General features: G+C 42.0%; 3 protein-coding genes and 1 long non-coding RNA gene across 7 annotated transcripts; 3 read left to right on the forward strand and 1 right to left on the reverse strand.

The window, feature by feature from the left end:
- Positions 1-14,326: 14,326 nt before the first annotated feature.
- Positions 14,327-25,659, forward strand: TNFSF10 (TNF superfamily member 10). 3 transcript variants are annotated; one of them, XM_030456452.1, is made up of 5 exons: positions 14,327-14,579; positions 18,613-18,765; positions 20,188-20,230; positions 20,964-21,080; positions 22,477-25,659. In XM_030456452.1, the coding sequence occupies exons 1-5, from the start codon at positions 14,454-14,456 to the stop codon at positions 22,923-22,925; spliced, it is 888 nt and encodes a 295-aa protein (XP_030312312.1). In that variant the 5' UTR covers positions 14,327-14,453; the 3' UTR covers positions 22,926-25,659. The 3 variants fall into 3 exon arrangements, with proteins under 3 accessions (XP_030312312.1, XP_030312313.1, XP_030312314.1); XM_030456453.1 differs by having other exon boundaries at positions 22,480-25,659; XM_030456454.1 differs by lacking the exon at positions 18,613-18,765.
- Positions 25,660-31,935: 6,276 nt separating this feature from the next.
- On the forward strand, positions 31,936-35,850 carry GHSR (growth hormone secretagogue receptor). The gene is made up of 2 exons (XM_008501209.2): positions 31,936-32,689; positions 35,546-35,850. Exons 1-2 carry the CDS (start codon positions 31,936-31,938, stop codon positions 35,848-35,850), a joined length of 1,059 nt encoding a protein of 352 aa, XP_008499431.2.
- Positions 35,851-45,975: 10,125 nt separating this feature from the next.
- Positions 45,976-230,787, reverse strand: FNDC3B (fibronectin type III domain containing 3B). Of its 2 annotated transcripts, none has more exons than XM_030455890.1 (26): positions 230,578-230,787; positions 193,946-194,084; positions 186,261-186,336; positions 142,747-142,823; positions 135,151-135,394; positions 132,436-132,723; positions 112,570-112,628; positions 106,153-106,310; positions 103,881-103,940; positions 101,059-101,197; positions 100,679-100,732; positions 92,524-92,648; positions 89,885-90,059; positions 89,251-89,337; positions 87,496-87,634; positions 86,883-86,954; positions 86,257-86,375; positions 85,635-85,740; positions 84,065-84,237; positions 83,224-83,337; positions 80,930-81,079; positions 76,807-77,087; positions 71,125-71,337; positions 60,089-60,255; positions 55,772-55,899; positions 45,976-49,517 (listed from the first exon to the last, which is right to left on the reverse strand). In XM_030455890.1, exons 2-26 carry the CDS (start codon positions 194,054-194,056, stop codon positions 49,206-49,208), a joined length of 3,627 nt encoding a protein of 1,208 aa, XP_030311750.1. In that variant the 5' UTR covers positions 194,057-194,084; positions 230,578-230,787; the 3' UTR covers positions 45,976-49,205. The 2 variants fall into 2 exon arrangements, with proteins under 2 accessions (XP_030311750.1, XP_030311751.1); XM_030455891.1 differs by lacking the exon at positions 230,578-230,787 and adding an exon at positions 214,368-214,522.
- On the forward strand, positions 199,927-216,924 carry LOC115598743. Its single transcript, XR_003987876.1, has 4 exons — positions 199,927-199,939; positions 205,999-206,013; positions 210,563-210,688; positions 216,914-216,924. It is a non-coding gene; the product is annotated as an uncharacterized LOC115598743 (long non-coding RNA).
- Positions 230,788-288,358: the final 57,571 nt, after the last annotated feature.

Here is a 288,358-nt window from a genome sequence, read left to right on the forward strand (position 1 = left end):
GCCATTTAACCTAACAAAACACTAGAGTGATGCCACTGATCCCATCCAGTTTTGGAAAGCCACACTGAGTTGAGTACAGTATTTCCAGGCAGCAAGCCATAAAACAAGCCTCTTCCTGCTGCACTTCATCTGGCTTTTGCTAGGAACCAGAATGAGGGCAGGACCACATCCAACTCATGGTCCCAAAAGACACTCACACATATTTCAGCCCCCAAAAATCATCAGCTGTAAAAACAAAACATTTGGGGAAACTCCAATGAGGCAGCAAAACTGCCAAAAAAAGGAAAAAAAAAAAAACCCCTGTCCTCTGTGTACATGGAGCTGTTTTTACGTGCAGGGCAAGGACAGGTGAGTTGAAGGGGAACAGTGACAGGGGTGCCCCCTTTCAGCATCACCAAGCCATTAGTGGGACTTTGCTTTATTGCAAGGTTGCAATCTAACACTGCAGTGCTTGTTCCAAGAGATCCCTCACTGCATTACTAAAGAGCAGGTCCTGAAGGGTGGGATATTTCTCCCTGGCTTGACAATAATCCCATTAGCTGGGTGAGTCTCAGAGCACAAACCACATCTCTGCATTACTTCAGTGATTTCTGCTGGGATCCCCAGTCCAGCTGAGTCTCTCTGCTGGGATCCCCAGTCCAGCTGAGCCATTTACTGCCAATGCCTTGAGTGCAGAGGTCTGTAAGCATCTTTAGAGTCTATAAGAGCCTATAAGCACCTTCACACACTTGTGCATTTGCTTTACAATCTTCAGGTCAGATCAGTGTTACTCTGAGAGTTCCTTTACCATCAAAAAATGGTGTTACAAGGGATGACAGCCAGATGTTCCATGTTTATCCAGTGTCAGTGATTTCATAACACTTAGCTTGCAAGTCATGACTGGATTATTTCAGCAGCCAACGGCACAGCCCAAGCATCAAGCTGTGTTCCCTCTGCTCAGTGCACTCACAACTCTCAACTGAGTCACAGGAATGTTAAATGGCCATGACTAGGAAGAAACGCTGCAAAAATAAATGATTTGCCTTTTGCAGACTGGATTTCACAAACAGATAATACCTTAAAAATGCTCCTTGGGGCACAAAAGCTGAGTTTCTGGAAGCATTCAGCTTTGTGCTGATGAACGAATGAGGTGATGCTGACCACATGTTGACCTTTTTGCTGATGCTGCCTCTGGATAAGCACAGATCCTTCTGCAAATGTACAGGTTTGGAAGCATTGATACTGTTAGATTAAATTAATTCATAGAATCATAGAACTGGCTGGGTTGGAAGGGACCTCAGAGATCATCAAGTCCAACCCTTGATCCACTCCCCCCGTGGTTCCCAGCCCATGGCACTCAGTGCCACATCCAGTCTCTTATTAAATATCTCCAGACACGGAGAATCCACTACTTCCCTGGGCAGCCCATTCCAATGCCTGATCACCCTCTCCGTAAAGAAATTCTTTCTAATATCCAACCTAAATGACCCCTGGCACAACTTGAGCCCGTGCCCTCTTGTCTTGCTGAGAGTTGCCTGGGAAAAGAGATTGACCCCCAGTTCACAGCATCTTTAGCTGAACACAACCTAAGGCCTTTAGATTTACTTGAGCTAATGCCTCCTGCACCTGATGATTCTGTTGAGAAGTTTCCTATCTTGTCCCCCATCACCCAACATGTAAACCCTGCTCACTTTCTCTTACCTTTAGAGGATTTTTGTATGCAGCTGTAGCCACTGAGACTCCACTAAAGAACAGAAATTAGGTGACAAACTCTGGAAGCCCAGTTAGACTTTATGCCTTTTACCTACATAAATCTGACACAGAAAGAAAAAGGTGAATACAATAGGTTTTGTAAAAACTGCAAAGCCTGCAGGTCAGTGCAGATACAAATTAAACACACACCAAGCCTTGTTTCAGGCTATCAGAAAGAGCAAAGGAAACTGATAACGATTTTGGAGAGTGATGTGCTTATCAATGTGAACTGCATTTGCTTCAAAACCATTCTGTCTGTTTTAAGAATCTTTAAGACCAAGTATGTTACATTCAAAACAGATACGTGGTTCAAGTACAGCAGTATTCCATCTAGGGATCAGATGGTACAAAACTCTGGATTTAAACCTGTTACGTGGCCACAAACATCAGACACAGACAAACAGCAAACCACAACAAATGAGGAATTCAGTGAATCCTTCTGGGGCTTGTTTTGATTTACAAAAGGCAAATGAAGCAGAAGTTATGGCTTTTTCTTACAAATCTTGCCTCAGGAAAATTTATAAAATTCTGGTGGCTTCCTGTGTTGCATTTTAAGAACCATAATCTGGAGCCCCAGCAGTCAGTCAGTCAATTTTACCTCTCTCTGATTGAAGCAGACTTTCTAGAAGGAGAAAAGAGGCTGTGAAAGCTGTTCTGATATGCAACAGATTCTTTTCTGAGTAGGGTAATGATGCTTCTGTGAATTCACTGCTTCTGACATTTAAGAACATTCAGAGTTGAAGAAAACCAATTCACTTTTAACATAATGAAACTTAAAATCCAAAGCAACTTGTTGGGTGGTTGCACCCTACTCTCCCAGCTCTTTATCCTTGGGGCAGATTCAGGTTGAAATTCTCAAAGGCAACAGAATCCACTTGATTTCTGCAACATTCTTGTTGGGTTTGTGCTTTCTGCAAAGAAAAAGTTCATCTTTGTGATGATGGGGATGAGTGACTGGCACCAGGGGCAGGTTTAGCAGAGATGCTACTACCCATCTAAGCTGGGACTTGAATCTGGGCTGGCATCTACATTGGTCCTGTGTCACTAGGAGCCTGTTACTGAACAGCACACAGGAAAATAGGCACTTGTTTGGTGGAGAAAAGGAGATTCTTCTGTGTGCTTAACCAGATGAGGCATCAAAACCCACCTGAGGAACTTCAGCCCTGGAAATACCAGAACTTGACTAAGACTTCTAATCAGGATGTCTCATCTGCAGGCAGGAAGCAGGGACTGAAAAGGGAGTTTTTACAAACAATGTGCTCACAGCTGTTTTCCCCCTTACCAAAACTTCCCTGCTTGTCAACTTCCATCTCCTGCTGTCCTCCTCAAGGCTCAGAACCCAGCCCTTGCCCGAATCTCCCTGTGTATTCACAAGCATTTGTTAACTCGAAGTTAACAAATTGTTGAATTCTTTGTGGGAAACTTCAAAGGGCTTCTCTCCATTGTCCTGCTAACCATTTGTAAGCCTGTTATCTGCATCCTCTGTTGTCCCCATCCAGCTATTGTGCTCCCTTTGGAATAAATATCTATGTATCCATGTCAAAACCCAAGACAGGCACAAGAAAACAAAGAGATTACTACTAGAAACACCATTTTTCTGTTAATAATGTTTCAGGTTAGATATATAAGCACTCATACAACACACACGTTTATACAAATGACTTATGTGCAGTCAGGTACTTTCAAGATCTATCTGATTTGCCATACCTGTACACCTCAGTTTTAGGGAATGTGTGCAATTCCTTCCCAAAGAATTTGACTCACTCTGAATGTGGCCAGAGGTGGTGAATCTGAGATTTCTACAGGCTGGGGAGAGCTGCTGTGCATCTTTAGTTACCTCCTCAACCCTGGAGAAAATCTATGAGTAAAGAAAGAGGATATGACCACAGAACCCAAGCTATATATGGAATATTTCTAACTTCCACCTTCTGAGTGTTTTAAGAAGATGAGGAAATTGCTGTTTAATAATAGGTTCCACAGGTCAGGTGCAAAAAAGGGCTCACTAAAAGAGCATCCCTAGCTTGGGGACAGTTAATAAGTTTTAATTAGTTTTAACTGACACAAAATTAGAAACAGCACCTTGTCACAGAGAGCTAGTGGTGACAAATGTGTCCTAAGAAGACACAGTGAAAAGAAACATAGTTATGTGCAGAGCTGAGTACTCCATGGGTGTCCACTCCCAACATCTCCAGGTGCTCTCTCCTCTTGGGCAATCTTGAGGGAGGCAACCCTGATATCCCTTCTGTCTAGTTTCCTGACAGCAACTCATTGCCTTATGTTATCTTGTAACTTAAATAAAATCTGTATATCCATCAGCAATCAGCAGAACACCCCACGTGGTGAGCTCTAGAGTAATCTCACTACTCAAACCACAATTGCAGTTTCACATTCCATTCTCCTATTGCAGCTGATAACTGAGTTCAAAAGACTTGTGCTTCCTATTTTAGGAGCTGAGCTGCAGTGTCAGAAGATCTATTTAAAACTCTCAACTATCTCACAATACTCACAGCTAAGCCTTGAGGTCCCCAACTCCACTCTCCACCTCTCTCTCTCTCTCTCTAAAATACATTACAAGGGAGAAGGGCCTCTACTTCCCTAAATAAGGAAAAACTCCTTTACACAGCTGGGCACTGGCAGAGAGTAACACCAGCATGGTCTGAAGTTGGTTTGGAAGGCAATAAATAAAGCATGTGAATGACTTACCTGTCACTTCCATCTTTTCATTAATGGGGAGCTCAGATCACAGCCTTGGGTGAAACTTCTCTCACTGTCCTGCACCACCACCTTGTCCCTTAAATACATCACTAAAAACCTCACTAAAGATTGCTTTCAAACTTGGTAAAAAAGGGGCTGGGAGCTGTAAACTGATTCTGCCATTAAGAGGGACAAACCAGTACGTTGGAGAAGGTGTTGATGATGTCTCTCCAGCTGTGTCTGAGACCAATTCTTCACTTGGACCTAGGTGACACCTCTCAGAAGGACACTATGGCATGGACACACTATCCTGGTGCCAAGAGGGCACCTCTAAATGGAGATAGCTGCAGAAACAGAAAGTGGGTTTAGCTGAGGCTTGGACAAACATCCTTTGTGGGAAAGCAAAGTTAAACATGAAGCTGCTCAAAACAAAGAACTGAAAGCAAAACAAAAAGTAAATTCCTTCTGGAGGAAATTAGTATTGTGTTTCTCATAAACAGCAGTTATTTGCCAAAATCTGTGTTTCAGAACTGATAAACATTAGGCAGATCTTTCCCACTAATCTGACAGGTGAGTTCTATCTCCTTCAAATGAAAATAATCCTTAAAAATGGTACCAGAGATGAACAGAAAGCCATTCCCTAAGCCTTTTTATTTTTTATTTTTTCTCTCTCAAAAGTATCAGCTCAAAAGAAACCAGAGCCTGCAGGTGAGCTACATTCAGCCTCTGTGCTGACCAAGAGATGCTGGAGTAGCCAAGGCTGATTCTGGATGGGGAACTGAGCCCATCTCACAGCCACAGAAGGCTCCTCATTGCCCCGTCACTGACTCCCTCCTCTCCTTGCACTGCCCTGGGCTTGCTGGGCTCTTCCCTGACCTCCCTGCTAGCCCAAAAGAGAATTATCTGGTTTTCTGCTGGGTTAATGGGCTGTACCAGCTCTGATGAGCACCAGAGCTGACCCAAAGCAACCAAGAAGATCATAGGGCCAGGGGCAAGAAAGGAAGGAGCAAGGAGAGGTTTGTTTGGTTTTTTTCCCTTTCTTCTTTCATTTAACACCTCACTGCATATCTCATAAGCACCACTCACCATTTCTGCTTTATATGTACATATCAAATACCCTCCAACTATCACATCCCATCCCCTGAGATGTCCCCCTGAGAGGGAAGAGTTATTTCTGTGATGCTCTGCCTGCCACAGGTGTTTTCCTTTCACAGAACTGCATCTGCAACACTAGGGTTCACTGTTTAGAATTAAGCCCTTGAGTCACTCTCTTTTCCATGAGACTCCATTCCAGTGCTCCTGTCTGCCACCAGAAAGTGCTGGGAATGGCTCCCTGGGGACAGGTATGATGTTAGGTACTGATATTTCTTCCCTAGGTGATTAAGGATCTCATTGTCCCAAATATATTACCTGTACCTTATGGAAGCCAAGGAAATCAACTTCAGCTGCCCCACAAGTCATAGAAAGGAACATATTTTAATAGAAAGAAACATATTTTAAGCCAAGGCAAGCCCCCAGGTAATTGTTTTAATTAAGTCAGTCATGGAGGTAGTTTTACAATCTAACTGTGCTGAAGAACTATTTTACTGGCTGACTGCAGCCATTAAATATTTTTCAAGTGCCTTTTGGTGATAATTCTTCCTAGTTATAGAGAAATTATTTTTATATTTAATTTTTCCAGGTAAACATCTCTTGCAGTGTTTCAGTTTTTTCTTATCCCAAACCCCACAGGAATCCTTAGCCACTTTAACCAGCTATACAGCCACAATCCAAAATTATCCAGGAGAACATGCAACATTTTACCCAAGCAGAATATTGGCATGTAACATAGGCTTCAAGCTGTGTTTCTCCATATCCACCTATGTCTGTCCATGTATCTTTAATAAGGACACAAACATCCTCCCCAGCCTTCTACGTGGCAATCTCATCCACTGATTCTGCCAACACAAGTTTTCAACACTCAGCAGGAAAAAGTTTTGAAATGGTTTCACTGTTGTGAAACATTTTACAGGCAAGTCTGGATTCCTGTAATATCTGTGTTTGAACCTCCAGACCATGTCTTTGCTTTATTTCTAGTCTTTCCTCCTTCACTGTAAAATCTGATTATTCTTTTTTTTCTTCCTCATGATATCTAAAAATCTTTTAAAACTCTGGGACCTTAAAAAAGGTCAAGTACATCAAAATGATGTTATCATATGTACAATTTTTTTTGCAGAAAAATCTGTTTTGCATGTTTCCTCCCATTCTTTGCTGCCCTCTTACAGCTTGCTGTGCTTTCAGCTGTGTCCCTGCAGAGGTTTGGTGTCCCTGCCACAACACAGCACCAAGAACACCCAAGATGATCAACACAGACTTGAAAAAAAAATAGGTTCTAGCTTCTTTTGTGACCTGTCTTTGCATGGTGGTCCTCCTGATGGCTGTCCTGCTCATCTCCAGCACAGAATGGGAAGGTCTGGCAAGGCACTGCTGCTGCCCTGGCTGCAAAGGAAACCTTGATAGCAGAAGCAAGTGCACAGAGGTCAGGGAGGGTTAGAGCTTTCCTGGCTCCTCTTTAGACATGGGGAGAGATTTTCAGAGATTTTTTTTTAAGATTTTTCAGAGATTTTCAGAGCCTCCAGACCCTTACACACACCCTACCTGTTACCTCTTGTAGTCTCTCCCTCCCACCTCTTCCCCAGTTCAGAAATCAGGACTACACAAAGGTGAGGGCAGGAGCCAAAGAGTTTGTATTTCCAGCTAGAGGAAGACACCAGGACCCTAACAATCCATTTGGGAGCACCATCTGGAATTACAGGTGTTCCTAAATCCCATGCCTTCTGGTCTGAGGAGACACCTTGGATAAAGAAGGCTGAGGCTTTGTTAGGACCTAAAGCAGCCCTGTGAAGGCTCTTTCCTTCTAAGTGTTGACATCTTCTGTTTTGGCTTCAGATGGACTTTATTTGCATTACTTGAACAAACTTTCTAGTTAATACATTACTAACAACTCTGGGTGACCAGAGTAGTAGTTAATCTGCTGATATTGTCCTGTTCAGATAAATAAGAGTAATGGCTGGACAAAGCTGAACACACAAGTTGGGAATGTTCTGCTGGCTAAGATATGAAAATATCTGCAGGGTTTGCTTCGTGGACTACTCCTGTGTTAATTTGCATCTCAGTGCTAGCTAAAAATCAAGAGATATGTGTTGTTCAGAATGAGGTACTGGGTTGTGCACAGCAATCACTGTCACTGTCACATCCCTGAGAAAAAGACTTTTAAAAAATGCTATGCTCTCCATGTTAAGGTTTTTTATATTATCTATTTATTGTCAGGAATGTGCTCCAGCTTCCTTCCCAAGTAAATAAGGAAATCCTGCTTTGAAGAGGCTGGGGAAGTGTTTGCTATATATTTTGTTTTCCCAGACACTCAAGTTCTTGTTTTGCAACTTGATGTCAGCTTGAGTTTAACTTGGAAAATGTAGGTGAAGAAAAGCAAAAAACTCAGGCCCAAGAGTAAATGCACTGCAGCTCAGTGAAGTGTGCTGCAGTTTACTTTTAGTTAAATATTATTATAGTTATAAATGCTCTTTTCTCACATCAACATTACACAACTTTTGAGTAGAAATGATGAAACTAAAATGCACACTGACCCAGGACACAGCTTCACTTTCTATTCCTCCTCAAGCCCTTTCTGTTTATTGAGTTGCAGTGCCATGCAAGTAATCTGCACAAGTAATTCAAGTTCTGACAGTCTTGTGCTGACTTCACTGCTATGTATTTCCTGCTCACCTGCCTCTGAAGTTTCCCTCTAATGCTCTGGAATAGCCTTGTCTCACCTAGGTAGTTCTCCAAATCCCTCTGAATTCCCAGCTCTTAATCTGAAAACAAAACAAGACCAAAACCAAACAAACCAAACCACATTTGAGATCATGCAGGTACCACCACCCTGAAGGATTTAAAAGAGGGTTTCCTGAGTAGGAGTCAGTACAGCCTTCTCCCAGAAAGTCCTCCATGCCAGGAGGACAAATAGCTGGTTATTCAAGGTCAGATTATCTTCATATTTATTGCCTATTTATTTATACCAGCTACACAGAATGAAAGACTGAGCAGGTGAGTCTTTCTGGCTACTGGCAGGAAGTCTTTATAAAGAAATCTTGGGATATAAAAGAAATCTTGGGAAAACCTTTGTGCTTTATCATTATTATTATAATTATTTTATAATATAATTATTATTATAATACCTACCTTTTATGTATGCAGCACTTCAGGAGTCATCCAAGAGCCAGGTCCACATATGCCATGGATCAGAGCAGTCCCACAAAGACTTTCCAGCATCCCTGTCAGGGCTGATGCAGACATCTCTGTATGCAGTGCCCACTTCACCTGCCACTGAAATCACTTCCCAGAAGAAAGCAGCCACCAAACACTCCCTAAACCTCCACAGCAGCAGGAAACTGAACAAACTCAGAAAGTGGACACAGAGCAATGGGTAGAGATGTGAGATGATGCTCTTGGCACAGATTCATCTGTCTACTGGGTACTAATACAAACCTGTTCCCATCCTCATGATGGTTCTGCAGGCATAAATACAAAAGCAAATCCACTTGCACTAAACATGTTGTAGATCAAGCCAAACCAAGACTGCCAGAAAACAGATTCTGTTGGACAGAGCTGAGAATTTAATTTCACTCCATACTTTTTCAACCACAAGAGAGAAAACAGTCCTGCCCAGTTAATATAAAACACATACATGGTACAATCCACAATTTTAAGTAGTGACAGGGGAGGGCAAATATCAGGTTCCCTCAGTGAGGAGGCAAAAATCTCTTTCAGTTCTCCAGCCTCTTTCATTGCTTTTAATCTGCTCCAGGAGGAAACTGTAGCCCAGGCAAAGACAGACAGGTTTGTGACAGATGCTTCACCATGAACGAGCCTCCACAAAAATAATTTCTTTGCATAAATATCTGGCACCCTAAAGAGAAATATCTGTCTTCCATTTTTCAGTGGAGGTTAAAGGCACACAGCTAATGTAAAGATAATCAAATTTCATGCTTCAAGGCTTAAGCTGATTGCTTAGCAAGGCTTTGCTATGTGCCAGGGAAAATTCCTCCTCTTTCTAAAGAGTTCCAGAGGCAGCCAGGTATGTTATGGATTTCCTTGCAGCTTCCCCTGGAGCTGGGGCTGCAGTGAACCTTTCTCAATGATATAATTTTCTTAATATAACAGAGAGAAAGAATTGCAAGTGGCTGTAAACATCCCCTTCACTCCCTTAGCAAAGGAGACTTAGCATCACTGAGTGCTTCACACAAGTCTGGTCACGTAATAAGGTAACAGCCAGATCCAGCCTTGGGATGTGCAGCTGAAATGAGTTGCTTCTACCCTGATGGTCTCAAGGGACATACAGGAAACATAGCCCATATAGCCCTTACAGTTGATATATACATTATTCTAATGATTAAGCAATTTCAACTATTCCAAAAGAAAGCTTTTGGAAATTTTGCTTTAACCAAAATTTTTCATTCTAAGATGAGCAGAAATTTTGAAGTGTGAGACATTCCCCTGGAACTGAAATTCAGCATTGCAGTGCCACAAATAATTAAAACAATAACATATAAAACATCTACAATCTAAAACATAAGAAGGCCTCCTGGACCAAGGCATCCCAGTGAAACCAATTGCACACTGAGTACTATCCATGTGCTTTGCTGGGATGTGCCTGGTGACAATCCCTGGCATGTGGCTCATGCACAGGACTGCAGCAAAGAGCTGGAGTGTCACCAGAACTCACAGGAAAGGTCAAAAGCAGGGAAGTGCTCTTCCTTTTTTAAGCCACAGCAACCTAATAAACCCAGGTTGCTTGGCCAGGGCAAGCAGCCTAAAGTGTGAGTTGAGTTTCTAGAGATGCTCAGAAACCTCAGTTCAGAAACCTCAGATCTGTGGTTAATGATGCTGTTAAAGAGCACAAATCTGGAAACCACTCCTGCCACTGCTCCTGTTTCACTCACAACCTGGCTAAGTGCAAATTTCGTGCAGAAAGCTGAAGCAGTACTGATTTTCTTCAAGATGAAGAGTGCTCATGAAGGACTATGGGAAGTACCCCTATATAGTACACTATGGGGGTAGTATGGGAAGTACCCCCTATATAGTACACTATGGGAAGTACCCCTATATAACTGACTATAAAATAAAATTAAAAAAAAATTAAAAAAGCACATTAACAGGCCAAAGATGAAACTATTTTATCAACTAAAAATGGGAGCTCCAAAGTTAGATCTGGAGCACCAGTAATACTACAGTGTTATTGGAAATGAGTGTGGTATGTGCATGCACACATATTCCCTGCTCTATTTATCAAACCCACTGCTTGGGGCATTGAAGCAAGGGTCAGGTCTGAATAAATTAATTTATAGGTGCACTTCAAGCCAGCTGAACTACACATGTTGTTTGTGTTAACACAAGAAACAACAAGGGCATTGCACTAATAAACAGATCCTCATTCTGATCCCCTGACACCATAAATTACAGCTAACTCATCAGTCTGCAGTGGTTTATAACTGGCAGGAAAACATGAGGTCTGACTCTGGCACATGGACCACGAAGGAGTAAACAAAGCTTGGAGAGCCAAGATGTGATCTGTCCTTCACATGTGCAAAAAGGAGCATCACAGAGCTAACTTAACTCTGAGCTGACTGCCACAAACTCTGCTTTTTTTGGACAGGATGAGGCTATCTGTGGCCCAGGCTCCTGAAGCAAAGAGTGGCAGTGTCCCTTATGTGCACTGGCAGGGTGTAGAGGTGAGCATGGGCTGTCCCTTCCCTCGGGGGAGAAGGCACCAAAATTTCTTGATGTGTTCTTACAGCCAAGTATTGGCTGCAAGTGTTTATTCCACTATGGGAGGAACTGATGGCTGGAGTAGAGCAAAGCCCAAACCACCAGCAGCATTCAGGTGCTGTCTGGTGGGAATTGGGTACTTAAATCAGAGCAAACTTAAAGGGGTGATCATTTTAGGTGACAAAAAGCTCAATTTGAGCCCTGCTCCCCCGAGGTGGAAAGCTACAGCCAGAAAGCACAGCCTGAAGCTTCTCTCCTCCCCAGAAGGGCTAAATGCCCTCTCTGCAACTACAGCACAACAACTCCATCCTGTGATGAAAAGCACAACCTCCTTTGCTGCTCAGCAGAGAAATCAATGTCAAGAACTGCTGCATACCAGAAAGTCAATTCTGCTTTCTCTCATTTGGGAAACAAGTCCAACCCTGCTGTGCCAGGGCTGGCAGGGAGAAAACCCATCTGCATCCCTGGGATGAGTGTACCTATAAATCCATGTCAACCTCTGTCCTCCTCTGAAAACATCTTCATCACTTCCATCACTGCGATCTGTGAGGAAAGAAAACCAGGGACATTTTCCAAGACATTTTTCCTTTCATTTTTTATACATTTTCAGAGTCATTACAGATTCCTACTGGTCACACTGCTGAGGGAGAAGTATAACTGGCCCACAGCCAGGTGTTTCCTTGACACACCGAGGAACAGAGGTCCTCAGTCAAAGGACAGATTAAGGTTTATCTCCAATTAAATGATTCACTGAGTAGTCTTTAATAGGATGAAGGAACCAGGAAGGTTTTTCTGGGAAGCTGCTTCAGTCCAGCACTGTACAAATACAGAGAATCTGGTTTTGTGTAAATGGGCACTAATGACATTCCCTCTCACCACTACCAAGACTTCACCATTTCACTGGGGTAAAAATGTCATAAAAATGGTAAATTTACACTCTCAAAACCCTTGAAAAAAATTATTTGTGTAAACTTACACTTCCTAGAGACAAAAACTGACTGTGGAAAAGTAACCAAAGTTGCAAAGATTCTTCAATGTACTCTATAATACTCTCATCCTATGGCAGTGTGAAAACCCATAAACATTTTATCATTGTACAGTGATATCTTAAGACCTGGAAACTTCAGAACAAAATATAACATGATCTTTTTTGAAAGAGGGAGAGATCAGTGGAATTTTTTCCTTGTTTTTTCCATTGTTCTTTTCACAACACATTTCATTAATTTTGCCCTACGACACTGGCAGAAACCAAACAAGTATCAAGTCAGAGACATAGGGAATATCCATGGAGGATTTCAAATGATGGGTCAGAAGGACATGAACCATGTGTGGAACACATCTACAAGCTCAGTAAAGGTTTTTAAGAAAATCTTTTTCCTGAATTTTCCCACAAAAATGGTCCTGTTGCAAATAATAGGTTGGGGAGAAATCTGGGAAGAAGCCAGAAAAATACAATAAAGACCAACGCCTAAACGTGAACACTAACAAGAGTGCTTCATAGTGCTATGGGCTTCCTTTCACTTTCATTTCTATTCTTTTTTAAAGGAACTATTGAAAAAAAGTTTGTTTCCTTCAAATGAGGCAAGACCACACTGAACATTTGCAAACCAAATCTGCCCAAGCTCTCTCCTGTTCCTCCAAGTTTTATCACTTTTTGAGTGACTCTTCGCATGGCTCCCCCTGATGAAATTTTTAATGAGTTTATGAACCAGGATAAATAAAGTAGGAGAGAGGCAGGGGTTTTTGTAAGATTCTTTGATGCATGCACTACAAAGCATAAGAAACTCCTGCTGATGATGCAGAGCTTCTTTGCATTAAATAAAAGTGATCAAGAGTCCTGCTAGCCCTGCTCAGAAAGGCACAGGGATGCTACAAAGCAGGAGCCCAAAATCTCACATTTATTTTGCTGAATAGTCATAGGAGACCATGAGCTCACTTGCAAGAAAATGTTAATCCTCCCCAGCTGGTTTATATGTTGGAATTACAGAGATTTGAACTGCTTTGGCACACAGATTGAATGTTACAAAGACCCAGACAAACAAACTGCCTGCTGCCACACTGAACAGGGACTTGGGGATCATTTTGCTACACTGTGTTGGAAAAAAACCCCAACAATTTCCATGTAAATGCTTGAATACAATAGAGTTGCAGCTTCTAAAGATCTTCTCTACAGTCAGGAGGGATGAAGAGTTTTAGCTTTGCCCTGTACAGAGAACTCCCCACTGCATCCTGACCTGCAGGTTATGGATGGTCAGGACCTGAAATTTCCCTCTGACCCCCTCCTATGGTGTGAAGGAGTTGACTCAAATCCACACTTGAATTTGAAATCCCTACTTTCCGTGGCTGCACTGGTGCTGCTTCTGCTGAGTGTGTATTACCTACAGGTAACAACGAAGTTACTTATCCTCTGCAGTCTGGGATGAGAAGGTACAAAAACCCCAGGGAAAGTCAATGGACTCATCTTAAGCCTTGGAAAAACTTCCACCTGGGCATAACAGTTTGGAGCCTGGTTTACACGTTTGAAAACCAACCGAGCCCAGAAGTGTGGCTTCAGATGAAGAAAGCCCAGAATGTACCTGGTGTCCATGCATCATGACATGAAGTGTGTTATGACCAAGAAGAAGCTGTGAAGCTGCAGGGCCAGCACTGGAGCTCAGGACACAAGCACCGCTTCCCAGCCCACGGGCACCTTTCCACGCTCCACCATCTGCAGAGAAGAAAAACATAGACTGGAGTCAGAAAACTCGGCGCTTCTTAAGCACAGCATTAACCTCTGCTTTTAAAAAGCACATTTCTCCCATGCCCTAGTGGCGACGGCTCAGAAAAGTGGCTCAGAAACACTCTGAGAAATTACCCCCCCACACTTCATCGCGGGGGGGTGCAGGGGAGCAAGAGGGGGTGTGGAGCTGGTGACCTCTGGCAAGACCCCCACCAGTGCGGGTCCATCCCACTCCCTCACTGCCCGGTGTGGGGGGGGAGAGACCGGGGCGGGCCGTCTAGTGGGCAGGCAGCGGGCGGGCGGGCAGCCGGGAAGAAGTGGGACGGCACCGGGGAGGGGTGTGCGGCGGGCGGTCAGGCAGCCGGGGCAGCAGTTCAACGCGGGACAGCGGCGGGTGAGCCCCCAGCTTGGCCCGGCCCGGCCCGGCCCGCTTCTCCCCGCTGCAGGGCTAAGCTTCCCGAGCGAGGAGAGCGGAGCTGGCCCGGGCCAGCCCTGCCCGGCCATGATGCTTACGGCGGGCGGCCCCAGCCCCGGGCAGACCTGCGGAGCTGTGCTGGTGACCGCAGTGCTCCTGCAGTCCGTCTGTGTGGCCGTCACCTACCTCTACTTCACCAACGAGCTCAAACAGGTTGGTGGGGCCGAGGCAACCGGGGGGACCCCGCGCTCTCCTCCCATTTTCTCCAGGTTCTTTTTAAGGTTTTTGGGTTTTTTGTTTCGGTGGTTTTTTTGTTTGTTTGTTTGGATTTTTTGTTGTTTTTTTGTTGTTGTTTTTTTGGGTTTTTTTGAGAACAGGATGAAGCCCAGGTGGGGACTACCCCTGCTCCCCGTAGGAGCGGCCGCAGGTTCGGGCGGTGCGGTGCGGTACGGTACGGTCCGGTCCGGTGGGGGGGGCTGGAGGCAGCCGAGCGGTGCCAGTGCGGGAGCGGAGCCGCCCCCCGTGTTCCCCAAACAAAGAGCTGAGCTTGCTGCCTGCCTGCTCCTTTTATTCGGGGCTTCCACTGAGCCCTGGGGCGTGTGCGAGGCAAGGACGGCTAAAAAGTTTTTAAAAACCAACAACAACGACGGAAAAAAAAACCCAAACACAACAAAGTTGCGCTGTTTGGCAGGGAAGTACCAAAAGTGCTTGATGGAGCCCAAGCTGCCGCCTCATCACATTGCGTGGCTCCAGTAGCGCTGCAAAAACCTCGGTAGCGTTCGGGGGGACAACAGCAGCAACCTCTGCCAGCTGGATGTTCATATAACCGGGGGAAAAGACTGACAAAAGCTGAGTGCCTCCCCTAGCAAAAATACATAGTTGCAAGAAGGTGACTAATCCCCAAGGAACTTAACCCAGACAGAAAACACCGCTGAACTCCTCAGGGTGACTTGTAAAATACCCTTTGTGTAGTCTAGATGCTTTTGCCTCCTTGCAGCCCCCTTCACCGAGCCTGCTAACAGCTGCTTAACTCCTTCCTCTTCCTGCAAAAGGTGGTTTGCATGCTAAGAAAATCACATTTAGCTGCTAACCCCAGCTGTGAGTGCAGTGATGCTTTTTACTGACCCCCACTACTTATGATATGGGGCAAGGGCCCAAATCCATTATCCCAGTATCTTGCATTTCCTGGCAAACAGGTAAATCTAACTACAGGTAAGTAGTGTAGTTAAACAACTTCAGGAAGTATTGCATAAATGTAAAAGTTATATTACCTGTGTGTTTATTCCACAGCAAATTTGATAGGTGGAGTCTTCTGAGATGTCAAAGTCTTCTGTGATGTAAATGTTAAAGGGTGTACAGTGTTCTACAATATCAACCAATACTCATAGTTTGGAAATGTATAAAGTAGATATTCCTACAAAGATTATAGCTGTGGCTGTCCCATATTTGGAGAAACAGGGGAGTCACAAAAAAAGTGTCAATTTTATGCTATCAGGCTACATTATACTGATAATGAAGAAGAATACCTAAATACATTCTCAGCTCTTAAAGCATGCAGTTCAGAGTCCTTTGCTGACAAGCCTGCTTTCTAAATTATTAGTAACCACACTTATCTGTCCCTTCCTTCTATTCAAATATATGCACCTGGGACACAGCCACATCTAATGCTACCTGGGGAAAAGACAACTCGCTGCTTCTGAAGAACAAGAAGCTGAATTTGGTGTGAAAAACTTAAGTTCTGCTGGGCTACAAAGTAAGGTTGCTGGATCTAGAGGGGGTACCCTATATGCATATTCTTGCATGTGCCATATGGTGCACACTAAAGAAAAGCTTATCTGGAAACACAGTCTGCTACCCCACCATCCACATGGTGCATGTGGAGTAAATCTTAAAACACAGAATGGGATTTTTGTCTGCCTGTTTGTCTTCCCCCTTGTTGTTCACAATATCAGCATTTCTGTGCCTTCACCAACTCACTGTGCTTTCACAGACAGCAGATATTTTTATATTTACCAAAAAAAAAATTATATATAATTATCAGGGGGTTTTTTCTCTTGGGCTGTAGTAATCTGAGTAGGACTAAGAATAGGGCCATTTGTTCAAGAGTTTTGCTGTGGCAGGAAGTGCTGAGACAGAAGCACAATAAAGTGCAATCTGCTTCAGGATACAGGGCTGGATATCCTTGTTACTTCCTTGGATTTCCTTGTGTTTTGAAAACGTAGTCCACACACTACTCCTAGAGTAGGAGAGGAGCTTTACAAGAAAATGTTCCTGTGGGACTTCTGTCTCCAAACACTTCAGTCCTACAGCTTAACCTCATTTGAGTGTCTTACAACATCCCAATGCCTTGCTTTCTCTGCTCAGAAAACAAAAATACCAATCCTCCAGGACCATGCTGAGACAAAGTTGCATTCCCTGAGGATTTCAAAATGCACCTAAAATATTGTTCCAATGCCAGGATAGTAAAGCTGTTTGGGAGAAAATTAGGTCAGGTAAGGAAATGGCAGAAGTGCAGGACTGCTTGCTTCCAGCCTGGAGGGCAAAGCTCAAAGGTGAAGCTGTAGCAGATCTGAGAGAATAAACAGTAACATCTCAACAGCTGGCATAGTTTTTTAATAAAACTCATTGCTAGTATAGTTAAATCTGTCAGAGCCTGTAGTTTTCAACTGCATTTTTACCTTTACAGGCATGTCATTTTAATCACTTAAGTAGATTCTTGGAACAAGAAACCTGTTTTAAGACTATCACTGCACTTCATCAAGGACCTTCACAAACACTCCTACTGGGGGCCCCATTTCACTTTGATGCCCACAGAGTACAGATTAATTTCAAGTATTAGGTGAAGCTCAGTAAAGCCTGCTGCTGCAAACTGAAGGTGCTGTAGGACCTGTAGAACAGTATGGGTGAATGAAGTCTTTTCCTAAACACCTTGTTTTCCAACAGGCAGGAAAAGAGTTGGGCTGGAAGGGGGAGGTGGCTCCATTTGTTGTTTTAAGTACCCCAGTGTTAACTACAGCCTAAACTTCTACTTGTAGAATAAATATTTCTGTTTAGCAAACCAAACCACACGTCTTTAACATAAGAAGGGTGACATTTAAATGTTAAAAGCAGCCTTCCTGTGTGCTTTGCATGCCTATTGCTGCTGTTTTCCAAGTTCCTGTAGCATTTTGCTGGCACAACAAACCTTGCCAGTTTTTACAGCTGATGCAGCAGCAACCGAATTCAAAGCAAACAGGAGCTGATCTCTGCTGGAATTCCCAGGTTCCGGACAGTTTTTGTGCTGTGCATGAACCAACAGCGCCAGCTGGAGTTACCTGGGTCAAAGCAGAGCTTGGGAAGAACTTTCTGCTGGGATACAAACCTCCCCAAGTCAGATTCCCTTGGAGTCAACAGGAATTTTGCTACTCTCTGCAAACTCATTTCTCCTTACCAGAAAAAAAATGTGATTTTTCAATGACTAGAGGCTACAGAATATATATAATATAGAATATTAGATATATTTTATATATATATATTTTCTATATACATATTTTCTATATATATTTTTCTATGTTATATATAGAATATATTCTATATAGAATGCAGAATATAGAATATAGCTATAGAATTTAGCCTCTAGTCATAGAATATAGAATACCTAGTCATACAATATATTTTACCCATGCCAGTCAGCAATATAACTTTGTTTGAACTCAAATGTCATTTCTGTTCTCTGGAGTTTGTTCTGGACTATGAGGTCACTTAGGGAGAGATCCCAGACTGGATAGAGGGAGGAGATGGCATGGTTGTATATGACAGTACAAGCCTGGATTGTGAATGGCATTGGCTGAGAAAAACAGAATAGAAAATACTTTTAAAAGTCTGGTATTTGATTTCATCCCCAGTAACTTGTGAAGAAAAATCCTTTGTGCAAAAGAAATGTTTTTTAACACAGAACAAGAGAAACCAAAGAATTCACATCAGTGATTTGAGTTTTGAATTTTCACAAAGCTTATTTAGTTAAATGCTGGATACCAAATTTATGTCCATGAAGATAATATAAGTATATTTTTGCATATTGGGTATGCCATCGTAGTTAAATAAATTTGTAAAAGCAATTAATTGCTCGTGCTGTCTCTATAATCATAACTGGTACAGTCATACAGATGCTTTAAAGAAAAAAAGTAGTGAGTTTAATGCCATACCACAGCTGAACATCTGTCAGCACATCACAGGTGAAAAATCCTGGTTTTCCCTTCTGCTGCAGCTCCGGGACACATACTCCAGGAGTGGAATTGCTTGTCTCACCGGGGAGGAAATTGGAAATTTTGTCCAGAACCTGGATCTAATTGAAAGCCAAGACAGAGCTGCTGACCCCTGCTGGCAAGTAAAGTGGCACCTGGGAAAGTTAATTAAGAAGGTATTTGGGAACCGACCTGCTTAACAGTGCTTGATGATATTGCAATTTAAAAAATCCTAAGAGCAGAATAAAGTGGGACTCTCACATTGTTCCATGGCAAAGCAATAGCCAAGCCACAGCTTCAGCTGCAGAGCTCTGGTACTGAAGCCAAAATAAACCTCTGACAGTGGTTTCACCAGGTTCAGGAAATAAGCAAAGACAATCAGGTTTTTACTAAGTGAATTTCAGTGATGGGTTGGCTTGTCTGAAATACCTCTGGGTAGAATTGTTTACCTTGAGCTTGTTTTCTATCTGAGCATGCTGATCATAGGGCTAGCAGAGGTGTCACTGCCTCTCTGGATGAGATGTAGCCTGGGGGGGGACACACAAAAAAGGTGCCTGAGGAATGGTCAAATCATGAGCTGGGTAATGTAAGGCTGGGAGGAAAAAGCAGGCACAGCACCTTCCCAGCTCAGCATTCAGAAAACATCTCCTGTATGGATTAGACACCACATATACAATTTTGGCTGCTGAGAAGAAAGTAAGCCTGGCTGAAAAGTCAGAGAGGCTAAAATCTTCTGCATTGGTTTTCAAAATCCCATCTTCAGCATGTAAAAATGCCCATTCATAAAAGTCGACTTCTGGCTGAAACTCACCAGACAAATCTTGCAGTCCAAAACAGATCCTCTGTTTGTATTCTCAGGTCTTGTCTCCTTTGGTGGAAGTACTGTCAGTAAAGGCCCTGAACTTCTGTAAAAAGAAAATATTGTTTTATTTAGTGGATATTTACACATTTAATATACCTGCTAGCTTCCAAGTTGCTCAAAAAAGGTGGCTTGGTTGCCAGCAATAAGAATGGATGATGATGATGATAACAACAGTAATAATAAAAGAGATAGATCTATGGATAGGGAGCTAAATAGAAATTTGGCAAGGCAGACCCCATCTCTAAGTGGCAATCCAGGACCCAGGTTAGTAACATAAATAAATCATGTCAAGGCATCAGCTTGCTGCAGCCACACTACTATTGGTAACCAAATTAACTTCATCAGTCAGCACACTGCATGCACAAAGTAAGATATCCTATATAAATATGTAGAGATGGAAAAATAAATGAAATTTAATTTCTCAGAACTAAGATCCCAGGGCAGTGCACACTGCCAGGTATTCAGCAAATGCAAGCTGGTGCTTTTACTCTGTATCCCTTATTTGAGAAAAGCCCAAATGGTTGAGGCTGTCTTGCAAATATTTTCCCATGTGCTTAATGAATAAAAGTTATAAATTTAGAAATCCTTTTTTACAAGAAATTAATATGGGGTTTTTTTGTTTTCTTGTTGATCGTATCCAGCATACTTTATGCTGTTAGAGAAAGGAGTTTCTTTTTCCTGCACCTATGAATTTCTGATGATAAACTAATTCTTTTTTCTTTGTGTTTGTTATCAGATGATGTCGAGGAGCTTTGAGGAAAACATATCTGCAGTCAACGGTATTCTAATAATTTTATTAGCTGGCAAAAAGGAGCTGCTACTGGCACTTGATGCATAGTGACTCAAGGAGTATTTTAGAAGTGCAGAAAACACTAAAGTCTTGTACTGGCAGCAAGTCATCAAAAAACCTGATTACTTCTTACTAGAAGGCAAATTTTCAGGAGCCAGAAATATGGTCAAGTGGTTAGAGCAAGGTAACCAAGGGGGATGCAGAGGACTTGGCTTCTAGACCTCAATCCTAGAGTGTTATGGGGCCATTTGGGGCCAGTCTGCTCTCCTGGGAACGAGCAGCACTGAGCTGCTCTGCACAGAGTTGTCTAAAAAACATAAAGGAGTTTTTAGAGCTCCTACAGCTCTAAAACAAGTTGAGCCAAAGCACTACAACCTCCAGGTGGAAACTGGAGTGAAAAAATAGGAATACCTTTAAGGAGATTGATTATGAATATTTGGTACTATGGGTTATTTCAAGTTGTCTCCTGGCAATTCGGGGGTGGGGGGAGGAGAAAAAGAAGAAAAAAAGTTGTGCAAGGGCATTTCAAGGAGAGCAAGAGCAAAAAAGCAGCTGGAGTCTCATTAGGCAGTGAAGAGCATTCAGTCTGTGACTTAGTCAATTAAAACCCATGATTTACATATCCCTTAATATCAGGTCAAGCAGGACAGATATGTTTACCAGATGTGCTTTCTAACATCTTTGCTTCTAACATGAGGTTTCCATTTCTGGTCTTTCCCCAGTTGAGAGAGCCCTGACACTGCCACACACGGATGGGCAGCAGCCCCGCAGTCCCCCCTACAGGATCGCGGCGCATCTGACGGGCAACAGCAACAGGAAGAGTTCCCTGGCCCCACGCAGTAAGGAAAAACTATTAAAAACAGCCAAAAAAAACCCAAAATCACAGAAATTACTCTCTTGCTGCTAACCTTGTGGTTACATTCACTTTTTAATACTTGCATTGAGAAACAAATCATAAAAAAGTCATTTTGTCCCAGACAATGGTTTTTTTTTTCCAGCTAATTCTTGCATAAAGAAGGCCTGGTCCCTCCAATCACCTCCCTAACCTTTTTTCTGGAACCTTCATTATGGGGGAAAAAAAATCCCAAACCCTTCTTCCCAATGTTAAGTTTTCCTCTTTCCTTTTATTTCTTACATTCACTTTTTAATACTTGCATTGAGTTAACAGTGAGAAACAAATCATAAAAAAGTCATTTTGTTCCAGACAATGGTTTTTTTTTCATCTAATTCTTGTAGAAAGAAGGAGAAGGCCTGGGCCCTCCAATTACCTCCCTAACCTTTTTTCTGGAACCTTCATTATGCATTATGAGAGGGGAAAAACCCCCAAACCCTTCTTCCCAATGTTAAGTTTTCATTTAATTTCTTACATTCACTTTTTAACACTTGCATTGAGTTAATAGTGAGAAACAAATCATAAAAAAGTCATTTTGTCCCAGACAATGGTGTTTTTTTCAGCTAATTCCTGCATAAAGAAGGCCTGGTCCCTCCAATCACCTCCCTAACTTTTTTTTCTGGAACTCACATTATGGGGGGAAAAAAAAATCCCAAACTCTTCTTCCCAATGTTAAGTTTTCCTCTTTCCTTTTATTTCTTACATTCACTTTTTAATACTTGCGTTGAGTTAACAGTGAGAAACAAATCATTAAAAAGTCATTTTGTCCCAGACAATGTTTTTTTTTCCAGCTAATTCTTGTAGAAAGAAGGAGAAAGCTTGGTCCCTCCAATTACCTCCCTAACTTTTTTTTCTGGAACCTTCATTATGAGGGGAAAAAACCCCAAACCCTTCTTCCCAATGTTAAGTTTTCCTCTTTCCTTTAATTTCCATCTGTTAGTTGTGTAAGGCCCAGCTGCTATGGTGACAGACCTATTAGAAATGTGAGACAGAAACAGAAGAGACTTGACATTCAGGCTATGTTAATGAAAGGCTTGGTAGGGTTTCTGCAGCTTTGGAGGGTACCAGACAAAATGGATATTTTAAGTGGGCTGTCGGGCACAAACTGATATTTTAAGTTGGTCACTAAGTAACAAGGTAGTTCATGTGAATTTCCGCAGAGCTAAACAGCTTATTTCTGGATCTTCACATTGTTTTGAGAATGAACCTAATAGCCTCTGAGAAGAGCAGATTTCCTTAGTTTTTTGTTAAAGGACAGACTCCCTGACTAGCAGACACCTGGCTTCACTACCTGGCTTTTAATTTAAGATCTTATCTTTTTTTTTTTTTTTTTTTTTCCTAAGCAGATTCCTTACCCAGAAGAGGGAGTGGACAAAAAATAAACAACTGGGAATCATCCAGGAAAGGCCACTCTTTCCTTCACAACGTGGAGCTGAGAAATGGAGAATTGGTGATACCCCAGACAGGCTTTTATTACATCTACTCACAGACTTATTTCCGTTTCCGTGAAAACGAGAACGAGGGCTCAGATTTGTTGGCACAGATCAGGAACCCCAAACAACTCGTCCAGTATGTCTACAAACTCACCAACTACCCAGAGCCCATTTTGCTCATGAAAAGTGCAAGAACAAGCTGCTGGTCTAAAAAGGCAGAATATGGACTTTATTCCGTCTACCAAGGTGGTGTGTTTCAGCTGAAAAGAGAAGACAGGATTTTTGTCTCTGTCAGTAATAGTGAGATAGTTGACATGGACAAAGAGGCAAGTTTTTTTGGGGCCTTTATGGTCGCTTAAAAGATGAAAATCATGCTCCAAAGGACCCAGTTTTCCTACTCTGGATCAGCTTAAAATGCTATAAATAGGGGGGGAGAAGAGAGCAACACAGCAATGCCAACAAAACCAGAACTCCCCTTTCTCAGCTCACTCAGCACAAGCTCTGGCCCTGCCAAATGCTCTCCCACCAGCTGGGAAGCTTCCTGTGGGCAAGAGCCCCATGGATTTCACACACCACAGGTGATCCCTTGGGGCAGAACTCCAGGCAGGTAAGCACTCACCACCAGGGATGTGCTCCACACCAGCTTGGCCATGGCAAGTGGGATGGAGGATGCTTCAGGTCTGGTTACTGAAGTTTGAGAGTGGACATCACATTTTATTTGTGGTCTCCACTGGGACTCAGTCCTGAATATTTAGGCTTTTGGAGAGAGCCTTTGCTTCCCAGCTTGCTGTCGAATTACTTTGGAAGCTTTTGTTTCAGTCTTGAGTTATACAAAAGCTGAAAGGCTGTCAGAAAATCCAGCTACACATCTTCATCTCATCTAACCATCCACTTAAGCACCTAATTAGTTTCAAGCACAGAAACAGCCTCACGCAGACTATTCACATGCTTGAAATTAAGTATGTGCCTAAGCATTTTTCAGGATCATGGCTTGAGTAAACACATTAGTCTGTCTTAAATCAGGATATTGTACATAAAAACAGCTGCTGAAATTGCACAGAAGAGGTTTTTCAATCAATCAGTCTCTTGATCAGTGCATTATGATAATGCTCATTTCCTTAATTACTGGGCTGCTGAGATTTCACCAGGCTTCCAGTAGGTTCAGTAATATACTTGCTGTTACACTTGTTGACAGCAAGTACCTGATTCAGAAAAAAAAGGTGTTTTTTTGTAAATAATCTTATTAGACATTTGTCACAAATTAAGCAAGATGTGGTTCCATGTTCATTTGTACTGGTCTGTGTTTTGTAGGATGTAATGCAGAATAATACACCCTGATGATTGATATTTTAAGGAAGACATACGCAGCTATCTGTACTTGGTCAAAAGCTGCAATTTGGGTCATGCTATTTTGATTTTGAGGAATGATTGGAAAATTTTTGTAGCTTTCTCTAAGTACATGACTTTTAAAAAAGTACTGGCCACAATGGTTTTTAATTCTTATGAATAGAACTATTTATATTAAAAAAAAAAAGGAAAAAAAAGATTGGCAAGTATAAGCTGGGTGGGCTAGATACATGCAGTAGCATATATCAGCACAGCCACAGCATTTTCAAGGGTGTGACACCAGTTTGCACCATGAACACATTTTGGTCAGGTTCAAGGAAAATAGTGGGGGAAAAAAAAAAGGTGAAAGTGAAAACAATTGAGGGACAGGAAGACAGATGTTATGCAAATGTTACTTGACATCAACTGAATGATGCCAGGAGAAAGTCTGCTTGTCTGGTTGTTTTTTACTGGACTAAGGTTGCCGTGGGAACCCTCTCATCAACCTCCAGGTCTGGTAATTAAATCACTCTACAGCCCTTGCACATGGGCCTCAGGAGTAAATGTGCATCATTCATCTTACTACTTTGTCAACAAGAAGAAATGAATAGCCACGAGCCCCTGCATTTATTTCTCCATTCAGAAAAGCTGTTGCTTCACTGAAATACCTGTGTTTGAGCAGCAAGAGAAGAATTTCAGCCACACCTTTCATTTGTCAGGGTAGAGCAAAGGAACACACTGCCATAAGCATAAAATAGAGTTTTAACTTCAGCCTGTTGTTTCACCATGGTGCCACGGTCACTTTTTTCCCAGTGTTTCAACCACTATTGGTTTTTTTCACTATTTTAATCAATTATGTGAAATGCTTCATCGTTCACTGGACTGCTTGGGTTTGCCTCATTCTTGAATAGTCTGTTCTACAGTTTTCTTTTGGATTTCAGTGTTAAATTCAGAAACTTTCTGCCTGCCTGAGAAGGCTCGGGAGGACAAAAGCATTCTCTGCACATCTGGATACCTGCTCTGTGGGTGAATTTACTTACAAATTGACTCAGCTCTTTGACACCAGCACAGGATTTAACCGTGTTGTTGGGTCTAAAGATTTTTTTTAGCAATTTATTGTATTAAAAAGTTTGGAGGGTTTTGTGGGGTTTTTTTTGTTTTGGTTTGGTTTTGTTTTAGAAATCTATTTTACGATCTTATTTGAAAGGAAACTTATTAGAACTGTGAAGAAGTATTTGGGATTTACTGGTGGCAGCTTAGAGCCAGAAAACTCTTCCTATGGCTAAGAATTGATTTGCAGAGGCTGCTGGAAGCAACTGGAAGGAAACCATGGGAACTCTGCAAATTTGCAGCTGATGCTGAGACAAACTGTACACAGATTATTTTGCTTCATCTTCTCAGCTCTCAATGTATAACACCATGCCTGGGAATGTTCTCAGTTATTATCTATCTTTCTTACCTAAACATACATACTTTTGGTCTCTGCATGGAGAATATATCTCAGCAGGGACTGTACCAAATAATCACATTTTATTTCTGATTAATCCAAAGACATGATTGCTAGATATTATCCTGGGGAGAGACTATGAAGCAACATCAGGAAGGACACCTTTGAAGATGACTGGAAAAATACAGCAACTTTTCTCTGTACATTTGTACCTGAATATTTTTCCTTGAATGGTAAATGTAGCAAATTTTTATTTGTAGTTGTAGGTTGTGGCAACATTACAAATGTTATGATTTTTCTACATTTGTTTTGTATAAAAGTCTCAGTAAATGGTTATTTAGTCTTAGAGTGATTATTGGTGTCATCCTATGGCTTCCATAGCAAAACCCCAGTCTGAATTAATCTGACATCAAGTGGTATCAGTTGCAATGATCAGTTACCATAACCATTCTATAGGTTTGGAAAATGGTTTGGAAAGCAAAGACATTGTGTGCAACATGAGGCTTCCTGCTCCTAGTTGGTGAGCAGCATCTGCAAGGAGCACACTGAAGAAAACACCAAAAGTGATCTCATGGTTAGAGACTACAAAACCCTGAGCACTCCCCTCAAAGTCCTCATGGTTCTGGGATTTGGTAATTACTTGAGCTCTGGGAAATCTATTTAGTGTGAAAACATCTAATTCCTGTCCATTGCCAAACTAGAGTAGAAACTCTGTTGAATTGGTAGGGACAAAGGCCATTTACACAGATTTAAAGCAGCAGTAAACTGGAGATGCCACAATGCTAAAAACAACAGCACTCCCTGCCCCCAAAGCAAACATGGGATACTGTTTGGTCTTCCCACTCCACTTCCAAAATTCGCAACATCCAAAAAAGGGGTAGGAAACCCAAGTGGATGCTGGAAAGCCAACAAGACATGAAAGCATCACCTACCCTGGCTCCCAGCCCTAAGGTGGAAGAGGGATCTGGGGCAGCAGTAACCTACCATGTCAGGAAACAGAATTGCCCCTGCCTTAGTTCTACCCCCCACACCCCAAGAGCTGTTTCACCTCTATTCATCTTTTTTTGCCATTGCATTCCCTTAGCAGTTCTCAGCATCATTTTATTCTCACTGCCTTGGGCCTTGGCAGACCCCTGTGTTGCTGTTTTAAAAATCCCTGGATTGTTTGGGTTGGAAAAGACCTTTCAGATCATCAAATCCAACTGCTAACCTAGCACATGGCCAAGACCACCACTAAACCACGTCCCCAAGCACCACATCTACATCTCTATTAAATCCTTCCAGCCAGGGTGGCTTCACCACTTCCCTGGGCAGCCTGAGCCAGTGCCTAACAACCCTTTCAGTAAAAAAATGTTTCCTAATATCCAATCTAAACCTCCCTGGCACAGCTTGAGGCCATTTCTTCTTGTTGCATCACTTGGAAGAAAAGACCAACAAGCTCCCTTTAGGTAGCTGCAGAGGGTGAAAAGGTCTCTCCTCAGCCTCCTTTGCTCCAGGCTAAACAACCCCAGTTCCTTCAGCTCCTCTTCATTATGTGTTGCACATCTATGGGACTAACAAAAGCTGCTTTGGCTCCCTAATGGACTCAGAACCTAAATGAATTTCACCCAGTGTCTGTGTTTGACTTCTATTTGGAAGAGCTGGGCATTCCTCAAGGCTCAGCTCTCTCTGGGGCTCTCCCCATCCACACTGAGCCCCACTGGAACCAGTATGGCACAGCCAGGGAGGAGCTGCCACTGCAGCCCCAAGTTGCAGGGATACCCACAGGTTTTAAAAAGAAATTATTCCCTTCATAGAGCCTGCTTTGCTTTCAACAGAGGGTTCCCTCTTTTCTGGTGTTTCCATGGGAAAGAGGATATGTCAGCTGACTTTTATTGTACATTTCAATAATCCATAGAAATGGATTTCTATTTTCTGTGTCTCTCCCTTTATAAATTAATGTAATTATTACTGTTCGTATTGGAGCAGAATTTACTGTCCAAGGAGGACCAGGGATGCATTTGTTGTACTCCACACAAAGAGTTAGAAAGCCTGATTCAGACACCAAGATTCTGAGATTCGTCATTTTAGTTTTCAGGGTACATCGAAATGTTGGGGTCTAAGAAAAGGCTGAAGGGAATGAGCAGCATAAAATAAATAAACACATGGAGACAAGTTGTCATTCATTCCTCCAGGGCACCTTCAGCCATTCAGTAGTGGAAATAGGAAATAGAGCAGGAAATTGTTGGGGCTCATCCAATTTTCACAGATTCTTTTTGTTCGTTTTTATTTTTTTTTTAAGAGTTCCATGGAAGTTTATAGCAATTTTCATCAGAATCATCCAAAGTTTGCCTCTCCATAACTTTTCTCTGTATTAACAAACTGAAATTGTGTTCAAAGTCACCTGTTAAAAATCTTTTTCCTCTCATCACCAGGGGACCAGTTAACTGCCTGACCACTGCGTGTACCACACCTTCTCCTGAGACATCCATAATCCAAACCTAGAGACATTTCTATTAATTTCTTCTGAAAAATGTAGCATCAGCAAACATTAGGGAACTTAAATTTGTTCATCCTGCCTTTCAGAAACCAGCAATATAAACACAATAGAGTAAAGGCACAAACTGATACTTCTGATTTCTGTCTGTAAACTCTCCAGCTCACATTATTCTCCATTTGTACTAAATCATGGGTATTTAGCACATATAACTACTGAATGAAGACAAAGTGGATTAACTGCAGATCTGCTGGTGAGCTGAGCCCAGTTATCCCAAGTGATGACCCCCGATAGATAACTCCCAAGTTATTTCACATGAGAAGTATCAACAATAAAGTATTACAGGGATGCAATCCCATCCTGCATGTTCTGGCACTAGCAGAACTCAAATCATAATGGATATTAGCAAACATAAGTAAGTCAGGTGAACATCTCCATCCAAAGCCAGGACAGCTCTGAGTCAAAACCTGCAGCCTTTATTTAGAAAGAATGAAAGAATGTCCTGTCGTTTTCAAAACCAGCAGGATATATCTCCTATTATTCTCATTCTATCCATTATTTAATAAACTCCATGTACATTTAACACTGACCAAACATACCTGTGACTGATGAGCCATGTTCTTTCTCTCCCCACGTGATGAACAAGTTGAAAGAAGAGGGACACTGCTGCCCAGGGTGGGACCTAGTGGCAGAGGGAGTGGAAACAGGGTGAGAAACTCAGCCTAGAAGCCTCTGAATTTGTGACCTTAGAGCACAGCTTTGCTGATTAATGAACTAACATTATTTCGGAGTCTGTTTGCAGATGCTAAACAACTGGAAAGTCATTTGAGCATTCATGGCTTTACATTATTGAGTTGGATTCCCACTATTTCATCAGCGCCACTCGCTGATCATAGATGCTAAATCATAACCTTGGAAAGCATACACCAGATGCTGCCTTCTGTTCCTAAAATACATTTATAATAAGATTCAAAACATCTTCTGCCCCTGGACATAATAAGAAAACCCTGCATTTGCTTTTCTGCAAATTGTTGGGGGTTCATAATTTTTAAATGGGAGACCTCTCCCTTGAAGTCTGTTTTCCACCTCCTTCATCCCTCCACAATATAACCATAATCATTCTATATTCAAAGCCTCCAGACATTTCCATGACAACAAACAATGATATAAACAAGAAGTAAAACTTTATTGGATGAGAAGAAAATGGAAAGAATGGAACATAGGGGAGAGAGGTCAAAACTCCATAAATAGAATCTCTCTTCTACTGTATCTCAATTAAGGCTCATTGCAGCCTTAATGCTGCTGAAGAGAAGCACCAATACTGTAAGAGTTCCATGAATGGTAAATGACAATTATAATGCTTTTTGTCTTTTTAATTAATTTATTAATATCTGGTTTGTTCATACATCCAATTAGTGGATAAAGCTGTGAATAAAAACCACTCTACTTCTGCCTCTTTTCCTTGCTCTCATCCCATCAGTGACTTCAATCTTTTCTGCAGTTGTTAAGGCAACATAAAAGTCCTGTTCTTGCAGCTAAGGGCAAGTAGATAACTTTCTGGAGCATAAAGCCACCTTCTCTCACAACTCTCCTATCTTTTGTCACCACTGTCCTTCAGCATACAGAGGCAGGAACTCATTACTGTGCAAAGGTTGTAACAAAAAAGTTAAGTTTTTATATCCCATCCAAATCTGACCTGTAGTTCCCAAAGCAATCAGAAAACTGGGGCTGCTTTTCTTCTCCCTCAGATGACTTCTTTTCTAGCTCTGACTCCATGACAGAAAAGCAGCCAGAGAAGCCCTTGAGTCAGGATCCCCTTTAAACAAGAAGGGGATCAGTGGTGCTGAGCCCAATTGCCATTTCTCATCCAAGTAGCTCATCACTTGGCACATCCAACTCCCAATCAATTCAGTGTTCATTTGTTGCATTACAAACTCAGGCTGTCCAGAGTGTATAGATCTGGTGCTATCTCACTTTTAGCTACTTGATTTTGCTACACACACCTCAGTTCAAGTATTAGTTTAAAAAGGACTTTTTTTCCTGGAAAAATAGAAAAAAAAGGGTTAAAAAAGGCTTCTCTCTTTCTGGGGAAAGGGAAATGGTCGTTTGTTACAAGATACAGCTCAGCAAAACCCAGAAGAATTTAATGAGAATGAAGGATCTGGAGGATCATTTTTACACAGGAAAGCCACATTTAAAGCTTCAGGCCAGGTTCTCTGCAAAATATCAGCATCCTGCAGCTAATGCCACTGGTCTGAGATTTTATCAGGGGAAAAAAAAAAAAAAAGAGAGAGTGAAATTATTCTAATAAAATCATCTGGCAGCTTAAAAGTTACAATCCATAATACACTGCAATGTCATTTAAATTAGATGGGGCACAAAACTGCAATATGAAATAACAGTATGTTGGTGGCACTGAACCCATGATTCTTCTTCAAAACCACATAAAACAAGGATATTGGCAGCTGGATAAACAAAGTGAGAAGCACATTAGGCTCTTTCTTCTTTGCAAAAGCAATTAATGCATAGCCACCCCCACACACCCCCCCTAAAATTCAGCAACTGAGAAAGTTGCTACAAAACCATCTCGGGGGTCAAGAGCTGGAATGGTGAATACTGAACTCCAGTTACACTGCAAGAATCTATCCCCTAAATTAGGGCACGGAGGAGCTGACGCTTGTGTTATCATAGAAAGTGGAAAAAGGTAAATTTTTGTTGGAAAGAGGCAGCTCAGAGGGGACAGGCAGAGCACCAGCCGTGTGTCACACCACGCTTCTGCTTGGTCCCTAAATAGAGCTCGGCAGTCAGGAAGGAGCAGTGCTGGCAGATGGCTACACAGACACCGACGTGAGTGCACCCTGGAAAACCAGCAGAAAACTGGGTCTCAGCTGCATTAAACCAGACACCGAGGTGGATTCAGAGCCCTGAGAGATGGGGCAGAGGGAAGAGGTGCAGCCCCTCTAGATAGAAAGACAGGAGTGGAAAAAGGCTGTGCCACAGCACGCACTGACACTTCGCGGGATCAAGTTGGCAGGAAGGAAGAGATGTTCTCTTTATCGGTGCCCTGGGGGTCACTTGACTGTCCCTGACCTCACTTTGTGCTGCTTCCCTCGTATTTCTTCTTGAGTACATCATTCTTCAGCTCCACGTAGGAGTCTGCAGCTGGGGAAACACGGTTATAATCTATGTGCCTGCAAAGGGCAGAGAGTAAGGCAGCAGAAATGAGCTGAATCGAAATTTAATTGTAGGTAGGTGATACAGAAGGGGGTGATCACTGCAGTGCCACTTAACTGGAGCCTTAGTAGGCTCCTGCCAAGATTCAAGGGCAGAGGAAAAAGATACAAAAAAATCAAAAAAACCACCACCAACAAAGAAAACCAACAAAAAAACTCCGAAACTCGAGGCGACAGCAATTGCAGAAATCTCATTTCTGTTATTTCTGCACCCTCCACGTGCCCCGCTAGGACTGCGCAGCCCTGAGCGGCAGCGATTTGATAGGCAGGGAGAAAAGAAAGCTTAAAGCACCCAAAACCCCCAGGAGTCACAGCTCCCCGGGGTGCCCCATCGCCCTCAGAGCCAGCGACAAGCGGGACCCGCAGCTGCTGCGCGGTGAGGGCAAGGTGCGGGGTGCGGGCAGCCCCAGTCGGACCCAGTACAGGCAGGGAGAGCTCGACCGGCGCTGCATCCAAGTAAAGAACGGCGGGAACGAAACCTTCTTGTGCAGGGAGGGAGAAAAAAGTTTAATAGCTGATGCAGGCAGGGATGGGAATGCTGCCGGCAGCCGCCCGGGGTTTGCGCCTCTTGGCCAGACCCACAGCAGAGCTCCGGGGCCGCTCCGCACCCGCGAAGGCAGCGCGCCCACGTCTGCTCTGACGCGCCGGCGAGTGCCAGCCCCCCACATCACCCCCCCGCCTTCCATCCCTCCCCGGGGCCGGGGGGAGCAGCGGCAGCAGCAGCGCCCGGGGAGAGGCGGAGCGGGGCCGCTCTCCCCTCCCCGCCGTCCGCACCTGCCCCAGCAGCGCGGCAGGGAGCGCAGCGGCGCGGAGGCAGGGGCCGGGCTGCGCGGGGGGGGGGGCTCCGCGGGCGCGCCGGGCGGGGATGCGCAGCCCGCGGCGGCAGGATGAGGGAGGGGAGCGCGGGCGGCCGCGGCGCCGAGAACCGGACCGGGGCCGATCCCCCGCTGCACCTTTTCCCCGCGCCCGTCCTCACCGGCATCACCGTCGCCTGCATCCTCCTCTTTGTCATCGGGATCATCGGCAACCTCATGACCATGCTGGTGGTGTCGCGGTTCCGGGACATGAGGACCACCACCAACTTCTACTTGTCCAGCATGGCCTTCTCCGACTTGCTGATCTTTCTCTGCATGCCCCTGGACCTCTTTCGCCTCTGGCAGTACCGGCCCTGGAACTTCGGGGACCTCCTGTGCAAGCTCTTCCAGTTCATCAGCGAGAGCTGCACCTACTCCACCATCCTCAACATCACTGCTCTCAGCGTGGAGCGGTACGTGGCCATCTGCTTTCCCCTCCGAGCTAAAGTCATCATCACCAAGAGGAAGGTCAAGCTGGTCATCCTCTTCCTCTGGGCCATCTCCTTCATTAGTGCTGGACCCATCTTTGTCTTGGTGGGGGTCGAGCATGAGAACGGGACCAACCCCCTGAGCACCAACGAGTGCCGAGCCACGGAGTACGCCATCCGCTCAGGGCTCCTCACCATCATGGTCTGGACCTCCAGCATCTTCTTCTTCCTGCCTGTGTTTTGCCTGACCGTGCTATACAGCCTCATTGGGAGGAAGCTCTGGAGGAGGAAGAGAAAGAACATCGGTCCAAACGCTGTCATCAGGGATAAGAACAACAAGCAAACTGTGAAAATGTTAGGTATGGCTCATTTTGCTCTGTTTTTCTCCAAAGGACCTATGTGTGCTTGTGTGTGTGTAAGAGAGGGAAAGGCAGAGAGCTCAGGTAGTTAACTATAGTTGTTTTCAAAGGAAACATTTCTTGAAAATGTTTCATACAAAGGGCTACCATATCTCAAGGTATTTGTAGAGCAACTCTCCTTCAGGTTTATTTCTAGCTGGTTTGAGCTGGAGACTCTCAAAACAGTTAAACAAACCTTAACAACCAGCACAGAAGGAGTAACACTACAATTACAATGAGGCAAGTGCCCTGGAAATTTTTTTTAACATTTTTGCTCTTTGGTTGTGGATACCAATGTTATTTACAAAAGGATAGTTTGGTTTTTTAAGCAAAACTAAACCCTTCTCAAATCACACAGTTTAGCTGCAGACTAGGCAAAGTGCACATAGTCCCATACAAAAAGAGTATCAAAGCTGTAGTAAACTGGGATTATTTACTACCATGGCCCTGCCAGTTTATGAACATTAATCTGTATTTTTATATTAGCAAAGCACCAGGATGTGCTGAACAAGGAGCATGATTCCCTACTCCATGTATTGACATCGGCTTGGGCAGAGGGAAACACACGTGTGTGTTGGTGGGAGTTTGATGCACAAAAGCAAAAGTTATTCTGTAGTTTAGTGGCTGGAAACTGCAGAATCCTGCTGCTGCTGGGTACTTTCACCCAAGTCCTCTGCAGCATGAGCCATCCCTTGGATTTCAGTGGGGATGCAATGCTTTACATGAGGAGGGTTTCAGGGGCAGCACCTCTGCTGGGTTGAAGTGAGCACTGGGCTAATGAGATAGATGAAGAGGTGGCAGTGTGTCCTAAGTACTTTCATTACTCAATGAGAGCATAGCTGGGGTTTTTGTTCATGTCCCACTTTATTACTATGCACCAGCAGGAAGAATAATAAACCCCATGGCATTGCTTGTGCCCTTTCAGATGCATTTTCTGATCAATAGAATTCAGGCTGGGAAGTGTGACCTTGGAAGCAAATAATCATTTACATTTCTAGAGTTTCAGGATTATGAATCCCTACTTACAAGGAGTAAATTGCATATTGCTAGCATATATTACTGCCATGTTTATATTTCTATATACTTACCCATAAAGGATTTTGATATAATAACTGTTTATTTCTGCTCTGAAGTATTGCTGTAAGCACTGCAATATTTCATACTTTTTTTTTAGTTTTGAGAGCAGCAAGACTGCCCTCTGACAGAGAGCCATTATGCACTAAATTATAGTAGTCTGATGGAAAAAAAAGAAGATAGTAAGGGCTCAGAACCAGCAGATGCTCTGTGCAGCCTGCTCTCATTAGTTTTAATGTTCTGCTTAAAATTTAGAAGGCACTTGCTAAGACTTCAGTAAGTCACAGAACATCAGGTAAACAGGATGAGCATCAGCACTTCTTTTAAATTGTACAGAAAGGTTATGCTTCTAGATCTGTAACTAAGCTTCTAGGTCTGTAATTAAACACTGAAATGTACAGCCTGCCTTGCACAGGAGCTATCATACCCTGTTCCTATTGAAATCCCAGTGATTCTGCATGGGTGAAGATCAAACTGTCAGAAGCCTGATCAGGGACATGTGAAAATCCTGAATATGCTTAAAATTCTCCCCATGATGACCACCATGGTAATAATCTTTACATGGATTAAACTCCACTTACAAGCTAGAGAAACATTATCTGAATTTTGCAGGTGAAGATACTGAGGAAAAAATGGAAGTGACTGGCTCAAGAAGATGCAGAGCTGGAAAACATACTCTGAACCTCAGATCTATGCTTTAGAGTCCACCATAAGTCCTACATAAGTATCCACTGAAACTTGGCAATGCTTGCTTAGAAAGTTTCTGGGGAAAGATGCCTGTAGTCATCCCTCTTAAATCTTTGAATTCTGTTATCTGCTCTGCCTTGGCATGAGAGAGCAGGATTGCTAACTGGAGAGAACAGGCTGGCTGGGAAAAATCGCTCAATAATTTCAAAAATCCTTGCCCAGTTTTTCTCTCTATGGTGTATTAATAGATACACTTGAAGCAATATGAAAAATAAAGGTCAATGGCACACAGGAAATAAACAGAAGTTTCCATTTCTCTAGAACGGAAATTCAAATGGGCCAGTGCTGAAAGATACCCACATTCCTAGTATTCTACATCCATTATTTACCTGTAAAGGCAACCATAGTGATGCTGTAACATTACAGAAATATTATACAACTAGAACCATGCAGTTATGTAGTTACTTTTACTCTTCCTGGAGTAACCCGTGTTCCAAAAAATGGACTGACTGGAGGGGTACACTCTGCTCACCTTGGCACACCTGCTCTCCAAGTCCAGGTTTTGGTGCTGTATTCTATTTATCAGCCTTTGCCTTAAAAAATTTTGCTTCCCAGTGATTACACTCTTCATCATAAGCCACAGTGTTGAGTCTATCACATTATATATAATTTGCTTTTTTTTAAAGACTGCAGATGGCAGATCATTACATGGTTTTTGCCAGCATTTTGATTCTCAAATGGGGCTCATTCTCAAATGATTCTCTTCTCTATTTATGAAGACTTAAGTTTTAGAGGTCAGAAGCTTGCTAAAGTTGTGTAAATATATTGCTACTTGTGTGTCACAGAGACAGCAGCAGCCTGGTTAGATATGATCAATGTGTTTTAAGTATTTCTATTTTGTACTCTCGGAGGATGTCTTGAGAGACACAAAACTGAAAACTGCAGTTTCACACTTTGTGATTAATTTGTTAAATAAACATTTAAAAAACAGAATTCCAATCACCCATATTTTTATGCTCACACTTAACACGATCTCCTCTGCTGTTTTTATTTTAGTCGTGGTGGTGTTTGCTTTCATCCTCTGCTGGTTGCCTTTTCACGTCGGACGGTATTTATTTTCCAAATCCTTTGAAGCTGGATCCTTGGAGATAGCAGTCATCAGCCAGTACTGCAACTTGGTGTCATTTGTCCTCTTCTACCTTAGTGCAGCCATCAACCCCATCCTCTACAACATCATGTCCAAGAAGTACCGCGTGGCCGCTTGCCGGCTCTTTGGCCTCAAACCCCTCCCAAAGCAAAGACTTTCCAGCACCAAGCAGCAAAATTCCCGGGTGTGGACAGAACCCAGTGTGGTGACATGACAGGCAACACCAGGTTCCCAACACCAGAGCATCACTTACCTGGATCTCCCAGAAAGCCATAACGAAAGAGGGCAAGGAAGACAAAAGGAAACAGGACTTGGGTCATCATCTGGACTGGCTGAAAGGTGGAATGTAGGCAGTTAAAGTTTTGGCAAGCAAGTAGCTAAACTTTGAGACTATAAAAGGAGGGGCATGGTCACAGAATTTGGCAACTCTCAAGTAGTATTTTCTGGCTGCTTTTTTGCCCATGTGATGCTGGAGCACTGACCTTCACAGGAGAGCTGGGCTTTGCCATCCTTAGCAGGCAAACGGAGCCCAGTTCACTCAAGAGTTTGGGTGACTTCAGCAGCAGCTAATCTGAGCTGAATTTTTCCAGAGTTAACTTTAGTTTTGCTAAGAATTTTGCTAGCATAAAACTAGACCCTAGAGAGGAAAAAAATTGAATTGCCTTTTTGGAGTAGCAACCATGGAATTTGATACACTTTTCATAATCTTGATTTTTAAATAAACCACAACATTTGTCTCTGAATGAGGAAAATGATTTCTTAAAAAAAGAAAAGGAGAAATCAAATGGATAGTTCTTAAACATGCTAAAAATAAATGACCGTCATGTCCGAGTAGAAAGGAAGCAAAAAAAAAACCTACACAGAAGTGGCTTAGAACATGACTGTACTGAATTTTTTAACAAAATATATCAGTGGGACAAGGAGTGCTGACTTCAGGACTGCAGTGATGCTATAAAAATACAGAATGCAATCTCCCACTAAAGTCCTAATTTTTTTTTAACTAGCTAAATCATCTGTACTTGTTCTGTTCAGCTTGACTGTGAATGACTCGATGTGTTGCACCTGGATGCTTTTAGCTCTTTTGATGTTTGTAATGAGTCTGTGGCTCCCCATCCCTGTGCTGTGTGGCACCATACCCCCAAAACTTGCTGAGGATAGGTCTACAGCCTGCAACCCATCCCTTGTTTCTGTTTCAAGTGCATCAGCTGGTGACCAGAACAACTCCCATAACGCCCAGTTTGCCATTGTACAAGTTTGCTGCAGTATTAAATTCAGAACATATTTTAACCAGTGGGACTTGACAAAGTAAGAGAAAATTATGCATTAAAAGACACAGGCAGACACATTCTCATCCTTGATTAATCAAATCTTAAATTCAATTAATTTTCATAACTTGAGTATGCCATTAAAACGCAAACAGGAAAACTTTCCATCCTTTATTCTAATAAGCATGTCTTGTATTGCATCTATGGTCACACCAACAGGTAGATTTTGTGGTCCAGCTCACAGAGCCCTAAAGCATGCATGTGCAATAACAGCTTTCTATTTATTTTGTCCTAATATTTATTACCAGCTGGCCCACAACTGATTCTCCATAATGAAATGTCTGTTTAGCAAAAAGTCCTGCCACATCCAAACCCCTGGTACAACTCAAAAGAGAATTTGGCCTCTCCTGTACATAGTGTGTCTTTTCTGTCACCCACAGCTTTGCTAGGGCCAGGAGGGTGATGTGGCAGCTGAGCCTGCCTTGCTCCAGCACAGGTTTGATGTACACAAATCTATACATTAGGGGACAAACGAGCAGCAGCACCACAGGAGCATCTCCCTTTTGGTCTCTAGCCGTGTCTCCCTTGTTCCCCTTTTTGTTCTCTTGCTCGTTGTCGACTGACAGGAACAGCTCTGATGGCAGATGTCATGCAACTCAGGGAAACAAGAAATTTGGGAGTTTGGAAAAGGTTGTGGAGATGTGAGCTCACCTGATGATGTGTCTGTGTAAACAGCCTGACAGCACCTGGCATCACCTCCGTGTTTCCAATCTCGGTTGTGTCTGTGGTATTAAATGTGAACAGAAAAAAGAAATAAAGTGTTGAGACCCTTTATAAGCAGTGGAGGATCTACTATGATTGCAGGTGGGGGTGGAGAAGTGGATATAACCTCTATAACTACTTTGGTTAAACTAGATTTGTTTAAATGCTTTTTTAAATGAGAATAACGGGAGCAGAGCCCATTAAAGCCCCACGCAGACACATTTGATTTCTGCACATAAACTGTAACCAGACAAATAATTTATTTTAACTTAACACTTAAAAAGGAAACGGTGCTCATTTGAACTACACCAACACTGTGAAACTGTCACAGCCTTGTGTACAGAAGAATTTTGAGCATTAGATCTGGGGGTCACAAAAGACAGAAAGAAGGGGACTGGCTGCTCACTTGGAAGGCTGCTCACTTCTCTTTTCACTTAGGAAAAGGAATTGTTTCTGCAAGTCATTGAACATTTGGCCAAATCTAGCATGATACATACCTTTTTTTTCCTTTTAAATTAAAGAAGAGCAGCCTCCTTCATATGTCTCTTGCACAAGCAGGAAAATATTGCAGATTTAGCAGTGAGAATTCGAGCACCTAAGAGACACTATAGCTGTCACCCCTCCAGCTGACTCAGTATCACCCCTTGGGTTTGCTTCCCCCAGAACTAGAACTTTTGTCTACAGAAATGCCAAATTCAGTGGAGTCACACTTACGGGCATGTGGTGGCTCCTGCTGGTGAACAGGGTCTGCTCCTCCACACCAGGGCAAAACCAACTGGTTTTATACGGAAAACAAGAAAAGAAAAAAAAAAAAATCACCTGATAACTTTCACATGTGCAGCATAAAATCAACTTTTGTCAGCTGCCTGCAGACAGATAGCTCCCCAGCAGCACTGATGGATTGCTATGGCATTGCTTGCCACCAGGGCTATCACCCAAGCTGCAAGAAATGACTTTGCTGGAAAAATAAGTGCAGTCAAGAGCTCAACAGAATTTTTGTAAGAGCAGCTCCCCCAAGCCTGCACAAGGCAGGCAGTGTGACTTGGTCTCAAGCAGTAACACAGAGCTCTGTCTGCACCAGGTTTTCCATCTGGGGGATGCTGCAGGCATGGGGGACAGAGCCAAACAACCCACGGTGGCAGCAGCAGAGCTGGCCCTGGGCTCATCATCTGTCTGTCAGTCCTGCTGCAGCTGCTCCATGCTCCCAGTGTCCCACCAGCCTGGCAAACACTTTCTAGCAGACACAAAACATTTTTCCTCCATTTACCAGCCACATTTCTGCAGCACTTGGCATCTTCCCCGTAAGTCCTTCCCCATCTGAAAGAGCATGGGTGTCCTCTCCATCCCATTTTGGCTCTGGATAGAGTTTTTGGTTTTGATTTTGTTTATTTGTTTTTTTTGTTTGTTTGTTGGTTTGTTGGGTTTTTTTTTACATGCAGGGAAGATAAGAGCCCTTGGTGGATCTGGGCTACTCACCAAGTGTGGCCAACCAGGAAGATTCCTTGCAGGCTGTTGAGCCACAGGCTGCATTTCTGGAAACTCTTCCCTGTAGGAATGACTTTGCCAGCTCTGACTGAAAAAAATTATTAGGGGCTCTTAAAGTAAAAATGTTGCTGTGTTCTCACTGATCTATCCGTATGTGAGCAGCCCACATAGGAAAGAACTGGAGGTTCATTCATTAAATAGTTCCAATTTTAAAAGCTTTTCTAACTCTATATTTGCTATCACAACTTGACAAATAAACAGGAACAATCTGGCCACACTTTATTTCTTGGCAGCATGTTAAATTGGTGATGAAAGAGGTCAAAAACACCTTACCAGAAAGCTCCATCCCGTTTAGAAAAATACCCTGGATGGAGGCGTGCACAGGCAGGAAATCATGTCCTCTTATATTTCTTGCCAAAAATAAAATATATTGGAAAAATAGCACTTGCATGTCAAGCTGTGAGTTGATGGATATTCAGCATTTATGTAAGTTTGTGTCAAATGACATTTGCATAAGCCCTATTTAAAGCAGCAGCCGTCAGATACCAAAATACCCAGGAGAAGCTCCTCTCCCCCATGGATCCGCTGTGCTGGGTGCTTCCTCCTCCTCTGCTGGCAGGCAAGGGCCTGGGAGGCAGTGGAAGGATGGTCCCTGTGCAGGTGGGAAGGTCCTTTTGCTGGAGTGAAGGTCCCTTTGCTGGTGTGAAGGTCCCTTTGCTGGTGTGAAGGTCCCTTTGCTGGTGTGAAGGTCCCTTTGCTGGTCCTGCTCCATAGGAGCAGTTCAATTCTTTCCAAGCCTTATCCTCACAGCAGTTCCTCCTTCACTCAGACCTTCCTGATGGGCTTTCCTGCAGGTTTGTGTCAGTTGCAAAAAAAATCTGGGGCTTTCAGGAGGTGAATTCAAACTTTGGTACCAAAAAAATCTGCAGAACTCCTCATAGACCAGTGATGTTGTTATTCCCAGGCACTCTGGACCATCCCCCTGCCAACCTTCCTCCCCCACCTCACTTAAAAGCACAGTGGGGAGATTTTACCCTCATTACATGGGCTGTGCCCCCCAGATCCCTGCTTCACCAGCCCAACCATCTACAGCTACCAACAAACACCTTCACCTACACCCACAGTGGGATGCACACTGGGATATGAGCTCTCACAACCGCCCCTGGGGCTGCACGGATGCAGGAGCCTCCCAGAAAACCCTCTGTGTGATCCAGATGGATGCATACCCAGCAGATGTTGGCATATCTGGCATGATGTCTGCTGTTTTACACCATTTGCTGACAGACATATGTAGCCAGAGTTTGTTTAGGGAAGCCCAGCACCATCCTAGGGCAGCAGTACCTACACCTGCTCCTCCCAGCCCTGCATCCCCTCCTGATGAACTGCAGCAGAATCCTTCCCAGGCTCCACACAAAGAGCAGGAGCTTCACAGGAGCAAAACAATTTCCTCTTACAGATGTGCTCACAGTGGCCTTTCACTCTGCAACATCATTTCTGGTGAGTGACAGGTAAAACCTCCAGGGGTTTGGCTTCACTTCTCATATGTTTGGACAGACTTTTCCCAAAAGCAGTTTGTTAGATGACAAGGTCCAGCTTTTCCACCTAAAAATCATAGTTTCTGTTTCCAGAAGCCCTAGATGCTGTTTAACAGCTGCCCAGACCTTGGCATGACCTCTTGCTAGAAGGGTACCAACTCCTACATAGCATCTCAAGTGAGCACTGCCCTGTTGCCAATCTACTGCTCTCTTGTTCTGTGCACAAATACATCCTTTTGAAAGCCTACAGGCTGCTGCTTTAGCTCTACTTGGAGATAAAACACTCGGCAATGAAGGCATTTTATTGCTCTCTTCACTTGCTTTGTTTCCCTCACTGGGAGGGCAATGAAGTTTGGGTGATGGGTGTGAATCCATAAGAAAAAAAAAATCACTCTGAGAAATCAAGTACCCCACACTCAACTCCAGAGGCTGCTCTGAGGGCACAGGAGCTGCTCAGCCAGCATTTGGCCCCATTTTGAATGCTGCTAAATCAAAAGAGAAGAATCTTACTGCCTTTTCTTTTTCTTCCTGTTCTGATTGATTTTCTCGTGATTGCAGAGCTGCCCATGAGAAAGAAAAGGCAGGGTGATTTCTGAGCCTTTATTCACATTGTCCTGCCCTCCACAGCCTCCTTCCACACACAGCCCAGAGCTGCAAATCAGCCTTCATCAGGGCAGGCAGGCAGGGAACCTAACACCCCCCAGCCCCTCCTGCAATGATTTAAATAGCTTTAACACTCTGATATTACCAAAGACAGCAAAAAGACCTCGAACCAAAGCCCTCACCAAAATGAAGCCAATATACATGATTTAAACAGCTTTAACACACTGATATCACCAAAGACAGCAAAACCTCATCCTACAAATCCTCACCAAAAGTCAAGCCAATCTTCACAAGCACCTGTGGGCACGTGTTCTGCCCACTCAATAGCACCTTGGTGGTTTTATCCAGCAGTGACAGCGTGATCGATTTGTACAAATTTGCTGTGCCAGAGGCTGCAAAAGGTGCAGTCCTCTGGGTTAGTTTAGATTGAACGTGGAGTTTTGAACCCACTGAACTATTGCTGGTTTGTGGAGAAGCTGGTGGCCAGCACAAGGGTTTCCTTCTGCTCTGCTTGGTGGAGATGTATTGGTGAGGGGCTTGGATGAACTTCTGGTTCTTCCTGAGCATCTCCAGTTTAATGCAAATATAAATAAGGAAACAAAAGCATTCAGATACACTCAGATCACAGCAGAGGCTTCTTTCTCACCCAAAGCTGACCTGCAATGCTGAACGATTCAGCTCCTGGCCCAGCACCCAGCAAAGTCACCTTGGACCAGCTACTCCTGTGTCAAAAAATAACAGTGATTTAGACTTACCTGCCCTCCTCTGCTGTGGGCTTGTGTCTGATTACCCCACCATGATGTAACTTGAGTCTCTCATGCAGGTAAAGGAGTTGCCATAGGCTGTGGTGAGATGTTTCTCAAACATCTCCTCATGGAAGATGGGCTGACAGGAGCTGGAGGAAGGGGCTTGCACCATCACTGCCAGGGCAGGGCTTCTTTAGAGAACAACCAGAGGTTTCTACAGCTGAGATGCTTCTCTTTTCAGAACACTGAAATCACTCACTCCACACTTTTAACAAAGACCTGAGAAAGAGCTCTCATGTGCTAAAGAAATGTCCATCACCAGTACCCATGATCCATAGGCATCTCCATGTTAGAGCTGCACCTAGCACAGCACCCAGCCCATGCTGCAGCACCCCAGGGAACATTTGGCCCTCATCTCATTTCCTCAAGGTGCCAAACCCCATAGGGTGCCCCATATACTCCCCTCCCCACCCAGCACACTGCCAGCAGCCTGTGCAAAGAAAGGGCAATGGAGTTCTACATTAGGAAATACAATATTTGCACTGGATTAGGGTGAAGTTCTCCATTGTAGACACGTGTAAATCCTCACAAGACTTCTGCCTCCCTGGTGTTTGCTCTGCTTTATTTGGAGAGAATACCAGTTTTCACATGACAGAAATTGAGAGATCAGTTAATAGAATTACCAAGAAATGACATCCACTGAACACACTGACCCCAGCAGTTACTTATAAACCATGCCACTCGACCTATAAATAGTTTGGATTGCATGCAGCACCATTTATGCCAGCAATTAGTACAATAAATGTCACTACTCAGACTAAAAACAGCACATCCACCCAAAATAACAGCAGGTAGCAAGCTGATCCACTGGGTTTGAAAGCATCTTATAAAAACTATTTTTTTATTTTTTAATTTCCTCCAACCAGGAACCCATGCATTGAGAGAGAGCAATTGTCAAGACCAAAACCAGATGCAATCATTTAGAACTTTTTTGAAGTAACACCAATGAAGGAGCCCTTTCAAGGAATCTCAGCTGGATTTTTCTGCCCAGCCATAACAATATCAAAGCAAAATGTTCATATCCTCCTCTCTACTTACTTGTGGTTCTCATTTCTGAGGAAAATAAGGGGTGGGATTTGTAACTTCACTGCAAGACAGGTGAATATTGAGGTTAGAGAACATAATTCCACATTGCTTCCAGTTATCACAACATCTTGTGAATTCATCAATAATTCTAGAAAAAAGGATTCACCCAGGAAATAGAATTTATACATCACATTTCCACAGTAATGCCTATTGAACTTTTCTGTGGTACCTTTGGGTGCAGACAGGGGTAACACAAGTCAGGTTCATCAAAATGTCACTGAAGTTGAGGGGAGTCACCTCATCACCCCAGTCCATAAATTGTTCAAGTTTCGCTGACATCTTGAAGCATGAAGCAGTAATCATGAGGTCAGCTGGAGTTTTCTTTAAAAACATGAAAATTCTGCTTTTGTACCCCTTGTTTGACCCTGAGCAAGCATTCAGGTAAGCAGAAGAGAAAGGGGTTTTGGTCAGGGTCTGTCAGGAGCTGAGCAATTCACAGCTCCATCAGCTTCATCTAAGATTAAGTCCCATGCATCTTCTGCCACCTTAAAAAGGACAAAGAATTCACCAGGGACAACAAAGATCAATGATCTAAATCAGCCATTAGAGACGGGCAGAGGATGGAGCCACAACTCATAGTCCTGTTGGACCTTTCCTGCCATCCCATTCCCTGCTCCATGCTGGAGGAGCAACCACTTTTGCTCCACAGCAGAACTCAGCTGATGAAGGGCTGAGCTTCCACCATCACTGCTTCTGCAAGGTACCCTCCTTCCTTCAGACAAGAAAAGCAGCATTCCACAGGAATTCCTCCAGAAGACCTCAGCTACTTCAGGCAAGCTGCCACCTGGCTGAGGACACAGGCTACACCAACCCCCAGCCAAGGCAAGAGCAGATGTGATGCTGCTTTCCACCCCATTCCCTGGAGGCCCCTTAACTGGAGCTCCCCAAATATCTCAGTTTCAGAGGTATTTTCAAGTTCCTCTGCTGTGGTTCAAGGCAGGAGGGAGCAGCAGGAGAGCCTCTGTCTCATGACACAAAAGCTGGAGTTAAGATCTCCCTCCCTTTGAGACAGCACTACTTAAAGGAGGCTGAATTTGAGCATCGTATTTGAACACTTGAGTGAGTCTGGCAGGAAATGCACCTCAGGGGGTGAACATGGACTGGTACTATCTGCAGATCCAGTTTGCTTCTGTATTTGTCTTGGGTCCAGGTGGCTCAGATCGTGCCACATCTTGCTTTGATAGAGTGGTTTCTCACAGAGGGACCCCCACTTCACATGGGGCTCAACTCTCCTCCAACCAAACCAAACACCCTGAACTCACAACAGCAGCTGAAGTCAAAAGCAGAACAAATCCTCCCCGTTCCCTTCTTGAATGGGCTGTCTGATTACAGGGAAGAGAGTGAATTGCTGCTGCTATAGAAACAGCAGCCACCAACCTGCTCCAACGCTTTGCTCTGGGCACTGCCTGGAGATTGTTCAGATCACTGATGTGCCACGGTCCACATTCAGCCACCAAGTCCTCCTAAAGGTCATTTGGAAGGCCACAAAAACATTAGAAAATATGAGCTCCTGCTCTCTTCTGTAACTCCTCAAGGCAGGTGATACTTTTGTCCCAACAGCTACGAGGAGGCAGGAGGTGCTAAATACAGTATTGCCTAAGCCCAGTCACAACTTGCTCCTGATTTCCTTGTAGGACAAAATTAATCCTAAACTTGGTGTTACTTACCCCACTTCTGCCTGGTTTAGGTGTGGGAAAGAGACTCAGTACCTCTGCATTAAACCTGGGGGTGAGAACATGACAAAACAACATTCAGAGCTCAAAGAGCAAACACCCAAATCCTCCTTCCCTCCCATGGGCTTTACCTGTTCTCCATCAGCTCTGCAGACCCCCAGGGCAATACTGTAAGATAAGGACTGCTGAGAAGTAAAGATACCAAAACAGTGATTATTATTCCACAGAAAACTGTAATAGTGGTTTTTTTTTTTTTTAAATAGAAATTGTTTTGCCAAGGACTATTTAAATATTGAAAAAAAAAAAAAGTGCTGAGCAACCAAGTGAAAAAAATGACTCCTTAGGAAAACCCCACTCACACTGTAAATTGCAGTAATTAAAAAAGCAAACAAATAAAAGGCTGCACTTGTGCAGCAACTTGAAGATAAAAAGCTGTTGCCAAGAAACATGTATACACATCAGATTAGTTCTTTCTGGTGAGTAATTGAAATTATTGCCCATATCTGACAAAGAAGTGAAAAGTTCACATATTTCAATGGTTTAATTAGAGATGACCAATCTAGGTAATTTTTAATTAAATTTTTAATAATTAATTTTTAATTTTTTACCATACTAAAACTTCCATGCAACCCAGTTGAAGGAAGTGGTTAAATCATTGGAGAAAGTTGACTTTAGGGTTATTTCTATCCACTTCTACAGCCCGGACATCAGCAAAAGCAAAAGCTGGGGCAGCCCTAGGGAGAGGATCCTGATTTCCCAGGGCTGAGATGGAAAGGCACAGAAACCAGCTCAGGTAAGGAGGAATTTGACATTCACCTGGTTGATGTTTAGGTCAAAAACTCAGCAGCTTTCAGACACAGGGTAAACACAGGGTCATGGCCTGGCTGAAGACCTCTCCAGGGGCCAAGCCAACCATCTGCAGTGTTAATTTAATAATTATGCTCAGTCTAAAAAGAGGTTGTGCCAAAACCTGCACCAGCAAATACTTCACAAGTAACAGAATCATCCCAAACACAAAATAGAAACATCCCAAGTTAAATTCAGGGCTTCTGCTTCAGGCTGCCACTGATGTGCCAGAGAGGGGCCACGTGGAGGCTGGAATTAAAAAGAAAAGCTCCTGGGAGTATCAGAAAGAATTAAAACATTTATTGGGCATAAATATATTACATATACACTACAGATACAGTTAAGTCTTACATACATAGTGTAGTATTTGCAAAATCTATACATTAAAATTGATATGGCAGTTTTAATACAATGCATATGAAATAGTCTAAAATTTACAATACAAGAAAACTTATGATTATTATTATTATTTTTTTTTTAAAGTTGAAAAGCTTGGAATGTATGTTCCCATAGTGAGGTAAAAACATTTTTATTTGTTTCAGTTTAAAGAACTGTGCAAGGAGAAGGTTCATACACATTCAGTTAGGGCACTTCTCAATCGTGACAGTGAATACTGAGCTACTGCAGCCAACAAACAGGATTAGAAAACATTTCAAGTTCATCAAGGCAGAACAATATAAAAAACATCTCTCTCCTTCCTTCAGGGTTTTAAATATTTAGTGTTTCATCCTACCTTTTGCTGCTGTTCATGATTTCCTTGAGAGCAGGGAGAGCCCTCGGATGCTGCTGGATGTAGGGGCAAAGAGAAGGCGTCAGCACAGGGTGGGGATGGAGATCAACCAGGAAGGGTGTGAGACCTCTGATCTTATAATTAATGTACAAATGACAATCAAATCACTATGGTAGAAGATACAAACTATAAAAAGGTCAAATGAACTCAGGTAGGGCCTCTCCTACAGGTCACTGCAGAAGGACCCTCAGGGCTGGCCTGGGTGGTCTCGTGAGTGTGATTCTAAGGGGCACCAAAGAAAAGAGCAGTGAGAGAAATGCTTCAGGTGTAACTGATTGCTTTCCTCTACACCTCTGCATGCTGCTTTTTTGGGAAGTATTTCAAACTTTCAAAACTGACCCAATCACCTAAAGCAAAGTGGGTTTTTTTCTTTTTTTTTTTCTTTTTTTTTTTTTTTTTTTTTTTATTAAAGCGTTTTTTTTTTCCTTAAAAAAAAAAAAAAGGTGTCAAGCTTGGATTTCATAGCAGCACTGCTGAAACAATATTCCAAAAATAATAAAAAAGGGAATCTATTGAAATTTATGAGTTTCCAAACTAGCAGTCTTTTAGTTCTTTTAAAAAATACACTATTTTTCCTCCATTCAAGACAGCTGTATATGCTTTGCTCACAAAATACAGATGCAAGGTCACAAAGCTTCGTATCACAAATAAATTTAAATAAGATGTAAATAAATTTGACGAGCCATGACTTTGGCAAAAACAAAACAAAAAAATATATATATTTAGCTCAATGCCATTAGTTTCCAAGGCTAAATTAAACTAATTATAGTCAATAACAAAATACAGAACATTTCTAATATTTGCTACATCTAAAGAGGCACACAGAATAATTCATTGATCTTAGCACTTTCTTTCCAGAGATGATTATGTTTTTGGATACATGTAAACGTTTGAATCACTGATAATGGGGTTTTTTTTGGCATTTAATGTACTAGATGCTCCCATCTTCAAAAACACAAGAAAATGTAAGAAGATTAATACTAGGAATGCTGCCAGGTAAAAAGGTTGATCTAAAGTACAACAGTATAAAACAGACAAAATATAACATGCTACTGGGAGGGTGGGGAGAGGGATTAGTACATAAGTACGCTTTTTATTTTTTATTTTTTATTTTTTTTTACAATAAATAAAAGATTGCACTGTAATTGGTATTTAAAGTACTGTATGCAGTATATAGTATAAATAAACCTAGAACAAAAATAATGTTTTTTCCCCATTACTTTGGTTAAGGGAATATTATGCTAGTACAGGACACTGGATCTTAGACGATGGAGACAGAGCACAAAATAGCCAGGACAAAAGCAAAACCAAGTAGCAAAAATATACAAAAACAAGAGGCAGGGAAATATACTGTGTCTGTTGCACCCTTTTGGAATCTATTTGCACCTCCAGCTCATTTATGTCCCTGAGGTACTCACACAACGTTGACTTCTTATAAATAATCCAATGACTGAAGAGTTAAAATTCTAGTATCTTGATGGATTAAAATGTGTATCTTGGAAGGGGCAGGCAGAAGGAGGGGGGGACATTCCCAACATTCCCATCATCTGAATTTTGCCATGTACCAAGTTGTTTAAATTAGCCCTGTGGTAAAAATAGCACAGGCACCCATTTTAAAGTGTATTTAAAGTGAACAGACCTCATTTCTGACACCTCCAAAAATCTCCATAAAATAGGTACCCCCTCCAAAAAGAAAATTTAATAATAATTAAAAAAAAAAAAACCAACAACCAAACAATGAACAGTAAGGTTTGTTTACATGGAGAGTAAATCTCACCTAATTCAGTAGAGGCAGTAAGCTGTCACCAGCTCCAATCATATAAATCAGGCTGAACATAATAGAATAATATCTAGTATTAGATTAGGAATAGTTATATACAGTGACAAACAGACAAGTTAAAGCAGCTTTTAAATAGCTGAACATGGGAATAACTAACTATTGCACAATGCCCTCTTACTTAAAATTACTGCTAGGAATCAAAATGGTAAAAAAAAAAATATCTATAATGCTTCATAATTTATATGCAGTTTGGTTACTTGATTTCTTATACAGGCAGTTTATAGTGTAAAAATAACAATTAAAAAGGTTTTTTGACTGCGGGATACTGTTCCAATTTAAATGCACAAAACAGTTAAAATAGCAATTTATGTTTTATCTTAAAAAACCTGGGGCAAACGTAATGAGTAATTCATGGATAACACTGCTAATACTGCTCATGGAAAACCTGGTACTGTTGACTAACACTGCATTCTAGTCTTACCACTATCCACACTTGTGACTAATATTAAGGAGGAATGAGACAAAAAAGTGACTCATGATTAAAATTTCCTAAATAGTAAGATAAAAGAAGAGATTGTAAGAACTTCGGTGAAAAAAGCAAACCAAACCAAAAAACAAACCAAAACAACATTGAAAAGGCAAATTGGTGACGATTTTGAAACTGTGAAGGAAAAAAAAAAAAAAAAAAAAATCTTGCTTTTGGTATCTGGTTTGTGTGTTTCTCCAGTTTGACCACTTCCTAGTTTTGAATTTCAAAAAGGTGCATCAAAACACTGATTTATCTTTCTTCAAGCTAGAACCGTAAAAACAAGAAGTATATAAAACGTATGGTAGAACAAAAGGATTTTTTTTTAAAAAAAGAGGAATATCTGAATAAATGTGTGGATTATAATGCGTAGCATTAGTTAAATCTGTATCTCAAACTCCCACTGAATTCTCTACTTCATAAAGAAGTATTGTAATATACAGGCGAAGAGAATTGACAAACTCGCAAAGCCAAGAACGATGAGGGCTGCAAACTGTTCATCAGTAGCAATCATGCTCTTGATTTTAGGATCATCCATGCTTCCCATTTCTCCTGGAAGCATGATCTCATTTCGTTGAAGCATAAAGGCAACAGATGGGCTGAAAGGGCCACTGAGCTCCTGTGAGGTATCCAAGCACCGGCGGCAGACGCAGACGCGAAACCGATAGTCGGTGTTGACTTGAAGGCCTGAGATGTGGAATGTGGTCTCTTCTCCCTTGTATACCTGCAAAACAAAACAGTCAGCAGAGTCAGACACCAAGAGTAAGACAACCTCTTCCTCTCATGGCATCAAAGCATTCAAAAATGTTGCCATGTTACATTTTGCGAGGATCCAGGCCAGAAAGTTGGGTCAAGTCTGAGCCCTGTAAGGAAACATTGCTGCAGCTCCCAAGGGAGAACTCCAAAGGGTTTGGAAAGTTAAAGGCATGTGGAGGACCATGTTCAAGAGATGTTCAACCATCACCCAATTGTTTTGGTTGGAAAAGACCTATAAAATCATTGAGTCCAGCCATTAACCTAACTCTACCAAGTCCAGTCCATATCTCCAGGTCTTCTGAACACTTCCAGGGATGCTGATTCAAACATCCCCTGGATATCTTACTCCATGGTTTGATAACCCTTCCAGTGAAAAAGTTTCTCCTAGTATCTATTCTAAACCTCCCCTGGCACAACCTGAGACCACCTCCTCTTGTCCTGTTGCTTGCTAATAGGGAGAAGAGACCAAACTCCCCTTGCTACCATGAGAGGTCTCAATAAGGAGTGTTCAAAAAAGTCAATGCACACAGGGACAGGCAAAGGTTCAGAAGACATCCTCATCTTTTGGGGTCATGACAAATACTCCAAGCATATTTCTGTACTTTTAAAATGTGATTAAACACCTAAAACATGTCTAGGACATAAGCACTGTGTTTGGTCCCAAAAGGGGAGAAAACTTGAAAACTGAGGTTATTTGAAGACACTCACTGTATAATCATAAAATTGGTTTCAAATATTATTTTAATGTACTCTCCTCACATGTCTCAAGAGTCAGCAGTTCTGCCAGAAATTACAATTGCAGAATTGTGGAAACAATAAAATATTATTAGGGTATTTCAAAGCTGTGCTTGGTTACACTGTGTTTGGTTCTTCAGCAATCCAAACCCATCCTGAATTTATGTGAATCAAATGTAGGTACTGCATGACTAAGAGAGCATGAGACACCATATGGGAAAAAAGAGAAAAAAAAATATATCTAAGAGAGTTTTGAGATTTAAATGGGAAGGGACTGGAAACATTTATGAGCTCTGAAAACAAATAAGCAGTCAGCAATTTATATAATGAAAGGGTTGTTGAAAGTGGAGGTTTCATGAAATGAAGACGATGTCACAAAAGTGCCTGGGTCTGCTGGAAAAAAAGTACAAGTCCTGAACTTCAGATACATTTTACTTTGCTCCTTTATCTGATTTCCTTCTCCTTGCTGCAGGAGAAAAAGTCTAAGAGCATCACTCTCAGGGTGACAAGAGGGAAATTCAACCTGAGCTGATAGAGGACTTCCTGTGGAGTAAAAAATGCAGGAGGGAAAAAAAAAAAAAGACACATCCTCAGCTAAATACCACTTGAAGAGTCCAGCTTTCCTACTCATGAGTATCCCTGTGACTTACCCCTCAGCTAAAAAGCCAGTTCCTGATTTCTTGAGAGGTCAGGGGCAAAAGATGAAGGTTTTTCAGTCATTCTCTCTTTTTCTTTTAAACTTGCAGTTTTTCCACATAGAGTTTGAGTGAGGGTGAGATCCAGAGTTTCCGGACCAAGTGCAAGTCCTCTACCTGACTCATGTTTCTTGTGCCCAGGGCATAAGTCAAGCAACAACGTGTAACCAAAATGATTTTACCTTCCTCAAATAGCTCAGCATTCACAGGATGTTCCCTCTGGCTCAAGTGAGAAGAATAAAACAAATCCATCCTGGAAACCTCTCCTATTAACCACAGCCCTGCACTGTTGCCTTTCCTGCTGCCTTTGCTTCTCAATGCCAATGAGAAGTGAGTCCTTAAATCCCAGAAATACAGTAACTGCAGGGAAAACAAAACTGCAAATGCCATGGAAATGATGTGAAGGTTGAGACAGCTGTTTGCAACGTGCAGCTCATCTCAAGAATGTCCCTGCTGCTCCCTTTGCACTGGTAACACCTCCCTGGGGTGGGCAGCTGCCCTCCACTTACTCCATCATCATCAAAGCTTCATCTTGTAGGTGGTTAATACTTCAGTTTGCTCCCAAATATAACATGATCATGTAAAGAAAAGCTGTGTGTATTTGGCTTGTAAATGTAGGTTCAGAAAGTAACTAAAAAAGGATGTGTTTTTCTACAGGACCACAGTCAAGATTCTTCTACTTGGAGGACTTATCTAACTCCCATTTCTTTGACATAGTAACTCAGAGCACCTATTCTTACAAAACATCTCTAAGTGAGGTATGTTTTCTGGTGATGTAATATTCATTTAATTTCAAAAATGTATAATGGGAAGAGTTCTGTGTGTCTTTGCCATAAATGAACCTTTGCAACGAATATGACCAACTCTAAATCAAAATAAAGATCCAGTAAAATCCAAATAATGGCATTTAATAAAAATTTTACAATCTAATCTTAAAAAATTGGCATTTAAGATATACTAGGGAAAGGATATATGCAACCTGCCTTTGCATTGAAAAAAATCTGTCCAGTTAATTGCTTTTGCACTTGTTTTGTTCTGTCAGGGTGGTGAATAGCAGTGTAACTGGAGGCTAAGTTGGGCTAAATCAAAGATCTGTATCTTCATTACAATCTAAAAAAATATAGATGACCAAGTTCAAGTCAAACCAACTAGTCAACAGCACTTCTCAGAAAAAGGCCAGACAGGCAAGTGAGGGAAGAGTGCATGGCTGAATCCAAAAAACAGTCAAAAGCACACCAAATACATGACTTAATATTCACTAATTCTAAAGAATTAAACATGTCCTGCACTGGAGCTAGGAAGCTGGTGGGGATTTTCCTGCTTTCAGTGTTCTGATGGGTATTTAGCATCAGAAGAACCTTTCTCAGTATTAAGTAAAAATTGTGGTGCTTAATTAGCATCCTCTTTGAGAGCAGCCCTTGCATTCCCCCCAGCAGAGATGCAGTGAGCACCTTGGGGACAGTCCTGGCTCCAGCCCCAGGTTGCAAGAAGCACCTTAGGACCAGGCTAAGCCAAGGCAGGATGCCCTCAGCACAAAGAGAAATGCTTGGAGAGTGGGAAAAAAAAAAATTATTAGTTTCACAATTATGTAAAAGGTCTTTAAATTTGCTAAGCAAATATTGGATCACATACAACTGGGTTTTTTTGGTTTTTTTTTAATATATATAGCACTTTACGCTTGGGTGGCCAGCAAGTCAAAGTAAAGTGGCTACCCAATTTATCAGTCTCAGTTCCAAAAAGCAGCTTTTCTGTTCAGGTACCTGAGACTATAATAAAAACATGATGAGCTTTTTGCCTCAATGAAAATATCATCACCAGTAATCAACTGCTGCTGAAGCCTCTTATGGAATTTGCTCCTATTGATCAAGTCAGACAGCTCAGAGAACCCCTGTAGCCAAGTATTTCTCAATTTCACCAACATCATTAAATAATTCCAAACCATCACCCTCTATTCCAAACAATAAAAATGACAGCCCCAATTGCTCTTTAAGTGACGTGATGGAAAGTGCAAGATAACTTTATCTGCTTGTTGAACCCCACTACAATGACCAGGTTTATTAATAATTAAAGGTTTAATAATGATTAAAAGCCTATTCTGTGTGGAGATAAAAAGATCAAGAATCAGAGGCAGATCTCAATCTACCTAGAAAGCATGGAAGGTTCAGTTTCTTCTGAGTTACCTGACAGATTTCTCTTTATGAAACTGGCTGAGCTTATTATTTTATCCAGATTCAAAATCAGCTTCCCTGGCTCCACTGTTGAGATGCTCATCAACCCATCAACCTTGGGGACACTCCTGGCTCCTAAACAAGGGATATCAGAGTCCCTGGATCACCTCCCATGGGTTGGGCAGCACTGGAAAACTCTGAAGAAAGGAAATTCTTTGCTCTGTCTCATGACACAGAATTGGCATCAGGAGGCAGAGAAAATACTCAAGGCAAGTAGCACTAATAATAAATGCCAACACACACTGTACAGTTATGCTGTGTTTTGGCATGCAACCAGTACAAGGGCCTTTGGTTTGCTACTTAAAATAGAAAAGGAAAAACAATTTTTTGCTGATTTAGACAAATTAACGTTGCACTGAATGTGCTTGTGAGATGCTGTGTCTACAGAGGCTGGAACAAAGAAAAATCAGTAAGAAAAAAGCACTTTGAGGGTCCCAATCAGGAGCTGCCTCGATGAAGAAGCTGGGAGCTTCTGTAAAAACTCAAGCAAAAGACCCCTCAGTAGGGTCATGCTTCATAAGAATCATAGAATTCTTTCAGTGTGAAGAGACCTTTAAGATCATTCAGTCTAGCCATTGATGTAGATAAATTAACATCTTCAACAGAAGACCTTGAAGGTACTTTTTAAGATTTCCTTTACTGCTGGGCTTTTTCACACCATAATTTTGTAACTGCAAAGATTAAGCCATCATGGACATGAAACCATGCCCACTTTTCCCCAAGGACACCCAGAACATTTTAAGCACTGAAGCTATGCTTACTAAAGCTGTCTGGGGAGGTTACCCATCAAGGCTACTTTGTAAATCAGGCAACAGCAAAACAGGTCCACTTACCCACTTACTGCTGACATTTAGAGGCTCACACAGTACACAAAGGTTTTACTACCTGTACCAGCACCAAAAATATCTCCCAACAAAAACAATAGTTAGGTTTCTGAACCTTTAGCTGCCTCGTCAAATGTCTTGTATTTATTTATGTTGGTCTTGGAAACTAAATAATGCACAATCCAACTCAAAAAATATACTGAAAAGGAGTAGAGGGGGTTGCAAAGTCCTACCTTAGCCACATTTTTAAGAATTGAATTGAAGGTTTAAGTAAGAAATTGCATGGAGAGGTGGAAAGGAGGGGAGACACTGCAGCCATGCCCTGTGGCAACAATACCACCCAACTGCACTTCTGGTACCCTGGGCCAACAACCTGCCAGCCTTTGACAAATGCTGTTCCTAGAGTGTAGTCTTGCTCATTATAATCTCATTTTAATATAAAAACCACACCTCTATCCTTAATGTTACCCACCTCCAAGTTGTGACCACCCCACACTTGAGGAGGTTGAGCACTGAATTTTTTGTAGCCTATACCTTTAAACATGAAGTGAGAGAACTTTGCACCAATCACAATAAAAATATGCATGACCAGAGTCACTCAAACTCCATCAGGTAAAACAGTATAAAAATAGTTAGTAGGGGAACAGATGTTAGGGAAGATACAATCACAGGGAAGGACAGTCCTGACCTCTGGGACCAGGCGATGGGCTGAGCCTCTCTTCACCCAATTGGGACACTTTTGGGTAAAATTTGAACACTATTGTACCCCTTTTACTCTGTAGAGTCTCTTTAACAGTTTAAATCTCTACATCCACAATAAATCACCCTATTCATTAATCTTGTGGTAAGAGTGTGACTGAATTCCAGCGCATGTCCATGGTAATTTCTTTACTAGTGGGGTGTTAGTGCATCCATAGCCTTGTTTTCTGCCCCTGCCACCTTTTCTAAAGGTGAAGTGGCTATCACTCAGAATATAAGCCCAGCCACTCCCAGCTCCTCTAATGTCTGAGGGTTTGCTGGATTGCAAGATTTTCTTTTTTCTGCCAAGTTTCATTACTCGCTTTCACACAACAGTGATAGACGAAATAAAATGAAAATAAAAGATCTAGTTGTGAACAAGCTGGGCTGTCTCAGGTGCTCTGGGGAAATGTCCACTTGTGATCTCTAATGAATATAGCTTAAAAAAAATAAGAAATATCAGCCATAATTCATTCACTTTGTTTCCACACAAGTTTTGGGTGTGTAGCTGATGTACATAAAGCAGCTGCACATCCACCCATCAACATCTGAGACGGGAGTTGGGTTTGCTGAACAGAGCCCTTAGAAGTTTTGTACTTGACTGCAACCCTTGATGGTGGGTCTTGAAATTGTCTTAGTGAATGAGGAAGACAATCTGGACGCACTGCTTCACCTTCAGCTAAGGGTTAGCACCAGCCAATTCAGTAGAAAGCATGGGGGGACAGAATCCTGACTTTTCCAAGGTTAGTTCAGCTAGGCAGAATGATTAACTGTGAACAGAGTGCAAATCACTCCAATAAGATAATGATGCTCTATATACTTCCTCTGGGGAGAAAACAACCTATTACAACCCTTAATTTTGACTCAGTCTTTACCCAAGGTCATGACGCAGCACTGTAGGGGGTAATTCAACACAGTCCAAAGCAGCAGCACAGCAAATGCTCAAACCCATTTCCATTATATCATCAATTTAGCAATATCAAAATGAGAGCACTTTCCTACCTGCTTGTATTCAGATTCTCTTCCAACCAGTACCTGCAGAACGTACCCAACAGGATCTCCCTTCATGGGTGGGACAGTTTCCCAGGTAATTTCACAAGAGTTTCCTCCCAGCTGTGTCACTCGAGGGGCTGCAATAAAATCAAATGCATTAATATTTAATTAAAAGTCTGCATTGGAACCTTGTTCAGCTTATGCATGCTGTAATATATATATATAATGAGAACATTTTTAAGAGAGAACTTCAGGACAACACTGGGCACATAATCTGTACTGTATTTACATGGCCAAAAATCAAATTGCTGTTAACACTGGGAGAAAGAAGTAAAACTGAGGTGGGATTTTTAAGTCACTCAAAAGTCACATTCACTTCAGGACAGTCTTGACTCAGCATTCTTGAGGTATTAAACAATAATAAACACCATCCACAGAAACCTGGGTGACATTTAGAACTGATTAACAAGCTCCTATGAGGTTTACTGTGGTTCCCAGGTCATTCCTGCAGAGCTGCTGCAGCATCTCTCACCTGTCAGCTGTGTGAGCTGCTAGAAAGGGGGAGTGGATGTGATAAAACACTTTGCACTTTTAAAATTCAATTGCAATGCTGTGCACTGATCTTTTCCAAGCAGAAGCCAATGCACAAATGACAGTGGAAATAATAAAAGTAGCTATTTTGTGAAGTTCTGAGCAAACACCTGTGTCAGGGAGACATCTGTGTATTCCTCCTATGCTACATGTTATTGAAAGAGGAAATAATATCAAATGTTGCATTCAGGAAAAGTAGGAGAATGAACTTGAGAAGAGAAGCTAAATAGTCTCCTGTAGTACAGACCAAGTCCAGCCTGGGAAGCAAAACTACAGGAATAATATTCAAGGCTTGGACATGTAGCTAATTGTGAGCCTGACACTGAGATAATCAGAGCTGCTGTTTCCAGCCAGGGTTAGGCTAGAGTGCTAGAACTGTAAGAAATTCAATTTGTCAATTGTTACAGTGCTGACATCCTTGGGAAGATCTCTCCCCATGGCAGAAGTCACTGCATGATGCCCAAGGGCCAGCAGGTGGGGCAGCCCCACAGGGCATGGCAGGGGCAGCATCTTTCTGGGTGCAAGGAAGCATTTGCCACTGGAAGGCACCAAACCAGCTGTGACAGCATCCAGGGGCCACTGATCTCTTTATAAGACAGAGCAAGTGAGCACATGGCCAAAAAAAAAAAAAACAAAACCCAAAACCCAAAAAACCCAAACAAACAAACAAACAAAAAAACCCAAAAAACGCCAACAACTGGGAGAATCAAAGCACTGAACACTTAAGTGAGTGCTTTAACATGTGCACGTGCAAGTACATGAGCTTGTTAAAGGCAATACAGATTCCCAGCCCTCCCAAAACAGACAACAGGAGAGTCTATCAAGAAACAAATGGTGCTGCTGCATACATTATAGGAATTTCAGACTAACTTGTTACCACCCAAGAGGAACATATGAATAATTCTCAGACCCAAATGTAATCAATACCCATTTGCTTCTCTCTGCACATCTGCTTGTGTTGAGAGACTGATAATAAATGCCTTCATCTCAGCTGCCAACAACGTTCTCAACTATTTTCCCTTCTCTTTCCATCCCTTGCCCTGTGATACATGTAGTTTTTTTTGTCTGCTACCAAACACTGCCATTAACATTATAATGCTTAACAGGTCTCTTTTCCCTGTAGAATTAACTCCCAGTGGCAGCATTCACTAATACAGAGGTTTTTGTGCCCTTTTCTCCCTTACAGCCAGAGTTTTGCCATGTACCTGTGGTCCCAGCCCACACCTGACCTGGGATTTGCAGCATATCCTCAGTGCTCCATATTCAGTCCAGGGGCTGAGTCACATTTAACAAGAAATAAACAGCCAGGCAGGGAGTTGAAAACAAAAACCCAGGTGAGAGCTAAATTTAATAAAAATGGATTTCTGTCCAACAAAATGAAAATGTGGCTGCAGTGCATGCCAGCATCCCTTGGCTGCTTTTATCCCCTTGGTGCAGCTGAGATGAGCAATGACACCAGGGACTCAGCATCCACAGCTGACCTGTGCCCATGCTCAGGCACTCTGTGCACCTCCAGAAATACACCCAAGGAGCAGAAAACCTGCCCTCCTGGCTCTTCAGTTCTAATCTCTCCTATTTAAAAAAAAAATCTCTCTCATTTTAAAAGCATTAGGGAAACCTAAAGAGCAAGAAGAGATTTTCCCTTTGGCTCCAAGTGTGGGGAGGGTTTGTTTTGCTTTGCCAAGAGAATTCAGCTTGCTGGAGATTTTCTTATTTATGGTGTATGTTGGGTCACACTGGTCTGAAAACTGAATTCAGAGTGATAGAAATGGGGCTGCTCTCGGTCCCCAGAAAATGATACTTTTAAATACTATATTTATATATGTCTATTCATAAATATGACACTGCCAGGGGGATGCTGGTCCTATCAGGCTTGGGAAAACCTGCTCCTGTTGCCTGCTGGGTGTGCAGAAGGTTTCCCATGGTTCTCAATGCTGTTCCCTATGGTGCTGGCCAGGAAAAAACCCTGTTGAGCTGATGCTTTCCATGATGGACTTGTTTTATCCAGGTGTGATGCCATTGCTCCTTTGTTCTTCTCTGGTTTCAGGTGCAGATAAACTGAGAGCTGGTCCATTTGAGTTGTTCTGTTTTTCTTTAGCCACCTTTTCACTTGCTTCTTTGCCAACTTGAAGATGCTAAAGCTGTGAAGCACATCCTCCCTGCTATCATCACCTTCACCAGCCTGGCTCATCTTGCACAAGCTCCTGTTGCTTTGTTGGGTATCACTTCTCACAACTGAATTAGGGAAAAGTCACTGCTGGGTAAGAATATTTTGTCCTCCAACTTGATATCAATGCCATACAGATATCTTCTCCCAGAAACAGCACTAAGCCCAGGAGATATCCAGATCCAGGTAGAACTGAAGGTGGGATCCTCACACATGCCGATTTCAGGGACAGATCTCCCAATTTTCTTCCTGTGCCCCAGAGTGGTTCTTTCCAGGGGTGATTCAAAGCAGCTAATTCCCTGTCATCAGGGAAGTTACACCCCAGCAATCTCTAAATCTCTAAATCTTTGACCAGGAATGGTGTGAAAATCACCAAAGCCAGATTTTAAGTAGAGTGGAAACCTCTGTGACAACCCTTGGACCTTGCAGGTCCAAGGAGGTGATTCTGCCCCTATACTCAGCCCTGGTAAGGCCACACCTTGAGTACTGTGTTCAGTTTTGGGCCCCTCAGTTCAAGAAGGATATTGAGGTCCTTGAACAGGTCCAAAGGAGGGCAACCAAGCTGGTGAAGGGACTTGAACACAGATCCTATGAGGAGAGGCTGAGGGAGCTGGGGCTGTTCAGCCTGAGGAAGAGGAGGCTCAGGGGAGACCTCATCGCTCTCTACAACTACCTGAAAGGAGGATGGAGCCAGGCAGGGGTTGGTCTCTTTTCCCAGGCAACTCTCAAAAAGACAAGAGGACATGGTCTTAAATTGTGCCGGGGGAAGTTCAGATTGGATATTAGAAAGAATTTTTTCACAGAAAGGGTGATCAGACATTGGAACGGGCTGCCTGGGGAGGTGGTGGACTCTTCGTCCCTGGAGACATTTAAAAAGCGACTCGATATGGCACTCAGTGCCATGGTCTAGTGACTGTGGCGGTAGCTGATCAAGGGTTGGACTCGATGATCTCTGAGGTCCCTTCCAACCCAGCCTATTCTATGATTCTATGATTCTATGAACCCCACAGCTGCTGCTTCTCTCAGTAAATGACTGGCACTGCTTGGCAGAGGATTTTCAAGCTCAGAGGAATAAAAGGTGCATCTGATTTCAGCTCAGCTCACCTCTTGCCAATAAAGCAAATCCATTGCCTTTATAATAGTTCTCCTTGGGAGGAGGGAGCAAAATCACTTAGGCCAAAATTTATACACAGTAAAAGATGCTTTGCTCTAAAAACTTAATTTAATTAGGCCCTTTGTTCTTCCAGGGAAACATGCACAAAGTGAGGTAAAGAACTCAATGCTTTATGCATGTGAATTAAAATCATTGATTTTAGAAATCAAAGGGAAAATACACTCCAAAGTGCTACAATGAACATTACCTAAGCAACTTAAAAACCAACATGCAACTTTACTAACACATTGGTATGTACAGAAACACACAAACAACACAAACTGATTTTTCATGTTATTATTTTCTATGTTACTGCATACTTAAATTAACCCTTACAAACTCAGCACATACTTACCAATTACTTAAATAATTATGTTATTGTGTGCATGTAAAAAACCCCCAAATTATAACATACCTTTGATTGCAGGGGGGACTGACTTAGTTGTGCAGAAGGTAGATATTTCTGAGAAAGGTCCCTCCCCAGCATCATTCACTGCCTGTATTCTAAATGAGTAACAAGTAGATTCTGTCAGCCTTTGTATCTTGTACGTATGACTTGGTCCCCTATAAATTGGAATAAACCTGGAAACAATAAAAATGAGAACATGTAGTTAACACTGGAAGGGCACTGGCATTTCTGGCTTATTCCACATATCAATGCAAGGTACCCACATAGTGAAAATTAGCACAGTGTGCTCTGGAGAACTGACAAAGTATTATCAAAATGGTGTGTTATTAGCACACAAACAACAAATTCATAGTCAAGGGAAAGCAGAAGCTCATTGTACCTGTTGCAACTAATAATTACCTTGCAAAAGGACGATGTGAATTATCATAAAACATCTGTCAATGGATTTCCTACTACCTAGTAAGCAAACTGCAGCCCAACCTCTGTTCTGCTACAGTACACCACATGTGCTGCTTTTAAAAAAATATGTTTAAAATAAGATTAAAACTTCAAATCTTTTATTGTTTGATTTGGACTTTTTTGGCATATTAATACTCTAAGGCCCCATGTGACACTCATCCATGCCTTCCTATGCCAGAGTAACTCTATTTATGTCAGCATATATGGGTTGTGTGACATATGGGTAATATATTAGACATTTCTCAAGAGTCCACAGACTGAAGACAGAAAGAACCAGCAAAGACAGGCAGAGATTCAGAGAGAACACCTGGTGGTCTCTAAGGGAAAAGGCAGAGGGGAAGCATGATCCTATCAAGGAGGAGCTGAATGATGCAAAGGGATGGCAGTACCAATGGGACACCTGTACCAATAGCTCTGCTCCACAGCAAGCTGACAAGAAGAAAAAGACAGGACATGAAGGAAGTGACTTCCAAAACCCATCCAAGCATCAGGACACACAAACTTGTCCAACAATGTAGTGTGGAACAAAATCAATGTCACAATCTAACAGACAAAACAAAACTCAAAAAGAAAGGTACAGGTTGCTAGAGAGAATCTGACTTGATTTTCAATCAATCACTCTGCTCAAATAAATGCTTCTCAGTACTAGTCATAGGATAACCAGCAATTTCAGACAGATCCTGGCCTCCCAGGTGCTGAGCAGAATGGGGATGAGGGCAAATAAAGCAGCAGCAGCACCTTGCATCAGCCCAGAAAGCCTCCACTGGGGAACAAGCTCTGAATTGAAACAGTACTGAATGAGGAGAACATAAAATTCACTGCGTAGGATCACATAGGGGTTTTTTTGATGACTTAGTACACTTACTCACTTTAGTACACTTATTATCTCTTAACCATTTCAGCAGATTTGAAATCACCAGGAAGCCAAAGAGATTTGGTTGTGACCTCCCTGTCTGGGTGCCAGCTTCCTCCTGGATAATAAGTCCTTTGGCTTTGCCTCAGATACACAGTATAACCAATTGGAGAATTTCAAGGAAACTGGGTCTGTCATTAGCTCTCAGGGACAGAAATCAATTCATCTTACATTATGACTGAAATCCATAGAAGTACAAACAGAGAGATCAAGAATCATCTGCAATAAAAAGAAATGTTCAGGTAATTTAAAATTGCTGGGAATGTACTCTGAGGTCTCATTGTGCCTCACTACACCCACCAGGTTTTAGTGAGCCCCTCACCTTGACTGGAAATCAAAGATCTATGACTACAAGTTTTTAAGAGATTTTAGAGCCAATCTCCAAAGAATAATAATTTTTTTCAACCTTATGCCCATCCCGTTTTGAGGACTGCCTGCTAGCCCAGTTTTGAGGCTCACACAAGCAGCTCTGGCCTGTGTCAGAAGACTGCCCCAGTTCTCATGGGGTAAAATTTCATGGGATTCATTGCATGATGAACAAAACACCCCTAATTAGGGCAGCATTAAGACTGAAGAGACAGGATTCCACTTGTAGCTCCATCAGGCAGCTGGCTCAGGAACCACTGCAGTACTCATACAAGTGCAGAGATTTGTCTCTGACCCTGATCCAAGGGCAACAGCTAGCAAAAAAGATGCAGTACTCTAGGATAATAATAACCTCTTTGTAATCAGCTGTGGATCAAAGTAAGCAAGGGAAGATAACAACACCTTTACCAGCTGACAGACAGGCAGACCCCAGCCTCCCTCAGCTGGCTGCTCCCATCCCCACGTGGCTCAAAGGTGAACTGGATTTGAGAACAGGTAAGAGGTTAAAAATCTCTGCAAATTGCTAGTCATAGATTCTATTAGTTCCTTAGCCATCTAATGTGACACTAGGACAGTTGTATTGGTAAAACTATAGGGATGGTACAGGGATACAAGTGGGTAAAACAAGCTAAAAGTGCTCCTGTTCCTACCCAGGAACACACTTCCAGATATAGGTGTTTACTTTGGCTTCTCATTTCTTCACCACTCCCTCCTTCCAAGACAAAACCAAAACACCAAACACACTCAAGCAAGTGTGTCTCAGCCAAGATATGTTCATTCTCCAACTTTTACCTGCTCAGACCATTCCTGTGAATCCCTGAACTACTCTAAGAAGCACCAAGCCATCTTCAGATCTAAGAGGTTTGCCCGGTTGAATTAAAAGGACAGTAGGCTGTGTACCTTAAACTTGTACCCTGTCTTTGCAAAAAGACTCTCTGTGGGTTAATAGCTTTCTCAGTTCTGTTGAGTTTTGGTTTTTTTTAAAAATAGTTATTAAAATTCAACATGCTGCAGTGTTGCCTCTCCTCTCCAGCAAGGTAAAAGTAGAAACCAAAAAGAAAGCAACTTTCTCCAGGGAGGAAACACTCCCCAGAGGCTCCTTCCCCCTCATCTCATTCAAGTGATCCCAGTTCTCCCCTTCCCAGACATTCTCAGGTTGGTCACAAATTATTCATTAGTTTGCACACTGTGGAGGAGGGAGAACACAATGTCCTAAAGTGATTGCTTGGGAGACACCTCTGCTGTTAGTTTTTCATCAATACTTCTTTATTCTCAGTGAAGATCTTCCTGGAAACGTTTTACATGTTGCAGCTATTTTGTTTCCTCCACTTTAGTCACTTCCAGTCGAGCAGAGGAGGATGAAAGTACTCCTTGTACCTCTGCTCGTTAGTTCCCAGCACATTTTAATCAGAAGGTTCCCTTTCAAACTCTTGGGGTTTGTTTATATTTGAGGAACCCACTTGCCCTTACAACAATTTAATTTGAAAGGAAACCTACTGTATAGCACCTAAGTAAGAGAGTGATTTTGAGCTAAGTAGGAAGGCTAAAATAGCCATCCCAATGATTCAATTACTGCCTCCCAGAAAACTGCAGTGATCCACCACAGGTTTGGCTGGAGAGAAATCATTAATACAGCACTGGTCCAACCCAGAGACCTGAGGCTTTGTTTTAGCACACACAGACAACTGCATAATTAGAAATTAAAGTACACAAATTTCATAAATCTGCAGCTCTCACTTCTGTTATCACAACAACCCTGCTATCTGCACAATTACAGTCCTCACTTAATTTTTGTTTCTCTCTTTTGTTTAAAAAACATTATCAAACATTACTGTGATTTTCCTTCCCCACCAGCAGCTCCCTACATCACAAGGTGGCAACCAGGAAAGCAAAGCTTCAAAACAAAAAACATCTAATTCATCCCCCATGATGAAGAAAAAACTTTTTTTTTTAAGCTCCTGAGCAGAAAAAAAAGTCACCCAGCTCCTGTCTGGAGTTGCTACAACTGCAATTAAGTTCCCAAAGGCAAATCTGATCCCTGGAGATCAGATTCCTTCAGTTCTTGGGGCACTTTTCCAAGCCACTCTTTGACATCATCTTTTGCAGTTAAGTGCTGAGGGAAGCACCATGGCAAGGGCTCCCAAAAGACTTTTGGGATCCCACATCCTCCACTAACTCTGATTCCCAGCCCTGATGGGAGTTGTGGAGCACACAGATGCCTTGGTCCCCCTGATCTGAAGATATCTTTCCAGAAGATACCTTTTGGAAAGCTTATAATGCAAGTTTGGTCAGAATCCATACAGAAACTCCACACTGCACTGTCGATGAACTTTTTGTTCATAGGCTCAGATAGGAAGAGTTTTGTTCTCTTCACTTAATTACCCAGCACATTTTCAGGCTAGACAAAGAGTACTTCCAGCCAAACATCAATTTTTAACTTGCTTTTACCAGATCATTTCCATCTGCTGCTGAATCTGAGCACGTAATCCATATTTCCCACAATGTCACCTGTCAGGTGGCAGGAATTATTGAAAACAGAGATGCCTTAACCCACAGAAGCTCCCCCATTAGCAAGAAAAATGACTTTCTTTGGAAGGAGCTTCCCAGGGCATCAAGCAGGAATGGAAGACACAGCAGCCTGACAGATGATTCCTGTGCACAGCCAGATCAGAGGCCAAGAACTACAACACTGAGCACAACTTCATGTGAATTAACTGTATTTGATTGAAAAATCTGGGAGAAATTAAGGAGAGCATCCAATGGCCTCCACTGAGACTATGCAGTCCAGCAGAACTTCAGAGTGTCAGCCCTTGCAATGGCAATGGATTCATAAGTAACAGCAGATAAAAACATAAGCAGGTTTAAAGCCAAAACAGAACACAGCTCAGCAGCAGCCAACTACAGCTCTTACAGACATGAATTTTTATCTGCCTTGTGCAGCATTACAATCCACTTCCCTAGCATGGCAGCAAGTAATAACCTCTCTGAACCTTCCAATGAATCTCATTCAGCACATCATGTTCAGAACTAGCTACAGACATAACTGCCTGGATAAGCTGCAAAGCTCATAGGGAAGCAAAGTGTGGTCTCTTGAGCTAAATTAACTTGGAACCTCAAGTTGTGCTCTGGCAAAACTGGCCAACATGTTCCTGTTGCTCCAAGCAATCTCATTATCACTTTAAATAGTCATGGCCTTGATAAGGCATTGGGTTTTATATATTTATACACATATTTATATATAATATATATTACAATAATATTATATGTGAATATACACATTATATATATGTAAATCTGAGGTTGTTAGAGCTGTAGAGAAATTAGCTTCCATTATGCTGACCATCTTTGCTTTGGCTGCTGCTTTTATGCCAGGGATTCTTTGAACATCCTTAAGGATGAGCATTGAATTCTATTTGCTAGTTTCCTAACATCTGAAACATCTCAAACATTCAGTCTGCTTTTATCCTACTTCACTATCTCAAAAGATGCTGCATACACTGTTAAATCACATCTACTAAAACCTTGGGTTACTCCTGTTTGGAGGAAAAAAGCTGAAATGCATTAGCAAGTTCATCTTGTTATACAGTTAGAATGGTTCTTCCTCTTCTCTTGCATTTGCACAGCACTTGCTACAAAGCTCCAAGCATCTCAACAGAATGCTCTTAATATGATTACTGTTAATAGCAATACTCATCTACACAATACAACAATTTGAAATGAAGACAGACTACTTGGAAGGCTTTTCTGAATGTTAACTTTCTATTTAGCCAGGCTTGCAGAGTAAACTGCAGCATGCCATATGTCTTGGTGCTAATTGTTAATTTCCTTTCATGACACTTTTCCCCAATACAAGAATCATTTTTCCTGCAGGTTTTTGCAAGGATACATTAATATATCTAATTTTATACTTTAATAGAATTTCACAAGCCATGAAACATATCAGTAATTGCTGCTAAAATGGGTGTAAATTGTCTTGATCAAATAATGAGTGTAAACAATTTTTAAATTAGACTGCTTGAAACTTGCAAGAACCAGGTAATGATAATGCTGCTCATCAGACAGAGGCAGCACATTCATCTCTCTGGGTTCCTATTCTACTTCTCCTGTTAATGCAGAGCAAACATCCATGTCAAGGCTCACATGTCCAACCACTTCTGAACACACACTTGGCACCACCTTTCTGCAAAGACTGACAGGAGATACTGTTGGCAATCTGAGCTCCAAGCCAGAAGGAATATATCCGAAGTACATCCAAGCCAAAGACTGTATATCCAATAGACCAAATCATCAGCTATGATATTCCACTTCAACAGCCAGGGGGCTGGGATGCAAGGACCATTTAATTTCATTTGTGGGGTCTCTGCATCTCTGTCCTGGCTTTACTGTTCAAAATATGTTTTAATTTTCCTTGGTGACCACCTCCTGACAGGTGCTTTTTGGGTGCTCTCACCTTGGAAAATACAGTTGTAGATTTTTATAATATGATACTTTTCTCTCTTCCTTACAGGCTTCCTAAAACCAGTGAAACAGCATTCCCACACCCTTGGAAAGGAGCTGGGCTAGCAGGCACTGAAATGAATGGGACATGACATCTCCCTTCACCAGGGAAAATCTTGCACATCTCCCCTGCTCATGGCTCAGGCTCTAAAGGCTTTACTGACAACCCATCAAACAGGAGCAAGGAAAGACAACCCAAGGCACTGGGAGGCAACTGGGAGCCTACTGAAGTACAGCTCAGATGTCCACTGCTGCCTGTACCATGATGTGAGGGTGGTGACCCATGGAAGTTGTGTCTGTCCCACCCCTGGAAGTGTACACAGCCAGGTTGGAGGGGGCTTTGAGCATCCTGGTCTAATGGGAGGTGTCCTAATCCATGCAGGAAGGTTGGAACCAGCTGATCTTTAAGGTCCCTACCAACCCAAACCCATAGTTCTATGATAAGAGGCACTCATGGAGTGTAAGGCTGATACCTCCCAAAAGGAATATTCAAGTTAAGGCAAAACTCCCCAAGCAGAAGAATTAATTTCAAAGGATTATGTCAAATGTTCCTTCTTTGGAGTCACTAGAAGTTTCTGAGACTACACTGATCTAGGACTTTCAGGACATTCATATCCTAACCAGAAAAAAAGTGAGTGCACAGTGATTGTGCCCAATTAGTATTTATAGTCATTAATAAAGTTCTATTTTGTGATCAGTCTTTTATTTCTACTGAAGAATAATCTCTCTTTTTAAACTGCAAGCACATATGCTTTAGCAAAATATTTTGAAAGAGTTGAATACCCACATAAATAGCTTTTCATATGATGCAGAGGGAAATACTGCTACTGTTTACCCAGTGATATGAAGTCATAACTCATTTATTCAGTAAATAACTATAAGTAAAGGAGTTACGTTTAGAATGCAAGTAAACACTCTTACAATTCACTCACAAAAGCAGACTTACTGAAAATTGTCAATGGTCCTTCACTGATAGTTTTAAGTATGTTTATGTTGCTTCTTAGTCAACCTTACTAATTGTCCCTTAAAATATAACTATATATATTCTTATTTTGGCTCCATATACACACAAAAATCACAGAATTCACCTCAACTGCAACATAGATTCATCTAAAAGCAACACAAGCAACTGATAAATGACCCACTAATACTGTACTTATTGTGTCTTTCAGACTGGATATTGTAAGCATTTGAAGACACTAAGAAGTATAATTAGTTGTAGGAACAACTAAAGACTAATTACCAGCACAGGAAAAAAAAAAATCAAAAGCATTACTATAATTAGGTTCATTTGTTTCACTTGGAGAGGAAAAATCCACAGTATTCTGGAAAATAGTGCAAGTCAATGAACATCATCTTCTTGACATGACTGGATTAGGAAATGGAATTACAAGTGAGAGTTCATTTAAAAAAGAAAAAATTGTTTTAGTCCTCTTTACATAAGGGTCAACTCCTCTCACTTAACATTCCCATGAACTGTGCTTTCTAGAAACAGGTTTTTCTTCGTTTCCACTTGATGTTACATATAATTGAAAGGACAAGAAGTGTTAATTTAATCTTCCCAAATGTCACACACTGAAGAGCTAATGCAGGTACATTTCTGATGTGCACACCTTTTCAAGCCCCAACATTAAGCAGTGTCAGGAGATTTCCAAGTATTTTGTTTCATGGGTTGTGCAATCAATGAGACATTTAGTTTCCAACCACAGGCCTGTTATACCTCATTACAGAATGTTAAAAAGTTACAAGTTAAAAACAATTCTTAATGACCAGGATGCATTCAAGAGCACTTGCTGATAACCACTGCAGAAAACTGAACCTTTACAAAAAGGCCACTAAAGCTGTCAGGGTCAGAATTCAACTTACTGATTATTATTATTATTTTAATTTTTAAAGAATTTACTCATCTTTACATTTCTGCTTGAGAAAATACTCTAATGGCATTTTAAAGCATATTCCTACTTTCTCAACAGAAAGCTAATTTTACAGTAAGCAAACTGCACGCTCAGATTCACCAAGGAAAAGAAAACTCTAATACTGAGCAGCAGGATTCCAATATAAAACTGTTAGAAGTAATTTCGGGTGTCTAAGGCAATACAGCAACAATATCTCCTGAAAAACTAAGTAGATGACAGGGGAAAATTTTGAGTTATCCATGTTTATGCTACAGCTTCTTTACCCAGGTCAGGTGCCACCTCTTCTCTCAACGAAGGGCACACCATGGAACCTTCCTATAACTCTTTCAAACTAGAAAAGAGTCCAAAACATCCTTCTAGGTCACTTACTAGGTGATTATATTTTTATTAGGTGATTATATTTTTTTTTCACCAGACATAGCTTTCCAGAGAGGTGGCTGATGCTCTGAGCCTGTCTGTCCTTAAGATGCATATGGACAATGCCCTTTATAACATGCTTCAGCTTCTGGTCAACCCAAAACTGCTCAGGCAGTTGGACAAGATGACTACTGTAAATCTGTTCCAACCAAAATATTTTGTTCTATTTAATTATTCCATTAGATGTCCCCAGTTTACTTGCATTAAAGCACTGTGCAACGAAAGGGGCCAGTGATACTCCCAGAACCATACTGCAGTGCTTTTTACAAGCACACCCATGTATGAGTAACCCCTCAGTCATGATGGAGTTTTTTTTTACAGGAATGAGCTAAGAGAAGACTCCTACCTCTGCAACTAACTGCTGTTTCCACCTATTAATGTGTGGGCTGTCATCCTCTGTCCATTAGGAACCAGAGCTCTCCTAAACGTACAAACCTCCGCTGCCGTGTCCTTTCAGGAACATCTCCTCCTGTGATCAACGCACAGGAGGGGGAGGAAAAAGGGACTGTCAGATGGAGAACAAATAAATAGATCTGATTGCTGCAACCTGCCAGCTCTGGCTGTGCTCAAAGCCAGCACCCAGCACGGGCAGGAGTGCACCCATCCCACTCTGCCCTGACACCCACGCCGGGGTGCGCGTCAGCGGCTGGAGGGCTCGGGGCTCTGGCTGATTCCAGGCATTAGCTCAGCTAATTGCTACAAACCCAGCCAGCAAAGGAACACAATTCCAGGCAAAGGCTCTGTTCAGGCAGGAGGAGACAGTGCAATGTGGATGAGGAGTTTCTCTGCATCTCTAGGAGCTCATATTATAAGGTAAATTTAAAGCTAAGAAGACGTAGATGAGTACCAAGTCCCAGATCCTCCTAATGGAGTTCTCTGAAGGGACCATTTGAAGTGGGAGAAGTTGGGCAAAAGCAAAGGATGGTGCTGAGGCCTCGTACAAAAGCAAAGGGGAGAAAGTTTTCCTCCTCTGCTGTCAGGTAACAGAATCCTAATTAAATGCTCTGAAGGGACCATTTCCAGTTGAAAAAGTTGGGCAAAAGCAAAGGATGGTGCTGAAGCCTCGTGCAAAAGGGAAGGGGAGAAAGTTTTCCTCCTCTGCTGCCAGGTAACAGAACGTATTGTATTCTTACAAGGGAACTTGTTATTTTCTGTAACATAAAAACAGGTTTAAAACAACTTCCAGTTCTTCCCCATCCTACCTGCAGTGCTCCATGAAAGCAAACAAAAGAAGCCTGCTAGATGTTTCTTTAGAGGTGACTTAAGCACATGCTGCTTGAGGTGATGGGCTCCTGCCAAGCATCAGTGCACTCTGAAGAAACTGGTTGTATCAGCCAGACTTTCAAGTGGGCATTTCTAGTCACTGGACACCTCTCAGTATTAATACAGGGGAGCAGGTACCCTCTCTGCATCAGTACAGCTGAGATACTGGGAGGATATTTAGACATTAATTCATGGTGCTTTTATTACTCACAATTAGAGCTTCTGGGCCAGATCTTCAGCTGGCAAAAATTCAGCACAGCTCTATTTAAATTAAAGGAATCATGCTAATTTACACCAAATTATGATCTGCACTGAGGGTCTCTAAGGATTATCTCCTTGATACAGCAGTTATTTTACATAATTAAACTAGTTGAGAGAGTTTCTTAGTAAACTATGAGCCATATTTATTCACTCAGGACCTCAGACTCGTATATTGTCTTTCTGATCTTTTTTTTAATTGAATATAACTCATGACAGCTTTGAAGCTATATTATCAAATCTTCCCAAGGTTTGCATGGGAAAATACCTTTTGCAGAGCACTAACTATTTAAGATTCCTTTCAGTATTTCCTGCACACCAAAAGCTCTCATGACTCTAAAGAAAATTTTAGGGAAGTGAAACATGGTGAATGAGATCTTCTGCATCCTCATTGCATAATTATTGTGCAGCTACCAAGCTGATGCTAAGCTCATGTTTTCTAATGCTCCAGCATCTTACATCTGTAAAATCCTGACCTGAAAAACCTTGTTCTGTGTAGTGTTGCCATTCCTAAACCTCTGATTCTGTTACCATTTTTTAATTAATACACACTGCAGATTGGGCACAACACCTTTGTTTTGTATATTCCAAAGGGTAAAGCACTATAACCATGAAACATGGCATTCACTTTTATTGGCAGAATAGCCAGGGATTTGCTAAACATTCCACCATACAGCAAAGATTGTGGATTTTGTATAACTGACAGCTTTGTTACACACTTTGCTTCGTTTGACTACAGGCACAGCATCCCCTATAAATACAGTATTTTATATAAATAAAATATTATATATAATATTTATATATATATATATATATATATACACATATATAGATACATTTGTAGGCATGGTGTAATCAGGAAAACATTTTTTTTCTGACCATGATTCACAACTGCATTATAATGAACCAAAATTAATTTTTGTTGACACAAGGAAAAGATTCCTCTCTCTTACCTCTTATTCCTGTCTTCTATCTGTAAGATGTAGACCATGTCATCAGTAGCATGAAGCTTGGAACTGCTGTCTCCCCATTTCAGCTTCAGGCTCTGAGGACCTGCTGCAGCACATTCTAACCGAGGAGGTGAGGGTGGTAATGGCCTGGTTTTTGCTTTAATAAAGTGGCTAAATGGTCCAGCTCCAATTTCATTGACAGCCTGGATCCTGATCCTAAAACAAACAACAGAAAGGTAAATGTTAAATTGAAGTTATTTTGCCAGGTTCTTCATATTAAAATAAAAGTGTCTGATTGCAGCCTCTGTAACCCCAGGAAGAAGGGACAGATACAAGTGCAAATTGGAAAAGATGATGTGTGTAACTATGCATAAATAAAGTGCAGAAGTGTCTTGTGGTTGTCTAGCAAAGGTCAGGGACTAATTTATGTGAAACCATCAAGTGAAAGCATTGCTGGTACTGCCATGAAGCCCATCTGCATGTTGGCAAAGAGCTCTGAAGACCCAAAAATGGTATTGTTGCAGCATGTGCACTGGTTTACAAGGCATGCTATTTCAGTACATTAGAATTATAGAATTCTTTTGGTTGGAAAATAACTTTAAAATCATCAAGTCCAACCTGCAATGCCAAGTTCACCATCAAAATAATGTCCCCAAATACCCTGAACTCTACTGGGGAGAGCTGATCGAGAAGGTTAAAACTTAAAAACTTTTACACATCTCTCCCATACTGTGGAAATACTAACCTGAAATGAACTATCTATTTGATCAAAGCTGAACTCAACTCACTCTCACAAGATGCACAAAACCTCTTGAGCCACCTGAACTGCATTAAGGACATTTAGAAGCAGACCACTGAACTAGTCATAGGAGTTTTAAGATGGAAATACCATTAATCCCAAGCCTGCCTTCTAATTTACGTTTCTTTCTTAAGATAACAACTTCTGGCTTCTGCTTTGTCACCTCCTCTTATCTGTCTGCACTTTAGTTTAATAATTTGCACAATCAGAATCTACTTATAGGAATGAGTGAAGTGTAGCAGCCTTTTAACTGTGGTAATATCAGAAATACTGTAACAAAAAGATGAAACATGCATTTTGAAAGAGTTATAAGGGCTGTGTAAATAGAAATATTGGTCCAAATGAGCCTGAAAGGTTTCAAAAGTTTGTTAAATTAAAGTGAAAAGAAGAGAAAAGAGGATGGGCAAACTAATTAGGTTTTTTTTTTTAGATAGTCTACTTTAGATAGCTGGACAGATGCCATTTACTTAGAAAATCCTGTGCATAACAGTCTTGCAGTTTCTCATGGGAAAAGTCTCTCTACAAGAAGTGTTGCTGCTTCTCCAAACTATCAGCTACCAAGAAGTACCTGGGGAAGGTGGCAGGGGGAAGAAGAGAGGAGACCAGAACCTGGGGCACCCCTACAACAGCCTGCTTTAGAGAAAGGAAAAGATAAATAGAACTGTCTTTGGTTGGCATAAATTATTTTGACTGAAGTACATGAAGTGATCTAAGTTCATACAAACAACATGTGAAAAATTACTTTGCCTTGAACTACAAGTTTTTAACTCCATCTTTAGAAAAAAATTTGGGGAGAGTTAAAGGGAGAGGAAAAATCTCTCCAGAGAACAAAAATAAAAATCCCAAACCATATTTTTTCCAATTTCAAGAAGAAAAGGCATTAAAGGATTAATATACATATTGCAAAATGATACAGCCTTAACTCCTGATTAGGCAGCTAGAGGAACTGTAGAGTGTAAAAATGCTTACACCTTTAAACCCTTGGTTAAACCTTTGCTTCTTGACCTAGCCACTAAGAAGAGTAAAGCACTGTGTAGTCTGGAGTTGAATTTTCCTTTTTATCTTCCTTTTGGTTTCAGGAAATGCATCCTGACACTACACAACAGTGATTTCAGCCACCTTGGAAAGGTGTTTTTTAAATTTAACAATCACAATTTAAACATAACTTTATTGAAAATATAAAGACATATTTAGGAAGAGTGTCTAATTCTGCTGAAGCAATAATATTTGTATTAATTATCACATTTTCCCACCGCATCTTGTAAGCATTTAGAAAAAAATAAATCCAACCAGGCTAATTTAGAAACCATTAGAGGATCTTTAACAGACCATTCTGTCTTGTAAGATTCTTGACCCAGGAAAATAAACACACTAAAGAGGATGCTATTTTCAGATTGGTCACAAACCCCTTAGTGCAGCATCCCAACAAACAGACAAATCACTTTTGAATTCATCTTAGGAGTCTGACATGAGAAGAATTTGATTTGCTTGTTCCCACATGTGCAATGCCACCAGCCACAATACCCATGCCTGTGAAGACCTTTGGGAGATAAAATTCCCAAGGTTTTAAAAGGGAACAAGTCCCTACTCACACTACACTCCTCTGGGCCTGGAACAAGACATTGTTATACAATCTGAAGTAGAAAATCTGTTTTATAACCCATTTGAGCACTGCTGACTTGAGCATCCACATGCATCTTGCCTTCTTCATCCTGGAAGATCTTTTCCTCCATACAACCTAGAATATTAATATTGCTAGAATTTTTACTGCTCAACCAAATTAAAATGAAATGTTGTTACTGAAATCTAATAAGACCACTATGTATTTCTGTAAATTATGTAACTTCAGAAGAAAACAAGCATTTTTAAACACAGTTGGTTTGCACTGAAGTATCTCAACAGCACAACCCAATTAACTATGGGAAGCATTGACTGAAACTTAGGAACAGAGTGTAACAGAAAATTGGTATTTCTGCTCCTGTTGAACACTTATTTATTAACTGACATCCATTTACACAGAAAAGCAGTCCAAGTCTTATTACCTTATAATCTGAGCTCCCCGAGCTTCATGGCTATGTCAATAAAGTGAACAGACTGCAGAACTCTCAAGGCATATTTTGTGCAGCTTCTTGCCAGCAACAGTGCTTTTGCATCTGCTTTTTGCAAGAGGGGTGCTGGGCTGTGTCTGACATTGGAGAAGTCCTCCCAAAATCAGCCCTACACTGGCATCAGCTTCATCAATCCAGTGGAGGGGACACACATGGACATGCTGTTGGAATCACACCACTAAGCAAAAAAATGTTCCTTTCCAGTTTTGGACTTGGTGGATTCATAGTAACCAAGATTTGCTTTCAGGTTTCCACAAATAAAAGCACTGACAGGGAAATTCCAGTGTAACTACAACATATAAGCTGAGCTCAGAGTCTGAAACCCAGTAGTGATTGGCTGGTTTAGCCTAAGAAAAAAAAGGACTGGAAGAAAACCTGTTCACTGTTTTTAAACACAGCAGGGAATAAACACAGGAGAGGAAGAAGAGGTGGTTGAGTCAAACAAAGTTGACACAAGAAGAAAAAACACTGCTGGAGAAATTTAGAACATGTGAGCATTCTGCAGCACTCTTCTGATGGAATCAGAGTGGGCAAAACCCCATCACCTTTGAAGACAGAGCTTGATTAATGTGTTTCTTATGGATATATTTATCAGGATGCAGATGTTCCCTGAGGAAAGACAGGTGTCAAGATAGGCTTGAAGAAGTATCAATGGAAGAGTTAATGGCTGACAGCAAAACCACTTTGACATATCTATTTTTCTGCTAATAAAAATACTTCAATCTACAGATGAGGTGCTTTTGAACATCAGCTGCAATCACCTGTCTTTCCTGACAAGCATGAGACACAAGAATTGGGAGTTTCTTTCTCTTGTTTTAAAGAACTTTCATATATTATTACTTCTGATACCACTGGTTTGTGTCCTTTCACTCTGTGCCTCCATATCCAGGCTTTAAAAGCAAGAACATTTCCCTAAGGGGAGCTGTAGAAAACCAAGAATCAGCTAAAAAAAAAAAGAGACTGAAGAAAGAAGACTTCAGTGAAGAACTGAGATAGTCCATTCTGGACTGTGTTGTTCAAAGCTCTCATTCTGCTTTAGCTGTTTGGACTCTTGCTGGAACATAATGAGGGAGCACAAGACTGCCCAAGGATGATACAGTTCCACAGATGGGTAGACAGTCAGGAGAAAAACTCTTCAGCTTCTTGCTAGTTCTATTAGGTTTTTGATTCATCTTCAATGAGTTCATGGTCTGGTTGAGAGTAAGACCACATACACAGCTGTGTTGACCCAAGGCAGAGTGAGAAATATTGAAGAACACAGAGATGGAGGAAGGTCAGAGGAATGACAACAGCAACCTGAACCCATCAGCTAAAGCTCTTGTGCAGCTTTCCTGCTGTGCAGTATTTTGACAAATACCTTAAACTAGCTCAGTTTCCTTTTTCTCTACCCATTTACAAGCTAAAAAAAATAGTTCAGTGTTTAACAAGACCAGTTTTCCCAGTCTGGAATGGTGTGATAGCACTTTACTGGCACAAAAGGAAGGACAACCCAAGGAAGGAAGAAGAGTAGGCTTCTTTTGACCATGAGACTAGGATCTGAACCACAGCAGAAGGCAAGAAAAAGCTAATACTTCACTGCTGCCTTCACCAGGATCCCAGGCACTGGTGTTACACTGCTGTTACAAACCACTGAAGAACTGGAGACAGCAGGAATGGAGCCCCATTTCCTGGATTTGTATGACTGGTCTGAAATGGAGGGGTTCTGAATCACCAATGTTCTATTTTACCTCCTTTTTTTCAGATTGCCAGAAGGATAGATACACATTTTTCAATCAATCTAAACCTTTTTCAATCACATGGTTTAAAAATCTAAATATTCTAAGGCAAAGATCAGGAACCATCCAGTGGGCACTGTAAGCAATCTATGTTCCTCACTTTAAACAGCTTCTAGCACAAATATTCATAGATTTGCCACACAAGAAGTTCTCTTTATGTACACAATGAAATCTGAGAAATTAACTTTTCGTTTCAACTCTGGAAGACCTGAAATCTGACTTTGAATACAAAGAAAGAAAGAGAAATCTTACAGAAGGTCTGTGCCATGTCCAATTTTACAACTGTGCAATCAGATTTCAGTTGTTATTAGAACAGTACTTAAAATAGAATTTCTTTCGACACATCTGCTGTATTGCTGCTCATTGCCTGCATGGAACCACTTATTTATTTTTTTAATTAGCAATTAGGGAAAAAACATGTAAGCCTGAGTGTTAAAATAATAGAATTTTGGTAATGTCACTTAGAAATTTAGACTCTGAAGCAATATAAAGAAATTGCTTTTAAATTCAGTTTATATTTTAATTAATCTCCATATGCTAGAAATGAAAAAAATGCTGTAGGTAGCTATAAATATAAAAGTTTATTGTGTGTAAATTGCTATCCCCTCAAAGGTATCAATATAGTTTGTATTATAAACCCCTGGAACAGTACTGCTAAGCATCTGAAAAAAACATATCACATTCTGATTTTAGCTTTCCCATTTTTAAAATTTATTTTCCTGCCAGGGTAACTTAGCAGAATATCTCAGGAGGTGAGGGATAAGGTAAAGAGAGGAGAAAGAGGAAAAATGTGGGGAGAAAAGTCATATTTGGGCATGAGCTCCTACAATTAATTTCGTAAAAAAATTACTGCATCTCCTAAATTGGTTGGTTGAGTTGCTGTGAGTTTTGGTTTTTTTTTTAACTCACTCTTCATGCCATAATAAACATTTCCCAGGTAAAATTAAGCTGTGTGAGCTCACACTGAGTGCTCTGCACCATATTAAACAAAAACATCACTCACCTGTATGAGGTTTCTGGGAGCAAATCATTGATAACGTATCTGGTAACGTTTCCTACTGGAATGCTGATGTCTCCCAGATCAATGTTGTAGGATGTAATCTCAGCTCCATTACTGCATGGCTCTTCCCAGTTGAGTACAAGGCACACAGAGGGGGAGAGCTGCCAGGCATCCACGGGCTCATCCTCCAGCACCGAGAGGGCAGAGACCGCATCAGGCACCGACGCGGGGATCCTGCAGGTTGCCAGCTCACTGTAGGGTCCAGCTCCTGCCTGGTTAATTGCCTGGGTGTTAAAAAAATATATTGTTACATCACAAATGTTCTCTTTCACATGTCTGTTGTGTTCATAGTAATGGGCTGTGCAGCCTGGATGAGTTGCATGGATTACCCAGAGGATATGAACTGCTGGCATCTTCTCCGTGACTCACAGCCTCTACCTATCCTACAGCAATTAATCTCTTCCTTTCACTCTCAAGAGCATCTCAGACATATTGGAGACTATTTCCCTAATAGATATTTAATCAAACATAACAGTAACCTTTTTATCAGCAGCAAGCTTTGTTTAGTAAGGGAAAATGTCACAGTCATGCTGGCAGTGATGGGCTGCCCTGTTTAACATCCTCAGTCTACTGCAGAGTGCAGCATCAGATGCTTTCTGCAAGCAGAGTACCCCTAGACAGAAGGGGTGTTAGGATTGCTGTTCTTGACTCAGAGAACAGATGGCTCATTTCATGCAAAAAAGTCTGACACAAGAATAAGCACCTCAGCATGACGTGAAGCCTATGATGCAGATTTCCCCAGAGGTCACAAATTACTAGTTAACCATCACCAAAGCACATAGATCAACATTTTCCAAGAGATGAGAGCAACCAATTATCAAGCTTCTTGTCTTGACTCAGAGATCCAGGATCCCAATGGAAACCAAATTTCAAAATCTTGCCGACTTCTTTTCACTAATTACAGAGCTTTGCTGTCTTGCCCAATATTACACAAGGGTGCAGACCTCTTTTTTTTTACCTTTTTTTTATCAGCTGATGCTCAGGCAGTGGCAAATGCTGTGTATGGTGCATTAGAATGGCCTAGGAAATGGCTAACATTTGGCTGAGGATTACTGTAAGCTCCCATGCACATAATCAGAGAAACGTGGTTGGAACCAATCTGCTACTCCAATCAGGGTCAAAGCTGAATACAAACCAGGTTGCTCAGGATTTTGTCCAGTTAGGTCTTGAAAAATTCCAAGGATGGAGATTTCACAGCCTCCTCTGGATCACTGTTACAATCCTTAATTGTCTGCACAGTGACAACTTCTTTATTTGTATCTCCTCAGAACACCTCTACTTCAACCTCTGCCTGCAGCAGAACTGGACACAGAGTTCTAAGTTCTCATAAACAGCATGAATGGGGCAATATCACCTTTCCTTTGATCTGCAAGCTGGGTTCCTCCTTTTACATCCCAGCATGCCACTAGGTCACAAGATACATGGAGAGCTTAGGACAAGATGAGCTACTGAAGGTGCAGATCATCCAGACCTTCAAAAACATCTTTTTTCTAAGTCCAGGTTGGAAAAGGTTTGAGCAACCTGGACCAGTGGAAAGTGACCCCCAGGGGGGTTGGAACTGAATGATCTTTAAGGTGCCTTCCAACCCAAACCAATCTGGGATTCCATGATTCTGTGATATTGCCCAAAAGTGACCCTCATCTCCATGGCCTTTGGAAAAGTGAGCTCAGTCTCCCACCAGACTACAATTCATTGGAAATCTTGGCTTTACAATGCTGCCTGTAAGGACTACAACAGCGAGGGAAGGACATGTCAAACAATTGTTTGATTTTTTAACAATAATAATGTAGTGAATAACTTATTTCTGCTCTGCATAATGCAAACACAAAGCCATGTTCTGTTCTTCCAGGAGGCGTTTTGTTGAACTGAAGAAAGAGATAACAAAGTTAGGTTTGTCAGCTTTTAAAAAGCCCTTCAAAACAAATTCTGCTCCAGGGACATCTTCTATTTAGTGAAACACTCCCATAGCTGTTAAAAGTGAGCCTTGTGCCATGGTCTGCAAATGATATTATTTGTCTTGCCTCTAAACCAGTGTTTGGCAATCTGTATCTTGCTCCAAGCAATTTATTCTTAGTGGTGCTTTTAGCTTTTTTTTTTTTATTTTATTTTTTTATTGGACAATCTCATCATCATAACTGTCAGGAATTTCATTCTCCTTTGCTTCCTAGATACTACCCCCCCCCCATAATGACACATTATTTGCCTTTCCAGAAGCACAATTGTTTTCAGGAATATTCATTACAGGAAAACAGTTGAGCAACAGCAAAGACAAATTGTCTGCTCTGCAGCTACATAGATGTGATTTCTCAATTCTGTCTTTTGATTGAGTTACTGTAGATCAAGATAGCAATATTTATGAGAAGGCAAAGTAATGTGGTTTGGGCAATCTGTATGTATAAAAAGTAAAAGAACTTTCTGTTAAGGTGCCAAAAGATAAGAAAAAACTGCTACTATTATCTCCTTTTTATTTAAAAAAGAAGACTGTAATTTCTGAAACTAACTTTCCTCCTTTGCCTGATATACATATCTTGGGTTTGGCTTTTTTTTGTAGATGTTTCAATGCTCCAGTGTATCTTATAACAAATTATTTTCTATATAACACACAGATCAGACCTAGAGGATGAAGCCCTCTAGAGAGTAACACCCAGGTCACTGATGGCCTCTGCCTCACCGCTGCTGGGCATTTCACTTCACTTCAGCCTATGGACTCAATTATATTGGCTGCATTAAAAACTGGGTAGATCTGCATAACATTTTTGTGGCAGGTCATTCAAAATGACTGCTCACTCAAAATCAAGGATGCCACAGAGCTGGCTTTTTCCATTTTTACCACTAAAATCTCCTGGAGCTCACTGCAGTAGCGGTCTCACGGTCCCCTCCCTGCCTGGGGGATGCTGAATGCTTTCCCTCCTGTCCAAACAAGAGGCACTTTCTGGCTCACATTTTCAAACCATTCACACAGGTTCTTTAAATTCTTTCAGCACCTTTCCCAACAGGGCCAGTGGAAGTATTTAGCCAGCTATGAGCAAGTTAGGAAACACAGTGCCATGTACTCAGAGGTGTGGGGCCCTAAAGCCTTGGCTGCTGGCCAGAGGCTCCAAAGCTACTTATTAAAAATAAAAAAAAAAAGTCAAAGTCTTGTTTAAAATAAAATTAAGAAGGAAATGCTCGACAGAAGCATTCTGTCCTTGATCAAAAGGAAGAATCCTGGGTGGTCCACACGTTGCCAGCTGGGTGGGTATGTGAACTTTTGGTTGAATTATTGGTGGTGTTCTGTCTTAGTATACAAATAAATCTTGTGGAAGTGTATCTTGGGCAAAAAAAAATTACATCAATCCCACTTACTTCACTTTCCAGTTATTTTTCAGTAGATATAAAGGAGAAAAAGTGCTGCATTTTTATTTTCATATATATTTCTCTAAAAATGTATTTTAACTCTTTTTACTGAAAATAATTGGAAAGAGATCAAAGAAAAAGAAATCATATAGAGACTCTATGTGAGATCCAGTCTTACAAATCTAAGAGACAAAACAGTAAGGATGTAGACTCACTTTCTGGCTGCTACCATTTCCTATATACATAGGAATTCACTCAGCTGGTTTGCTTTACTTGATAAGTGAAACAGATGTTGGAGTTCATTACTTAAGCTAGGGAAATCTTCAACATCTACTTGGGAGGTAAATGTTGTTTACATCTCATTAGCAAGAAAAAATTATTTAAAAAGAGTAATTGTCTAAAACATTATTATTTTAATACCAGAGGGCAAGGGGGCTATGTTAAAAATGTTATTCACTGAAAATAAACCACATGACAGAGCAATTTCCAAGTGCCAGAAGTTACACCAACTCCCTTGTTTACCCCTTGGATCTGTGTGGAATCTACACCATGCAGTTACACACAACAGTCTGCATTATTTAATACAATGCAAATGATTATACATGCCAAATAACATCCATGCCTTCTGAACTACGAGCACATTAACCTCATGGCTGCTAATGATAGAAACAGAAGGAAATTCTGTTTCCATCTCAGGTGGCAATCCATGCAAATTCCCTGACTTCCATACCTGCAGCCTACAGCAGTAACGCGCTGCTGCCGCCAGGTCACTGATTTCAAAAGAGGTGTCTGGGCCACTATAAGCAACTCGTAGAGATTCCTCATCTTCTCCCCACTCCAATCTGTATTCAGAGATGTCAGCACCAGAACATTCAGGACTCTGCAACACAAATATTTATGTGGTTCAATTCAGAAGCGAGCACTTCAGAGCTCTGTGTTTCACCGGGCAAGGAGCGAATTACGTGGAAAAAAAAAAACCAAACAAAAACCAAACCACAAACCCTTCTTTTTAAATTAATACACCATTACTGCTGCAAATGGAAACACACTGAATTAGTGTTCCCTAATAGGTTACTGAAACAGGCCAGTTCTGCACAGAAATTACCTGATAGAAATTCAGAGAAATGAGAAACTGTATGCAGCTACTTTGCTTTTCATTAGAATGTGCAGGACTAAATTGTCTCTCCACTGGCTTGGCACAAGCACAACCGTGGAGAACACAAAAAAGCATCAATCTAGTGTAGTCTAGTTGAATGATCAAAATACAGCTCTGGATGAGCTAAGACTTCAAACCTGAAGTAGTTACTCTTCTTACTGAGAAAAGAATAACCTCAGCAAGCCCAGAGTTCATCTGAGGTTTCCAGTGCAAGTCACCCATCAAGCTAATGGTCCCAGCATGAGACATGGAAGTGTGGACCTGGGTACATTAATGTCCACAAAAAGACTTCTGCAGGATCCATGTTCTCCACAGCCCCTTTATCATCCTGAAGGCAAGGGGAACACTGAATAAATGTCTGAATTTGATGGAGATGAGCTAGTGCTCAGTTCCCAGAACAAAATATTGTGGTTTATTACCTGAAATAGCTCGAGCTGCAGCATGTGGACTGAACTGACTGGGGAATCACTGCTTTAAATTACAGAAGTGTGGTCTGGGATAGGACTTTATGGTTAGGGTATGCAAGGGGTAATTTCCAGTACAAGGATATAGAGCATTGCTGCCACCACAATGACCACCCTGACATGGGCTGCTCTAGCCCTGCGTCACAGCCTCCAGCTGTTTCTGCAGGAGCATTCAGAACTCCTAAGCCAGCCTTGTAAAATAATGTGTAAAAAATGCATGTTAGGCACCATGGTGTGCTCTCCAGCCAGACAGAATACTCCACAGATCTCTGCTGCTTTTTCTTCATATTCCTATTGGCCAAAACCCAATAGACTCTTTAAGAAAACAAAAACCACTGCAAGTCACATTACTCCATCCACAGCTCCATTTTTAACCAGAATAAACAAATAAATCCTGCACATACACAGCCTACCAGAAACACTGCTGCATTTCCTCATGGTTGGAGAGTGCAAATGCCTGCCCATACACTTATTTAAAAGGTAACATTTAAAAGTTTAGTGCAGCTTCTAGCTTAGCATTCCAAAATATTGCAAAGAATATTGACAAACACCCCCTACACTGCACCAAATGTTACACTGTAAAATTAAACTCAGATCACGTTTGTACCCAGGTATGTTGGCATAATGAGTTTATCTGAGCATCTTATGACCACTGATCAATTCTTTCTCAACAGGGCATCCTTTAGAGAAGAAACCCAGCAGATGCAGGGCTGGAAGGGCTGCTAGGTGTCCAAAGAAATTCCATGGCAGAATTCCAGCCCTATCATTCCATCTCACAACTTCATCTATGACAATATTCTTTCCTTTCTGCCCTAATTACATAACAATTTTTTTTTTTAAGTGACACCAAGTTGTTTTTTTTAATGACAGCTCAGTGCTTCAGCTAAGACTTATTTTAGAAGAGCAACCTCTAAGATTCTGGAGAATGGAGGAGGAACGCACACAAATTAAAAGTAAATATTTGGGGAAGAGACAAACAATTTCTGAGGGAAACAAAATACATTGTAAGCATCTGTGCAGCGTTAATTTCATATTGGAGACTCTGGCTTCAGCCAAAATCAAATATTTGCCTTCACAATTCCACCCCAGGACAGGCTGACATGCTAAAAGCCTGCAGAGAGAATTCCTACCCTACCAGTGCTCTATCATCTGACACCAGCGTAGGAGGTCTCGTGTCTGAATCCTGATCTGGATGACTCATGATCAACTTTCTGCACCTCTTTATAGAGGAAAGAAGAGGATTTTCTACAATAGAAGAGCCCCTGCATACAGTTTTCTTGCACACACACAAAAATAAGTCCCAAACTAGTGAATAGCTTCAAGCTTGCTTTCAAATTTTGCAGTGATCATATTTGTTTGGATAAGGAAGATGGAAAAAAAAAATGACCAGGGCACCCGACTTACCTCCCAGCTTACAAGGACACGTGTGTCAGACAGGAATGAGAGGGAAGGTGCTTTGCACTGGCTGGGTGGTCCTGCTGCCGTGGTGACTTCTGTAGCTTCAGAATATGGCCCATACTGGAGGGAACAAGGTGCCTGAAGGTTAATATAGAAGCCTAAACCCAGCATTTCTCAGAGGCTTGGAGCAAGCACACAGAAACTGATAAATCTTCTCAAAGGCACTAAATATCAGAGTTCAGCTTGAGACCACGTGAATTATTGCCAAGTTGAAAGCAGAGAGCACTTCCATCCTCCTGTGAGGCTGTGGGTGCTGGTGAAAGCATAAGCCACCTCTGATTTACCCAAGAGTGAGAATGTGCACTCATCAACAGAATGCCTCTACCTTACCTTAGTTTTTGGCATGTCTGCACCACAGCCCAGCACAACTGGCTGCTTGTGGATGTAAGGAGGAGCACAGGAACAGTAAAGCACGTACTGCAGTAAATATTCAGCTTTTTTAAAAGATAAAAGGTCTGCTAGGAGTTAATTTGAAGGAGGCCCAACTTGGGTTCGACATGCAGGGCATACTGCAGACATGGTGTGTAAGGTTTAACTCCACAGTCAGCTCAGACAACTTTTAAAGCCTTGGCAGGAGTATAATTTAAACACATATCAGCAAAAGAAAAAGCCAGTTTCAAGAGTCTGGTTCAAAACTGGCATCAGCCAGCAATGCAAAGGCAGGAGAGAGGCAATGGTGGCAATCACCTTTCTTTTGTCCATCTTCCCTTCACTTTTCTCATCACCAGCACTAACACAATCACTTTCTAGAGTCACCCAGCAAAAGAAAAGCCAAAGCTGCACATACCCCCCCATCATTCAGAGCTCTCACTCTGAACTGATAGGTTGCTCCAGGAAGGAGGTTGCTGACGGTGCACTCCAGCTCAGGACCACGATACACTTCAGAAACAACTTCTTCAGGTTCTGTCATTTCTACACTGTACTCTGAGACAGGACAGCCACTTTCTGATGGAGGGACATCTAGAATAAAATAAATATGTGTAATTTATTAATAACATAAGGATACATGCCAGGAAGCTTATTTTTCACTTTACATACCACAGATATACATACATTTACCCACCTACAAACTATAAGCAATGATCTTCCTCTTTGATAGATGCCTTTCCTACAATATCTCAGCATGATCAACAGCTTCAAAGCAAATGAATAAAATGACTGAACTCTACCCATTCACCAGGTCAGATAAGCATTCATAAGGGCAACAGCTTCTCCAAGACAAGGACCTTCCACCCCGGGAAGCTGTGTTTGATGCCAGGAGATGCCCAGCTATTTTGAAGCAGGACATAGTGGTTATCATCCTCTGCTGAGGATGAAAAGAAAAAGCTACTCATTTTCCCCCTCCCAGAATCAAAGGTGTTCTGGTGTGTGCAGAAACAAACAAACAAAAAGTCAGTGAAGTAAGAAGTGTATAAAGTGCACAAAGACTGGAACTAGCACTGAATACACCCTTTCTGGGACAGAAAGGAATGAAGAGGCACTTGGTGGCTGCCTGACCCAGCCCTGGCTGCTGGCTTGAGTTGGACACAGGCTGAGGTGGGTCCAAAACTACTACTTATATATGGGTTTTCTGGCAAAGCCTCATTAACACCCAATAAAAATACAAATAACTTCCATCCTTCAACTTTATTAGTCCCACTGCTTGCATTTATGAGATTCTAAATCTCTGTAGCACACTCTAAACCCTGCTCTTCACCTGAGTAGCCACTTTTTGGGAAATTGGCTTTATTTTCTGTGTTTGTATTTGTTGTGGGCACCTTTTTTCCCCATGAAAACAACATATTTGATAATATTTGCATGTTATCTCACAGGTCAGTAGCACATAACCAACCTGCCTTGTGTTCTGAAAAGCAATGGTTCACCATAAGGGGTTCAGTCTTCCAAGATACAACATGGTGTCTTGGATCTACAGGGGAATCTTTATACTGGTTGTGGGATAGATCTGTCTGTTAGAAATGGGAATTTATGTTAACAAATGATGCCAGAAAGAATCTTGAATGCTGTGAGATTATCATTATTAAAAAAAAATTCTGTTGCATGCTGGCAAGTACCTGTTATTCTGAAAAATGTGCCATTTTTTGACAGTTTAGTGTCATGTCCATAGTCCAAGTTCTTTGCAAAATTACAGGTGTCTGGTGGATTGTGTATCCTACTGTGGATCAGGATTTAAATGGCACCCAAAACCCCCTGGATGTTGTAACTCAAATTTGTGAGACAAATCCTACAGTAGAAGCAGCAACGCCCTTCTGCTAAGTCAATATTGCAAAGGAAACAAAAAGATCTTGATCAACATGGTAGTTTTGCAGTAAGAGGACAGATGGAAACTATTCAATAGCAAGATGCTCCAAAGATTTTACCCCACTGTAGCTGTATTTCTTTGTGCTTTGGCTTCCCCAAAATTCTTGGTGGCCGGCAGTGACCTGGTGCAACACTTAGGGTACGGACAGGTAAACTTTCAGAACACTGGAAGAGAAGAGAAGCTGAAGTTAGCTCTCTGGTATAAATATTGGAGAGTGGCACAAAAATTTGTCTTCTACAACCAACACTTGAAAGAAATTTGTATGAAAAATAAAGGAGAGGAGATGCTACCAAGTATGTTACTTATAAACGCAATTGATAGTTCTCTCGTTAGCATACTCAAAACTGTAGCACAGTATTGATGGCTAATGTTGTGTTCTTTATTTGATTTTCATTATTTTTAAAATAGTAAAGGCCAAAGTACTCAATCATCCAAAAAAAAAAAAAAAAAAAATCAAAGTAGGAGAAATAGAGGTGTAGGTTGCTGAAATGATTGTAAAACAAAAAGAAGGGAATGACAGAAATCACTGGCTGGAAAATGGAACCCAAAAATTTAAAGAAGAATTCAGCCAGCTGAAAAGTAATGCATTATTACAACTAACCACCCTCACTGCATCTTCATTCACCAGCTTTGATCCTGGCCAAAGTAGTTATCAGTCCTTACTGATAAATAACACTCACCTGACTGTGCCCACCAGTGCTGATACAGCATGCCCGGAGTTTATACAAAGTGCCTGGTTTCAAGTGAGTACAGGTATATTCTGTAGCTGAGCCACTATATGCCACTTCCCATTGGTTTGCTAAAAAATTAAATATACCCAAGTTTAGAGAAGTACAATGTAAAGAAGTCTAGGAGAAAAGAAAATCCTTAATGTGGTCTCCCACAAGTTATCTCTTTGTCGTAGTTATCAATGTTAATGTTACTCTGGTTACTATTCCTGCTTCAAGACATGCATATACATAGTCATATACAAATATATATCTACTTCCAAACAGAAATATGTCTAAAATATATTAAAATATCAAAGCAAATAGCAGGTTCAGCCCTATAACCTAAAAATCTACCCGTATTAGAGAAAAAGAGCTTACTTTAAAAAAGAAACCCAGCAACAAAGCAAAACCCACAACACAAACTCCCCATAATACAACCCAAAGTGTCCCAAGAGCCCTGCAAGTATCTAACTCTGTTTCAAGCACATCTGCAGCATTAGTGCATTAATGATAATAACAATAATAGCCCAAAGGGTCAGTACTTCTTTACAGTATCCATGATGGATTGAAATGGAGAAAACTTGTTTCAAGTTTACCTTCCGGACTTCCTTGAGAAATCTCTAATAGATACTTTAGGATTTCTGAACCCCCATTATCCTGTGGAGGATCTAAAAAAATAAATAAAAAAAAAAATAAGGCAGGTTGTTAGTAAATCAAGATTAGGAATAACAAAAAAAAAATCACAGAACTTGTTTCTGTTCCTTCTACTCCACAAAATCATTGAAGAAACAACACCAATTTATAGCAGACAGAAAAGCTTTCAACACGAATCAGAATAAGGTACCTGCATAATGATGCTACTAATAAAATGTATGAAAAAAACATTGAAATAGATGCAGCATGGAGGCTTGCCTCATTGATAAAAGAAGCAGCTTGGACGATGCTGAAATGGGCTGTGAAATTGAAGGTGAAAAGCTTCAATATAGACTTGAGTGAAAGTGAAGTCAGTAAAAACAAGCAATATTTTTGATCCTGAAAACATATGAACCTCTACACCTTTTCATATATTAAATTACTTCTTCAAGCTCTTCAAACATGTTCAACTCTGCTCTGAGAAGCAGCCTGAATTCTAAGTACAGAGTTACATCATGTTATTTGAACTTATTATGACCCAAAAAAACACTACTGCAACAAACTCATCAGACTTACCCCACTTCACACTGAAACCATGAGATGTTATTGGCCCCTTAATAACGGGTCTGGTTGGAGGTCCTGGCCTGTCTGGGCTTGTGGTACAGACCAACACTTCACTGGGAGAACTCCTTCCTTCCACATTAGATGCAAACAGCTGAAATAAAACCACAAGAAGTTTACCATTGTTTACTGTAACATTTTTCTGACAGTTTTGCTTGAGATTTCCTTTAGTAATTGCATTAAAACGGAAAGAAGGTCACAGCCTAACAAAGCCTGTGGGATTCTACTGATGGGTACTAGATTATCACATTGTTTCTTTATAAATCACACTGATATTTCCCCTCCTCATTAGTAATAATTCATGACATGCTTAGGAGAAGATTTTTCCCTTTAAAAAAGAAAAGTTGTGGCAACACGCCATTATTTACTCAAAAAACAGTTGAAAACAATGACAGTAACTATGCTGCCCTTCCTGTGGAGGTACTACCAAATGCTATTTAATACAAAATAATTCAGAGTATCAGAAGTCACACAATTAAAAGCTTAAGTAGCATGAGACACAAATGAGAAACCTGTTATCTACAGCCACTGAAAGGAGCAGGATGCACAGGAAGAAAACTGTCTCAGCCAAATCCTTTGTCTCTACTCAAGGACACCTTCTGCTGGCTTCAGGGAGAAGGTTGCTAAGAGAGAACACCAGGACCTGGCCAGGACACTAAACAGATCAGAATCATAGAAGAAATCCCAAATGGTCCAATGTTTTGTGGCTGCTGAGAGCTGGATTAGCTCATGCTAGTCTCTGGGACAGGGATCTGCTGCCAAGGAAGCAAGTAATAAAATATGTATTACAATTGCTAATAGTAAATATAAGCTAGCAGGAACTTTTCCACCTGGGAAGCTCTGTTATTTTCAGGAGCAGACATTTCTATCCTCTTTCCTAGTACAGGAATCTGAGGAATACAGCTTGCAATTTTTAAGGCCAAAAAAGCAACTGAGGTTCTCCAGCCTGTGTGCCCACTTTAACAAAGTCCTTAAAAAGTCACTATCAACTCTTGTGTCACATCCCTTGGTTCTTCTCTGGCTTTTCTCCAATTATAGACCTCTTTCCAGGTACAAATATCCCAGGAACAGCTCGTTCTCTTTAACACTGGCATGGGGCACTCATGTTGTGCTTGACAGCCTCAGTGGCAACAAGGCTGGTGACTGAACTCTGTGTTTGCAAATATACTTCAGAGCATCTTCCTTGGGTGGGGTACCTGTGTTTAGGAGCACTTATAGACCAGGAGATACCAGCACTTGGTAAAAAAGCAGCTCTAAAACCAGACACGTGTACGTGTGAGACAGAAAAGCTTCAATTTCTGCATGCCAGAAGAAGGCAGACCCTGAGCTGGGAAGATGTGCTTGCTGGGTCCTTACAGATTTATCTCCACTTTGTAGTAGTGATATTGTTTTTGTGACCATGGATCAGGTTTTTGGGGAGCAATGCAGCCAGCTACAACCACCTCAGACCCTGAGCAACAGTTCTACAAGAGCATATCTGAGAGTGCTCAGTGCTAAGAATTATGCTCATTTGAAAGAGGCTGAGCAGTGAGCATCTCCTGTGACAAAAGTAAAAATATCACTCACAGTTTAATCTGTTAGGTCTCAGTATAAAATAAATTTCTCTTTGATGATTCAGGTTCACATGTAGTAGTAATAAGGTCACTACATTGCCTGGAAACAACCTGACATGGAAAATACCATGCAATGACAAGATGAAGAAGATTTTACCCTGAATTTATACTGTGTGCTTCTTCTGAGATTCTTCACAGTACAGGCTTGCTCTTCTCCAGTGTACTTGGGATGAAACACGCTATCCTAGAAAAAAAAAACAAAACAAAGAAATTCCCATAACTGAGGAAAAGTACTCTCTCTATCACACTCTGTAGCTAGAACACACCATAGCAAAGGGGCTTCATAGCCAAGTGCTTTTTATTATTACTAATTTCAAGCTGCAGGGCCACAATCATTTTCCTTCTACAAGGACACTGCAATTCATCTGAATAATACAATTTTGCTGTAAAATAGGCTCAAAAAACATTGTGGCAGCTCAACACAGAAACAGAAGTGACAGATTACAGAAGGCAAACGCAGCACACAGCAGTGAGAAGGACACAGCACACAGAACTGGTTAAGGACAAGCTGCTATGGGTGACAATAGAGATTTTGAGCTCAGGATTCCCAGTTTTGCTGTGGAGGAGAACACACAACCACATAGCTTCATCCTGCCAAATAATACCCAGCTCCCAAAGTAGCAATCCACATGAAAGACTCTCCCAAGTAGCAACCCACAATCTTCACAGTGATCTTGAACCAATAAATGAAAATTCAATCTAAGTCACACAGTATAATTTAGAGTCCTTACATTATCCTCCTCCTGAATTTCCAGCGTGTAGGAAATCACTTCCTCTGGGGTGCATCCTTCTACTTTGTTCCACTGCAGTGCAACCCACGTAACACCAGCTCGAACGAGCCTGGGTGCAGAAGGGGTCTGAGGAATATTGCCTGCAGTGTAGCATACCACCTCCTGGCTGTACCCACTACACAGGGACAGAGAAGGAGAAAGAGGAATATTAAAAAAAAAAAAACAAAACAAAAAAACAAAACAAAACTTAGAAAAAACAAACCTCAGTGTATTTAGAGAAATATTTCACATTTTCAAAACATCTCGACAATGTTAAATGAGTCAGGCTGAAAAGATGAGCACACACTTAGGAAATGCCAGGACTAGGAATAGCAAAAAATGCAGGATTATTGACCTCACAGTCAATTTTGCAGATCTCATCACAATAATATTAGAAAAAACAAAATTTGGTTGCTTAAAAATATTAAATTACCATTAACTGTGAAGTAGAGGAAAATATCATTTAATGAAGGGGAACTAAAACATGGGAAATAAAACCTCAAGTATTCAACTTTTAGATGATGACCTTGAAAGGCAATTTCCACCTTGCAGAAACACAGAATAAAACATCTATTTAAGCTACACTTCTGCAAGTTGAGTGCTCCAGCAAACCTAGTCCCACTGTTTCAGACATCCTCTTCCAAAGAAAGCAGGAAAAAGTTATCCAGTCATGGCCACACATGCTCAGCATCACGTAGGAACTGTCTGGTGCAGCTTCCTAGCAGACACCTTCCAAGCCTCCAGGCTGACCCTACTTTCTAATTTTCCCTGCCCAAATTTCTCTGTTTTTTAAGATGTGCATGAAGTTAGGGGGTTTTTTTTGCCCATCTCAAGTTGCAACCAGAGAGAACACCTGCAGCAGAGAAGATGCTTGCTCTTATCTTGTCTGAATCCCAGCACCCTATGCCCTGAAATTTAACAGCAGTTGGGTCAAACAAATGTAGGAAGGGTTCTCTTCAGACTCCTGGCAGAATTTCTTATAGTCAATAGAAATTTGAGAACAAAGTTTAAAATTGACAGATTTGGGTGAGTTGTCAAGGACAACATCAGAAATCTCAACTGGAGAGAAAGGTTCTTGCAGTTTTCATATCTCTTATTTTGTTGCTGAAAAGTTATCATGTTAACTTAATACACACAAAAGTCACATTTCATTCTCTTTTCTCAAAAAGGACTCATTTCCTGAGTCTTTTTTCTCAAAAGTTATTTTTTGAAATATTCCTCTAGTTTAAAAAAAATCCGGTTACAATTAAGAATCCAACAAGGAAAAAAATCATATTAAATTGTAAGCCCACAAGCATTACAATCAATGAAAACTACCTTATAACATGAAGTGTTAGATGACATTATCACATCCAAATGTGGAGGTCTGTCTATAAAAAAAATACATGTGCTTCTGGTGCTTATCTCCTGGATTTATATGAAGCAGCTGATCATAAGTATAGTTCTAAGTCCACTCCCTCCACAATTAGCTGAGGAAAAAGGGAGGAAGGTTGAAGAATGCCCGAAGATATTTTAAAAATCTGGAATCTGGCCAAGAGAAGAGATTCCAAAACTGGGAACTTTGCACAAAACTGGCTGCCCCCTTTCCAGTTGCACTCAGAAACTCCAGTTCAAGACCCTTTTCTCTCTTTCAATCCCTCTGCAGATCAAGTATTGTTTGGGTAGGGAGGGAAGCAATCTTGCAAGAAGTTGGCAAAAGGGGCTCTGTGCACACATGAACAGTCCCAGTGCATCTCAGAGGGAAAACACAGGAAAATCAATAAAGTAACTTCTAAAAGCTACACATTGGTAAAAGGTTTGTGTTTTGGAAGAGAGAACACAGGAATCTCTCTCAACAAAACACACATATACCATATATATGTTTCTTTTTCTGTCCTTTATGTAATAATGATTAGATTCTGTTTAAGGACAGGAGGACACAGTATTGGAGAATAAAACATTGGATGTTTAGCTTCTTCACAGCTAAGCTTTTCCTGATGACTTATCATCCTCACTTGAATGCATCTGTTCATGTGCAAAGCAAAGGAGAACTTGAAACCCATCTTGCAAGGCTCTGGGGTGTGCCTGTCCTAGATGGGTCCTGGCTCTCTCCTCCTCTTTCCCACCCCATCAGCCAGCCCTGCCAGCCCTGCTGAAGAAGGAATGGACTGTGCTGCTGAAAACAGACAGAAGGGCTTTGCTTTAAACCAGAAAAATAAATACATCAAGATTCCTTTCAAAATCTGCAGCTCAACTTCCTCTTGCTTGTTTTTCTTGGTTCGCAGAGGTCCCTAGTGGCAACTTTACATAACAGATGTATTCTTTTTTATTAGGAATAGATCACAAAACACCATTTAACACCTGAAAAGGAGCCTATCTTTTAGGCTAAGCTCATCAGGCTGAAGGTATGTGGTGATTCCCTGGGAGATGACTGCTGTTCCACTGGGAAGGAGAGACTTACCCTAAAAGCTTTAGTAGCAGAGTAAATGCCAGACACTGGAACTGAAACCCATAAAGAGAACAAACAAACAAACAAACTCCAGAAATTCCTCTTTTCATTGCCATAAATAATGATAACTTTTCAACAACCCCTTTTTCTCAAAAAAGAGTGGGTAACTCACCTAGTACCAATGTCATTCTGAGCTGCTAATCGGAAGGTGTAACCCAGAGCCGGACAGAGCTTAGTCAACTTGCAATGCTTCTGGCTTCCAAAGTAACATTCTCTGAAACCACTGTTCCTTTTTCCCTAGAAAGAGAGCAATCTGTAAGCACACAGCTATGAAACAAAACCACACGCTGGTTACTTTAAAAAGAGCTGTGAAATGATATTAGAATGAAGAGGCTTTCAGAGAGGCGCTGCGTGAGGCACTGACAGCTTTGCTCTGCTGCCTGGAATGATGCAGATCCATACAGTCACTCTGCTCAGATTCCTCCTGCTTTTGCATTCTCATCTTCAGGAGATGTAGCTACGGCTTCTGCCATCCTACCTGAAGTGCAGTTTATCCTACTCATTAACCAAAAAACCGTGCAAGGATGAATGAAGGAATCTCGGAATCAGCCCCACCAGGAAGGCTGTGACCAAGATTTCTTCCAGGCACTATCCCCTGCACCTCAAATCCCATGTAAACCCTCCGTGGTCCTTCCCAAACACTCAATCCCACAAGAGGGCTCTCGCTCCCCACCATCCAGCTCACAGCCAGCCCCAGCAGCAGCCACCAGAGAGGGACAGGGACAAGCCTGGCTGAAACCCCCTGCTCAGCCCCACGCCCACCAGGGCACAGAGATTTCCTCATCCCAGAGATAATCTTTAACATGCCAGGTTCTGTAGCCATCCTGCTGCTCAGAGCAAGCTCAAAGCATGTGATGAGTCAAGAGGATCTGCTGGAAAGCCTGCAACTTTGGTGAGAAACTTGGGTGCCAGAGGGATGTTTTACGGGAGCTGCACATCAATGTGACCTGAGTGATGAGGAGCTTCACCCTGGTGAAACCAAGGTGAGGCAGCAGCAAGAGAGGGTATGGAGACAGCCCTCTGGCTCCTGAGTCCTTCCTCTGGTACTTAAAGTACAAACCAGGATGGCTGAGGACAGGGACAATCAGAAGTTCACTCCCTCCCCAACACATTTAAACCAAAGCCCCTTCTCAATCCAACCCAAGTTGTTATACTCTAGGGCAAAAACAAAGGCAAACATTTTGCAGGACAGAGACCTCCAAGGTGACAAAGAATAACTGGTCTCACCCTGTGCCACACATTCAAAGTGGTCACTTGGAAGTCTTTCAGGAGAAATAGCCTGGACTGCTCAGTTCAACATTAATAATAAATAATATCTACCTGATTTGAAGCAGTTTAAAGGAGGTATAACCTCAATACTTGGATGCAATATTAACAGACAATAACATTGCAAAGTAGCCCAAAGTACAGCAGAAGATAAACCTAGCAAATCACAGCCATGTGCTCATCTGGTGCATGCAACAGGTAAGGTTTTACCCATCTCTGTGACTTTTTCTGGTGCAAGAGCTTTATTATTCCCTATATTATTTCTGGCACCTGTTTTCATTTTATCTTGGTAAACGTAACATCTGCTCACAGACAAGACTACCTGTTTCACCTGATAAATACCAGCTTGAGAGAAGACATGATATTTCTACACCTTAGCAGACTAACAGGAGAAGGACTTACACAGGTGTCCCATGCACCATTCCTCCTCGACAGTCAAGACATCACCTCAACATCCAAGATGTCAAAAATGCCCAAGTGGAACATACATTTTTCACTGGCCCATTCTCCACTTCCTATTGATTTTCACCTCTTTCCACTCGGGATTGCAACACAGAAAGGAAAACTCCAGAAAACGTTTGTAGCAAAGCTCCAGATGGTGTTTATGAAGCTAGAAATTCTCTTGCAGACCTCCAGCACTTCACAACAATTTGGAGGCACTGAAGAGACATTTAGAATGGTGGCAAAGAGCCACGACTTTTATTTTTACAGTGTGATCCTACACTTGTACAACTTGGTTTTATACACAACTCAACTTTATCCACCTGCTGCAGCTGGAACATCACTCAAGTAAATTATGGAATGAAACTGGAAGAGAATCATGAACCTAAAGCAAGAAGTCCTTTGTAAATGAGAGAACTTTTTCAGATCTAATATCCCTAGATACAGGCTTATAGGATAAAACTCCTTTTTTGGACAAAAATAATAGGTGGTCACCACATTTCCCAGATAAGCAATATCATATTTAAAATCCAGGTTACACAAAATCTTACTAGTAATCCTGTGTCATACTAAAATATCCTTTCATCAGTGCAGGACTACTAAGAATAGAGTATTTTTTCCCCTATGCATAGTCCATTTCACAGCTGTAAATGTACTGTATTTAATTTTTCTCTGTTTAATGACTTCACTATTAGCAAACCATTTGAAAAGATTTAATATACTGCTTTTTTTTTTTTTTCTGCTTAAGAATGTGAGCTCTTTTAAATTGCTTCCTTATGCTTTCTCTCCAAGAGAACAAGGTGACCAAATACTAACCATGGGACTGACAATAGATGATAGTGATGACTGGCTAAAACAGAAAATCATGGAAAAATCTTAAGTGCAGACAACACCAGAACTGAGAGCAGTGGGAACTCCCATTTGCCCAACTGATGAACTGAAACTTTGCAGGGATTGCCAAACATTTATGTTATCTTCAACTTTATAACAGTACACACTCTGATAGTGTATGTATTTTTCTCCAAAACTGGTATTGTACATTCCCCAGACTCACTCAGAGACCAACTGGTATTCAAATTACTCAGACTGGCTGGTATTTTGGATTCTATTGGCACTAATTGGAGGGGCTGGCCGATATTTCTAATTATCCTGGCATTAATAGCCTGGAAATAGTCTCTCCACTCCTTCCCTCCCAAGATTTATGAAAGCACTAATGCTGGCATAATTATAGACAGGAACAACTGGCAGCCTGGTACTGGCTGCCACCCAAGAGTCTTACAGCTTTCCCAAAACCCCTTCTCCTATTCTTTGTGCACTCGGCATCCAAGTTTTAATCCTTTAAATAATGTTTCGTAAGTCGCTTAAAATACACTGTATCATTTCCTCAAATATTTCTAAATCCACAGATTTTAGGGGGAGAGCAGACGCTGTCTGACTTCTTCCCTAGCTCTGCTTTCTCCAGCCTGCTTCCCTATTCTTCACCAGGACAGCCCATACTGTGATGATCATCAGGGCTTGCCCGAGGAAACAAGAACAATTCAGCTCAAGAAAGCCATTAGAATTTGCACAATACTATAAACCAGCATTTTAACACAATTTTCAAGAGTTTTTTGACTGCTATTTCAGCTTTATTTCAAGCTCCACACTCACTTAAAGCAGAGTGCTTATGTTTGCCTTGGAGAAAGCATTTATTGAGACAAGGGTTATGAGACTTTAAATGGGTTTTGTTGACTGCATTCCTTGCACTAGATTTAGTAAATAAACACAGAAGAAACGGGCCACAGCAGGTACAGTGGATGCAGAGACAGAGAACAGAAAACCTTCCCAAGGCCTCACAGCAAAAGCAGCCAGCATCAGATCTGCAACCAGGAGGGCTGGTGGCAATCTGCTGCAGGTCATGCCAGCATTGCCTTCTGTGTTTAGTTCCAGTTGGCAATAAAAAGCAACAGCCTGATATTCAATCTGACAGAAAGCTGTGTAGCAAACTGTCAGCAATTACTACACCACACCCTAGCATCTCTGCAAGGCATTTACTGTGCAAGTTCCTATACAAATTATTGAATTTTTTGTATACACAAACATTTAGAAGACAGAACAGGACCTATGAAACATCCCAAAATTATACTCAAGAACCAACTGTATCCAGGGCTTTCCTCTTGCATGTCTCCCAGCAGCAGCATGGGCACCAAAGTGATCCAGAGGGCAGGAAGGTGAACAAATACAAGTCCAGGCACGGAGCCCTGTGTGTCTGAATTCTGGTGGAACATCACTGAGATGCAAGACCCAGATATTCAGCTAGTACAAATGAGCACATCTCTGCCAGCCTCCAGAAGTTTAAAACTTTGTGGTAGAACAAAGTTATATCTATTTATCTACATACAAAACTTAACTATTAACTCTCGGTCCCCAAATCATTAAATAGTGAGGGTACTGTATCTGCTTCTCTCTTGAGCAAATCAGAATGAAACACTGCCTGGATCAGAATTAAAGCTGCTTTTGAGTTCTCCACAAACCAGCAACACACACTGCATGAGAGGGATGTCCTTGTCTCTGGCTCAGAACAGCCTCTCCTTTCCCACAGAGAATGAATAGGATACTCTCGCTACCCATATGCACAAGAGAAACATTTATTTACTACCACTTAATCACAGAATGATTGATTCACATCTAATTAGTAACAAAGGCCTGATTCTTACAGCAGTGCCAGCAGCATTTTTCAATGCAGTTACAGTTTACTGATTTTGATGAACGCTGGCACCAGGAGAAAGCATCACCTCCTTCACACGGATGCTTTCTGCTCACTCTATTTTTAATGTTATTTTTTCCAATTAGCCTTTTGCTTACCCTGAATAATCAATCCTGGCAAAGTCATCACTTGGCTAGTTCAGATTTGGAAGTTCAAAGGATTTGGGTTAGTGAAGCTCAAAGAAAAAAAGAGCCAGAAGGTGGAGTTTTCCTTAATTACAACTTCTAACTCTTTGTGTTGCCAGACTACTATTGCCAAGCCCAGCACCCGAGGTGCAGGCATGTACCAGATCCTACCAAATTCCAAAATATCTGAGAGGCTGATCCTAACTCCTTTGAAGTCAATGGAAACTTTGGAAGTGTACATCCAAATTATCTGAGCAACAAGTCACTGAACTCATCTCTTACTCTGCTGTTAAAGAGGAAACATCATTCTCCATAGTTCTTCATGCATTTTAAGATAACACAGTTTATTAGCAAGGAATCACAACTATAATTCAAAGACCTAAAGAGAAAGGAACTATTTGCATTTTCTAAATTACAATTAACAACATTCACATTTGAAACACTTTAATCCAAACTGGGAGGGAAAAAGGTGGAATAACAGGAATTACTGTATCTATTGACTGCTCTATATTCCAGTCTGCAGGTTGGGAAAAACCCCAAAACTCAGAACTAAAGTGAAGAACAAGAAGTTGGGTAGGAGTGGCTCATATTAAGCAGCATAACACATGTAATTCCATGGAAGAAACAATTGCAATTAATTTGTGTTTCATCTACAGCTCATCTAGTGAGGCAAGAGAAGGTTTTTGAAGTATGTATGAGAAGCCAGAGAATGGGAAGTGTGTGCCTACTCTCAGGAAGGCACAATAAAATAAAAATTCCCCAAAGTCCTCTCTCCAGCCCCCTGAGACACCTTCCAGAGAAGAAGGGAACATGTTGGTGGGGTGGGATGGGGATTGCCAATAAGCACAGCAGGGTCCTGGGCAGAGCCCCAAGCAGCCACCTCAGCCCTGTGGGACTCCCCAGTTGAAGCCACTGAGACAAAAGATGCCACCCTGTGACTACAATTTACAACCTCCCCTAACCCTAGGGCTGTAATACATGCTGCTGCTGCTGTCATTTGGCAGCAAGAATTTATCTTTTGCATCTACAAGTGATGCCACCTGGCTGTATTTTAGATGCAATGAACTATGCCTCTGCCCCTCTAAAAACAGGAGGTACCACCTGAGGTACCAGTGAGCATCTGACATGCTACAAACTCTGAGTTATGCCAGAGAGACAAGAGTCATGCCTGGGGAACACTCCAGCATGCCTGGGAGACAGGTGGACATGCTCACCTAACCACCTCCATCAGTTCCCACATCTCCTATGCCCAGTGCCAGTTCTGTTCCCACAGTCTGAGGTTGCAGCCTTTGCACGACACCTTTTGCTGGACCTTGTGCTGCAAGGGCTTTCCAGGGCTCACTCACACCTCCTCCTTCCCTGGGAAGGGACTTGGCTTCTCAAGGTAGACTGCCATTTCAGGGTGGCTTTCCAACTTGCTCATCAGATAGATTTCTTGTTCTCCACTCCTGCAAAGTCCTCCTTGCTTTGCAGTCACTACTCCATTTCCTCCTGATCGGCGACTTTCCCCTGTTTATGTTTAATTCTGTGCCCTGTAGCTAATGAATGTTGCTCTAGCTGAGATCTGGCAGAGCATTTGCTGGTGCCTGGCAAGAGTCCTCCTCTTCCCTGACATATTTATTTCTTGATTTCACAGGCACACAGTGTGGCATTGTAACCAAGGCAGTGCTTTTGCTTACGCAGAGTTTACACGACCATGCATGAGGGCACGGGGGTGCTACAAGTGAATTCTCTTTTGTACCTGGGGACCTGTACCAGAGGCACCACTGCCACATGAAAAAGCAACTGGAACAGCTTCCTGAGGTTGCTGTCATTGGTAGATGAGGCTCCTGCAGCTGCAAGCACAACCAGTCTACATCTTCAGGATTTTTCTTTGAAAAGCCTTAATATGAAGTTTTCATTTATCAACCCAAAACTGCATTTCTGTCTCTTATCAATAGGAAAAAAAAAAATGTCATGGAAGTTCCACCTGTGGCATTAACTGTCTCACAGACAACTACAACTCAGTCAAGAATCTTGTTAAACCTTTGGATAGGAACCAAATTAATTTGTGCAGGGCTATTATTCTTTCATCTCTGCTGGCTAGCCATCCACTGGGATCTCATATTTCAGGATTGCTATTGAGGAAAAAAGGTAATTAAGACAGATAGACTAAGGGAATCAGGATCCCTTCATTATTCCCCATTGGTACCTGAGCTAGCCTAAAGCAGACTACTCTTGCCCTGTGAAAAGCAGACATCATAACAATTCCTTCTGAAGACAAAACTCTAGGAATATACTCCACATATTAAAGGTTTCAAAGAACAAAAGCATTATAGAATTGCCTTGCATGCAGCCAAAATTATGACAGGGTTCCATGTGGACAAAATTAATATCCAAAGTATTTGCACTGTATTAATGGTTTGTTAGTCTTTCTTCTGACAAGACCTGGTGTTGCTCCCCTTCCCTTTGCAGGCTGGAATAATTCACATTTCCACTGCCTCACTGCTGGGTGCTGTTACCTTCCCATGGCTCCAAGTCACTGAAAGCCTTGCAAGGGGTCACAACTGCACAGTCAAGCTGTCACAGAGGTGTCATGGGATCATCCTGGCCCATCCTTTTGGAGAAATGTCTTTTTAATCTCCTCTCCCAGACGTCACACTCCACTTTTTACTTCTTTCCTGACAACCTTTTCCCTTCTGCAATGCAGAGAGGGTCAGCCTGCCTTGCTGAAATTATTGTTAAACTTCAGGTCAGTGGGTTTCTCATCCTGCAGACCCCACGTGCTGTGATACTGCACACAATAAATGTTTAATAGTGATGGGTTCCAAACATCCAACACGTAGCAGAATGATCCTAGAACATATTACTAGCAAAATGATGTAAAACTATCCATAACAGAGTACTCCCTTTAGAATATTATTATAGACTACTAAAAACCTCCCGAGATGTTTCTCAGACTGCATAACTAAACCCTCCTGCACACTCTCAGTTTCCTGAGCCATCACTTCTTTGTCTTCACATCTTGTCCAAGCCTGTTCTGTCACTTGATAGAGATTTTCTTCCTTCAAAGATGATATTCACTTGCACAACGGAAGGAGGCAGGAAGAAATTAGGGGATGGAGGGAGGACTCACGACCAGAACCTGTCTCCAGCAAATACTCCACATCTCCTGCTTTTGGCACTCTCCCATCTGACAGTGTGCTGCTTGCTAATGATGCAAGATATTTGGGACAGAGCACGGATTTCCTTTTGTGTCTGGAAGGGAGCTAATTGCCACTATGTAAAGGACACAAGTATTTTAAGCCTGAACACATGCCCTGTAAGAAAGGGCTTGAAGATCATGGCTTTTCTCCTCTGAGAAAGGAACAGTTTTGTTCTGCACGCAGACAGCATCCAGAAGAAAAAAGATCACAGAGCTTTAAGATACATCACAAACAAGTATTTCTAATTAACAAATAAAGTGCACCAAATGAGCAATAAAGTTAGATTTCAAGAGTACAGAAGCAGAGTATCATCTCTGCATATAATACACTGAATGGTTTCCCCTCACTGCCCCTTTCACCTTTCCAATTCTTTCCCTAAGACCATCAAGATTTCATTTTCCTCCTCCTTTCTCCTGTATTTAATTATTTTTGTTTACTCAGCAAATCCTTGTAAAGTCTGAGTGCCATTTATTTATCTATTTATTTCAACTAGTTACTACTGACCTCATCCCACTCCAGAAGGTAGCTGGTGATTTTTGAACCATTATCAATGGGTGCCTATGAGCAAAAACAAACAAAAGGTTAATTTGGGGAATAAGAGAAAACTACATCCCCTCCCCCTGAGGCAAATGACTGAAGTGAAAGTGAAGCTTGGGGTTTGCACATAACTTGGCAACCTCTTAACTAATACCAAGAAGCTGGACATAATGAAACACATACATTTTAAAAGTCAGTGCATGGGGAGGGATTTGTCAGAGTACAAGAAGTCCAAGTCCCTTACTGAAAAATGACTGTCTCAGCTTACAATTATTTTCAACAGTTATGCTCGCTGTCAGTAAACTGTATTTTTCACTGCTTTCTTGCCTGATCCAAGAATTACCTACCTTCCATTGTAAGGTTAAGGAGCTTTTGGTCCTGTGTGAGGGTTTGGGTGGGAAGGGACACTCTGGTGCTGAGCTGTGAGTGGTGAAGCTGACTGGCTCTGAGCAGGATCCCTTTATTGAGTTGTATGTTGCATACACCCTGGAAACAACATTCAAATGGGTTAGAAATTTGCTGACAGCCACAAATGAGAAAGCACTGTCTCATCTACAATATCTGACTACCAAAGCATCCATGATTCCATCCACTAATATTTCTCACAGACCAGTGGCTATCATTATTTTACTTCACTTGATACAAGCATACAAAGAATGCCCAGCAGAAGAGGAACCTGACAGTGTTTAGGGCAAAAAATGAGTTTTCTTTTCCTTCCACCACCATCTCCTTGCCTATTGCCAGCCTTCCATACCCTGTGATAAAATCCTCTTCACAATACAACAGGAATGTGAAATAAAGTATAAATAAAGTATAATCAATTATAATAAAGCATGAACTTTAATGCCTGGTTTGCACATGATTCAGGTGTAGCATCTTGTGGGGGAAACTGCTGATGTCCTTCCATGGGTACAAGCTTCTCCTGCATAGCTCAGGTATCAACACTTGTTGGACCTCCAGGAACTAGAACTATTCTAAAACCTTCAAAGTGAATCTGATTCCAGGGAAATCCTCTCTGTATCAGCTCAGATGAGGATACACAATATCGAATAACGTGGGAAAGTGAATACAATACAGTTAAGCACTTCCTCACGAGGTGCTTCTCTGAAAAACTAATGATGTTATTTTTTTCCACACAGAAAAGTGCAAATTGGAAGCCTTCTCCTGAAAAAGAAATATTCAAACCATGACCAGATGATGACCTCTGAGCTGGCTGTAGCTATTGTGCACTCAAATGCAGAGTTTAAGAAAGGGCAATTTCTAAACTTGGTGTAAGGAGAAAAGGGTAATTTCTGTACAATGGCCACTTCTGTAGAATCAGACCTTTTGGGGAGGCTCACAAGAACTGTTCTGGTGCTGCTTTACCCATCATCTGTTAGCAGCCAGGAGTGATAACAAATGCAATTAATTATTTAGGTCTGTATCTGGCAAGGGGTATGGATGTGTGCTGGAAACCAGCACTGCTGAGCACCATCATCAGGAATACAACCAGGTGGGGAGGACCTGAACAAGCAAATCACTGAAAACTGAGCACAGTCTCCTCTGAAGGTACCAAAAGAATATTTCTGGGAGAAACACAGGAGGCAGATTCAGAGGGATCCAGGCTCTTCTGGTGCCCCAAGGCCCAGCAGGGCAGGAGCAAGCACAAGCAGCTTGGCTGTGTGGACACGAAGCCCTGAGAGATGCTGCCAAGGACAAGGAGATCTGAGGCAGTCTGCTGAGCAACTGCTGGCCCCATAGATTTCTTTACTTAACAGATTTATTTCTTGACAGTCTTTAAAATGTAATGCAGCTTCAGGGAAGAAAAAAGATTGCCATGGAAAGCAAACACGGTTTGGTTTCCCCCCACTCCAAACACAGCCTGCTGCTTCTTAAGCCTGACTTTTCTATTTGGCACTCACTTCTTTTGAAGCAAAAGTTATTGCTAACTGCTCACAAACCATTTATAATTTGGCAAACCTGCAGGAAGGAGGAGGAAGCTGTAGGTAGAGAGAAAGGAATCAGCCAGGAGATGGGGCAAATACCCCCAAGCATCCCTGAAAATGGCTTGAGACCTCAGCACCACATTTCTGCTGGCTGAAGCTGGCTTTAAAAGTGATGCTCAATTGCTTCCAGCAGGGAGCTCAGTAGTGTTTTACAACCTTTCCCTCCTCACTTCCATCCATCTGCTGCTAGGGCTGGGACTACTGCCTGGCTTGGGCATCCTTCTAATGTATAAGGAATTACTTTTGCTCTTGTGCTTCTACTTTAAAAGTTCATTTTAGGGCTCCACTAGAAGGTATCCTTAAAGAAAAAAAAAAAGGTTAAAGAATCTATAATATCAGAGAAAACCAGACACAGGTTGGTGTTGAGTCTTTTGTAGAGCTCAGAAGGAAAGTGTTTGCTCTTTAAAATTTTTTGAACAGTAGCAGCCTCAATGTGAAAAAGCACAGCAAACCTAGCCCTTGTCTGGGAAAACAAAAAGAAAAAAACAGACAGGAGTGAGAGGATTTTTTTTAAAAAAAGGATATTGAGCTTAAGTGAACAGAATGTGAATTTGAAGCCTTGGTACATAAGGCAAAGTCTTTAAAAAAATGCAATACGAGCAGCAAAGAACACAAAGTGTTAAAAACATCAGGGAGCACAAACAGAGAACATGTTAATAGTTATAGGCACAAAACACATATTTAGAATCAAAGAGAAATATGCTCTGACAATACCAAGAGATACCAGTCTGAACCCATTTTGTGGGGTACATGCTGAAACCTCTATGGTCAGATGGATCTGCAGTCAGCAGAGTGGATTCAGAAAGCAAGGAGAAGTTAGGAAAACCCTGTGCTGGAATACTCAGAGCCAGCACAGCTACTTCACAGTGACTGACAAATAAATACCAGTTACTTGGGGCAAATTTTGAAGCAGCCTGAGCTATCCCATTTTCAGGCACATGCACTCCCACACCTTTTATACATACAGAAATTTGGATATGTAGAGAACCAGTATGGAAATTTGGATATGTAGAGATTTTCTCTTAATATAGCTCTGACAACATGAGAGAAAATGAATTGTTCATCAAGCACTCTCATAACCAAGTCTGAGATAACATTCATCAGAAAATATTTAGAAGCCACTGATATTGATTCTCACATAATTGAAGAATTTATATTTAAATGACATTCACACCTCCACTCACCTGACATGATAATCTGTTGCTGGCCTAAGGTCTTTCAGGTTATATTCTAATTCTTCTCCACTACAAGAAAAAAAACCCAAACCCAACAAATCAATGAATTTTTACAAGCAGTATCACACACAGCACAGTGATTTTTCCAGTGACTATTGACACCCTCATATTATGATTTGAAAGCAGAAAAAACCATCCCACCATAGAAACACAGTAATAAATAATCTATCAACAATTTGCAACAGGATTCATGTATATTGAGAACCTTATAAAGCTCTGTGTACATAATAGAAAAGTAGGTATCCCAATTCATCCAGCAATCTGGCTATATGGGGTTTTTTCAATGCTTTCCTTACATTTTTTGTTGATATTTGCACAAATCCCATGGTGTTTTTCAACCCTCCCAGAGCTGAAAGGAGCTGAACCAACACATTACTTTTGGACTTCCTGCATATCCTTGATTTCAAAATACTTTCTAAAAAGTGAGTCACTGAACTTTAGAGGAAAAAGTGAATTTTCTTGCACAACTGTTTCACTTGCTTGCTTTCTCTACCAGAATCACACTCCCTGTGAGGACCATGTCCAAGAAACTTTTAATTAATGCCCTAACAGCTGGACCCAGCTCTCTTTCAATACCAAAAAAGTAAAAGCATGGAGTTTCACATATTTTAGGGAAAAAACCCAACATATAATCTATTAATTTCTAAGGTAGCCAACAAAGTTAGGGCTATTCTTTTCCCTTCTGGTTTTTTTGCTGGTAAATGAACACCAGGCTCAGTCATGTGTTGCCAGTTCTGTGAAGATTAAGGTATGGGGCAGCACATAATAAGTACCAGCCAGCTCATGGAAGTGTTTGCCTTATTCATGTTCTTATTAAAACATGGGAAACTAAGTTATCAGTTTAGCATAAAGAAATATTTCATAGATAGCTGCACAAATATTATTTGAGGAAATACCTCGAAAGGAAGAGAACAAAATCAACCAGACAGCACATGCCTGCTGGGCTGCCAGGTATACACCAGAAGCCCTTTTTTTTTTTTTTTAAATAGTCCAAAATACCCTGCAAATTCAGTTTTTTCCCTCTGAAAAAGACAATGCATTCAACATATTGCAGGCTTTCTTTTGCCTATAGTAATACTGATCACAGCTGCTCGTGACAGAGCATCCCACATTAAGCTAATGGCTCTGCTCTGGCCAGCAGCAGGAGACAGATGACTCTGAGCAGCTTTAAAACAGATGCACAACGTTTCATAACCAGGAGAAAATGTGCAGCCATCATACCAGCAAGCACAAGAAGTCCTAGAAAGTCATCTTCCCAATTTAAGAGCTCAGCAGCACACGTTAACCTATACAGATGCTCACAAACAGCTACTGCAATTACCAGAAAATAAAAAATCAGGCAGCATTCACCTGGTTAATTTTTATATTATCCAAAACAGTACAGGCAGCCCTGCCTTTACCATACCAGAGGAATTCCCTATACTTCACAGGATTTTAAGAAAGGAGATAGTTTGGTCTCAAAAGGTAACCCCATAAATGCTATACCACCTGGATTCCATTTAATGAGGTTTAGGAAGGATTAGGTATTTCACAACAGCCGAGGTCACAGCTCAAAATTTTCTATCCTAGGCATCATTAGAAGGGAAAAAAGAAAGGCATAACACCATATGTACTTGATCACAGAATGAGCTCAGAGGATCACTGGAGAGAGACAGAGAAATCCCTCAGAACTTTTACTGAACAGTGCTGAGAGCCAAGTGTTGAGGTTTTTCTGAGGAGCTCCAGAGCCTACTGATGGGTATGCTCCCTCCTCTGCTCATCTAGGACACTACACAAAGCAGTAAAGCATTCAAAATTTTGCCTGTTAGCTCAAAAAGCAAGATTTACTCTTCTTAAGAGTTAAGTCCACACAAATGTAGCCCATTAGGAAGGCAGCTATCCTGTCTGCATGGTGTACACAAATGGTTTGACACTTAGGGTAAGAGAAAAAGCAACCTTTTCCTTGGCCATGGGAGAGGCAGCATCATATGGGAGATGTGCCACGTGTTGGGGACAGCAATTAGGGACCTTGTGACATGCATTCAACCAGCTTTCTGCAAGTCCCTTCAGCAAGGGGGGCTGATAGGACAAAGAGGGAGCAATTTCTGGGTGGTGCAAAGGTGCCTTTATTCTGTGGCTAATGGGCATGCAAACAACATCCTGAAAAGCTAATTGAAAGAGAAACTATTCCAAGCAAAGCCACAAATTGAAAGCAGCACAAGTGTAAAAATTATATCATTACCTGTAAATTATCTTGTATTTTCCATCCCTCCCTTTATCTGATAAGGCAACCTCGTAGGTACAGGTGTAAGGCAAACCATTGTTGTGTCTATCTGCATTTAGGAGGCCAGTGGGAGGTGACCAGGAAAGTGAAACTGTTCGTGCTTGAATATTTGTAACCTGTAAAAGAAACAGATTGCTCTCAATTCCAAGAAAAACAGGGTCTTCTAAGTATTTGGGGTTTGTTTGCATCTTCACGATTGATTTCTTGTAAAAAGGAAGTGTCAGAAATAGAGGTGAAAAGGGTCAGAAATGGTCATCAACAGAAAAACACAGATTCATGGCATAAACTAATCTTGAACAGATGAGGAATACAGAGAGACGTCCCCTGCAGTGAGCTGCCTTGTCACTGTCTGAGCATCCAGCAAGGATGCTCACACCAGTCTGGAGGTACCTGCTGCTGTGGCCATTACCACAGGCAAGTGGAACTAAGTGAAACAAAGACTTAGGCTTATAGATTGATTTGTACACAATTATTTTTCTAAAGCTTTTGTTAGGGAGATTCTCTAATAAAAAAACCAGTTTTGTTTTGGTTTTAATCATCTTGCTCCTTCTTGTAATTTGAAACTGCAATCATTCAAGTGCAAACAAATAAACCAACTCCAATACAATCTGTAAGGTTACACCGACTCAAAAGCACAAGGGAAAACCATAAGACAAGTCCAACTTGTCAATTAAAAATTACATTGCAAAACAATCACTTTGTGCCCTGAGAGAAAGGCTGCACAGATCAACTCCAGACACCACTGGGTGCAGCTCTATAGTGATGACTCAATAGCAGATGGGTAAAGATTCTCTTTTAATAAAACAGAAAAAGTATCTGCACCTGAAGAACTCCTTCACCTCATCAGTGTAGCTGTATTTTTCTAGAAATTTAGGTCTGAATATCACCAGAGTGATCAAGCTCAGACAGGGCATCACCATTCTTACCAGGAGATCCCCCTGGCATGGTGCTGGAGGCACCCAACAACTTCCCAGAGAACAACCTTCTCTTATCAAGCCAAGAAAGAAGAAATAAAAATAAAATCCACCACCACTACTGTCTCAAAAGAACTAAAAACCTGGCTGAATTGGTTGACAAAGACAGCACAACATTTTTAGGCACACCTTCTGAAAAAAGCCCAGGGCAGCCTCAAAGCCTCCATAGCCTCAAGCTCTCTGTCACAGATTCTCCACCAGGTTTTGTATTCCTTATTCCTTTCTCCTATGCATCAAATTTCATTGATTCTATTTGAGGCAGCCTCAAAGCCTCCATAGCCTCAAGCTCTCTGTCACAGATTCTCCACTTATAATGAGAATCACTACATTTTCCTTTCCTAATTGTAGTGAAAATGTAAAGAATTTTTTTTTTTAGCTAGCCCCCATGAAGAGGTATCAAAGCACCAGGTTTTGTATTCCTTATTCCTTTCTCCTATGCATCAAATTTCATTGATTCTATTATTTTAACAGATTTTTTCCAACACACAGACACAACGCTGTTATTCTAGAAGGTGTAAGATGAATGATGCAGGTGCTTAGTTGCACATTTCCTGCACTTTTATTGAGATAATTGAAACACCTTACTTGTTGATTTGGTAATGAAATATTAGCCATCAGCTTTCAGGGACTGCTTGTTTACAAACCCAGCTTCTGGTTATCTTTATATAATGGAGAATTATTTCACTTCTCACATGAAAAAACCATTGCTTTCAGCTGAAAACCACTGCAACTGCTGTGTGTGATACCAGTGTATCAAGCAGATTCTTTCTAAGCAAGTCATAAATCTGTTTTTAACAGACTGACAAGTAAGTGACACCACAGAACATCTCATCTTAATTTAAACACCACGCTCTCAAAAGTTCAAGATTTTAATTTATAGCAGCACACTTCAGTCTTGCCAAGAAAGAAAACCTCTGTTCAACCTAATGTGAAAAAGTTTCAAGGCAAGAAGTTTTTGGTAGAATCAACCTTTTTTTCATGGGTAAAAAATATAAACATGCAAATTCTTGTATGAATTCCCATGGGATTTCTTGCTCTAGCCACATTTTTCTGATGCCATGAAATCAGTGTTTGCTTCAAAAACTTGAGGCACAGTAAACTGCACAGGTTAGACAGTTTACAAAGATTTCAAATGATTCAAATAAAACAAGTAAGTGAAATTTTTGAGATACATTTATACACCTGCATATGAATGAAAGAGTGACAAAAATGTTCAGAGCTAAAAGTCTGATTTTGAAATAATATTTTGATCAGAAAACTGGAGAGTGAGATTCAAACAGACTTTTTCTTTTTAACATACATCACTACTATGCCAGCTCAGCCCATCAACAGTTTCTTTTATTATGGAAATGTGCTTGCATAATTGTTTTTCATAAATTCAGACAGACTTGGAGCTGGAGGCACGACATCCTGCCAATGTTCTATCAAAATGTTTTTCAGAATGTTTTTTCTCTGTGACTGCTCACAAGGACACACGTATATATTCAGCGTACAGCTCTGCCCTTTGATGAACTCCAGCAATCTGCCACAAGTCAGGTCTTTTTAAAATTTCTTAAAATAAGACAAAGCATCTGAACGGGCTGACTGCTCTTAGGCTGTAATTCTGTAGGCAGTGTGCAGACTTTTCCATGCAGAGGGTAAAAGTCCAACCCCCAGGTGCTAACATTGCTCCAAGCTACATCATGAACTTCTTAGATCTGGGGTCCAGCATGGCGGCTGGCCTGCCTTGCTGCTGGCATGTACAGAGTGCTGGGGTCCAGCTTTCAAAATAAATACCAGAAATCCTGACACACAATTCCTAGCTGCCCTGAGTACACACAGCAAGGCAAGGAAAGCAAGCGAGGGGTCACCGCCTGCATGATAAAGTGGGGAAAGGCAAAGCCCTGCACTCCCTGGCTCCAGCAAGCAGGACTGAGAGCTGCACGTCAGCCCCAGCTGGGAATGGATTTGTATGGTTGGAGATAAACCTATCTGCTGCTAAGAGGCTCAATATGGTATCACATTCACCTGCCAGAGGCATATCTCTTCCACACCTGATTTCATGGCCAAAGCCACCACTTAACTTTGCTGAGGAACTCCTACCTGGAGCAGGCAGCACTGGTTTTGCTGAGAAAAAGGGGAAGTTAAATAAATGGGGTTTTGATTCGCTGGGAGTAAGAAGCAGGCTCTTGCAAACCAGCTCAGTAGCTTGAACTCCAACTTTTTCTACCCATCCCTGGAAAAACAAGGAACTTTCCAGTGACAGCAAGCAGCTGGACAGACCCAGCCCAGAGCTTGTCCACAGCCAACATCAGGATAGTGGGCTCAACATCACTGCCCAGTTTGGAGACAAACACTTGGCTGGGAGTAAAAAGTAGTTTATTGTTTGTTAAGTGCTGCTCTAACTTGTATCCAAAATACAAGCAGCCAGAGCACCTCTTCACAGGCTGGGCAGGAAAACCTCCATGCTGCTCTCTACTTACCCCAGCCTGGCTCATCTCTCCACAGAATTACTGTGCTGGCTTCCAACAGGACTGGCTTGGCCTTTTAGCTGAGACCTAACAAAAGATTCTCCCACCCAGAGTTTTGTGTGTCTGGTGAAAAGCACAGCTAATTAGTTTCTGAAAACTTCTCAGTTTACACAGTAAACTCCTGCTTTCTATGCAATCAAAACTCGGCGGTGTAAATAATTATTTTATAAAAGCCCCTGGGAAAGAATCCCAACTCCTGCACTACTTTAATAAGGTTACAAGACTGATGAATATCGGCCCTTCCCGGCCTTTCAGGTAATGAACAATGTTCCTCTACAACTTTCATTATCTTTCAAATTCCGGGTTAGCATTCACAGGCATCGTGTGGTTCAGGGATTTATTGTATGTGTGAGAACAACACTGCCAGCAACATTCATGTCCTCCCTCCAGGGCAAGGTATGAAAGACTTGGGGGTCAAATGAATTCATGGTTATTACCGGGTCGAGATTTTTGCATTGAAACTCTGGCTCTAATCCTGCAATTTTAGGAAAAAAAAAAATCTGAATGATTAAATATGAGTTCTGCTGCAGAGCAGGTCAGCAGGAGCAGGCTGCTTTTGGGAAAGTCAGGCTGATGGCTGAGCTCAGCCCCACAGCATTTGGTCCCTGCAGGGGGTGACATCCCCCTGAGCCCTCGGCACCAGCCACGTTGCCCCCTGCCACCTTGGAAACCCAGAATCAAGTTTCCATTTGCTTTAGAGAACACCGACTTGGTCTGCAGTAATGCAAATTAAAAATATATTTCACTTGCAGTAAAAAGTGAGGAAAGAAACAAAAGGCTTCTTTTAAAATTTCTGCTGTCAAACTATGATTGAGTTTACAGCCTGGCTGCCTGTCTCTCAAACACACCATCTCCTATCAAAACCAGACTTTTCATACGTATATCATTTTAAGAGTGTGGCTATTTTATACTCAGTAAAGCAAGATAGACCTTGTCACACAGAGGTACCTGGGCAAGGTGGTCCCAAGAGGTACCACAGCTGCAGATTGCCCCGCAGGACACACTTAGAGGGTTAATCCCTTCTTCAAAACTACTTCAAATGACTTCAGAAAGTGGAGCTGCTGGCCAGGACACAGCCAGGCCATGTGCTAAAGCCATGGTATCCCTATGGCTTGCAACTGACTTACTGCTCACTGCCCTTTCCTTTTAATTGTGTCGTTTCTTTCTACACAATTGTTTTTCTCTACTTTGGGGTTTTTTTCATTCATACAGGCACAAGGCTCACCAAGAAATATGGCCCAGCTGATTACTTATGCATATCAGATGTAATACCAACTATGCCCACGATCATTCATAGCAATTAATGGTTTGTGAGACTTCCATGAGCTTCATTATTCACAAATGCTGAAGTTAAAGGGAGGAGAATAGATAAATTAAATGTCATAGTTATTGAACTACCATTTGTATGGTTTAGACTTTTAAAAAAATTCCTATTTTTGAAGTGATTACAGGAAAATTGTTTTTATTTATTTTTAGGGTTTTTGCTCCCCTCTGCTTTAAATGCTCTGGTTGCCATAAATCTAACTCCACAGAGTTCAGAATCCTGCCAATTGCTTCAAGAACTTTCCTCCTTGTCTGTGTAGATACAAGTACAAAATAACACATTTTTCATTTCAGCTCTCCAGATCCTTGTAAAAGGCACCTCACTGTGATGAGTGACATTCAGGTATTGCTGAACACAAAAATATTGATTCACTCTGTAAATGAACTGGCCTGACTCTGCACTAAGTGCACTTCTTTTATTTTCTGATCTCCCAGCAACTCTTCTATCAAGTGTTCAGCTTGGTATTGTCACTTTTGTACACAAAATAAAGCAACTTTCCTCCTTGCAATCAGGAACTCAGGCTGCAGACCCCTGGTATTTATCATCTCTGCAGGGCTGGTTTAGATTCTGCCTGGCTTTGAACTTGCTCTTGTAGATTCCATGACAGTGGGATCCAACACCTACTGATGGAGCAATTTAAGACCAAACACTTTTTGTATTTAGTCAGAACAAAAGCATCCAAAAGAAGAGACGTTCCAAATAAACCCCAGCCTGTGCTCACACCTGCCTGACCCTGAGCTCTGCCATTTCTACATCTAAGGAGCAGCCACCCCCCTCCATGCTCCCTCTGTACAACTTCTTTTTATCAGCATCTACCCAGCTAGGACTAAACTGACTCTTCAGATGAGCCTTCCAGATGTCAATTTGTTTTGTAGAGCAAAGGAGACAGAAGTTCTAAGGCACAGCAGTCTCCCTCTTCCTCAGGACTGCTTCTTCAAGTGGCAATGCTTGCCATTCATCCAGATCCACAAATGCCCTTTCTGGTTTTCATTTGACACCCCACACTGGAAAAAACCCATCACATTCAAAGCACTTACAACCAGATTTATTAATAACCTTATCTGACTGTGGTCATACCCAGCACAGTAATCCAATTTCCATTACCATTCCCATGCTTTTATAGCTCAAACTTAGAATATAGTAATTGCCATTGAATAATAGAATTAGCTTAATTTAATCATTCTTATAGACATATATTGTTCATGAGAAAATTAAACTGAGGGGAGAGGGGGTAGGAGCTATGTAAAGCAGCCCAGTGTGCTGGGTCCCCCATGGCAGTGGGAATACTGGGAGCTGGGCTCTGGCAACAGGCAACTGGGGTGATTCCTGCAGTAGGCAGAGCCCACAAATACCCACAAGCATAAAAGATGCTTCAAATTTATTCCCACTGACTATAGCCCAGTAAAATGAGTTAGATACATACAGCAGCAACAATCTATTATGGAAAAAAAAAATCAAACCAGAGGTGCTCCCCCTCTGTGAAATTACCAGTATGACACAATCTGTTTAACACATTTGCTGATTTAGGGGTTTTTTTGTGTGTGTGTATTAATTTGGGATCACATACCTGTGGTTTCTCCATTCCAGAAAGAATGTCTTGAACTCTTTTTGTTTCTGAATCAAACTCTGCAAAATAGAGAATGTGGAATAGGAAGAAAAAATAAATGACCAGAATTAAACAAAAAAGTCAGGTATGTCAATAATTCTTCAGGAATTTGTAAATAGGAGAGACAGACACATTACCTGTACAAGTGCATCACCTGTTTTGCCCTTGTCAGATGCAGTTACAAGGTTTAGTATTTTAAAAATTTATTATAAAAGCATGAAAGGAGGGAATGAAACTTCCAATAACTGCAAGTATTCAGAAAAGTGGGATTATTTCTAGAGGTGTCTTCCACAAACAATGATATTAATAGGGATTTGCTTTCACAGAGAAACTTTCACATCCTACTTCCAAAGCTCAGCTACTGAAGAGGCCCAGGGGGTTTCTACAGCTCAATTACTGCAGAACCTGATCCTGGCTTGTTAACCAAACACATCTTCACCCCACCATGGGCTGCAGAGTTGGGCCATTCACCAAAGCATCAGGCTAGCAGAGAGGATGAGTATCCTCATCCCATGCAGGGAAAGCCCAGCCTAGCTGCTCAGATGCCTGACCTGGCACCCATCCTTAAATGCTGTTATCTTTTAATGCTCAGAACCCTTTTAACAGATTATTTTCAACTCTGGAGGTAATAAAGTTATGCCAGGCTAATTGGGATGCCTCTCTTGCTGTAATCCATCATCCCTCCCTGAGCCTTGCACTTGGTCCAGCAGCTCTTGCAGGGGCTCCAGAGCCTTAGAGCAGGGCAGGCTGCAAAATACTTTCCCTTCATCAGACTAAGCACAGAAGGTGCTGCAGAGGCCATCACCCGAGTGGTGGAATCAGTCTCTTCCCCATCCTTTCCCCCCAAAAAACCATCTTGAGGTAAAACATCAGCTTAGAGTAATGAGGTGACACAAAGCAGCTTTATTCCTTTTGGACTGCAGCACAGAGAGGCCTCACTTTCCACTCCAGTATTCTCTAATGGAAAACTAGGAACATATTTTTTCTGGATTGGTCTTTTTTTTTTTTTTTTTTTAACATTAATGTAAGAAGTTTTCTAGCCAAAATAGAAGAATACATCACACCTGAAGCAAAATGATCAGGACCTCTTCATTAAAAGCATGTAGATTTGGCACAGGGAGAAAAAAAAAATATTACTAAAGAAAACCTGGTAAGATCAGATGAACAGCTTTCACAGATGATTCCCCCAAAGCCTGACCTACTTCTCGTAGCCCAAGAATGTGTCTTTATTTTTGTCTGTGACCTGCTTTAAGAAAGTACATCTTCTTTTTAAAAATTCCATGTGCTCAGCTGCCAAAAAATAGAATTGGCTGAAAGCTGATGGCAGAACTCCAGTGTAAATGCCCATCACTCCCTACAAGAATGCACCTTGGTGTGGAGTGGGAATGACAGATCTCCTGTTCTATGCATTTCTGGATTCCTTTTAGTCTCAGCCACTTGGAAAAGAAAGGAGTAATAACAATCCAGGAGAAGAAGATAGTGTGATTGATTTTTTTCCACAGCAGATAACCTTTAGAGTGTACTCTGAAGTGTATAAACTGGCAGGATCTAGCCAGCAGAAGAAAATACTAGAAAACTACACAGATGGACTAAAATGGCTCAGAAAAAAGTTGAGATGCTGATCCAAGTAAACATGTCATCCAAGTCTGAAGGGTTTCAGAATTCAAGGTCCCCTTCAGCACCAGAACAGAAGTAGGACTGTGCCACAAAACCCCAGATCTGGAAATTGTGGAAAATCCTGTAAGCTTATCTTGAAGGGATGCTAATCAGAAGCAGCTTCTGCAACTACAGAGTGCAACAAAAATGCTGCTACTATTTTATTGAAAGTTTATGGTTATTATGTCACCCCTAATTACAACCCCCAGAAGCTAAGAGTGAATCATTCTCAATCTTAAAGCTCAAACATGTGGACTGAATTTTCTTCCCTCTCTCTGCTCTCTAGCAAGGATGCTATCTGTATCACACTAAGCAGGAGAGGAAAATAAACCCTGAAGGCCAAAGTAATCTCACTTCCCTCTCCTGTGAAAAATGATCCCTTTGTACAGTAACTAAGTCCTCTGACCCTTACAGGTCAGGGCTGAAGGTTCAAACTGCTCCAAATACAGGAACTGACTTAAAGACCTAAGGGAGCTGGGTATACCTAGCAAATAAATAATCCTAAAAAACCCCAAGTACTTCAATCAGACTTCTCAATGAAGAGCCCTACTAAGGAAATTTTATATGTCAGCTCCTCAAATATGTAGCTTGTTCCCAAGGAGAAGGCTCTGAGCACCAGATCCACTGACTCCTTGGGTTACTAAAAACAGGTGGACATTTAAGTGGACAGTGTGGATATTTATGACACTGAGAGTTTATACAGCTAAGCTGGAGGTAGGAGAAGAGAAGTCTTCACCAAAGATTTTGGGGAGGGGTAGAAAGGGACTGAGACACACACAGGGGTGAGGTGAGAATGTGAGTGCAAAACAATGAAGAATTTAAGTTAAACTTGATGGATAATACATATATGGGTGGGTGCTGCATTATGTTTTCTAAATAAGATGTCCCAAGATGATGCACACAGACTGACCAACTATGTCTGGTACCCCCCATGCTGAACCTCCCCAGGGGTTCACAGGGAAGGTTGGGCAGGTATCAGCCATCAATTTGCCCTCACCAACCACTTCATGCAGATAGAGCCCATCTACCCTGTGTTGGGTTCTTGCTAATGTCATGGATTATTTTACAAGAACAGCACAGAAAGAGAATTCTGCAGGAAGAAGTGCCCTTTCATCTCAAGCTTTGAAATCACTGTACTGTACAGAAAGGACAGTGTGTGCCTTAGAGCTCTGCACTGAGCTGAAACAAAAAAAACCTCAGGAATAATAGGTAATGCCCAGTTTAAACAGAGCAAACATAAAATTCAAGGCAGAAAGCAATAAACGTGCCTGAGTGATGTATGTAACAACATCAGGGAACAGCTCAGGTTGGAAGGGGACCTCAGGAGAGGTCATCAAGCCCAGTGTCTGCTTGAAAGCTAGAAAACCTCCACTGCAAAAGTACCCCAGAGAAAAACTTGCTAATAAAACTGAAGCCAGCCTTTTGTGGGGATACAGAAAGTAGCTCACACAATTGTCATTTTCTTAGGGTATTTCAAATACTTAGTTTCCCATCTGAAGAGACATAAAAAATTCCCAGGCTTCTATAGCTGGGTGATCCCCTATCAGTAATGAACATAATTATTCTGTCTCCTGAGCCAGACTAAGCTAAGGAGAAGGAGATGTGTGGTGAACCCCTCCCTCAGTAGGAAGCTGGGCTTACCTGCCACCCTCTCTCATAACACAGTCATGAGGTCAAATCTTTCTGAAACAGAAAATGATAGAGAAGAAAAAACCAAAACCAACCAACCAAAAAACCCAACAAAACCACATGCTCTATGTTGATAGTACAGAATTAGTGAAAAGCTGTTTTTCCTAGATCACTATTACTGTTGCTCATCAGCCACTGAGGATTCATCTACTGGAATAGCTCACTGGAGTATTTAGGGATGTGAAGCTCTGAGCATCTCCCAGACATTACAGACACTGGTGCAAAGATGAGGAAGAACAGAACAGGAGGAAGTAAAGAAGTCACTGTGATGTAAAACAGGAGAAAAAAAATTCAGAAAAATTAGCTTGGGAAAGGTGGTGTGTGGTTGGGCATTATTCACCTACTTAGAACTAACTGTCCTTGAAGACCAGAGAGTTGATCTGCTTTTAAATATTCCTCTTTCTCAACTATTTGAGCAGTAAGTATCTGGCAGTAAGAGCTGTGTATGCCAACACCAGGGCTTGCAGAGACACATGGTGCTTCCCTCCTTTGCCACCAGCAACAGAAGTCCAGTGATGTCAAGGAAGGGCCCAAAAACCACTTCAGGTCATTGTTCCCTAATAACTTTCCCTCTCAACATCTGTTCCCCACATCTGCCATGGCAAAACTCTTCCTCCTTCTCGGAAGCTGGGGGTGGGGATGAATTCCTTGTGAATGCCCAGTGGGGTCCTCCGAGGGACAGGACAAAAATCTGAGTTATCCTGGAGATCTCAGTGTCTCCTTGATGTTATAGCTCTCCAAAGCTATGTTCTCATTCCCAAGCTGGGGGTAATTTGGATCCAACATTTCAGAGAAACCTTTCACAGCCGAGAGGCCAGCTGGAAGACCTGGAACATATCGAACCTTGCATTTTGGTCATCTCTCTTTTTTTTTTTTTTTTTTTCTTCAGAGTTTTGGGTCACAACCAAAACTCCACAGATAAAACCAAGAGTAAATGCCCCTAAAAATTAAATACTTTCTCAGCAGCTGTTTGGTGCTAGCAGGGTTTCAGTGCTAAGTCTTGCTGAACTAAAGCGTTTTATTATACGCTTCTGTTGGTGTGCATCTATGTTCCTTTCTGCACGTAGAGTACAAATATAATTTTCAGATCTTTCCAACCACACATCTGAACATGAAGCACAGCTTTAAAAAACAGACAAGAAAAACTACTTTTCATTTCAAGGTATGTTTGAAGCTTCCATGAATAGTTTTCACGTTTGCATGAGCAGCAGCTGTGTACATAAATAGTTTGCAATGGCTAAAAGCTCTAAACTAATTAAGATTTTCCCACTGCAAATACAGATTTTAGGTTTGTTCTGCATTCTTTCCTTCACAGGGAGGAAAAGGCCCAGCTCAAGACTTAGCTTCTGGCCACAGAAAGTATTTACTGTTTCAACAGCCCTTCCATTCCAAAGGAATGACATCAGCACTTGCACTTTGCAAACTTTCAGGCTAATTCTCAAGCAGAGCTCCATGCTCACAGATATGCCAGTCATAACATGACATGCTTTCTCAGAATTTGTTCCAGATTTATTGGGGCTGTGACCAGCATTAATGCTAGGAAAGATCTTTCATCAGTCACGTACCACACAACCTCCAACCCTCAAGAAAATGAAGTCTTCAAAACCCAGGCAAGCTCCTTTGTGAGCTCCCGGCCAGTGTCAGAGCTTAAGACACAAAGAAGAACACACACAAAGACTTGTTTCATCTCAGAGAATTGTAGAAATACAAATGCAAAAACTGCTGGGGCAAGAAGAAACCTAAACCTGCAGATGCCACACTGCAGCTGGGTCACAGAAACCAGGACTGGAAGAGATGAGACGTGGTCATCAAGCCCATCCTCCTACAACCAAACACAACCATCTCTACCTCAGCCATTCCTGATGCACATCTGTCTAGCCCATTAAAAAAAAATAAAAAATAAAGTAATCTCAAAACTTCCTAACGTCAGCAATCTCCTCAACCTTCCCTGCTTCAACTTAAACCTCTTCCTTCTCTCCTGCACACCCACTGCTGAGGATTTCATCACCACTGCCTTCTTTATTCCCAATCTTTCCCACCTTTTTCTTTTAGCAAAGGAAGCACATTTCTTTCAAAGACTGTATTAACCAGATTACAGATCCTGCTTCTTTCTGTCCCCTGGAAGGTTTTTAACTTGGTCTCCATCCTTCTGAAGATGTGGTACTCACCCTACTCCAGCCAAGACCCCAGCAGCATCAAATAAGAAGCAATGTACAAACTTCCTGAATTCACTCTCAAAGTTCCTCTCTCAGTGTATATGAAGTAACCTGACTCTTGTTTTTTTCAGTAAAAACACAATAAAAAAACTAAAAATCAGGTTTGAGGAAGACTGGGTAAAATGCAATACTTCTTTGCTCTTGTCTTGATCAAATAATTTTTCTTTCAAGAACATTTAAGTTGTCATCCTGTCATGTCCTCCTCCCATCTTCCTTAACCCACACCAAGCACTCTCAACCCCATCAGAGCCTGATATGGACTCTAATTTAATCAGAATCAATCCTTATCCCATCCTTCAGCTCCTTAATGAAAATATTGAATCAAATCAGACCCAGGACAGATTCCTGCCTAATCCAATTTGTTGCATCTTTCCAGCTTGTCAGGCAGGCAGTCCAGGGTAGGGCCATGGATGAACAGCAAGGATAGGTGCTGGCTGACAGGTCTGACATTGGGAAGAGTAAATCAAGTGTCACCCTGAACACACAGAGCTTCATCCTACTTTTTGCAGCACCACTTCCACAGTGGGCAACACTGGAGAGCTCTTCAGAATCAGAAAATTTGAAGAAGAATGAACAAGAAATATTCTTGAATAAGACATATTTATCCTCAAAACAGCCAATACACCATGCTAAAATATAGCACACCAAGGAAGATTATTAAACCTACAAATACCTGGAAGAGATTTCTTTATATTAAATATCTCAAATTGAGTCAATCCATTACTGCAGCTCCCATGTCCAAGGTGAACATCATTATCCAACTTTAAAAAAAAATAATCCAATAATTGAAACATGCTCTGATTCTTAGTAATTTGCTGTGCATAAGTAAGTTTTCCATTTCTAAGAGCCTTTCCTCTGTTGCTACCTTAATCATCTTGCTAAAAAGCCTTACTTGATGCCTATGAGCTTATCTTTCAGTACTTGACCCCAAAGACCAAATTACATGCAGGTAGTAAAAAGTCAAGCCACTCCTTAAATAACTGAAGACAAACAAAACCAAGGCAAAACTGAAGGCAAAACAAAAACCACTGCATAAACCTCAGTAACTTACATTTTCAGATCTCAAATAAAAACTCAAATATGAAAAAAAGAATTCTAGCCATCCTGACTCACTGGGACATAAAGCAAAGGAAAACTGAAGTGTTTGCCTCCACACCACTGTAATTCAGGCATGAATTTAATTGCTTGTTTCAGAGATGTCCTGGCCATAGTCCATACCTATTAACCTGACAGTTTTACCTTGACTGTCTCCAGTATTTCTACTGGAAATGGGGCAGGATGCTCCAAAATATTTGGAGTGCAAATTCCCATCATAGAGTTTGCCTCTCTGCTTCAAGCCATCCTCCTTCAACAAAAAGATTCCTGCTACTGCCTGGCTAAGCATCAGATATTTTCACATCAAGCAGATGTAAAAGCACTCACATGTACCTCATGAAGTCACTCCTGCTAAAAAAAAATGTTCAAAAATAAGTAAAAGTGCATTTAACCCTCTCTGTCCCCCCAGCTGTTCAGTTGGGATGGAGCAACGAAAATAAAACCAGTTGTAACCTGCAAGGGAAGTGAAATGTTGGATGCAAGGGACAAATGGAGTGTAAGGGACACATTTAGTTTGTTTTTCTCTGCTTCTTTGCTCCTACTGCTGGAAGACAGCAATAACAACTACTTTATTGGCTCAGGATCTGAGTGATTCCCAACTGTGAACACGCAGTTGGTCCATTAGAAGGCAGAAAAGGGCTTTCTTGGTAAAACACAGTAACCCCCCCCTTCTATCACATACATTTTACATCTTAAGAAAGCACTTTGGGCATCCCACAAAGATAACAGGGGCAATGGGCTGCATATGGCTGCAGCTGGCTGCTTTTGAAGGAACACCAAATTAAACAATGACATAACCCACAGACACAGCAAAAGCCCAATCTGTTGCAAGAACAAACCACTTACACACAGGACTTCTTGGAGAGCTCTCCTTTGGACTTTTGACTTGATTTAGCTCATTTTCTGTGACAAAAATTATTTTTGTAATTTTTAAATTTTTTTTTTTCGTTTCTGTGTTCTTGTCAAGTACCCTTTTAAACCCAGCCAAGCTGATTCATACCCAAGCAGCAAACCAAGAATGACTAGTTAAAATTCTGTTGATTTTTATCAGCATCATTTCAATGCTACAGGCAGTTATGCTCTTCTGAATTGTGTTGGCATAGGCAAAAACTCCTGTTTGAGCACCCAGGCAAGCATCCATGTGTGGAGGATAAGCTACATGGTCATGTCTCTTCATTCAGGTAAACTCTCCTATGTGGGACAACTATTAAAATGGTTGAATCTTTGCAGCTAAAAATCTTCAACCTCTCCAGATTGCTCTAAAGTGCTTCTCTTACCAGCTTAGTCTTGACCCTTCTCTTACCAGCAGTTGTTATTACTGCCCTGGGGCCCACTGCAGGTCACCAAGTGAGGTACTATCAGACTGGGGTAAATGGCTAAAAAAAGGGATAAGACAATCAATGCTTTCCAATTAAAGAATGATATTAATAAATCCTTGTCCCTCCCTGTACTTGCCTAAGGCACAGGAAGGTGCCAGGGGCTAATGAGAGAACTGATACAATGTGGGATTTATTTAAAAAAGCATAACCTATTTTTCTTTCTTGACTTTCTTCTTTTTCTCTGCCATTTCTGATTTAGTTGGGTATACATTTGATACAACTTTGCAAAACATTTTCCTACCTGGTCCTTCAGGTGTTTGTAAAAAGTCTACCTGCACTTGCCATTAATGCCTGTGGTTTCTAACAACAAGAATTTTTCTTTTTATTTGACAAGGAGCCTGAAAGGCCCTCCTAAAATTTTTCTGGACTTCCTGACTCCCACTTTCCAGGTAAAAATCTGACATTTCATTCCCACTACAAATGCTGATCTTTTCCTAGATACAATGAAATGCCTCAACTTTGAGCAACAGCTGAGATGGGTGGCATTGCCTGGCCATGGGGATCTTTCATTTATTTGTGCATTTCATTTATTAATGATTCCCCCCTCTTGGTTCTCCTCATTCCCTGCCACTTCAGCCTTCACTGCCCTTCAAGAGCCAGATTACAACCTGGCACAGCAGCCCCCAACAGCCTTCCAAGTCTGATGAACCAAGTGGACTTCCAAAAGAAAGAACTCCTATATAGATCACCACCTTACAGCTATGATGACCTCGAGTTTCCATGAGTGATGTGGCCATGAAAGCCCTTCAGGGTTCTCCAGGCCTAGGCAGGAGGAGGGGATGGCCAAGATGCCACCTGAAAGCCCTCACAAGGACATCTGATGCCAGCTGAGAAACTCTGTTATCTGGAAATTAAAGGTTTCTTTCAACCACAGCCAGAGCTTGAGCTTGGAAAACACAAACAGTAAAAGGAGTCTCACAACTTCTCCTTGCAGTGATGAAAAGCACAAATTTGACAGCACTAAAAATAACATTTTCTCTTCACCACCCGGGTCATCTATGACTTTGTTTCATCCCCACCACCTGATGGAGAAGCAGCAGCCAGCATGGGCATGGATGTCCCTGTCACTCTCTGAGACAGCCAGCAGGTCTATCCACAGCAGAGATCCCCACACCCTCTAGGAATCAAAGTGGAAAGCACAACTCCTACCAAACAGAGCCTTTGGCAAACCTCCAGTATCACCAGTGACTGCTGCTCCCAGCCAGTCAAGAAATATTTTTTTCATTGAAATTCCATCTGCAGTGCAGGGGGACAACATCACTGGTATGTGTATATATCACAATAAAACTTGCCTTTCAAAAACATGACCGTATGAAAAATGGCCAATAAAAGCCTTTGATAATCCACTCGTAACACACAAAGACAGCATTTTCCTGATCTAACACCAAGCTAGCAAAAAGACCTGCAAAAATTGTGTATTTGCACAGGAAAACAATCAGACAGCCCAGCTGAAATGGACTCCATAGGAGCTCCAAACTTGGTCAGGATGAAACGGAATTCCTCAGCCAAAAGTAACAACCTCCTTGGCAAGGAACCTTGTAAAGCCCCTGGGTCTGCTACAACAATATGAAGGCAGCAGAACACTTCCCCAGGGCAAAGGCATAAGACTGCCCATTTTAGACTAAGCAACTTTGAAAAAGCAACTGCAAGCCAAATTTCACCCTTGGTCCCATCTCCTGAGCCTTGCTTGAACCAAAGAAGAAATTAAGGGAGAAATGGTTTCCTTAGATTTCACCAGAGGGAATAAAAACCACATTGGGATGCCAGATTTTGGTGATAACCACTATTTCACTCTCAACAGAGAGATCTATTCATCCCTTATGAGAAAGTAAGCAGAGAAAACTTCTTTAAAACAGGATAAAAGCAGAAAATGTGTCATCTTCTTCTTGATTTTGTGTTAACATTTGCAGCAAAGCCAGAGTTTTACTTCTAAGCACTGCTCATACTATCTGCATGTTTTTGAGAGCTGTTAGACTCTACAGGAAAAATCTACTCTTAAGAAAGAAAAAAAAATCATAATGCTCAAAACACAAAGCCTTTTCATGGAGTCTGCACTGGGATTTCTCACTGTCAACCTAGTGCCTGGCTGCAGAGTCACAACATTTTTTGAAGGAATCCCAGCCTAGCTTTTCTGCTACTGCTGTAAATTAGTGACCTTTTTATTTTTTTATTCTTTTCCAGATGAAAACTATGACATAATCAGACTGCAATGAGTGGTGGAAGAGATCACAGTAATCCAGGACAAAAAAGAAGACTTTTCTTTCCACTCAGCCCAGGCACTACAGAGCTTCCACTCCCCTCTTTAAATCAATCCAAACACCTACAGACTGACAGTGGAACAGAAATAAGTTTTCTTCCTCATGACAGATGACAATCAACTGACTAATCCCAGCCCAAAGTGTCTGGCAGTCAAGTCTGAATGATGAGCTACAATTACATGAGCTAAAACTGCATTAAACAAAACATTTCATAAAGATGAGGTGCTAAGTTCCTACAATGTAAAAGTAAAAAAAAACAAAAACAAGGCTGTCATGGTGTTATAGGTGCCCTCCTATGCCTGTGATATGAAGAGTAAACTCAAATATGTTTAATAAAACTGATCTATAACTTCTGTACCAATTAAGCATCAGTGAGCTGGAAATACTGCCTGTGCAATTAGCAGTTCTGTACGGGACAAGGGCAAAATACAGTCTTGGATATTTGCAAAACCAGTTTCACCACTGAGAATCTTTCCAAATATTTAAAATATTCCACAGAAATATCCACTTGATTACAGCTTGCTGGGAAGGCTTCAGCAAAGCTATAGGCATTTCAGCTTGATCTGGGTTTCATTGCCAAGATGGAATTCAGGCAGAAGTCACATGAATCACAGTAAATCAAAGCAGCTGCTTCTAAGCAGAGCTCCTTACAAAAAAAAAAAAAAAAAACAAACAAAAACCAACAAACCAACAAACAAACAACCAAAAACCAAAAAACCCAAACCCAACAAAAAACCAAAACCAAACCCACACACAAAAACCCCACGTTAATCTTCAGGACAAAAAGTTTTATAATAAACCTTGGAGAAAATCAAACTGGAGGCTCTATTTTACAAGAAGGTCTGCTCTTTTAATTGCAACACTCAAAGAATTGCCCTGCATTTTTAAAAAATAGAGGTTTTTTTTCTTTCCAGGTAAAGGGAAATACACTGGAGGTCAAAAGACCTTTGGAAATCAAATCCCACCGTTCCTCAGAAAAAGAAAACTGATGATTTTGGAAGCTCAGCCATGGAATTCAGTAAACAAACCCCACTAACTTCAGCAGGACATGAAATTTCACTTCCCTGCCTTTGCAAATCCAGAGGAATACACAGATGGACATTGTTCAGAACATCTGGGTACACAAATAAGGGTTATTCATTAAATTATTACACTTAAAGGTGTTTTATTTTTTATACTCCAGAGGGAGGAAATGATCTCCCTCTTCCCTATAAATACTCTTTCCCTTCTGGCTCAATGTCCCAGTTATTCCCAAATAAGGGAACCATGATTCCCTTCTCTTGCTGGTGGTCCACCTTATCTCCTCTTAACTGGTGAGAATACAGTGTTTATCTTGCTCTGAAGCTCTGAGCCCTCTGTGTAACTCTTCCCCCCAGCATGGGGATTTAACCACTGAGCATTTCAGCAGGATGAAAATGTACTTAGTAATTTTTTTTCTTTTTTCCTGCTGGTTGGATATCTATAAATTACGTAAACTCCTAGGAAAAAAAGGGTCTCGGATTTCAAGTCTTCTGGATTTGACTGTCAGTTGCAGCAGAAGCTGCAAATTCTTGAGATAATACAAAGATCCTTGGGGGGAAGAGGTTGTGCCTTACGTTATTCAGCACCGACTCCCTGATAAATCATGGAGCAGATACCCTACCCAGCTCCCCCTGCCAAGGAGATCCTGCTGGAAATGCCAGACAAGGGCAGGATGAAAGCAGATGAGAAGAATATGGGAGACTGCAGGAGTTGGTCAGGAAAACATTGTGCAAAACAGCCTTGGGGGAAAATTCCAGCCACCATGGAAAGGGACTTTTAATCAGGTCAAATGAGAGCCCCGGAGCCAGATTTCCTCACACTTTACTAGATATGCCCTACACTTTCCTGGGTGGACTTTGAGCTGTTTTTACAGGCAGCTAACACACTAACCCAGATTAGGGAGCTCTGACTGAAATGTATTTTGTCTGAGCTCCTGTGATGAGCCTGAAAAATATAACCAGCATCATTGTCACCTACTCTGCCCTGATGGAGCCTCACAGCCCAGGAGACCAGCTCTCAGAGCAGCTTCCAACCATGCTGGATGACACATATTCACAGCCACCCTGATTTTTTGGTTGTTTATTTTGTTTTGGTGTGTTTTGGTTTGGTTTTGCATTCCCAGCTACAAGAACTGTGGATGAAACAAAGTTTGAGACATTCATGTTCTCCTTTAAAATGAGCTGAGTCTCAAGATGGGAGAATGTTGTGCCATTCATTTAAGAGGTGATGCTCCTGTTTAGTTGATGAAGATAAATAATAAGAAGATAATCTCTTATCAAGAACTTCTGGTGCCCAAGTTACATAGCTGGCTCCTTAATCTTTGAAGATAAGTGCATAAAAACAGGGTGTGAGTATCTCCTCCCCAGGCCTCCCACTAAGAAGGACAAAGAATCCTTCTGCTGGAATGAAGGCAGGATTCAGTCTTCTCAAAAGCTTTGAGTTTGTTCCTGCAGTATGGACACCCCAGGAGATCCCCTCCATGCTTGTGACATTTTCCATGCAGACAAGATTTCACAAGCTTGTAAATTCCTGGAAATCATTTTGCACATAGAGGACTTCAAGAAGGAACTACCCAAAGCAGCTTGACACAAATCCCTGCTGGGTTTTTGGGCTGGGCAAAGCAATGTTGAGGAAAGGAGTTTTTTAGCATTGGGTAGGGACTTGCTCTTCAATACCAGTGGTCAGCCTCTGAAATTCAGTTTTTGTTTTTCTCCATCAAAGCCCCTTGATTCAGGAAAGCAGAAAAAAGGGAAATTTGTTTCTCTTCCCCAACACAGTGTCTGTCTCTGCTATGTTGGATATATATATATATATATATATATATCTTGCCAATTCTTTTTACTGAAGAAAAGACATAAATTAAGCCTGATCTGGATAAATTCCTGCATGCATACAGATCAACATGAACTTGTGATTGTACTTTGCTTGAACTCTGCATAATCTCAACATGTTTCTAATATATTCATCAGCCTATATAAAGCTCACTTAAGGAGTTACTTCATCTGACAATGAGGTGGAATATTCTTTGGTGCTGAATCTGTGTGGCCCAGCTAATGGAGTTGGCACTGGTACACAAAGGTGTAACATTCTCAGCCTGTTAAATATCTTAAACTCATAACCATTTTGCTTTCTGCTTGGACAAACAATTTCACAGCCTATTATGTTGGAGAAAATACAAAAGATAAAGAATGTTTAAGAAGTAGGAGTTTTTCCAAAGAGAAACAAACAAAACCCCAGGCTCGGTCATGATGTGAGAGAGAAAATTGAAGCATAAGAATATCACACTGGAAACTCCCTGGTGTCACAACTTAATTGTGGTTTTTCCAGTTCAGGCTCGTGCCCTAACGAATGCATCCTATTTCCTCTCCCTTATTAAAGCTTAAAGAAAAACAGCATGCACACAACACACTGTATATATTCCTAATCAGATATGTCTAAACAAATCAGCCAAATACTACTACTTGCTGAAACTATTAAAAAAATGCAGCAGGAACAGGAATACTCTTCGGATTTCATGTATGATGCTGATCTATATGCACAAGATTCAACACGTCTCTGTTTCTAGTAAATATTATGTTTCACATTTCATTACTTGGTACAATGCTAAAATTCATCTATCCTGACAGATGTATTTTAGTCTTCAGAGTGTTTTTTCCTTGCTACTAATAAAATCACTGTGTCAGTTTTGATGGGTTGTCTTCAGGAGACAATCTTGTTAAATCCCCTTTTTTTATAGAAACAAATACATTTAAGGGAAACCAGGGAAGCTGCACTTATGTAGGGGTATTTTGTATGTCAGCAGAAGAGCCATTTATAACCAAACTTGTCTGCAGGATATTTCTACATCAGTATAACAAAGACCTGTATTAGTATGTACCAAATCACCAGTTTTTGGCTAAAAGAACATACAAGTTACATTTATGGCCATAGCATTTCTCAGCCTCTCTGATGGCATGTGATGAAACTACTCTTTCAAGCTTTTAAATCCATAGGTACAGAGGTAACAGATAGATATGTGGCCCAGTAAACTTGCAATACAGATTCAAGACCAAAATAGAAAAGAATTGACAGGATCTAGAATGAGTAAGTAGAGGAACTTCACCTGGTTCCTGTCTGCATTGAATCACAGCTCCCTCAATTTCCCTTTAAGTCACAGAAGACTCAGAAAAATTAATACAATTTAAAGACAAAACAACAAAACAACACCAAATACTTTTCCTAAGTATATTTAGATGTTATAAAGAAGAGAGGGTGAACAGGAAACGTTTGCCTCAAGGAAGTGTCAGCTCTATTTTTTCAGACATCATTACCCAGTACCAGCAGCTTGCAGAACATGACCCCCACAACTCAGGGACACGTGCTGGTCCCTGTTCTTGCCAGCATCAGCCCAGGCCATACCAGTCAAATGTATTCCTTCACCTCAGAACTTCTGGTGTCCTGAGTTCACCACTTTTAAAATGCTTTCGTACTAAAACCACCCTAGTTAGAAAGTTCTCTTCCTAAGCCCATTTTCCATGTTCCTGATACAGTCACCTCAAAGAAGTGAGCACAGAGTCAGCCATCTGACCTGAGAAATGTCCATCCACAATGCAGGCAGGAATATGAGGCACCTGAGGCACTGGTTTTTACCTCTGGAGTACCTGAAGGCTGCTTCAGTGCACAAAATCAGATTTACAAAACCTCAGCAATAGGAAAGTGACATCTCTTGAGTTTTCAAGCTGGTTGTACACACAACAATGGTGCTTAAAACCTTATGATCCTTTATAGCCTTAACCAGCTCTTTGAACTACTAAATAATTCCAATCTTTTTTCTCTCCTCTCTGTACCTAACACATGCCAATTCCAACTGCAAGAAAATAGATGCTCAGGGAAATACAGCAGGTACCCAGTCAGTCTACCTCACCTGGGGCACCTGAAAAGCATCTCAGCTTTTCCAAAAAAGCCAGACAAGTCCACAGAGAGCAGGTCAACAAGTGGCTACCCAAAGGACCAGGCAGAACTAGATTATTTGTCATGGCAGGAGAGCTGGATGCTGGTGGAGGAGCAGGGCTGGGCACGCAGACTTCCATCCAACAGCATCTCCCTCTCAGCTGCTGGAGAGACCACTGGGCTAAATGGGTCCCTGCTCTGAGATCTAGAAGGGTCAGATCTTCTCACACCACAAAAAAATCCTCTTTAGAGAAAGCTTACACAAAGGTGCACGCGATCCCCTGGAGCTGCCACCCTGCCCAGGCTGGGTCTGTTTATTCTGGCACCCAGTTCCCAGCACCCACCCAGCTCCTGGACAGGATGCACATAACAATCCATCTCCTGCTTTCAACTATTACCCACTTCAAGTGTTTTAGCTTTGGCTCTCCAAACTTCAATGAGGATTAAAAATGAAAAAAGAACTTTATCTGATTTGAAAGAAAAAAAAAAACCCACGATGACGTTTTATAAAGGAATAGGTGGAAGCATTGTAAGAAAGCTCAAAACTGCTTCTGTTCTCACAGCACTTACAACCACACAAAACTTCTCAAAACTACCAGATCTACTACATGACCAAGAAATGAACCACTGAGTGCATGTGAAGGAAGTGACTCAGACTGCAATGCATAAAGGACAGAATGAACGGGACAGGATTTCCGCTTGCTGCTCTTTTTACATGGCAAGGCTCCTTTATTAAAAAAAGAAATTAAAAAAATCCCACAACAAAAAAACACAAAACACACAACCAAAAAACCAACCCTGATCCCTCCTCTCCCATTCAGTTTTTAAAACAGCTTTGCAGAAAGGCTACAGTATGGATTTTAAATGAGAACCCCTGCAAATATGCCTCCAAGTCTTCTGCCTGCACAAGACAGCATCCATCCTACCACAGCAATAATTGCTAATTTTCCAGGCAATTATAAGACTTAATTTTCCATTTTTTGCCTTAAAACAACAGAGTTCCAGCATAGCTTGAAATCTTTATATACAAGTGCACCTCCCAACATGAAGGCACAATGATGTCAATGGAAAAGGTCAGAGGAAATGCACTTAAGTCCCCAATCCAAAACTGCTGTTTCCTTACTAAAAAGAGGTCCTCGTGCTCTGCTAAGATGGACAAGGGTGCCTAAGAGACATATCAAGATATTTTTCATGTACCATCATGCTGCAGAGAGTACAGAGTGGCAGGGAGGAGCACAGGCTGGATGTGCCACTGAAGAACCAGAAAGTACTCCTGAATAATTTTCTTACAGTTTCAGTAGTACTGATGATGCTGTAACCCCATTTTTTCCACCAGAGTTGTATCAGCTTTTAGGGAAACCCCTGGTTCTATGAATATTGGAAGGAGGAAGTAAGTTATTGACATATGGCAAAATTTTCCTTGAGCACTTACTCAAATGTCATGGGAACAATACATGCAGGGAGTGTATATTTTTATGGGAAAGAGTGCATTATAGATGTCACTAGCTTGTGTCCTGTGATTTATATCATCTTTTTAAGAAAAAACAAAACAAAACAAAACAGATTTGTCCTTCCACTGCATACTGAACATTTTCTTCACTGTTATTCTTGCAGTACTCTGTATTAACCTCAGTACAGCTGCAGCAGAGATTGCTTGGAGATGCTCAGTAAAGAGCAACACATCCCTCAAAGAAATGACTAAGGAGAAACAAAGAACAGGACAACATTTACCTGTCCCAAATGCCATCATGAAGATCATATTCCTCTACTGATTAGGGCAGCCCTCAAACTGCCTTACAAAGGGTGGGCACAGATGGTTGCCAGCTCCTACCCACTCTCCCAGTGCCCAGGCCAGGCTTTGCTTCCCAAAATCCCAGGCCTTCAGGGACTTCCCAAAATCTCAGTCCCTCACCTCCACGTGGTGCTGTAGCACTGTGTACCCAGGCACACCAAAAAATCCTGCAGCAACCAAAACTTGGCATGGTGCAGGTCTGCTCCAGCTGTGTCCCGGGCTCCTAAAGCCCCGCTCCTTGGCAAGTGGCTTGGGTGATGGGAGCTTGCCAGGAGCTGGCTCATGGGATTGATCCCACAGCCAAACACCTAAAATAAGCACACCAGCTACCACAGCACAAACACACACACAGACACACAACCAGAAATAAAATGATGGACTGGAAACCACAGCATCATTTTGATTAAGAAATGCAAAGGAACCCATTGCCTCCAGGTCTCTCTCACCTTCCTTTAAGTTTTACTCAAAATCCACACATTCCTCCTCACCTCTTAAGAGCTCTTTGGCTCTGAATAAATTTCTAAATACAGACTCTTATTCTCTACATATAACATATAGTACAGTTTTTCCAGCCTGTTAAGCAACTTTGGAAACTGCCACATGGAACCATCGAATTTTTAACTATTATTAGGTTTGAATGGATACATATCCACAAAACATACAAGTTTAAAAAGCTTTGCTGCTTACTGTTTCTGCCATATTCTTTTTCTTGCCTATCCTGAACACAATGTCATCTTAGCAGCATGAATCAGACCTGCCAGCTGTTCCCAGATTGCTTTAACTCTCACTCCAATTACCTTTATGGCCATGCTTGTCAAGGATCTATCAATAAATTCCCAATTAATTAAACACAAAACAGGGAAGGTAAATATAAAGCAGCAGTGATGATTAAAAGCTTGTAAGTATCAAGCCTGTAAGTGGAAGCTAATTTTAGAGATTTGTTTGGTGAGTTGGCTTTATCAGGAGGGTGGGACAACTGATACTTAATGGCATGGTCTCCTGCTTTTTCCCATTTGGGAAGTTTGGGGGAAGACTCCATAATTTGCTGTTCCCAGTTTTAAGGCCCTTTCTGGCTGATGGATTGGTTTTCTTGGCATCTTACAAGTGCTTATGATCTTCTGCTGGAGCACAGCAGAATAGTCCAAGAAAAAAAATAAGACACAAGGGTTACAGGAAAGCCTTAAAATTGGTATTTTAAAATTAAATTTCTATTATTTTAAAAGTGATCATCCAGGCTGACTGAGTACCTGCTGCAACTACACTGCAGGTTAGCTGTTAGACTATATTTTATTCCAGGTCTTCTGTGAAGGTGCTTCCACACACCTCATGTATTCCACCACAGAATAGAGTGAAAAAACCCCACAGATAAATATTAAAGTCATATAAGCTGACTGACAAGAAATAATTAGGAAGACTAATGCAGTGAGTAATTTCCTTAAATTAAAGCATTCCAAAATACAGCTCCTTGCTAATTCTAAAGATCCTGAATGCATAAATGTTGTATGCATAAATGCACACTACAGATTTCAAAGTGTGCTGCATTATAAATATCCTAAATATGCTGGGTGTAAGCTTAGTTACTACCTAAAAGTTTGTTCAGGCAGTTGCTGTTGTAGCTGTCAGCACAGAGACAGGCAGAGAAGAGAGAGGCTGAAAGGTATAATGGATTACAACAAGTTAAAGAGCTAAGTTTAGGTAGAACTGGCTATGTGCAGAATGGTTTGTGATAAATGAGATTTGACTAGATGAGTGACCTAGTGTCATATTGTGAAGTCTCAGTTTTTTAAATTATAAGCCTTTATTTGACTAATTCCAATGGCTAAGCTTAAGCAATTTCTTCCCAAATATTTTCTGTTTCAACTAACTGCATTTCCTCTGAACTTGCACATGACCAAACTTGCATTTTTCAACAATCACCTCACTGGAAAGTTTACTATATTTACCAAGGAGATGCAAAGTACTGATACCTAGTAGTAGTCAGGTTCTGATTACAGCCCAGTTACCCATAAGCATTTTTGTGAAATGCCAAGATGCCTGTGCAAAAAGCCAGACAAAAACCAAGAGTTGGTTTTAGAGCCACTAAAATGATCAGAGGGCTGGAGCACCTCCCCTTTGAATACAGTCTCAGAGATACTGGGGTTGTTCAACCTGAAGGAGGTTCCAAAGAGGCTCCTTATAGCAACTTTCCTGTATCTGAAGGGACCCCACAAGAAAGCTGGGGTAGGGGTTTTTACAGGGTTGTGTAGTGAGAGGACAAGGGAAAATGGCTGCAAACTTGAAGAGGGGAGATTTAGGTAAGATATTAGAAGTTATTTTCTGTGAGGGTGGTGAGACACTGGCACAGGGTCCCAAGGAAGTTGTGGCTGCCCCCTCCCTGGAAGTGTTCAAGGCCAGGTTGGATGGTGCTTGGAGCAACCTGGGGTGGTGGGAGGTGTCCCCGCCCATGCAGGGGGATTGGAATTGGATGAGCTTTAAGGTTCCTTCCAACCCAAACCATTTGGTGATTCCATAAAAAGCATTTCTGTTCCCAATAGATAAAAAAGAGAGTGATGCTGCATTTACCAGGGAACAGTCTTGAAAGATGAGGAGGCAACCAGTCCATCTCACCAAACAAATATACCACAGCAAGCTTCAATGCTCACATTTCAGTCCAGACTGTATTAACACTGTCTTCACAGTGCGGGTGGCAACGTTTTTTTGGCATAGTCACTAAATCCCTACATCCAAGTGGCCGCCGTAAGCCGGAAAGGAGCAATAAAAAGGGAATTAAAAATAAATAAAACTCTCTTTACCGTGTGGCTCTTGTTCATTTGACTTTGGGCTGCTCCTTGCTCTGCGTTCTGGTTTCTTCACTGCTGGAGCCCCACCGCCTCCTCCGCTGCTCGCCCCATTATGGCTCTTGGCATAGCCATTATATACAGTTGCACAGCTGCCTATATGGCTTTTGTAGATGGATGAAGGGGGACTATTCAGACGGTTCTGGCGATCAATCTGCCTGTCTTTGAGTTTCTTGTGCTGTGGTTTGCTGTACTGATCTTCCCTGGTAATATAGCTGGACATCCCGTATAGTGGTATGATTTCTGAAATGAGAGGGTTCAAACTCACGGTAACTCTCAATAATCAAATCACTCATTTTTTATTTTTTTTTTCAAAAAGCTAAGTTCCTGACCATCTGTAAAAGAAGCAATAATGACAGGTTTTCCTGGAGATGGGTTTTATAACAAACCAAAGGGGTTTTCTCCTCAAAAAAGCTTTTCTATAGGACTGATACATTTTTTTTCTATTTTATTAAATGTGCTCATTTGCTGTTTGAGATTTTTTTAACTCTTTGGATGAGCACATATGAACACAGGGGACAGGTTTGTCCCCTCTTTTTCAGTCTTTGTATTTCAGCAACACAGATTTCAAGGAAAAATCCAGGGAGACTGCTATTTAGGAAAAAGCCTCCAGAACTTCCCAGCAATTTAGCATTTTCTTCCCCAGGGCTGGAATAAACAGAAGCAGCTGAGAAGTTCTGGTTTCAAGCTGCCATCACTGATGACATGCAATTTAATTTCCCTTATACTGGCAAATTAAATATAGACTTTACAATGGTGTCAACTGTGCCTGCCTAAGAAGAGAGTTGCAGCACGAACTGGAAGCTTTGAGTAAGTGAATCTGTCTAAAAAAAGCTTGAGAAATATCATAAATATCATATCCATCCTTCAGATACACATTAAATACAATCCTCTCTCCCCCCAGCTGCAAGAACGAGCATCCACATCCGAAGGCAGGGCAGCTTGCAGGAATCTGAGTATTTTCTGCTTTTCTCTGTAGTTCAACTCTCCACCCATGTAATGTAATCAGAAGTTTGAACAAATTCAGGCATGATATCCGATATATTATTCTTAATTTTTTCCCTCCTACTTCCATTCAGAAGTTACCACAAAAAGCTTCTGAAGTAAACAAACATCCTATCCAGCTGCTGGAAGCTTCACTGGTTGGGATTGCCATATATTATAATTTTCTAAGTTTCAACTAGCCAAATTCAATTCCTTTGCTATTTCAGTGAGTCTTGGCCTTCAACCTTCCTTATCTAGCTACAGGATCATATTTGTATTCTCACAGCATGCTACAAAATAAGTCATTGCACAGCAAATGGGAAAGGGTGAATTGATGCTAATCAGTACAATATTCACCAATTCAGTTAGTTCAGTGTTACAGCTCAGGGAAATTCCAGTAAAACAACAAACAAGGTTGTGTTGGGGTTTTTTTTTCTAATTTTTAATTCTAATTTAATTTTTATTCTTACGTTTAATCACCTTCTTGGTAACTACAGAATTTTTAACCATCTACTGAACTGGGAGCTCTGTGCTCACTCTGCAAACTACTGTGCTGGCACACAAGACTTTGTCAAGTAACCTGACAAATGGTCTTGTCCCCTTTCCAAGAGAAAGGTTCCTCCCCTACGTGTCTGGCCAGCTACACCATCCTGCTGGTTTCCTGAGCTTTTCACTTCCTCCTCCCCAGTAAAATGAAGTTAAATGTCAGCTGCAAGGGTCCAGTCCTCACCAGAAAATGAGGTGTGTTGGTCAACAGAAACTTCAATAGAGACCCCATCCTCTCTCTCTCTCTTTCTGCCTCTTCCTTCCCACTCCAGGAGAACCTCACTTTGAGAGATATGGCTTAAACATATTCTTTAGAAAGAGTTTGAACTCCAGGTAGCTCAGCAGTAACACAAAACCATGAAAACTGAACTGATTTCCATATTTAATATCTCAAGTAGTTTTGCCGATTACTTTTTTTTGTTCACGCCCTCTTCCCGATCACACAAAAACTTATCTCCAGGGTGCCAAGGACCCAGCAGTGCACAGTTCAGACACAAATATGCCCCTTTCACTCCTTTTCTTTCAATTATTTACTCACGGCCTGATTAGGGTTGCCATGCTACCCTTTGGTATCGGACAATGCATTTCAGTGACTTACTGCACAGTCCCAACCAGAATAACAAACAGAAAGTGCCTGTTGTTTCTTGGAAAGCCACAGCTAGGGGGGCAGAAAGCACATTACAGCCAACAGGAAGCTGTGTCCAGCTTTTCCCACTGGACATAACTGCAGCAAGCCATGCTCAGACCCAGCCCTCCAAATCCATCCTCATTCCCAAGCCAGAACCAGCAGATTTTGTCTCCTCTTTTTCTGCACAATGCTGCATCGTGACACAGCAAGAGCAATGGGCATGAGTCACAACCCTGGTCTGGAGCATGGGATGATATTTTTTCCTGCTCTGTTTACAAATTAGATTAAAACTGGTTTCGTTTCTGCAACCTAGTGTTGCAACACAGGATTGTCCTGCATTGCTGCACTCTGGACACCTACACCCTCCCAATAAATTCTTGCTCTGGACTCCTGCTTCCCTGTAAGCAAAGCCACTCTATAATTTCTCCAATTAATTTCCACTCTAGATTTCACTAGTCCTTAAAGCCTGCTGAACACAGGTATGAAATAACAGCACCTTCCTCCCAGCTCACCTTGTTCTCCATATATTGTAGGGGGAAGATGATGCTGTGGGAAAAACTGTGGTGGTATGTCCCCAGGTCCAGTGACAGGAGGATAAAAAGCTGTGTGAGAGTTGTGAATAAAGTGGGGATGGTGTGTCAGGTATGGAGGTAAGTGATGGGTTGGAGAGATGGCTGAAGGGTAGCTAGGAGGATAACACTCTGGAGATTGAGGGGTAACCACCACCCTCCGAACGCCGGTGTTGTCTTCTATCACCTGGAAGGGAAGGCAGGGACATGAGCATGTTATGCAGCATCTGAACAAAACATATTTTGAAAACAGAGCTGTTTACAGTTTGTTCTCCCCTGGGAAAATGGTGGGTCCTTCAGTTTACTCATAAACACACTTCTAAAATTAATATCAACAGAAGTCATCATAGTGGTGATGTGGCTTTTCTCGGAGCCTCAGAGAGCCACGCTAATCACCTGCTGCTGCTGCTGGTAACCACGTGGGTAAAGGACAAAATAAACAACCTGTATTTAGGGAGTAAAACAATTGAAAACAGAACACAAAGCACCTAAAGAAGATTACTCATTGGGACCAATCTTGCCTTCTGCACACAAAGCTTCTGCCACTGATTTTGACAGTACTCTGAGTTAGTAACCTCTGGGCACCTGCGGCTGCGCAGAGGCTGTGTGTGTGCAGACGTGCTTTGCAGGACCTCTCTGTGTTGACACATATTTTCCAAAGCATCACTCAGTTCACAAAGGTCATCTGTGTAAGATGTATCATAGGACAGAAGGGGTTTTTTTTCTGCTAAAAAGCTGGTCTATACGTCCATGGAAATCAACTCTGGAATATGCATAACTTGGCCCCGAATGCTGAAGCATGTAAAAACAGACGTAGGAAGGTGGAAATGTGCTTAGGCTGAAAAAAAGTTTTTCAGCTTATAATTTTTCCAGAGTTATATTTCTGAAGAACAGTCAAGCAGCCAAATTTCAGTCCGGACTTAGGAGCCAAGCTTTTCTTGAAGCTTATTCACAAAACTTCTGCCATTTCTGGAACTTAAAATTACAACCAAATATGAACAATTACTGTCCCTTCAATTCTATACGTGGACACACATAAGGTAGAAGGGTGTGAGGGAAGCATAATTGAGCTTCATACATAAAACCAAGCTGTTAAAACCCCAATATTTCCTAAACTGACTGATGACAGACAGGGATGGTACAACATATGTGATGACTGTGTTGTATGAGATAGGTGAATGGGCATCACAGGCACCTGCCATAAGGTGCTGCCACTCTCAGCTGCTGTCACCAATTCCCAGCAGCAGAAGAGACCCTGCTACAGCTCCCCATGCTCCAGTAACTCTCATCACATCAGGGGGTTTTAGGCTAAACCACAATGCAAAATCTGTTTATGTTGATATACCCTGAGGTGAAGCAAGGGCCCAGACACCCAGTTGGTTTCTGCTGACCCTGCTGCAGAGAGACAAGCCCTGCCTAAAAGGCAGTGCTCACAGCCACAGGGTAAAAGTTAACAAGTTATTGGCTGACCCAATTCCCTCTTTGGCCATGTGTGTCTTAATGTTGGATGAATTTATGCCTGATAGCTACAGGCTGTGACCAAGGGCACAGGCAATTTCTGTGGGGTGTCTGGCCCCCTCCAGGAAAATATTTTCTATAGAAAGTTATGTTACTCACTTATAATTGATGTGTTGCATTAAAAAACCCCCCAAAAAATCCACCGCCCCCCCAAAAAACCCAAACACACAAAAACACACACACACAAAAAGCTACAACACAATACCCCCATAAACAACCCAAAAACATTGCTTGCCATGCTGAATAACCAGCACAGGAACTGTTTGTTTTAACATACTTGTTCCTAACCTGTTCCTCCACAAAATCTGGAGGAGAGCCCTTTTCCATTTAACATATATTTGAAAAAACAGACTACTTATTCAGACCGTGCACAGAAATGCTGGACTTAACCCTCTTAGACTCAGATCATTTAACTGAGAGAAAAAATTCCTACATCAAAGTTCCCATCATGGCTTTAGCTGGTCCAAGCCTCAAAGACATCAGTCCTGTAGATGGGGTCGAGCTCTTCTCTGTGCACCTACACCAGACTAAATCTGTATTTTGTGCCCTAATGAAAGATGAGTATGTAAAGGAATGGATGTAGACAGAAAGCTTGCACCATGTAGCAGCACATAAAATAAACTATATTTAAAATGATAAGGATTTATTTTCCTGAATTGTCTTCTAGAGAGATGGCAGGAAAGCTCAGAGTCCCTTCACAGACCTTTTGATGAAACTGATCTGCTAGGTGAACCTATGAAGTACCAGCAGCAGTGAGAGAAAAGCTAGAGATCAGGGGATGAGCCAGCCTTACAAATAACTTTTGACAAAAAGCTGAGAGATTAATATTAATGTCTCTTTTGTTTCCTCCCAGGTCACAAATGCTGACAGCATTCTCTTTATTTCATGTGCACAGAAATGAACAGAGAAACGTGGGGGACCTTGCAAAAAAATACTTTTTCCCCTTGCCTGTAGGATATTTCCTCCATAAACCAGGAATTATAGATATGTATGTAAACTTTTGAAGCTGGATATACAATCTGTAAATATGCTGTACTGTCCTCAACAGATAATAATCTTGGTAACCCAATGTAGTATTTATTCCATGCAAAAAAACCCCACAACCCAGCAAGGGTTAAGACTGCAAACATCTCTCAATTTGTAGTGGGTAGATCTAAGTAGTGCCATTCTGGGAGACAATATTTTCAATTCACAAAAGACAAATTCATTTTGACCAATTAATGTGAATTATATAGTTTAGCAGAGAGGTTTAGCTCTGCTATTTAAAAGAAGGAATCTGTAGTTCTGCATATATGCCTCAAACTCTCTGTCACAAAGATCATAAATCCATCAGGAAATCCAGTTTCTGCTCATCTGCCTCAGGAGCAATGAGATGCTTATCCCTGTTGAGGTTTCTAGATGCAACTGAAATATTAGAAGTAATTGCTATCACTAATTTTAGCAGTTTAAATTTGCAGGAAACAAAATATCTCTGGTCATTTGGCACCTAGAGGTAAACTTTCATTATTTGGTGCTTTTTTTCAAACAGTAACAAGGTTAAATTGTCTTTTGTTGTTGTTTTTGGTGCTTGCTGGTGTACTTGGCATGCTGCCTCAAAAACAATGCTATTATAGCACAGTTTGGTCTAGGTTTTTTTCCATATTTTAGGGAGTTTAATTGCTTAGTGAGGTAGATAGATGATCTTTCAGGAGAAAGATCACAACAGAATTGCCCTCCCCCCATCAGTTGCCGTATTTTGGGAGCACCATTTAAAATGTTATTTGTTTTACATTAAAGAAAGTGCTGGGGCAATAAAAACTCAGTCTGACGAGAGAGAATTTATGTATTCAAAGTACATCACTACTCCATGAGCTCTCATTTTCCTCCACTGAAACTTAATACCATGCCACCAGGAAAAAAACCAGGCATGTCTGACTGAATGGGTATAATATGGTAATATGCAATTAATTTCCATTTGCTTCCAAAATAAAGTTTAAAAAAAAAAAATCTTATTTTTCTTAAATTTAGAGTGCTAGATTCAACATCTGGAGCATGTTGAGGACCCCAACGAATACTGTAAGAATTTTAGAAACTAATTTGAAACTTCATTCATAAATCAATCTGTACCAGAAAAGAGTAAAGAATGAGCTCATCCACAAGGAACTTGGATGTCAACGTTTTCTTTATTCACTTAATTTCTTAAGGATGCCACACCAGGTTCATGCCAGCCCTGACAAGTCTGCATCACTGGCTTTGCCACCCATCACGTACAAACACCTGTGTTGAATCTGTATCTTGCAGATGGGTATCTATAATGCTGGTGAGAATGTTGGGGTATTTTATACCTGGAATGATATAGGTCTGCAGCACCAGTGCTCATGAACTTAAAAGCATTGACTTTGGCATCTTTGTGGCTTGCATACAAAGAGCCTGTGGCTAAAAGCTTATCCCACCCAAACATGGTTTTGGAGAAGACAACCACCTCTCAGGGTAGAGAATACACTCAAAATCAAAATCCTAATCCCTGAGGATGTGAAGGATTTTCTACCACTGTAAACCTCATTTGAAGACTCTTCTCTTTCTATAAGCTATGCTTTAGTTCTCTCAAATGCCATGTGCTTAGTGTAGGAATACTCAACTGCAGGACCATGGCTTAAGTTATGTGGCTCAGACTCCTACTCCAACATTACCTCCTGATAAAAGGAGTCTTATCAGCACTATGCATTCTTCATGCTCCAACCTATAAATCAGTCCTTTTGCCTTAAAATATCTGCAGCAGAGGTCTCATATTAACAACTCCATAAGAGTTTAATGCCAAATTTTCATGTCCAACTACATGAGTAATTCCTCAAACTCCAATGGAATTGCTCCAGATCTGTTTCAGAGAGAGCAGTCCTCAGCTAAAAGCCTTAAGTTCATAATTGTGCTTTTTGATATTCCCCTTTCTCTAATTCTCATCATTAACAACACCTCAAGTCCTCCTTCCCTCCTCCCAAACACAGACTGTCAAAAGCAGAAACAAGGACTCACGAGGATGTCCCCAAATTCAGTAGCTTGGTATCCAAATCAAGATTTTTAATATTCAGATTATGCTGACTCCAGAGAGCTCTGGAAGCCAGGAGGTTCCACAGACCCTGATGGCAAGAAGCCTCCAGTGGACATCCCCATGGAATGTGTGCTCTCAGCTAGCCCAGAGGATTCCTGCAGCAGGGAGAAGCTGCTCCATCCACACCTCAAATCAGAATGGGCATTAACAGCTTCTAGCTCATGAAAAACTGTAGGAGCTGCTCCTTCAACATTCAGCAGTTGAAGCCAGAATTGTTGATATCACGTGCATCTAACACATATTTCATACCATGTAAATAATACATATTTAATAGATATTTCATACCTTCCCCAGCTAACTTCCAAAGTAGCAATGTCCATCCACTGAGAGCAGGGCAAGGAACTTTTTTTCCTCTTTTATATTTAACTAACCCTTTGCCAACAAAGAATTGCAGAGACAAGAACTCTGATCTGAGAGCTCCTGTCTGCCAGAGACACACAGAGGTTTGCTGCTGAAAAGGAAATCCAAACTAACTGGTTGTATTAAGCTGGTCTCTGAAAGTAAAACCATAGCATGAAAGACCTGAACTGGTGGTATTTGCTCATTATTTTCCTGGATTTGTTTCCCTCATCACTGGGAATATCTCCTTAACATCAAGAAACCCAAATTATCTTCACATCTACCAACTTGAGCCTGGAAGCCTAGAAATAAAATCCATTCAATGCTCCTTCCAGTCAAGCTGATCCTGAAGGACAGACAACCTCCTGCCAGTATTTTGCTGATCATTTTCACAATACTGAAGAGGTAATGAAGCATCATTTCAATGCAGGATTGCAATCACTAAATAACTAATGTAATTTTCAAGGCTAATATTCATAGCTCCAACAGGCTGGACATGGAGAAAAAAAAAAAAGCCTTTTTTTAGCAGGCATCTTCACTTCTAAGCAGGGATATCTGCTTTGTCCTCGACTCTTAGATGTACACTTTGGGAAAAAAACAAATCAAAAAGTCAAAGGTATTTTGATTTGTATCTCAGAGTGCATTAATTTGCATCATGCCATTCTCCTGCTATCCTAAAGTTAAGTTGTGGTCTCACTGTTTACCATAAAATAGAGGTTCTAATTATGAGGCAATAGGCAAAAGCAAGAGGAAATACAGGAGGGACATTTATTACAATAAGAACTAATTTGGTTACTATATACTTCCAACTACTATTTAATATGAAGCAGTCTGAAAGGTCAGAGCCTCAGCACAGAGTGGAACACATTCCAGTGCTGAGAGAAGCACTGAATACAGAGTTTTCCCCTGAACTTGACAACTTATTTCCAGCTCCTTAGGAAATGTCTCCAGAAGAGGGTTTTTTGTTGGGTGGTGGTTTTTTGTTTCTTTGTGGGGGTTTTTATTTTCCTTTTGGGGTGGGCTTGTTGTGGTTGTCTTTTTTGGGGGGAAGGGGTCCTCTGGTTGTTTTTTTGTTTTTGTTTCTTTGTTTTGGGGGTGTTTTGTTTTGGGTTGTTTTGGGTTTTTTTGTGGGTTTTGGGGGTTTTTTTGGGGGGTTGTTTTTTCTGTTTTCTTTCTTTTTTGGTTAAGAAACTACTTAAAAACTTCTTTAGAAGAATTATTATGATGTACCACAAGAAGTATTAAAAAGGAGCTGGGTTCAGACAGACATTCAAGTGGAAGACTTTCATCACTCATGTTTGGTAAGTGTTGCAACTAAACCCAACCACTTGACTAAGTGGAAGAACTGAGAGGTAAAACCAGCTTAATAATGTTAAAATTGTTCCAAAAGAGGAGGAAATCTTAAAAAAAATTCCTCTGCACGATATGGGTCAGTTTATTAAATTAGGTGAGCATATGAGGAGTATTAAAGAGCAAATGCTGCCTCAAACATCCCCCAACCACCCACTTCGGGATGTTTGCAGAGCAGGAGGAAGCTGGACCACCCTGTTGTCCTTTCCTTTCTCCTAGCCTGGCTCAAAATGTCCCTTGTACATAAAGCATATTTTCAGTCTGTTCTCGAGTTAAAATACCACAGAGCCATTGCAGTATTTTGTGGGATTTAAGGATGACGCCATCCGCAATTTTTCAGAATTACACAAGCTCACATGTTTCCTGGGGAGGGGATGGATTCCAGGACATCATCTATTTTCTACTGAAGACACCAAAAAATATGTATCAAAAGTTCTTATGCTGTTCATTAAGGATCTAAAACACTCTGTATACCTTTAATGAAGCTTTCAGTCCAGGCCAGGTTACAAGTGGTGAAATTATTGGTTTTATTGTGCTGTTCACACCTACTCTGACTTACACCAACCTTTCCTTTTTTTTTTTTTTTTTTTTTTTATTCTTCCTTACTTCAGAAAGAGTCTAAACTTTGCAGAAGATGGAACGAACAAAAACTATCAGGAAATCTGCTGGTAATCTGAAGCAGTTATTCACAGGGAAGAGCAGTAGCTGTTTAAGAGTTCCAAAATCTAACAGCCTTGTAAAAAGCTTTTTTCCAATTTTTTTTTTCAATAAATAATCACATTTATGCTTGAAAATAAACCAAAACTCTCAGTTCTTAATAGTTTCTGTTGGGAAAATCCTGGGGATCAACAACATATCTTAGAGCTACAGTGGCTTTCTCCCCCTTCCACCAGTCCCCTGCCCCTTCTGACTCTCACACTTGTAATTAAGGCATCACTGAAGCACCTGGACTGGAAAAGTTGCACTATAGGCCCAACCTGTATGCACAGCTTTTACTAGGGTTAAAAAAACCACCTGGTTCCCATCCATCTATCCATCCACCCACCCATCCCAGCGTGTGAAGGTGCACACACAGGTGCTCCCTTGTGCAAACGTGTGAAATGCAGCACTGGCAGTAAAGAGGAGTGTGAAAATGTGGACTAATATGTTCATTAATATTTTTTAATTAAAACTTCAACGAAGCAGACCTCTCCATCTGGATAAGTGCTGTTGCTTTTCCAGACATTTTAATTCTTTAAGAAGCATACCTGGGAGATGTAACCGGGAGGCACATGGATAGGGGGAATGGATCCATTGGGTGACATCATGGGAACCTCTGCTGGTCCTAGCAGAGAGAAATAAGACATTAGTTTTTTTCAGTTTTAAAAAAATGCACGATTGGTCAGAAAAGGCTAAAAATAGCTTTATTTTGAAGTCTGCAATAACAAAACGAGCAGCTCCACTAATTTGTGGTATATGGAAAATGCCATGTGCCATCACTCTGAGAATATGATCACTGTTCAATGACTTTACCATGTAGTCTGTTGAAATAATATTTTCATCATAAACCAGCTAAAACATAGACTTCATATTACCCACTGATCAACTTAAACAGCATTAAGCAGTAACACAATATGTCCTTTAGCAGCCCACAATTCCTATATTGAAATCTGGTTAAGTTATTCTTGTCTTAGGCATGGGAGCAGAGAACAAAGCAGAAACTGTGCAGCTTGGAATTAGGCAGCTCCCAAGGAAAGCATCCAATTGTAGAGAGAAATAAAAAGAAAAAAAAATCACATATGTGAAAAACTATCTATTTAAGAATGCACAAAGACCAAATTCATTATCTCAGCTATTCAGCCTAACCTTGGAATGTCATTCTATGAGCAAGAAGCTTATGGTTTCCACTCTGAAATCCAGCCCTGAACATGCAAGTTCCATTCTGAGTATAAGTATAACAAAGCAAGTGCCACAACCATTAAACTTTGGCAAAGAGAGCCCCACAGCTAAAAGAAAGGGTCTAGATAAAATGGAAATAGTTCTCTCAATTGCTCATTGATTCACACATTAAAACTGGGAACCATCAGACAGAGCAGTCATTAAAGTGAACCCCCCTAACATGGCTGTAACAAACAGATGACTGTAACAAAAATTCTCTACTTTGAAAAAGAAAAATTCATTTCATTACTTCCTTATTACACATTAAAATGTTTACACTAACTTTTCAGCCCATTTGCCACGGGCTAAGAAAATATTCATGGTCACACTCTTGCGAAGAGCTTAAGAGAGAACTCTGCTCCTTGCCACTGTAAATTCAATTTTAGCTTTGACTAATGATAAGTTAATAACCTGCTCTAATGTCTCCAAACCATATCACATCCTAGGCAAGGAAGCTAAACACTAAACCATGAGGCACAGATGGGATGTGATAGCCTTTAGGAGCAGACTGCTCCTAGAGCTTAGAGAAATCAAATGAAATCCCCAACAGCAAAGTGAGCCACAGCCTGTTATCTGATACCAACAACACCAGCCCACATTAAATTACCAAGAAGTCATCCCCTATCCATCTAAATTCTCATACTCTGCAGGCTGCTTATCATGGAATGAGCAGGACTTCTCACTCTTTCAAAATGCAACTTGCACACAGGAATCCATCTGAGTTATTTATACCTCCTCTGACCTTGGTTCATTTTCTCTGTCCAGTTATTTATAGTCTAATCAGCACAGATGGTTTTTACTAGGCACATTTAGAGTTGAAATATGGTAATTTATCACCAAGCATAGTAAGCACACCAACTCCCTAAAGTTTAAAAATTAAAATAAGTCATTTTTGGTGTGGATTCTGCTGCTTTCTCTGTACTTATCAATGAATGGAACTTAACCTATACTACAGGCCCAATAAGAAAAAAAAAATATTACTTTTCCTTCTTATTCTTCTCAAGATTTTTTCCCCCATCTTGTTCTACAGCCCTTTCACCTTTGTCTCCTCAGATAGTAACAATTTCAGTCTGAATGGAAAAAAAACCCAACCAAACCACACCACCAGCAGCAAGCAGTTACTGGAGGGAGTTACCATCTAAATGGCTCTATTTAAATCCATCAAAAATATGAAGTGACAATAGGTTCAGAAGGACCTTAACAGAAATACTATTTCAGTAAATGTGTTTTCCCTATAAAAAGAAAAGTATCTGCAAATTTCTTCTGAGGAATATGGATTTTTATTTCTTTCTGAATCTACATCAGTTTATATACACTGCCAAGTTTTAGTCCCCAGTAAATTGGACAGTATATCTATACGTAACAGCCAACACCTGTAAACACACAATGACATTTTTTGGGGAAATTCAATCCACACTGGATTATCAAGTATTGTTCCAGTCTTCAGGATGGAACATGCCTGAGATTACGTCAAATGAATGCTCAGTATTATTATGCAACTCATTCCTCATCAGCAATTTCTCAAACCTGAAAAACTGCAAGAAGAAGTCTTTATATATAAAAATTAATTTAGAGTTCACTATCTGAGTAGACAATAATTTTAATGTTACAAATAAATGTTGCTTAGCAGAATAAAGCTTTAATGTTTACCTTGTTCCAGCCCTTCACCAAAATGCTACCTACTTACAGCCAGTCTCTCTCAAACTCAGGTACTCTGACTTGGAAAAAAAATTAAAAATGGAACAGTTTTGATGTTTCTGTGTACAAATCAGAGAGTTTCTATACAACAAATAAGAAACACTTTGCTTGGCATGCCTTGGACCTGTCCTTCTGAACCTCGTGCCAAGTGCCCACATGGAGCAGCAATCTATGTGCAGGGGGAAATCAAACTCCCACAGTGATCCTGTTGACTGTCACACATTCGTTCCAATAATAAAAAAACCCCAACAAATACTGAATTTTATCACCAAAACGTGCACAGTGCAAAATGATTCTTAACCTTCCGTCTGACCCACATACTGTTAAAGTCATTTTGGATAACAGGTTTTGAAAGAATGACAGCCCAGTGATTTGCAGCTAGATTTTGTTTCCAGTGCTTTGATTTCAAGGCTAGCCAAATGACTTTAGCATACATTATTTCAGCTCTCTCATCAACAATATCAAAGCAACTTGAAGTGGTAGCAAGTAAAATACAAAGCGATCAAAAAAGAATTAAGACTTTCTGGAGTATTTTTGGTTATCTACATTTTTTTTGAAGTGTTAAAAATTAGAAGTTTAAGGGAAGAGTGTTCCTCGGCTGTTTGTATCCACAGGATAGAGATAAGTGATGTGTCCTCTAGGGAATTAGAGCTTTGCAAGTTTAATTGAAGCCTGTAGTTCTAGACAAAATAGAATTCAAATGAGAAAAAGTCAGTATATTTCAGCATGGATGCTGAAATGAGATAATTTTAACACTTTCCTCATTAACAAATTGAGGCCATCTACTGAGTTCATAATGAAACCGAGCCAGAAGAGCTTTGGCCACCTCTGCTGACAAAGGAAGAGGCCCAATTCCACCCCCACCTCTGACAGTAAATACAGAGCATCTCCATCACCTTCTGGAGAGGTGCCCCAAAGCATTGGGGCTGACTCCATCCAAAATGCAGGTTCCTCCTCTTCAGAAGAGAGGGAAGAGTGAAGAAGCCACCAGGCTGAGGGCAACCAGGCAGGTGACAAACCACCCTTGTCCCTGTGCTGCAAGAGCACAGAGTGTTCCTATTTCTAACACATGTTCAGAATTAAGGGACAGCAAAAGAAGCAACTCAGTCTTACACTGTGACAGAGCTAAAGAACAGCTTGACACCCAGTAAGAGCCTGTCCTCCTCTTCCAAGCCACACATTCCCTCTTTTGTGCTGCTCTGATGGCATGGAAGATCATTATTTTCACCATTTTAGGTGACCAAAAAGATGTTGCAAATCTGTTGCCTTTAAAAGAAAAAAAACCAAACCGAACCAGAACCTAACACCTGCACATGCAATCTAACAAAAATGGCAATTATTCTCTCCCTTCTTGTCTGATGGGATAACACATGGATCTGCAGACTAAAGAAAGTCTCCCCACATCTCTCCCTTTGCCAAGAGGATCCTTTTGTCATGGGAGAACTGTTGATTCTTCTGGCCACTTTTATTCCTTCAGAAATCATGGCACAACCTACCTGAGAAACTTCTGTCCCAAGGTTTTCAAGGCTAATTATGGCCTCGGTTCCAATCCATGACACTTTTCAAAATTCTTCTATAAAACCAGTTTTGGAATATGGATTTTTTTTCTTGTTCCTCAGTGACCTTTTATGCATGCATTAAAGATCACTTTAATTAGGTTTTTTCCTTAAATGAGAGAAGCCAAACTCATTTCAGTTCCTCCAGCAATAGCAACAATCTTTCCTACTTGTTTCTTTCCACATAGGGCAAAAAGAATTTTATTACACCATTTTCCTTTCCTTACTGCTTGTAGAGCATTACTTTTCTCTCTTTATTACTAAATTCTGTCCACAATAGAACATTTTTTCACATCCAACTCCAGCAAACGGTGTTTGTTTTACTCCTGTGTTCCTAGTGACAATTTTGCATAGCTTATTACTGACCTTCCCAGGCTTCATTATAAACTTCCCATTCTGAAACCAATTTCCAAAAACTTGCTCAAGTTGAGGAATTTCTATCTGTTTCTAGCAAAAACATATTTATTATTATACCACAGTACCTGACTTAGCAGAGAAACAAATTGCAATTTAGTGATTTGGGCACTTTTACTTTGAAATTTAAGAAACTTGCACATTTTAAGGACACAAACCTACTGCATTAGCTAAGTAGAAAATCAAATCCAGCCAGGTAAATGCAGAGACTTTTAGAAAGCTCAACAGTTACAAGTAAACCATGAAAAAATAATATTCCTCCCTGTGATTCAAAAGACAACTGGGATCACATCTTCCACTGGGGTGCTTCTCAGAAGCTAAATCTATGGAGCAAGAGGTGTGACCGAATGAAAAGGGAAGATAATTAAAGGGCAAATTGGCCTGCTTTGCTAAAACAAATGACCCAGGGCTTGCTGACCTTGGCAGGGACCCAAGGGTTTGGATTTTCACATGGATGAGCAGCTGTTCCGGAACAATTTCCTCAATGAAGTCCGAACAAACAGGCTCCCTGTGGCTGGCAGGCACACGTGTCTTCTCCCTCCACTTGGAGACTCTCAAAGCAGCTTAGCTACCAAACAAGGTGATGACAAGGGAAAAACCCAAAAAAAAAAGGAACAAAAAAATAATCCTGGATTCTTCCATTCATCTCCTTTCCTTTGCAGCAGAGGTGTGGGATTTTTTCTAACCTTTCAGCCACAGCCTGAAGCTGTTGGGTAGCACAAGCAAACACGAGTGCCTCAGACTGCTGCATAAAACCTCTAGAGAAGGATGTAAAGAGCTTTCACATGGAAGTATCACCACAATTTTGAGGTGCACTCTCTCCTAGATAAGAGCTAATTTGGATGCTAACTTCACCCTGCTCGCCTAGAGTACAAGGCAGAGAAAGAGTGAGCTCCCAGGTATCTACTTCAGTTACAAGGACACAGGGTCTTAAATTTGCTGCTGATCAAGATCTGAATATTTTGTGCCTATATAAGTGTAAATTTGCAGATCAAAGCACCTCCAGATTAGAGGGAAAAGAAGGAGCAGCTTTTACAACTCTAAGTGCTTCAGTGGGTGAAATTACAGCTTTTGGAACATCAGAAGAAAATCCCACTTCTGTTGCATTCAACATGCCATACATTGGGGGTTGTGAAAGTTGCAGACATGATGTTAGCAACTCACTTTACCAAGGCATAGGGTTAACAAAAGCATCCAGCACTTGCCTAGCACCATGGCACCAGCTCATACCTGAAGAAGGTAGAATATAGACTTGATATATACTTGCCCTTTTTTTTTTAAGACAATCTCATCTACACCTAAGGATGGGAATGAAAAGGATGCTTACCACACATCCATTCACACTGCCTGGCACCTCAACCATTTCCTATTCAGATCAGGTGTCAGGAGTATGAGTAATTCCTTCACCTTCTAAGAATAGCACAAAAACGTTACTAAACCCCTCAAGTTTCATGGAAGTGGCTTCAAATGATCTTGGATCCTGCATCAAAATGACCACTTAAATGCAAATGAAACATTAAGAAATGTATCAGCCTGAAGCCTCCTGCACCTGCCTGGAGTCACCTTAATCTGTACATACAAACAGGGGGATTGAAAGTGGAGATGGAAGCACTTTTGATACAGATAAAAGGTGCTTCTTAAACTTCTTTGCAAGTTCTACACCTGCTTTAGGGTTTTTCAAGTCTTTCTAAATACTGTGACAACATCAGAAGTTCTAAACTGTAACAGTCCTGGATGTATCCTCTGTCCCACTCCAGATCAATTTTTTCATAAGCATTAAAGAAATGGTTGGAGTTAAAAACACAGTGGTCCCTCTGTGTTTTGGTGTATTTTCATTGTTAACATGAAACTGCAAACGCTGTACATTTGTTCAGCCCTTGTTCAGGGCTTGGATGTCCCAGCTACCAGCCCTACAATAATATCCAGCCCAGAGTCTGGCATTGACTGATGTTTTCAACATGTTCAGACAAATTCACTCAACCAAACATCAAATCCAAATACTCAGAAATCTGTGCCAAAGGCATCAAGCAGAGAGCTCCTGGAGCATTTTCTGGCTTATTTTCCTGACAGCACCTTTGCTGTTTACACCAGAGACTTTGGAAAGTGGTTTATTTTACCTGTGGTTGCTCCTTGACCTGCTACACACAGCAGGAGGCTCAAACACATGCAATTTGTAGCTAAACATCACTCTATGCTTTCATATAAGAACCAAGAGATTCCTACTCAGCAGCCAGTTATTTTGCTGTGCGTGTTGCCCAGATGTTGTGTTCACATTCAGGGCATATTTCAGAAATAACTCAGTAACCCCTAAAAAGAGAACATTACTTGTGTCTTATCAGTTGCACTGAACCTGTCCTGTCCAGAGCTATCACAGAACTACAAGGTGCTACACAGCAGCAGTTACATCTGAATTTGAAGAGGGAGATAGGTTAAATGTTCATTTTCACAACTATGAATCAATAAATGTCATGTTTCAAGACTGAAGTGCCTTGCACTGTCAGATCCTGATCCTGAGAGCATAAAGAACTGGGCCACTCCTCACCTGCAAGACCTCACAGGCAGTCCTGCACCTTGGATTTTGGCTTCATCACACTTCAGTAAGCAGAGGAGAGCCTGGAGGAGGTCTTTAATAGCCTGGCACATCATCCCCCTGTGCATCACCAGCTTCTCCTCCTGCCATGGGGCTGGAAAAGGAGTGGGGGGCATCTGGGGACCAGGACCAGCATGGGGCCACCCCATGCCAGGCACAGCACAACCAACCTTGACATGGAGCAGTGACAATCAAGCTGACAAGTTACAAGAAACTCTGACAACCTAAAGCTCACAGAAGTACTTGGAAAAAGTTACACAAGTAGAGGTGTTCAGCCCCAGAGAACAAAGATGGACAAGACTGATTCTTCAGGGCTGTTGCTGTTCCTCTCCATCTCCATCCCCAGGAGGGTTTTGTTTCCTTTTTGAAAACTAGGGCCCATAGATTCTTCTAGAATTCCAATTCATGGGCAACATTTTTGAGCAGAATATTTTGTTGTTGTTGTTCCGAGTAGAAATGGAGTATTTTCCCACTCTAATCTGAACAAATAAGTTGGGATTCTTTTGCTAAAATAAACCTTTTCTGACGGTTGGCTCAAGAGCCGCTACTGCAAAAACACTTGCAAAGAGTATGTTGCAATAGTTCAAGCATTGAAAATAAGCATACTCCCATGGCAATTCACCAGATGGGCTACAGATTGTAAATCATAGATGTCTAGACTAAAACACAGGAGACAAACATCTGTCTAAAATCAGTTGACTTGAATGGCAAATACTGCTAAATAAATTAGGACTCTGTTGGAAACAAAGAGAAAAACCAACGACGTTGAAAACATCTGAAATTAATCCATTAGCACACAAGCCACAACACAATAACCTGAAACTGGAGACACACTCATTTCGTGATGAATATGAACATGAGCCCAAGATGACACCCTGACATCTGAAAGCAGGAGCACAAAAGCATTTCTATGACCCGGCACCACATTCCCCCACAATCCAGCCCCAGAACATCTGGCTGGAGCGGGGTTGTTGTTCTCCTCACTTCACAAGCAAAACTGTGGGACAAAGAAATTAAATGCTTGATGCAGGGTCACACAGGAAGCTTGTGGGAATGGAACTGGACACAAACCCAGAACAGGGTTTAGGTCATAAGACAATACTTAAGCCTGAATAAATCTTGAGACCTTTAAAGACTGGTGGGTTATCACATAGGAAAATGATTTAAAAAAAAGAAAGAAAGCCTTCCTCATACCTAATAACTCTTTTTGCCTTCTCATATCCCTTTGTTTTATGCTAGAAATATTCCAGAAAGCTTGTGGATGAAAGGGAGAACTGCAGAACCAAGACAGGTGAGACAGAAGAGACCTTGCCCAGAACACAGCAGCCTGCCCCTTGCCGGAGGCTCAGAGGGAGCAAACAAGGCCTTAAAGCCAAATTCAGAAATGGGAGAAACCCATGAAATAACTATTGCCAACCCATACAAATCTCTGCCAGCATCAGATTTCAGGTTAGAATCATAAGTCTTATGTTATCGAGTTCTGACACTGCTAAAGCTTTGAACTGCAACAGAAGGGTCAGCATCCTCCAGCTCTGCAACTGAGCTTCCCACCAGACCTCTATAACCACTCCATTTATTTTCGACCATATGTCAGCTCTAAGGAAAACAAATGTCACAAAATTAGAATTATTTTATTTTTGCACCAGTTACTAACAACATTATCATTTACATCCTATACAACACTATTTGCCTGGTATCATCAGAGGTTTTTTATTTGCAGGAAGACAAACACAGGCATAAGTGATGGAAGCTCAACTGTGGACATTATTCTGCCTCTGCAGTTTTGAAAGAGCTCTTCAACACATTCCAGTGATGTCTGTGTTTTTTGGGGAGCACGTTTCAGCTTTCTGGCACTTTTTTTAAATGGCATTCACTTGCAAAAAGTTTTGTTCTCTGCAACAAACACTAAACAATTTGCTTTGAGCACAACTTCCATTAAAGGTAGTGATAATTACACAACATCCCTTTTCTGCAGCAGGAAAATGCTCCTATTACCCATAATATAATTATTGCATTCCCATGACAACACCAAAAAGACTGTACAATCAACCTCAGACCCCAAACCTACCCAACAATAAAGTTACACAGCACATTTTTTCCTGCCTGTCCCAAATGAGGCAGTAATTAGGTGATGGTTATTCTCTACCTGTCCACCCACAGCAAGAAACATCAGCCAGGCAGTGGAAACCAAAGGAAACTTTCAGTCCTACCACGGTGCCACCACTCATGGTGATGGTGCTGATGAGTTTTGTTCCTGGCATGTTTGGACTTCAGTGAATCATCTCTAATTCTCTTTTTCAATGCACCCATCAAAAACAAAGCAATTCGTGTCTGCCTGTCATACACAGCCCTATCAGGAAGGGGTGGAGAAGGAAGGAGAATCATCAACACTGGAGGCACACAGGTACATGCTGGGCTGTTTTGTGAGGCTGTGGTAAGCTGCTTCCTCCCTGGGATAGAAGCACCTGTATATATATTTATTTATATACTAATATATTCAATATGTATTTTAAAAATATTCAAGATATGGAATATTTTCTGCCCCTTTGTTGGGTGGGAGCTTTCTGCCAGTATTGCACGGCCACAAGAGTAACCTGGGTAAGAGTAACCCAACCATAAAGTCAGCTCATTAAGAACTGAGAAATAAAAAGCTGCATCTTAAGTAGAGAAGCTTCAACCAGAAAATCAGACAAATAAAATATAGCCCTGAAAGATGAAGCTGCAAGAGCACAGCTCTCACCTCCCCAGGGTGCTCAAGCCTCTCCTGACTGATGCTGCTTCTTCAGCATCTCCAGAGACTGAAGCTCCATGAAGTCCCCAATTAGTGCCTTCCATTGCTCACCAGCTTTTCCAGTGGAAATGTTTCCAACTTTTATTTCTTTCCTCTAATTTTTTTTGTTTGAACGTGCTCTAGTTAACAGAGGAACCTTCCATTATTTTCTTTCCAACAACCTTTTATGAAAGCCCCCACCTACCTCTCTTCCCTTTGCTGCATCTCCCTCGAACCTGCCCTTCCATAAACCAAACCAAACACAGCCCATTTTTCAGGCTTTTAATAACATCTCATATTTACCAGGCCCCAAATTCACTTTGCTGATGCTCTTGCAGTCATGCCAAACCCAAAGGAAAGGGCTCAAACCCAACCATAAAGCCCAGCAGAGCCTCCCAGCAAGGCACAGAGAGCTCCTTACCTTGACTTGGGTTCCTCCTCACCTCCTTCTACTCCAGCAAACTCCTTCTGTAGCTCTCAACTAGAGGGCAGCTGGCCCAGAGAAGGCACTAACTTGCTTTTTCACCACCTGCTTTCATTTATGAACACTGAGGGGGAAGGCTGTGACTCACCAGGTTACGTTTGAAGGACCCCAACATCCTCCCCTTGCTTTCATTTCGTTTCTCAGATTCCTAAGCTGAGCCACTGCAAGGAGCACATTAGTTGAATTGTTGGCTAATGACAGCATTACAGCCATCAGAAATTAAACCATAAATTCTTTTGTTCCCCAGATCCAAAAAGTATGACATAGTGAATAGAATTAAGACTCTTCCCTTTCTACATAGATTAACTGCTGATGAGAAACCAATATCGCATTATTATTTTATTATTGTGCTAATATTATTTTAATAATTACAAGAATCTAGTTAAGACTTCTAATTAAAAAAAAAAAAATGGATCTAGGGCAGTTTCTCCATAGGACAACTGAAATATTCTGAATTTCTAAAATGCAATAGAGGGGGAGCTTCTTGTTGGCTATAGCAACTGTGAAATTAATTTACTCTCCAAAACATTCATCATGCAGTTTGAGAGAGATTAAAACCCCCTGTGCTGCAGGGAACAAGCATTTCAATGGCCATCACTCCTCAGGTATTCATTGCTGAGGAGTTTTTAGGGGAACAACATACAGCTGGTTCTAACACAGAGGTCATTAAAAAGTGTTCAGCTACATGAGCAAAAATCTCTTCTTTCAGTGGCTCCCAGCATGTCTGTCCCAGCAAAAGCAGCAAATCCAAGCCTTGCCCAAGAATGGGCTGGCACAAGTGTCCCTGCTATTTATTTAAATTTCTTACTACTTCAGCTTGGTTGTTGGGATCCAACCTCTCAGTTAGTGTAGGGTCCAAATTCAGTATTCCAGCACTTCCCCTTAGAAAGCAGAGGGAGGGGAAGTGGCAGCTAAGGAAATATATATATATATAGTATGTTATTTTAAAGAAAAATATACAACTTTCTAAAGGTAAATTTCCAAATCAAAACTTAGCTCCCTGTGGGTTAAGGAGTGTGTGTGCTAAACAAGGATAAGGATTGTGTGTGCCCAGAGAGAAATGGGGAGCATAGTAGCCCTGACTTAAACTGACTGATTGAAAAAATCTCTCACCCACCTCGTTACATTTAAATTACTTTGAGCATTAAAAAAATAAATAAATAAAGAAAATCACTCCTCCTGCCATTTTTGTACCTAAACAACTATCAAGCTTTCATGCCCTGAGGTAGAAACCACCCCTTCAGCAGCTCCAAGCCAAACTGCTTGAGGTCAAGCAGTGAACAGCATCTTTATTTCCAAACCATTCCAGTGATCTGGTCCCTCAGGCATCCCTGTTGACAACGGCAGTGAAGAGACAGGAATACCTGGAGTCAGGATTGCTGCACCTATTGGGTGTAGCAGGATTAGGGATACAGGATTGTATGTGCCTAATTCTGAGCAAAACAACTCATTGGGTCATTGTGCACTAGCTCTCCTAGCACACTATTAAAAAAACAAAAAAAACCCCAAAATAACCCCAACAAACAGCCAAACAAAAAAAACAACAAAAAAACCCCCTCAAATAATGAAAACAATTTGTCCTGGTGACTCAGAATCTCCACTGCCTGAAGAAAGCCCTGCTTCTGTAACACTGCATCATTCTGGCTTCAGATCTAGTCTCATGGGTCCCAGGCTCATGACTCAACCTTTTTTCCCTCTATTTGCTCAAGCAGCTATCCATCAAGAAGTTACTGAAATCTGCATGCATCACAGGAGCTGTCTGAAAAGCAAATAATCTAGAGAAATTACAATATCACTGGAGAATATAAAATAAATTAACATTTTCCTTAGAAGTCTATAGAAATTACCACTCCTCAGTCTTTCTGGTTACAGGCTGCACCATTCACCACAAACCTTTCTAATGTTAAGACTGCAATGGTGTTCAGCAGCTGTCTGAAAAATATCAGAAGAAAGCATCCTGGAGAAACACTCCTCATGCTTGGAGTGTTTAACTGCTTAACTTCATTAACTGAGAGCAGTTTTATTCCACTTCATTTCTAAGATTGCTGCTTCTATTTTGGATCCAGAAATGGGTTTCTGGCCCAGAAAGATGATGCACTCGGAAAAAAATACTTAATGCTACAAACATGTCTTTCTTCAGGAAGCTTCTTCACTTTATGTGCAGACTCCTTGAAGACCTAACGTAGTGATTTTATCAAGAGCAAAGAATTCCAGTTTTGACCACAAGCTCCTCATCTCATTTCCTTTCTGCTGGAAAATCAGGCAGGCACTGAGGTTTCTAGTGCATCATCTCCCTGTCACATTTCTGGACTCCAAATTTTAGGCTACCCCAAGCCTTGGAAGGCAAGCTAGCTTTGCATATATATGTAACACCATCATCTGCAATTATTTTTTGTCACAGGGACTGAATGGCTGATGCTAAGTATTTCCTGGTGAAACCCAGAACAACAGAATAAAAGTCACCACGTATTTATCAGGGGAAAGCTCAGCATCAAAAGTTACATCTTGCTCATAATGGCATTCATAAACCTCTATTGTAATATAATAAAACACTGTAAATGTAGCTTGTAAGCTATAATACACCCTCTTATAGGAGATCAGAACAAAGAAGAGAAACTAACAGACACAGCCACAACAGCAAGAAAGAGAATCAGGAAAAGAAGCAGTGATGCTCAGCTCACTAACCACACTCCCTCAATACCTAAGATTCAATAAGTTGTTTAACAACCCAGAGCCACAGCAAAATAAAACAACTTAGCAAAGAATTCTCTGCAAAATGTGGCTTCTCACTCTGTATTTTTCCCTGCATCTGAGTTACATTAAACCAATAGAGTTTTCATTAAGGAAATTATCTTTCCTAAGACTTCGCTGTGTCAGCGTAACAGAAATACTGTTCCACACCATATGTTTTAAGGCTTTGCCTCCTTTCTCTCTCCTGTTTCTCTATGTCTGTGAATGGATATACACATACTTGTACACACTTAAGCTGGAATAAATGAAATAAAATCATAGAATCATAGAATCCTAGGGGATGGAAGGGACCTCGAAAGATCATCTAGTCCAACCCCCCCTGCCAGAGCAGGGCCACCTAGAGTACCTCGCATAGGAACGTGTCCAGACGGGTTTTGAATGTCTCCAATGAAGGAGACTCCACGACCCCCCTGGGCAGCCTGTTCCAGGGCTCTGTCACCCTTACAGGAAAAAAATGTTTTCGAATATTCAACTTGAACCTCCTGTGCTCCAATTTACACCCATTACCCCTTGTCCTATCACTGGTCACCACTGAGAAAAGCCTAACTCCATCTCCCTGATACTCACCCCTTACATATTTGAAAACATTGATGAGGTCAGCCCTCAGTCTCCTTTTCTCCAAACTAAAGAGACCCAGCTCCCTCAGCCTTTCCTCATAAGGGAGATGTTCCACTCCCTTAATCATCTTAGTAGCTCTGCGCTGGACTCTTTCAAGCACTTCCCTGTCCTTCTTGAACTGAGGGGCCCAGAACTGGACACAATACTCCAGGTGCGGCCTCACCAATGCGAATAAATAATATAATTCCAAAAATAAATAATTCCAAAATTTTAACCCATAAAACTGTGGTCACACCACATTTTCATCTATCCCGTGTGATGTATTCTAGCCATAACCAAGTGAAATTCTGAAGAGTGAAACCCTCCCTACAGTGGGGTCCATTTAGGAATGTCCACAGTGCTGGGATGCACAGCAAAATGTTCAGGTTTCAAGCTTAGCCTGTTTTTTCTACAAAAGTCAGGTCCACATGAAATTCTGGTAGGATGTGGCCATCACTAAAACACTTCCTATTAGGCTGCTCTGCTCTACTATTGGGGTCTCATCATCAAGATATATCTAAGATCAGCTATTGTCTGATAAAAATTTCTACTCTGATTTAACTCCTCCCACTTCAATATAAATATCTTTATTAAAATAATGCACTTACAAATATTTTATGCCCCAATATAATATACCAAATGCATTAAACAGGGCAATTTACAGATATTTTATAGAACTGTGCACCGTATCAGAGTATTTTAGCAGCATCTTAAAACACAGTGAGCCACACAAACCTCAGAGTGAATTAACTTCCACCTACAATTTGTAATATACTGTGAAGAGCTTATAAAGACTCAGATGTAGTTAATTTTTTCTTTTATGTTTTCTCACTTATCAATGATTAACCACAGTTTATGTCAATAGTGCCTTGAGAATGAGCTGTCACTATAGAAACAGTGACAGCAATGAAGTCCTTCCTCCTTCTCCTGCACACAAAAAGTCTGAGAACAAACACATTCTTGTTATTTCTTAGAGAGTGTGTGCAAACTGTAAAGTCCTGAGAACTCGGCAAGTTCAAGATTTTCATCTTTTTTTTTAGTTTTAAAACACATTTTTATTTCCAGCCACTCTCACTCTTCACATCAGCTTTTCCTCCCATGCAAAAAGCTGCTTAGCTCTGGTATGGCAAAACTGCTTGTGAAGCATTTTGAAAACAAAAATAGATGAGCAGTGCACTTAAAGGAATTATAATCCATGTTTATTTAAGTTAAGATATAAATATATCTGGGGAATGGGAGAGTGGTTCTTGGGGGAGGGAATGGAACAGGGGTGAAACTTGACTTGTGCTGCAAGGCTCCTCAAGTTACTATAACACTTATTAAAATTTTTTTCTCAGAATTATTTCAAGTTCTCTGAATTATACAACGGAGGATCAGATGCAGAATTCAGCTTATATAAATTCCTCTTCACATTAGATGAACTTGCCCAGGCAACAGAGCAATTCCTGCAAATGCTGCTGCAGAATCAAGCACTACACTATGGTAATTTTCCAATACAGAAGTATGTTTACAAACAACAACAACAACTGAAGGCTTGGAAGATGAAAAGAATTATTTTATAGGCACTATTTTAGTCTCTTTATAAAGAGATGCGATAAACTTGTTAGAGACAGCAAACATTTCTTCAAAATAAACTGAATGGTATGTTAAAAACATGTAATTTATTTTTTTTCCAAGAAGTAGATACAGCAACATTTTCTCATTAAAAAAGAAATTAAAATATAAAAATACAGCAACAAATGGTAAAAATCCCATCCCTTCTTTTCAACTTCCTTCCCTTTCTGAACCCCACCATTAATGCAATGCCCTCAGACAGTCACTAAAGGTTTTTTGACATCACAGAAGGCTGAAAAGAATATTTCTCTCTCTCTCCCTCTTGCATTCAGAAAGCCTGAGCACAAGAGGAGCTATTCAAGCCGTGATGGAGTGCCTCACAGAGACTGCAATATGTTCCCAGTTGGCAAGCAGGGATCTGTTTGGACAGTGAGCCCAGCCATCCCCTCTGCAAACACAGCATTAAACACAGCATTAAACACAGCATTCCTGCGACGGGGCGGCAAGGAGCACTGCGGGCCCTTGGAGAGGGCTCTCCCAACCCATCAGGTTAGGGCTCCAGAACAAACACATCTTTGTGCCCTGCTTCCAATTCAATAGGCTTTACCCCCCACACCCAAAAAAAAAAAGAAGAAAAAGCTGTCTCCCCCTCCACTCAGCATTACGTTTGGATTTAAAAAAAAAAAAATAAATATTCAGATGCTAAAAAACAGAAAGGAAATACCACAGAATTATGAATTAGGTTTAAGTGTGTCTTTAGCAGCTTAAACTTTGGGACAATGCTAGAAACCTGTTTCTGAATACTTATTGGGTTCCTAATGTTCTAACTGGGTTCTAAAGCAACAAGTGAAAAAAAAAATCACTGAGCGACAACAGCCTGGAAAGCACTGATGTTACTGCAAGTTCTTGGTGGATGTTAAACACTAAAATATCACCCTCAGCCAAATCAACAGCAAGTGTCACCATTTATACACCAGCAGCAGTACCAGGAGCCCATGGCAGGAGCTTCCCAGCCCTGCAGATGAATGTGGAGTGCACATTGTGCTGAATTCATTAACACAACCCTAATGGAGACCTGCAACTTCTCCATACATAAGCACATGCTTCTGCACACAGACACATCTAGTGGCAGATTCAGTAAGAGACAGAAACCCCAAACTATAAAATTAGATGAGAAAAGCATCTATTTGAACATAGCAGTTCATGCTACAAAGCCAAATGGGCATAGTCTTTCATCACCTTACTCCCAACTGGGTTTGATGCTCATCCCCCAGTGTGTACTGAGAACACTGCTAGAGGTTGGCTTTTTGGGTTTTGTGGTTCATCTGCTGTTGAATTGAAGAAGTGAGAAGTGCAGAGATTAAAACCAGGAGAGGTTTCCTACTGTGATATCTGCCAGGTCAAGAGAAACCAAAGGTATGTTTGGTCCTACGGCCAACATCAAGAGGCATCAAATCAAACAAGCAAAATTACCCTTTGTCTGGAATCTAGGAGTTTGTGAATCTCTAGGTTTCTTTCTCCATTCTACCTGGACATGAATTCAGATCTCTGCTTCTGGATTCCAGCTTGTAGCCCACTGTTAACTTCCTACAACAATGAACAGCAAAGTCCACTTGTCCTATGAAGTCTTCAGCACAGTCTTTGGAGAACCAAGGCATTCAAACCACAAATCCCTTGACCTCAGAAATGCCCAGCATTTCCCCCACAGCCTTGGTTGAGTGAGACACAGCCACCCTGCAAGCATGATGGTCATACACAGGAAGAAGGGACCACAAGGACCTGAAGAAGGGATGGGGACAGCTCCATAAGGGAGGAGGGGAGGAGAGGCTGGGGTGGGGGAACAAAAACCCCACACAAGCAGAGAGGGCTTGAAGGCACACACACACACACACACAGGGACATCTTCTAATGAACTCCTTCAACTCATTCAATGAAGAGGAGCAAATTCCTTCTCTGAAGCTTCAAAAGGCATTGTAGGGACTATGGAACTCATGGGATTTTTTTTTTCATTTGCCTCTTGATTTCCAAGGTTGCTTGCTGGCAGTGCTGTGTCTCTCAGGTATGGCTTTCCATCCTGCACAGATCATCAGGCGAGCTTCATAAACATCAGGAGAGCTTCTATGTATGCATGGAAAAAGTCTATATTTACACTGCAATAATACACCACTCACTGTATGCCTAAAAATGAAACCCAACCAAAGGGCTCTCTCGAAACGAGGGGGATGGGGATCTCTTTAAACATAAAATGCAACTAATTTATACCACGGAAACTCTGGGACATTATTCAAACCATCCACATGAATAAAACATCCTACTTTTGCCAAGTTTTGTTCAAGCTGACTTCAGCTTTCTGCTTAAACAAACCTCAGGCAATACTGACATCATTTGTAGCAGAGGCAGCGTCTTATTTAAGCTTGAAATGTGAGGGTGTTGGGTAGATTACCAAATAAAGAGTTGATTTTTCATCTACAGAATCTCAAATGACCTGACTTCAAAGCATGGATTTAGACTTACTAAGCCAATGGAAAACAAACATCTTTAATCTCCACACTGACATTAAACTCGAACAGAAAACCATTCTGGGAAAAGCCCTTTATTGTCATACTGCTACACAAAAATGGGGGAAAGGTGGGGAAAAAATCCAAATAATTCTACTTTAAAAGACTGCCTCACAGGCAAAATTACCTACTTCCTCTCTTCCTATCATTTTCCACTCCATTTTCCATTTGTCATCTTTAAATGTTAAGCTATGCCAGGCATTGAGCCTAGATGAAAATACCTGAATGCTAGGAATTTACTCAAGGGCAAATCCAGGTATTTAGGTACACAAGCAAACAGCTATTATCTGTCCTCTACACCTAAGTGTCATTACTCTTTGTAACTAAGAAAGAGGCTTTGCACATTAAAGATGAGAAGCCTGGCAGCAGTAAGATTTTTGGTCTTGAAGATGTCAAGTTCCTTCACCTGAAGCCTTTTTTTTTCGAGCATAGGACTGTCCTGGTTGGTTGAAACCATGACAAGGATTCAATGCTGCATTTCCCCCACATTGTAAAATGAACCACAAGGCTAGAAATTACATGCATGGCTAAAAATGACCATGCTGAGATCAATTATCTTCTTCCCTAGTTCCAAAAGAACAGCTCTCAAAACCTGCTAAGAAACCTAAAAGATGTAACAGTTCCCAAATGAAAAGAGGAACCCATGTCCTTAACCAGAGGAATATTGCCAGCAAACCATGTGCAGTCCAGGCATATATAGGTGACCATCTGCCACTCAGCTGAACAGGAAAACAACATTCAGAGCAAGAAAGACACCACAAATTGTTCAAAATCACTAAATGAAATGTGTTTGGGAGAATTCCAATAGAGAACCCAAGACAGGACATACATCCTTTATTCAGCCACTACAAGGTAAGCCATCTAAAGAAAGCTGCTGCAAGCTCCACAACTCAGGCTTATAACAACATACCCAGCAGTAATAACAAGCCATCACATTTCTTTTTAAACAAAATTATTGCCCTTCTTTTGAAAAGCAGTCTCGAGTTTCCTGCTGAATAAATTGAGGGAGCCTCATTATTTTTAGCATGCTAAGTGAACCTGTCAATCTCTTGCCATAAATACATACAATTAGTGTGATCCAGCAAGATGCTTAACACATGTAATTCTCAGCCTTTAGAAACCTGAGAGACTCACAAGGGTGCATGAAATCCCTTGTAAGTATGGAGTTACTTGTGCCATGTGTAGTAACAGAAACACAGTGCTAAATGGGGAAGTCCAAGTGCTCCCTCTGCACATCCACACTGAAGCCTTCATCCAAGTTTGGTTTTACCATTTCAGTGCTGACAAAACGCATGCATGAAGTCACACACACTTTAATGTAATGGTCTGTTAATTACCCCCCTTGATTGCAACCCTTCTCTTATGAGTCCACCAAGCATGAGAAGAATGCAAAGAATATGAGGTAGAAAACACCTGGAAATTTATGCCACGATTTGTTTCAACACTTATTAATACTGTGTGAAATATCTAAAAAAAACCCAAATAACAAAACAAACAAATAAAAAATGCCTGAGAATACCAAGCAAAGTCTTGAAAGGGTTTTTGAGACATTTAATTTTTGGATGCTTAATTCTGCTACCTATTAGTTTTCCCCTGATGTAAGCAACACCAAGGGTGAAGCAGCTTTTCTCTTCAAAGTGTTGCTTTTAAATACTCGGTGTCATTAACAAGAGCTTCTAGACTTGGCAGCTTCTGTCTGATCAAACAGCACACAATTATTTAATGAAGTCCATTGGATAAAAATTATCCAGCCTGCATTTATCTTTGAACGGTGAAATTGTTTTTGCTTTATTAAATTTTAAGGCTGCCATTAAGAAAGCCTATTAAGAAAGATCTTTTTAAGCTCTCAACAGTATAGCTGGATACTTTGTACCACTGCTACTCATGATCAGCATTAAAATCATTCTAATCAGATAATTTCAGGGCTTTAGGGAACCATGCTCTACCATCTGGGGCCTGACCATGCTGGAGTAAATTAGGGACAACTCCATTCATGTTGAAGGAATTAAGTCTTATAAAATTATTGAAAGTAATCTTACAGGCCATATTTTGCTAGGTACTGATTTGAAAATATACCAGATGTCTTTATTTTCAAGAACAAATAGGAGCTAAATGAAGCAAAAGCTCTTAACAAATAACAGATGATAGACACAAAGTCTGAAGAAACAGAGGTGGGCCAGGCTCAAACCCTCTCTGAAGGAGCCCTGACTCTTCAGGCAGGCTCTTAGGCTGCATCCATCCTCTTTTCCCTGAGCATCCCTGGTAACATTCCAGGCAGCTAGTAGGAAAAGCAGCCTGCAAGACTGGGAAGAGTAAATCTTTGCAAAGATTTACTAGTGAACAATTCTTTAGGGTGTTTATTAACTCCTTTATGCAACCCCTAAAGGAAGGAGGTTTTCTGTCAGCTTCACACAAACATTGCTTGGTCCTTGCAAATACTTTGCTGGTTGGGGAGGTCCTCAAAAACTGCATCAACCAGAAGTAGCAATCTTACCACAAGAAAAAGATTTTGAGATGGAGCAGAGACTGGGTTAAGAGCATGTGAAGAAGGTTTAAGATCTTGGTGTTACCAAGTATCTGTAAAATCAGCCACCTTGAGATGGATCCAGTGCAATCACTCCTGTGCATCTAGAGGTATTTTTCTATACCCAAGTTTTCTGATGTTCAGGACTGTTTCCAACACAAGCAATGCAAGCTCATCTCAGTCAATTAATGCATTAATTATTATCAACTTAATTTTCTTAAAATTTCCTTCCATCTCCACTGTGATAACTACAACCTAGAAGTAGTGTTTTTGTAGCTCCAAGCTTCAAAAAATCAAACTCCAAGCATAGAAAGGGTGCTGACTGGACTGAGGCATCTTCTATTCCAAAGAAAATGCTCCAGTCCCAGCAGTACAAGGTCCTGCATGCAGACACAGGCTAAGCCAGGAGCAGCAGCATACATATGCTTTATATGAATGTTAAATAGGTCAGTGGTTCCTAAATAAACGAGGCATTCAGACTTCCAGCCACCCCAACAAACCAACCCTGCTCTCAAGTGTCAGGACACAAGCTCAGCTCAGAAACAACTCTGGAAATCAGTCTTTGATCAGCAGTTCCCCTCAGAGTTCAAGATTATCCCGTTTTGTGGCCATGCCTAGCACAAGATGGCAATTTTTTTCTGTTACGCAAAAGCTCCATCAGGGTGCTGTTCTAAGGGGTAATGCTATTTCTTCCAATGATGCATCACAGAAACATATGAAGCCTGGACTCGCCTAGCAATATTTCATGTTATCTTTGGGCATCCTTGTTCCAGCTAGAAGAGCCACAGAAATGAGAACTTCTTTCCTCAGCAAGAATATGTAACGCATGTGAAAAATATTCTTATAAAACACTTGTGTTACTTTCCTGGTCTTTCCTGAGATGGGGGAGAGAATGATTTGCAATCATCCTGCACATGCAGCAGCAGGCACATTTCCAAAACAAACTGGCAAAGCTTGATCCAAGACAAGAGGCAAATCACAGGAGCTGGGGAAGCTACAAGCAGACGGAGTCATCTCAGTGATAAATCTGCTTGCAACAGGGCTGAAGATACAGCAGGCTGAAGCTTTACACCAGGGTTGCAGGTTGCCTCCATACTGCTACCAACCCCTGGGGAAGGCTTTGTTAGTAAGGGAAAAATAAAATAAATCACCCAAGGAGCTACCCAGAGAAAGAGTTAGAACTGAGCCTGCTTTTTTTTTTTGAAACATTAGAAAAATAACAACAAACAAAAAACCCAGCTGAAATTTCATTCCTCTCCTCCTAAGGAGTATTCTTCCTACACGTGGTACCAAAGAATATTTGAAATATATTTTCACATAATTAAAGCTAAATTACTCCCTTAAATGCTATTTATATTAAATCACTGTTGCTTTGAGAAAACAAGAAGTAGGTAAGCATTTTTTCAGGGCACTAACATTTAACTTTGACACACACACCAGAGAGAAAATTATCTACACATTTTTCAAGTTAACTAAAGGCTTTTCCTGTGGTATTTAAAAATTCATCTTGTTTATTAATTGTTGCCTTTTGAATGAGCAAAGCTTTTAGTTGTGTCAAGGCTATTAACAGCGACAGCTGAGCTCTAAAGAAATTAAATATTCAGCATTCTCATTCCAGTGCTCTTTTGAAACTCAGTAGAATCTTTACTACCTTGTCTCTTTCATCAATAAAAGGGTATTTTTGCCTTTATTTTAAAAGCAAGCTAATTTCAGATTTCAGTAGAGACTTTATACAAATACTTATGACAATTATGTAAATACCCAGGGAATTTTTGCTGTTAAAGAAAACCAGGACAAGAGTACACAGTTCCGAGGAACCATCCCCACTCCATGTTTAGAATTCCTGGGATTCTTGAGCACTATCATTCCAGCATCAGGGCAACAGTAACTGAAATGCCAATTAGGGTTGTCTAAAACATCCTGCAAGAATAATGTTACGTGGCCACTCTGCAGATGAAACATTACGCAAGGTCTGAAAGGCTTTGAAATCAAGAGATTCCATTTCACAGCAAAATAATACAGAACATTAAGCTCTATTAATAAAAGCTTGAATGTGCATTAATTCTCACATTTGCTATTCACTGTGGGGAAGGACTCTGTCTGTCTTGTTTTCCACTCTGACCAGTGACCCACTTGGAAACAGAAGTGAGAAGCAATTTCTCTGCCACTCACGTTCTTGCTCTGATAGAGCCATCCACCAACTGCACCTATTTCACCTATTTTCTTGAATAAAGCTGACTCAGTCATCACAAACTTGCTCCCAAGCACTTTTCTCTAAAAGTTATTTGATTCTACCCCTGAGAGGTCAGCACCATATACGAGGAGGGAGCAGGAGCTCTCATCAGCTCAGATCCATGGCACAAGCCCACTCCTCATGAGGTCAGTACCCAAATATCTCATACCAGTGCACACCAGGATAAAAGACTCCCAACTCTCTAAATTACATTTAAAAGGTTTGTGAGAGATAGAAAAAAAAATCACTATAGAGCAACCAAGGGAGAAGGGCTGCTGTGGGCACAGGAGATGCTTTGATACAACTACACAGAGAAGCACCAACTCTCAGCACTCACCGGTTCTCTCTTCAGTTCAGAGTGGAAATGTTTATTTTGGTCTTTTACAGCACAGTTCAGGTGCCTAAAGATGTGAATCTATAGAGAACCAGTGAAGCCTGCTGTGCCCTTCATCCACAGAGTGGGCTGGCATATGGAACTGAGAGCAATAGGAACAGCCAGCCTGGTCCCAGTTTGCACTGGGCATGCACTGTTTAATAAGTAAATACATAAATTTCCCTTTTAATTGATTCACATGGTGTAGGATTTTCATGGTGTTCTAAATACACGCTGTACATAGACACAGAGTATGTTTCCTAATTAAATACATATTTCACACCCTGTGCAGAGAGAGAAAATCAACCACTGTCCCCAAATCAAAAACTTGATGAGATGAAGAAAAGCTCCAGGAACGATGCTACCTGCAGAATTACAAAGACAACGTGGAAAAGCATTCAGAGGTGATGATTTCAGGCAGTGATTCTGGGTTACAGCCTGTTAGAGCAGCAGCTCAAGTTGTATTTCAACCACACTTCCCTTGCAGGCTCTAAATATCAGCTTGAATTTCAAGTAACATGAACCAGCCTGCTAAGACCCCTTTGCACTATGTCATTCAAGATAAAACACCCACTGAAACAGGTGCAGGTGAGACTATTTTTTTTTTTTGTCTGACTTCACAGGCTCACAAAAAAGGTGAATTACAGGCCAAATTTCAGGCTGTCTGCAGCATCTCCTGCACTGGGATTGCAGGGCTGTGCCCAGTGGTGTGGGAGAAGGCAGATGGAATGCAAATATTATTTTCAGAGTTATCCTAAGTTTCTAAGAATTTTATAACCAATCTCCCCAGTGCCCACCCAGATCCTTAATTCTCACTCCTCACACAGAGACTGGAATGTGAGAACACAATTCTATACAGTGCTGTCACAAAACTCAAAGAACAGCCTGAGGCTGAAATCAGGATTCAAGATTTTGTTAAAAAATAATAACAACACCAGGATTAATACACAAAGGAAGTGGAGAAGAACCCATTAAAACTCTTATTTCTTCCTTTTTTTTTTTTCAATTATAGAGGGCTGGATATTACTATTAATTATTCCTCAAAGAGCTTGCACATCAACCTCACAACTTCCCATTCAGCTCAATGCATTACTGAAGACAGAAGGGTTTAATATACAAATAATGTTTGTAAATCTATTACTTCCACAAATCAAGAATACCAAACACTTGCACTTCCCCTTATAGCAGGAAGATGAATCTCTGCAGGCACCAAAACCACTTTGATCGAGTCTAAGCAAACAAGGGATTTTGTTTAATACAACAATGAGGGATCTATGACACTGAATTGAGCATTACAACAACCTATAATATGCCAATACATGCAGATGTGTGCAGAGAACATCCATAAAATTGCATATGGAAAGATACCTTGCCTAAGCTATCATGAATTCTCTTAACACATGAACCAAGCAAAGGATAAACTGAGGAGCTCTGCCAATGAGTTCATTTTCTAGTTTGTTGGTCTAATGGTTTAGGTGAGTCTCTAAAAAAGCATTTGTTGGCACACAGCTATGAAATCTGGTTGGCTTTTTTTTTTTTTTTTTTTAGTTTTTAACAAGCTTCCTGAAGAGAAAGAAAAACCAAAGGTGTAAATAAACACACAAATGTTAAGTGAATGTCTGGTATTCTGAGCAGAATGTGTTTTTCCTTCAATGTAGACTATGATTCTTGATTTTTAATGTTTGCATGAACCTATAAACACACATTTGAAGCTTCCACTTTATATTCTGCACCAATTACACCTCAGGGACACAGATCACAATCCTGCAGACATTCCCCATTTTCTTCTGCTCCCTTTAAAATTCATTGTTTGGTTTGACACTGTCCTGTTTGGAAAGAATTTACTTTTGTCTCCCAGGTTGTGTTTCTGAAGCCCATGTTCAGTGAACAAGTTTGAAGGCCACATTTTTCCTGCATCACTGAAGGAATGCAGCAAATTATCCTGGCAACATGAGCACTACAAAAGAATTTCAATTATAAAACCCGCAAGGAGGAACAACCTAAAGCCCATTTGTGCATAATTCTGCTTCCAAGTATCAAGTTGGGAGTTTTATTAACAAATATTTGCATTCATAAAACTTTATTAACATCTGCTGAAAAAAATTCAAGGTGAGGGAAAAATGATCATGCTGAAAGGTAACTTCTTTCACCCTCCTTTCTGACAAGGCTTTGGGTATTCCTGTGCCAGATGCCTGGCTGACTGAAGATGGCTATCTTGGCTGCTCTGCTGAAAGCAAGCATCACATCTGATCTGCTGAGAGCTCTGCCTGGGTATTGTCCTATTGATATCTCCCTGGAGCCACTGAAGCCTCTGCCAGGGGAGCTCCCCAGCATCCCAACATCACTTTCCCAGGCAGCACTTGGAGGTTGCAACGTGACTCCAGATCTTGTTTGCCTGAAACTGCTGCCTTTGGAGCCAGAATCCATGATTCAGTAAGAGCTGAGCTGCTCAAAAGGCCATGTTAGAAAGCAATTTGTTTTGGGTTTTTTTTTTTTTCTGTTTTGCACTCTCAAGATTTTATAAGCTACTAAGAGATATTTTTTTTACATCGTATGCCACCAAAGACCCCTCCACCAAATTATCTACCTGAAAAACAGAACCATTCTTTACACCCTCCCCGTATTGCATTGTATTAAGTATCCCAGCTGTAGTCTGACAACCCTAGAAAATGAAGAGTCCATGCCAAAGCAGTCAAACAGAAGGCACAGCTCCCCAGCTCTCCCCAAATGAGCCTATGATAGAATACCTGGCCAAGGACAGAACATCTCAACCAGCTTCACACTAACCTGGCCTTTGCAAAGACCTTAATCCAGATCCATCTCACCAAATATTCAGCTGCTGAGGTGCCCACTGTGCCTCCAGTCACATAATGCACCCTTTGGGATGTCCTTATATTTATGGAGGGACCCAAGGTGGCTGGATGTCCACCTTGGCCACCTCATGAAACACTACAAGTCTTTGGTCATTCATCAGACAACCAAGTGAACCAGAAGCAAAACAGTCTCACAGTTAAGTTAGGTTTCCTGAACCCCCCTGGAGTTTTCAGATAACTTTGCTTTCTTACCTTCTGTGCTCTTCATTTCTTTGCCCCAAACACACTTCCATTGAAACATTTAGTAACACCAATCCCTAACCCAATACAAAAGCAGGGGTTTAAAGCTGTATGCTTCTAAGATGTGGAGACAACATAGCTGAGAATCCTCTCCAAAAAACCCAAAAAGTCTGAAAAAAAATCGAGCAAGCCTCAGCACGTTAGTCAGCTGAGAAAATCATTACTGGAGAGACACTGGAAATGAAATTACTGTCTCTGGGCTTTGGTGAGCAGAGAGAAGGGTCCTTCTGTCTTCTAAAAAAGTAACTATGATCACACTCTGTTATCCAATACCTTGAATTTCTCAAAGGAGGGATGTTTGTTATTTTTAACAAATAACAGAAGCAAATCAAAGCTCTATTTTTAAAGTGTCTGAAGACATGTGCCTACCCCTGCACCATCCCTGCTGCTCTCCCTCCTTCTGTCCTCCTATTTCAAAGGCCAGTGATCTCTACAGGGCAATATTCTTTCTAATTCTATTTAATATATTTAGGTGGCCATCATTATACACTAATTTCATTGCAAACAAGCTGTAATCACAGGTGCTTCTACTGAGGACAACAAATTGCCTGGTGTAGGTAAAACCAGAAGGGAAATGGATTGTTACCATCCTGGTACTACTTTGCTGTAACATATTTGTTTTCCTGTATGCAAGTTAAGCAACAGTTACACTCTTCTCAGGGAGAATCTGAGAAGGGTATAGTGAATTATGAATCTTTTATTGTCTAACAGCTGACAGAAACAAAAAGAGAAGGGAGTTTAGATCTGCTTGGCACATGTTGGGAATTTAAATTACATTTGCATCCAAAAAAACTCCATTATTACTAAGTAATAACACAGCAGCAACGTTTTCTCCCAAATTGTTAAATTTTCCAGGCAGAGGATCCCAGTTAGTCAGAGCACAACTATTCCATCACATGGTTAAAATCAATGCATCCACTCTGGCAAGGCAGCACCTCGGAGCATGACAGGACACACAGATGCTGGCAATCTGGGGAGGGGGTGGCAGAGCACTCCACACATCTGTTATTGTGGGAAAAAGCTGTGTTGGTGCTTTGTCAAATTGCTCTATTAGTAATGAATACAGCTGTTTCCCCTCGGATAATCTGTGTTGCAACACTTCACTAAGTGACTTCAGGCAGAACTATGCCCTGCTGTTCATGCTCAGCTGTAATTCTGATTATCAAGGGAGATGCCACTGTGCTTTCTGAAAAAAATAAAAATGTTGAATGCAGTTGTTTCTGCTTCGAGGAATGTCAAAAGAAATCATTTCTCCCTGCCATGTACGCATTTTGCCCTGTAAATCAAAATGTCTTCTGGCATTAAGGCAACTACCTACTGGCAAAACACAAAGATGTGCCAAGTGTTTATTTGGCCTAAGTTGAGAGCAAGGCTAGTGCTGACCAAGGTCTTCGCATAAAGACATGCAAGGCTGAGAAGTAATCACCACTGCACGCTGCAACTTAAGCCTTAGGTGAAGGAAAATCCAATCATCCTTCTCCCCTTGATAAATCCCTGCATGAAAATCAAAGGTGATGGGTGCTCACAGAAAGTCAGCAGAACATCTCAGTGCTCGAGGTTATAGTTTTTGCTTACTACCCTCTTGTCACACCTGAGAGTGATGTGACACCAAATATGTTCCCTTTAATGAAATAATAATAATAAAAAAAAAATACTAAGCTCTAAATCTTCCAAGATGATAACTACACAGGGGCATCTCAAACCAGGCTGCAGGTGCAGTGCCTCTCCCCTTTGAGCCACCCGACTTGCAATCCCAACCTGGACTTTGTGTCTCTTTTCCCCACAGAGCTCAGCTTTCAGACTTTGTAAAGCTACAGAAAAGGCTGAGGACAGAGCCCCTTTGTGTGCCAGCCCAGGTGGGGAGCAGGGTCCTGCTGCTGGCAGACACCTCCTAGGAGCCTCTCTTTGTCTGCAGGTAACCAGAGCTCTGCTCCCAGCAGATACAGCACAACAGGGAACATGAGAGGAGAGCATCTGCACCAGGGAAATGAAGCTGACTGGGACATTCTATACTGGGGAAAAAAAAAAACACATCAGTTTTAAGAAGACACTTCTAGGCCAACAAGATTTCCAGGTTTCAGGCAGTAGCAGGAATGTGGAAAGGGGATCAGCCAACTAGAAAGGGAAGTTAACTGAGAGAGGCAAAACTTCCATCTGGATGTGTGTTTTTGAGGCTCTCTCACTCAAGGACCAACAGAAACACTTGTTTCTGGGTAGTTAAGGATCCATTTTCTCCTCCTGACCAGGCTCATGAGTCAGGCAAATGTCAGCATCAGCTCAAGGAGACAGAGGGAGATGAGGTGAGGGGTGGAAAGGACATCATGAGGTCTTTCAGCAGCAGCTATCCATCAGCTCAGGTCATTTGGATCAAACCACAACCATTCCAAATTCCCAAACAGCTGCTGTTTTTATCAGTAAAGGCTTGCTCTCTTCCACTGGCACAAAAAGGACAAGGAAGAGATCAATTTCAGTGAGGCAGAAAACAGAGGAGCCTGTATGAACTGAAAATCAAGCTGAAATATGAATATGAATATGAATAGCACCATGACCACAATCACAGCAAGACAGAAGAATCATCACCCTGCTTTTGAGATATCATTAAGAAAAAAGTTTGAATGTAGGTTAGAGATCCTACTGAAAATAAAATAAAATAACCAGAGAGCTGCAGAGAGCATTTAAAGTTTCATTTGTACACTGAAACAGTGTTGGTGGATGCCAGCAAACCACATACAATGAAAATAGACTAAACCACAATTTTCACTGTTATCTCTGTCTAGAAACTCAGCACCAGATGACACAACAAAAAGAATGATACTCTACAACCTTTGGAGGAAGCTGCTTTGGCTACCAACCCACTGAAGCTCTTTAAGGATTGTAGGATCTTGTTTCCCCCAATTATTTTCCATGAGGGAGAAGCATTGGATGTCTCCAGAGTCAAAATATCAGCTCCACACACAGCAACTACAACCATACATGAGCCACTTTTTACTGACAGGGGTGGAAAATATGGGGGGAGAGCAACCTGTGCTACAAATTGCTGACAACATGAACAGCTCTGATGAAGAAGATGTGGAAATATCCATGGATTCCAACAAAACCCATGCTCCTTATCAGCTGCACTGCATGTTGGCAGCTTTCAAGGGCTCTCTGGGTTGCTTCTGCAAGCAGAGAAGTCACAGTAGCACTGAAGGGATATTGCAACTCCACAGCTTGGGGTTAAAAAAGAGCTGCAGTTCTATTTCTGGCAGAGCAGCTGGCTCAAATAGCTGCCTAATTCACTTCACCCATTTTGTGCATAAGGATTTTTTTTGGCTATACATAGAATGGAAATCACCATGTGCATGAGCAGCAATTGATAAGTGCCAGATCCTCACTTGTAAGGCTCCATTTCTTTCCTCCTCTGTGCATTATGTAATACAAAAGAGAGCACCCAAATTTGATGCTCAGGTATCTGTCATGACCTTAAAACTGAAATTCAGTCTAATTGCTTATCAACAAAGCAATTTTAGTCATAGATTCACCCTAAGGAATATATAAGCTTATTCTTTGTGAACTGAAAATGAAGAGAAGGCATCAATAAATGAACTCCAAAGCCCTTGAATACATCTCACCTTTGGGGTGTTAAGTCCCACTTGCAGAGGAACTGATGAAGTGGAGAAGAAAAATTCAGCTTATGACAGCAGGACTGATAAAGAGGTTTTTTTAATGTGGTTTTGGGATTTTTGCCTCTTTTTTTTTTTCCTTGTCTCCTTTCAACACATGGCTTACACTCAGGATGCTTCCAGATGTTTTGCAGGACAAGTATTTCTGCTTGATTGGTACAACTGTAACACTATTAGCATTTACAGCCATAATTATGTCTTGCACAAGCTTCACCACAAGTTCTTTCACCCTATTATCTCACCATGCTCGGAGATATAACTAAGTTTCCAAAGTCAATTTTAAACGTGGAGTTTGATAAAAAGTTCTGCTCTTGGTTGTATGTTCATCAAAACCAGACCACCTAAGCAAGACCCTGCAACATATAAAGTTTCTCTCTATACTCTCCTGGCCGTAAGCAAAAAAAACACCTCACTTGCAGAACACCCTCACATTCACAGGCTCAGCTGGAGTGTTCTCTTTTTGTCATTACAACTGGTTTCAAAATAGCATCAGGTTAGGCATTTGCATGGTATTTACAATAAGCATCACCAAGTGGGGGCTACATCTGGAAACCATGGTTTCCACTACCAGAGAAGTTATGGTTAAGTTTGTTTATAAGTGCATAATAATTAATGCATTTGAAGGAAACATATCAAGTATCCTTTATTTCTATACCCTTTATGTCTAAACCCTTCTGCCAGGCCGTGTGGTGCTCAGACCTTCTGGAGGAAGCAAGTTCTGGTAGAACTCCAAGTGACCTCTCCTATCCTAGCAGAGCAGACAGCTTCTAGAAATGCAGATAATAAAAAAGAAGGTACTGAATGTCCAATACTAGTATTTTGAGGTGAGGGAACTTTTTATAGAGACATACAGTCTTTTAAATATTACACAGCTATTCCTTTTGCTTTCTTCTGCAGGCTCCAGGCTGTTATAATGGGTGTGCTGAAACACACAGTGTGCACAGAGATACAGAAAAATATGTCTTAAAAAAAAAGGTTACCAGGAGTCAGTCCTCAGCCATCTTTATGGGGAGAGATCAAACCTCACATCTGGAGCTATTACACTCATTAGAAATGGCTGAAGCATTCCATGAAGTACAGAGAAGTGTATCCTGGCACTTCTGTCCAGAAGGACAGACACCCAGATGACCTTGGAATAATCATCTGGAACATGAACATTCATTTTCCAGTTGACAAACTCGTTATCTCTCTTACTTAGTCTACTCTGACACGTTACTTGAGCAGCTCACAAGAAGACAGAACATCCCTAAAGAGAACTTCAGGGGAAGCTTAATTAAATAACCAATTATTCTTCATGTTTAAAAAATAAATACATGCACATACACTTCCATGTGATGAGCTCCCAAGGGAAAATTCTGTAAAATAAGCATCGAGTGTTTATTTAACTCAGAGAAGCAATTAAACCATTAAGAGGAGCTCAGAGTAGGCATTATGCTGATTAGCCCTTAATTGTGTGGATTCACAGCAGTGACATACAAACTGCAACAATAACCCTATTACATACTAATTCTTTTTTTCCTAAGCTGGGCACAGTTTACAACAAATCCACCCACAATAGATATTCAACAAAAAAAGTAATTTTGTGCCAGTTCATAATTATCCAAGCTTCTCCCTCCCAGCACAGAGATGCTGATGATTGCTACTCCTAAGCCCTATTTAAACACGCTTAAGTTTACTTAAAAACAAATGGAGGAAGCTATTAGTTTTATCTATTTTTCAGGCTATGGGATGCTAATGAGAATCCAATTGCAACACTCATCTACTTTATTGACCTGCCTTAATTGCAGCCACTTGTCACAGTGGCAGCATCTCATGATGTCTCCTGCACCATCCTCTCCTACACCGGGGATGTTCAACCTCCCCAACACCAGGGATAAAGCAGGAGGTTGGTGCCTGCTCTTGGAGCAGGCCTGGCACCCATCGGGGTAGGCAAACCACAGTCCAAGGAGCTCATTCAACACCACTCCAGCTGTGAAGCTGTGGATTTAAGGAACACTGAGTGCTGAGAAACCCCAAACCTTCCATTTCCCTCACCCTGCAGCCGGGGCTCCCAGCTGCGCTTACCGCGTCTGAGCGCCCTCCGCAAAACGACACCGCGACCACAACTGAGCTGCTGAAATGCAGGAGTTGGAGCACTTTTTTCCACTCAACAGCATCTCCTGTGTCCCACGACAGAGGTAAACAACATAATTCTATAATTCCCTTGGCAGCAGTGGCAGAAGGCACCGCCGACAGGAACGCGCTCTGCTCCAACCGCGCCGGTGGAGGAAAGCGGCTGCCAAAGCATCTCGTCGCCAAGAAAATTACAATATGATAGTCTTAATTATCCTAATGTGTTTCCTGGTGTTGAGGCAGGATTAATATAGTATTTCTTCTGCTACATTTCATAAACACAATTGGTTTCAGCTTAACTCTTCGTAATTGTATTTCGCAGTTCTTGCAAACAATTAGCCACCAATTATGTTCATTCCATCTTGCAGATGACTGATAAACACTCCAAATATCAGAATTCTCCCTCAAGGGAGACAAATTACTTCTAACTTGTTAAGTAATCTTAATGAACCCTCCAGCCCAAAGCCTGCAGGCAAATCACCCATTGGGGTGTGCTTGCCATTCCCATGCTGTTGGCAAAAACCACAAGAACTTCCACCAAGAGGAAGGCCATGCTTGGGAGAGCTGAGTAAAAGTTGTAAAGTAACAAAATGACCAAATATAAAATATATTTTAAAAAAATATAAGTAATTTATGGGCTGTCACTTGCTATCTACCGTATAAATTTATTTATATATAAAAAGATAAATAAAAAATAGACACACTCATGCACAAATATTTCAGAAAATGGTGAAGTGTTTGAGCATTAGCTCAATACAAACGTCAAGGCAACAGGTGTTGGGAATTGGACTGCAAAGGTCTTCTTACTTCCTCACTCCCATCCTACTCACTGTAGCCCCATCATCAAAACCAAAGGTCCTGGCTCATACATCAACTGAGGATGACAGGGCCATTGTCTTCCAGTCCCCTCTCCAGGCACAGCACCAATGTTCCAAACAATCTGGCTAGAAATGCTCAGAAGTATTATTATGAGCTAATACCATCTGCTGCAATAAGAGAAGTATCTTATTTATTCTGTTAGGGTGAAGTCAGCTGTGGCCACCCAGGCAAGATGGCATGGGAAGAGACTGATCCTTAGCAGCAGCAGGCATGATAAAGCATGGGAATTTCTAGGAATTTTAGGCTGGATTTTCAGATAATGTAGTCTAGCCTTGCTTAACATGTACATCGCTGGGCAAGTGATGTACCTTGTTTTGGATTAACAAAACAGAGTTAGTTACTTATGCAAACTTTGCTAGAGAGTTGTATGGACAAAAAAACCTACTCTTTTGAACCAAAATAATGTGAAGACTCCTGCTTGGCCAGCACTGGCAATTTGGAAGCCTTCCCATAACACAAGGACAAGAATACACTTTGCCAATAAAGCCATTCCTTCTTCCATCCCTGCACAGTCATGAGCCCTTGACTTGCCAGAGGTAAAAAAATAAAGCTTGCTGATGAGTATCTTGCAATATTTGATGAGTTAATATGAGTTAAAATATTTCTGTGCTATTATATACTCTTTAAAACTTCCCATGAGGGGTAATGGCAGAGAATTAAGAACAATACAGAGGGAAAGGCACTGCTCCTGACAAGCCATCTACACTCAAATGTTCCACCATCCCACCCCCAACAGAAACAAGAGGGGAAAAAAAAAAAAAAAAAAAAAAAAGGGGGAAAAATAAGAGAAAAAAAATCACCAGCAAAACTGTTTTTAATTATATAATCAAGAAGTTGTAAGCAATAATCAGGCACAGCTTATAAACAAAGCATTTGCAGAACCCTGCAGTTTTATGTTATAACACATGGGGGATTCATTAATAAAAAAAAATAAGTTGCACAAATTAAGACAGAATTTGTTCTCGTGCTGAACATTGAAAGAAACTAAACAAAAATCTACTTGTCTCCAGGAGTAGCTTGACTTCTGTGTAGTATTCGATGCTCTCTGAACCATAAAGAAAGGAAAAATAAAAATTAAGTTAAACAATTAATGGAAAGACAATCTGCTTTGCTGCCACAGAGCCAACACAGTTACATCTTCAGCCTCCCTCAGGGATGGGAATTTCATCTGCAGTTCCTTCAGTCCCAGGTACAAATACTTTCCAGGTACAAGTACTTGGGAATTGCTACCACCTGACCCTCCATCCCTCAAATGGGCAACTCAAAGTCTGCATTTAGACTCTGCTGCTCATTGCCTATTTTCCTGGGTTTACAGTCTGACTACATGGAAGAAAATACCCACCTTAGCCTTTTTATAAATACCATCAAAATATTCATTATGCCAGCTGCAGACAGTCACAATGGAGCATTTGAAGTCAGCAAGGATTATAAAACTGGCAGAATATACTTGGTGGAGAATAAAGTCTTTCTTTCCTGCAAGGAAATAGTTCTTGATATGCTAAAACACAGAGAGTGTCTCATCAGAGGCCTGTTTTGTACAGCACTTTGGTTTTCTAGCCTCAGACACCTGTGTTTGAAGAACTCATTTGCCAAATACACACCTTGAGTCCTGACAAGGCAGCAGAATCTAGGAAAAACCATGATCAGAGATAATAATGGCTTCTCCACTGGGAAGTCTGAACTCAAAGAACTTCCTCAAAATGACCTGAGGGTGTTGAGAGTCTTGATGTGAACAGCCAGCAGATGTTCAACCTTTGTAGAAAGAGCCTGTGGCAGAGGTAACCTGGGAGGTTGTTCCTCTCCTTTGGATAATATATTCTCTTTAAATCAAGGTTAATGCCAATTGACAGATCAGTTACTTCTGGCTTTGGCACGAGGTACAGGCAGGACTGCAATTACTAGAATTCAATTTGCATCCTCTTAAGGGGTTGGATTCTGTGATCTTAAAGGTCTTTTCCAACCAAAATGATTCGTAGTGTCTTAGTGCATGTCATACCAAATGCATGAGGACTTGTCAGAGATCCAAGACAAATGTCACACTATGACAAAGCCATCCTTCTTGGTGTCCTACTCCTTATTTCCCTTTACTTTTTTTTTTCTCTCCACAAGACTGGGGAAGAGGGTAATACTATTTTGATAAAATAGTACAAAGATCTATTTCTGATTGTAACAGCTCCTACAAGCTTTAGTTTGTAAATGCCAAGCTTTACCTGACACTCCAAGTTGTATTGCACCATAAGGAGCTTTCATTGCATACACAAAAGTAATCATGAACAAAAAAATCAAGGCTGATACAGAATAAAAGTATAGGAAGCCAAACATTTGCCTCTGAGGAGAACTAATGAAATTTAAGAAGGTTGATGGAATCATTTCTTGACTCTTATGGACAGCAAATACAATTCCTTCAGAGTAAGAAAGCTGAATATAATTGCTTCACTAAGAACTATAGCTGCACTTATGCACTTTAAAAAGACTAAAAGCATTGACTGATGTGTTTGCAGTGTCTGTAGTCCGAATAGACTGGGTAAAGAATGTGGATCTTGGATTTTAAAATCCTGACACCACTGACTGGAATGTACTGGGTCTGCACTTAGAGGATTATTAGCATTTGAGCAGGACCAACACTGACAACTCCTGCATTCCTGCAGAGCTGGGCTTGGTTTTACCAATACACAGGCTCTCAACATTTTGGGAAGAAATCCATTGATATTGGGAGACATTTAAAAATTGATAGCATGCTGGTATGAGACACTGCCTTTCAAACTGCCCTTCAAAATAGTATGAATGGACCACACTTCCTCATCCTTTCAGACATATACATATTTATACACACACAAGTAAAATGAAGACAGGCACAAACCTCAAATATGAGTTCTGCATGTTTACAAAACCCAAAAAAGTTTGAAATTATAGCCCAGACCATAAATTCCAACTTTGTCTTTAAAGCCTGCTGGCCTAATTCTATACATAAACGCATTTCCCAGCAGCAGATTCTTAAGCATTCAAAAAAAAAAAAAAAACCCCCACCAAAAAAACAAAAAACAAAAAAACCTACAAAAAAAGCCCCATAAAAATCTTCATTTTGCCAGAGGACAAACTTTCTCAAGTGCTGATGATTCATCCCCCCCATCCCTCACTCCTCTGCTGGGAGGCCACGTCAGCAGGACACGGTGCTGGCTGCCAGGTCACATCCCAGCTGGCTGGAGCAGAGGCACCAGCCCAAGCACCACGGCCCTGCTCTCCCTGGGGAAAAGCTGCAGGATCAGGCCAGGTTGTGGTTTCCCCCCCAGCATATCTGCAAACTTCAGGATTTGGAAAAATGAAATCAAATCAAGATTCAGTTATTGTCAAGTTTCCTCTTTTGTCCTGCATCAAGGGAGTGAGTTACATTAAACAATAGCTACACCAAGTCACTGTGTTTTAATCAAAAGGATTTTTAAAGGACAAGATATCCTACACACCAAATCTACAGTGCAGTGCAGCTTATTCAAGATTAAATCCACACATGTGCAAAAAGTTTCCATGATTATTCTTAGCATTATCAGATTTAAAATGCAGAAGCTAAGAGTATTCATACAGTAAACAATGCATCCTATTGTTTACTTTTGGCTTCTTACTTGGCTTCCTATACTTGACTGTAGCATGCTAAAAACAAAACCCATGAGATGAAAGAGGCTGGTGTTACTGACAGAAACCAGGACAAAAATCTACAGTGTTAGCATCCCTCTGCTCTCCTCACAGAAGATTTAGCCACAGTTTCACAAAGGTGTGGAAGTTAGGTTATTTCACATGGACAGGATAATGGATGCATAATCATTTAAATCACCTTAGAAAAAAACCATTTTCTAAGGTGATCACTCAAAGGCCAAAGGGTGAATATCTGAAACACAGGCAGAGGTATCATAAGGAACACAGAAGATAAAAGGTTCCTCTGCCAATCCTGCTATTTTCCATTTAATAACAGGGCAACAATGACTAACAAGAAGAAACTACTAAGCTAACAGTATCTGTTGTGATTGTAGGATTGGGTATTAAGAACTGGTGGTTTATAGCCATACCTTTGAAAAGCTGTGAACAGCACTATGGATAATACCCCGAGAGAAGGGTAGGACTGAACCCCAGCCTGGGGACAGCCCAGAACTGCAGAGGTCACAGCTTGCCAACACATCAGAGCAACCAGAGCTAGAAGATGGGGTCACCATCCCTCTAAAAGATGACACTGACACTGTTGATGAGAGAAAAAAGTATTTTGGCCAACACAGCAAAGGTTGGATAGGAATTACAGTGATTTCCAGATTATAGCCCTTCACCCCAGTTTTGCTATGGAGGATGCTTGTGCACACAATTCCTCCCTTGGCCATTAATACAAAGAACTTTCATAAAGCAGAAACATATTTAAATGTATTGATATACCAAGGAGGCAAACGGGTATTGGAAGGCCTGGCTTTTCCACCATATATTAAATCCAAACACCAGACATCACAAGTCAAGTAAGACAATGTAAATGAGTAGTAAGAGCTTTGCTTAGGATGAAAAGGACCCTTACTGTGAAAAAGAAATTGAACCAAAAATTTAGAGGGAGAAAATAGAAACAAAAGGGTTTTAACACCAAAAAGAAGATCTGTGTTTCAAAGCACCATACCACAGAGTCAGTTTTGCTCCAAACCCTAATGACCAAAGTGATCTGAACTACATTTCCTACAGAGTTTTCCATCCCGTGACACCAGCCTGCACACCAGCACGTAGGTGGAAAGAGCCGAAATGCTTTGGAGAAACAAAACCTGAGCTGACCCTGCACTTCACCCCTCCCAGCCCTGACATAGCCAAAGCATGTCCACCCCTTCCCACTCCTGTGCACCCTGGCAGATGTGTCTCCAGGAGCTCTTTTCGTGTCCTAGGAGTCTAACCTGATGCCGAATCCCAGACAGCATTGGACAGAAGAAAGACACAAAGAAGGGGACACTGGTTCTTCCTTCTTGGCAGAATTTTTTGTTCTGATCAAAGCAGTGCTTGGCAGTGTATTTTGAAAACAGTCATTAATTCATTTATTTAAACTTCCAAATTCTGAGAATTCAGCAAATGTATCCCTGGCTTTCACTTGCTGCAACACTGGTGTCTGCCCTGAGGTGCCCAATCCACCTTCCCCCCTCCCATTTCACACGCTGCCCCTTGAATAAAATATATTTCCAGCCTTCTGGAAACCTCCCCAAAGTACCCTGATCTCAAGTGCTGCTATTATTTCATCTCAGACTGAAAACCAACCATGCACAGGAGAGCAATCCCAGGCTGCCTCTGCAGCTGCAGCATGAGGGAGGGAGATGCTGGCAGCAGCTGCTGCACCAGGTAAACTTGAAGCATTACAAAAAACCAGCCAGCTACCCAAACCTGTACTGCTGTGCTCTGTCTCCTTAAGCTTCTTTCATCCCCAGTCTTTGATCTAACATCCATTAACTGGTTCCTTTGTCTGTGAACTTCACTACTCCCATCTTGGCACCTTCATCCCCACCCAGTAACACACCAGTTCCCACTCATTTGCTTATGACACAATTTTCCATCATTTTCAACTTTCCTTCAAGAAATTTACTCACTTCCTCATTTCCAATCTCATAGTAAAAGGAAAGAAATAAATACAAAGACCCTTTTTTTTGTTTGTTTTCTTAGACTAGACTGAGCAGCCTTATTTCACTGACACATAAACCCCTCCTACATAAATCTACAGCTATTTAGTCTTCACTATAACCCATTGCTTTGCATTACCACGCCCACCAAATAAAGGGAATAATAATTCCAGGAAATTTTTCATTTGAGAAACCACTGTTAGATTTTTAGCATACTTCTGGCCTTCCTCTTGAGTTACTCCTTTTTAGAGCCATGGAAAAAGCACCACTGAAACTGAATTCATGGAATCTTTGTTTTACAAGGCAAGAACAAACAAGGGCTCTGCAGAGCTTCAAGTTCAGCATCAATGGCAAAACACTTGGAAACATCACTTGAACCAAATATCAGAGTCAGCAAACTGTTATTATCTTGTTTTCATTTCAAAATGTAACCACCCAAAGGCAATTTACATCCTTTTCTACTACAGATATTCATGCTTAAACATCACTACAAGCCCTCCAGGATGCCATTGCACAGCTGTACCTTGTCCTTGAAAACATCAAAACCAAAATCCCATTTAATGCAGAGCCTTGTTCACCCGTGCAATTCTAGAATCCAGGCCTAATTTCTTTTCATTAGGTAGATTTGTTTGCTTTGCATGCAAATTTTGTGCTTCACTCTTCCAAACTTAGTGCTGTGGTACTGAACAAAAACAAGACGTAATTTCAAGAGGGTATTTTCAACAGGATGGGCAAGACAGAATACAGCAAGAATATCAATTTTTATCCCACCAGGTGCTGTTCTGCCACCTCTTCTTTCTTCAGTCTTTGTTACAAGCTTTTCACATACATACAGAAAATGGCAGAAGAGAAAAACTGGTTGTTTGCTTGTGACAGAAAATGAGACCTGGCTTGAGTATCATTCAGATGGATAGCAACAGAAAGCACATCTAGAAATAATTGAGCAATTCTGTGTAATCAGGGGATTGACGTGTTAATCAGTCTGCATTAAGGTCTCTGTACACATGTATTTGCAGCATCTGGGTGACAAGCAAGTTCAGTTTGCACCAGAATAATAATTTTGTCCATATTACACATTTATTTATACTACAGTGCAGTGCACACAACAGCCTGGCTTTGCTGCCTTCCAGGATGAAAAAGCACTGAACAGATACTTGGGTACAGCCTCACTGACTATGCACAAAGTGCTTTATTTTTAAGTTATTTACTCTAGAGCACAGTTTTCATTCAGCAATGTAAGTTCCTACCAAAGATCTTAAGATACTGGCTAAAAACACCAGCTTTCAATCCACCACTAGAGAAAGGAGAATTTCCTGAAACCCTCAGATTCACCCAGACTTTATTCTAAAATTCAAAAAGCAGAATAATTGTTTTTCAACTTGTTTAGGTCATTCTGAAGCTGATCAGATCCCCATTCCTCCCCCTCTTCTATATTCCCTTTAGTGTGGCTACCCTAAAGCACATGCTAGAAGATATCTTTCAGATGAAGGGAATGTAAGATCTACATTTCTAGCTGAGCAAAGAAATGGGAGAGGATATGTCTTGACTTTATCCTTCCCTTGCAGAGTGAGCAACAGCCAAATTCTGGGTTTGTGAGCAATTAAGTGGAAAAAAAAGCAAAACAGAAATGAAGTATTTGAAGTCCTGAAGTATTTATGAAGTATTTATTATCCGACAAAAGCTACATAAAAGGAGCAGCTTTTAAAATGCTGATGGTCCAGCAAATGTGCACATTTCATCTCTCAAAAATACCAAATTGAGGCTCTAAATCAGTTTCCTCTCAACTGCCCACAGAAGCCCAGATTTGGCTGGCTGGGTGGCTGGACAGGACAGGACAAGCAGGACTTTCTTCCCCAGGGGTGTTGGGATTTTTGGAGGAAGGGTACTAATAGCTTTGTCATGGCTTAATGGGAACAAACCCATAGAGAGTCAGCTGGTACCACTCCTGGTGTGAGAACTGAAGCTGCTCAGATGCTTCCCTAAAAAGCCTGGTGTGTGGACTGTGCCACACAGACTTCTTCTACTCAAGGCAGGATTTCTCAAAAATACCAGATTTGTCCAGCCCCTTAAATCTGTCCTCTCAAGGAAACTTCTTCATTGACCAACTAAACTTCTCCCAGACACCATCACCTCTGTGAGATGCTGAATCTAACCCCTAACAGTGACCTATGGGGTTATCAATCCATGAATCCAACAAGTTACCTCAGGCTACACACAAACACAACCCAGGGAGGCAGGCAACACTTGCTCCAATACATGGCATGGTTTTTATTATTTTTCAAGTTTTCACCTTACTCGTGAAAGACTGAAAAATCGGGTTTTTTTTCTGTATTCAGGGTTTCTCCACTATTCCAAAGCATTGAAGACCTTCAGATTCTCATCTGTTCTTTCTCATATTAAACACTGACTACTCAGTTGGTGGCTAATTCCACTTCAGGATGTTTAAACCAGAGGATATCCCAGAGAAATTTTCCTAAAGCAAGTGTCCTTCTTCCAACCTTGAGATGACAAAGATTCACCAAGTCTCTTTTCTCTCTGCTATTGTCACGTCTATCATCTAACACATTATCCCCACCCATTCCCAGATATGCCAAAACCTTGGAGCCAACCAGGCTCCTGGACACAGAGTGGTTGTTCACAGGACATCCAAAACAGGATGAGGCTCCAGGAGAATAGACTTCACATTTTTCAAAAAGCCATATATAAAAATAGTCTTAAACAAAGATAGAAAGCAGTCTACATAAGCAAGCTTAGCTCTCCCTGCAGAATGGGGCATGCCAAAAAAAAAAACAACCAAAAAACCTAAACCAGCAACTTTCATATATCCTGCAGAATTTAAGGTAACCAAGTCATGACATCTCAAATTTTTAGTAAGCTTAGTAAGCCTGAACTGAGGAAAATCACAGAATTTGAAGTAGTTCTTTATACTTGAATACATGAACACAAATGAATCCTATTCCCAAGCACACCTTGTTCCAGTAAGGAAAAATTGAGGATGATCTGTTCAAGAGGCAGCCACCAGCTCACAGGCACAGACACTGCCCAACAAGAGACTTTGATGCTGCCTGAACAAAGTGCTAAAATTATTCCATAGCTTGCTAATCATAGCATAATGTGGGAGCAAAGGAAAATGCATCATTATTGTCTACGTGCTGCCCTGCATAGAGGGAAAACACTAACCCTTAAGCACAGAAAAACAAAACAACAACACAAAAAGTTTTCTGGAGCAAGAAGGGAGGTGTAATTTCCAAAAACACTGCACACAAAATAAGCTTTTTGTAATAACCTGGGAGCACAGTAAAACCAGAACTGTCAAAAAATTTTAATCAGTATTTGCTGGTTGATCACAGTTTTTTCTGTGAGTGATCACTGCTTTATTATCAGTAAATTCCACAGTTGTGCTGTGAACACAGCTTTACCAAAGAAAATTAAAATGTGACAACACTACAGTCAGGTGCTTTTGTGTGTTTGAAGCACATACTTATTTCAGCAATAAAAATATTTTACAATAAAGCAGGAGTTGAAGCCTCAACATGAAAAGACTATAAAAATGTTCAGACTAAGCTTGGAGTGTATGCAAATAAACACTTGTGCTTTGGTGGTCAATACTGCAGCTCTGCTCAAGAAAAGGATATAATTTTATGCTATAAAATCTAAATTAATTTTATGAAAGTCTGCTGGTGAGCACCAAACTCCATTGGCACAAACATTAATTTCTGGGGAGCACAGACCCAGGAGGTTTCAAGTTGCATTCATTTAAATCCCTTGTCTGAGCAGCACTTTGAGCCTGAAAAAATTATAAATTGTGTAATCATGAGATTTGTAATGGAAATTTTTAATGTGCTAACCAATATAAAGCATTCCTTTCAAATGAAAGGGGTAGCCAATTTTATTCCTCTGTTAACTTCCACGTGGACCAATTTCTTACCACACAGCATGTTGGCTATAAATCTTAAGCAGCAGCTTCAAACTGCTGCTATTATTGCTCATTAAGACTGAATAATCCTGGATGGTGTTCAGGGAAAGCTTCTGTAATGTCTATCTCAACTATTAATTCTCTTTTCAATGGGGATGAAATTTCAAGCAACAACCAGCAGCAATTCCACAGCTTCAGTGAGGGACCACAAAAAAGATGTAAAGAGACTGAAAGATGGGAAATTTCAAACAGACAGAGGTCAAATTCATCCCTATAGGAATGGTGCAGCTCTGGAGCAAGGAGCAGCTGCCCAGAGAGCAACCTTCATCCCCAGAGAGCTTCACAACACAGAGGACATGGTTTAATTTTAATAAAAAACATGACTATCCTTAAGCAGTATGATTTTAGCATCAGATACAGTCTAAGAAATGAGCAGATTTGAAAATTCAATCAAAACACAGGAGCAATTCACTACCTATACAATTATTATTAAACTGACTTTTCCCCCTCTCCCCCCTGTTATTATTTCTCTTTTTGGAACAGCTTTTGAATGAATTGCTCACTGAGATTGCTGTTTAATGGCATAATATAAACAGGATGGGAAAAACAACAACCCCTACCTCCCTTCTCAAATAAGATAATGGCATAAGCTCAAAAAATATCACTGAAAACTGTATTAGCAGCATAGCTACACAAAATCTATTCCATTTAAATTTCTATTTAACCTTCCTGTATTTACTGTAGACAGTGTTATACCTAGGGAAATACCTATTTCATTTCCAAGCTGTGTTTGCTGCTAGCTAGAAAACCTCTTCATGGTACTTAATATACAATCTGAAAGGTCTTTTATCACTTCTCCCCTCAGATCTGTGAGAAGATTTTGTGGGGGCTCTCATAAAACCCACAAGTACTATTTATCATTTGCACAATTTTAGGGAGATGTAAAACAGCAGGTAAAGAAGTGATTCCATCCTTGTCTACAATACTACATAATTAACCAGCTCTGCTTCTAGAAAACCAATTTAAAATTCTGCTCAAACCCCATCTGACTCCTCCATGCGCTCTGTCATGTCTGTACCTCTCTGCTCATTTTCTATCCCTTCTGATGCCAAACAAAATCATTTTTCCACAGATATCCCCTTATTTTTTTACTATTTTTCTATCTAACTTGAGATCTCTCATATATATTTACTATTTGGTTATAAAGAAATCCGTACATAAAATTAAAAAATGCTGATAAACGGAGAGAGAAATCTCCTGAGCTTGCAAGACAATTCATGACCCTTTCTGAGATATTGAAGTTCTGTAACATGTACAGATGCAATGTCTGCAACTTCTTAAGCACTTCCCTGTACTTTCAGAACTACATTTTTGTAGAGAAGAGAGTACAAGCTTTCCATAAGACAAGCAATGCTCATTCACATGCTCAGGAATTCTCTTACCTTGGATGCACTGCAGGGTTCCATCCTCAGCCCTTATTGTAAAGGTTTCACCTGGATTAACTTGAACCAAAAAGACCTGCAAAATGAAGAACATATTTGTTTCACTGTGATGTTCAAAAATTACATTCCTTCAACCCAACAGCTGTGTTATCTGTACTTTAGAAGAGGCACAGGGGGCAGGGAGGGAACAGACTGGCATCCAACATCCTTGGGTCCAAGAACCAACAGAAAAATCCTACTCCCTCATCTCAGTTTTCAGAGTTGAAATAAAGATGTAACTTGGTTGTCTGCAGGTGAGAATTACAGCTTTGGGTTCCACCATTAAAATCCTGAGAGTGTTTTAACTTGGACAGATTCTGATGGCAAAAACCCACAAACCTTTAGACCCCTGGCACATGAGAGCAGAGAGGACAAACTCCAGCACCAAAGCCACGCTGAGATTCCAAGTTGCCAGGAATAAAAGGTTTTGTTTTTTTTTTTAGAATTCATCCTTCAGCCCTACACATAAGAGATCTCAGTTAAACAAAATCCATAGACACAGTTTAATAGTTGTACACAGAACCAGTAATAACCTATTTCAGTTTATCACTTCTTTAAATAATAAATCTAGCAGCCCGTTCTCTCATTGCTCAGTTCTGCAGGCAATGGGAATGCTACAAAGATGAGGAAGCACCAAAATGCATCCCAGTTCAGTGTACACTACACTCATCTTTATTCATTTTCAGGTGTCTAAAATAATAGGTTTAAAACTTAAGATTTAAAACATTTCTTTAATGGAGAGTTTCACTGGGAACCAGGGATCATTTAACTCATGCTCTTGCTTCCTCTGATACTTTTACTCAAATATTTTAAAGATGCTCCTGGTAACTTTACCTGGCCAGAAGTTCAATCCATACCTGGATTAAACCTGATATAAATTGGAAATTTAGATATTTTTTTTTTTTCCTTTTGTGAAAACTCTCTAAATTTAGGTCTGGTCTTTATGTTCTGGGGCCAGTATGCAGAATTTCATCATTCAATCTGGGAAGCTACAATTTGACTTCATGTTTTGTTTCCAAATTCCTTAAGCTAAATGCATAAGATAATTATTGCCAAGACGACCTTTTTGAATTACAGTAATCCTACAGAAACCCATTATTCCAGTAACATTTTTAAAGCACAAGCTGGAAATCAGAAAAATGACATCCAAAAGCCATTATTTTGTCTGCAACAGTCATTTCTCACTGATCAGGGTGGATCTGACCCAGCATACAGAGCACAATAAATGGTTCAGGAAAGATAAGAGGCACAAAGCCATTCCATCCCTAATCTCTGAACAATCAACATTTAAGTGACAGCATTTAAATGCTCTTTTGCTATGAATAGGTGGGGATTATCACAACAGGATACAGTCAGCAGGTCAAAAAAATTAAAAAAGAAAAAAAAAAAGAAAGCACAGAGCAAAGCAGTGCCATGCAGCTTGAAAAAGAACAAACCAGAAACCTGAACACAAGCAAAGAATCATAAAAATATATCATTAGCTCATTTGCATTGCATGTCTAAAGCTGGTTGTATTATTAACACACTTGATTAATTAAAACCAGATGCTCTAGCAGACAAATCACACATTTGGAAGAACTTGGGAAACTAAAATACCTCCCCTGACTAGGGTAGGGCTCATACATGAAAATCTCCAACTTTTCCCTCAGTTTAAGTTGAGTTTAACAGCAGATATAAAACTGACCATGAGAGAGGAATTCCTCTTATTAGACAAGGCACGTGTCTACCCCAGAGTTATCAGAAGGGTAGGATTTACAAATTCCTTTTCAAGAAGTCATGCCAAAGGTCACTCTCCACCCCAAGCATCCACGTTCACACGCCTGCAGTTGAGCTTTGAAAAGAATTCCTTGGGATTCCACATTCAAAACCCCTTCTCAAGAATATATTCCAAATAACAGCTGGTGCTTGTGATGGTGGAAATAAAGCAGCACTATCCTTGCCCAATCACACAGGTTTTTTTATTAACACAAATTGTTCCAGCAACGATTTCTTATTGACACTTCTCAGACTACAACGGCTTAAAAAAAATCAGATTTATTACAAAAACCCAAAGCAAAGCACTCAGCACTAGCCACTGTCCCTAAACATGGGATTAGGTTGGTCAGAAGAAGTTCCCCACTGAGAGCTGCAGGAAAACAACCCTTAACTCTACTTGGCCTGTCTGGAGTAAGGACTTCAGCCTGAAGAAGAGGAGGCTCAGGGGAGACCTCATTGCTCTCTACAACTACCTGAAAGGAGGATGGAGCCAGGTGGGGGTTGGGCTCTTTTCCCAGGCAACTCTCAGTAAGACAAGAGGGCATGGTCTTAAATTGTGCCGGGGGAGGTTTAGGTTGGATATTAGAAAGAATTTTTTCACGGAAAGGGTGACCAGACATTGGAACGGGCTGCCTGGGGAGGTGGTGGACTCTTTGTCCCTGGAGACATTTAAAAAGCGACTCGATGTGGCACTCAGTGCCATGGTCTAGTGACTGTGGCGGTAGTTGATCAAGGGTTGGACTCGATGATCTCTGAGGTCCCTTCCAACCCAGCCTATTCTATGATTCTATGATTCTATTCTAGACTATTTTGCACAGATTTTAAGTACAGCCCCAAAAGGCAAGAGAGACTACAAAATATGTTCACCCCAGATCTCGTTTTGAGGTTAAACATCAAATAGACTGAAGGGATAACATGTTTCAGCTCCTGGCTCTGCAATTAAATCACAGGCCTTTTCAAAACAATATTGCTGCTAGGAAAAAAATGCTTTATTCTGTCAGGCAGTGATTTGCAGCAAGTTCCACCACAGTTTTCACCTAAAATCCAGTAAAAGCAATACTGGTTTCCCAGGCTCCCAAGTAAGTTTTTCCACTTTGGTGTTCATAAAATTGTATTTGTGAAACACAGACAATTTGTATCATCTCATCTCCTAAAACTTTACAAGGCTGGAAGCCGTAACCATCTGGTTTTATTGCTATTTGGACATTGAAATATATACAAAAATTTTCAGAGGAGGTCAATGAGCTTGACCTCTATTAAGCCTAGTAGGTCTTCTGCACCGAATAATGCACTTTTGGAGCAGTGTTTTTCTGTGTCACACAAGAACAAACACTAACACTGCTGAAATTCATTCACTTCACCAAAATTTCAGAAAAAAACCCACCTCAATCTATGCTGGGTTTCTCAGAAGAGTGAAAACATCAACTGCAGTGCTACAGAAAGGCACATGTTAAAGCAGAAACCATCAGTGAACATAACAAGTTTACAGACTCACTTTGGAATAAAGTACTGTAGCTGTAATGTCCTAAAATAAATAAAAAAAAAACACAAACAAAACAAAAAAAGTAAATTCTAAAGATATTAAAAGACATTTTTCCACACTGATGCTCAAATTAGCCACCTCTGGAGCAGAAGAAAACATTTATGGGCTGTTGCTGGGGGCAGGCAGCTATATCCAGAGCAAACAGAAATAGCTGATGTGTGATTGATGTGGGTCAACACTGGAGCAAGGGCTGGATGCAGAGGGAGGATGGTTGGCACAGGACCACATGTACCAGAGGTGGCCCCATGCCCAGCAATCAGGATGCTCCAGACCCTCCACTTGCCCCCTGCCACAGACAGATCCCATCCACCAACCCCAGCATCTCCTCTTCACCCAAAGCTGAGGTATACTGGGGTCTGCCTTTGTAAACCACCCCCCTCTGATTTCACCCAAACCCCTATGGACCCACCCCATGCCATGCAAAGCCCCCCAAAGAGCCCCCCAAAATCACAAGCTGCTGGCTAAAAAGCTGCAGCTGAGGTCAAACCATTAAAACCAGCACATGGTGAGCATTAGATACTGGGCATTTTCCAGCCAGCAGCCCTGATTTGTCCCAGTTGCCTGGGACAAATAATGTCAAGGCACACTGTGACTTTTTCTGTTTACATACACACTAAGCATGTCAAACTAATTCAAATTCTTTATTTATTCCTATTTGATTTTCCAAAACAATATTCTGCAGACAGAGCAGGATCTTCCCAGGAGCGTCTCCTTTCTGAAGCTTTGAGTTAAAAACCTAAGGAAAGCAATAAAAGGCTAAAGATAATGTCTTCATTTTATTGAACACAAAGACAGACAATCTTTAACTGTCTCTTCCAATATTCATTATCCTGAAAACACATGTTTGAGATGGCAGCAAGAGAAGAGAGAACTTGAAAGTCACTTGGAGCCCCTGCCCGGCAGCATCCCAGGGGTGAGGGCCAAGGACACTTCATCCCAGTTTCAGTCCCCTGGCTTCCTCACATCTGAAAAGCTGGAGCTTGTGACAGCTGCATGCAGGGTGTCAGCAGCACAATGCCAAATGCTTTTTTTTCTGTTCCCTAAGAAGTACTGGGATGTTTGCTTTAGCAGATTGGTGTTTAAGCCCAACCTTAACTGCTGCATCCCCAGAAAAAGCTTGAGACCTCCATAACTTGCTGCTTTCTCTGCAATTATTTTGCATTTAAGTATGCTGCTATATATTACTTGAAGTCCTGTTTGTTAAAACTGATTAATCTTACTAAGTTGCATAGTTACTATAAATATTTATATGCAAACACACGCCCAATCTGACATTAGCTGCTCTGTGTCCAGACTGAGTTTTCATGATGAGCCAAACAACTGCCACTGGTGTCCCTGTCCCTGCCATCTGACTCTTGCAGAGTTGGGAGCAGGAGAAGAAACTCATCAGCTTGCCAGCCAAGAGTAACAGAGGTTTAAAGCTCAAGTTTAGGAATATAAAACTATTCTGTACATCCAATGTGGGTAAACAGTCTCATCCAATGACAGAAAACGCTGCCTGATAAGGGCAAAAGGCATATGCTATGGTACCTATTTTGTTTTGGTTTACTCCATACTTGCAGAAAAAAAACATCACTTGGGTCCACTAAAAAGATCTGCCCCAGATCCTAAAGCTCCCATTTCCATCCCACAAGAAGGAGCAAAGAATTCCCACCACACACCATGTGCAATCCCCTTCTGAGGAATGTGTTCCTCCTCAGGCACACCAGAGTAGGTAGGACAAATACTTCCAACCTCTCTTCAGTAAGGAAGAGAAGTAAGTGAACCAAACTGAAAAAAAACTTCCCAAATTCAATCATCCAGAATTCTGTCCAGACATTCTATGGCAAACCCAGCTGCCCCTCCTCTTTTGAGAGCTTGCAGTGCAGTACCTACAGGAAACCATTGAAATTCTTGGACCAAAAGGTTAATTATCACTCCCCAAATCCCCACAGGAGTTACAAGTGGATTAGAAACAGAAACAGAGTAAGCAGCAGCTCTGGAAGGGACATGAAAGCAGTCAGCAGCAGTGGAAATTAAGTGTGGGAAACTTAAAGAAAAAAAAAAAAAAAGCCAGTGCTAGAAATGCCATTTGGGGTAGTCCAGAGAAGAGGGCTTACTGTCAAGCAGGCAGAGACATTTCTAGCTCTGCAGCACTTATCCCCAGGAAGATAAAACAATACAAGATAAAACAATTGGACGTTCCCATGCCCTTGTCTCACACTACAGGACTGTTCACTGGCAGAACTGCATCTGACATAGCTCTCCATCTGGCTGCTGGGAAAACTAAAGGTGTCTGACCAGCTCCAGCCTGTTCTTTTTTTCACATCCATCAGAACTGGTCTTCTGAGAAAAGCCTTTTCTCTGCAGCTCAGCATTTCCAGCCACAGCTCCTAAGCACAGCTCTGCTGTGGTTGAGGCTTCTCATATCCAGGAACATGAAAGGGTGAGCATCAGCAAGTGTGCCCAGAGCATCTCATCAGGAAGCAGATGTTGTCAGCTCCAAAGCACGAGGCTCTGATCTACGTGCTGGCCACACCACAGCCGGGAAACCTCCACGTGATTCCTCTCCCATCAGCTCAGCCACGATGCTTTCTTACTGCCAGCTGCTAAAAGGGACTGTAATTACACCCTGGAAAAGCATATGTCCTTATAAAACTAGCACCTATTTATGGAGTAATATAAGCCAGCTTTCTTAAGGAAGTCATTCTTCCATGAACAGTTGTTCCTGCCTTACAAATAACCAAGATAATATCTCTCTCAACAAACATGTAACACTTGCTTCTACCTTACCTAACAGATCCCATTAAGAACAATTAATGCAGCCCATTTGCTGCTTTTATATGCAAAGATCAAACAAGACACCAACTAAAGGTTCAGGAATAACTTGAAAATGACAAAGCACAAAGGCAGCTTTGGGACATATGAGGGCACATCCAGACTTGAGGCCAAAAAAAGTCTCACCGAGAACTGCTATTCCAGCTACAAGTACTTAAAGAGATAATAAGGTAATGAGTAATTCTCATTTAAGGTCTACAAGCCTCATCCAACAAACTTTTATGCAGGAAAGAAGCCTGGCCCAGAAGTGTTCTGCTGAATCATGCTTGCGTAGCACAGTAAGAGCAAGAAGTACCTGAGCAGTTCTTTTCATGCCAAAGCACTTGATGAGAAATTAGTTGCAAGGCAATGGAGGCATCCACCAAGCAAGGCTGCTGAATCACTTCTGATGGGGAAATTCAAAACCTGGAGTTACAGCCCCATCTCAAAGTGAGGTTCCAAAGACTTCATTTCATTCTTCCCGTAATACAGAAGAAGCCATCGGACATCTTAACCTCATAAATGGTTTCCAGCAAGGAGGAAAAGGCATATTCAAGGAGCAATTATCCTATCCAATATCATTAAGATTGTTCCTTAAGTATATTAATACTGGACTTGGTAAACAACCATTAAAAGCTTTCCTTTCTATCCTTTCTATTTTTTCAAATTGAAGCACGTGGTGCAGAAATTACTTTTTAGAAAATAATCACAGCAATGAAAATCTGCATCCTACTGAGAAGCCAGATAATCAGCAGACTTAGAAGCTTACAAGAAAAGCAAAAATTATTCTTCCTCTCGAGGTTGGTAGAGCTCAAAATACAGCTTGGAAGGAAGAACAAATGATCAAAAGAATAAGAAGTAATAGAATGACTTTTCATATTGATTCATGCAGGACAGCTTCTTTCTGCCTTGGTTAAAATACTTTACTGAAATGTCCCAAATCAGGAGGGAACACAGAAAAACTTCTAGGGTAGATGTTCTACAGAGAGAAACATTAAACCAACAATACAGGTTTAAGAATCACAGCCTAAACCTCCAGGATTTATTTTGACACGAAGGCATCACTATGGTCTTGTAATCATCCTACCTACCTCTGATCAAGCTTATTAGAGAGTATCTCCAAGAGAAATATTAAAGTACTATATGAAAGTAATATATGCAAGTACTATAAACTTGCTTTCCTTCAAAATTCCCTCAAAATTCACTTCTGCCCCTTTATGGTTCACAGTGAAGCACAGGGTAATACACAGGACTGCCAGGATCAATACACTTAGGCAAGCAGAGAATAGATGGCATCACAGGACTCTTGTCTTCAGTTCTCCATTTCTTTCCTTCTTTCCCTTTTTCATAACCTCAGCAATTTTGTTCAATTCTTCACATCTCACAGATACCAGCAAGACAACAGTCAGCACAACTAAGCCACCAGACTACCTTTCTGCAAAGACCTCTACTTTACGTGAGAGGAAACTCCCTTTTCCATCTTCAAAAGCCCTTCATGGCCCAGAAATTTTAGGTTTTTTTGGCTTTTTGTGTTTTTTTCCAGCTCACTCACCTGCTGTGATCCATCGCCGTTGACGATGTGAGGCATCATTGCTACCTCCCCGTTCAGCAACGGTGGCAGCTCCAGGGGAATTTGGTCTGTCATCATCATGGTGACGTACATTCATGGAGAATTTTCCTCAACGGGCTTCCTGCAAGAGGAAACAACAGTCAAAAGACCCTGGAAAAACCACTTGGACTTCAGGAGGTGATTGGTAACCCCGTGTCACCAAGGCAGGAAGCTAAGCAGGGCTCCTGCTTTGTAACAGGATGAATTCAGGGATTGAGGCACATAAAAGAGGTTTCAACTGTTGGAGAAAGAGCATGGAAAGTCAAATCTCTACACAAGATTTCTAGAAATGGGAATCTAGCCAGATTCCCATTCTTTCCCACCATTATAATCCCCAGGTCTCAACAAACCACAGAAATAGGCAAGTTCTGAGAGACTTGGAGATATTTGCCCAAATTTCAGCCTTCTGCTTGCTCTTGGAACTACATCATCCATGTGGTTCAGGTGTTACATTAGTTGCACTCTGTATCCGCAGGTCAAAAACAACTTTATTTTCTTTCCAGAATCACATAGAGTGTGAATTGCCACGTATCACACAAAGAGCAGACACCTGACTTCCACTTAAATCCTGATCCAAAGGAGAAAGGTTTCTGCTGGAGCAGGAGGGATAGGACATCCCTCTGAACACTCTGAACACCTTGTGCTCTACAGAGGACAACAAGAAATGATCTCACTTAAGGTTCTGTGAAGAATCACAGGTCACCTCCAGCACACCCTCCCCCTTTGTAGCTAATTGATAAGATATGTAAGCATCACTAAAACCACAGGGAGACTGCTTTGTAAAAACAAGTCTCAGTTGAGCATTAGGAGTACCCTCGTGGTGTTTTAGGGGGCAAAACTCCAGTTCTGTAGTGAGCAAGATGGATTACCTAATCACCTTGCTTATCTAGACTTCTGCACAAGAACTCCTAAGCAAAGCAGCCTTACAAGTTCAGCACTCTGGCAGCATCCTCAGTACCACTCATGCCAGAGAACCCCAAAGTCCTCCCAGATAATTCCCTATACATTACAAATTCAAGTTAGAAAATAAATATGCTCTGACTTGGGTGGCTGGTAACAGCTTGCAGATCACCTGAGCATAGAGAGGGGAATTTCTGGCAAAGAGCAACATGGAAATCCCCACTCAGGAGGAAAGTGTTGTGGGATCTTTTACATTGAGCACTTGATGACAGAGCCATAAACCAGGAGTTTAATTCATCTGCTCCAGAGGGGATGAAGAGCTGAGTCAATCTTAAGAGTGTTGGAGTGTGCAGGACCATGGATGCTGCATGCTGCAAACATAACCCCCCCAGCCAGCTCTGCCCCCACATGCTGCTAAGCTTTGATATTTATTTCTTTCTCCCCAGTTTAACAACTAAACCAACACTCGAGATGCAATGCATTCTCTTCCTTTCCATCAACCTTTTCCAGAGCAATCCCACCACCTGCAGAGTGAACTGATGGATCAAAACATCAGCCTGACCAGGAGCTGGTACTCCTGAAGAGGGCCACTTGAGTGATATAAAAGTGATGGTGGTGCCCACAGAGTCTAAACCACACCTGTCCTTTCATTCTTAACACACAGCCCACCTTCAATCAAAGCAGTACCAGCAGCCTGAAAGTGCAGTAGTTTTGCAGAAGATGTGAAAACTTTCACGGCCATGAAGCTCAAGACCAGCATTTTTAATTTAACTCAGTACCAAGTTTAGCACGACTCTCACAGCTTCCCTGATGTTCTTATTTGTGTGAAAACACTTATTTTCTAATCATCACTTCACTGAGACATAATCAGAGGCAATCTATTTGCATCCACCTTCCCATGAAATGCAAGATCAAGGTCTCTGATGCAGCACAGATCTATCCATGAGCAAAGCCTCCCTGGCTCAGTCATTTAAAATTATAATACAACTATTACATGGGCTACAGAAATCTGTCCCAACAGTCCAGAAACTTTCCTCAACACATTTCCCCCCTGCAGTATTTGGAGCTTCTTCCTAAACCTTTGGCTTCATTTCCCAGTCTCAGGTTTTAACATTGAGAAAGACCCAAGTGCACAACCCATAGACACAAGTGTTGGCTTTTGGGGTTTTGTTTAAAATTATGAGGAAGAATGAAACCTGTGAGGTTTTGAACTATTTCTTAAATGATTGGGATTAAGAAAAAGACTGAAAAAGCCTAATAGTGAACAGCAGTGAGAACATATGAGTTAACAGCTTTCAATGGAAACAGACTGATTAAGTCAACTTCTACATGTATCTATGTACCTGCAGTCTTTGTGTATGCATACACCCAAACAGTCATATATAAAGGTTATTTTAAAAGAAGGTTCATAGGAACTATTTAAACCCATGTAAAACAATGCCCACCAATCCCCAACTGAATGATATCTTCATCTAGTCCAAATCTGAAAGCCCCAGCTTGAACAGTCTAAGCATCACGCTGATGCTATTTTCTTAAGGAAAAAAAGCCAGACTCTAGCTTGAAGCTACATATTTTCCTAGTAATATTTCCATTCCAGGCACAACAACCAGTATGCTGACATTTATTTGCTCCATGTCATTATTTAAAGTTTTACAGCTGCATTCCTTTTGCTTTATTAATGGTTTGTCACAACAGCCATGTCTACACTTGCCTCGCTTTAAGGAGGAGGGAAACAAAACAAAGAAAAACCAAGAAGGGCTTCCTTTATTTGTCAGGTCTGGTACAACCCCAGCAGAGGTACTGCCAGCACTGGCTCCACAGCACAGCTGGGGTGGTTTGTAGCAGTCTTTCACATAGATAAACTCCATGCACTTAGGTAAGATGGGGCTAAAATATCTGCTGTGAGACTGACAGACTTCACACCAAAGCCAAGACCTTTGGAAACTGGCTTCAGGCACTTTTTTTAGCTGCTTTGCTCATCCATCCTACAGAAACAGATATATTCACCCTGCATTCACAGCCCTTCCTAAAACAGAGCACTCCCCCCAGCACCCAAGCACTTTCTTTTTCCTATAAGTTCAAGAACACAGGAAGAAAACACCAGACAAGGACTCAAAGCCAGTTCACATTTCAGGATATGAGAACTCTTCCTTTGGTAAAATATGAACTGCCAAATACTAACCCACAGCTTTTTTTTTTTTTTTTTTTTTTTTCCAGGTACTAACTCAAATTTGGGGTTTTGTCTAGAAAGCTGACTATATTTAAATCTAAAAAAGATACTTCCTGTGTGTCTACGTTCCCTGGATTTGGCTGGGATGAACTACAGCAATGCCAACACAGAGGAGGAGCCTCCATCTCTCTCTAGCTACCTTTGGAATATGGGAAATCACAGCAAGTTTCCCCCCTTGCTGTAGGGCAAGGAAGGAGACATCACCATCCAAGTTTGATGTTTCTCTCCCCAGACCAATCTTGCAAACCCTTTGATGTTTGCAACTCACTGTTACAAACCTGACTTTCAATTCAATGCTGCAGTCTCCTGCAGGTCACTGAGCTGACTCTGTTTCCTTAACTCAATTCATCAATATGTGAGTTACTAATATATAAATTAGTTGCACATGGCACTAGAAAGAAAATGAAAACACAGGGAAGAACAAAGTGTCTCTATCTAAAGCCAATGTCCATGTATGGTGAATTAATGTGATCTCACAGGTTACAGAATTCTCCTGAAATTCCAAAAGCAGCATCAGGATAAGTTAAGTCCTACTTTTGTTTGACCCATGATATGAATAGGGGTGTAAAGGGGATAAGCAAAGAATATTTTTCTTTTTGTGATTTTTTTTCCCCCCATCTTCTGACTTCCACAAAGCTGAAGAACCTCTTCCAGCTATAGCAAATTCAGAGGAGGTGGTAAAAGAAAGAAGAATCTTGTGACCACTCTCTGTGCAGGCTATGTTTTTATTTCCCTGCACAAGACCATGAAAAGTTGCTGAACAAATCATTCTACTTTATAATCAGATTAATTTGGAATTACAGAAGTGGCATCACAAAGATGACAGACAGCTTTCCCATACCTAGTAGAGACACATATCCTGATTTATTTAATACACAACAAAACCCCAGCACTATACACACATTTGCACTCATGGAGCTCTTCCTCAGGGTGACCCCATCTGAGCAGAGAAGAACATATTGAATAAAGAAGCCACACCACCCTCAATCCTAGCATTATTACAGACAAGATTTGAACACATTTGAACAGTTTGAAACTTCTAGCAGGAAGAATTTTCTCTTTCCAGCCTGAAAAAAAACCCCTTACTTCAACATGGGTAAGTTCATACATGGATGGTACTCACATCCACAAACCTAAACAGTGCACACAGCAATTAACAAACAAGCAAACAAAAACTCCTCAGATTTTCTACAAGATTTGTCCTTGGGCATGATGAGGAATTTGTCCATGGCTGAGCCACTTCCTGACCCAGCTGTGACCACAGCCTCTCCTGGCCACCAGCCACACCACTGATCAACTCCATCCATGTCTCAAACTGCTTTCCATGAGATGAAGCTCAAATGCTACTCAGCAATGGTGGCAACCTACAGAGCAAGCCAGAGGTCCACTGCTGCTCAACCTTCCCTTCTTAAATTTAGGATAAATACCTAATTCTCATGACCAGTAGCCAGAAGCTATTCTGCCTTTATAACCCCAGATGTTACGTGGTATGGACATGTATGGTGCACACGTGTCCAGGGACCCCTGAAAATATTAACCCAAAAAATTCCTTGTAAAGGCTTCTCAGACATTGAGAGTGGCTTCAAAGATCACAGAATCTACTAACCCAACAAAAAACTGTTTGCTTGACAGAGAAGTCTTCTCCACTTCAAAACCATAAAACACACCCCACTTAAACTAGGGAGAGAAGAGGCTTGTGTGAGATCTACATTTTAATTTTTGTTAAATATAGGGCTATATAGCCTAATATCTATCCTTTCTATCATTATTTGCTATATATATGTGGGTATGTATTACACAAGCACTTCTTCTACCAACCTGTACATAACAGGTGATCTCCTCTTGCACAGAGGTTGATGTGCTGATCAGAGAAGTAATTCAACTCAACAGAAACTTCCTTGGCAGTTCCTGGAGCTGGGAAAAGCTAGTTCAGGTCTGATGTCAAAAGCCAAAGCCTCTTGACAACAGAACCGAGCTAAAGTCCACCCCCCTATCAGCCATTTTCCCTCCCTGTCCTGGGGCAACTCAGGTTCTGCAAGGAGAACACTCAAAAACTGGCAATTCTCTGACCACAGAAGGGAAGTATTTATGACTTCTGACCTGCATCCTCCAGACCACATCCTAACAGTACAACCAGCCCTCCACCATCATCTCTGCCCAGTCAGCTGGAAAGCAGACAGGTTCCCCCAACCACTGGGCTGTATCGACCCTCAAATACTTGTGTTGTTATAACCAAGGCCAGAGGAAGTGGGAGGTGCCCAAAATGGTTTTGCCATGGTTAAAAAGTATGCCTGGAATCATGGGCTCGTATCAGAGGGAGTCCCACTTAGCACAGAGAAGTTTTAGGAACACAGGGAAGACTCAAATATTTCTAGAAGTAATCTTACTCAAGGAGAGAAATAAAGTGAAATGCCATAAAAATAAGGAAATGCTTTTGTAGTTGCTGCAGCTACTACCTGCAGCAGAGATTATTATTCCAGTGCAAGAAATATTCTTGGAACCATTTGATATTTGCCAGAAGTTTGTAACTGGAATGAAAGAAACACAAAGTCTGGTATGTCAAATCCCATCACTGCTGATCATTACACAGTTGAAGAAACAGGTGCTATTTCCAGAGCTATTTCCAAGCACTTCCACCAGAGAAAAATAAGTAGGGGAGAAACTGCACATATGTACAAAGAGAATATGTATAGGAACATCCATACACCAATGTGTATGCACACATACTCAGACACTAAGAATTTGCAAGGAGTCCCTGACCACAAGGAAGGCTCTGAATGAGCAGTGCTGTTGATGTTTGCATATTTGTTTGTGTCTGCACACAAGAGATGAAATTACTTACACACAGCTCTGCTTTCCTATTGTATTTCACGTAGCACACGTTGGAATTTGAGATTAGGTAAAACACACATAATGCAATTATATTTTCACTGAAAAGCAGGGGGGTAAATATAGCTCCTTTCAAAGGACTCTTGCCATGGCTTGCCACTTGAATTGAGAAAGGAGTGGTAATAACTGTTCATGTAGAAAAAGCCTCTTGAGACATGAGCAGTACCTGGAGGTATGCACACAGATGGTTGGTCAAGGCACAAACAGTCTGGAATTTGTCTTGTCTGATGTGTGTTCATTAGTTTAGTTAAATCACATCCGTCTGAAGGGCGACTGAAACCTGAAAGCATTCTTTCTCTTGTTTAATTGCAAACACGGGAGATGAATTTGGAAGCATCCAAACAGACGGGTGGCATCAGAACCATTTTGATGAAGTACATGCAATTTTAAAAATCTGTTATTACAAAAGAAGAGGGATTAGAGGGAATGCATACCTACAAAGCTCACTGGCATTTTACAAAGAGGAAGGAAAAATGCCTGCTGGTTGCTCTCTGTGCCACTTCACAAGTAAGAAGGCCACCAGTAGCTGGATCCTACCTGCAGCAAGCTGAAAAGCATAAACATCCTCTCAAAGCTTAATCACTGTAATTAATTAGTGGGTTTATTCCCATCTAGTTTATTTTCATTTTGTATAAAAGCACATTTCAATGTCACAGTACATTCCATCTCTAAAGAAGGAATTACCAGCAGCAATCAATCCTATAGGGGATCAAAGGAACTTAATGATGGTTCTGCCCACACAGGTGTGAGATTATTAAGGCAGCTATCCAAAGGGTAATGATATGATGATTTGCAGAAGTTTGCATTTATTTAGACTTATAATTGGCCTCACAATTTCAGTATCTGAAACTCCATTATTTTAGAGAACAGTGGTTTTGCAATGCAACCAGCTGGATACCCATCATAGGAAATGTTTATAATTTAGGAACAGAGAAACTATAAAAAAAAAAAAAGAGTCCATAGCTCAAACTTGGGATGAAATTAAATACCTAAATAACTTCAAACATGTACCAGAAGCAAGCATCAAGAATGGGGAGTTCAGGTTCAACAGCATCATGCAGGAGTATCTGATTTCACAAGGCAAGTACACCTAATCAGCATATAATAGTTCTGATGAAATACCGGAATAAAGCAAGCTGGTGCACAAAGGAGCCTTTCACCAAAGCAAAACTTCATGCCTCTAGGTTGTTGGGTTTTCCCCCCACCACCACCTGGTTTTCTGGAGAGGAATCTTGTGAAAACTTGTGTAGGAAAAGGCAGATCACCCTCCTCCCACCAGTGTTCACGCCCAGGGTACGCACGTGCCCCAAAGGCAATCGGATTTGGGCAGATTTTTATTCCCTAGATTTCAGGGAATAAAATACACTGGAAGTAAAACAAATCTCAAAAAAAAATTTGAGGTTTATATTAGCTACGACTGAGCAGAAAGCCACAGGCAAGTGAGCTCACCCAAGGACTTCACAGAGCTCTCAGTGCTGCAAAGAGAACCATAGCAGCAATTTCTTCTGCTGCTCAAAATCAATCCTAAACACACAAACACCATGGCTACAGCCTGCACTGCCAGCACAAAAGCAAGATGTGCAGAGAGAAAATTTATTTACAAGCCACCCTTCCCCATTCAGGTTTTTCTGTGCTTTTTTCATCAATTTAAAAATTAAATTAGTAATTTTTTGCTATTTCTATTCCTTTCCTTCTTCCATGTCTTCACAACTTATTTTCCTCACCTTCCTCCACATTAATCACAACAGATAAAGGGGACTTCTGGGGGTAGAGCTGCAAAAGAGAGTTTTCAGACACCTAACACACACACAGTATTTCATAGCACTTCTTCCAAGCAGCCACAGATGAGGCTAACACCTGCACCACAGGAGCCAATTATTTTTCCCCACAATTCTTATATTGTTATTTCTCTACATTTTTAATTTGAATTTTTTACATTTAAAAAGAAGTCTAATTATAAAATTTGCTCCGGCATCGTTTGCTTTAAATAGCAGCTACTTCACACATTGGGGATTTTTTTAAGGGAAATTAATTTATGCAATTCCAAAAACACAAGCAGTGACAAACATTTTTAACTGATTTGTTCCTGCTTCTCCAGCTGTACAATCCACTATCAACTGCACTCGGGATCTCTAGAAGACCACATCAAATAGGACAAGGAGTTCAGGCCCCAGTCCAGGGTATATCTTCATGCACTCTTAACAGTTTTATTGGTAGTACAACCAAATACTGAACTCCTCAGGATCAGGGCTGGGACCCCAGGGACACACAGAAAACCTGTATGTGAAGAGAAGTTTTAGCACAAAGGTGCAAAGGAGATAAGGTGTATGCTTCATCTGTTTGCTTTCTCCCTCCATTTAATAGCCAAAGTATTAATCATGGTTCGAGGTTGATAAGCACAGCATTTGGTGACAAATCCCTCCCCCTTCAACTCTGTTCTCTCAAATAATAAGCCCTGCAATATCACAAAGACCTTGGTTATCTCTTCAGGAGTTCCTGTGCAGTGGAGAATCCACCGAAATCAATGGGGTGGGCGTGGGGTTTTTTTACCACTAATTAAACTATGAAGGAAAAAAAAAAAAAAAAAAGAAAAGAAAAAGAAAAAAAAGAAAGGCTCTCTCTCATATCAATCTGCAGGTCTTGAAAAGCATGCAAACCAAATTCCATTTGCAACAAGGTTTCAGCACACCTTTATGCAAGACAAACTTTTTTTTGTCGTCCCCATTCACCGCTAACCTGACTCCGGGCTGACAAAGTGGCTCATTGTGTTCCTGTGGGAAAGGGCTTGGGAGAGATCTCCCATCCAGCCAGCCCTGGGATTGAAGAACTGGTATTCACATGGGGTGGCCACAGCAAGGGAGCACCTCTGGATGGCTGCCGTGGAAGGTTCTCATGTAGAGGGAAAGTTAAGCCCATTATTATCCTCACAGCATCCAAGTGCCTAAACTGCATGATTAACAAAAAACCCCAAAACAAACAACACCAAACAAAAAAAAAAAGCATCCAAACCCCACCATCCAACCCCTGTCATGGTAGAACTTTGCAGTATCAGGAGAAAAAGGTGAAATTTTGTTTGCCCATCCCTCCCTTTCACAGAACAAAGTAAACATTGCAAGGTAGGGGGTGTTGTTTTTTTTTTAAACTTCTCTGAACTGCTTCATGAAAATGAAGATAGTATACTACCCAAAGCTTCCCTTTGTTCAAAACAGAACAAGAATTTGTACTAAAAAAAACAAACTACTGATCCAAAACCCACAAACAAAAAAAGAAAGCACACAGACAAAATAATCAAATCATTGTTCCATTTTCAATTGAGTAATGTTGGCATACAGCACCGTACAGGAAAGAAGCTTCTCCTTCTTCAGGTATCTGATTTTTATCTCCCATTATAATAAAGCATCAAGGAATCAAAACCACCAAATCTTAAAAAAAACACAAAGCCCCCTACTAATCTGCATTTAAAGGAGGGAAGCCATAGGTTCTCTATCTAGACAGAAAATGTTGAATATGCCAAGTGATGCAGCTATAAAGCTGAAGGTATCTATTAACTGATTCAAAAGGGACAATTTCTGGGGTTTGTTACTTGTATGAAATGAGGCAGAGTTTGTAACACAGATTGGAGAAGAAATAAAGTTCTGTTGCTACAGCAGGAGACAGTCCAGTGGGGTTACCAGCTCTCAGGCTGGCCCAGTTAATTCTGACTCTTCAACCTTCCTAATCCCCACACTCTGCCAATTCATTCAGGCAATGAAAGGCTGAAAGTGATTTGCAATAAATTGGTATTCTCCTTTGATAATAAGTAACACACTGAGCTAGTTGAGAATTTGGATCATGACCTGGGAAACCAACATCACTTTTTTAAAAAAACACACCAAAACCAGCAGCATGGGTTGAAAGGCATTATGTGGCATCACATCAGGGGGCCAGACAGATGCGTTCCCCTCCACCTTGCTAGTCAAGAGGCAAGAGCCCCAAGCCTGTAACTTCTAAGTTATAGAAGTTACTCATTAATAGGTCTTTGTTAATTAAAATTTCCTAATATTTCACCTATTGACTGTGATATTGCAGCTTTCAGTGTTAGAAGAACATGAACAGCAGTAACAGCAGTACTGGAAGATTATTAAACGCACCTTATACTAATTAATTATTCACATAATGAAAAATTTCCAAGGACTGATGAGAATTCTCTCACGACTCTGAAGAAAGCAGAATTTTAAGAATTATCAATAGTCCTAAAAAATCCATTGGAAAGTTCCTTGGAGAGAGTCAAGAGGCATCCAAGACAATAAGAACCAGAAGTTGAGGCAGGTGAAGAAAGATAAACCCCTCTGCAGTCAAATTGCAATAATTTTTTAATGCAAACTTATCTAATCAGCAAGGAGACAGACATACTTCTTGGTGTTTCCCTATTGACAGAACCCCACACAGCACTGATAAAATCAATTAAACCCTTGAAACTGAGTTAGCTTTCCTCATCCTTTAGATGACACAATTCTAGTCAAGCAAGAAACTTCATGGACAAGCAGCAGAAAAGAATCCAACTTGCAAGCTCCCTGTAACACCCAACTCCAACTTCATTTTCCCTTGTTACACGTGGAGAAATTAATTCCCACAGCTGCATAGCAAACCTCAGAGGTTCAAGAGCATGGAGTCAATATTCAAATACATTGAAGAGATCCACAGAAAGGAAGAAGCTGTAGTCTCTAGAGGTGAAGCAGGAGATGGTTGGCTGTCATTTTCTTACTCAACATGAGTGGGGAGTTGATCTAGAGAACAAAAGATCCTGATTTAACAAGATCAAGGAACTGTTATTTCTGCTCTGCAAATGAGACTAACCAGTACCTTCCTCCCTCTCCTTAGGAGCATCCCCAGCCCCGTGGACCATTCCAGCAGAACAGCAGGAATCCATCAACTTCCTGGCCTGCCCCTTGCTGAAACCAGGCTGCTGTCAAGCCCCATGCTGAGAGTCCTTCCAGCCTGAAACACTACCAAAAGTTATTTACTCTGTGTTGGTCCCGGGAGCATTTCACACATGGTTGTGAGGAGCAGGGATGCATGGAAGCCAAGAGAAGCTCCTGTTCCCCAACCCTCCCCGGAGCTGTGCCACTGGAAGTCTGTGCTGCAAGCAGCTCCCATCCAACACACCTCTTTTTCACTCTTTGCTGGCAGAAACAACCCACTTGCTACTTATACACATGGAGTAGATCTGTTGTACAACCTCAGAGCAACCAGTTGCAAGTATGTTTAAAATAAAATCATAGTAACAAGGCAGAGTTTATTTTTGGTTCCTTTTTAACAGCATCATTTTGACTTTATGTTGGCTCGTGCTTATCTACTCAGTCATGGAAGAAGTTATAAATAATACAGAGGTCACCCACAAAACCTGCAAGTCCTTCAAATTTAAGAAAATCCCCCTCAAACTCTAGCTGAAAGAGTCCAAACAAGAAAAAGACTGAACCTACGAGAAAGGTTAATTCCTAAAGAATGTTTTCTACAGTATCTTGACTAAATATAAACCACTTCACCACCACATGTCATGACAATCTTTGGTATTCAGCTTTTCCAGGACTTTACTTACTGCAAGAGAAATTCACACACTCTAAGTTTGTGTCATTTCAGAATTAATTCCACCTCAAATATAGATATATGGGGGGGGAGGGGGGTGTTATATAAATAAATCAATCTTTACAATTAAAATGGGGGTTGACAGCATCTTATCTCTGACTGTGGAGGCAGAAACTTCAGAGTAGCCACAAACCCAGGAGCTGGTCTGTGGAGTCCTGCAGGGACAGCCTGATGGCATTAGCACAGGACTCCACCAAGAATCCAGCTTTCCCAGTGAAATTTAGTTGCACTCAATTTTACCTAAATGCTACAACTGCCACATGACCCAACACAATTTCATTCCATCACTTTCAGCCCCAGAGGAGAGCAACAAAGGCACTTTTGGGTTGTCTGAGTAAGCTGCAACACCCAGGCACTATCACCAAAAGTACAGCATAATTTTGATTTATTTTAGTATTTACCTTCTGACCCAGTTCAGTCCCACGTTGGCAGCACACAGCAGAGCAGAGCCCATACATTACCTACCTTAAACTGTTACCCAGGTAATCAGTGACAAAACCCTACCCATTAACTCCAGTTTTCTTCCAGCAAAAAGACTTGAAGGTCTCAGGGATTCAAGTAGGTTGGATTTTTTTGCTCCCTAGTTTTGAGGGGAAGGCTACATATTTTTCTAGCATTTGACATGCTAATATCTGGTTTGAAAAAAAATAAGTAAAACTGATGTTATTCTCTACCTCATATTCCTCTTGGGCAGGGGCAGAAAATGAAATGTACATGCAACAATTTTAATAAAGACTCAATAGTAGTGGACCTGTGTAGAAAAAAGTTCTGTCTCTCATGTGAACATATTCTTTCTCCCACTTCTCTCTCTAGTCCCTAATCATAACTCCAGGATGGTACAAGAAATTATCATTGCCCTTTACAGTTGTAAATTACTCAGAAATTAGTACCACAAAATTCAGTGCCATTTGAAGTCACTTCACCTGCAGCATCTTCTCTGTTCAAGCAAGAGCAGAACAAGATTTATTATCATTTCAATCAGAGGCTAAGCCTGCAACAACTTCTATCTTTAAATTTGTAGCTGAAGACATGGTGGATGCACTGATTTTCCTTCTTTCCATCCATACACAGTGGTGCAGAAATCTCAGAAGAATTCTTTGCCAGCAGCAATGAACAAGATCTAAATTCTCACCTAAACTGAGCAGACTATCATATATTCATTACTAAGAAGACACTGAGGTACATCAGTCTTGAAGGGGTTTTTTTTGAACACTTCTTGAACTGATTGAATTAAAGAGGTCACTGTGTTACTAGTAATTCCCTTCTTGTGACAAGCACAAGGAGGTTGAGCCTACTATCTGTTAAATATGGAGAGAGTACTTGTGGTAATGCTAACCAAAGAGAAAGCATCACCCACTGTATGCTGCTTATAGTGTGAATACTGAAGCATCACTGGGTTGTAAAAGGATTAAGAATTCCTGAAGATTAACAGGAAACATCAAAAATGCAGAACCGTGGCAGTACCTAACAGCAGAGCTATTTAGCTGGTAAACTGGCAGAATTTTTAGACCAGCTAACAGACTGCAAACCCACTCTCAGAAGTCACCCTTCCCTCTCTAGGGAGCATCACTACAAGAAAAACATGATGTACTGCAGTTTAACATTATATACCAGCTGTCAGATCTATAACTGATACTATAGCAGGGATCTACATTTGCCATCAAGTTACTCAGCTGCTGAGAAACTAGAAATGTAGAAATAAAGCAAGTGAGCTTCCTATCCAAAATACAAACAGGCACGGCAGATAAAAGGATAAATCTTCACTTGAGACTTTAGGTTACATTTAGCACAACATAAAGTCAAACACAAGGCAGAGGCTATAAAAGGATTTTTAAAAACCATATCCAAACAACCTATACAGTGGCTAGAAGATATAGAGATGTAGAGCAGATGCAGACAATTCACTGCTGAATCCAAGCTGTAGCATTTAAAGGCATGCCAGTGGCCCCAAAAGGAAAACAAGAGAGGTGGGTTCTGGTCAGAACAATATTGTCAGGCCACTGTTTCTCAGTACAGGAAACCTGATAACTACTTTTACAGCTTCCCTTGGCAGCCCTATTTCCTGTAGACTACATTCAGGGTCTTCATCTCTCCATATCTGATCACAGAGGTTTGAGATCATCACATAAGCCATAGGATGAGTACCGATACACAAAACTATTTATGTGTTCACTTACATAAATGGGTGTAATTACCTTCATTTATCTGAAGATCCTCAGAGTGCTAAAACCACATAAAGTAAAAGGCGAGTGCAAAGAATGACTGAAGACTGCAAAGGGAAATGGTGAAGAGAAAAATCTCAATTTCTCCCTCTCATTTTCCTGCATTTAACCTGCTGTAAAACCCTGCAGGCTGACACTGTGTCCTTCAGCCTCAAAACCCAGCGTGCCTGGACCCCAAAGCCTTGCACACACTGGCTTCAAGAGAGCAGCGTTCCTGGGGAGCACAGCTCCTGCCACTGGCACATACCAAAGATTCCAGATCATTTTTGCACCACGACTGAAATGTTCTCATCGACTTGGATTTCTGTTCTAACATGTTGCAGCCTCAAAAAGTGCAGTCTCAGCATGGTAAGTTCAGTGTTGCTTTAGGAAGCTTTCTCCTGGGTTCTGGGGATGCAAAGGAAACACACACTGTTCAACACACACTGTAATCCTTCTATTTCTAAATTAAAAAGTCCAGAACACCTCAAGCCTACTAAATGCTTAGGGTACTCTGAACAGGGGTACTCTGAAAAAAATAATGTTATTCTCTACCAACACCACAGCATATTCCTCTTGGGCAGGGGAGTAAGATGAAATGTACATGCAAAGCATGCAAAGCTGTTCCTTTGTTAATGCCTCACCTCTTCATTACACCACCTTCTCTCTGTAAATTTTACTACATGCACAGTGTTAACTGAGATATGTCTACAGCCAAATGAATCCTTTATGAAAAAAAATGGTTGCTAGAAACACACACACACAAAAAAAAAAAAAAAAGGAAAAAACATGGTAAACAATTCTCATTGTACTGAATAGCTATACTATTCCAGAATAAGCTGCCACATTCATGAATTCTATCTGAAGTTTACAGAAGGAAGAACACACAAACAGTCCTGGGAAGGTATTTTCAGAGCAGGAAGCTCCGAGCACTTCTCCACTGCTGACCACACCGTGCTCGAAGCCACCCCTGCAGCCCCTGGGGGAGCAGCCCCCAGCACCACAACTTTCACTACTTTAATCAAATCACAAATCACCAATTAAATCCTGCTTTATGATTTAGGCTTTAATTCACTACAGACACAAAGGCGAGACACTCAGCAGAGCCTGGTGGAATCAGTCTGGAGTGCTTTGCTCCGACTGTCCCTGTCCTGAGGCTCAGCCCTCCTTGGAAGTTTAAGCCTTTTTAATCATCATGTTCAAAAGTCTCTTTGTGAACAATCCAATAGCTAACTGCTCCACATTGTTGACAGCATTAAATGCAAATGAGTAGCTACTCAATATGAAACTAGGCATGCTGGTGGCTTACCACTACCAAAAAACATCCATGGTGGTTTTTTTTTGTTCCCCAAAAGCCTTCCTAATCCTTCACTTAAGATGGGAAAACCAGAAACTTCTCATCTTCGAAGTCTCCCTCCCCCTCCCTTCCATTTTCTGCCAGTAATACTCTTGAAAAATAAATTCTTGTGGACAGGAAATATCCTGAGCAAAGACTATCCAGCTTTATGATACTTAAAATATTATGCATTCCTCCTTATCTGTCACTGCAGGGCAGTTGCTGGCGTGGGAGTGGGTGCAAAACGCCTCTGGACAGCCTGGAAGGGCCCCACACATCCCTCTGTGGTGGCTGCAGCCTCACACCTTGAGATAAACCATCTCCACTTTGCTTGAAGATTTCCCTTTTCCCTGCACTCAACACTGTGACCCAAAGAGATGAGACCCAAGGGGGCTTTCCAAGCTATGGAGAGCACGTCCTCCTCAACTCCTCCTGATAAGGAGCTTTAAACTATGCCCACAAGCCTCATCTCAGCAGCCTAATCTTAGGTAGGTAGCTTGGTCTCTCAAGTGATCCATTCATTTCATTTCCTCAACAACTTCACTCCACAAAAGCAAACATCCTGTCCCATTTCCAGAGCCAGCAGGCAGCTGCCAAGGAGTAGGAGGGGTGGGAGGACCAGCAGCTCAGCTCCAGCCCCCACACCAGCTCCCTCCCTATGGATCCAGATCACTGGAATGGGCCACAGGTTATGGGGACAGACACCTGGCTGGAAGAGAAAGTTTGGCTGGTCTTCAAACCACTGGCAAAATGGTGGCATGCAGCCCCAGGTCTCCATCCCATCCCTAAGCTGGGCTCCCCATGCAACCAACCAGTAGCCAAACAAGCATGTTTGTAATTGGGCTTTTGTGACTCTACAGAAATCTTCCTTTTTTCATGAAGTCACCTAAATCCTACATTGTAGATATTGGGGGGCAGTCATGTTAAACTGAGGGAAAATGAAGCTTCCCTCAGGACAGCTGGCACTCGGGCGTGGGCAGTTTTACCTGGTAAAGCGAATGATTTAGAGGTCTTGGGGCCGAAACGATCTCAACTTATTCTCAAACTTTCAATGGGTAAGGGGGCTGGCTCGCTGGCGTGGAGCCGTGCCGTGGAATGCGAGTGCTCAGTGGGCCACTTTTGGTAAGCAGAACTGGTGCTGCGGGATGAATCGAACGCCAGGTTAAGGCGCCCGATGCCGACGCTCATCAGAGCCCAGAAAAGGTGTTGGTTGATCTAGACAGCAGGACGGTGGCCATGGAAGTCGGAATCCGCTAAGGAGTGTGTAACAACTCACCTGTCGAATCAACTAGCCCTGAAAATGGATGGCGCTGGAGTGTTGGGCCCATAGCCGGCCGTCGCCGGCAGTGCGAAGCCCGCGGGGGCCAGGCTGTGACGAGTAGGACGGCCGCTGCGGTGAGCCTCGAAGCCTGGGGCGCGGGCCCGGGTGGAGCTGCCGCAGGTGCAGATCTTGGTGGTAGTAGCAAATATTCAAACGAGAGCTTTGAAGGCTGAAGTGGAGCAGGGTTCCATGTTCACATGGAACAGCATGTTAAACTCACTATGGAATTCTTCCCTGCTCGACCAGCCTCAAACCCCAGGAAACACTATCCAAGTCAACAATTTCCATCTGACATTTTTCTCAGCAGTCAGTAGCTTACGTTTCTTAATCAAAAGCAGAAAAATCTTTTAAATTATTCATATTAATCTCAGGATTCAATTCCTTCAAGGCACTCTGCCTCTTCAGTAATTTGCTGTCTCTTCCTATGAGGACAGCCAACATCCAAAGCTAAAAAGAGAGGAGTAATGGAGGTAAAGCCAAGGCTGCCATCCCCAGAACAAAGGCAGCTGTTCCAACAAAAGAAAGCAAGCATTTTAGGAAAGAAAAGCAGAACTTCTGACAGCACAAAATTTTACCCATGACACTTAGAAATGTTCCCCTAAAGTGTCCTTTTTAAGTGGCATTCATCATTATTCTAGTTACACAGGCTTCCAAACCTAGCCTCAGTACTGAATAGTACTTCCACTTTACACCTTTCCTCATCTCTTTTTAAACACATCTCTTTTTTATATGAAAACCAAATCACCGTGGTCTCGCTGGAGACAACAGGGTGGTGAAACTTCATTTGCAGAATACTTAAAAAAACCCATCCACTACCATTTTTAGTACCCCATAAATGATCATGCTTTTTAAAGTGTTTTAATACAGTCTTAACCAAAGGATATTCCTATTTCAGTAAATTATTCTTGCAACATCTGAAAAGCTTATGGCTACAGAAGACCATAAGGTAAGGTCACCATATGTTCCAACAGCAGGAATACATTAACACATTCCCAACCTTTAGATTTAGTGCAATGCTGAACTCAGCACCCAGTGACCACCACACCACCCAGGGCTGCTGGCTGTTAAATACCTTACACCACCCTTCCCACAAAATCACACCTATTATTATTATTAATATTATTAAACAGCCCAGATACAACCACACAGATACCATTAGAGAAATCATCACTTTCACATGAGAAACCTCCTGCACCTCCTCTTGTGGCAGAGAACCCCTAGAGGTAGTTAATCAAGTATGGCCACAGATCCAGTTTTTGTACAAGTATTCTCTTTGAAAAACAGCTCGACAGAAAGATCTTGTCCAAACACCAGATGCTTGGACACACTCAGGCTTCAGTCAACACTGCAGCAAAACACTGCAGCAACAAAAGTCAAATTAGTGTTTTTTCTCATTTCTGTTGGCTTCACCTTGCTAGCTGGCACAGGTTAGAGCCTACTCAGTGCCTCCCATCAGTAACTGATGTTCAGACCTAAATCCAAACAGCTTACACCTAGATTTGCTCAGAAATCAGAGCAAGCATTTCATAATAAAGTCACCTTTACTCCAGATCACTTGATGCCTGGTGGAAACTGCTTCTAGAAACACCACACCCAAGTACTTTATAGCTGCAACATCTCATTTCTCTGATGTTCAAAAGCCACCATCACTATTTACTCATGTCAGCAACAGAAATTATCACAACTGGCCAAGATCCCAGATGAGGCCTCCTGATTTCCAGAGATAATTCACACTGTAGGATAATTCACATCACCTTTGGATCCCCCACTCCTCCAGTACCACTCTGCTGGCATCCCAGCACCAACCCTGCAGAATCACAGAAGTTCTGAGCCTGAACATTTCAAAACAGAGACCAAGCCATCTCCAAGGGCAAGAACTTATGTTAGATGTTGCCAACAAGCTTTGATGAGACACTAGGAGCAAGGAAGAGAATTTGGAGAGCACATCTGCCCATGGGGCATGGAGGGAAGAGAGCCAGCAATGCAGACAGAGAAGGCTTTGTCCTTAGGTGACACTGAGGCAATCTAAACATGCCAAAATTGTTGTGCAATTAGTATGTTCTTAATTTTGTGCCCTTAGAGAAGTAAGTGAGTGCACTTAATCAACTGAAGAGAGAGTAATGCAAAATGAAGCAAAGCAAGTAGCTGATTAGCTAAAAGAGGTCAAATGGCAGCAAAGTGAAGTGTCTAATTATGTACCATCAGGTCAAGTAGGAAACACAACACAGACCCATAAAAAAATGCCCCTGTCTAACTTAATATAAACAATCCAACTAAACACCACTGCTGAGTAATGCTGAAAAGTTATGAAACTAACACAATGGTTTAAATCTTTCTGGTGAGAAATCTTTCTGTTCAATGAGACCTTTTCAATCCAGTGAAGTTAACTGAGAAACTTGAACCCAACTCAAAACATTCAAGGCTTTCTCCAAGAAACAAAACTCATTTAAAGACGTGGAATCAAAAAAATGAAGGCTTCTGAGTTTTTCTCCAATATTCATATAAACTGTATACCCTCCTGTATCCTCAGCTTTTATTCTCAAAGCAGCATCCTCATCTTCAAAATTATCGAGCCTACTGAGAAACTGGTATGGACAGGTATTAATTCATCAAGGAAAAGTTCTATAAAAAATCTGGCAGAAATGCAAATGCATTATTGCATTTCTTTGTCCCTCATGCAGTTGATATTGAAGCCAATTGTTCAGAAAAATAATGCATTTTCAATACAGTGTAGCAAGCACAGTAAGATTCAGTCCTTGAGTAGTTAAGGCTAAATTTAATTGAATCAGATGGGATCAGGGCTCTTACTCATTAGGAGTAAAATAGATTCAATGTTAGAGTATATACCAAGGTATTAACTTTGGGTCTTGTGAAAATAATAAAGGTATAAAGACTGGACTCAAGTGGTTTAGTCTTAAGTACAATTATTGGCAATTCAAAAAGATTTTCAGGAAGATTTTAGAGAAAACAAATTAGGAATAATAAAGAAACCCTGAGCTGCACTCACCATGCAAGTTCCCATCAAACCACATTAGCAGTACTCAAAAAAACAGAATTAACCAAAAAGATGCTTGGAATTCTTTCTGCATTACACAGACCTTCCCGTTCTGCATCCAGCATCCCAGCTCTTTCTCCTGCCTCCATTTCAATCATTCACCCACCCTTCAGCAAGACAAAGCCTACAGCTGAACCCAAATCTCCAGTGATGCAAGTGAAGAACAACACTGAGTACAAGTGGAGCAATAGTGTAGATGAACACACAAACTCAGCAGAACTCAATTTTAAGTTAAGGCCATCACTTTAAGGACATATCTATATTTCCCCACCCTTAGGGGCTGCATTCCTGGGTGGAAAAACCAGACAGATTGCATTATGTGCAATCACAGCATGCTTCTTTTGGGATGCATCCTAGCAGCTGGTGTTTTCAACCAGGATTTTACTACATCACTGTTAATAACCTGGTAGTTCTGTACACCACTTAGGCTCCAACACACCATGTAGCTATCTCTGTTCTGGATAATTTTGTTATTCATTCACACCTTGGCATTTCAGCATTGCAGTTGTGCTGGCGTGTCAAAGCTCAGTATCCCTCCCCCAGCAAGGACAGAAGTCAAGGATCCACAGACCAGCACTTCAAGTCAAACACACCCTTTGCTATTTCAGGCTTTAGCACAAGCAGATTACAGCTCAGCTGTATTCTGTCTGAACTTTTATCTCTTCCCAATGCTGCACTAATTATCCCTGACAAAAGACAGGCTTGAATTAACAAGCAGTGACCAACTCCCTCCTCCCAGACAAGTTCTGCCTCCAAGTAGCCATCAAATACCAAATTCTAGAAATGAGTAATTAGGAGATATCCTTACCATAGAGAATTAATGTGAAATTCAAACAAGGCAGGTGGTGGGGGGCTGCCAGGGAGGTCCAGGCTGTGGGAGAAGCCAAGATGCCCCTCTGCCCATGGGACAGCCCTTGGAAGATCCAGGACATCCATGCTCGTGCAGCACACACCATTCCAGGGAGGTTGGGTGGCAGATCCTCAGCACAATGTGTTTTGCAATGAGTAAACATAAAGACAGAGAAGATCTCCACCTCGAGCTGTTCAGAAATGGAAGGGAAGATCTTTCCTTCTGCCCCTTCATACAGAGGACATTAACATCTCTTCAAATAGGAGAAAATAGGAAGAATTTAGGGTATTGGGACAGGGAGCTAAAATGAATATTGAAGGAGAAGAAGTGATTTAAACCAAAGCCAGGTAGTTAAGGTGTACTACAGATACACTGAGACAGAGCTGCCCCATGGTGCATGGCAGAACACAGGAGGCCAGGACACTGTCACCAGGAGCTGTCACATTCCTGCATTCACCATCTCTGAACCCTTTCCCTTTAGGCAGGGAGGTGGTGGTTAGGGGATGAGGTATGGAGAGAACCACCACCACCACTTGGACTTCAAACTCCACGAGTACCACAAGACTAAAGCCCAAGTGAAATCCACCATTTCTCCACTAAGCATGGACATTTCTCCCTCAGCACTGTGCTCCCCCTAACCCATGCCAGGAAAGCACTTGATCAGCAGCAAAGCAACTCAGGGCTAAGGGGAACTTCCAAATCAACCCTGGGTCTAACTCCTGGAGCCAGGAACAAAGGGAGCTGGAGGCAGGACTGACCTTTCAGTAGTAGCAGTAGCTTAGAGCTGTGTAATCAAGCCATGAACTTGCACTTTGAGGTGCCTCTGCAGTATTTTATCTCTCCATATACACCTGGAGTTGGATTGCACCACCTCCTCTTTTAATATTGGTGATGTTTAACTACTTCACCCAGGTGATCCCTCATGTTCTGTACAGCAAACACTTGTGAAGGCATTTCCTTCCCCCACTGCCTACAGCACATTTAGAGAATTATTTGATTTACACCACAAAGGGAATTCAAACAAAACTCAAGAGCACTCAGAGCTTCCTTACACCAAACACACACAGCCTATATAAGATGAATTGAAAAACCCTCTGTGTTTTCCTATCCTTCTGGCTTCTGCACACTGAAACTTCCAGCTGTTGGTAGATGCTGATCTCCACAGAACAAATCTGGATCATTCCAGAAGACCTTTTGGATCACCACAGCAATCAAATATTATAGATTAATTGGAGTTCAGACACAAAATTTAGGTTTAAAACAACAAATGCTAATTTCCCAAAAGAAATAAGAACTGAGGGAGAAAACTGACTTGAAAGAAATTTACATATATTACGATTGCAAGCTCATATAACATTATTTTTTTTCAAAGAGAGACAACTATGAAAGAGAAATTATGATCTTGTGTAAGAATGATGGAAACTTTGGCTAAAATTCTATCCTGATTACTTAGTAAGATAGACAATATAAGTGTAATATAAGTTTAAAAAGAGGTAAAGGAGGGAAAGAACAGACTGTGATTAAAGTCAGCTACAACTACAGAAAACTGATAAGTAAAACCAAGACTGAAGTCGACAAGTCAATAAAAAAAAAAATCATAACTTTCAGGAAAACAGAAAATGAGCTTTTTTAACAAACTAGGATGGAATGAAACCTAGCAATGGTATAACCTCACTGCAAAACAGAAGTGAAAACAGCACTGATGATGCCAGAAAGAAAAAAAGAGCAATTGATTTCCACTCAGTACACGGAAAGAGGCAAAAAATGCACTTGCATCCAACAGACTGATGAATTATCTCAGTGGCCAAGTCAGAATGAAATTCTTATTTGAGCATTTTGAGAAATGCCTGACCTACTGGCAATGCCAGAACAGACTGGTGTGGAAGGATGGAGGAAAGACAGCAGGAGCTGGGAGGGAAGCAGAATGCCCGGTTACATCCCATCAGCAGGGCACAGCTTTCAGATTAAACACTCAAATAATGGAGGATTCCAGTGATATGGAATTCAAAGCTATGAACATAATCAGCATTGTTGCTCTATATAAAACAGATCCTGTCAAAGAAACCCAAGTGCACTCTCCCAGGAGATTACACCTTGGCTTGGCAAGATAGCTGTGTGAGCACGTGTGTATTCTGTAGCCAGCCTTTGACTTAGCACCAGGCAACACTGATAAAAGAGTTAAACACTGCACAATCAAAATTAAATATCTTCAATGTATTAAATGCTGAGCAGCACACAGACCAGGGTTTAATCTGTGGGCTGATGGAGCTGTGTGTGTCAATCAGTTGGGCCACAGGGCAGCACATCCCTCAGCTCCATGCACTGCAGGACTCACCAGCACGGGGCAAGATTTATTTCCCCGGTCCCAGGGCCAAGAAGAATGAGATGTTAAAGAACATAAGAACCAGTGAGCAGAAGCAGGAGCCAAGCACATCAGAGTCAGGCACAACATTAAAAAGAAAAATCCAGAGATTAGCTACTGGAGTAGATGGGATCAAGCAGAGGAAGAGAACACTATTTCCTCCCCTAATGGAAATAAGACTTCATATGCTCACCAGAAACATAAGCTACAAGTAAGCTAGGATAAGTTTATCCTTTCTAAAAAAGAAATATAACTTCACTAAATTAAGCGTATGCTGCACTGTTACTGACAATTTTATTAGCTTGCAAAAACTTAGTTGGCATTTTTAAGAAAACCAGTTTTCACCCTCCTCACCCATAACAACTCAGTCTTTTACAGAGATTTCCTACAGATACAATATAATGTACTAGCAAAAGGCAAACAGTTATTGCCCTCTTGCCACATTAAGCTGTCAGCATTCCTCCTCTGGGAGAGCCTTGCAGAGGTAGTGCAACCACACAGGCACTGCTGGGAGGTTTTGTCAGGTCTGGTGTTGGGGAGGAAAACCCCAGACACATGCAAACCACTAAGATTTCTAGCCCAGCCTCCTTGGAAGCAAGCCCCAAACAACAAGTACCTCCAGTTGTTTCACCTCCATGTCTTTTTCTCAGCTGTAAAATGGGGAAATGAAATGCATCACCTCTGTTAAATGCTCTGGTATCTCCTGAGAGAAACGGAACCATCACATGGGTTATTCACTAGTGTTTAATGTTCCTCCACTAAAACTGACAGCGTGTCCTGGCCAGTAATGCTCATTAAAATTACCAATTCACAGGATCTGTTTGGCACTCTGTATTACCAACTACAACTTTACACTGCATATTTTTCACGCACACCTTCCTGAATTAGGAAGCACAAAGCAGGTTGTGGGTGGGACTGAAACTAAACCACACTATCCAGCTACCCACATCCAGCCACCATTAAATAAAACCCCATGGGTCACTGCTACTGCCTGTGCTCAAGGTCCTACCAACCTGCCCAGCCCAAGGATGCTCCTTCTGCCTCATCTTCCCTCTTCCTATGTTCTTCCAATCAGCTCCTGCCCTTCTGCTCTTCCACCAGCAATCTCCCCTATAAGCAGAGGTAGTTTCCATTGACCACATTAACTCTTCCCTTGCCATACTGGGCTGAAATCCCATCAGAAGAATAAAATTGACATCTTTGCACCAACTCAGCCAACAATTGAGCAAGTGGCCACAATGCAAGATGCTGTTCCCAGTCATCTTGTTAAAGCCTTTGCCAGGGACTTTAAATAAAAAAAAAATAATAATAGAAAAAAAAACAAACAAAACCCAAACCCAAACACTTTTAAATGCACTGGCTTATTGTGATTTTTAATTAGTGACAGGATTTCAGATAGTGCACACCCAAGGCCCTGAGAGGGGGGTTGAGGGGCATACCGGGTGCATGCTTGTGAAACCATTGTTCTGCCATCAATGCAGCTCATCCCCCAGCCCATCCAAGTTCTCTGCTGCCCAGTCACACACAACTTTAAAAGTCAGCAGCTGGGTGTTTTATAACCCTGGACAACTTGCAACCCAGTCCTTATGTCACTGGCAGAGACTCCTGGCCAAAGCCCCAAGGACCCCATGGGGACGATTCCTTCCCCACCATGCTGCTTCACCTTCCTCCTTTCCCTGACTGCTTCCTCCTTTTCCCTGGCTTCCAAGCCAGGCAGAGAGCTGTTTTGTGAGTAGCTCCATGATAGAGGCAGACAGACTGAACAGCATTGGGCAGTGGCTGGGATCCAGGATCTGGCACCATCTGGAAGTCTGGCTTGGCTTTTGTTTCAAGTCTCCAGCACTGATGGATGGAAACAAGCTCCCAGTTCTTCTGCATTAACATAAAGACAATTCAAACAATTTCCCACCCCCCAAGGAGCTCAGAAAGGAAGGCACATCACAGGGGTTTAAATGAGACAGCCTCGATAATCTACTTCAGTCAAACCTGACTAGTTGGAACAAAAAAGACCCCAAAACAAAACCTCAGTTCAATCACAGAAAACAGCTTTGTCGACAAGTTCCTGTGACTCCTCCTTGTAAGAGGAAAACACTCAGATGAAAGCCTGCACAAGGACCCACTGCAACCTCCTCTCTCCAAGAAACATTAACTACTGCCTGACAAATGCATTTCTGCTGAAAAAAGGAACACTACAGGCCAGTATTAAAGCAATTTCAGTGTACCCACCAAGCAATTAACTGGGTAATACTTTCACTACATGCTGATTTTTTCCTTTTCCAGAGTACTGGTGCAAGCACAACCATTTATTTGTTGTTTGCACGGCCACTTCTAAAGTTGCAGGTGACCCATTTTAGATCTTTCTTTCCATATCACTGAAAATATTTCTACTTTGACACTGCGTATTTGTTCACTAGTTTATTTAACTCCTTAAAAAAACCACACAACAAAACAAGAAAACTTCCACACTGTGTTTCAGGATAACTGCCATCTTATTCAGCAAATATAAAATCAGATATTTTGATTTTTAAAGTTTTAAATGCACATTTGTAAAACACTGATTGTTACTTTTGGGTTTTTTTCCCCTAAGCCAAAGCATAAACAAGGTTTATGTTGTATTCTGACTTTGCTTTGATGCTGGTGACCTCAGGGCTTTTGACCAGGAAGCAATCCAGCTCTTCCAAAACGCAGGTTTGAAAAGCACCTTCCATGTCTGACCTGATGTTCAAAGATCTCTATCTCCTCTCTTGAAGTTACTTCACATCAAGACCTGTATAATAAGTGAGCATCACCAACTAGATACAGAAATCAAATTCCACCAGGACCACAGCCATACCAAGGCTTCCTATCACTAACTTCAAGTGCAAGCAGACTTAAAAGTATTTTTATTATATTTTACTGTGCCAATAATCCATTAAAAATAAGGATCAGGTTTATAAATTTTGCTGTTACAAAAATGCCTTGGGCATTTTCATGGCACAGTATTCCAGGACAATCTGTTTCTGTCCTGCCCCTTGAAGCCAGGCTGCCCCTTGCACACTCCTCTTCTTCATACACAAAAACACCAAGGCCAACTATCACAGAATCACAGAATCACAGAATCCTAGGGGTTGGAAGGGACCTGTACTACTATTTCAGAGCTTTGCAGAAAACACCAGATGTTGAAATTAGGTCTTTCTGCTCATCATCAGATGTCCCCTGTTTCAGTGGCTGGACTTGTTTTGGACTAAGCTGTTGGGTCACATTCTGCAGAGGTTTTTATCAGTTGACAGACTGCATCCATGCATTGATCTGCTGACACTGCCTTTCAGCTTACACAGTCCTAGACTCCTTCCCAGTGTTTACACGTCTGATGGATTTAGAGATAGGAAAGTTCATTGGAACTTCTTTCCTGTAAAATATTTTTCCATCTAATCTTACAAGAAAAGCTTTCTGTACTTCCACTCATGCTTGTAACCCTCTTCCATAACCCTACCACTTCATATTTTTCCATCTTTCACCAACATCAGTGTCAGATGTATATGTTCCAAAAGAAGTCCCAGAAGGACTTGCAAAAAAGCATTCATCTCCCTTCCCATCTCTATTGAAACCAAAATAAAAATCCACCCTTTGGTCGTTTGTCTTTTTTCGTGGCTGTATCACCACTAACAGACCAGTGCCATGCTATGGTCAAGCAATTGCACAGCAAAGCCTCTGTATACTTAAAAATAAAAAAGCTACTATTGAGCACAAAGGTCAGGCAGAGATGACGTTGGCAGAAACCCACGTAACAACCATGCTAAATTCCTGCCTAATATACTAGGATAGAATAGATTAAAATGGTATTTTTCCATTTCTTCCTCCCAACTGTGTACTCGATGCTCAACATCATCACAATTTATATATATAAATTTATTGAAAATAACTCTCCCAAGGACAGAAGAGGAGGGAAGTTGACAGATCCAATCTGCCATCCCCATGTACTTTCCCAAATGAGTACAAAGCCTCTTCTTGCTATCCAGGCTAGTCCAGGCATCAGGCCAAAGCTTTGCACTTCCCTCCCCAGGCTAAAGGACAGATCTCCCCCTGCCCCATCCCCAACCCACAGCCAGAAAGCAGCACCTCAGCCCCACCCAGCCCTGCAGTAAAACCACGTCACTGTCTATGTAACAGGATATACCAAATGTGTTCAAAGGTGGTATTATCACTCTTAAGTAAACCCAATCACGTAAAAGAACATATTATTATGTTTGCTCATATTTCATTCAGAGAACAGCAGACAATCTCAAATGATGGCAGAGTCACAAGTAGTACGCTCACACCCACTTCCAAACTGTTCCTTCCTTTATTGTTTTCCTTGCCTTCACACTTCCATATTTTCTCCCAACTCTCACGTTTCAGAAGACACTACAACCATTTATCCACTCACCTTTGTCTGCTCACACTAACCCAACAGTTCAGGATGCACTGAAATGAGCATGTTGTAGTCTAGAAAAAATCTGAGGAAGGAAGTAGGGAATAGAGAAATAAGGGTTCATCAAGACAGACAAGAAAGGACCCAAATGTGCCAGCAGAGACAACACTGTAATAGTCTTAGAAGGTTTCAGAAACTGAAAAACTTTCTACAGCAACTTTTTACAGCATAATATCATCCTGTTCAACTGCATAATCAAGAAATGCCAAAGGGAAGTGAAAATGTTGATCTCTAACTCCAGTGCTTTAGATCCACAAATATTGCCTTTACAGTAACATAGCAGCTCTTACATATCCACTGAAGCAACCCATTCAGACTCATAAAAATTCAAGTGTGGCTGTCTAGTACGTTAAATAGATTGTGGTTACAGAAGCCTATGAATGACTCGACTCTTATGTTTTATCCAGAAGGCAGAGGTGACTGCTGAGGAAGAGATCAGAGCCCCTTTTGGTTACACTCAGAACCATTGCCTCATTTCCACCCCATCACTATTTCCACTCAACCAGGCAGCTGGAACATCTGGACAAGCACATCCAGCTCTGTTAACCAAGAGAGGAAAGGGTAATGATAAAACACCAGACACACATGAGCCTGTAGAGACAAGACACCTAAATTCAGTATCAAGACCATTCCTCTCCCTTTCAGATACCCTGGCTGCTTGTTCCCAATGTATACTGACCTGCTGAGCAAATCAGCAACAACAAATTTGCACTGCATGTCTAACCCAGTCACACAGGATGTTTATCTTTTGTGAGGTCATTAAAAATGCCAGTGAACTTAACAAGCAATGCTGAAGATCTGTCAGAGCAGCATATGGAGCAGCAGAAATAAATATGTGGGGAACAGAAGCAATTTTGCCACCAGCTGACATATGAGAAAGGAGTGAGGCTGACTGGATACAAGTCTGAGCAACATCAACAACTCAGCCCCCTGTGTCCAATTTGACATCAAGATCTGCAGAATTTTTGCTTTGTTGAAAAATCTGAAATTCTTACTGTTTTCCTCTTTATCCATAAGATTTCTTGTGTACCTGTTACAGACAGCTATGAATAATGCAACCCAGACCTTCTGTACTCCTGTAAGAGTGTGGTTCTAGGTACCTTCATGAAGCAAAACTGGAACATAGATGCAGTAGCAAAAAACTCAACAAGCCAAGAGCCTTCTTATGGCACTCTACCTTCCCAGCATGGCACAGCTCAGTGCCACACAACAAATCATTACCTGGGGCTCTGGGAAAATCCACAGGATATTTCTGACACATGACACACTGTTACCTCAACAGCATCTGAAGTTAACCAAAATGTGGAATATGAAGTCATTTTGGTTTGGTCCTTTAAGGTTTTTGTTTGTTTGCTTGGTTTCTGCTGTTGATGTTTTGAGGTCCTGCTGAGCTAAAATGTAATTTAGTTTTATAACAAATAAACCCAGAGGACAACATGCAAATACAAAGTTGTATATTGAGGCACCAGGGGTATGAGCTACATAACCCCTTAGATTTAAGGGAAATACAGAAATATTAGGAAGATAAGCTTCCCTTTTCCTCATTCTGAGAGTTTTCTTATTCTTATTCTGAGAGTTAGATCCATTAACATCATCTAGGCCAGGAAAACATCTACAACAACCTAAATCACTACCTTCTGATTAGGGTACATTGAAAAAACAACTGTGTCAAGAATGCTAGACTTAAGAACCAACATATTCACTGAATTCCTATTAAATTAATGCTTTATCCTCAAAATAGCTACCATACATTTCCTGCCAGTACAAAAGAGGCTTGAACTTTTTTCAGAGCAGAGCTGAATGCCCACAGGGTCATGGTGCACACAGCAAGCAGCTGATCACTCAACTCTCAGTTTGCACTAATTCTGAATCCTACATATTCTCAAAGTCCAGAATTTCTACAGGGGATCATTTGTGACACTGGCACCATTTTCTCTCCTCCTCCAACCCACAGAAAGTCACTCATTTAAGAGAACATGCATATGCATCAGGTGTCAACACAGACACAGTAAAGGCACCATTCTCTAACAGACAGAGTTCAACTGGAAGTTATGATTTATTTTGAATTTGAAGATTTTTGTTGCTTTGCTTTTTTTTCCTGTCCCTTTCTTTTGCCCACAGGCACCACCAACCTTCCTGCAGCTCAGTCTGCTCCTGGTTTAGGCTCCAAGCCTAAGCTCCCCACAGCCCATCCACAGTGCTGTAAAAAACCTGCACCTTAACTCCTTCCAATACTGCCACCTCTGTGCCTTGCCATTTCCTTTTCCACACCACAGCCAAAGCAGCAGGGCACCTCACTACATCTCCAGGTTCTCCCTTCCCCATCATTCCTCATCTGCAAACACCCTTACCAAACAAGCCAGGAAACTTCTGACCCATTCCTCCAAGCCAGCTGCTGAAGACACTCACGGATTTTTTTCTCTCCCTGCAGAAAAAGCTGGCAGGTACCACCAACAATGACAACATCCTAGCCAAAAGCAGTGCCCTTTGGTCCTGCCAGATCAGACCAGTTGGACTCCACTGAAGGACCCTGGGATCACATACCACAGCCTCCCCATGTCATTTGTCCCTATCTAAGAGCTAAGACACAGCCACCCTGGTGTGAGGCTGGGCACATCACATCTGGGTGGACAGTTGCTCCCATACAACATCCCCACGTCCCCATGCCTGCACTTTTAGTCATGCAAAGGCCACACATCACACCCACTGTGTGAAGAAGAGCATGAAAGCAAAGGGAAGAGGAGAGAAGGGAATGCAGCATGCCACAAACATGGATCTGCAGCCCTTCCCTTTATCCCCCACATCTGAAGCACTCGGCAAAAGCCAGCAAGGAGCACACATTGTGCCAAATGAAGCACTGTGCAGCTACCTGCTCCATTCCCCAGGCACAGGGACTGTCAGACAGTGCTGGCTGCTGAGGAGGGGAGGGATGCTGCTCCAAATGCTGCACCCCCAGACTTCAGTCTGAAGCTGCAGAAACCTCACTGAATCACTGAGGATCCCCTTGTGCAACCATGCAACCAACATACATAAATCATATGGAGACACAGTTAAAAGGAAAAGCCTATTAGAAACCATGGGCAGCTAACAAATAAGCATGCTAAAGAAAGGATGGGCAAGTAGGGCACTAAGAGAAGCAGAAGTTGTAGTGATTAGAAGTCTCATTGAAGCAGAATCCAATGCTGTGAAAAGCCAAAGAGACAGTTGGATTCTTTCCTTTGCTTTGAGATGCCACATCTTCTAACACTTTCCAGCATTAGAACAGGAAGACTTGTAGCTCTCCCCTCCCCAAGGCAGGCTTTGAAAACAGATTCCCTTGTTAACCTGCCAAAGCAGGAGATTTGACAGCAGCTGAGGACCCCTCTGCCCAGCTCAGGGAATGACTCAGTGGAAATTAGCCCTCAAAAAAACATGTTGTCATCCTTCAGTCACTGCAACTGAATAGGAACAAATTTCTTACATTAAAAGCCACAGCTTCCAAGGTAGCCACATTAAAAGCAGTATTGTATCCAAGAGGAACAACACCAACACAACTCGGTGAAAAATGACAGCTTACTTTCTAATCCTTTTTTTTTTTTCAATTTAAGACAATTAATTAAAAGCTATCTACTGCAATTAGACTGTAAAATCATTTCCTCAGAGCTTCAGAGTATCTCACAAAAGAACAGAGTATTAATTCATATTAAGTGGAAAAAACAAGACCAACGTTTTAACTATTCCTGCCAACCAAACCCACAAGTCAAAGCACAACACCAACCATGTAACCACCCTTCTCCTGCAAGAAGAGAAGTGCACATTCAGCTCGATCTCAAACTTCCATCCAGTCGAAATACATCCATAAGAACCAGGTACATGGTATAACCCAATTTGCCTTACCTTGTCACAAAACCAGGCTTTTCTTCCATCTCAGTCTAACCCATTATTCCTGATACCAAGACATCAAATGAAAAGCAAAACACGAAGTCACATGGCACAGCAACATGCTTCACAAAGTAAGTCAAGCCCAAGCTGTGCTTTGCTTTTCAACCTCACCAACTCCGTCAGTACTTAAAGACAAAAGCCACTATTCAGGCTTCTGAGTCCAGGAATTACACACCCTGAATAATCCTGCAGTTCCGACTGTGTCGCCGGGGCTCTGTTAATTTATTCTAATAAAGCAATGCTTCTGTTTGCCATATGTTTGCTAGTAACAAGATCCTGAAAGCAATTCTCTCTCTTCTCTGAGCTGACATTATGCGAGTCTGCAAGAACCACGGGCTGACCAGAAGGAGACCTATTCAGTGCTCTCATTAGCCACAAATGCCATCAGCTTTTTTTTTTCCTGTTGCATTATTCCACATCAATAAATAAATAATAAGCAAAGACCAACACATAATACTTAACAACATACCTACATCAGCTCAAGCATCAGCAACCATAAGGTCACTTAGGTGGCACCAATTGCCCTTCAACAGGCATATACCTCCACAAGAAAGGTGACTTGTAAAGTGGAATTTTTGCACACAGAAGAAAAGCAATAAGGTGAACCTGAAACACATCAACACAACTCTCTACTCCCATGCTGTTGCAGCTGCCAAGGTCCAAAATAATCACCCCATCTTCATAGCAGCACTGGGCTTCACTAAAATATTAAGCATAAATACTTGGGGCAAAAGATAACGTAAGGATTTAGATGAGAACTCAGTGTTTTATTAGTGGATGGGTGGGGAACAGGGAGCAACCATGTAAAAATGACACAGCTGCAGAGAGACTCAGAGAACCAGCTACAAACTAAGCTGAACACATTTGTTATTTTGCTAGTTTAATGTAAACTACCATGGGGAAACCTTTACTCAACATCCCAAGGTTCTCTGAGGGTAGCGAGGGTCATCTAAAATTGTTGCTCATTGAAGTTTTTATTAACAGCCTCTGGAGAGCAATTTCTTTTTTTGTTCTCTTCAAAACATTCCATATGAAACATTACTGAAAACATGAAGTATATGTTTAAACACATGTATACACACATTCTATTATTAGAGTCCTTTGCAAGGACCTAATAATAGAAATGTCCACAATTACGTATATGGCAATTATAGGAGCCTTGAATGTAAAGCATCTTTAAGGGATGGGCATTGCTGCCATGAAATAGCTGTGCACTAAATCAGACAAACCAGCTCCAGAGAATTCAAGTGTTTCATTTTGAGTGCTCCTGAAACTAACAGAAAAAAAAACAAAACCAAAACACAACAGCAGAAACTCCACTTCTGAATCCATCTTGTCACTCCACTGAGCAGCTTCTAGAGGAACTGGAAGCAGATGCCAGAACAAGCAAATACCACGTCAGTACTAGCAGCAATCTTTGTCCTCTTCAAAAAAATAATACAAAATATATAGCTAATTACTTAGGAATGTATTGTTGCTTCATATTACATAAATAGCATTACACATCGCCACAGTTTAATAAGCAGAGTATCCAAATGGTAACTCGCAGCACATACCACCAATATAAACTGTCACCACTAGAAACACAAATAAAGAATGTTTTTTATACAGTTGGTGAATTAGTTGGCTTTTTCTCTGTTATCTGCTAACAAACAACACAATTTACTTGTAAACAAAGGATTCCTCAGATCAAACGCTGAAAGCAGTCACTGGGACTGCTTAAAGCTCCAAGCTCAAACCAACCTTCCCCAGCTAAAAGCACCCTGAAGATCTGCTCGAAGCCACAATTCCTGGGACCTCCAGGGACTATTCGTGCTCAGGAACAGGCTTTAACACAGGCTACTCTCTTCTTGTGTACTTGCTCAACAGCATCGGCATTTTTCATCCAGAGCAGAGCACAGATTTCAGATCCCCAGGAGCATTTCTGAACTTATCTCTGCCACGCTGTTACAAAACCACGTTCCAGGAGTTGGTGCTTCTTTCCCGCCTGCCTGCCAGGCAACAGCGAGGGGGCTTCCAGCTTGGATGTTGCAAAGAGGTGCTCGGAATAACCGGGTGAAAAAGCAAACTACCGCATCCTCATTGGAAACCCTTTGGAGCGTTATCTGCTGGCTGCCAGCCCGACATTCCTGCCTGTAGATGGCCTGGTTACCCTTGCGGATCCAGAGGCTCCTATTTCCACCGCCTTGTTTGAAGAACTTCCCTCTTCCCACATACCTTCCATCTCCAGGGACAGATCACAGGGACACAAAACCTTGGCTGTAAACAACGTGACTTTTGATATTCCCGCTTCTGAAGGATCCTCCACCGCTCCACCGGCCAGCAGCGCACAGAAGCACAAAGCCTCTGTGAAAATGGCTTGAGAAACTCTGTGCCTGGCTGGTATTTTGCACAGCTGAAATTAACACAAGGCTCTGCTGCTATTTATTTTATTTGCCGAACGCTACGGGTGACCGTAAACAAAAGGGACTTTGATAACTTGCAGCATGTTGCACAAAACCATCCCGGTGCGTTGGGACACTCCATTTCCAGCCCTAACACCGGCATCCTTGGTGGAGACACAGGGATGCTCTCCCAGGGCATCCCAAACTGCCAGCCCTGGCTCACCCCACAGGTCACTGCATCTTCCCCTCGCACCTTTCCTTTGGAGTAGGATGGGAAACTACACTAGGAAGTTTGTGGGAGAGTAATTTCTTTTATTCAGCTTTAGATGGGCTTCTACATAATTAAATGTATTTTGTAGGAATTAAGATTCTCAAAGTCCAAATATTTATTCATAGTGTAAAATCTGCTTCTGCACTACTGCTCACCAGACTGAGAACCTACAGGTTTGAGGGAAAAGCCAATTACACTAATTGGAAAGCTCATTAATACAACCACACACACACATACAACTTTGCTGCATGTTCTATACATCTTTTTCTTGCACAGATCTATTAATTGTACATGTTTAACTGCCCTTAACTGCTTCTCTCTTAAAGGAATCTATAAAGTGAAAAGAAAAACCCCATAAAAACTCTGCTAGGAAAGAAGTATAATGCAGAAATCTTTCAGCTCACCGAATGCCACATATAGGGGAAAAAAAAAATAAGTGCCAGAATAAACATACTTCAGACTGGAAGCCACAGACTTTTCCAAGAGTAAAGATTAAAAATGCTTGAGGTATGGACACCTCTGGGGTTCTTGGCTGTAGTAGATTATCAGCTTATTTTGGATGCTAACTGGCATCACTTCCTATCCTTTGGCCGACTACAGGCTAATGGTATGAAAAACCCCTCTCATCACTGTCCCAGCAGTCACCTTAAACCAGAACCAGATGAGTTCCAATGGTTAAAAATAATAAAATTGAGAAAAAAAAAAAACCATCAAAAAATTGTAAAATACAACTTACAGACTCATCCCTGAGCTACATTATAAATAAATCAGCTGAAGATACTGAACATGATACTTCTGGGGCTGCAGGCATCTCTGTCACAGCAGGGTCCTGATAGAACCACAAAGCCCAACTGGTTTAAAACTAACGAGAGGGAAACACAAAGAGCTGAAGAGCAGGAGAAAAGCACTAACAGACTGCTTCTGTTTAAGACCTGAAATGACCCCGGGAACACAGCCAAGAATCATTTTCTTACTGGTAGCACCGGCAGTGGGATCTCTTACTGCCAAGAAAGGTCCAAAGGTGGAGGGTGGGTGAGACCACCAGTGGGCCAGGTGAGAGGACCAAGATGCCTCCATCACCCATTCCTGAAGTTTATGGGAGTGATGCCTTCATCCAGATTTCCAGCCAAGCACACATCACGTCATCCATATCCAGACCAGCAGCTCCAGAGAGGCACAGAGCCCCAGACCAGTGCAGCACCAATGCCCTCCCAGTCCAATCATTTTTAAGTCGTCTCAGTTGCAAAAAAAGATGGAGAAATCAGCGTTCTAGACTTAAAAATGCATTCAAGTTTCAAATCCCATTACCTAGCACATTGTTAAGCTCGAGTTAGACTGGTTTGGCACCTTTCAGGAAGGTGCTGGTTGAGTCTTGGGTTCTGCAATGTAAGCATTAGGGGATACAGCAGATGTTGTCAGGGCACCCAACTGGGATATGTGAATTCTGTTCTCTGAAGCACTGAGCTCAAATATAAGTTAAATAAATAAATAAAGTCGATCACCACCAAAAAAAAAAAACACCAAACCACACACCACCAAAGAAGCTTCGATTTTTCCCTACCTCAGTTTCCCCATCCATGCTGGGGTAACTACCCCTTTAAGGAGCCAGGCCGGTACTTTGAAGTACTGGCACAAAGGAATCCACACGAAATACAAAATTACCGACACGGAGAGCTGCAGGCTTGCCCCCCGCCTTTTATTCTACAAATATAGACGGGATAAATGCTTCGTTACACTTAACTCCAAGCCACACTACCTTAGCCAAAATCTTATTTAACTAGAACATTTCTGAGAAGCGGGAAGGGGGAAAGCAGAGGGGAGGGATGCAGATGTGGTCTTAACCTAGGAGAGGTTAAGCTTTTAAAAGACTTTTTCTTTTTTTTTCGTCCCGTCTCCTGGTAGCGTGCCATTTTAAAAAGGTGTCTGGCAAGCAAAATAAAAAGTTTCCAGGGTTTTCCTTCCCAAAGCCGTCTCAGCCAAGAGCCGGGCGGGGAGGACTGGGCCGGGAGAAGCCGCTGCCGCCTTTCTACAGCTTTTTTTTTTTTTTTTTTTTCTTCTCCAACATGCCCTCTGGATCCAGACATTTTGGGAAGGAGCCCCGCATTCTCCACCTGCCCGGTACCCCCGGGCCGGGCAGCGGAGCCGCTCTCCCCGCCAGCTCCCGGGCACGGACCCGCATCCTCCAGGGGCTCGGTCCCCCGCGGGGGGGGACAGGCACCCCCAAGCACCTCCCTAGGCGTGTTAGCGGCCCCGCACACAACCGCAACACCGACCGCTCTCCGTTTTTTTCCTCCCCCAGCTCTTCCTGGAGCCGCACCGGCTGTAGCCGGGGCAGGGCGGGGAGAGCGGCCGGGCGGAGGCGATGACAGCAGCCGGGCCGGCAGCCCCTCGGGATTACCGGGCGGTGCTGGAGGGCCTGTCCCGCTGCCAGCCCTTCTCCCAGGGCCGCAGCGAGGGCTGCTCCCCCCTTCCCGTCCCTTCTCTTCCTTTCCCTGCCTGCCCGGCGCCGCGGAGAGGGAAGAGCCGGCGGGGCCCCGAGGCACCGCGACATGGACCGGGCGGGGAGAGAAGAGGAGGGAGGGGGAAGAGAGAGAGAAACTTTTCCCGAGAGCGTGGCCGCGTTCCGCTCGCCGAACAAAAGAACCGAGACCGGGAGAGGCACCGCGGGGCGGGGGACGCGGACCCCGGGCTGCCCGTGGGACTGAGCTGAACAACCCGAGGACTCCCCGCTTAGCATTCTCCTCCCTCCCCCTTCCCTCATCCCTCTGCAACGCCCTTACCTGGCGGAGGGGCTGGTTGGTGAAGGGCGGCGGGTCGGAGCCGAACCGGTGGTGCGGGGAAGGAGGTGAGTCCCGGCTAGCTGGAGGGAGTACCGGGAGGGCTCGGCGGGGATTCCGCCATGTCAGTGATGTCGGCACCACATGGGGCCCGCGGCCGGCCCACGCTACCGAGCACTCTGGAGTAGAGGCTCCCGCCGAAAAGACGGCCCTCCTGCACCCGCCCCGTCGAGCAGCCGCTCCGCCCCACCCCGCCCTGGGCCGCCCCCTCGTCTCTCCCCCCCCGCCCGGAGCCGGTTCCGGCTCCGGGCGGGGGGGGAGAGACGAGGGGGCGGCCCAAAAGGGAGATGGGAGGTTCCGGCAGCAGCGCTGTCAGGGCGGGTCTGTCGTGTCTTGTTGTCAGGTGTCACCCCCTGGAATTGAAAGCCCTCACCAAGCCTGCCCCTTTCGCTGTCGTTGGGTCCCCTGTGGATAGAAAAATGCAGCTTCTGACAGGAAAAGTGCTTCGTTCCAGGAGTTTAAGGCTGGGATCTGCGGATGGTGCCTATGCTGTCCTGTATGTCCTCCCCTAAGCATCTGCAAAGGGGAGAGCCAAGGGAGAAGAACCCTTGGAAGGGTTCACCCCAGTGAGAAGAACATCACCGTGGTCATTCCTCCGTTTCCATCAATTGGGATTGAGGAGAAGTTTCAGGCAAGTTTGGTTTTGTTTTGTTTTTTATTTCTTTTTTTTCAGAGCTTAAGAAATGCTCCAACTTCCTGAAACCTCCCCCAAAACCGAGAAGTTTATCCCTTGGCTCTGGAAGAGAGCCCCGAGGAGCCACGATGGTCATTGACCTCTTAGCACTTCATCCAAGCAACATGGAAACCACAACCAGAGCCTTTGTGTGGGGGCAGGAAAAGCTTGAAACAGAATTTGCCCTCCCACAAATCACAGCCATATCACAAAGGGACTTTTGATTTGGCCTTAGTCCTTTGGTAGCTACTCAGCAAAAGCTCCTCACCCATCCCTCTTGCACTCCACCTTCTCTCCATCTCTGTGGTCTTCAATGTTTTGTTTTTCCTTACAGCTCTTTTTTTTCAGCAGTTGATCTACTTTACCCATCACAGAAAGGTTTTTCTTTCAGAAACAAGAAGCCTCCCTGGAGTCTTAGGCAGCCCAGGTGTATTTTCATCAGCTTCCATTAAAATATCAACAAATATGAGGTTTTTTTCCCCATAGGACTCCTCCATATTCTACTTCTTGCTGCAACTGACACTACAGGAAAATTGGTTTGGCATGAAAGTTTGGTAAAACCAAAACGTTGTGTCCAGTTAGTGTGTTGCTTTTTTTTGGTTTGGATTTTTTGTCTTGTTTATGGTTTTTTTTTTTAAAGTGATCAAAACACAGAAAAATGAAAATAAAGTTATCTGAAATAGATAATTCCTACAGAAGCAACTGGTTAGCATTTTCCCATGGGAAAGATTTTTCACTGTAAACTGGTCAGCCAGCACTAAGTATTGTCCATCACTAATTGCAAAAACTTTTGTAATGAGTAAAACTTAAAAGTAGAGAAATGTTTTGTTTTATTAGTGACCCAAAACATGCAGGCTTTTTGATGATTCCGGATTGAGTTACAGTCAGATGAGATTAATTATTCACTAGGGTGGTTAAGCCTTTACTTGCTCCCATAGACTGTTCTGTGAAGGAAGAGATACATAAAAGGGGCAGAAGGAGCAAAGAATCGGTTTAGAGAGGAAAAAAGTCGCTGACCTGAACTGTAAAATGACAGAAAAAATTAAATTGCAAAGTAAATCAAACCTGAAGAAAGCAAAATGAAAAGAAACGAAGGAGAAGAAGCGAATTTGGATTGAGTTGTAGTTTTCTATCCAGTGGGCCAGAGGAATGGTAGGTCCTCATCTGGAGGGTCAAAGTAGAGGCTCTTCCAGTTTCAGCAGGAACTTTAGAAGTGGTCAAGCTCACCAAAAAAGATAAAATAAAAATTAAAAAAAAAATTAAAAGAGCAAATGTGTACCTTCTCCTCTCAGAACTTTCTACCCTGAAGCTCTGCCCTGATGAACTGGGCTAACAGCAACTGCAAAATGGTTTGATGGAAAGGGACACAGGTTGTAAATCGAGGAAGAGGGCAGGGGAGACTGAAGCAAGGGGATTGCTTTTCCTCAGAAAGTTCCTACATACATAACAGATAAAGCTATTCCTTGAATAGCTTACTCCCTGAGATAGCTCATCTAGGAAAAGCATTTATCAGAGCAGGAGGAAATGCCTTTTGCCCCTGAAAAAGGAGAAGGTTTAGGTTTAAGTGGTGACACAGCAGGGACAGAAAAATTACTCAGGAGAAAATGACTGACCTGAACTGCCATCCAAATAAATACAGACCAAAGCTGTGAACTTAACTTCTCTGTTTTGATGAGTCCGTGTTTTTCTGAGCCTGTGCTTTCAATAACATGCATATTTTTCTTTTATCACAGTGAGATCTTTCTGTTTATCCAGGAAGCAAGTGGCGTCAGCAATGCAATAGTGCATCTCTTCTGTCTCCCTTCCCATGGCAGAGGAGCAGGAGGAAGGAACCATGCTCTCCCCTTCTATGGCATTTCTCTTGGAACTACATCCCTAGGACAGTCATTCCCAAACTGCAGAGATCCACCAGTACCAGATGGAATCCCCTCTTGCCTGAGGATGGATCCAAACCAATCCTAAATCTTGTATTCTGCCATCATCCCTGTCACCTATCCTCTCCTATCTGGTGACATATCCCAGAGAGGGGCCTGTGGAAATTCTGTCCATACAATCAAGATGTAACCTTGGAGATCAGACATCACTGGAAAGATTGCACAGTCTTTATTCTCACAGGATATTTGCCCTCACATTTCTGGTGGGATTCAATTTAAACTTTTGCTATTTCCAGAAGCTGCATGTTGTTTTCTGGGAGGCATTGGTACTGTTTGATAGCACACAGAGAATGCCTTGATTTATTTACTGATTTTATTTTTTTACTTGGTGCTCACTGCCCTCAGTCATGTTTAATACCACATAGCTCTGACATATAGGATGGATGACTCTGCACTGGACTGGATGGGCTGCAGCCCCAGGATTTTTCTCTCTATATGCATTATTACATCTCAGAACAGCTGTGAAGTGGGCTGGCTGAGGACTTAGTGTCTAACAGGTTGAAAGAGCTCCAGGTTTAGGTTCTTACTCCCAAGGTCAGCAGCAAGTCAGATGGTGAGATGGAGAGATAGAGAGAGATGCACTCAGCAAAAACCAGCTTAGGTGACCCCTCAGCAGGCTGAGGATGGATGCTGTGTCATCCCTCACTTGGACCTTGTTCTGTAGGGAAAGGGCTCCTTGAAAAACACCCAGAACAAAATGATGGAGCACCTCTCCTCCCTCCTTCCCACCCTCTTGTGATCACTGAACTTACTCCTTCCACAGAATAAAGAAAGGACCATATAATCTGTTTTTTCCTTGCTAATAAATCCTGAGTGAGGCCCTTGTCTTTTTATGTATCTCAAAAGATTAAAGCAGTTCAAACAAGCTCAAAATCATACAGTCTGCTTACTGTAGACTTCTCTCAAAACATGAAAGCTAAAGGCAGATTAGATTGCACAGATTAAAAAATATCCTTACAATGTTTTATTTTTTACATAGTACCCCTGAAGGCTGTCACAAGCAAGAAGATCTGAGCAGTAGTAAGCATAGTGCATAGTTCATAATGGGCACTTTTACTATGGGGAATCCAAAATTCTGCAGGACTCTCTTTAAATAACTAGGGCATGTAAACATTAACATGAGCAAAGATTTCTATCTGTACCTCTCTATTTAGAGGAAATGAATGCCAGTTATTCACTGACCATATTCACTTTTTATATTCATGGTATTAATTAGCTGATTTTTGCCTTTTTAGCACACAGGGCAGTATTCCTCATGCTCAGTAACACGTGCAGAAATGAAGCCCCCCAAATCTTATCCTTGGGATAAAGATCAAAGGACTAATGGCTGTAAGATTCTCAAATAAAAATTATCTGCCTCTGGTTATTGGGCGGAGTGGTGACTTTGCATGGCACATCAATCTGAGGTAAAAATCAGTTACTTACTGGCCATCCCTTTATTTCATTTATTAGGGAATTCCTTAATTAGAATCTCTCAACAATAAATATTCCCACTCAGACTCTACTGGAAGTCATAAAAGATGGAGGGACTTCATCAAGAGGTAGAAGAAGCCCTCTAAATGCTTGTACCATTATTTTAAAGAGGTGATTTCTGACACACCAGAAGAAGCTGTTTGCCAGGGATATTACTCTGAGTATTTTCTTAAGCTTTACCAAGGCATCATGGAAAGAAAATGTTCCTGTTGCCTTTCCCTCTATGAGAGGCACCATTGTCTCTGTAATCTGCTTGCAAGCTAGGACTGACACAGGGCATTTTTTACATTTTTCTTGTCTACATTGGTTTTATAACTTTAATAAAGTTCCTGTCTGCCAAGAGCTTCCAAAGAGCACTGGATCGTAACCATCTCAAGTTGCTTGCCATGAAGTTCATCCACCAGTTGTGCAGATCCAAAACAACTTCTGACCACCAGAAGCAAATATTCCCATTTATTGTCTCATAATCATGCACCTCTGCAGCTTCAGTTTCACTTTTGCTAACTAGAAAGAGTTTCTTTTTGATATTTTACCAATATTTTGCCTAAATCTCCTAAACATTGTGCTGCTCTTTGGCTCATTAGGTTTCCTTTGGTTTTGTTTTGTTGAAAGCTCTTGTTTCAGCTCAGGCTCTAAGGAAAACAAAGCAGTATTGCTTGCATTGTTAAAGCCAAAAGAAGGGCCATAGGAAAAAAAAAATATTCTTGGAAGATTTTGGAGATTGGTATTCATGGAACAGCTGGAGATGAAACGTACAACACTAATCCTGTCCAGTTGCTCCTGGTCATGTTGCACATTCAGGAAATTCATAATTAGGTGGTTATATCCCCAGTGTTTCCCCTGCAGCACTCTTTACAACAAGCAATTTATCTTCCTCCTCATCATTAAAAAAAAAAAAAAATAAAAAATGATACACCAAACCCAACAAGGAACACAACTACAAAGGACAAAGTGGGGGGAGAAAACACAAGCAAAACAACTTGAAATATGCTTAATAGTTTCTTACTGAAAAAAAAATATCCCATGTTGTCTTTTCTGCACATGCAAGCAAACTTCTGATCCATTGCCCTTTGTTTTATTGCAGTACTTTTCCTCTATGCTCTATCTCCTTCCTCTTCACAGTACTTTTTTTTTCATTTACTTCTTTTCTTTTCCCTTGCCAGTCATGCAGCCACTTTCCTGTAATGGGCAGCCACACCTGACAATTTAGAAAGAAATTCTTCAGGAAATAAATATTCAGTTTTCTTGCCAAATGGAAGCACTGTGCATGGGGGGTTTATTCCAAGTTCCCTCCAAGGTGTCTAGTGAATTCCTAAGTAGTTTATTTTTACTTCTCTTAGAGTATCATGAAAGCCTTTCCCTGCACAATGGGAATCTCCAAACTGCCTGCTACAAAAAATTCGTATTAATTTTAAATCAGTCTGGGTACAACTTGAAGGATTTTTTTTTTCTTTCCATAGCCTTTAAATAGAAAGCCTTATTTAGTGTTAATTACATATATATGCAGTGCTTAGATTTTTGTATACAGGGCAATCGATGAGAAATGTTGTCAGCTTTGGAATTAAACTCTTAGCAGTGACTCAGCAAGTTTGCAAAGGAAAAGCATTAAATATAAGCTTTTTGAACAATCAGGTTTACTAATTTGCCCCCAAGGTAACTAAAAAAAAAAAAAAAAAAGACACACAAAACACCACTTTTTGCTTTTTTGGGGAAAAGTAAAAAGCAGCTTACTTAGGTACCACTGCTAGTTAAATCTTGGGAGTTCCTGTGATGAGGAAGCCTGATTTCTGGGAGATGAACAAACAAACAAAACCCCACAACAATTTCATAATGCAGACAAGTGAATGCCCAAATAACTTCAAAACAACAAAAGAGTCATAAAACCCCTCTGGTGCTGGAATAGCAGTTCCAGCCCCTAGATCACCAGATTACCATAAATCTCAGCAAGAGGTTAGGGAAGAGCCAGCCCTCATCCTGATGCTCTTATCCAGGGCAGCCTTGACCACATTGCTGAGCACTTGTGGTTTCCTCCTCCTTTCAGACTTTTCCCAAGTGTAGTTTTAGTCATGCATGCAGCAGATACACACCTAGACAATGGCTTTTTTTTATTATTTTTTTTCCTGGCCATCAGCAAGCATCACCAGTTCCCTGGGTGACAGTGTGGGAGCAGAAGCCTCACTGCTTTTGAATGGAGATGCTCAGTCGTGCCCATGTTCTCTTGGAAAGCATCATAGAAACGCATGATTTTCAAAACAAGTGAGGCAGATGTTAAAAGTTTCATATTATCTGCAGTAAACCAAGACCCTTTATGCCAGGTGGGAGGCCTTTATGAGAAGAATATCACCAAGTTTCAGTGTATTATCTCCAAAGGAAAAAAAAAAAAAATAAAAAAGCACTGAATAATTTAAGAAAATTTCACATCACATCCCTCTCCATCAACGACTTTTCCCAAAGCTCTCCCCAAACGACATGGAGATACAGAAAATGTTACTTTGCAAAGCAGTCATCTTTTTAAAATTCTTTACCAAGTTGCCACTTTTCCAGACTTAAAAGGCAATGCCTGGGATAAGGTATCTGCTTCATGGTGATACATAATTGAGTCTGAAATAGAAATGTTTTGGTACGGCCTTGGAAAAAACTCTTCAGCTCAACGTGCCCGAGGCTAGAATGATTTAAAAATAATACTTATTTTACAATTCTATTACTTCTTTTATCTCCCATAAATAGCCAGGCTTAACCTCTCTGTCATGCTCCATCACATGCACTATCACACCCAAATTCTACCCACCTTAAACATTTTTTTTTAACAAAGTGAAGATCCAGCAGCATGCCTAAAAAAGATCAACAAAACCCCAAATTATTTTAGGCTGCAGGAGGAGCAACTGCTACAAACAAGTCCCTCTAGGCAAGGTCTCAGCTCCTGCCTTTTTCTGTGCAGAGCTCAGCTGGGGGATGCAATGATGTGAAATGGTCCCCAGGTAGGTTGTACAATAGCTGATAAATCAAAGATGACCTTGGGTGTCACTTAAAGGCTGACCCCAGAGCTGGAGGGATGGGCACAGCATCTGAAAATAAGGTGGGTGGATTCTGCACAGGTTTCTGCTGCTGTTTGTCTGGGAAGCTTTAAAGATGGGCTTGATTTAAACCCATCTTGAAGTAACAGGAAAGGAAATAAAATACCTTGCATTACCCAAACAATTATGGGAGGTTTAACTGACACGTATTTATATGTAGACTTTGTGAGCTCCAAAAGAAAGTAATTACAGAGCAAAGGTGCCATAAACCAGCCAGTTATTCCAGTTATAATATAAATCTTATGCCATCTACAACAAAGATTAAATAAATACAGCATTTTAGGAGGACTGAAAAAGCTTCACATATTCAGACATCTCTTACTCCCCTCTCCCCTATTACTTCAACTTTGTTTCTAAAATCACAAATTAAAGAGCAATCTCTGCTTTGGGTTGCACTCTTCTCCAGTCCCTTCCATTCATTTCCCTGAATTAAACCCTCTGAAAAATTTGCAGAGCTGATTCCCAATGCCCAGTCTGCACTTGAAGGGTTACATGAACTCTGGAGCTCTGTTCTTCCAGGTTTGGGATGGAAATTAAGGACAGTGCCTGCTATTCCATAAACCCTGGCTCTTCAAGTGTAATGCATCAGAGATTTTAAAAGTAACTGGAAGTGGCAGAGAGAGTTTAGACCACATAAACACTTGGTCTCACATGGCAGCACTTTTTTAATCCTCTCCCAATCCAGCAAAATATATTGTATCACCACACTGCTCCCTTAGTGCTTTTATAGTCACAGAAGAACCAAAGCATGAGATAGGGATCCCAGCATTTCTGTAACAGGATTCATATAATCCTCAGGCAAGCACACACCTTCTCAGGAGCAATGCTGAACTGATACTGAGAATTCTTTCTGACTGGCACCAACATCCTCAGAGATTAGCCCCAAAATGCATCAATCTTTCAGAGTGCTGGGGGGATATATTTATATTGAACCTTATCCCAAGATTAACATATTTGAAACAGATTTGGCAGTTTCTTCTGTGAGAGAGTTTTAAGAGTTCTCTGAAGTATTCAGAATAATCAAGGGAGCACACACAGGATCAGGGTCCAAGATGGAGCTATTTGGAAAAAACTTAGTTCTGTCTGGCACAAAAAATAAATCCAGTGATGAACAGAATGCTGACTTGTATGAATCCTCAAGACATTATCTGTATCTTTACATTCCTTGTATAATGGTACAGAGAGAGAGAGCTACAGTTATTCTTGTGGGGGAAAGATTTGAGCTTCAGAGATTTTTATTTTATTTTAAGTCTTATTAACACAATGCTTGAACTTGATCCTAAAAACTGCTCAGTTCTATTAATGAGTTGACTTAGTGACTATTTTGCATTTGAGACTATTTATGTATTTGAAACAGAAATCTCTGAATTTAAAAGACAAATCTTGCAATCTATAAATTATGCATCAAAACAACTTACAAAAAATTTCCTGTGCTAATCAGGGGATGGAGAAAATGAATTTAAAGTGAGGTGATGCAAATGCTGCATTTTAAAAAGCCAAACAATCTTGCTAAAGAAGGGGAAAATGAGGATATTTTTGATTTTTGTGATAAATTACTAAATGCTCAGGTGTTTTTTTCACTTGGGAAGGAGGTTAAGAGAATGAACTAAGAAAGTGAGAGCAGGTAAACTTGACAAGCTTGGAAACACCTGATTCCTTTCCAAGGCTAATAGGCATTAACAGGATTTTTCTCAAGAAGCTGTGTCCCTATCACCCACAGCTAAAAATAAGAGACTGTACCTGGCCCAGAACACACAGCATGTGGGAAGGGCAGAGATGAATGGGGTTTGAAATCTGGGATGAAACAAAGTGATCATTTGGTGCCTCCTGATTAATTACCTGGGATGAAACAAGCTGCTTAATAAGGTTCCTTTGGGTGAAAGCTGTAAAGGTAAATTCATGCCCCTGAATTCCAAGACAGGGGTAAAAACCAGCTAAACCTGTGGGATTTCTGCATTGTTTGGAATACAAGGGGGTTAAGGCTGAGCTTTGCTCCCCAGATTGCAGCTTTGGCTCTAGGTTCCTGATGCAAAGATTTTGCCATCAATTGAGGCTGGAGCTACTGCTGCAAGGTTGGTACCTTTGTCCTCCCAGTTGTGCTGCTGCTGCTGCTCCTGGTTTTTGCATCAACAGAATGAATCAGGTCAGGGAAATTGATCTGGCTGAAAAAAAAAAAAAGAAAAAAGAAAAAGAAAAAACAAAAACCAACATTGCTAAAAAAAAATTTGGTTTTATTTCTTTTCCAACCAGGTGTCTCCACATCTGGTTTTGGACTTCACAAGGCAGGGGTAGCACAGAGGGCAGGGAAGGAGAGCTGTTCATGAAGCCAAAACCGCTGCCAAGGACAGGCAGCAACACGACCCTGAACCACAGCTCTGAACCAGGCACAAGGCACGTCCAGATTTCCACCAAAGGGAGACAACACCTCAGCTCACGTGCAAGGGACTTGTGGTTTAGAACAAAAAAAAAGTAGCTGTCTTATTTCCTCTCCCTTGCTAACCATTTCTGGGCAGCTACAGCATTCAGCCCGTTGACAGGTGTGACACCCTACCTGGTCACTAATCCCTTACCTGCTCCCATGGATAATCCACTGCTGAGCACAAACATTGCCTGCAGCTTTTTTCTGTTGGGAGGCAGCCCAGCTGCTGCAGAGAGAAGATCAGAACCTGCTGATAATCCAGCAAGGCTGGGGTGATATTACCCAGCTCACCCACACCCTGAGTCATGTGTCTGCTGCCTGGGTTCCTTCTTTTTCCTTCCCTGATGAGCACATGCATGCACTCACATGCAGATGTGCAGAAACCACATGCTGTGGGCTTCAGAAAGGTTTCCTCAGTTTAGATTTATGCAGATTCCACCTGAAGGAGTTTTAGAAGTGCTTCTGGATGCTGAGATGCAGCTAAAATAAACCACTGGGCTAGGCACCTCACTGGAGTTTAAGCAAGAAGAATCTGGGCATTGCAGTCTGGCTGGTAGGTAGACAGCAGGGCTAAATAAATAGTTGCTCCTTTCACACAGCAAAACCTGCATCCTGTTGGGAAACTGTAGAATTATAGAATGGTTTGGGTTGGAAGGAACCTTCCAAGGTCATCTAGTCTGCAGTAAGCAGAGACATTTTCAGCTAGATCAGGTTGCTCAAAACCCCATCCAAGCTAGCCTTTAATGTTTCCAAAAATGGGGCTTCTACCACCTCTCTGGGCAACCTGTGCCAGTGTTTTACCACCCTCATCATTTTTGCTGCCTCTATTCATTATTTGCTCTGCTTCCCCCTTGGTTTTTTTGGTGGGTTTTTTTTGTTGTTTTTTGTGGGGGTTTCTTGGTTGTTTTGTTGGGGTTTTTTTTATAACTCTGCTAGGTCATCTGCTGTCTGTTGCCCTCTGCATAAATCTACTCTGGATAAATCCTGACATTTGGCAAAATTCTCCATTTTTCCTTTATTCACCTTGATGCCAAACTCTCCCCTGTAGATGAAGGGTCAGTCTAATTATGAACCTGTCTTCTGATAGCATCAGTGGTGCAGTTATTCTGCCTTATTATACATTTGTGAACCATTCTGCACCTGGTAAACTGATGGCAGCACCAACTGATGACAACGTGGTGCCACAGCTCCCCACCCTGGGGTACAGCTGTGACCTAGGAGGGCTCTCATCTCCTTCTCTAAAATTCCACTGTTTGTCTCTTGGTATGGAGCTCATGCTACCATGATCCTTAGAATAAGGTCTTTTTAGGATATGTAAAACAAAAATATTTGCTTTCCACTGCTGTTTTCAGGAACATTCATTTGCATTTGCTTGCTTTTTCTGCATGCTGACATGTAAATATCCAGCACACCCTAACAGCTCTCCATTCAGAATGGCTCATGGTAGTGGCTGGGAAACAGCCGAGCATCCTTCACTTTGTGTTGTTCTCTTTCTACTGCAAATAAAGCTGGAATTAATTCCTCATCTGGATAAATCCGTTGCAGGTGAAAGCTTTTCAGACCTTGAAACATGTTGCACATAATCAATACAGCAGCTTCCCTAAGCATTCCAAAAATCTTTAAAAAAAGGAGAGGAAAGGTGCAGAAAAGCCAGAGAGAACAGACAGCAACTTACTTAGAAAGAAAAGCTGTGTGGAAAGCTGGAAGTGTTTGGAAGGGGAGCTTCCCTAGGGTGAAGAGTGGTGCTTAACAGCAGGACAGTTGGGAATGCCCTGTCTGGGCTGCAATTCCAGATTCAGTTCAGTGCTGTTCACCCCAACACATCCACAGCCAACATCATGCAGAGCCAGCACACTGACTGCTCAGGATCCATGTTTTTGGAACCAGTTCAGGATTAGTTATGTGCTCAGAGCTTCAATTATAAATGATCAACAGTGACAAGGGACGTGCCTTGTTCCTCTAATACACATAGAAGAGCTTGCTTGAGCTGTTGCCCTGATAGAAGTTCTCCTTGATGGCCAGCACCAAGTGACTTATTTAGGTGTCTCAAGACTTCCAGGGTGCTTTGAATATGGCTGATGTTTTTCTGTGCTTTTTGAGAGGGTTGTTTTTCTCTCCATGGTAAATTTGGTCATACTTCATTTCTTCTTTGGGACCTCTGGCCATTGACTTCCTCATTGCATACCTAAACTCCTTGCTCAGGCACATGGGTTTTCCAGTAATTCCAGTCATCCCACCTGAAGACTGACCTGACAGGTCAGTGGGTTTGGAAGGACCCTCCAAGGTATCCCTCAGGCTGTCAGGACACATTGTGCAAGCTCAGTTCACTCTCTCTGTTAGGATTTACAGAAGACAAAGCAAATCTGTGAAGCCAGAACCATTGGGATGTGATGAAGAGGATGTGATCACTCAGTAGATAAATCAAAGGATGGATGTGTTTGTCAACTGATACAGATAAGGAACAACTTTGAGAGGCAAGAGGCAGTAAACTTAGTTATGAATGCAGAAAGGGCAAAATTGAGTAATTTTTTATAGCCCCAGATGGAGAAATCTTGCTGGAAACTGGTCCCTGCTCCCAAGGCTGGTTAGGCAGATGAGCTTTCCCACAGGGCAGAGATCCTCCCAGGCCTCCACTTGCTTTCAGTTTCAGTTCTTCTGACTCCTCAGAGTTTTTTCATGGTGGAAGAACCAAAAAAGAAAAAGACACACATGACCCTTGCTTTCCTGCTGTTCCTTCCAAACTCTGCTCGCTGGGTTCATTTTGCTGTTCCTATTTTTATAGTGCTCTTGTCTCTCAAGCTTGGCAGATCCTAGAGGTCCCCTTACCTGTGATTATACATCCAGAGCAGACACCTTCAGTCATATTCTACCTACCACAGGGAACAACACGTCCAAATCACTGCTGGTGTTTAGACTCCAACTTGTTTGGGTGTCCCCATTCAAGGAAAATCTGCAAAAGCCAACTCAGCATTAGTAGAGTTCCTCTTGCCCTTCCCTTATCTGTAGACAGAGACATAGGTCCATAAACTCAATGTTTAGTTAAAACAGAACTGCTGGTACTGTGAAGTCATAATGAAGAAAATGAAGCAGAGATCAAAAGATTCTGGGTTTTTGTGGACTTCATTTTCTTCCTCATCTTTGCACTTTGGTCATAAACACTGCTGTTCCCCCTCTGCCCTCCTGTTCCCTATACTGAAGATTAAATTGGGAAATATTTTTCAAAAAGACATGAGTATACAGAAGGGAGTATTAGACTGTGACCTTATAGCTGCTTTTGAAGTTTTTGAAGGCTACATGGCAAATGTTCTCAGTATTTCCAAATTCTCAGAAAAAGAAGATTCAGAGATTGCTCTTCATTAAGAGAAGTGTGATAACTAATTGGCTACATGTATGTTTATTCCCCCTCTCTCATGCATGCACACCCAGAGCAAAGCCAACCCATATATTCCAAGATGCCTGAAACAAATAATGGACCCACAGTATTGCCTGAATAGCTACTGGCATGAAATGAAAAGTAAACAGCAAAACAGGAAAAGGAAGGCTAAAACTAGATTAAACAGATTGCTGCATTCAGGAGTGTGCAGTCATCTGGGAACTTAATGAAAAAAAAAAAAGAGTTGAAAGGAAAAGTTAAAACAAATAACATACAGGCCTGTCTTGTATTTTTGAAAATCCTTCACCAGCTGTGGGGTAAAATGCCTTTAACAAACGAGCACACAAAGTTTAGATGTACAGAATTAACCTTCCATGCACTAAAGTAAGCAAAATACCTGCTCATTCCTCATCACTGGAACTCAAATTACACCCTGTTTGTCAGGAGCTGGAAGGAAGATGTCAGGGATCTAAAAAGCAGTTTCTTCGTCTCAAATATAGGGAATAAAACTTATCTTGATAAATATTAGCAGTAGAATTTCTGCATGTATGTAACAAAGTCTGGCTTCAATTAGCTGTAAGAGGAGGTGTGCAGAAATCAAGGTGATTTAAAAACCTGGCCCATCACCCAAGCCAGTGAGATCTCTCACTGTTTCTGTCATTTGAAGCCAAAGTCTCCTGCTGAATACCCTAGTCCTGTTTAATCCTGATTTGGATTTGAACTTGAACCCTAGGTCCTAGAATAAATCAAGCCCAGATCTTAACATGTTCTTTCCAAGCCATTCCTGATGATAACATAACCTCTATCCAAATAACCTGGCTTGGCTTCTGCAACAATTTCCAAGAGCTACAACCAAGAATTTTGCTACTTCCCTGCCTGACTTCACAGACATACCTTTTCAGGAGAGCTGATCCAGCCAAAAAGAGAAATCCCAGACTCCTTTCACCACTGTTCCTAGGTTTTTACATTTGGAAATACGAAATCTATCATAGAATAAAGACTCACTAGGGACAAGCTGTTGGGTCAATTAGGCAGTACTTGCCCATCTTGTCTGATCTTCAAGAGATGAGAATCAACTTCTCTGCAGTATTTTCTTTCTGCTGGAGTCCCATACTCTCCAAAAAACTTCTTGGAGAGCAATGTTCTCTGCCTACCAGGCAGAAAGCACAGAATGAGACTAAATTAAGGAGAAATGCAGCTGTTGTGACCCTGGTAGGATCATCAAACCAATCCCACAGACCATTTTCACCATGGGCCATCTTGCTTTTAGAATTAAGGTGTTCTCCTATTTTGCTTCCAAGGGTATTATGTTTGGGCAAGTGCTGTCTCTGGTGGATTGTGTCACACAGGACACTTCCTCGACCACAAGAAGTCTTTTGGTCCAGGCCAGAGACCTTTCCATACAATCAGCCCAGCCTGGGCCAGTGAATCCCACAGTCTCACCAGCAATCAGTGAACTTATTCAAGAGCCAAATGTGCCTCAGAAGTTCAGCCTCAAGGTAGCTAAGGATACATTTCCAATGCTATTTTACACAAGACATAACTTTGCTTCTCCTTAATGTCCTGCAGCCAGCATTTGGCTAACTTTTTTCTAACATTAGCTGTATTTCAGTTTCTAAGCAATGGAGATACAGATAAAACTACACTAGCTCCAGCTCTCCTAAATTAAAGATGTTACAACTAGAATCTGAAAGGCAGTTATGATTATTTGTCCTTTAAGTATCCAGAGTTATTAAGAAAAAGGGAGTACTTGTAAATACTTGTAAAAGTCACTGTTTCTTTTCACAAGCCACTCTGACTGTTCCTATGTGGCAAAAGATTTCTATAAAATGCCCTCTTGATAAATCCATCTCTGTGACTGGTTTCACTGCTGAAAGCCATTTACAGCATAATTCTGGATAAAAGTTCCCAGGAAAGCAAGAAGCAGAATGTAAAACCCCCCTGAGCTCTGAGGCTGAGCAGGATTCTCCTGCTCCACCAAGAGAGCCAAAGTCTTAAGAACAAAACCTGCAGACTTATATTAACCCAAACTCTGTTGAACTGGATCATGGTTGGGAGCCCTGGCAAGCTGAGAGCAGTGCTGGGGTGGTTTGGGCTCGAGCAGTCTGAGCTATCTGACCTGTAAATGAAGGGGAAACATGAAGTTGGGATAAGAAGGGGAGATGTGAAGATCTTGACCTTCACCTGTACAAATGTTGGTCCCAAAAAGTAGAATATACATTTGGAAAAAAATACACACTATAAATGTAGAAGTTGCATTGCCACCTACATGAGCCATAGGCACCAAATATCCATTCAGAGAACTGGAAACAGCCCCACTAGATACACAAAATTATCATAACACAACAGTGGGCTGGGATATAGAAGAAGGGCAGTGACTCCCTGCTTGCTACAATATTATTTTCCTGAAGATTCCTGGTAATGGTACCATAGAAACCATAGGATATTAAACCTCTGATATGAACTGCTTATCACTGCCTCTCTAACATGAGATATTAGCCTATGGCTCCGCAGGGAACTGGGCCAGATTTGACAGCCACAGAGGACAAGTTTGCAGCCAGACTTGTCCCTTTCCCCCAGCTGCTCCCTCTGGTGCCTGATGGGTTTTTAGCCCCTGGTTCATTCAACCCCACACATTCCCTGCCCCAAAAATACCTTAAGATCTGAAAGTTTAGCAGCAGGTTATTTCTCCTTGCACTGACTGCTGAGCCTTCAGCTGCAATCCCTGCACTCAGTGGAATGCAGGGGGTAGACACCAGTCTGTAATTACTTCAAGGACTTCAAATAGAAGAGGAAAATACACTTAAGGAGGTGAAACTCTGGTCCAAATGGAATCAGAAAGAATTTAGCTGTTTACGTGAATGGAGCCAGGATTACCTCTCTAGCCCAGATGATAAGAAGTTTATCTATACATTTACTCTTGTTTTCTGCCAGCAATAAACACAGTAAAAAGTCAGATAAAGATGTATCAAAGCAGCTGACTGGGCTACAAGGGATGTTTCTCCTAGCTTCAGGCCACAAGATTATCTTGCACAAAGCAAGAAGTATGAAAGCCCTTGTGCAAACACTTCACACCATTGTTTATTTTGCTGTATCACAGTTAATCATAACCCTTTCAAAATGCTGAGCAGATATTATGGAAAGTACCCACTGTCATCACTGTGGAAGGTAATCACTGCTGGGTTGGAGGGGTCACTGCAACCTCCCCAGTTGTGGCTGCATTGTCATACAAGGAGATGCACCTCATCTTTTTTTCCCCATTAAAAAACCCAAAAACCCAACACATTGATGGGTAGGATTTTTCAAAAACTTCCTCCATAACAAGAGATGCAAACCATGCTTGAGCAAGCCCCACTGATTCAAAGAATAACCATAGAATCATTTAAGTTAAAAAAAAAGCCTTTAAAGGTCAAGTCCAAAGAACTAAACTAAACCACTGCCAAGTCCAGAGGCTAAAGGGGCATCAGCTTCCGTGGTGCTGCTGGACCTGACATCTTGCAAGGTTCTTCCTGTCTACCACATGGCCTGATAGAAGGGGACAGAGAATTTTGCAGCTCAACTCCTCCCCCTGGATTGTCCTGGAAACCTCTCCCATGGAGCCAGCACAGAGGACACATCCTGTGTGTCAGCAGGACCCAGCCCTTCTCCTCCTTGCAGTGAATAATCTCCAGTTCATCCCAGGCAGGAGGAGCCAAATGGAAACATTTACCTCTTTATTTATCCACCCCCAGCTACAGAAGGTTTAATCATACATCCTCTGTCATTTATGCCCCAAGACTGGCACCTGAAATTGCAGGGCAAGTTCAAGGGAGTTGTCAGCAGCATCCCTACCCTTTGCTAAGTTCAGGAGCAGGAGGAGCCCAGCCACCCAGCAGGACCATTTTTCAGCTCTTGCACTGTTCTTTGAGCCAGCCACTGCCCTTGGTTTTACAGCTACAAAGCCAGGCATCAGGGTGTAAATCAGCCCACTTCTGTCTCAGAGTCTGCTAGACAAACTCCCAGCAGAGGTGTGAACTTCCCCAATTAATCTTAATGAAGTGTTAACTTCAAAGCTGAGCTGCAGCCATTTATAGGTTAACAGAACCTTACAGAAAAAAAAAAAAAAACCCACACCTCCCAGCTTGACTCGTTAAAAATACAGCTCCAAGGGGACAGGATTGGTCAAATGTGGGGGTTATTCTGGGATCTGGAAAAACTCCCACTTCACTGGCAGCCTTTGCTCATGCACCACTTCCATTGCAGCTGCATTGTTAGGAGACCAAAGGGTCAGGCAGCCAGACTGGAAAAACTGTACAGTGAATACAGGCTAAAAATATCATTGGAATGGAGCAGATGGAGCAAGATAAGGAGGTCTGGATGATAAAGGCTGTAAGGAATTGTGTAAGCTCACTGAGCCAAGTGATGACCTTGGTCTTACTGTCTTTCACCTTATCCAGATTAGTGAAGTGCTGAGTCAAATTTAAGTCCTGAGCCCATATTTAATCTATATATTTCCACAATCCTTATTGACCCAGAGGTGCAGACCTTTTACCCTGAAAACAAGAGAGTATGTGCTTCAAATTGCTCTGGAGATGCTTGCAATACAACTATTACAGCTTTTTCTATCACTTTTCAGCTCTGTCAATGCTTTGGGACGTGTGAACCCACACTATGGAGCCTAAATATAGGGCTCTTGGAACAAGTGCTTCATTTGATCGTCCTTAACCTTATTTTCCTAGTACAATGCAAAGAAGTGAAGTGCAAGGAGCTCTGACATGGCTGTGCCTGATTTGCAGCCAAGGAGCCCACTTAAGAACTGGGGGATGGAGTTTGGGGTAGGAGGCTATGACCCAGCATTCACTTCCTCTTCTCAGCAGGAACTGGTTGACTTCTGTGCTCATTTTTTACTCTAAAATAGAAGAAATGTATTGAGCCTAATGTAAGAACCATATAAACAGACTGGGAGCCCCTTCCCTGCAACCAAGTTTTACCACATCAGATTTGCAAGACTTATTCACCCAGGCACTCCAGCAAGTGAAAACTCAGGTACCCCATTTTTAACTTTGAAAGGCAATAGGTAAAACATCTCCTCTGAAACAATGCATGGGGCTGCTTGATATAGCCCCAAAAGGCAAAGCTGCTGTGCTGAGTAATGCAGATTGCAGCTAAGATATAAGAACTTAAATATAAAAGGGGAAGGTTCCTTCCTGGCTCTTCATTACAAGCTCCCTTGAAGACCTCTGACTCAGCTGACTATTAATTGCCAGATCATGCCCACATTTGCCTGCGTAAGCTTTTAAAACCCAAAAACTAGAAGAAAAAGATTACATTAATTATTGCTGTTCCGAGAAGTTCAAGAGTCAGTGGCTCCATTGCCATGGATGCAGCTTTGTTTATAGTACTGTTTTTTTCTTCATTATTAGCTACTATTAACTGAGGGGGGGAAAAAAAAGGAGTTGATTTCCAGCACTGTAACATGGCTCTGACCTCCCATGTGCTGCCAGGGGCAGTAGTGGAACACAACACTTGCACAGGTTTAGTTTGGCTGCCAGATGGTTTTAGGTCAGATGATGCAGAAGGCAAGCAATAGCTCTACCAGATCCACAGGATTTTCTACAGAATACCTCAAAGCCAGCTATGTTCACTAGGGTTAGGAAACAGGTTTGGTTTTGGGGTTTTTTTTTCCCACATTGCAAAGTTATTCCATGCTAGCAGTTACTGTGTGTTCTTTCTCTGAAGCAAATTGTCTGAGCTTGGTGACAGCAGACACAGGCAATAGTGGGGCAGGACAAGAGGTCCCACTCCTTTTAGGAGCTGGGGGTCATCCCTAGTGGGGGTAAGAGCAGGAATTACACACAGTTAGAAAGTAACTGTGAAAAAGTGGCCTTCCAGCATCTGCAGGCTGTGAAATCTCTTGAGTTGCTGTGGCACAGCTCAATCATGACACTAAATTTACAGCAGTAAGTTCTTTCCTAGCTCAGAGAGGCTCCATTTTTTCCCCCTTTGGACTGGGAGGGTTAGGGCACCTGACCCACAGCCTAGAAGAGCTCTGCCTGCCTCTCCTTTGCCCTGAGAGCAGGAAAAATGGTGTCATTTGTGTCCCCAGGAGCACCTTGCTAATGGCTCACCCATCTCCCATCCAGTCTGCAGGTGGAGGAGTTGGAGCTGCACAGGTTGCACTCTCTGAAAGCTTTAAGGTCAAGCTCCAACAAGAGCTCAGCACACAACAGCTTCCCATGAAATAATATTTTTTCCAACTAATTCAGTGGCCAACTTGAAAGTCTGGGCCGTGCTGCAACCTCCAAAACCTGACCTCAGTCTACAGCTGGGAACACAATGGAATAGCTGTACTTAAGCTTGACTGGTCAGATACATTTTTAGTTTTAATTGCATTCCCTGTGTGTTCCTCACTCAGAAGGCTTCGTAGAGACCAGAAACCAATTACCAGCAAAAATAATGACTCCACAATCTACAGATCAATTATTAATGCTTAAAAAACTTCATGCTATTTCTTTTCTAAATTATTTTCTCTCCCATAGTAACAGGAGAAAGGAACAATGTGTCTCACAACAGAGCAGCTCTATTACACTGGGGAGAAACAGGTGCTTCCCTCCCTGCTGCTCTGCAGTGCTGCCAAGACAGCTGTAAATAACTTGTGCTGCTGCACTTTTCTCAGTCTGATTTGTATACCAGAGCTCACAAGAGCCTAAACACACACCCCTGAACATATCTTTCTGGATACCAGATCACTGAAGCTACAGAGGCACAAGTTCTCGGGCATCCCTCATCTCCTAATTAATTTCAGTACTAATAAGCAGGAGGGGGGGCACACATATGCTCATGCCTACATCCATTTCTGTAAATAAAGGGGGAATAACTACATGGACTGCAACTCTGAGACCCCAGAGGAGATGATGAAAAGGGACACAGTGCAAGTCTACAGTGTAAAGGGACACAGAGAAGGCAACTATGAATTATTCACATAATGTCCCTTCAAGAGTGATGGGTGAGGGTTGTACACTATTAGCAGAAGATGCTCAAAGGTTCAAAGCAAAGATGATGCTGTTCTTCACATCATGTCAAATGATGGTATTGAACCCCTTGGTGCAGGACACTGGATGCTAAAGGCTTAGATGGGTTCCAGGGAAAACTTGAGAAATCTGGAAAAGGGAAATCCATTTTCAGTTATTAAGTATAAAGCACCAGCTCTAACTGAGCTGCAGATGGTCAGTCAGAGATTGGAAGAATGCATTGAGGAAATACCACTTCACCATCAGCCCACTCAGCTCCTCCTGCATTAATATTTGTTTCTGACTGCTTCTGAGGGAGAAGCAGGGACGCACTGCTCCTTCAAGATGGGCACTAGGAGGGTTAGGATGGCCAGCAGGACAGGAGGACCTATGGCTCCAACCTCAGCCCGTTTCCCCAGTACCTGAGCAAGGTGAAGCAGAGAGATTCAACCACGAGTCCAGACCACAAAGCAACATCATGGTGATGAGACAGGTCCAAGGTCAATAATCCACAGGATCAAGTCCAGGGGTTGCCAGGTAGCACCACAGCAGCAACACAGGACTGAAGTAGTGTCCAGAGATCAGCCTGAGGTCTGGACCTCATAACCATGAGCTCTAAAACAACATAGAGGCACTATCAAACTAAGGACCTGCACTCCTCTACACATAGCTCCTGGGGAAATGAAGGACCCCCAGGCTGAGCTTAAATAGAAGTGCTGGAGCCATGGGTATGTGTGGAAGCTCCAGGTGAGGCTGGTCAGGGCAAACAAGGCACTCAAAAACTTATTAGCACTGCTGGAAAGCAGGATTTCTGTCCTTATAATATGGTATTTTCCCATATCATGTAAATCCACATCCAAATGGATATATTAACAAGGGACTGGCAGTGTGGAGCATCAGCCTCACCAGCTCTGTCAACTGGAGGAATGGTGATATGATGGAGCCATTAATATTTAAGTAGGTGAGGACCAAGCCCTGAAGATGAATGCTCAGACTGGAATCATAGCACCTGCAGACAGGATTAGGACCTAATTAGCACTTTGCACAGCTCCATATATTCCTGCTTCTCATACCCAATAACCTTGGCTTAAGTGATGCTGCACCCTGTTAACCTCTTCCTGAAGAGGAAATTTCCAAAAGGCCCAATATATTTTTTTCTTTCACTTTTCACATGTTCCATTAAAAAGGCAATAAAATATTGCAATATTTTAATATACAGGCCCATGGAGAGGAGTTTGTTTGAGTTATCTGTTACAGTTACAGAATATGTACTCTATTAGTGGTTCCCAGCCTTCCATAATGTGGCCTGGATTTTAAGATGCTGTGGCAAGCCAGTCTTTCTGTGGATCATGGACAATCAAGTGAAGCCTTACATCTCTGATCACCCAACACACTCTGGCAGGAAACACATTTATGGCAAAATAATGGCAGTTATGTCATTAATGTGCTAAGCTGCTGAAAGTGAGAGCATTAACACCAAACTATCCATTCTCTCTCTGTGGACCACTAGTAATAAATTTACTAAAGTTGTTGACCCATGTGAACATACATGTGAAATTTTCTGCTCTGAAATTCTATGACTCTAATTAAGAGCATTAAAAAACCTAATCTTTACTTGCTTCATTGCATTCTCTTCTCCCTGTACTCAGCTCTGGTGAGGCCACACCTCGAGTCCTGCGTCCAGTTCTGGGCCCCCCAGTTGAAGAAGGAGATTGAGGTCCTGGAGCAGGTCCAAAGGAGGCAACTGGGCTGGTGAAGGGACTCCAGCACAAGTCCTATGAGGAGAGGCTGAGGGAGCTGGGGCTGTTCAGCCTGAAGGAGGCTCAGAGGAGACCTCATCACTCTCTACAACTCCCTGAAAGGAGGTTGGAGCCAGGGGGGGGTTGGTCTCTTTTCCCAGGCAACTCTCAGCAAGACAAGAGGGGATGGGCTCAAGTTGTGCCAGGGGAGGTTTAGGTTGGATATTAGAAAGAATTTCTTTCTGGAGAGGGTGATCAGGCATTGGAATGGGCTGCCCAGGGAAGTAGTGGATTCTCCATCCCTGGAGATATTTAAAAAGAGCCTGGATGTGGCACTCAGTGCCATGGGCTGGGAACTGCGGCGGTAGTGGATCAAGGGTTGGACTTGATGGTCTCAGAGGTCCCTTCCAACCCAGTCAATTCTATGATTCCATGATTCTATAATTCTAACTTACTTTCCTAATTCTGCAACCAAATTGTCTGCACGTGAGAAAAAAAAAACCAAAAAAAAAAAAAAAGGCAACAGCTCAGTCCCCTTTTGTCTTAATTCAGTCAGTACTTTTTCTGGCGACAGTTTTACACATTGTGGCAATGTACCTCTCCAACACCTCTTCTGCTTTTTCTCCATCACTCCAAGTCACCAACTCTAAGGCTTTTTTAAGAGTCAGCAATTTCACAGACATTCTAAATGCAGCTGCCATGCTCCAATGACATAAACCCAGTGTCTTTGTACTGGCTTTCCCAAACCATCCCTTTTCTGGCTTTCCTAATCCACCTCGTATGTGAATTCATCAGGGAGCTGAATTCTGACTTCTAAGTGGTTTCATCTCCTCTTGCAGTGTCTCACGGGCTCCTCAGGTTTGTGGCTGAGAGGAGGGGAATGGTGGGGAGTGATGGGGTTGGATGGGAAGAGATGTGGAGCAAAGTGGCAGAGGATTAAAAACTGGGTTTTATCATCTTAAATTTTGTTGCAAATATTAAAGAATAATTTTATTTTTTTTTACCATTTCCCCTCTGTATTATATCTTTTATAAATTGGGGACACAGAATACATGGTGTATATAAATATAAATATACTCTCATCTGGATTAATTGTTTAAAGACAGACCCACCCAGTGAATCAAGTTGAGGAAAAAACTCTTTTTTCCCTGCTCAGAACTGAGTTCTCCCAACTTAAAACCTTTTTCTAGGTTAGCTGCAATGGAAGCTGCTCTACAGAAGATTTTGTCACCTCAGTGGCTGCTTCTGGTTCATGTATTCTTACTGTTTTACAAAATTATCTCTAGAGATAATCCTTGATTTCAAGAGCTGATGGGCTCAGATCAAGTAGATGAGTCTGGGATGAGAGCATTAGAGAGTCCTCAGCCTCAGCTCTGAGATGTGAGCAGAAGGGCTGTCAGGAATGGGAATAACTGGAATTTATAGCAGGCTGATGGTGATGTAATTTGTACAGCTGGGACATCACATGAAAGCCAAAGAAAAATAAGAAGCAACACATCCCCAGACACAGACACAGAGAGATTAGCGGGAAGTTTCACCTCAGGAAATCACTGTGGCTCTGTGTTCCTGACAGTAATGTGTCTGCAAATGTCACCCAGCAGCAATCCATCACCCTCTGAGCAGCCTCAGAACACAGAGACAACCAAAAGGGTGATGAGAACAAGATTGCCAAATACTTTTGAAACAAGTCAGGGATTGGACCCAGGGTCAGGAGAGAAATTACGCAATGAAATGAAATGAAAAACTTTTGCAAGAAAACCAAGGCTCAGGGAGGAAGTTGCTTGTGCCAGTCCTGGCCACGGAGGAGAAAGCTGTTTCTCTGGGAAGGACACTGAAGTGGGATTCAATGTTTGCTTCTCCTCCTTGTCAACTTCCTTCTCTCCTTAATGTCCCCAGCAACCAAGTGTGTCCAAGCTGATGCTCAGACCCAAGGTTTCCCCTGTGAGAAACCACCTCGGTGTGAAACCACTGAAAAGGTTTTTAACAGGTCCATGTGGCATGGCAGAATAATTTCTCTGCTGCAGAAAGACCCCTGTTTGTTCTTTGACCTCTCCTCTCTGGTCTGCCATTAGGAGAAATACCACTTTGATCTTAATTATAGACCAGCAATTGGAGAAGGAAAAACCACAGGGCCAGGGAAACCCAATTGCATTCTCTTCTCCCTGTGTTCACACCTTCACTGCTCCCTAAAATGGGAGGAGGAGGGTTGGTAGACGAAGCCAAAGGACACCCTTAAGGACACATCACAAAAGACACAGAGATTCACAGCAGTCCTAGGAGAGATGGGAGCCCTCCATGGACCAATTGCTGGAAGAAGCCTCTGGGGTTTCAGCTGCTGATGTCCTATTGCTTGTGTCCTGACATGGAGCTTCCATAGAAAACCTGCTGAAATTCAAGGGCCTGGGTCCACTTCTGGCTTTCCTGGCCAATTTGCCAATCATGATGGTCCTCACAAGTCTATGAGGAAAAGGAATTACAACAATAACCAGAGGAACTTCAGAAAAGCCTTCCAGGAGGCAGCAGGGACTGAAAACCATTACCAACAAGGGCTAAATTAGAAACAGTGGAAAACTCGTAACTTTTTTTTCTTTCTATCTTTTTTTTAATGTAGTTTTGTTTGTATCTTTTTATTGTTTGCCACATTTATATTGATTAAAAGCATGAATGTGGTTGGTGGGGTCATACACTGCTCCAGGTGGGCTGAGGAAGGGCTTGGCATGGTCAAGTACTCCAAGAATTTTAACAGGTTGATACTGGCAAGTTTATTTAATACACTGACTTCAGTTCCTGTTGGCTAATGTTAGTGTTGGCACAACTAGACTGCTGAAAACACTATACAGATGTCCTCTGGTGATCAAGTCCCTCCCCAACACTTGTAACTATCAGATACTCAACTGTTTTTCCATGGTTGCTCTGGTTGGTGATTCACTGAGGATTATTTACACTGGTTCTCCACTTCCTTTTGTAACCTTTCTGAGCTTCTTACCTAACCCAGTACTTTCTTCTCTGCCACTCTCATTATTGACCAGGCACAACTTCTCCAGGATTTCTTGCTGCTTGCAGAAGGATGGCTGGGCCAGGAGCAGAGCAAGCCCATGGCTGATGCCTTTGCCATCTGGGGCATGAGGAAGAGCATCATGACAGCAATGGTGACTGCCACACTTCTCACCTCACTACTTCATTTTTAATTGCTCCAAATATTTCAGCTTGCTGGAATTTTGTCTTATTTTTTCTTCCTTTTTGTTTCTTCTCTATCTGCTTTTTCTTCCAACTAAACCTTAGTCCTTTGCAGCTGAGTCACTAAATATCCACTAAACGCAACACTGGAACATGACTGCAAATTTAAGCTACTGCCTGTTTTAAACCTCCATTTGGAATATTAAGATCAAATAATCATTCTTTTATTGGAGTTTAAACAATTATCATCCATTGTTTTTACTTCTAACAGCTAAATTTTGCTATCTTCCTCCTCCTTCTAATGATGCTCCCATTTTCCTATACTCAGTGCTAATGAAAAAAAACAAATGAAGCAAGACATAGATGTATTGTTGTTGAGTACTCAAGGAAGGATGAAAAAAGCCATGTATAGGACAACTACTGGCTGTAAGACCTTCAAGGCATGAATAACAGTGGCATCACATGCTGGGAACACTCTTCTCATTCTCTTGACAACAACCTCTAGCACCAACATAAAGTCCAGAACAGGTTTTAGTTGCTCTGCTTGCCCCCATAGCAGGTCTTTTCCGTCCCTGGAAGTGTTGAGGGAAAGGTTGGATGGGGTTTGAAACAACCTGGTCCAGTGGAACATGTCCCTGCCTGTAACGAGATGAACTTTAGTGTCCATTCCAACCCAAAACCAGTTTGGGGTTCTGTGATTCGGGAGCATTTTCAGCATTTTAGCATTGTTCTGCAAAGCCTGTATCTATGAAGCAGAAAAACAGACTGTAAAAGGATGTGCTGGAAGCAGTTTTAGTCCCCTGGCTATGTCTGGAAGGAGAAACTTGTGTTTCATAGCATTCAGAAAGCTCCTCAGCCAGGGTGTGTTGTCTGCTGAGTGCCCAAGTTCCAGGCTTTTCTCTGTAATTTCCTTTTTATGGGAAGGAAATTTTTTAAGTGTGGGCCAGATAAAGGTCACTGCATGCTATAAGCAGAATCTGGGGCAGGATAATCCAGAACCAAGACCCTGGGACATCCAGTGGCATGTCCCCATAGCTCAGCCAAATTGTCACCTAGCAGTGGTCCTTATTGTCCGGGAGGGACAAAGCCCCTGATGTGATCTGCAGAAACCAGGCTGCTCCCATGGTGCTGACTTTTCTCTTATTTTCAGCTGCTAGAGCACATTAAATCTGCTTTTCCCCAGTATTACTCAGCCATGCAAGTCCCTGCTTTAGTTGCCATAGGGATGGCTTGTGACTGCCACTGGCAGGGATCTCAAGGCCATCTCTCTGGTGATGTGATGTCTGCTGTCAGGGAGTGAAAGCCCTCCCTCATTTGCATTTCACAGCCACAGTGATGTTTATTGCCAGCATCCGAGCAGAAGAAAAGAATGATTTGTTTTACTTAATTTTTTTTTCTTGCAGGCCACTTATAATTCTATTTTATATCCTCTTTTGAGAGCAAGCAACATGAATCAAGGCTAGAAATGCGTGGTCTGAGGCAAGGAATACACTGTTGACCTTATCTCCAGTCTAAAGATGTCACAGAGATTTTCAAGAAACATAAAGCCTAAGGAACTGATCTGTGCATGGAGGGAATTAGAACTGATCTGGCTGTGATAGTTGGCTGTGGTCAATTATATATTTCAAAAGGCCTTCTCCCAGAATGGCATCAGTCATTTATATGCAATAGAAAATGAGGAAAGCAGTTTTTCTTCCTCAGCATTGTTTGAGTATGTTGACAGCATTGCTGCTTAATTAAAAATACTTTCAGCCAGAAATGTGATCCTCTAGGACAAGAAGCAAAGCGAATGACCCAATCTGTGTGTGATTTGTGCTTCAGCAAACAGTTCTGGGGAATTTGTCCTTATTGGTTAAACAATATCAGCTAGGTAGAAATAGAAATTAAATATCCCAAGTTTCTGTAACACTGCTCACTATAACAACTCATCAGTGGTGCATCTGGTGCTGTCTTCTCTTGCAGCAGGATGGGAAACAGGAGGTTTTGTTCTAGCAATCTTGAGGAAGGGAATGGACTTCCCCTTGGTGCCTCCTCCCAGAAAGATAGCAAGAAAGTGGATTTGCCTGCTGCAGAGCCATGGCACACAGGAAGGGCAGGAATCAGGCTTTGAGGGTGAAAAACAAAAAATCAGGGATCAGCTGTTTCAGCATGCAGAGACTTTTCTGCCCAGGCCAAGGGAAAGGACAGTGGCCACACTGCTGGATGGCCCCTGGCATCCCTCCAGATTTTTTTTTCTTTTTGTAGGCAGTGGGAATGTGAATGTCAGAAAATGTAATGGATCTTGATAATGCCCAGTCCAGGGAAGGCTGGATGAGCTTTGCAGTTGAGTGGCTTTAGCTGAGCTCTTCCTGGAAGGAGAGGAGTGCAAATTCCCATACGCTTTGGATTGGGAGTTTGTCTTCCACATTGGCCTCTGAGATGATGGAGAGGACAAAGTGTAACTGGATAAATGGCTCTTAGTGACCTCTGAAACCATCTTTCCAACTTCTTTCAGATTAGTTCTCCAAATTATTCTGGCAGGCAGCAGAGCTGTCTTCCATTTCTTGTCCACCTGAGCATATTTAAGTCAGACTGTATCTAAACTGCAGGAGCAGCAGTAATTATGGATTACATCCAAGAATGTATTTCTACACTTTTCCCCTATATCCTGGTCTCCATGGGAAAGAAATACAGGCAATTAGTCTCCATGCAAGTTGCCAGCTGAGAAAGACAGCATGAAAATTCTGTAAGGAGTATCTCACATGCAGTCCACACGTTTCTAGAATCAACACCAACCCAATCCTCTCGAGAAAACAGCTGTCATCATTTCATCGTGGTTCTCTGTTGGTCTTAATACTTGTGTTCCTCTTGTATCTTGTCATAGTTTTCCTACTCCATTGCTATATTTGCTTTTTCCTCTTCTCCACCTCATTTCACCTCCTGATCCACCCATCTTCTCCCCTTCCTCCCCTACTTCTTTACCATGCTACTCCTCACATGGGTGAAAAACCACAGACTCTTCAGGTGCTGCAGATGACAGAGAAACAGAGGCTGCAGCACAGGGCAGAGTGGAAAAATTGTTCTATACCCAGGAACCCAACACTAAGACTGTCAGTGATGAACTGAAGAGCTTTGAAACACCCACGCTATCAAAAACAGGGTCCACTGATTGATTTAGGAAGGCAAAAAGCTTTTAGGCTTGACAGATCAAAAAGTAACAGCTACATCTGTGAGAAATGCCATGGCTGAGTACAGTACTTGAAACCTGTTGAGATGCACTTGTCCTGCTCCTGGTAGGACAGTTTGTGCCATATCCTTGACAACTGTGAGGCCCTTCTGAAGCAGGAGAATACAGTAAAATAAACATTTCTAAAGTGTGTGACTCACAGAGAAACGAAACTATAATCATAGAATTACAGAATGGTCGAGTTGCAAGGAGCCTCAAAGACCATCTACATCCAATCCCCCTGCCTAGGCAGGGACACTTCCCACTGGACCAAGTTGCTCAAAGCCTTATCCGACCTGGCCTATTCTTGCAATGCAAGTCCAGCAAAGCATCCTAAGCCCTCTGTGACTTGTCCCTTAGGATATGCAGTGTTCACGCTGTAGCTGCTCAGGCTGGGCTGTTTTCTGCCTCCAGCTTGCCCAGCGTCTGAACAGAAAGCTTGGTGAAGGCACCCCCCAACTTCCCATTGAGAGACTTCACATCTTGCTGAGAGGTTGATTAACGTTTTCAGCCCTCCTGACTCTTGACGTATTTGCCCTAATAGTGTCTGCAGACAAACCTGGGAAGCTCAGTGCTGAACAGTCCCTCCCCATTCCATGTGGATTGCTGGCGCTTGGAGTAGACACTTACCAGCAGCTGGGGGCTTGGAGATACAGTGTCTATTCTTTCCTTTCACATTTGCCTACAGAGCTGTAAATGTCAAAGCCTTTCAAGTGCCCCTCAAACAAAACGAGTTAGTAAATCAGCAAATGTGGCACTGCACACACTCATGTGGTGCATGTTAAGCTACTGTACTCCATTCACTTCTTTATCCCATGGCTCCGTGAGAACAGGGAGCTGGCTCAGGCACCAAGATGCCTTAGTCATTTTGTTTGTTTTTTTCACATGGCTACTGTTCTTGTTTTGCTTTTTTTTTTTTGCTTTTTTTTTTTCCAGAAGCTGCGTCAGATGTGCTTAGCATTCAACTAGACACATGGGATGAAAAGGGTATTTTCCCTTCACTGATGAAATATAATTGAGCCCACTTATAATGAACTCACATGCCAAATAATGAAACTCCATTTGTGTGACCAAGGCCCTTTTCTGAACCCCACATTTCCCATTCCCCTTAGGGGATGTTTTATGTGCATTTCCACCAGCATCACTGAGATCACAATTTGGCACATCAGCTTTGCTTGAAAATGCCACTTCTCCATTGTGTCTATACCAGAGAGAAGCAAGTTCATAAAGAAAAATATAAAGAGAAGGAGCAATTTAATTAGCAACCAATGTTCTGTTCAAAAAGCCCCACTCAGCCTTTCCTGAAGAAACCATTTCTTTAGCACAGAGTTTTTCCCAGTCACTTCTTCCCTCTGTTTTATTAATACAGAATAATTATTATATTCTGCTTTTAATTTCTGTGTGTGTTGCTGTGACTCCTGGTTTACTGGGTATCCTCTTTGCCTTCGACCTGTTTAAAGCTATCTGCAGCAAATTCTCCAGGAAGCTGCCAGTTTTGGCACAGCACTGCAATCTCTTCCCTTGGAAGCTGTAAGGGCCTTGTTAAAGAGCAAAAGAGCATCAGGCAAACATTTGTATTGTGTCTTTGGGGCTCCTGCAGAGATAAAACTCTCTCTCCCTTTGGTTCGAAGATGGGAAGATGCCCCCCAACCTCCTTTATGTGCAAGAGTTGTGGATAAGCTGAGGACTGTGCCAAAAGGTCTCTGTGTGACTTCATGGGAGTATCTGGAGAATGTCAGAGCTGAGTCCCTGAAGATAAGGAAGAAGAGTCGGCCCCAGACAGGGGAGATGTGGAAGGAAGGGTGGGCTGCACTCTCTATACATGCTGGATTTTAGGAAAAATAAATTTATCGTGCACTTACTCAAATCTGACTTCCTAAAGCCAAGCTCTGCCCCAGGGGAGCTGGTGTGCCAAAAAGTCAAACCATCTGAGAGGGGCTCAGTGTCTAAACTGAGGGATATGGATTTTCTGAGGTGGAATCAGTTTGGAGAATCAGAAAAAAACCCAAACCAAATCCAAATTTGACCATGCTGCCACTGCCTGTTTGCCAGCCCAGATTTCCTCAGCCAGGGTGAGGTCTAACCTGAGAGCAGACTGCTTTCAATCCCAGGGTTCAGTGGAGCTATAGGAATTTAACACAAATTAGTTTGGGGAGAGGTTCTGATTTGTGACTGGTGTCTGCTTTTGGCTCACAGGGGAATAAATTGGCATGGCTTTGTGTCCTATGTTTGAAAGGACGATTTTCAGCTGGGTCACTTGGGCTTAATGGCCCTAAACAGCCTCATCTGGGACCTCACCCACACCCTACTCATGGCCCTATTTAAGCCCAGCTCAGGCCCCTTCTCTCTTTTTAAAGCTGTGCTATAGTCCTGCTACTCTGCATCCTGTTCTTCTTGGGTTGTTTCTGTAAGTAGTTGGTTCCTGGATTGCACTTTGCATATCAGTTGTAGCTCATCTCCTCCTGTCTCTTTTTGCTCTGACTTGGTTCCTTGGGCTGCTTCTGGACCTGTTCACCCTTTGGTGGCTCAGGCTTGTTGGGAGTGAGGCATTGCCCCCACCTTGGGTCCCTTTCCTTGGGGAGCAGCTGCGGCCCTTGCCTGGAACAAAATTGTCTTGCACATTAAGTGCTTTGTCTTTCCAGGAAGCACAGGAAAATCATCTCTGTCTTCATGAGCTGGGAGAGGAATTGCTTAAATCAGTGAGGACTTCCCCCAGACTGTCAAGTTGGTGGAAGCCCTACTACCCCTGGGAGAGCATCTTTCAATCCAGGTGAGTTAAAAGCATGTGAGCTGACCCCAGGTTCTGAGAAAGGGCATTAACTTTCTGAGCTCTTCTAAATCAAAGATTATATATAATGACTTCTGGCTTACATGGCATCTCTTTCCTGCTCTGAGGTGGTCAGCCTGAGACAGGCACAATACCTGAATGCCTGTTTCTGTAGCTGTTACTCTGCTTTCAACAAAAAGCAAGGTTTCTCACTACCTTTTTTCTTAGTTAGCAAAATTACTGCTGGTGAATATCTATCTCTTGTAGGCATAGACTAACTTTTTGGAGTGAATGTGTAGATCTAGTTGATGGGAAATATTCTCTTCTCACATGAAGCAGACAGCTAGATGAGTAAATCCCAGCCCCTCATTAAAACTCCTGGTGGGTCCAGCTGGTGACAAACCACATCTGTCAGACTCAAGGAAAAATGCCTGTACCTTTGTGAAAGAACTGTGTAGGCTGAGCAGAACTATTGTTAGATATGTTAATCTGAGAGTGAAATTGGAGACAAAGGCTGGGAAGGTGTCTGGGAGCTCCCCACCTTTCCTGGCTGTATCTGGGAGAGCAGATGGGCACTGCTGCCCCAACACCTGAGGCCATGGGGGAGGCAAATCTGTAAGATTCTCTGAGCTTGCTTTTTAAAATCCTCCTTGGCTTCTCTAAAGTATCATTTGATTGGTGCTGCTCTCTGACTTCTCATCTTACTGAGTTCTTAGGTTGAGGCAGGTCAAGTCCTTTCTTCCTCCAGTTTTCTTTCCGGAGCTTGCTTACAGGTTGGACCAGGTTCACTCTGGTTGAACTCAATCTGCTGAGGGATTTATCAGTAACACCTTGGGAAGGAGCACTTTGGGAAGACCTGTTGAGATGTAAATGGCACACAAAATAAAGCTGGAGGATCTAGCAATGCTCAGCAGTAACCTGTTCCCTTGGAGCAATAGTCTGGGAGGTCTATGCCCAAGAATCTCCTGGTTCCAGTCTTTACTGCAGTTAAATAAAGCTTTAGCAGAAATCCTGACAGCAGCTACTCCAGCCCGGGGCAAGAGCAAGGCTGAGCTCCTTTCACTCCTTACTCCAGAGGGTTATCAGCTGCTGATTATCAATCAGCAAAGAATTAAAGTGTGAGGGTGAATAAACATTGCTTGTCACTGGAGATGAATTAGTTGCTGGGTCCTGCAGCCTGGTTCCCCTGGGCCTCTGCAGGGACTGGGAATGAGAGGCAAACTCTGACTGGAGCCCCAGAGCAAATTACCCAGCACTTAAAAGGAGGGTTGGGAGCTGGGCTGAAGGGCTGTTGGTTATTGCTGTGATGAAGCTAATCCAGTCCTAAGGAGGATAAAGGGTTGCTTAGCAATACTTCAGCAATGACTAACAATGCTTTACCCAGCTTTTACTGTTTACTAAGGCTTTAATACTGGCTCAGTGGGTTTTGGAGTGGAATGTTTTTACTATTTTTGTAATGGTCTTTCCTCTTGAGAAACTGTCAAACTCATCACATATAATGAACAGGCAGCAGTCGGCAGGCATTTGATTGCTGATGATGTGTTGATTTTTTTTGGCCTGACCTCGTTTAGATTCCTTATCTCTACCTTCTCTTTCCCTAGGAGTTCTTAAATTAGCTACAGAGATTAGATTATTTAAGTGCTTTTCATTTAAATGTCTCCTAGTCTGTTTGTTTTTCCCAAACCACCTCTGGGTCATGTGGAAGCTCATTTCTGGTACTCAAAGGAAAGGGGTAGAGGAGAAGAGATTGTCTGAACCAGTCCAGAGTCCTGTCTCACAGAAAGTTTTATCATGGCCTTTCCTTTATCAGGGCAAGATGTATATTGTTCCATTTAATTATCCTGAGCAGCACTACTATTAAGTCTCCTTCTTGATGGGAAGAGGCTACTGTGTAGCACAGTCATAGAGTTTCCATTAAATGTTAATGGAGCCAAGTGCTCTATTCCTGGCTTTAGGTATTGAGCTGGAAAATGCAAGCACTCACTAAATCTGAGTCATGGTTGTCACTGTAGGAAATGTATGGTAATATTTGGGGGAAAGGAAAAGACATTAAAGCTGTGGAGTGCATCTGGATTCTTCAAGCATTCATTCCCCTTGGCTGTACCTACACTGTGGAGCTGATGCTATCAGAGGAACAACATTGGTGTAACCCCCAGCAAAACACAGCTCATGTTCCCACTGTGCCTGGAGACTCCTGAGTGACCAAAGGCCTCTGTGGGACCTCTTGGTGCAGTGTGGGTGAGCTCTGTGTGTCCCAGCAGCCAGGCAGCCAAACCCTCAGAACTCCAATGCCTTTCTGCTCCAGCTGGGAACAGGGATTTGGTTAACCAGAGGTGTGTGTAGGGAAGGGGTTGTGGCAATGGGATGGGTTTCCATAGGTTTATTCATACAACAGCCATGTAGGACCTGTCACTGTGGGACTTTTACAGCAACCAGTGTTGCTGAGGTGAGACTCAGGTCACCTGGGTGGGATGCAGCAGCCCCCCAGAGGATGGGAAATTCTGAATAACTCACTCTGCAGCTTTGCATCTGTTCTGTGGGTGTTATATGGATTGCTAGGAGATGGGATGTGTCTGTGGTCCTTGGGAACAGCAGTACAATTCCCAAGACTATGGAGGAGGCAATGTCTCTCAGTCATTTAGTATTCCTAGCTGGAACTAACTGGTAAAGGAGAAGAGAAACTGAACACATTAGCAGAAGCTCCTGGTGCTTACTCTGTGCTGGGATGCTTCTTTTAATTTTCACAGGACTTTATCATCTCAGATTAGTCAGCTGAGATTCTGACTTTATTCTGGCACTGCTAGTTCCACTGCTAGGGAAAATACTGATTTGAAAGTCTGGGAACTGCACTGGGTGAGGGCAGCAGAGCAGTCACCTTGGTCTGAGATATGGGGCACAGCCTAGTGTGGTTTCATGGGCTTGTGAGGAGGGCACAGGGGCTGAGACCATCACCTCCTGGTTTTAGTGAGCTGAAACTGTGCTCTCTCTGTAGCCAGTGCTGTGCCAGCTGCCCTGTCACCTGCTTGTCCCTGAATCACCCAGGGAAGGTTTGGTGGCTGGACACTGGGGCACAAAGCTCTGTTCTTTGATATTCCTAGAGAGAAAATGAAGAAAACACTCTTCTGACTGTTCTCTTGACTGTTCTCTACATTCATGGTCTAGCTGTAGTCTCAACAGCACTGATGGGGAAAGGAAAATGGGAATGGACTTAGAAGTTAAAATTAATATTTTAGTTGTTCCCAGCTGCATTATGGATATTACCCCAAAACCCAGTTCCAAACCCCTCTGAATTTAGCAGCCATCACTTGAAATATGAATGTTCTCCTCTTAAACCATGACTAGACAACAAAAGTGACTAAGATAAATGTTGTCTTTGATCCTTTATTAATGCTGTCAATTAGAGCCTAGAGGACAGGAAAGAATTAGTGGTGACATTTCTAGTGAGCTGTTAGTATCTGGATAACCCTAAGAGACCTTCAGGCTTCTTAAAACTGCAAAGACCTCATTCAGTTTAGATTTAAACAAGAGATTGGCTTTGCCACTAACCAGAGTACTGTTATCTAACGATGTGAGCTCTGTGTATCAACAATTCACTTGTATTTTATTGCTGGTATTTTATTAAGGTATTTGTCTACCTGTGAGAATCCTTCAGCACAGCAATTTCTGGGTGTCTGCTTTTAGATAGCCCCATGGAGTGTTTTGGTACCTTCATGGTATGTGTAGACTAAAAAAATCCAATCTATTTACCTCTTCTACTCACTTTTTCCAAGCTTATCTTTCTCCATGCCCCCTCAGTGTGCATATGTCTGACACTGGAGGTTTATCTGAGGCTTTTCTAACACACTCTGCTAAATATGACTGCAATGAGTCCATAATATTTATTGTCTGAGTGTATGGCTTCCTCAGCTTGGGAGCTGTGAGAGGAAAGGGAAGGCACAGTAACAACAATATGTGTGAGACTCAGCACATTCCCAGCAAAAAATAAACCTCTGCTTGGGAAAAAAGGGTGATGATGTCACACTCTGTGAAATAAAATCAAATCTGAGGCAGATTTTCAGTTATGAGTCTCCTGTTGGTCAATGAACAGGAATAATATGGGAAATCTCCCTGGGCAGAGCTCAGGGACACGGGTGTCTGCAGCAGTGTCAAGCTCAAACCCTGCCTGGAATCTGGGGCTTGGTTTTCTGTCTTTACCTTAAAAATGTAAAGAAACTTCTGGATGTAACACAGGGGTAAGAAAAAGCATCACTAAACTTTGGTGGTTTCCCTGGGTGAGGTTTGTATCAAGGTTCCAGGCATCACCCAATGATCGTCACTGGCAGAAGGCTTGGGAGGGTGATTTTTAAAATCAGGGTTTTAAAAAAGGGGTTTTAAATCAAGTATCTTTAGGAAAGGGGAGAAAATATCTTTCCAAGAGAAGCAGGCAAGGTGAGAGAGGAAGAGCCAGGCCTGATCTCAATGAAACATTCCTTTTTTTTACCGGGATCTCCTGCCTATACAGAGAAGAACAAGGTTCAGAGCAGAGGATTAGGCACGCAGGGGGAGGGATTTTAATCCCACAAAGGTAGGAAAACATGTTTGGGTTATGTATTATTTGTCTGGCTTTTTATATTTCTTGTGCTGTTTGGTTTGGAGCTGGTCCAGGGGCTGCCCGCGTGTCCTGTACCTTTGCCCTGCAGCGTGGGCAGGAGCCTCCCAAAGCACAGGGCTGGAGAGTCTGGATGATTTGGTGAGGTGAATCATCTCACCCAGGGATCAGACAGGCAAGGTGCAAGGGAATCAGTCGGAATATCTGTCTGGGACAGGCACTGACTCTTGTGGTGACAGCTGTTGGGGTGATTCGGGTACCTGGTGACATCGCACCCTTGGGACACCAAAGTTGGGGTGAGGAACAGAGGGGAAAGTTCAGGACAGAGGGAAAAGTTCAAGACAGAGGGAGAGTTTCTGGTTCAGATCAGGAGACAGCATTCAGTCCCAAAAAAGCCAGCAGACTTGTTGGGAAGTTCTTGCCTGACACCTGTTTATCCAGCCACTGCAGACCTGCCCAGCTCTAGGCATGCTTCAGCTGTGTTTGACATTTTCCCATTCCACTATGCAACTGTTTTTGGAATATGAGTGTAAAACCCAGCCAGTGAGGTAATCCAAGTTAAACTGTGCTACCTTCCACCCTTGTTTTGAGGCTCTTTGAGGATTTTCTCAGACTGAAGCTTGTCTGTGTTAAGTGCTACCAGACCAGACAGCTGTGGACTGTGGCAGAAAGTATTCAACTGGCTTTGCACTGAAGGAACCATTCTGTGGAATTCTATACTGGTTAGAAAAGGTAGCTAGAACACATCTGAAATTAACTGTAAGATCAACCAGGGCAGGCATTCCATACTGGGGAATTTTCCTAGAGTTCCAAGAGATCAATTTCCCTGTGTCCCTACTCATCTGGGGGATGGATCCCTTTAAGGGTCACACATCCAGATTGTGGGTAGAAATGGGATGACACAAGGTTTATTCAGCCTAGATAGTCACTGAGCTGTGTGGAAGAAAGCAGATACATTGGGTTAGTTTCACAGGGCAAAACCCCAACCCAGACAGGATACCAACAGGAAGGTGATAACTGATGCTGGGATTGTGGACAAGCTGCTGTGTGTCTCCTCTCCTTTCAAAGTGATCCTTTAAGGATCTATTTAAGCCCCCTGAGATGGGCCCTAAGGTAGTCCTCCCATAGAAGTGCTAATTTTACTTACAGTTCTTGTTCCTGCTGGCCTCCAGGCATCTTTTGGTAAGAGTGGTGCCATGGTTCAAGGTGGAAACTTCTCATTTTGTGCTGGAGGTGGTCATTAATGAGGCTTAGGGTAGGTTTCCAGTAAGGGCAGAGGTACTAATGGCCTCAGATAGCTTTTTCTCTTGACTCTATAGCAGAATTCAGCTGCTGCTGACACCCTTCCCCTCCAAGACATTGAAGGTTTAGATAAGAGGTACATATATAATAGGTATAATATACCTGTTTCTCAGTTTCTTGGCTTTATCCTCAGCCTGCAGGAAACCTTGGCATCCGCAGTCCAAGATGAGCAAAAAAAGCAACATCTGCTTAGCTCTTCCTACCTCAGGGTGGGTGTTGGGCTCTGTTTTAGTGCCACCCTAAAGCCTCAGCCCAGGTCTGAAACCCCTGGAAAGAGCCAGGATTTTTAAATTTTCCATCCTCTACCTGCATTCTCCTTTTTTTCTTCTGTGAGTTGCCCAGCTCAGCATCTGGAGCTTTGGACCCTCTGAATTACATGACTTGCTCCATGTCTGGAGGCTCCAGTCCTTCTCTGTTCCTGGTGTGGATGGAATTCTCCCTGGGAGGCAGACACCTTTCTGCTATCAGCTCTGTGGCCACCTGTTTTCTGCTGGGTCTGAGCTTCCATAAATGAGCCATATTAGCTCAGCTGAAATCACAGGAGAATATTTTGGTAGGATTGGAAGAAAAGCCATGATCTGTAACCTTCAAGGAAAAAAAAAACCAAAACCACATTATAGCAGCTTTGCAACTGGGTTGTTTATTGAGTTGGTGGAGTAGGTGCGTGGTTTTCTCCTTAAAGGCTGTTCACACAATAGAGAAGTTTCTGTAAGTAAAAGCTTTCAGAAAACATGAATAACTGTCAGGGTTTTAAATTTTTGAGGGTGGAAGGTACCTTTTTTTCAAAGGAACTTGAGAAGAATCAGCTTCATTGGATTTCTGGTTCATCAGCTGTTGCCTTCAAAGGAAGGGCTTCTTGTTTTAAGAAAATACAGCTATTAACTGATCCCTGTATTTTTTCTTTGATCTTTGCCAGCAATTTTTTTATCTTTTTCAAATTTCTTCTGTAGCCTTTCCTCATATACAGTTTGTGGCACGCTCACTTATTTGTTCCTGGATTAGTTTCCAATTATCAGAGCCAGTTACAAAAATTGCCATCCAGGATGATAAAAAGGCAATTTTTGTAGAGCTGTAAAACCAGGCAAACAGTGTCTCCTTTCATACAGCTTGGCTTTAACCTAAACTGCCCTGAAGGTAAAAAGATGAGATGAACTGCTCCTTACTTCTGACAGTCATTTGTAGTGAAATCTGATGTTCACCCAAAGCAGGAAGCACTTTGTCAGTAATAAATCAGGTGTTTTCAGGAGGAAAAAGGTTGCCAGGGGCTCTAATGATGTTTTCTTCTCTACCTGCACAGTACAATTAATGTCTGCTGCTTTCTGAGGTGAGTTAAGAATAAAAGCTTAGACTTGGCTGGAATGCCAGGATTAGCTGGGAAGCGAGAGGGCAGCGTGGTGGGGGTGGAATGTGTGTTCCCCCCAGAACTAGTTGTGCTCTTTGCTGGGGAATGTGAACTTGTGTAACCTCCCTGTGCAGAGAGAAACACAACTGCACTACATATGCTTGAAAATGTCCCTTAACTGCTAGTTTGTTGAGCCCACATTGGCCAAGCCTTCAGTAAAATCCATAAGCACTGCATAGTTGGTAACCACAGCTTCCTTAGTGTCTGTCCTGTATGAGTTTTATTTGGCTCTGCTTATTTACATGGTGTTATCAGAATTAAATTCTTCCATCTGTGTGTGGAACAAGTGCTCTCAGGTCAGTCTTCAGCATCAGGCACATGTCATGGCATTTGGAGCCAGGTCTCCCCTTCACAAACCCTCACACTCCTGTCACCTCTCCTGCTTGGTCACTGACAGCCATACAGGAGCTGGGATATTGTGGTAGGCTGCTAAGCCTCCTCTGCTCTGGTCAGACCTAGATAACAACACTTAATTTTTGCTTTTCTGGTGGTACTATGGTAAATATTTGAGGTGCAAAACATCTAAAGCAGAGCCACAAGGGTGGCCTGTTGAAAGCTGGAGTGTTGCTGCTAATGCTTTACTCCTGACTTGATAAACTGTCAGACTTTCTTTTCTAAAATTATATGTATAATGCTAGAGTTATTAAAAAAAAAAGGCAAAATATTCAGTGCTGTAGTCCTATTTAGTAGGACAAGTCAGGATCTAAGGAGATGTGTTTCTGAAGAGCTGGAAAAAGGTGGTGGTGGTGGAGGTAATATCACCTGGAGCTGCTGTAGCAAAGTATTACATAGCATCTTTGTTGGAGTCCCCATGGTATTAATTACTCAAACTCATTTGTGGGTTATGACAATTCAATAAGGGAGCAGACTGAGCTGAAATAGGAATTCTAACACTTGCAGGGAAAATAGCTTTTGTATGTTGCTGCTCCAGAGGTTTGGAAGGTGCCATAAAGCACTGGCTCAGCTGAGCAGACCATCACCCACTGTCGTTTTGCCTGTGTTTGGGTTTTAATTCTGCTGCCTGCTCCGTGTGCAGATGGACACCTGCACTGACAGCAGCCAGATGAGAGGAGTGACCTTGTTTTCTGACATGCCTTGCATTTTTCTTCTCTATTTTGGTGTAGCCAAGTGAGTTACGATAGTTCCAGGCTGTTGTTAACCGAGCCCACTGGAAACAACATCACTGCTTCCAAAAAATCCCAGCAACATCAAGGTTTCTATAAATACCCCACGGCATTTCCACGCAGTTTAGCAACTGCCATTGAATTATGGAAAGTGAAATTGTAACACAGGCTTACGTAGGTCATTAGCTATCAGGATTGCCAGACTTCCCTTGTCTGGAAGAGATAGTATCTTGGCGTGAACCACACTTATTGTCTCTCTGGGCAAAAAGACCTCAGGAGGTGAGGTTGGCTGAAGCTGTAAGGAACTTTCCTTTCAATTTCCCATTAAGGGCTGCTGGATGGAAAGTGTAAGCAGCAGGAGAAAGGGTTTCAGGATGATGCTGACCCTGAGGCAGTTGAAGAGGAGGAGGGTTGGGGGAAGGATGTTGGTGGCTGAGGCCAGATGGGGAGATTGGGTGAATGGAGGTGGGGGGTTCTCTGACAGAGTCAAAGTCAAGGGTGACTGAGTCAGCTGCAGTGCTGGAGTCAAGGACAGAGGTCCTTGGTCTGAAAGGTCAGTGCTCAAATCCATACAAGCATTGAATGCAGGTCTGTGAGCTGGGGCTCAGTTTGAGTGCCAGACTATCACACAGATTATTTTTATTTATTTTTTTTAAAAGTAGTCATAGAACCATAGGGTTTTCAGGGTTGGAAGGGACCTTTAAGGTCATCTAGTTCCAACACCCTTTCCATGGGCAGGGACACCTTCCACTAGATCAAGTTGCTCAGAGCCCTGTCCAGCCTGGCCTTAAAAACTTCCAGGAATGGGGCTTCTACCACCTCTCTGGGCAACAGTATTCCAATATTCTGGAATACCCCAGTATTTCAGAAATTACAGAATCACAGGAAGTCAGGGGTTGGAAGGGACATCGAAAGATCATCAAGTCCGACAGCCCCCTGCCACAGCAGGGCCACCTACAAATGCAACAACCCAGATAATATTTTTACTTTGCTTTTGTAAATTAAGGTGTTTTCTGGTGTATAAATATAAGCCAATGTGTGAGCAGGCTATGGGAAGACTACAGCTTGGTCACTTCAAGTCATGTACTGGCATTTACAGCTTAAAAATGAGATTTTACAGCATAGTTGTAATTCAGATCTCATACAACTTGTAATGAGTCCTGATGATCATAATACTAGTGCCATCATCACTTGTGACAGCTTTGTCTGCTGCTGGGCATGTGCTGAAACATTCTGTACAGTCAGGGCCTTTATAGCTTTTATTTTGAAGTCAAGGGTCTCAGTTAAGTGCCTTACTATTACCTTCTACTTTTACCTTTCCATATATGCATGGTACAAGTTTGTCTCAGTAAAATAGATACTGCCTATAGTCAAATATAATTGAAGTGAAATTTTGCTCAGGTTTAATAGCAAAATAACCTTTCCTGGTTCTTGAGGGCTGCTGAGAGGCCTTTACAACAGGGGGAGTTAAGACCCTGTGTGCAGTCTCTTGCTTTCCAGGTGCTGTCAGAATTAATCATCCATTTATCAAATTCTAACTGGAGGGACATGCAGGGATCTGGGGAGGCTTTGCTGCTGGTGGAGGTAGACACCAAAGCTTGTATCTAGAGTCTGTGTCAGCTGCTGCTGCTTTGACCTGGAAATTTTCTTCTTGTCAAGGGTAGACTCCTAAATTTGTGCTCTGAACTGTCAGTGTATTCTGTGTTAATGCTGACTTCAGGCTTGGAGATTTCCTTCATTGCTCAGCAATACCTGTTCTGCCATATCTTTGACCCAGCCATTAAATGAACACTTCCTGGAGGTTAACAGGATGTCAATACCTACAACATATTTTCTCAACGTCTGTGTAAAGCCTTTGTTATCTCTATTGGTCACAGTGCCAAAACCAGAAAGGTGTTTCTACTCACAGATGATTCCATCCCTAACCTGGTGTAACTGGTCAACACCCTTCCCCTGGTTCCTGTGGCTTTGGTTTCAGCCCTTGAACATGGAACAATTTGACTCCCCGGGGTAACCCAGAAATCATATTTGGAAAAGCTCTTTGTAAAGCTAAATGCTTCTTTTTCTGGTGTTTATAGTTATTGAGCAGATTAGTACAGTAAATATTGGAGTCATCTGGAAAGCCATAAGCACTTTTGCCAACAAACCACTTAAGCACATGCTTGGAGAGAAGCATATGTATTAAGGTAAATGGAGTTGCTTATAAGCTTGGTGTTGAGCATATGTTTGGGGTTTCTGAATCTGGAGCAACTCATGGCTTGCCATCATAATTTTCTCCTTAATGAATGGAAATTAGATTCTAGTATGAAAAATTAAAAACTACTAAAAGGTGAAGTCAGGATGAAAGAGGAAATTATCTAATCTGAATGTCATACAATTGAAAGGACAGTGATGAGAGACATTCCAGAATTTCTTTTCCATCCTCCAGCCTGCTTCAGAACTTACTCAGGCCAGGTTGGCTTGGTGCCTTGGGAGCAGATTGCCATGCATGATGATTTCTGCATTGCTGGTGAATGCCACGCTCAGGGCTAGCCAGAGCAGGGGAGGAGCAACCCATAACCTCCATGAAAACATATCTGACCTTCTCCTGCCAGGAATAGTGAAGGAGTGTGCAAAAATTAATATGAAGAGAGCTTCTGGTTTAGTATAAATGCCTTTATCCACAGGAGGATTATAAGTAAGAGCCACTCTGAGTCACCCTGAAGCACCACTGAAAAATTTGCTGCTGTGCTGAAGTGTCTCAGCATCAAAACAGGGAAGATTTTTCTGGAGAAGCCCATTGGAAACAGGGAATTCCCACTGGGCTCAATGGGAAGATATATAGTCCTGGCTCTTTGTTTGGCAAGTGACTTCTTTGTAGGATGGAGTGTCCCCAGCTTGGGGGGACACGCTGTGCCTGCTGGCATTTCCCCATTCAACCAAACCAGCTTAAAGAGAGGGAAAATTTAATGATTATCACATCTGGGATGTTAATTATTTTTTAAAAATAGATCAACAGAGCTGTGGAGAGGAAGGCAGAGGAGGGAAGGGAAGCTGGGAAAGGGCTGAGCTGTGGTGGGTGAAGCAGCAGTCCTGTAAATAGCCATCTGCAGCATCAGGCTTTTAACCAGCTCATTGGAAGCTTGCTTTGCAGTGTGTCTGTCTCCTGTTGCCTACCCAGGGTGATGGAGAAATGGCTGGCCCTGCTCCCAAGTGCAAATGAGGATTTATACATCCAGAGCTGAACCAACTGGCAAGTGAGGGGAATTTTTAAGTTACCTATAAGCAGGTGTTGCTCGGCCTGGGGGTGTTTTATTTGGCCATTTAATTGTGTGCAAAGTGAGCAGGGCTGATGTGGACAACCACTGCCATGCGAAAGCTGCTGCCTCTGACATAAATGAACTTCTTTGAGAAACAAAGATTTAACTAAGAGTACCATAGGCCTCATGCACTTCTAAAAGTGTACTTCAGCTCTGATTAAGAAGGGTAGAAAAGGTCTAGTTCTATAAAAATAAACTCAAAAGCATTTTAAGGACTTTCCACCCCCCCCAATCCTTTCTCTATTCTTTTCCCAGGTTGCAAAAATAACATCCAATAATGAAATGAAAACAAGCTGAATGGTTACATTCAGTGGAGGAGGGAAGAGGTGGTTGCAGACAGCTGGAGCATGTCTGGGCCAGTGTCTCGGTTCTTTTCTTTCTGCTCAGTTCAGTGCCACTCCAAGAATGCAGACAATGCTGGCTGGGACTCTTTGATTTCCACACTTCAATCTGTGCTCGTTAAACGAAACCCCATTGTCAGGCTGGCATGAAGCCACCCTGCCTCCCCAGGTCCTGCTTCAGATCTTGTTCTCTGGCTTTGGGTGTCCTGCTCCCAACCTTTCCATGAGGATCAGCTCTGTCCAGAGCCTTCTGCTGCTTTAGAGCTGCCCGTGGCACTGCAACAAAAAGCTTTGGGACTTTCTCTTGCAGCCACATCCATGGATAACCCTCGTAAATCTTGGTTCTGAGGGTCGCCAGAAGTGCTGCAGGGAATAGATGGGGGTTTGGACCAGTCTCAAGAGTTTGGCAGCTCAATTGGGTGCTTGGTTGGAGATGGTCTCTGGGCAAGGTGCTGACTGGGCTGCCTGCAGGAGAAAATGCTTGAGCAAGCAGGGACTGATCCTGCAAAGAGCCAATATCCTGCCCTGCTTGAGGAGAGGATGCTTCTGAAGATACTTCTAGTTCTGGGGGGGGGGGGGCTGTTGCACGCTTTGCTGGGTTGGGAGCAGAGGGTTCAGGAGTTTTGGGGGTTTGCTGGGGGAGGGTAGGAGAAGTGCTGGGTTTGGGGAGCAAAGCAGAACCTGTGAATGACAAAGGCTCACTTGATGTCCTCTGTGAAACACCTGGGAGGGCAGAAAAATTATCAATCTTACTCATAAAGCTTAGAGGAATACAAAACCCAACAGCTGTCCAGTCCTTGAGGCTGCAGACTCTCCTGGTCTTTCTCCACCTCCAATAGCTGATCTGAAGGTCTGATGCCTGCTTGCACATCACTTGTGGAGCATGATTTACCATTCCATAAATGATTATCATACCAAAGCAAGACAGTATTCTGCCCAGAATAGTTTGCTTTCTATTTGAGTAAGAGAATGAGATGGGAGATGGGGCTGTAGGACCATGGGATGTGATGCTAGAGGTGATGGGGCTGTGGGACAATTAGAGCATATGGGATGCTGGAGCAGAAGGAAGATTCTTCAGATGCCCTGGAGGAGTCTGCTGCTGGGGCTGTTGGCATGGAAACACCATTATTATAATGGATTCAAGCCTGGCTTCAAACAAAAGTTAAATGAAAGGAAAAAAAAAAACAGCCAAACCAGCAAACAGCCCCAGGGGAGTGGATGCAGGGAAGGTGAGGTTTTCCTCAGCCCAGCAGAATTTGTGAATGTCTGAACCAAGGAGTGTGGCCTGGAGGTACATTGGAGGTTGGAAACTCCTTGCCTCAGGCAGGAGCAGGTCAGGAGCTTGGTGCTTTGGCTTTGCTCCACATCTCCCAAAGATCTGTTCCTCCTCCTCATAATGCTCCTGCCCTCACCTCTCATCCTCCCATCAGGTGCTGCTGCTGGCTCCATCTGGAGCAGAGATGGTAGGTGCTGGAGGGTGGTGGTGCTTACTTTAGACACCTTTTGTTGAACAGGTAACACATCTGTGTCTGCAAGGGTTTCAGTGGCAGCACAGCATTCACAGCTGTAATCACAAGCAGAAAGGAAAATCTTCATTTTCTGCGTGTTGAAACATCAAAAGCAAACAGTATAATTTCTATAAAACTTGAAATCCACAGGCTCAGGCTATCAATGCAAGTCATGTGCCCCTTTGTACCCTTTACACCCCATCACCACTTCAGCTAAAGGCACCTTCCCTCCCATACCAAGTCCTCATATTTACAAGTTCCAACTGGAGCAGTCCCACAGAAGTGGCAAAAAACCCAGAGGTGCACAGAATACAGCCCAACTTCAGCTCAGGTGGTATTTTCAGGGTGAGCTGGTACCATTTAGAATATGGTGGGTCTTTGCAAAGGTTTGGGGAAGTCAGTGGAGGGGAAGGGATTGCAGTAACCCAGGTTCTTGATCCCAGTGATCTCGGCACGTGAGGAGGTGTGGGCTGAGGGGATGTGGCAGCAGCAAATGGCACTGAGGTGCTTGGGATGCTCAAAATGCTGAAGGAGAGGCTGGCCTGCCACTGCAAGGGAGACAAAAGCATTTTATCACTTCTCTGACCCGCTGAGACAATTTTTATAAAACCTTTAAAGAGCTCAGAATTTTTATATTTCTTCATGTCCAACTTAGGGGGGAAAAAAACAACCCTGTTTTTTATATTCCATCTCCTTTATTCTCTGTCCAAAAAGGGATGTGATGGTAAGGAAAATTAGTAGCTTGAATGTCATGAACTTATTACAGTAAAATGTGAATTTTTTTATTTTTTACTGGGAAGACAAAGTCCTTGAAACTATTTTACTTAAAATGTTAGAACAAATTGGAACAGGTAGTTTGTCTTATAGCATGTAAGTACAGTGGGTGGCCTTAAATTTTAAACTACACCCCTGCAGACTAACAGAGGCCCTCATAAAACAGAAAACCTGATAGGAACTGTCAGAACTACCATGCTGGTGGGATATTTAATGTGCACCCTCTGTAAGCCCTGCCCAGAGCATTTGATCCAGGGTATTAGCCAGGAAAGTGCTTTCCCCTTGGGATGCATCATCTGGATTAACCCTGCTGGTCCCTTGCCACGTCCTGCCTGTGATGCTGTGGAGACTCCTGGGCTTGTCACCCTGACTGATGGCACCAGGTCACCATCCATCCCTGCTCTCAGCAGCTTCACCCAGCAGGATTTGGGGAGAATGAAAAGGAAGAAGAGCTGGCAGGAGGTGTCTCAGAGAGCCCTCTGCTCTCCTACCTCCTTCTTGTCTTGGCGTGTCTCTGCCTCAGAGGGCTTGGCTGTTGCCAGCTCCATCCTCTGTGCCAGCTGAGAGGCTTTGCTATGCTGGGGGAAGCCTTAGAAGAGCTTTTAGGAATAATTTCCATTTCCTTTGATCCTGGAACTCTGCAGGTGAAGGTCTGATGCTCTTAGAGCAAGCAATAACGAGCTGCTGCATGTGAGCATTTCAGGAGAGGAAAGGGGTTTTCTCCCCCCAATCTGGAATAACTGCTCTGTGGCTCTCCCTGGGCCAGGGCACTGAGAGGGGCTTCAGAAGGGTCATAGCAGAGGCAGAGCAGGGCCCTGTGACTTCAAGATTAGTCACACATCATAAAATCTTTAAGGTTGGAAAAGATCTCTAAGACCAAGTCCAACTGTCAACCCAACACCACCATGCCAACCAAACCGTGTCCTCAAGTGCCACATCTATGTGGTTTTTTAAACACCTCCAGGGATGGTGACTCCACCAACTCCCTGGACAGCCTGTTCCAATGCCTGACTGCTCTTTCAGTAAAGATTTTCTTCTTAATATCCAATGTAAATCTCCCCTGATGCAACGTAGGACACTTACTCTTGTCCTGTCACCAAGTACCTGGGAGAAGAGACCTTCCTTCAGGAGAAAGCTAAAATTCACTTTTTTGTGGGCTCATGAGTAGCATTACATCCTTTTTCTGCCCAGCATGGCTGCAGGCAGATGATATTGGTAATTTCTTACCAGAAGGCCAATGAATGTTTTGTGCACCTCCTGGGTTTGGTATCGCATTCCGGAGTGACCTTGGGATAGCTGGAAGGACACGGCTGTCCCTAACTGGGGACACCATCAAAGCTGTTGTGCTGGCACTGGGCACCTCACAGTGGTCACCACAGGGTGATTCCAGCCAAGGAGCAGATGAATTTGGAGCAGAGAAGCCCAGGAGGCCATGGATGGAGTGTCTGAAGGACATGGAGTGAGAAAGGTCATTTTAATGCCTGCTTCGAGCTGCTTTCATCCCTCTGGACAAGGAATGGGTCTGGTTGTTGATCCAAAGTGCTGTCAAAGACCCAGCAGACACTTGCATTATTCCTGAAGGTCCCCATCAGGGCAGGGTGTGTTCTGTCACTGTCCTTATTTCAGAACCAGCTGTGACTGGGAGTGTCTGTGCTGTTGATGGGATGCTGATGCTCAGCCCTTGCCCTACACCAGCAGTGACTCTGGCTTGAACTGAGGAATCTGTGTCCTCGTGTAAGCATCTTGGAGCCACATGTATCTTTGCTCCAAACTTCAGGCTGGTGAATGGAAAGAAGCACAGAAGATGTGCTACAGGCAAGAATCTGGGTCTGAGAAGACTGAAAACAGCACGATCTGGGCTGTAATTTCTGGTGTGACATAGGAGAAGATTGTATCCATGAGGATCCAGAACCTTGAGCAATGTTGTCCTGTGGTTTGATTTCCATCCTGGCAGGCTAAATGCAGTAAATCCCAGGCTTTTCATGGCACTTTCCATTTTTTGATTTAGAGAATTTGAAAAATACTTGTCTGGAGGCTGAGCCTGAAGTTATAATCTTGGCATATCCATACCATAAAATTCCCGTGGATAAAAGCAGAAACATCTGGATTCATGAGTGGATGTTGGCTAAATCTACCAGAAAAAAAAAAAAAAAAAAAGCCTTCAAGGGATCCTAAAGGGTTTTCGCCAGAATAAATAATACAACAAAATAAGAGTGCTATTAAGAGTAATTGTAATACTGAGGCTGAATTATAAGATGAGGGCCAAGCCCTTTTCACAATCTGCTTTTCCAGCTAAGAGCCCTTCAATTTACGCTCAACACACATGTGGCTGATGGAACAAAGAAAAAATTGAAGAAGGATGAAAGCAGCATGGAGATTATTCAGCCTTGCTGGTTTAGCTCCAGGCACATCGTTTAAATGAGTAGATGATCAGTTTCCAGTTTGTTTTAAATTCCCTGGCAAGAAATTTTACTCTCTATCCCAAAGTTGGATGTGTGTAAAACTTTTTTTTTTTTGTAAGGTTCCTCCAATTTGGTTTTTTTCTTAAGGCAGGACCCTCAAAGTGCTTGTTGGGAGTCACCTGAGTGCTAGGACAAAAGGACTGTGTCCTTGCTCTGTCACTGATGGGCTCATGCCCCAGCTCTTAGCCCACAGAGACCCTGGGACCAGTTGCTCTTTTTCTCCCTCACCTCTGAGAGGCTGAGCTCTGCTTTGCTGAGCCATATGTTGTATCTAAGCTCAGCAACACCTGAAATCAAGGCAAGTGGCCAAAATCAGTGTCCCACACCCTGTTGTACCACCAGTACCTGCCTGGTTTCTAGCTGGTGGAAGGGTTTGTACTCCTTGCTCTTTGCATCTCCTCTGGGTGTTGTCAAGGATAAATGCTGCTGAATAGCACATCCTCTGCCAACCAGCCCCTCTTGCAGGGTTCTCCTCCATCTGCCTTTTGCCAAATCTCCAGAGTTACCACAAGCACCAGGTTGGGCACAGTGTCTTCTCTTGTGATGGGGTGAATTACACCCAGGTGCAGCCAGGCGATTAAAAAGTTGAATTTTGCTGAAAATGCCCTTATAACACAATGTCCCTGGCCAGCAGCTGCAGTCAGCAGTTCTCATGACCTGTACTTTGTCCATGCAGATCTGCATTGCTGACCCTTGCACGTTGCTTTTCCTGGAAAGCCTTGGGGCATTTTTGGCTGTTCTGTCACCTCCAGCCAGCTCAGCTTGGGGGGAGTTGATTCCTTGTGGAATAAAACCCCAATGGGTCAGTTCTCCTTCCTTGAGCTCCTCTCTTGTCCATACCATAGCTTCCTGGCTGCACAACTCCTGAGAGTCTCTTGGTACCACTTCAGGAGTTTCTTCTTCATGGAGAGACTTGAGATTTTCCTCCATGGAGACTCTTCCTGTGATGTCCTGCCAGTGCTTGATGCTCTCTGTAGCCTCCTGGTAGGCTCTGAATGGTGGGAGACATCTTTGGGGTGAGGCAAATACTTGAAGTGTGACTGGAAATACCAGTGATACCCAAAGGGTTATGTTTAGGCTGTCTTGCATTCCATAGAAGGAAGAAATCCTGTTTGCCCTGTGTGTAGGAGTGGGAGTTTGGCTTTAAAACAGCCTAAAGGCATCTAGGAAATGCATAAAAAGGAGGATGCCCCTTTTATTTTCATCAGATCTTGTTATTTCATTTGCTGCCAACATTTGTCACTTCCTCCACTGTGTCTTGCCCAGCACCCAGCTCTGAATTTCACATGATCTAATGCAAAAACTTCAGAGTGCTGCTTTCTGTGAGTGTAGCACAGCATCTCGACCATCAAAAGAAAGTGAGGAACTCCATCTACTCACAGATGTTACAAAAGATTTGCTCTGGATTAGCAGCTCTCCCTGTTCCTCTCCACATTGGCTGTTGTATCCGTTCATCCAACCAGAAGGCAAAGGGAAGGTTTGCTGAAACTGCAGGGCTCTTGGTTAGAAATGAATAATTTGATGGAGCAGAGCTAAATTTAGACTCTCAGATAAGAAAATATCTGTGTCTTTGGTGTTCTGTGGTTTTTATTTTGCTCTACACAAAGCACACCTTGGTTTTGCATGGCTGCTTGCAGATTGCACTGACTCAAGGCTTGTGGAAGAAAGAAAGGCTTTGATGTCTTCAGTAAACAAAAAGCAGTGTTAAAAGATCTTCAGTTCTTTCTAGCACACTGCAAACAGCTTGGTTTGGAGGAAAATAAACATCCCAAGGTTGATGGAAGGGTAAGAAAGCCATTAAGGTACTGTAGTCAAGTTCTTGGTAGGAGGACATAAGGAATAATAGTGCCACAAAAAAAAAAAAAAAAAAAAAGAAAAAAAAGAAAAAGAAAAAAAGGCAAAAAAATATAAAAAATGTTTTCTTACTCTTTTTGGATTGAAAATAAATGAACAAACCAACTCAGCCACAAGGTGGGAATACATGGGTATAGAACCCTTTGGCTGAATTATTACCTTCCAAATCACAGTAATTCTCTCAAATCCCCTGGAGATGTTCCCCTCCAACCACTGAGGTGAGGGGCAAAGACTCACTTTTCCTCCATGCCCCCTTTTGACTCAACTTCACCTCCTGCCACAGGGCCACCAGCACCTTTTAATCCTCACAGGTACAGGGCCTTATCCCAAGAGACCTCAATAACTGTGATGTTGTGTAATAATCTGGTTTCCTTGAGGAACATGATGCTCTTTTGAGGAGGAGAAGGCTTTCATGGCTATGTGCCTACCTGAGCTTCCTGTACTTCCCATGGCACATCCCTTTGGTAATGCAAAAGCTCAGGGAATGACCCAAAGGAAAGAGCTAAAAATGATCTCAGTTATGCTAGCATAACTCTGGGGATGTTGATTCACATTTATACCCTTCCAAGAATCTAAATCTTTTTTCAGAATGAGCAAGTTTGTGTTTTCTTCATAAAGGGAAATTAAAAATCAACAGGTCGTGATAATAATCAATACATTAATACTTACTGCAAATGTAAAACCCATCAGGAGCCCCTTGGGAGCCTCTGACTTGAGTTTCATGTAATTCCAAGCATTTCTCTGTTTAAAGAGAGTTCACAGGAGGTAGGGAATAAATAATTCAGACACAGTTGATGTTTTAAAGCATCACTGACATCTTTCCTTTGATAACACTTTTGTTCTGACTAGCAAAGCCCCATTCCAAATGGGACTGTTGAGGCAAACACTCCATTCAAGAAACCAGGGCTTAGAAAGAAAAAAACAGGAAAAAACCTCCTAAAAATTCTGGGAAAACAAACAAAAGGTTATAATCCCAAAGGTACCAAGTTTCCCTCTGGTAACTTCATACAAGCTCTTTACTTCCATTGTCAGCCTCTCCCTGCTGCATTTAGAGGCAGGGTTTGTAGCTAAAGCTGAGGTGGAGACAGTTCATAATAAACAGAAGCTCCTTAGAGACCGTAGCCATGGCACGGGAGAGCTGTTTACCTGGCAGGATGTAGCATTATTCTGTTTAGCTTCAGATGTTCTACAGAAACAGAAAGTATTACAATGTGGTAAATAAGGTTCCTTCACCTCCAGGAATTTATGGTTCGTTTTGTTGGTTTGGTTTTGGGTTTTTTTCTTTTGTTTTTTTCCCCAGACTTGTTGTCCTTCACTTTCAACTGCAGAAAGCCCAACCTGTGATTTCTGAATTCTTCATCCATCTTCCCCAGAGAACAAACAGCTTCCTGGTGCAGGGAAAGCCAGAAACTCACTGACATCACCTGGGGTTGTTGCTTTCAGCCAGCATGAAACCAGCTGATACCCACAGTGTCTGCTTGGACATCCAGAGATGTGTCTGCTGTATCCTTCAGAGCAGGACCACCTTCTCTCAGGGACTTTAGTGATGGTAGGGAAGTGCTTAGGGCATAGGCTCTCTCCTAACTGTGTTGCACAGTTAATGCTCTTGGTGTCTTTCAGTGCCTCAGTTAAGATATTTGACCTTTGAGAGCTGCTCTGGAGGTGGCTCCTAGGATCTGTTACTGGGCATGATGTGCAAAAAACCCTGTAATCTTCAAGGGATGAGAGCTGACTGCATCCCTGTTTCTCCCTCCAAATAGTTTGGCTACAAGAGCCAGTTGCATTTGCCCAGGGAAGTTTGGAATTACCATCCCTGGAAGTGTTTAAAAACTGGATAGTTGAAGCACCTCAGGAGATGCTCTAGCCGGCATGGTGATATCTATATCTATATCTATCTATCCATGTAGATGTAGATATCACCATGCCCACTAGAGCTTTTTTTTCTTCTTTTTTCTGGGGAGAGGAAGGGGGGATGGTGGTGAATGGGTGCAGCAATCCTGGAGGTCTTTTCCAATCATGACAATTCAGTGATTCTGTTGCACACTTTATCCTAGGCAATCCCCAGGCCCACTGCTGATAACCAAGCTCATTGTGGACCTGTGGTGTTCCCCCCACTGCTGCCACCAGCCAGGGTGACACTAGGGGACATCCCCATCCTCCAAAAGGAGACTCCCATGGAATGGTCACACTTAGGGGAAGCCAACCTGCACAGTGGTGGCCTCTTGGGCTGCTGCTGGGGACAGCAGAGTGGCAATTTTAACAAGTGTTAATTTTACCATTAAACTGACTCCTCTGGAGATTCCTGTGATTCCCAGTGGGTGGGAATTCCGTCGGGTGGGATTCAGCACTGAGCTGATTTATGGCATAGCACAGCTGGCTGTGTGGAGCCTGCTCATCGAAATGACATCAACCCTCTCTATCAAACACTTATTCCACTTCTAGTGTAATTAAAACCCAATTAGCAGGGCTTGCAATTTTTCTTCAATATTCCTGATCTTCTGTGGAATTAATATTAACCTCTGTTCAGCTTGCAAGTCAGTAAAATGCCACGTGGAAAATGACACGTTCTTGACTCACACAAACGGGAGGATGACTTCATGTTCCTGACTGAGGAAATCAGTGTGCCAGATGTGCCTGACCCCATTAGAGGCTCTGAGAGATCACACGTAGCTTTAAAATGTCATTTTGTGCATGCAGAAGGAAGAAAAGAGAGCCTGAAAGCTCCATGTTACTCAGCTTCCCTTTCCATTTGCTTTGGGTGGTGTGAATGTCTCAATAATGCTGAGCAGGGCTCTGATCTCTCTTCTGGCTGCATGTTTCCAATAGGCACCCTAATGCCTTTCTTATGGCTGGACTGGTTGACAATCTGTTTTCTTGCTATTAATTAGGGGTTGTGTTTCATTCCCAGATGAGGAGCAAGCCTGGCAGCGTAGCTGACGAGTTTGCAGCCTTCACTTTGAGTCACAAGTTGAGTTGTATTGATTTGTTTTATCTGGAGTTAAAAGCAGCAAAGAAGAGAGTAAAATTAATACCTTTTTTAAATTGTAGTTTTCAGTCACAAAAATCAGGTGGCATTCAGGCTTTCCTCTTCTTATCAATTCCTCTGCTATGAACCTGATTTTTTTTTTCCTTTTTTTTCTTTTCCCCTTGCCCAACAGCTCACTCCCAAAATCCTGATGAAAAGTATCCAGAGAGTGATCCAGGTCTCTGTAATGAGAGCATCTTCGTAACAAATGATATAACAGCATTTTGTACACTTGTACTTTTCCTCTCCCCCAGTGCATTCCATGTACCTACACAGTCATGCTAATGACATCATGTAATAAACTTAAACATGGCAAAAATCTGTGCACAGGGTGTTGCAAGACAGAGCTGGAATTGCAAAGCAGCTGTTCCTGAGTTTTGTTTTGTTTGAGAAAACCCAAAGGATGTTATTTTACTGGAGATGAAGCAAACTCTAAGTAAGAGGAGCTGTAATCTAAGGAGACAAATTATTTTATTTAAATAATCCTCAGTGAGCCCTGATGTCAGGGCTATCTTATATGAAAAAAAAACCTGATAATTTAAGAAAGCTATTACAAATAATTAAATCTAAAGTAAAAAAATAAGTCAAGAATCTAAAATTAAACTTGATCAGCTTTGTTAAACTTAACAAATTAGTTTACTTATACTTAACTAACCTAAACTAAGGTAATCCCTAACATATAGCCACAAAGGAAGTAAGTAGCAAGGGACTTGGAGCATCAGGTGTCTTTTAAATGGTAAGATGTGTTTAGTTGGGATATAGTGACAAGTTCAAAACATGCCTCAGTTGTTTCTCCTAGAGATGGTCTTAAACTGTGCAGAATGCAGCAAGGTTTAGTTGGCTCTGGGGTTTATGATAGAGTTGGTGATGGGTGCTCAGGTGGGCACTGCTTCTTCTCGCAGTCCAGATGCTGGAAGTTTTGGCTGTGGTTGCACTGAATCCAGTTTAAACCTGTAGATGTACCAAGTAACCTCTTAAACATCCCCACAATCATTTCCAGAACTCTGCAGACAGCCTGAGAGCATCACCAAAGGACCTCACTGCTGCAAAACCCAGGCAGTGAGATGGAGCCTGAGCAAGTGACAGGGGAGAGAGGGAGCTGAGGCTGGGATTTGGGATCTGGGAAAAAAATAATTCCCTGCCTGCAGCTTTCATCCCAGGGCTGTTAATGGAGCCTGGTGGTACCTGCCAGCGATATCCCCGATCGACACTAGATGTTGCTGTGCTGCTGCTCATAGAACCTATACCTTAACCAGGCTTGTAAGTACTAAATCCTGCCATCTCCTCTTTCCTGCTTCTATTACTACATCGTGAGAGTTGCTAATCTACTTTTAACCTACTTTAAATCTACTTTTCCTGGATGTTTTGCTTCTATTTGCATAATATCAAGTTTAAAACTTTCTCAAATGTACACATCAAACTTTACAAGCAGCAGAGACCCTTTAGAAGTGGTGACGTGAAGCAACCCCTATATGAATGTCAAATATTTACTTAAACTCTGCTTCTGGATTTTTTTGCAATCCAAGGGTAATGACATTGTTCACCGAGTGATTCCGGGAACAGACTGACAGCTGCAAGGCTAAGGAGAGAAGTTTGTTTATAAAGGGGGGGGGGGGGAAATATAGATATCTAAACAATAATAATAATAATAAAACCCCAAACCCAGAAGTGTTTAGCCCTGCTGGGCTTCAGGTTTTCTACTCCCACATGTTTGAGTGGGAGAAAGGACAAATCTGAGGACGTTGATTTCCCCATGGCAACAGAAAACGGAAATGACTTGAACTCCATCTAGTGACAGCTGACTCATGGCTCAGCCTCCTGCTATTTTCCAAGCACTAAAACAATACAGCTGCAAAGAAAAGGCCAAGCCTGTATTATCTCATAGGCTGAGAGCTGGGGCTCCTGGGAGAGGGCAGTTCTCTGACTGCCTTTTTATCAAAGAAAGGCAGAACCGGAGCTTTTTTGGTGGTTTTTTTTGTTTTTTCCTTGTGCCTGTGTGCTCTCCATCCCCAGGCTTCTGGAGGGCAACCCCAAATTGTCCCAGAGATGGAGGTGATAGGGCTGAGCTGCTGGCTGGTACATGGTCCTTCTCACCTGCATCCAGTGATCCATGCACTGAACTGTGCAGAAAACAGAGGAGCAGCTAAATCACAGCTGCAGCCTGGGGAGGGGGTGATGGATATAAAAAGGTTTTCAGGCCCCTACATATGAAAAAAATAGTGAGGGTAGAAGTGGATTTCTGCAGTAACAAGATCCCACAGGTAAAGGCTGAAATAGAAATATTCATCTTTGAAAGCTTCACTGTCTCAGCTGAAAGGGCAATGAGTGGTTTCTGAGCAAGGATGGTGGAACCACTGTCACTTGGAGCCCTTAGAGGAATGAGGTGGTGTTTGGAAGATATCTTGTAGGACAAAAAGGTAAGCTGTGTGCTCAAGAGTAAAACTAATAAGGCTTATTGAGCCCCAGAGGCATTTTGCACAAAAAAATATTAAACTGTTGAATGAGGAAGGTATAAATGCTACCCTGGAGATAATCTGATGAATTACGGGTCAATCAACATCACTTTATTCACCCCAAACTGAGGGCAGATATCACAGTGCTGGGCAATTCAGAACCTCAGGAAAACTGCCTGGCAAGGTGGTTTCATAGGATACATGGAACATTTTCTTTCTGGGACAGACAGACTGAACTGCTGGTACAATAACAGAGTCTCTATTCAATCTTGCCATCTGTGTGCTGCTATGATTAATTTTCTGGCTTCCTAAACAGCAGAAAATCAAGTCCAAAAGTTTAGATTGGAACAGTCCAATTAACAAAAAAACTCCATTATCAGGTTTTCTGTAAACCAGACACTGGGCTGGTTAACAGCATCATGAGATTCCCTTGGTGCAGCAAACCAACACTTTCTGAGGTGCAGAAGAAGAATAGAAACCACTTGCCCCCAAATATAATATTGAAGAATAGTATAATATTTTGAAGAAATAATATTTTGAAGAAATAATATTTGAAGATTTGGGGCAGAGGCAGTGTCCTCTCTCTGAGCTGCCAGCCTGACGTGGGACTGCCTTCGGTTCCTTGCACTCATCCTTAGAAACACTTCCTCTGCCTCTTGCAGCTCACAAACCCTGCAGCAACTTCTGGAAACCACAAACAACTGCTGTGTACTTTTTTTTCAGTCAGTCCTAGGTCATACCAGCAGCTTTTTGTTTGGATAGTTTCTGTGTAACAGTCCTGCAGCACAGCTGGCCCCAAAGCCTCGACAAAGGCAGCAAGGAAGGCAGAGGAGCTCTTCTTGGTTAGGCTCAAACTCTCCTTCCCCTTCTTGCAAAGCTGCTTTCTTCAGCTCTTCCAGGATATTTTCATCTCCCCTAAACCACGGGGGCTCAGCTGTGCCCGCGTCCCTGTCCTCAAGCAGCTTTGATGCTTCCTAGAGAACCCCCAGGCTTGTTTCCCTTTGACTGCAGAGCCCAAGAAATACCATCCCAAGCAGAAAGAATTCCTTCCTTGGTGTCTGATTCCCTGAAGCATCTTTGAGTTTCCCAACTGCTGATTTCCAAGACGCAGTGCTGCCTGCAAAAATTCCCCTTTTTCACTCATTTTCCCTCACTCAGGAGCAATGGAAAGGGCCACGGGCTGCCGCCTTTCCCAGCTCGCCTGGGGCGGGAAGGATGCAAATTTGGGTTTGCCAAGAACTACAGTTCCCAGAAGACTATTTTATCTTCCCCCAAAACCAGGAACTGAGGCTCGCTGGCTCTGTCACATCTTTCACAAGGCTCCCTCCTCCCTCAGCAGCGATGAGAGAGGAAGGGAAAAGAAGAGGCAGAGAAGGAAGCAGGAGGGGAAGGTGCTTGGAGAGAGGCAGCTCCTGCTGCTGCCATTCTGCACCCAACCCAGCACAGCTTCTGCTCCTGAAGTTGGAGGGGAGCAGCATCAGGTCCCTGGCTGAGGGCACTGCAGCCACTGACAGAGAATTAAGAAATCCTACACAAAATCAGGCTTTAGAACAGGCTGGGAAGTGTTAAGTGAAGTGTTTTAGGATGAAAGAAATACTCTCACCAGCTGCCTGTCTCCACTGAAGTGATGTTTCAGGATGTCTGATCTAAGGAGACCACAAAATCCTCATCTTTGGCCTCTGATCAGACACAGCTGCAATATCCCTTGACTGGCAATGCCCGAGGCCCCACTGGCTTCCCCCTCCCAGGGGAAGAGTTTTTGGGAAGTTTTTAAGAGGAAGAACTTCACCCCATGGCCCCCATGTGGTCTCCACACTGTTTCCGTGTGAGGTCAAACGGGAACTGGGATGCTGTCAGTTCATGGCTCCCCTGGGACCAGATGGGCACCAGAAACAGAGCTACCATGGCAAGGAATTTTAGGAAATCTGAAAGAGCTGTGGGGTTTCATACCAGCCAAGCATCCTGTATCCATCCAGGCCTAGGAGTTTGGAGCCAGAACTTGCAATCCTGAAGCACCTTTGCCACCACTCACTCTCTTAGCTCTTTTCTCTTGTTTTAAAGTAGTATGAATACCCTCACAGCACAGAGCTGTTAAAAACGTGGCTGGCCAGTCCTAGTTTTGCCTGCTTTCCTGAAAACTGCAGGGGATTTTTCCTTTCTATTTAATGTGCTACGATGCAGGAATATTATACAAGATTTTCCTTGTGGCTTTGAGATAAAAAGTCACTTCTTCCTTTAATACAAGAAAAAATGAAGTAGTTACTTAAAAAAAGACAAAACTAATCAAAAAACAAACAAAAAAACCCAAATTAAAACCATGAAACAAACAACAAAAAGAGACCGTGAGCTGCTTGCTTTTTGGTCTTTGGGTGGAACACTAAATGGAAGTTGGAAAGAGGAAGCACCCAGGAGCTGGAGCAGTAGCAAGTGATCTCGTGATGCTGCTGGCTTATCTTCACGTGCTTATCTCTTAACTTCACCTGTCTGGTGTGCCAGCTGCCTCCCGGAGCAGAGGCACTGTGGTCCTCAGAGTGGGTTACAGGAGGAATAGCTGTGTCCATGGTGTGATGCGGGGATGTCCTGCTGCTGGGTGTACCCCAGAGATGAACACCTGAGCACAATTGTCACATCATTTCTGGGGACTTTTGCAGTGAATGAAGATGAGACCCAGGTAAGTGCTGGCTGGCTCAGCAGAGCACTCATTGTTACCAGGTTTTGTTAATTTTAAGAATTCCACTAACAGAAGGAGAACATGATGTGAGTTTGTTC

The sequence above is a fragment of the Calypte anna genome, chromosome 9 (assembly GCF_003957555.1).
Source record: "Calypte anna isolate BGI_N300 chromosome 9, bCalAnn1_v1.p, whole genome shotgun sequence".
NCBI classification, from domain to species: domain Eukaryota; kingdom Metazoa; phylum Chordata; class Aves; order Apodiformes; family Trochilidae; genus Calypte; species Calypte anna.

Bases quoted from the DNA above. Each gene is read 5' to 3' on its own strand.
- TNFSF10 (XM_030456452.1), top strand. From the start codon at position 14,454: ATGATGCTTACGGCGGGCGGCCCCAGCCCCGGGCAGACCTGCGGAGCT. The intron at 14,580-18,612 runs GTTGGTGGGGCC...CTTCTGCTGCAG, and splicing joins TCACCAACGAGCTCAAACAG to CTCCGGGACACATACTCCAG. The intron at 21,081-22,476 runs GTAAGGAAAAAC...TTTTTTCCTAAG, and splicing joins GAGTTCCCTGGCCCCACGCA to CAGATTCCTTACCCAGAAGA.
- GHSR (XM_008501209.2), top strand. From the start codon at position 31,936: ATGAGGGAGGGGAGCGCGGGCGGCCGCGGCGCCGAGAACCGGACCGGG. The intron at 32,690-35,545 runs GTATGGCTCATT...TTTTTATTTTAG, and splicing joins GCAAACTGTGAAAATGTTAG to TCGTGGTGGTGTTTGCTTTC.
- FNDC3B (XM_030455890.1), bottom strand. From the start codon at position 194,056: ATGTACGTCACCATGATGATGACAGACCAAATTCCCCTGGAGCTGCCA. The intron at 112,629-132,435 runs GTAAAGAGAGTT...TCTATTTTGCAG, and splicing joins AAATGAACAAGAGCCACACG to AGTTTGATTCAGAAACAAAA. The intron at 87,635-89,250 runs GTAAAATCTTCT...GTTTTATTTCAG, and splicing joins GCACACAGTATAAATTCAGG to CTGTTTGCATCTAATGTGGA.